This window comes from Tripterygium wilfordii, chromosome 18 (assembly GCF_013401445.1).
Source record: "Tripterygium wilfordii isolate XIE 37 chromosome 18, ASM1340144v1, whole genome shotgun sequence".
NCBI lineage: Eukaryota > Viridiplantae > Streptophyta > Magnoliopsida > Celastrales > Celastraceae > Tripterygium > Tripterygium wilfordii.
The window spans coordinates 111,136-345,873 of NC_052249.1; the positions used below are offsets into that span (position 1 = coordinate 111,136).

The 234,738-nt window shown below is 37.7% G+C and overlaps 42 protein-coding genes, 2 long non-coding RNA genes and 3 pseudogenes across 67 annotated transcripts; 23 read left to right on the forward strand and 24 right to left on the reverse strand.

Annotated features, from left to right (window-relative positions):
- Positions 1–5,656: 5,656 nt before the first annotated feature.
- Positions 5,657–9,824, reverse strand: LOC119983705 (protein JASON-like). 2 transcript variants are annotated; one of them, XM_038827397.1, is made up of 8 exons: positions 9,483–9,824; positions 8,599–8,647; positions 8,385–8,464; positions 7,848–8,095; positions 7,301–7,467; positions 6,747–7,195; positions 6,587–6,669; positions 5,657–6,057 (listed from the first exon to the last, which is right to left on the reverse strand). In XM_038827397.1, exons 1-8 carry the CDS (start codon positions 9,663–9,665, stop codon positions 5,946–5,948), a joined length of 1,371 nt encoding a protein of 456 aa, XP_038683325.1. In that variant the 5' UTR covers positions 9,666–9,824; the 3' UTR covers positions 5,657–5,945. The 2 variants fall into 2 exon arrangements, with proteins under 2 accessions (XP_038683325.1, XP_038683324.1); XM_038827396.1 differs by having other exon boundaries at positions 6,747–7,467; positions 9,483–9,823.
- A 3,200-nt stretch (positions 9,825–13,024) lies between these two features.
- LOC119983371 (probable transcription factor KAN4) lies at positions 13,025–15,748 on the forward strand. Its single transcript, XM_038827057.1, has 5 exons — positions 13,025–13,248; positions 13,335–13,411; positions 14,917–15,026; positions 15,194–15,281; positions 15,404–15,748. Exons 1-5 carry the CDS (start codon positions 13,044–13,046, stop codon positions 15,599–15,601), a joined length of 678 nt encoding a protein of 225 aa, XP_038682985.1. The 5' UTR covers positions 13,025–13,043; the 3' UTR covers positions 15,602–15,748.
- A 59-nt stretch (positions 15,749–15,807) lies between these two features.
- Positions 15,808–20,200, reverse strand: LOC119983370 (TLC domain-containing protein 4-B-like). Of its 2 annotated transcripts, none has more exons than XM_038827055.1 (9): positions 20,076–20,200; positions 19,078–19,277; positions 18,912–19,000; positions 18,686–18,824; positions 17,025–17,099; positions 16,659–16,780; positions 16,504–16,579; positions 16,311–16,370; positions 15,808–16,190 (listed from the first exon to the last, which is right to left on the reverse strand). In XM_038827055.1, the coding sequence occupies exons 2-9, from the start codon at positions 19,189–19,191 to the stop codon at positions 16,062–16,064; spliced, it is 804 nt and encodes a 267-aa protein (XP_038682983.1). In that variant the 5' UTR covers positions 19,192–19,277; positions 20,076–20,200; the 3' UTR covers positions 15,808–16,061. The 2 variants fall into 2 exon arrangements, with proteins under 2 accessions (XP_038682983.1, XP_038682984.1); XM_038827056.1 differs by lacking the exon at positions 20,076–20,200 and adding an exon at positions 19,560–19,991.
- Positions 20,201–21,228: 1,028 nt separating this feature from the next.
- LOC119984049 (BTB/POZ domain and ankyrin repeat-containing protein NPR1-like) lies at positions 21,229–24,735 on the reverse strand. Of its 2 annotated transcripts, XM_038827805.1 has the most exons (5): positions 24,507–24,735; positions 23,987–24,111; positions 23,534–23,700; positions 22,297–22,500; positions 21,229–21,785 (listed from the first exon to the last, which is right to left on the reverse strand). In XM_038827805.1, exons 3-5 carry the CDS (start codon positions 23,613–23,615, stop codon positions 21,523–21,525), a joined length of 549 nt encoding a protein of 182 aa, XP_038683733.1. In that variant the 5' UTR covers positions 23,616–23,700; positions 23,987–24,111; positions 24,507–24,735; the 3' UTR covers positions 21,229–21,522. The 2 variants fall into 2 exon arrangements, with proteins under 2 accessions (XP_038683733.1, XP_038683734.1); XM_038827806.1 differs by lacking the exon at positions 23,987–24,111 and having other exon boundaries at positions 24,507–24,734.
- Positions 24,736–25,176: 441 nt separating this feature from the next.
- Positions 25,177–29,370, reverse strand: LOC119984044 (BTB/POZ domain and ankyrin repeat-containing protein NPR1-like). Its single transcript, XM_038827797.1, has 4 exons — positions 28,130–29,370; positions 27,252–28,005; positions 26,198–26,401; positions 25,177–25,749 (listed from the first exon to the last, which is right to left on the reverse strand). The coding sequence occupies exons 1-4, from the start codon at positions 28,685–28,687 to the stop codon at positions 25,487–25,489; spliced, it is 1,779 nt and encodes a 592-aa protein (XP_038683725.1). The 5' UTR covers positions 28,688–29,370; the 3' UTR covers positions 25,177–25,486.
- A 37-nt stretch (positions 29,371–29,407) lies between these two features.
- Positions 29,408–33,210, reverse strand: LOC119984047 (macrophage migration inhibitory factor homolog). 3 transcript variants are annotated; one of them, XM_038827804.1, is made up of 4 exons: positions 33,196–33,210; positions 32,843–33,059; positions 31,435–31,607; positions 30,473–30,874 (listed from the first exon to the last, which is right to left on the reverse strand). In XM_038827804.1, exons 2-4 carry the CDS (start codon positions 32,951–32,953, stop codon positions 30,766–30,768), a joined length of 393 nt encoding a protein of 130 aa, XP_038683732.1. In that variant the 5' UTR covers positions 32,954–33,059; positions 33,196–33,210; the 3' UTR covers positions 30,473–30,765. The 3 variants fall into 3 exon arrangements, with proteins under 3 accessions (XP_038683731.1, XP_038683730.1, XP_038683732.1); XM_038827803.1 differs by lacking the exons at positions 31,435–31,607; positions 33,196–33,210 and adding an exon at positions 29,408–29,806 and having other exon boundaries at positions 29,867–30,874; positions 32,843–32,998; XM_038827802.1 differs by lacking the exons at positions 31,435–31,607; positions 33,196–33,210 and having other exon boundaries at positions 29,408–30,874; positions 32,843–32,998.
- Positions 33,211–33,417: 207 nt separating this feature from the next.
- LOC119984045 (WD repeat-containing protein 26 homolog) lies at positions 33,418–38,835 on the forward strand. 3 transcript variants are annotated; one of them, XM_038827798.1, is made up of 6 exons: positions 33,418–33,580; positions 33,722–33,888; positions 34,838–35,727; positions 35,996–36,097; positions 36,790–37,419; positions 38,454–38,835. In XM_038827798.1, the coding sequence occupies exons 3-6, from the start codon at positions 34,933–34,935 to the stop codon at positions 38,667–38,669; spliced, it is 1,743 nt and encodes a 580-aa protein (XP_038683726.1). In that variant the 5' UTR covers positions 33,418–33,580; positions 33,722–33,888; positions 34,838–34,932; the 3' UTR covers positions 38,670–38,835. The 3 variants fall into 3 exon arrangements, with proteins under 3 accessions (XP_038683726.1, XP_038683727.1, XP_038683728.1); XM_038827799.1 differs by having other exon boundaries at positions 33,799–33,888; XM_038827800.1 differs by lacking the exon at positions 33,722–33,888.
- A 330-nt stretch (positions 38,836–39,165) lies between these two features.
- LOC119984046 (oxygen-evolving enhancer protein 2, chloroplastic-like) lies at positions 39,166–40,673 on the reverse strand. The gene is made up of 4 exons (XM_038827801.1): positions 40,310–40,673; positions 39,913–40,145; positions 39,795–39,845; positions 39,166–39,604 (listed from the first exon to the last, which is right to left on the reverse strand). Exons 1-4 carry the CDS (start codon positions 40,566–40,568, stop codon positions 39,344–39,346), a joined length of 804 nt encoding a protein of 267 aa, XP_038683729.1. The 5' UTR covers positions 40,569–40,673; the 3' UTR covers positions 39,166–39,343.
- A 433-nt stretch (positions 40,674–41,106) lies between these two features.
- Positions 41,107–51,061, forward strand: LOC119983773 (reticulon-like protein B8). 2 transcript variants are annotated; one of them, XM_038827501.1, is made up of 6 exons: positions 41,107–41,208; positions 49,131–49,310; positions 49,414–49,594; positions 49,683–49,824; positions 50,200–50,269; positions 50,745–51,061. In XM_038827501.1, exons 2-6 carry the CDS (start codon positions 49,136–49,138, stop codon positions 50,912–50,914), a joined length of 738 nt encoding a protein of 245 aa, XP_038683429.1. In that variant the 5' UTR covers positions 41,107–41,208; positions 49,131–49,135; the 3' UTR covers positions 50,915–51,061. The 2 variants fall into 2 exon arrangements, with proteins under 2 accessions (XP_038683429.1, XP_038683430.1); XM_038827502.1 differs by lacking the exon at positions 50,200–50,269.
- Positions 51,062–53,818: 2,757 nt separating this feature from the next.
- On the forward strand, positions 53,819–56,910 carry LOC119983897 (uncharacterized oxidoreductase At1g06690, chloroplastic-like). The gene is made up of 10 exons (XM_038827636.1): positions 53,819–54,215; positions 54,547–54,638; positions 54,735–54,775; positions 54,888–55,052; positions 55,143–55,165; positions 55,290–55,361; positions 55,545–55,712; positions 56,085–56,167; positions 56,241–56,303; positions 56,515–56,910. The coding sequence occupies exons 1-10, from the start codon at positions 53,999–54,001 to the stop codon at positions 56,698–56,700; spliced, it is 1,110 nt and encodes a 369-aa protein (XP_038683564.1). The 5' UTR covers positions 53,819–53,998; the 3' UTR covers positions 56,701–56,910.
- A 1,074-nt stretch (positions 56,911–57,984) lies between these two features.
- Positions 57,985–61,380, forward strand: LOC119983793 (transcription factor PIF4-like). Its single transcript, XM_038827520.1, has 9 exons — positions 57,985–58,153; positions 58,797–58,893; positions 58,984–59,767; positions 59,848–59,946; positions 60,030–60,095; positions 60,188–60,253; positions 60,337–60,639; positions 60,734–60,862; positions 61,028–61,380. Exons 2-8 carry the CDS (start codon positions 58,835–58,837, stop codon positions 60,860–60,862), a joined length of 1,506 nt encoding a protein of 501 aa, XP_038683448.1. The 5' UTR covers positions 57,985–58,153; positions 58,797–58,834; the 3' UTR covers positions 61,028–61,380.
- Positions 61,381–63,844: 2,464 nt separating this feature from the next.
- On the forward strand, positions 63,845–67,444 carry LOC119984189 (polyamine oxidase 2-like). Its single transcript, XM_038828020.1, has 10 exons — positions 63,845–64,309; positions 64,541–64,644; positions 64,763–64,851; positions 64,947–65,060; positions 65,212–65,299; positions 65,690–65,775; positions 65,865–65,967; positions 66,144–66,241; positions 66,343–66,772; positions 66,882–67,444. The coding sequence occupies exons 1-10, from the start codon at positions 64,267–64,269 to the stop codon at positions 67,188–67,190; spliced, it is 1,464 nt and encodes a 487-aa protein (XP_038683948.1). The 5' UTR covers positions 63,845–64,266; the 3' UTR covers positions 67,191–67,444.
- A 148-nt stretch (positions 67,445–67,592) lies between these two features.
- On the reverse strand, positions 67,593–72,440 carry LOC119984187 (protein NPG1). Of its 2 annotated transcripts, none has more exons than XM_038828016.1 (7): positions 72,250–72,440; positions 71,486–71,748; positions 70,771–71,023; positions 69,459–70,669; positions 69,017–69,164; positions 68,046–68,384; positions 67,593–67,959 (listed from the first exon to the last, which is right to left on the reverse strand). In XM_038828016.1, the coding sequence occupies exons 2-6, from the start codon at positions 71,657–71,659 to the stop codon at positions 68,065–68,067; spliced, it is 2,106 nt and encodes a 701-aa protein (XP_038683944.1). In that variant the 5' UTR covers positions 71,660–71,748; positions 72,250–72,440; the 3' UTR covers positions 67,593–67,959; positions 68,046–68,064. The 2 variants fall into 2 exon arrangements, with proteins under 2 accessions (XP_038683944.1, XP_038683945.1); XM_038828017.1 differs by having other exon boundaries at positions 67,593–67,871; positions 72,250–72,437.
- Positions 72,441–72,621: 181 nt separating this feature from the next.
- On the forward strand, positions 72,622–74,101 carry LOC119984190. The gene is made up of 2 exons (XR_005464838.1): positions 72,622–72,777; positions 73,592–74,101. It is a non-coding gene; the product is annotated as an uncharacterized LOC119984190 (long non-coding RNA).
- Positions 74,102–74,143: 42 nt separating this feature from the next.
- Positions 74,144–76,638, reverse strand: LOC119984188 (protein DETOXIFICATION 41-like). The gene is made up of 8 exons (XM_038828018.1): positions 76,255–76,638; positions 75,604–76,148; positions 75,432–75,518; positions 75,292–75,348; positions 74,944–75,182; positions 74,731–74,849; positions 74,550–74,636; positions 74,144–74,456 (listed from the first exon to the last, which is right to left on the reverse strand). The coding sequence occupies exons 1-8, from the start codon at positions 76,561–76,563 to the stop codon at positions 74,379–74,381; spliced, it is 1,521 nt and encodes a 506-aa protein (XP_038683946.1). The 5' UTR covers positions 76,564–76,638; the 3' UTR covers positions 74,144–74,378.
- Positions 76,639–77,134: 496 nt separating this feature from the next.
- LOC119984185 lies at positions 77,135–81,536 on the forward strand (annotated as a pseudogene).
- Positions 81,537–82,195: 659 nt separating this feature from the next.
- Positions 82,196–90,056, reverse strand: LOC119984184 (auxin response factor 6-like). Of its 5 annotated transcripts, XR_005464837.1 has the most exons (15): positions 89,556–90,055; positions 88,999–89,120; positions 88,384–88,482; positions 88,247–88,303; positions 88,012–88,170; positions 87,834–87,918; positions 87,292–87,382; positions 86,757–86,921; positions 86,531–86,653; positions 85,918–85,993; positions 85,463–85,610; positions 84,194–85,350; positions 83,313–83,554; positions 82,528–82,823; positions 82,196–82,333 (listed from the first exon to the last, which is right to left on the reverse strand). XR_005464837.1 is itself a non-coding variant. In XM_038828013.1 (14 exons), the coding sequence occupies exons 1-14, from the start codon at positions 89,596–89,598 to the stop codon at positions 82,619–82,621; spliced, it is 2,763 nt and encodes a 920-aa protein (XP_038683941.1). In that variant the 5' UTR covers positions 89,599–90,056; the 3' UTR covers positions 82,377–82,618. The 5 variants fall into 5 exon arrangements, 4 of the variants coding, with proteins under 4 accessions (XP_038683941.1, XP_038683940.1, XP_038683943.1 ...); XM_038828013.1 differs by lacking the exon at positions 82,196–82,333 and having other exon boundaries at positions 82,377–82,823; positions 88,999–89,111; positions 89,556–90,056; XM_038828012.1 differs by lacking the exon at positions 82,196–82,333 and having other exon boundaries at positions 82,377–82,823.
- A 299-nt stretch (positions 90,057–90,355) lies between these two features.
- On the reverse strand, positions 90,356–95,703 carry LOC119984298 (N-acetyl-D-glucosamine kinase-like). The gene is made up of 8 exons (XM_038828168.1): positions 95,543–95,703; positions 95,120–95,332; positions 94,464–94,611; positions 93,591–93,782; positions 93,237–93,365; positions 92,404–92,573; positions 91,584–91,714; positions 90,356–90,743 (listed from the first exon to the last, which is right to left on the reverse strand). The coding sequence occupies exons 1-8, from the start codon at positions 95,604–95,606 to the stop codon at positions 90,678–90,680; spliced, it is 1,113 nt and encodes a 370-aa protein (XP_038684096.1). The 5' UTR covers positions 95,607–95,703; the 3' UTR covers positions 90,356–90,677.
- Positions 95,704–96,088: 385 nt separating this feature from the next.
- Positions 96,089–100,458, forward strand: LOC119984296 (transcription factor GTE4-like). 3 transcript variants are annotated; one of them, XM_038828166.1, is made up of 6 exons: positions 96,089–96,876; positions 96,919–98,447; positions 98,528–98,573; positions 98,670–98,786; positions 98,921–99,004; positions 100,027–100,458. In XM_038828166.1, the coding sequence occupies exons 1-5, from the start codon at positions 96,654–96,656 to the stop codon at positions 98,980–98,982; spliced, it is 1,977 nt and encodes a 658-aa protein (XP_038684094.1). In that variant the 5' UTR covers positions 96,089–96,653; the 3' UTR covers positions 98,983–99,004; positions 100,027–100,458. The 3 variants fall into 3 exon arrangements, with proteins under 3 accessions (XP_038684094.1, XP_038684091.1, XP_038684093.1); XM_038828163.1 differs by having other exon boundaries at positions 96,093–98,447; XM_038828165.1 differs by having other exon boundaries at positions 96,105–98,447; positions 98,673–98,786.
- A 249-nt stretch (positions 100,459–100,707) lies between these two features.
- Positions 100,708–105,336, forward strand: LOC119984297 (uncharacterized protein HI_0077). The gene is made up of 8 exons (XM_038828167.1): positions 100,708–101,139; positions 101,657–101,898; positions 101,971–102,067; positions 102,749–102,932; positions 103,022–103,103; positions 103,234–103,303; positions 103,458–104,675; positions 105,117–105,336. The coding sequence occupies exons 1-7, from the start codon at positions 100,750–100,752 to the stop codon at positions 103,524–103,526; spliced, it is 1,134 nt and encodes a 377-aa protein (XP_038684095.1). The 5' UTR covers positions 100,708–100,749; the 3' UTR covers positions 103,527–104,675; positions 105,117–105,336.
- LOC119984301 (signaling peptide TAXIMIN 1-like) lies at positions 104,533–105,336 on the forward strand. Its single transcript, XM_038828171.1, has 2 exons — positions 104,533–104,675; positions 105,067–105,336. Exons 1-2 carry the CDS (start codon positions 104,566–104,568, stop codon positions 105,188–105,190), a joined length of 234 nt encoding a protein of 77 aa, XP_038684099.1. The 5' UTR covers positions 104,533–104,565; the 3' UTR covers positions 105,191–105,336.
- LOC119984300 (senescence-specific cysteine protease SAG39-like) lies at positions 105,170–108,060 on the reverse strand. Its single transcript, XM_038828170.1, has 2 exons — positions 107,435–108,060; positions 105,170–107,340 (listed from the first exon to the last, which is right to left on the reverse strand). The coding sequence occupies exons 1-2, from the start codon at positions 107,856–107,858 to the stop codon at positions 106,748–106,750; spliced, it is 1,017 nt and encodes a 338-aa protein (XP_038684098.1). The 5' UTR covers positions 107,859–108,060; the 3' UTR covers positions 105,170–106,747.
- A 57-nt stretch (positions 108,061–108,117) lies between these two features.
- On the reverse strand, positions 108,118–109,419 carry LOC119984299 (senescence-specific cysteine protease SAG39-like). Its single transcript, XM_038828169.1, has 2 exons — positions 108,975–109,419; positions 108,118–108,886 (listed from the first exon to the last, which is right to left on the reverse strand). Exons 1-2 carry the CDS (start codon positions 109,405–109,407, stop codon positions 108,297–108,299), a joined length of 1,023 nt encoding a protein of 340 aa, XP_038684097.1. The 5' UTR covers positions 109,408–109,419; the 3' UTR covers positions 108,118–108,296.
- Positions 109,420–113,107: 3,688 nt separating this feature from the next.
- LOC119984873 (inactive TPR repeat-containing thioredoxin TTL3-like) lies at positions 113,108–116,803 on the forward strand. 2 transcript variants are annotated; one of them, XM_038829012.1, is made up of 8 exons: positions 113,108–113,265; positions 113,420–114,404; positions 114,712–114,907; positions 115,012–115,190; positions 115,274–115,607; positions 115,724–115,928; positions 116,018–116,124; positions 116,355–116,803. In XM_038829012.1, exons 2-8 carry the CDS (start codon positions 113,470–113,472, stop codon positions 116,505–116,507), a joined length of 2,109 nt encoding a protein of 702 aa, XP_038684940.1. In that variant the 5' UTR covers positions 113,108–113,265; positions 113,420–113,469; the 3' UTR covers positions 116,508–116,803. The 2 variants fall into 2 exon arrangements, with proteins under 2 accessions (XP_038684940.1, XP_038684941.1); XM_038829013.1 differs by lacking the exon at positions 116,018–116,124.
- A 1,717-nt stretch (positions 116,804–118,520) lies between these two features.
- On the reverse strand, positions 118,521–119,382 carry LOC119984259. The gene is made up of 2 exons (XM_038828124.1): positions 118,976–119,382; positions 118,521–118,584 (listed from the first exon to the last, which is right to left on the reverse strand). Exons 1-2 carry the CDS (start codon positions 119,380–119,382, stop codon positions 118,521–118,523), a joined length of 471 nt encoding a protein of 156 aa, XP_038684052.1.
- Positions 119,383–121,102: 1,720 nt separating this feature from the next.
- LOC119984894 (translation initiation factor IF-2-like) lies at positions 121,103–123,944 on the forward strand. Its single transcript, XM_038829046.1, has 2 exons — positions 121,103–121,859; positions 123,479–123,944. Coding segments are annotated over exons 1-2 (657 nt in total). The 5' UTR covers positions 121,103–121,203; the 3' UTR covers positions 123,480–123,944.
- Positions 123,945–126,432: 2,488 nt separating this feature from the next.
- On the forward strand, positions 126,433–131,270 carry LOC119984893 (MLO-like protein 12). Its single transcript, XM_038829045.1, has 14 exons — positions 126,433–126,557; positions 126,657–126,714; positions 126,800–127,017; positions 127,148–127,264; positions 128,199–128,259; positions 128,543–128,631; positions 129,062–129,136; positions 129,230–129,318; positions 129,471–129,520; positions 129,668–129,708; positions 129,813–129,986; positions 130,273–130,308; positions 130,383–130,511; positions 130,666–131,270. The coding sequence occupies exons 1-14, from the start codon at positions 126,441–126,443 to the stop codon at positions 131,158–131,160; spliced, it is 1,749 nt and encodes a 582-aa protein (XP_038684973.1). The 5' UTR covers positions 126,433–126,440; the 3' UTR covers positions 131,161–131,270.
- On the reverse strand, positions 126,549–131,769 carry LOC119984895. The gene is made up of 5 exons (XR_005464994.1): positions 131,638–131,769; positions 129,253–129,332; positions 128,565–128,674; positions 127,852–127,968; positions 126,549–127,004 (listed from the first exon to the last, which is right to left on the reverse strand). It is a non-coding gene; the product is annotated as an uncharacterized LOC119984895 (long non-coding RNA).
- Positions 131,770–132,808: 1,039 nt separating this feature from the next.
- Positions 132,809–133,354, forward strand: LOC119984260 (annotated as a pseudogene).
- A 3,040-nt stretch (positions 133,355–136,394) lies between these two features.
- LOC119984624 (prohibitin-1, mitochondrial-like) lies at positions 136,395–139,154 on the reverse strand. The gene is made up of 6 exons (XM_038828662.1): positions 139,013–139,154; positions 138,366–138,547; positions 137,888–138,004; positions 137,452–137,622; positions 136,860–137,072; positions 136,395–136,696 (listed from the first exon to the last, which is right to left on the reverse strand). The coding sequence occupies exons 2-6, from the start codon at positions 138,534–138,536 to the stop codon at positions 136,505–136,507; spliced, it is 864 nt and encodes a 287-aa protein (XP_038684590.1). The 5' UTR covers positions 138,537–138,547; positions 139,013–139,154; the 3' UTR covers positions 136,395–136,504.
- A 2,191-nt stretch (positions 139,155–141,345) lies between these two features.
- LOC119984477 (glutaredoxin-C9-like) lies at positions 141,346–142,083 on the forward strand. Its single transcript, XM_038828453.1, has one exon. The coding sequence runs from the start codon at positions 141,445–141,447 to the stop codon at positions 141,856–141,858; it is 414 nt and encodes a 137-aa protein (XP_038684381.1). The 5' UTR covers positions 141,346–141,444; the 3' UTR covers positions 141,859–142,083.
- A 4,313-nt stretch (positions 142,084–146,396) lies between these two features.
- On the forward strand, positions 146,397–148,932 carry LOC119983992 (zinc finger protein NUTCRACKER-like). The gene is made up of 3 exons (XM_038827732.1): positions 146,397–146,752; positions 146,847–147,243; positions 147,832–148,932. Exons 1-3 carry the CDS (start codon positions 146,638–146,640, stop codon positions 148,571–148,573), a joined length of 1,254 nt encoding a protein of 417 aa, XP_038683660.1. The 5' UTR covers positions 146,397–146,637; the 3' UTR covers positions 148,574–148,932.
- Positions 148,933–151,395: 2,463 nt separating this feature from the next.
- On the forward strand, positions 151,396–156,468 carry LOC119983921 (guanylate-binding protein 2-like). Its single transcript, XM_038827656.1, has 9 exons — positions 151,396–151,583; positions 152,018–152,182; positions 152,720–152,785; positions 152,976–153,113; positions 153,248–153,361; positions 153,682–153,767; positions 153,997–154,597; positions 154,716–154,793; positions 154,908–156,468. Exons 1-9 carry the CDS (start codon positions 151,413–151,415, stop codon positions 155,943–155,945), a joined length of 2,457 nt encoding a protein of 818 aa, XP_038683584.1. The 5' UTR covers positions 151,396–151,412; the 3' UTR covers positions 155,946–156,468.
- A 97-nt stretch (positions 156,469–156,565) lies between these two features.
- Positions 156,566–158,547, reverse strand: LOC119984633 (NAC domain-containing protein 73-like). Its single transcript, XM_038828678.1, has 3 exons — positions 158,138–158,547; positions 157,862–158,051; positions 156,566–157,428 (listed from the first exon to the last, which is right to left on the reverse strand). The coding sequence occupies exons 1-3, from the start codon at positions 158,303–158,305 to the stop codon at positions 156,890–156,892; spliced, it is 897 nt and encodes a 298-aa protein (XP_038684606.1). The 5' UTR covers positions 158,306–158,547; the 3' UTR covers positions 156,566–156,889.
- Positions 158,548–160,736: 2,189 nt separating this feature from the next.
- On the reverse strand, positions 160,737–164,697 carry LOC119984719 (receptor-like protein kinase HSL1). Of its 2 annotated transcripts, XM_038828801.1 has the most exons (3): positions 161,708–164,697; positions 161,120–161,455; positions 160,737–161,013 (listed from the first exon to the last, which is right to left on the reverse strand). In XM_038828801.1, the coding sequence occupies exons 1-3, from the start codon at positions 164,271–164,273 to the stop codon at positions 160,988–160,990; spliced, it is 2,928 nt and encodes a 975-aa protein (XP_038684729.1). In that variant the 5' UTR covers positions 164,274–164,697; the 3' UTR covers positions 160,737–160,987. The 2 variants fall into 2 exon arrangements, with proteins under 2 accessions (XP_038684729.1, XP_038684728.1); XM_038828800.1 differs by having other exon boundaries at positions 160,737–161,455; positions 161,708–164,693.
- Positions 164,698–166,624: 1,927 nt separating this feature from the next.
- Positions 166,625–167,451, forward strand: LOC119984720 (protein DMP7). Its single transcript, XM_038828802.1, has one exon. The coding sequence runs from the start codon at positions 166,789–166,791 to the stop codon at positions 167,419–167,421; it is 633 nt and encodes a 210-aa protein (XP_038684730.1). The 5' UTR covers positions 166,625–166,788; the 3' UTR covers positions 167,422–167,451.
- A 1,801-nt stretch (positions 167,452–169,252) lies between these two features.
- Positions 169,253–180,048, forward strand: LOC119983723 (homeobox-DDT domain protein RLT2-like). Of its 4 annotated transcripts, none has more exons than XM_038827433.1 (18): positions 169,253–169,912; positions 170,009–170,485; positions 171,288–171,373; positions 171,528–171,956; positions 172,038–172,127; positions 172,294–172,458; positions 172,545–172,767; positions 173,146–173,246; positions 173,528–173,614; positions 173,733–173,885; positions 173,995–174,150; positions 174,789–174,998; positions 175,088–175,780; positions 175,859–176,410; positions 176,826–177,458; positions 177,623–177,727; positions 178,071–178,325; positions 179,040–180,048. In XM_038827433.1, exons 1-18 carry the CDS (start codon positions 169,801–169,803, stop codon positions 179,829–179,831), a joined length of 5,319 nt encoding a protein of 1,772 aa, XP_038683361.1. In that variant the 5' UTR covers positions 169,253–169,800; the 3' UTR covers positions 179,832–180,048. The 4 variants fall into 4 exon arrangements, with proteins under 4 accessions (XP_038683361.1, XP_038683362.1, XP_038683363.1 ...); XM_038827434.1 differs by having other exon boundaries at positions 173,149–173,246; XM_038827435.1 differs by having other exon boundaries at positions 170,009–170,476.
- A 94-nt stretch (positions 180,049–180,142) lies between these two features.
- LOC119983725 (dnaJ homolog subfamily B member 4-like) lies at positions 180,143–182,935 on the reverse strand. Its single transcript, XM_038827439.1, has 3 exons — positions 182,580–182,935; positions 182,046–182,479; positions 180,143–180,808 (listed from the first exon to the last, which is right to left on the reverse strand). The coding sequence occupies exons 1-3, from the start codon at positions 182,742–182,744 to the stop codon at positions 180,370–180,372; spliced, it is 1,038 nt and encodes a 345-aa protein (XP_038683367.1). The 5' UTR covers positions 182,745–182,935; the 3' UTR covers positions 180,143–180,369.
- Positions 182,936–183,316: 381 nt separating this feature from the next.
- LOC119983817 (protein TPX2-like) lies at positions 183,317–189,009 on the reverse strand. Of its 3 annotated transcripts, none has more exons than XM_038827545.1 (22): positions 188,620–189,009; positions 187,827–187,909; positions 187,598–187,738; positions 187,423–187,499; positions 187,211–187,301; positions 187,055–187,128; positions 186,691–186,933; positions 186,507–186,606; positions 186,268–186,384; positions 186,059–186,160; positions 185,777–185,953; positions 185,630–185,692; positions 185,466–185,546; positions 185,204–185,365; positions 184,989–185,120; positions 184,822–184,902; positions 184,572–184,691; positions 184,321–184,487; positions 184,119–184,227; positions 183,957–184,016; positions 183,770–183,864; positions 183,317–183,672 (listed from the first exon to the last, which is right to left on the reverse strand). In XM_038827545.1, exons 1-22 carry the CDS (start codon positions 188,780–188,782, stop codon positions 183,552–183,554), a joined length of 2,559 nt encoding a protein of 852 aa, XP_038683473.1. In that variant the 5' UTR covers positions 188,783–189,009; the 3' UTR covers positions 183,317–183,551. The 3 variants fall into 3 exon arrangements, with proteins under 3 accessions (XP_038683473.1, XP_038683472.1, XP_038683474.1); XM_038827544.1 differs by having other exon boundaries at positions 186,059–186,172; XM_038827546.1 differs by lacking the exons at positions 187,055–187,128; positions 187,211–187,301 and having other exon boundaries at positions 186,059–186,172.
- Positions 189,010–191,226: 2,217 nt separating this feature from the next.
- LOC119983291 (probable protein phosphatase 2C 58) lies at positions 191,227–194,325 on the forward strand. The gene is made up of 5 exons (XM_038826952.1): positions 191,227–191,382; positions 192,648–192,896; positions 193,071–193,347; positions 193,659–193,813; positions 193,926–194,325. Exons 1-5 carry the CDS (start codon positions 191,350–191,352, stop codon positions 194,061–194,063), a joined length of 852 nt encoding a protein of 283 aa, XP_038682880.1. The 5' UTR covers positions 191,227–191,349; the 3' UTR covers positions 194,064–194,325.
- Positions 194,326–195,208: 883 nt separating this feature from the next.
- LOC119984812 lies at positions 195,209–196,568 on the forward strand (annotated as a pseudogene).
- Positions 196,569–198,530: 1,962 nt separating this feature from the next.
- On the reverse strand, positions 198,531–204,890 carry LOC119984874 (DDB1- and CUL4-associated factor 13-like). Its single transcript, XM_038829015.1, has 17 exons — positions 204,719–204,890; positions 204,550–204,639; positions 204,346–204,457; positions 204,022–204,049; positions 203,522–203,620; positions 203,263–203,332; positions 203,152–203,186; positions 202,971–203,045; positions 202,790–202,885; positions 201,696–201,759; positions 200,877–200,930; positions 200,489–200,574; positions 200,334–200,394; positions 200,185–200,249; positions 199,472–199,577; positions 199,194–199,282; positions 198,531–198,933 (listed from the first exon to the last, which is right to left on the reverse strand). Exons 1-17 carry the CDS (start codon positions 204,782–204,784, stop codon positions 198,771–198,773), a joined length of 1,359 nt encoding a protein of 452 aa, XP_038684943.1. The 5' UTR covers positions 204,785–204,890; the 3' UTR covers positions 198,531–198,770.
- A 1,148-nt stretch (positions 204,891–206,038) lies between these two features.
- LOC119984368 (26S proteasome non-ATPase regulatory subunit 2 homolog A) lies at positions 206,039–214,758 on the reverse strand. The gene is made up of 24 exons (XM_038828278.1): positions 214,434–214,758; positions 213,643–213,864; positions 213,498–213,557; positions 213,237–213,304; positions 212,605–212,647; positions 212,216–212,281; positions 211,746–211,784; positions 211,578–211,660; positions 211,338–211,452; positions 211,035–211,109; positions 210,197–210,355; positions 209,950–210,057; positions 209,763–209,867; positions 209,543–209,683; positions 209,355–209,459; positions 208,719–208,940; positions 208,391–208,504; positions 208,096–208,311; positions 207,650–207,709; positions 207,453–207,566; positions 207,247–207,332; positions 206,962–207,070; positions 206,691–206,869; positions 206,039–206,587 (listed from the first exon to the last, which is right to left on the reverse strand). The coding sequence occupies exons 1-24, from the start codon at positions 214,554–214,556 to the stop codon at positions 206,512–206,514; spliced, it is 2,688 nt and encodes an 895-aa protein (XP_038684206.1). The 5' UTR covers positions 214,557–214,758; the 3' UTR covers positions 206,039–206,511.
- Positions 214,581–216,810, reverse strand: LOC119984261 (early nodulin-like protein 1). The gene is made up of 4 exons (XM_038828125.1): positions 216,630–216,810; positions 216,045–216,426; positions 214,966–215,022; positions 214,581–214,749 (listed from the first exon to the last, which is right to left on the reverse strand). The coding sequence occupies exons 1-4, from the start codon at positions 216,808–216,810 to the stop codon at positions 214,581–214,583; spliced, it is 789 nt and encodes a 262-aa protein (XP_038684053.1).
- A 1,852-nt stretch (positions 216,811–218,662) lies between these two features.
- On the forward strand, positions 218,663–220,364 carry LOC119984262 (putative leucine-rich repeat receptor-like serine/threonine-protein kinase At2g19230). The gene is made up of 5 exons (XM_038828127.1): positions 218,663–218,836; positions 218,918–219,086; positions 219,166–219,284; positions 219,822–219,921; positions 220,054–220,364. The coding sequence occupies exons 1-5, from the start codon at positions 218,663–218,665 to the stop codon at positions 220,362–220,364; spliced, it is 873 nt and encodes a 290-aa protein (XP_038684055.1).
- Positions 220,365–221,150: 786 nt separating this feature from the next.
- LOC119984263 (probable F-box protein At4g22165) lies at positions 221,151–222,566 on the reverse strand. Its single transcript, XM_038828128.1, has 2 exons — positions 221,323–222,566; positions 221,151–221,232 (listed from the first exon to the last, which is right to left on the reverse strand). The coding sequence occupies exons 1-2, from the start codon at positions 222,564–222,566 to the stop codon at positions 221,151–221,153; spliced, it is 1,326 nt and encodes a 441-aa protein (XP_038684056.1).
- Positions 222,567–224,582: 2,016 nt separating this feature from the next.
- On the reverse strand, positions 224,583–229,060 carry LOC119983934. 2 transcript variants are annotated; one of them, XM_038827668.1, is made up of 2 exons: positions 227,073–229,060; positions 224,583–224,917 (listed from the first exon to the last, which is right to left on the reverse strand). In XM_038827668.1, coding segments are annotated over exons 1-2 (1,248 nt in total). In that variant the 5' UTR covers positions 228,320–229,060; the 3' UTR covers positions 224,583–224,916. The 2 variants fall into 2 exon arrangements, with proteins under 2 accessions (XP_038683596.1, XP_038683597.1); XM_038827669.1 differs by lacking the exon at positions 224,583–224,917 and having other exon boundaries at positions 226,648–227,365; positions 227,464–229,035.
- Between the last annotated feature and the right edge of the window lie 5,678 nt (positions 229,061–234,738).

The following is a 234,738-nucleotide window of genomic DNA, read 5'->3' on the forward strand; positions in this document are numbered from 1 at the left end:
ACCACCTTATTTGGGGGAGAGGAAAAAACAGCAAGAATGTGGAATATCATAACTAAGAGAAATATTGGAAAACTTATGAATTTAGGGAGGATGAAAGAATTCATTAATAAAATTAATAGTTGCGCATGCAGTGTTTATTGACTGACAGCTAGATGCAGTTTCTTCAACTTGAAGCATACATACATAAATGTATATATATCAGCCCACGCAGAGACCAGCCTCTTCAACAAAGTAGAAAAGGCGAGTCAAAGCTCGCATGCATATGTTGATTTATTTCCTAAAATTAAGCACGCATTGCTAATAATATTGCCCACCAAATTCACAAAGAAAACAATTATTTCACTCCCCCACCTATAGATATAAATTGATCACCAGATAACGAGTGTTTTTAATACACAAGATAAGAATGAAAAATGTATGTTGGAGTCTTCAAAAACTATATTGAAATATGTATTTTAATTAGATCGAGGAGATAATATTCATCACACATGACATACAATAATTGAAAGTTTAAAATCATTATCTTGTATTATCCATCAGCTTATTTTAATGTGGTTCAAAGAACAAATTTAATACAAAAGGATAGTCCAGGTCGTCCAGGTGTTGGAATTTTATGGTTCAATTACCTTTTAGAGAGGCAATTGGTGATTGGCCACAAATGATTTGTAGTCAACCAAGTAGGGAAAATGAATTTTCTTTATTAATTAAATTTAGAAATAAAAAGGAGGACAAGGTCAAGTCTTTGATTTAATGAGACAAAGTCTTTACGAAATGAGAAGCTTCTTTTCGGTTGAAAAATTCACTAAAATTTCATTCATTCTTTTCAACATTTAAATGAATTAATTAATGTCACCTTTTTTAAAAAAAAATAATTTTCTGAGGCTTACTTAAAGAAAATGACATGTATTCTAATGTCTTCTCAATATATTACTTGAGTGAGAACAAATAAAATTACTGCAATAACAGATATGCTAGCATTTTTACTAATTACGTACGTATAATAGCAAAACTATTATCGCAATAGAGTCATGACAAACAATAATGGAAATTCTAAAGAGGAAAATAATTAACGGATTTGCTAGTATTATTTTTACTAATTATTTTGTTAAACAAGTTAGTTTGTCTTCATATGTATATGTGTATATATAAGCAATAAAAAGTAAAATGTGGTAGGGGAGATGGTGGATATGCTCTCTCTCTCTCTCTCTCTCTCTCTATATATATATATATATATATGATGATAATGATGATGATTGCGAAAGTTAATAATAGTTTTACCAAAATAATAATATTTAAGAGGGAGGGATTTTGTAATAAAACTTCAGTTTCAAATGTTGTCATGATTTTGTAATAAAATGTTGGATTTCCATCTATAATCTAATACATCATGATTTTGTCTTATTCTCTCTTCTTTTAGTGGAAGTATATATAGAAGAAACAAAATCAAAAGCTCTAGTTTAAATCTCAACTCTACAAACCGGCCAGTAACGCAAACAGTAGGAACATATCTCAACAAGGAAAGGTAGTCCATGGAGAAAATCCTCCAAAACAACAGATCTAAGAAAAAACAACCTCAAATCGGAACAACTCCCATAAACAACTCGTTAGTTGACTTAAATAATATATTGCACCAACCAATCCAATCCAATAGATCCAAGAGAAATCTCCACAAGATAGGTTGCCAATCGGCCTAGATCCAGTCAAGTTGGTCACAAGAAAATGGGAGAGGTTACTAGGCTAGCATTTTTTATGAAGAGATCAATGAATCTTTTTATCTATGATCCGCCCGTTATGGAAATTTCTTCTTCCAGAATTTGGAAAGGTTGGGCACCCCCCAAAGTGGAATTGGCTAACTTTATGTGGGGCTAGAGAAAGACTTTCAAAAATTGGTGCTCTAGACCTCAGTGATGCTTCATGCCCGTTCTGCCAAACTCAAGATGAGACAATTGATCACCTGTTTCAGCGCGCATTGTGAAGGCCCTTCTCTGATTTGGTATCGTATTCTAAATTGGTGGGTATGACTTGGTGTAAACCTTGCAGCATCTCTAAAGCTTATGAAGAGTGGCCTTCTTTTGCTGTTGGCAAATTAAACTCAATTAAATGGATTTCGAAAGGGATTTCCATTCCATGGAGACTAGATCAAGATATGAATGCCATTAAACTTCTTTCAGAAAAAAACTAGCTCCTATTTCATTTGTCCACACTTGGAGAGAGTCAAGAAATGATGGATGGTTGCCTGGTTCCCAGCGATTTGACTTCTCTAGGTTAAGGTCCTTTGGGTCTTATTGAAACTGGTGGCTGCTTTGGTGTGGTGATGGTTTGGAGATTTCTGGACTGTGTGGCTGCTTTTGGTTCTGGAGGTCTTGCCTTCTCTGGTTTGCCATCGGACAGGGAGCTGCGCATGTTCTTTGTAGCTTCTCATCTTGAGAACAGTGTTTTTTTTTTTTTCTTGGGGTCTTTGTTGCTTCTCCTATGTTATGTTGTTGCTTCTCCAATTTTAGGCCCAACTTGATGATGTCTTGTCTTGCCCAAAGGTATATAAATGGATCAAGCCCAATGAGAGTTCAACTAAACGCAGTGCTATATTTGAAGCCCATACGACCCCCGTTTCCAAAAAACAACGGATGAAGCCCATTTAACACCCCGACTACAGTTCCTCTTCATTCTCACTGATCAGATCTTCGTCTTTGGGTAACCCCACCCCAGTTTGTAGGAAAACAGGACCTGCATGAGCATGAGCATGACCATGGTGTAGAGTGGTGCTGGTACTTGTGTGACTCAACTTCTAGCCACTGCTCCACAAGACCCTTATCTTCTATCGTCTTCCCAGCCAAATCACTGTCCATCCTGGGACTTGTATTTCTCTGCATACTACCTTATGATGGCACGTCATCTTGAATCACAGGAAGCTCTCCTTAAGGCTGCATATTTTATGCGGATTTAGCAAATTCAAAGGTGATCATTCATTCAACATATTAAATATCAAGGTTAAGAAGAATAAACTTAGCTGTACCTTGATATATTCAGGGTGTTTGTGTTCTCCCTTGATGAGATCGACTGGTACAGTCTCAAATTCAATACCCTTTTCAATAAGGCAGGCAATCACCCTTTTGGGTGAAGCATAAGCAGGACCATAGACCTTCACCACCATATTTTTCGGTCTCACACGACCACTTTCAAATGATATATCTTACACCATTTTTCATTCAAATCTAAGAAAATTCAGAATGAGGTTAATAAGCTATTCATCATACCCATCTACTCAAACAAGATTTTCTTCACCATTTTTCATTCAAATCTAAGAAGTAGAAGCAGAAGATAGTTGAAGGAAACATCCATAAATTTGGAGGAATAAGCTAAAGTGGTACTATTGCTAGTCCTAATATCTCTCTCTTTTTTATGTGTGTTATCTCATACATTGCAACACAAAAAAAAAATCCAGATTCAGTCAAAGAGTTCCGTCAAGCAGATCAGAAGCCACCATGCAAAAAGTGAAGAAGAAAATTTCCATCCTAAGTCCATAAAAATACCACACAGCCCTCTCCTACAATTTCCACCATAATCGTTCTATCAACTTCTTTAAATACACATGCGCTTGCAGAACCGTACATAGTAACCAGGAATGAGATCCAACTTCTCATACATCCACCATAACCCTGCAGACCAAAACTACAAGTACATACACATAATGGCATAATTAAGATGCTTAAGTCTTGCATGCTCACTTGCAATTTATACAAGCACACCAGATAAAAGCTCAAACTTTCAATATTAAATCTTCCTCAGTGGAGTTCTCTCTCTGCTTCTTTCTTTAACATAAAGGATAAGAACATAAGGTTACAGAAGAGACGGTGCAAGTATTTAAAGAATCAAGGCAAAACTAGAGAGAATAAAAGGCTGAAGGCATCATCAATGAATGAATCATTTGCAACATCCCATGCTACCACCACCGTTAAACTCACAACACTAAACCACTGTCACATTCAGCGCCACAACAGCAGCAGCAACAGTAAAGAAAACATCAAACCACAGCAAGTATCATAAATTCATAATAACAAGCCCTAGGATAAGTAGCTCTTCAAATAGCTTAAGACTACACCTACAAACCCTAAGGTAGACTTGTATCTGAAAATCAATCATTTATTGTAGCAAAATTTCCCATTCCCCATTAAATTTGAACCAATAAACTCTAAAACACTAGCTCTCTGACTATAGGTATTCCAACAGATTAAAATTTGAATTGTCGTGCATAAAGAAAGAATCTTTTGAGCTCTCAATCCTTGAAAAACTTGATGACACTGGTTATCTACGAAACCCGACATGTATAATGGCATAATTTTCATACTTCATCTTGTATTCGAAATCCAAAAACCCAATCCTGAAGCTCTAAAACTCGTTGAAAGTAATGGCATAGCCAGTCACGAAGAAAGCTTTGAGCTTTCAAACTTCAAAATAACAGCAGGAAGACCCGTACCTCCAACACCCCACATTTATTATGCAACAATTTTCTCACTTAGCTAAGCTCTAAAACTCTGTATATAAGAAATTCAAACAAATTGAAACGCCATTACCAAGAAAGCAAGATGCTCTGAGCTTTCAAATCCAAGAGAAAACTATCTTCAAAATCCAACACCTATAATGGCTCAAAATTTCCATTTTAGATAGCAATTGAAATCACAAAACCCTAAAATCCAAACAAAGCATCTATGAAACGCTCACCGTTATCAAGATAGATTCAACTCAACAAATCAAGGACAATAATAAAAACCCATGATATGTATGTAAGCTGGAATGAGAAATTTATGAACCTTCAGGAGCTTAAAAGCTTCATCATCATAAGGCTCAGAGGGGAGCGACAAAGAATAACCGTACAGAGGAGAAGAGGAAAGACGAGCAGCAGAAGAAATTGAATTCAGATTGAAAACTATATTGCTTTGAAGGACATCATGACATTCCCCCATCAGGTTTTCGGCTCCACATTATTCTTTCGCCGCTTCAAGCGCTTTCCATTCCCTCGGTAAAGCTCTTGCGGTTTCTCCCCCCATGACGGCCGAATTTGTTGTGGCCAGCTCCTATTTATACGTGGTCACCCCTCTTTCCTTCTTCAGTAATTTAGTCTCCTTTTCTTTGTGTTTTACCCGACAACGGATTCATTACCGCCCTGCCCGACTTTCAACCCACTGAAAATTAGAAAGTGGAGGCCTAAAATTAGCACACCATACAATGAATCAAAAGAAATTTTATAGAAGGGGAATAGTAAGAGGGAAAATTTTAAATAAATCAGTGCAATTAGCCATTTAGGGGTGGTCTAGTTGGTTGAAAATAAATCTTTTCAATTAAGGGAAAAGTTCAACTCTTCACGTCAATATCTCACGATTTATTGAGTGTTTGAGGAGAGTGAAGCGATCCAAATATCTAAGTTTACAAGGGTCAAAGGTCCATGAGTTTTCGTCTTAAGAAAGAAAAAATTATTTAAGGATGATCAAGTTCATTATAAATGGACTTACCATTTTACACAATACCAAATCATGAGCTGATGGATCATGATTCATGAATTCACAGATTTAGTCCAATGAGGTTGGATAATGTGACTTGTGTTGGCTTAAATTTTCATAGTAAATAACATTGGTAAAATCCTTTGCTTTTACAAAATTGGTTGAGTAAACATATTGTGGAAGTTGAAAAAACTTGAAGCTCAATTTATCCAAGACTCGCATGGTCAATGTACATAGTGTATTTATTATAAGCAACTCGTCTAAACCATTTTACACGCCTTGCTTGCCACACAGACAGTTTTGGAATGGGCTCTCATTCAAGGATTCCTCGCAGCAATCAAATATGAACACCCAAAAGTTTCATTTCATGTTTAAAGGAACATGACTACATTCTCCTCCATCCTCAAATGGTGAAACAAACCTCATGCCAACAGCACTTCCACGGATTCTTCAGAATGATACAACTGATTTAGAATGCGTTGAAGGTCGCTGCAACTGAGAAACAGCAGTGTCATTTTCATCACAATCATCAAACACCATGGGTCTCCCATCTACATGCTTCCTGTATATCATTCACAAAACTATAGTCAGAGTTCATACATATACAAGTGGAAGTAAAGACAAACTTACACCAGCAAAATAATAGAAAATTGACTGTACTTTCGATGAGAATTTTACTTGGAACAATGACCCTATGAAATTGCATTCCCAATCCTACTCATCACTAAATAGATTGAGATGAGAGTGGACCCAAGTGGTTATTTTTAACTAATAGATCAGATCGTTCCTTAGCCTAATTCTCTAGCTATGAGGTCTGAGGTCCACAACACGAACCGTGCATTTTAGACGTATGATTAGGTAGCAGTTCCAATGCAACTCTATATATTTATGAACATAGATTTTGCTACATCTCACAGTCTCTAGACAATTTCAAATATCAATGCGAAAAAAGAGCAAAATTGTCGTACGGTTTCAGTGAATGAAGATTTTTGGAGAAAGAGCAAATTTAGCTTCTAACTTTATTTAATCTACTGCTAGCAATAGAAAGTAACATTGAAATCCAAAAACAGCACACGAGGCAGCGAGCATACCTTTGAGAAATGAAACTCTCTTCGGATAGTGCCTTTTCTAACCTCTCCTCAAATGGTGTTGCATGCCACCTTACTTTCTGATCCTGCAACAACAGAAGATTTCATAAATGCAGCTTCCAAGAGGCAAACAATAAGGGAACAAGAAAGCCCTGAAACATACTTCCTTATACTTGTTAGTTGAATTTGGGATTCCATTCCCATCCCACCACTTGGGCGAGATTTGAGGTTGCTCATTCTCATTCCAATGAGCAGCAACAAGCCCAATGATAGGCCGGTCCCCAGGAGTTCTACCAAAGTGGCGCTCTCTGTTAGAAGGTGGCTTCAGCCATGAAGACAAGCTTGAATCTACCTTCACATCATTGTCAAATGATGTTTCTTTTGAAGTCACTTCTGACATAGCAGTTGTGTGCTCTGGCAGCTCAATAGATTCTCTCAGCTCGTCTGGAAGTTGATGGGAGCTAGGATTGCCTTTCTTCAGTTCCTTCCACTGAGATATATTCTCGACTGGATTTGAGACTGAGTAGACATACTGGGATCTGATCCGAGGCTTGCCATCTGTTAAATTTCCTAGGTTTGCAGGAAAAACGGTTCCCGGAGTTTGCATATCATCTGAAAGCTTCAATGGGGTTGGATTAGGTAACGGCTTTGATACACTCAGATCACCTGGAGATCCAGGTCCCCTAAAATATTGGCTAGAATTTTCAGATGAAGAACCTTTAGAGGATGATACATCGATATCACATTGAAAATGCACAGACTTGTTCCCACGCTGAACAGTATCAGGCTCATCTGCAGCAACCTTTACCACATTAGTAATCGGAGTTTCAGTGGCCTGGATAGAATTGATAGAAGTCCTGGTGTTCTCCACATTGGATATGCAGCTACAAAAAAAAAATGGCATGAAGCCAACATAGGCAGTTGTGTGATTGTTGGAAAAACCTTAAGGCATATTAAAAAGTATGAACGTCCATGAAAGATGCACGCAAAGTATTCAGATCTCTATGAGACCTCACCACACCAAAATCAGAAGGGGCAGCATATTTAACAACTTGATGCATTCTTCTTCATTTTCCAAGACAAAAAAGACTTTTAGTTAGATGGCCTCACTTAGTTTCATGAGCTAATGGGTGATACAACTTAAAGATAGACTAGGTTGATCAACACCACAAACTCATTCCATGTCAGTAGGTCACGTGCCCTGGATGAGTAATATAATGTTTATCAACTAGTTGATAACAGTTAGTAAGGTTAAAAATACAACCTCCAAGGGGTTTGCTCCAAAGATTCCAAGTCCTTTCTCAACTCTTCACCGAGCTTAACAGGAGTACGGGGCAGATCGAGTTGCTTGTCCAACTGCAGCTTCTGGATTGATGAGTTGGATAGCCAGGAATGGAACTCTAAAGGCTCTGAACCTTTGTGGCAAAGAGAAGAACCTTTCAACTGCTCAGAGGCTTTTCGGATTTCAGCAGGAGTCTCCGGCAATGTACCACAAGCCTTAAGAAACTTGGCCTGCAAAAACATAATCAAGAAGAAAGCTTTCAACTGGCAATTTTAAATCGATAATGCTAAAGAAAAGCAAGTCAAAAAGACTAACATGATTTGATAAAATGGTAAAATTATAAGGTAAAATATCCAAGAATTAAACAACAATTTGCTTTTCATAGTCAGCTATTTAATCAGGAGTGATCCAATGAAGGTGTGGTTGAACCTTAAAATTACAACAATTTACAAAACTTTTGACGACCGATAGTTGCACAAATATGCAAAAGAACATTACTCCCGAAACACAATTAAATACCTCTTCCTTGAGTTCCTTGTCAATCTGCTGAGACTCCAGACAAAAATTTCCCCTTCCACTGCCAGGAGAATAGTCTTTCTCTATTGAGGGAAGAAAGTATCAAAATTCCATTAAGCAAAATTAAGAATAATCAAAAAGAATAAGGATAGAATTTGACATAAGGACCAACAAAATCATAACAGAATTAACGATGCAGGAATGCCAATATTTATACCTTCCGACAAAAATAAGGATGACAGGCGATTCTTTGATACAACAGTCTCCTGAATCAATAAGTACAACACGGAATCAGCAAATGAATTCCATTATGCATTAAGTAAACATCATGCGTATCTTGGACTTTCAAGCAACCTCAAAAATGATACAACCACGAAAATTCAACAGGAAGCAAATTAGGTTGGTTATCTATTTAAAAGCAGAAAAAAAATGGCAAGAACTCACTTCCTGTTTATGTGCAAAAGGAAACAACGCTCAGAAACTCATGCCAGTGCTTCTGAATATTTTGCTAGCTTTCCAAACAACAAAATAGATAATGACCACAACATCTCTTAGTTCAGCTGTAATTGTCTCTTCAAATGTTAGATTGCCTAATATTAACTAGGCAAAGCTATCTGATAGCTCCATTTTCTATCTCCATAAGGGTCTTTCACCACATCAAAAGGCCAAAAAGAAACATAATTTTTCTTATATTTGGTTTTGATTTTCTCCGCAAATTAAGGGAAGTGTACAGTGATTTCAACTCATAAGCTCAATTTGCATTTCTTCTGAAAATTTAGCAAATCTCAGCAACCAAACAAGGAAGAACAAAATAAATACAGTCTCGATTCCAAATAATCCAACAAATACAGAAACATGTCTGCACGCGTGAACAAAAAGACACCACCTTTGTCCATTTCTTATACCAAAAAGGGTAAAATACGAAGAAAAACAATTTTCTTGGCAACCAAAGATGAAGCCAAACATACGTGGCATGAAAACGATCGCACAAAACTTGAATTTGCGAAAAAAATTTACCGAAAAGGGAAAACAAGAAACAAAATTATATACTTCTTCTGTCGGCAACAAAAGAGAAAGAAAGAAAGAAAGAGAATGACGTACAGTGGAGTTGGATAGCGCAGAAGCAGAATCGGAGGCGATGACGCCTCCTCGACGGCGGCGAGTGTGCCTGTCACGGAAGCATCCAAGGAAAATGCCCATGGCTCTGAAAAAGGATCTGGTAAGAAACCTGAGAATCGATCTCCAAACAAACCCTAACTGGCGCTTGAACAATGCGCATATCATCGACACACCCCCTCTCTTTATCTTTCTCTTCCGCTTCGCTTCGCTTCTCTTCTTTCTTTTTATTTTATTTTTTCCCGAAACAATCACTGAATTGAGAGAGAGGGGGGTTGTTGTGTCTGTTTTTGAAATTTGAACTTGTAATCAAAAGAGGGAAAGGAAAGGCCCCCCGCTCTCTCTGCACGCGATAGCATGGTACTCGCGCTACAAGTGTGTGTCTGTCTGTCTTCTCAGTAGGCCCGTTAAGCAATTGGGCCTGCGAACGCGATTGACGGCTTAATTATTGATAGTAAGTAACACTTAATTTGGTTTTAATACAAATTGTGTAGGCCCACCACTCTCCTTCTCCATCTCCATCTCCATCTCCATCTCCATCATTTGGTGATTCAAATCTCTTTTTTTTTTCTGTTCTTTTCACCTTGATCTATTGGTATTATTAAAACATATTATTGTGTCAAGTGTATATGTATAACATTTTTGGCGTCTTTGTTTGCGAAGCTCCATGTGTTACTTGAAATTGCAGACATTCCACTGCCCTGCCCTGCCCTATATCTCATATCATAATTAATGGAGTTGTTTGCATGCACCAAATAATTATAATATGGTCAATGAAATGGGCTTCTTATGTAGCCCATTTTGAATAATTAACAACCAAAAACAGGGCCAGAAACCAGGCTCGATAAACTTTGCTAGGTCCAATACCTTAGCTTGTTATATATATGTAGTCTTATTACCATAGATTAATATATTGTTCCACAACCTTGAACAATTAAATTTGAATACCAGCTACCTACAGAGACAAGCTAGTCCAGCTTCTCTCTTCTCATATTGCTCCTTGAATTCAAATAACAGTAAGCCATATTGGCATGGACCAATTATATGTTGTAACACATAACAATTAGATATTGTATTTTGGTTCTAAGAAAGGAGTTCATCTGTCTGTTGCTGTTTTCCTGTCTTGTCTGTCTTACTGGTATGATCATGCCAGCATATATACACATGTATTTATCCTAGGCCATATATCTTCCGATGCCCTATATATTCTACCCTCTCTTTTTCTTCTTATATATATATATATATATTCTCTCTCTCTCTCTCTATATATATATATATGTATATATATTCCCTAGAATGGTAGAAAGAAACATGTTAATGTTATGTGAAGGTCGGTAAGAGCTTTGGAAACTCAACTAATTAGTTCCGTCAGATCGATGCCTACTACTTTTGTTTTAATTTCCACACAACTTTTGCAATGGCGGTATAATTGAGGGCGCATCATATGCATATCCTTTTTCTTTTTATATATAAAAATTACACTCTCTCTTAAGTTGCAATAAATTAAAGAGAGATGTATGTATAGACATAGTTGTTTGCATGTGTTCATTGAAAAAGTTCCAACAAAAGTGAAGTATAGTAGTTAAATTATAGGTGACAAAATTTAATTTGCCAAACTAGTAATCGCTTCTGCTTTCTGGTCTCAATTATTGATTACAACTTAGAATTGCCTCAACCTCAATAGATAGAGAGAGACCAGAGAATTTTCAAAGATTCCACTTTTGACTGAAGAGAGATAAGGGCTAGTGGCATCATCAGTTTAGGTAGATTAATAATTGTGCGTCCCCCCTCTCTCTCTCTCTCTCTCTCTCTCTCTCTCTCTCTCTCTCTATATATATATATATATATATATACATATATTTATATATATATATATTGAAGACATATACGTGTCACTTTCATCAAAGAATTAATAAATGGGTTTCTTCTCTTAATTTATGTTACCATATTATTGGTTCATTCGTTTCTATATATGGTCGCTTATTTAAATCTTCTAATGAGGAGATTCATATATATATATATATATAGACTTGCATATGTCCTTTAAATTAATAAAATAATACTATGTAAATGGATGTTGAATGGTGAATAGCTAGAAAGGTTTGAAATAAGAATCATAAAGTAAGAGGAATGGATGACTATATACACACATATATATCAAAAATTCTTGTATGTGGATCAAAAGTGTAAATCAATTTTGTGAACTTGTTTTCAATCATAGATGAGGAGGTGAGTCTCACAACAAATGTATGGTCCCCACTTTTATTATTAGATTTTGTGTTCACAAAGTTGATCAACATTTTTAGTTCACATAGGAGAATTTGTGTGTATGTATAATGAAATATATGTATATATGCATGATTCTAGGATTCTAGCTTGCTAGGGTACGTACGTTACCCTTGATTTTCTTGCACATTGAAATTGGATGGAGGAGAGGGGAAATATTGAATAGAACACGGAATATGATGGGATAGAGACAGATGGTTGAGTCCAAAAGTAGGCACCGTCTTTAATTGAACAAGGAATTTGATTGAGGAAGAGAGAAAAAGATACATTCTCTTTAATTAATCTGCTTCTTTACTAGCTGCTACCACTCCTCTTCTTGACTTTTGCAATTGTGTTCCTACTTACTTTCTCAATTTGAAGCCCTTTATCCCACATATAAAACTTTTAAAAGCCAAAACCTAGGTTTTTGGCACATGTGTAATTGCTCAAAATTGCATTTTCCTCAAATATCACGTGTTGATCTCCTAATAATCCACAACTATGTATTAAGGGGAAAAAAATGATTTCTTATGTCGATACAATATTTAATGAGATTTTGGGATTAGGGACCCAATCAGTGTACCAAAAAATTAAAAAAATTATGAAAAAAATCATAAATGTGTAGTATTTCTTATAATGAATCCGACGATATATTTTGTGTTATGGTGTTTTTCATACGTTGAATATACCCTCGGTTTTTATTGAAGTCTGAGCTACATGCAATGCAATGTGTGTATACAGTATATATACTATTTGTTCGAGTAAATGCTTTGGGGGAGGGGGGTGGTTGGTTGGTTTAAAGCCGATTTTAAGTTACAAAAACTCATGCATGCACATATGCATACGAGGAAAGTTAAAGCTTATTAAAGTAATTTAAAAAAGAAGAAAAAATAGTGTTTGTTAACCCATGTTTATTCCCCTGGCCACAGTGCCTTTCAGTAGTAATGATCATGACTTGGTGTGTGGAAAGAATCCTTATAAAAGAGAAGAAGATCATAATGTTAAATTAAGAAGAGGTCATCCTAAAAAATTCCTCAACCTAGCCATAATAGCTAGGGTTTTTGCTGCGCCAACCTCACACACCAAAAAAAAAGGTGTTTTTATTTTATTTTACGTATGCACTTAGAAAGTTTGAACAGTCTCCCCAAATTAGGTGTTCCCAAAAGTCCATGGTCATAGACATGCCAATATATATACACACATGTGCATGGACTTTTTTGAACATATATATATAGTGAGAGAGAGAGAGAGAGAGAGAGAGAGTAGTTTATATTGTTTTGTATGTGTTTCCAGCTGTATTATATATGTATGATGATGATGATGATGAGGTTTGTTGCTGTTGAAGAATCAGAAGCCATGAGAAGTAATAATATGAAGAGAAATGGAGTGAGACAATACAACAAATCAGAGCTCCCTCGTTTCCGCTGGACGCCTCACCTTCATCATAATTTTGTTCAAGCTGTTGATCGCCTCGGTGGAATTTACAGTAAGTGTTATATACATGTACATATATATATATATATCTTAATTAATTTGATGGTTTTGTTTAACTTTGTTGTCTGGGTTTAACAGAAGCAACACCTAAGCAGATTCTACAGATGATGGGAGTGAAAGGACTCAGGATTTCTCATGTCAAAAGCCATCTCCAGGTACTTGACAAGTATACAGATATATATTCATGAATTCCTAATTGATCGATTAGCTAGCTTGGTAGTCCTAGCTAGCAAGTTTTGCTATAAGGTTTTATCTAGTGAGAAATAAAACATATGTTTGATCGAGGACCTAATTGACAAAATCGATTCCTAAACTCAAAAGAGAATTATCATTCATAATCGATCTATTCCGATGATTAAAACTTTAACATATATAAATCGATCGACTGATTAATTTCACAAATAGTTGTTGCCCTAACTCCACCATAATTAACTCATGAAACTGCATATTCTTGATTAATATTGTAGAGAAAAATTCAAATACAATAAATATACATTTTTTTTTAATTTCCTTCTTTCAATTCCCTTGTCTCTTTATACATCAGATTCTAGCCTGCTAGGTTTGATACTAACCAATGTTGAAATTATATAGGGCAGGCTACATGTGTTATATGTGAATATGACCTTGGAGAATTAGGTATAAGCTATGATGACGTCCAAAACAATCCTCGGGCTTAACGATGTAGATGGTAGGGCAGATGTCATAAGCTGTTCTCAATTCTACTACGGATTACCTACATGTAGGAGTACATGTAAGTTACGTTATAGGAAGCCCCGAGGGTTTGTTCGGAAGACCTCTCTAACGCTTAAGTTGGTAGCTATCAAATGGAGTGCTTTGAGTTCTTTTTCTTAAATAGGTAGTAACTAAACATGCAAGAGTGTAAAACTTGGAATCTTTTACCTGTAGTGGAGGTCCCCTTTCATACGAGTTGGAGGAGTTATAATATTGATAGGAGTAGATCTCTTCTCCATGATCTGCGGAATTAAAGGGAGATAAATCTTATCCTGATTCATTTTCCGAGTAGAATTGGTCCTCCATTGGACACTTAGTCTCCTTAGGATATCTGGTCACCATTGGTTACCGATCGAGCATGTGTGCTCAGAAATTTAAGGAAGGGGCTCCTTGGTGGTGCCAAGGTTCTCTCCTTCTCTTCGGATGTCATCCTTTGTGTGATCTTGTCGGTTATATATGCCTTTTCGATTGATGTCCTCGGTCGATAGCAGATGAATATTACATCGCCCTAGTGTGATATGCCATTTGGGTGGAGATAATTTTGGTATTATCAAGCTAAGCTATATATGTACAAGGGATAACGAGCTATTAATGCATTATATATTGCTGGTTCGGTACCTAATCAGTTTATATATATATATATATATATATAATTTGATGAGATTAAGACAAAAAGGAACATGTATATACAAATAATGTTATGTTTTTGGGGCTGTCACTCGCATGCAACTACTTAAGCTTAATTTAGGCTTATATATATATATATATATGTTAGATGTGCGCGCGAAAGAAAAATATTATTATGATTATTTTACTTGTTTAATACTATTATTTTTAATGAACCTTTACTGCTTCACACAACCTCAAAAGAATCACGAAATAAATTGAATGATGAATATGTGTGTGTGTGTGTGTGGCACCTGCTCAGATGTATAGAAGTGCTGTGAAAGGTCACAACAATGGCATCGTCGACATGAAGAGTTCGCGGGTAAAAAAAGCAAGCTTTAAACATCTTGGAAGGGTCTTCCCTTCTCACAGGTTTGTATAAGATGATTAACTTTATGTATATGTGTCCATCTTCCAAATTCTAGCTACTATATATGATTTAATTTGCCAAGTCAAAGATGAAAGTCAAATGAGTAGGGAGTAGGGACACTCTGACGAACTTTTAATTAATGATCCAATTCAATCATCTTATCTTGCAGGCCAGTAGAAGATGGAACTAGAGAATGGAGCCCATTGAAAGGAAAACATGAATATCATGGAAAAGCTGGGGTGCTCAATGACCAAGAGGTGAAATAATACTTTCTACATGAATATACACACACATACTGATGCTTATAATTTAAATCTCTCATCGCATCTTCAGGAAATTAAGCCCATGTTCACTAGCTTCTTGCTCTGTTTTGCTGCAGGATACAAGCTCAAGCAGTTGCTTTGGTAATGGTAGGTCTCAGGAAGAAGACGACAAGGCTGAGCTCTCACTCTCCTTCACTACTTGCTCTCCCACAATGACAAGTGCACAAGGAACAGACCTCTCTATCAGCATCAACCATCATCAATATTCTACTTCATCACAGACCCATCACATCAACTTGGAATTAACCATCTAAACCATTTCACATAGCCACCATCCACACAAAGTACTACACACTCAAATGGCTACTCTACTTAATATAGTTTCTACACTAATAAAAATGTTTACAAGGATTAGCTAGTCAGTACTGCGAGAATTCATAATGAATTAACATTTGAGTTTTTGTTCTGCTTTCACCTTTACCATCATGGTTGAAAGCAAACATTGGTACTTGCAACCAGATATTCGAAACTCCAAGCTCAACCTTGGTATTTCCAGCCAAAATGATGTTCCCATAATCCTGGTTAAATATGATAATCAAAACTATGAAGCAATTTCTGAGAAGCGCTAATCTTTACATTGCATCTGAATCTTATTGGATTCGGCAACCATGGTTGATCAACCAGTTCAACTACTACACCTCTAGGTATTTTACATTGCATGGAGATCAACACTAGTTTTTATGACTCTTTCAGTATCCTCCATTATCAGAATCTTCACTGCCGCTTTGCTAAAGTCTTCTTCAATCCCCTGATTATCTTCCAAAACCACATCAAGTTCATTACGGATAGCACCACAGGCACCACAAATATCAAAAGCCGCCCAAAACCACACAATTCCTTCAACTGTTCCAAAAGTAAACAGAACGGTAACATGCCGACTTAAAACATCAACATTTACAAAAGATAACAATTTTTTTTAAGTTGTTCAAATTACGTAGCATTAATTTTGCACGTAGTTACTACCTCATCGTAATGCAGGTAGATATGGTAAAACAGGTACATGAAAAGGAGTATTCTGGCAACCTGCAAACAGGTTCATGTTTTAGCAAACACGTCCAAGATAAATAGACAAAGTAATGCTATTGTTTGTGGAAGATCTTCCTCAAACAAACAATAGCATAGAAAAATGAAAATTTTCAGAATTCATTTCTCCTACCAGCCAAGCAACGAACATGACAACCCCATTAATAAGGTATGTCCTAGACTTCTTCATTCCAGCTGTGTCCAGATACCTATGAAATACAAGATAAGCATAAAGAATGGAAATGTCATGATTCCAGAAATCAACTTGCTTTGTTGATACGAAATTACCATCTCAGATTGACACCAGGGGTCGTTGTCTCAGATATTAGAACCATGTAGGTGTAAACTTGTCCTTCCCCTGTCAACATAGCATAAGCTACAGCTGCCATAGATAGTAGATGATGAATAACCTGAAATAGTGATGTCATAACCATGGGTGAGATCAATATGAATATCATGATAGAAGATGAAAATTCTACTGCAAACCCAACTAACAAAAAAAAAGTTCTGTAAGCACATGGCCAGCAGAACACCAACTAGACAATGCTGCCATGGAGAGAAAATTTGAAATGAATATTGAAGATGACAAAAAAGCAAGAAAAAGAAAGCATCCTAATTCAATTGACACTCTTCATCCTACAGAAATGAACTTACATACTCCATTCCACCTAGAGAAGGATAAAACCAAATGATCATCCCAATGTCCGCAATGAAGTAACCAACAGAAATCTGTCAAATTGTATAGAAGAATGAGATGTAAAATTTCTTGATTACAAAAAAGCAGAAAATACTTAAGGCAATGAACATATGCAGGACACATAATAGAATATTCATATATCTAGTACAATTAGAAGAAAACGAGCTAAACAGGAAACAATGCAGATAGGAATTCAAACACAGTTGATGGCATAATTTTGAGCAAACATTAATATAGCAAAGATTTCAAGAAACATGGTGGCATGGTCAGTAGCTTTTAGGATCAATTTTCTACAAAGTGATACTGATACGAATGTCCCACATTGCTTAGATAGGGGACTTGTGATCTATTTATAAGGAGGGCAAATGCCTTCTTTAATCAGCCAACAAGTTTTCTAGGTAGTGACCTATTGGGCTTGTTGGTTACAACCAGCCCACATGTGGGTAGTGGTTGGGCTTGTGTGGTTGGTTAAGGAATGTATGGGCCCGTTGGGTGTGTGTATGGGCGCGCACTTGGCCTGGTTCTTAACAGATACCTAGAGCATACATAGAATCATCCTTACATTTTTCCAGAAGAGATTATTGAAACAGAGAGAGATGCCAAATGGGTGTTGGGTTCTGGACTCTCTCCACCTAGGCCATAAAATTCATCAGAAACAGTATCCTCCATTCTTTTTAAAAGTTGATAAATAGAACACAATATACTTGTTTGGCATATCCATGGAATCCTCCAGTTGCAGCAAAATGACAGAGAAATGACCAGAAAGCAGATGGTCATGAAATATGACAAAAGACAAGAAAGCTATGACAAACGACAAAAGAACAGGTAGTTCATGAGCGAGCAAGGACAGCAATCGAGTAAGATAAAGTTGTGTGAACAACAAGATGAGAGAGTCCATGTATCTAAAACTCCAATAAGATTTTATACTTATCCTCTGGATTACAATCTCTCCCATTTTGGTGGGATTGAATAGTTCCCCCTTTGGAGGATTAAAATGACGCCTAATCTATATACCAGTACTTGCCAATTGGGGGTTGGTGTTAGTACTCCAATCACATGCAAAACATGACTTAAGAGATTATTGGAACAGAGCAGAGGTTCCAAAAGGATGTTAGGTTCCAGACTCTCTATAACTGGACCACAAAGTCACTTAGAAACAAGCCTTAGATGCCCCCTCTACAGATACATTCGTGTGGAAAGATGAAACACATACTCATATAGTGTAAAATAGAAGGTAGCCATATCTTCAGAGAACTAATGCCGCCAACAGCAATGGCAAGCCAAAATTGGAATTCGTATAAGCTATAAGAGGTTCATCTTTTGGAGTGTGAGAAATTTGACGCCTTCATAGCACAATCAACAAAACTTTAGCCACAGGGAAATTCTGCTTTTAGCTTCTGTTTACAAATTATGAATGGCTAGAAAACTACAGCCTGAGTCGTATGTATGCATGTCTAGTACAAAAGCAAAGGAAACTTTAAGCTTAAAACAAGACAGTATTCAGAAGCTTCTGTGTTTTCAAAGATGGATGAGAAATGAAGAAAAAGGTACTCTAATTAATACCATCTCAAGTCCCATGTCATAATTAGAAGGAGGAAAATAATTTAATTGTTCTTACCCCCAGTGCAAATGTAGACAGCGCAGAACTTCGAAGTGTAATAAGTCCAGCAAGTCTTTCGTCAGAAAAGAGATCTGACATGAAGACAAAGTATAACGACAAGGTTGTGATGAACAGGGCATGGATAGTCGATATGGCCCTGCAATAATAGGTTAGACAATATCAATAACTCACATTGAAAAAAAAAGAGATGAAGAAATTTAACTATTTTAATATCTGAAACCACCTGTTATTCCACTCAACTCGCTGGATTTTTGTGAGGTTGGAATAGCTTTTAAAGTAAATAGTACTCATTAACTGCGTAAGATCGTAAACCTGAAAAGAAAGGCACGGTAACTGAACGGATAAGGAAAATGTAATAATATGAAACATTATGAGAAACGATAACTAACCAGCTTGCACGCAAAAATGCCACCAATTATAGAAGTGAATGGCATAAAAGAATCTTCGAGTAAATAATCCTTTAAGAACATCTCTGCCTGATTTTGGTAAGATTTCATTGCCATTGTGTTTCGTTTAGAGACCAACAAACAGCATTATCCTTAACCAAATACTGTTGTAGAGGCTCTTTCAATGCCTGATTCTCGTAATCCTAACATTGATCATCCACCCGAAGAAAAAATCACATTAAAAAACTTGAAAGAAACTTCAAAAAGAGAAGTTAAGCACATAATAACAGTAAAATCATTCAAATGAATCTAAATTTGACAAACATGCATAGATGAAGTAAAGAAAACAACTTGCAGACTTGGAGAAAATAAAAGGTCTTCTTCTCCTGGAGAAAGACAATTTCCATGTTTGTATGTGCTTCACAGAAATTATTGGAAGAGGAACCCCAACAACCCCACATACATAATACCAAAAAAATCCATACCTACAATCTCCTTCGAAAACAGCTGTTCTCCTATTCTTCATCTTACAGTACCATAATAATCACTTCTATGATTGACAAATCCTAAACCTCATGTCCATAGGGACACCGAACGAACCAATTTGACCGTCCACACACTACAAACTCAAATCCAAGATGAAACCCACGTATTATTGTATCCCTCAAGACACAGACAAACACAAAGACACAGACCTATACCGTCAAAGCAATCAAGAAAAGCCACAACAGGAACAAACAAGAATTGATATTTCATATTTGTTTCCTCAACCAACACAAAAAAGGTATCCGAATGAAATAAGAAAACCCATAATTCTCAATCATAATCACCAAAAAAAACCCGGTAAGAAAACTGTTTTAAGACCCGGAAACCAACAATTCGAGAGGCAACTACAGTACCTTAATGACTCTCTACATGAAAGGAAACACATTCAGAGAAACCCAAAAAAGAAAATACAATGATTTGGACATAGACAGGCGAAAGGGTTAACGAGGCCTTACCTGAACCGAAGAGAAGCACCCGGGAGTTTCGGGAAAATCAGGGGAAGCTTGTAGAGCGAAGGGAAAGATGGTGACTTGGTGCGTGTCTTATGGGCTTGTTTTTATATATATTCCTATCAGATTTTATTTTATATAATAGTAATATTCTTTAATCTAATTGAGTTAATTTAATAAATTAGTACGGTACTAAGGTTGGTTTTGCGTGGTCAACAAAACAAGGCAAAGAACCAATGGGCCTTTCGCCTTGAGCAAGTCCAAATAGGCTTTTATACAAAACTTGGCATGTTCCATCCAGGGGTGGCCTGAATTATTCCATCTCCAGAATCCAAGTTAACTCTTCCAGTGGGACGATCTATATATCTGGAGTTTTTATGAATTTAGGGTATTTGAAAAGATTGGGACGATTCAAGTATCCAAGCGGAGAATTCAAGTTCAATTCTTCAAGTGAGTGAGATGGTTCAAATATTTTAGGTTTACATGAGTTTAGGATGCTTGAGAAGGTGGGACGATTAAATATCGAAAAAAAAAATATATAAGTTGAATAGCCTTTCTTTTTATTTTTCTTCAAGGGAATATTTGGAAAAAAAAATGGTTAAATTAAGCTGAGCGTGGTTGTTAGGCTGGTTGTAATTAGATTCCTTTTTGCATTTTTTAAAACAAAGAGGACAATCTATTAATGTTTAGGTTACCAGTTTAAATGACCTTAAAACGACATCCATATTTGATCACTTAGTGGTTTATGATCACAAGAAATAGCCTTTTCTTCTCCATTGCAAATTCTGGAGAAAATTACATAGTTATTACCCTTTTTCTTTTCTTTTCTTTTTTTTTTTGTGATAAATTTGTCTTCTTCTGATATATACTTAAGTTGACACGATTCAAATTGTTAATGACTGCCATACTTTGCTGCATTATACAAAAGGACAGATTCTTCTAATTTATTCTCACAGCACAAATCAGAATTCTTGATTATCATCTAATATAAGGCTGAGAAACACAATGTACAAAGCTCTCGTAATGGATGCTAATTTGAACCCACGACCACGACTATGTTGGTCGTTGGCGACATAACTTTACCAGTAAATCCTTGATCATTACTTGACTCATTCCATAGAGTTGGGTACTCTAGAGATGTTCAAGCAAGCACAATATATAAACCAACAGAAAATGTTATTAACTGAAGTAGTAGGGAATAACTCCTTTCAAGTGTGGAAATTTTACAGGGATTGGCTCCATAAATATTACATCTAACACAAAAAAAAAAAAAAAAAAAAAAAAAAAAAAAAAAAACCAAAAGCGGATGTGCTCAATCAAACAAGCTCAAAAGTATCACTGGGCACTAAGGTTTTCCTAATGCTGTTATGCAGAGAAATCAGGCTCTTCAAAATTCAAAACTCTGAAATCCTTCTCAGATTTTTATGAAAAGGAGATTTAGTTATTCTGTAAGTTACTTTCTCCTGACCTCGTGATTCATACCCTCCTTCAGAGTCGATGAAGATAAGGAGGAGGATGTTAAACCTGGCCGACTATTCTCGGCCATGTCCTTGTAGAACGCCTTCTGCACTTCGTCTTTAAGTTCCATGAAACGCATCTTCTTAACTTCCTGCTCTTCTGAAGTGCCCCTTTCCAGGTACCGAACATCGGGCATATCATCCAAATAGTTATCGAGTACTGCTGAGCAGTGGGGGAAGTACCTCCGACCTGTTTCCACTGTGATCATAGAAAACTCGGCAAATGTTCAAGGGAACAGAGGAAGCTACTGAGGGACAGGGTGGAAAATTTTCTTTTGTCCAAAAGCGTAGTGAAGAATTTACCTAAAAAAGTAAATAGAATAAAAATGTGAATTTTAAAATCTGATATTTACCAGGATTTGGAGTATTGCTGGGAATGTCTCCGTCAATCAAGTTTTCTATGAATATAACTCTGAACTAATGCACAGATGTTGCTGTGAAGCTCATTTAAATAACAATATTTTTGCCAATGTGGAGTATAGTAGTTTTGCCCCACATGCAGAGTGTAAGTTTCTGAGCATGAGCATAACACCAAGGTCACAATGCAACAACATTAAAGTTGCGGAAGAGCCAGGCCCTCATGCTCTTGATTGTAATGTTTGACGTTATAAAGCAATAAACTCAGGCAATTTTGACATGGGCAATTAAAAATCAAAGATCAACAAACTCAGATAAAATCACTAATATAGAGGTTGTAGAGTAGACGATACCCGTTTTACGAAGGGCTTGCAGTCTCGTTTGTAGTCTTTTGATCCGCATTGAAGGGGTTTCATTCAGATCAACCTCCTTTAAATTCCCACATGAACCTTTTGATTTTGAAGCCAGAAGGCCGATGTACACGGAGGTTGAATCTGCATCAGCACTCTCCATAGCTAACCTGGCTTCAGTTGGGAATAATAGCCTTGCAAATGCCACTGCACATGAGAAAGACGTTTGGCAGTTGTACACAGGATGGCAGCCAAAAAGTTTGATGTACAGACTTTAATAGGATTATGGATGAGGAAGCCAAGCCTAGTGATTGAAGATATTTGCCCACATATAAATGTATCCACATGCAATTTTCAAGGACTCTGAGGCCCATGAGAATTAAAAAAGCAAGAGAGAGACCAAAAATACTACATTTGTAGTTCATAACTAGCATCAACATCCATACACACACAGTGACGCGAACATGGAAACAAGACATCCCTGGATATGAAACAGATAAGCACTCATCAATCTGGGTGGGGCCAATGAATTGCACATGGCACACTTATATATATATACACACAGAAGTGATAGGGATCCCAGTTATCCCAGTAAAGGATGTGTCACTCTCTCATTTAATCACCAAGTTTTGTGAGCCCCTACACTTACATCAATCAAGGGACAATATTCATTATTGGGATGACTGGGATCCCTTTTACTGAGATCACTACATTTTTGATATATATATTTCAGGGGGTGGAAACTGGGGTGAATGAGAAAATAAAATCACACAGTAACTATCATAAGAATGAAATGCCCGTAGTTCATTCTTATTAGGTAAGAAAATAAGATTCTATCATGTTGAAGTGCTATGATAGCAATGCCGATCAAAAGTTTATCAAGAAATCTGATGATTTCTGATGCTATAAAAGAAACAAGTTAATCATTTCAACTATGTATAACAAGCCATAAACTCTTCCATACCATAGTACAAATTTATTTTCATATTTCATTGTGGAAGAGATGGCCATTAGATACAATCATCCAAACAAACAACTTAATGAAAATAATTCAAAAGGTTTACGAGTTAAGAACGAAAAACTGGTCCAGACATACGATCTCCTAAGTAGCCAAATCAGGGCACTATTAACAAAACAAGAGTAATGTTCATCGTGGTAAACAAATCAGGAAGCAAATTTGAATAAATATCATAATCAATAGTTGAAAACTAAAAGCATGATACCAATAAAAGAATATCACCTCTATTTTCCAGGTAATCCAGCCTCATTTGTAAGTCATCAGGTATCACTTCTGACGATGAGGATGACATGTTCCCAGACATTGAATCCCTTCGCAGCTCTCTTTCTAGAAGATCAACGAACAGCCAGTCTTTGAAGAGGCTCTTTCAATGCCTGATTCTTGTAATCCTAACATTGATCATCCACCCGAAGAAAAGATCACATTAAAAAACTTGAAAGAACCTTCAATAAGAGAAGTTAAGCACATAATAACAGTAAAATCAGTTCAAATGAATCTAAATTTGACAAAAATGAAAAGATAAAGTAAAGAAAACAACTTGCAGACTTAATGTAAGGTCTTCTTCTCCTGGAGAAAGACAATTTCCAGATTTGTATGTGCTTCACAGAAATTATTGGAAGAGGAACCCCAACAACCCCACATACATAATATCAAAAAAAAAAAAAAAAACCATACCTCCAATCTCCTTCGAAAACAGCTGTTCTTCTATTCTTCATCTTACAGTACCATAATCATCACTTCTATAATTGACAAATCCTAAACCTCAAGTCCAGAGAGACACAGAACCAACCAATTTGACCCTGCACACACTACAAACTCAAATCCAAAATGATACCCGCCTATTACTACTGTATGTATCCCTCAGACACAGACAAACACAAAGACACAGACCTATACAATCAAAGCAATCAAGAAAAGCCACAACAGGAAAGAACAAGAATTGATATTTGCTTCCTCAACCGACACAAAAAGGTATCCGAATCAAATAAGAAAACCCATAATTCTCAATCATAATCACCAAAAAAAAAAAAACCCAGTAAGAAAACTGTTTTAAGACCCGGAAACCAACAATTCGAGAGCCAACAACAGTCCCTTATTGACTCTCTACATGAAATGAAAGACATTCAAGGAAACCCCAAAAAAGAAAACACAATGATTTTGATATAGACAGGCGAAAGGGTTAACGAGGCCTTACCTGAACCGAAGAGAAGCACCCGAGAGTTTAGGGGAAATCAGGGGAACCTTGTAGAGCGAAAGATGGTTACTTGGTATTTCGAGAAAGTGGGAAATCCAAGTTCAATTCTTCAAGTGAGACGGGGGGTTTTTATGAGTTTAGGATGGTTGGGAAGGGTGGGGGACGATTAAAGAATAAGTAGAATAGCCTTCCTTTTTTCTTCAATTAAGCTGAGCGTGGTTGTTAGGCTGACTGGTATTAGATTCCTTTTTGCACTTTTTAAAAGAGAGGAGGATAGTCTATTTACCACATATTTGATCACTTTAGTGGTTTATGGAATGGTAACAATTTATAATCACAAGAAATAGCTTCTCCTTCTCTTTTTTAAAAATGTTCTAACATTTGTTTTTTCGATAAGCAATGTTCCAACATGTTCAATATAGCTTTCTCGGCATTGCAAATTCCGGAGAACATTACGTAATAGATATTACCTGCTTTGGTAATAAATTTGTCTTCTTTTTTTTTCCCTTGATATGCTTAAGTATTGAAATTGTTAATAATTGCCATACTTTGCTGCATTATACAAAAGGACAGATTCTTCTAATTTATTCCCACTGCACAAGTGAGAATTCTTGATCATAGTCTAATATAAGACTGCAAAACAATTCCAATGCTTCTCAAAAAAAAAAAAAAAACAATTCCAATGCACAAAGTTCATGTAATGGACGCTAATTTGAACCCACGACGACTATGTTGGTCACATAACTTCACCAGTAAATCCTTGATCAATAATTGAAATTTCAACGCTACTTGACTCATTCTCCAGAGTTGGCTACTCTAGAGATGTTCAAGCAAACACAATATGAACCAACAGAAAAGTTAATAGCACAAGTAGTAGGTTTTCCTAATGCTGTTATACAGAGAAATCAGGCTCTTCATAATTCAAAACTCTGAAATCCTTCTCAGATTTTTATGAAAATGATATTTAGTTATTCTGTAAGTTACTTTCTCCTGACCTTGTGATTCATACCCTCCTTCTTAGTCGATGAAGATGATGAGGAGGATGTTAAACCTGGCCGACTATTCTCGGCCATGTCCTTGTAGAATGCCTTCTGCACTTCGTCTTTAAGTTCCACGAAACGCATCTTCTTAACTTCCTGCTCTTCTGAAGTGCCCCTTTCCAGGTACCGAACATCGGGCATATCGTCCAAATAGTTATCGAGTACTGTTGAGCAGTGGGGGAAGTACCTCCGACCTGTTTCCACTGTGATCATAGAAAACTCAGCAAATGTCCAAAGGAACAGCGGAAGCTACTTTGGGACATGGTGGAAAATTTTCTTTATCCAAAAGGATGGTGAAGAATTTATCTAAAAATGTGAATTTCATAATTTCATATTCAGCACTAAGCAGGATTTGGGGTATTGCTGGGAATGTCTTCGTCAATCAAGTTTTCTATGAATATAACTTTAAGCAAATGCACAGATGTATACTTTTACCAATGTGGAGTATAGTGTAGTTTTGCCCCACAACACCAAGGTCACAATGTGACGACGTTAAAGTAGCGGAAGAGCCAGGCCCTCATGCTCTTGATTATAATGTTTGACGTTATGAAGCAATAAACCAAGGCAATTTTGATGTGATCATTTCAAAATATCAAAGATCAACGAATTCAGACAAAATCACTAACATAGAGGTTCTAAAGTAGACAATACCTGTTTTACGAAGGGCTTGCAGTCTCATTTGTAGTCTTTTGGTCCGCATTGAAGGGGTTTCATTCAGATCAACCTCCTTTAAATTCCCACTTGAACCTTTTGATTTTGAAGCCAGAAGGCCAGTGTACACAGGGGTTGAATCTGCATCAGCACTTTCCATAGCTAACCTGGCTTCAGTTGGGAATAATAACCTTGCAAATGCCACTGCACATATGAGAAAGATGTTTGGCACTAGTACACAGCCAAAAAATTTGAAGTACAAAGGAAGCCAAGGCTAGTGATTGAAGATATTTGCTAACATAAAATGTATCCACATGCAATTTTCGAGGGCTTTGAGGCCCATGAGAATTAAAAAGCAAGAGAGAAGCCAAAAATACTGCATGGCACTATGATGTAGTTGATAACTAGCATCAGCATCCACACACACACACACAGTGGCGCCAACATGGAAACAAAACATCCCTGGATATGAAACAGATGAGCACTCATCAATCTGAGTGGGATCAATGAATTGCACATGGCAAACTTCTATATATATAGTTTCAGAGGGTGGCAAATGAGAAAAGAAAATCACACAGTAACTATCATGAGAATGAAAGATCTGTAGTTCATTTTTATTAGATAAGAAAATAAAATCCCAGCATATTGAAGTGCAACGATAGCAATGCCGATCAACGTTTAGCAAGAAACCTGATGATTTTTGATGCTACAAATACAAGAGAAAGAAACACGTTAATCATTTCAACTATATATAACAAACCATAAACTCTTTCATAGTACCAATTTCTTTTCACTTTTCATAGTGGAAGAGATGGCCATTGGATACAATAATCCAAACAAACAAGTTAATGAAAATAATTCAAAAGGTTTATGAGTTAAGTTAGAAAAACTGGTTCAGACATGCATATGGTCTCCTAAGTAGCCAAATCAGGGCACTATTAACAAAACAAGAGTGATGTTCATAGGGGGAAAAAATCACGAAGCAACATATTTGAATAAACATCATAATCAGAAGTTGAAAACTAAAAGCATGATACGAATAAAAGAATATCACCTCTACTTTCCAGGTAGTCCAGCCTCATTTGTAAGTCATCAGGTATCACTTCTGACGATGAGGTTGACATGTTCCCAGACATTGAATCCCTTCGCAGCTCTCTCTCTAGAAGATCAATGCACAGCCAGTCTTTGTTTGATTCTTTGCAGTGCTTCATGCCCTCTTTGTAGTCTTTTGGCCTAGTCAACCTCCGACAAATTGCCACAGCAGTTTGTCCATCCCAAGTAGCTTCTGATGCACAAGCGCCGTTACTCAGCAGGGCTAGTAGCACCAATGGCTCCTTACGCCTAGCAGCAAGATGAAGCACTGTCTGTCCACGGGAGTTCCTAATGTTAACATTGGCCCGGCCAAGAGTAAGAACCTCCTTAAAAACCTTAGGATCACAGTAGGCAGCAGCATAGTGGAGAGCAAAAGCATCATCCAGACTGACATACGATTCATCCAGGAGAAGCTTCAACAGCGGGATATCATCAGAATCTAAAGCCCTGTGGATTCTCCCAACTCTCTTTTCGTGCATAGGATCTGCTTCAGAAACAATATTTGCAGCACTTTCCTGAGATTTGCGAAGCAATTTAACTTCATCAAAAACTTCATGAGGAAGCTCTTTCTCTAGACACACATTGTCGAGGTCTGACCTCACTATTCTTTGGACACATTGGGAGAGAAGATGGTTCAATTGGCAGTGAAAAGCAGCTATAACAATTGGGATAACATCTTCTGGCAGAGCCTTGTCAATGAAGTTCAGAAGATGGCGCTGCAAGAGTGTAAAATGTTCAGCAAGAATAACACAAGCCATAGGCAAGCTCAGCTGTACTGGATCAACTTGAACAATTTATATGATAAAAAATAGCCAGGAAGCAACTTAGAGTACAGCTTACCTGAACAAGCAGAACAAGTTCTGTCACCCGAAATGTGGCGGAAGTATACACCAATTCCAGAGCATAATTAATAGCAGGTCGACAGGCATCATGAATGCAAGAGTCATCAACGCATGTTGACACTTCCGGCGAAGAGGGCTTAAGCTTTCCGGTATATATATAGTGTAAGAAAACATTAAAGGCTTCAAATCCGACACGTCCGTGGGGCACCAAATCAGACATGAGGTACCTTGGTTTACCTTCTCTCTTTGAACTGTCATTTTCCTTCCTAAAAAGCTCATGAAAAAACTGACTTCGAGAAGCCAAAATACACCGATGCACACCCTTTGGGACACCCTCAACAACGATGTCTGCATCACTATAGTCATATTCGGCATCAAGCAATAGCTTTTCAAGACTCCCACTAAGCTTACTTAAACTCACGTTTTCAAGGTTTGCCCCAGGTTCAGAGGCAGTGAGGGCCGACAGACTGTGGCCATTGGACCCATTTGATACATATGAAGATGAGGCAAAGCTCAAGGATGATGAGATCTCATTCCCATTCTCCATATTTAACATTCTAACCACCTCTGGTTAAGCCTAGCAAGCATTTGATCATATGAAGAACCGTGAAACTGACTCCATAAAGCTCATCGGTTCGAATTTCGGGACGAAAATTATTGAACTAATAACAATCAGAACTGACCCACCGGACAGAACTAGGAAGCCAGAATTATTCAATCTGCTGCAAGAGTCTGAACAAAAGAGCTTATGCAGGATCTCACAGTTGGCTATAAAAAAGTTCTAAAATCTTCAAAATTTCCAGAATAGCAGATTCGATATGTCGAAAAAAGGGGCTAAATCCAGATAACGTAAAGAAACAAAACCCAAGGGTACGCCTCTGGGACTGGAAGCAAACCAGATTATGCTAATGAATCCAAAAACTCAAAGAACATAATCGAAAGGAGAAAATAAGGGTAGAAAAGAGAGAGAGCAGAACAGTATTACTTGAGAATACAGATACTGCAAATCAAAGAAGTTGTAGCTGGCGATCAATATGCAGCAAGAGCCTGAACAAGAGAGCTTATGCTGGACCTCACTGTTCACTCTAATTACATACACGTGAAAATCGAACTCTTTCAATCGACTTTGGGGGACAAACGGAGAAGGACTTCATGGGTTTTACAGGAATTTGCAGTAGAAGTAGGCGACTTTGTGATCCGTATGGATGGAATCCAGTAAACTGTTTCAAGAGAAGGATTCGGGGCGCAAGGAATAAAGAAGCAATAGTTGACGGACTACGGGAACAAATAAATAATTTATTAAACAAATATAAATAATTTATGTCAAGTGTCACAGATATATATACACACAGTGTATGATGCCAATATTCCACATATACGACAAGAAATAAATACCCAGTAAATACAAAACATGGATGATGGAACTCCTCACCAGTTAGATAGATTCTTACACGATATAAACATGGCTTTGCCTTTCCTCTGTTCTTTTCCTTATCATATACAGTCCATGACAAGCTACATCGCTTGACACGTGGAGCAATCATACACATGCACCACCGTGACAGCGGATGAACTCCACTACATCCGCCAAATGCTCCTCCACCGTTCCGGCGGCCACAGTATCCACCACCAGCTTCGGCACATCCCCTACATCATACTCCGTACACCCATCATACCCTTCAATCAACCTCTCCAGATCTCTCCACGTGGAAGGCTTATGCCAGCTGGAACGATCTCCAGCTGCTCTTCTTTCAAGCCTCACACGCCACTCACAATGATCTGACGGCTTGCACTCCACGACCACCACGCGGGCCCCAGTGCAGGATGCCAGCTGGATAAGCTTATCCAAGTGAGCCTTACGTGAGAGCGGTGAGTCAACGACAACACTGAGGCGGAGTTGGAGCTGAGTGGAGATAAGCTGCCAGATGGCAGCGTATGAGAGGTCGTTGAGGAGTTGTGAGGCGGTGGCTGGTGAGATGTGGTTGAGGAGAGTGGCTTCGACGGAGAAGGTGGAGTCGCGGACGTCGTCTTTGTCGATGAGAGGGATTTTGAGGGTTTGGGCTAAAGAGCGAGCTAAGGTGGTCTTACCCGTGCCAGGATGACCTTTCATGGCGATTATCAACTGGGTTTTTGTTGCTTCTTCTCTAGCCATGTCTGTCTTTGATTTGATATCAATAGGATGATGGTGTTGTGAAGATAAGTTTTTGGCAAGAACTACTGGATTGGTTTGTGCTAAGGTGGATCTTACGTGTAATTGGGAACATTAATTTGTTAATCTTATATTGCTAATAGCTGAATAAAGTTCCACACTTGATACCAATCATATTGTGTGAACAATATAAAAGAAAACGCAAGGACAAAGTTGTAATTGAGACACTGCAACAGCTTCTGGGTTCTGGCTCGCCAATGCCAAGTATAATTTTCAGGGGAAGAAGAGTTTGAAATATGGTAATTAGTTCTGGGTTACAATACATAATTATTAGCCTGAATCCTCATCAGGAATCTAAATGTAGATTTGTCAACAACAGGCGTAGGATGCAGAAGTTAAAACAGGACGGCAGTCAATGCAGAAATGGAAACAAATGACGATACTTCACATAATATACGACACCACTTCATCTTGCATTCTAGGCATCATAATCCATTCACCTGCACCACTTCATCTTGCAATGCTTCCAGTAGAGGAGCATCCGGGATCTGTAGCTGGTCAGAAAGTTGAGCCATTAAACCCGAAGAACGAACGCTGCACCAAAGAAAAGGATAAATTACTGCCATAAAATGTATCTAGCAGTTTCTTTCTTCCCCTTTTTTCTAGCACGGAGTGAAGATGATCCAATTACATTAGTAGTTTTGTGAGTCAAAACCCTTTGAGCATTGCTAATAAGGTGGATACAGCAATCTCTGGGCAAATGAGAAGCCCCGGAACAGAGTAAATAAACGTCCTGAGGGTCTCAATTATCAAAGCAAATATTGAATGCCTATCTATTAGGTTTACATGGAGGCAAGCGGGAAATAGTGATGTGAATGTGATTTGAAAACTCCAACAATCAAGTTTATTTCAAATGAAACAGAATGGAGACTATGACCTCTCAAAATTCATAAATAGAAACATTTCCGAATTTAAATTCAAGCTTACAACTTTTTATCAAGAAACTGAACAGCAGTCCCTTATGTCAGATTGGACGAGAACTATAAAGCGAATGAACAATTCTAAACAGCGATCAGATAACGTCCCACACTAAAAGGACATGGTTTCTGGGAAAGTTTATGCAACAAAGCCAAAAATGTTTTAACAGCAACAACCAAGTACTATCTATCGAAAGCTTTGTTTGAAATATATCTGCGATGGTTGAACTCAGTTTTCCATTAACACCCTGTCCAAGGCCCCCAATAGAAATCAATTCTCCATATGCAGCTGGTACCTCAGTGCCCCCAAATGCGATAGGCACTCCCCCATTTAGCAAAATCATGACGTACTGAAGGTTAAAAAATAAAATATATAAACATAACCTGCCAAATATGAAACAAATGCAAGACACAATATAATATATCTCTGTTCAGTTCTCCAATGCTATATCATTTTGCATGCTGGTGAAGTAAACGCGCCTTTGCCACTGAAAATATTGTTTATCTATTTTTACGTGGTAAAAAGTTCTCACACATCTTCGATTCTGAACCCCCAGCATAATAGCATAATGAACACAAAAAAAAAAAGTTAAAAAAAAGGACATCGACCAACCTCAGTGGCTCAGTTATGCTACTCATATTTGAATACAGCATAAAAAGTAAACAAAAGAACTTTTCTTGACAACCTAAAACACTGAAAAGTACATACTCCTGAACTCCATTTATCAGCTCATACCAAGTAGTGTGATGCGGAAGGAGAATGAAATAATGTAAGAAAGAGAAGAACGGGCAAAGGATACCCTAAATGAACACACAACAAAGCAACACAACGTCGAATTATCATGCAATCATTAGGTGGATGTGGATCTCATACTTCAATGCAAAGGCCTGCCAAAGAGATGGCCAAGTATGCCTATCGCCCAATCCAGGAAATTCAACCCAAGAACTGGACTTAAGCTCGAATACTTGTGCACTTCAAAGTTCCCAACAATCAGGTGCTCACTTCCTCATTGCGGAAAGATTTATAAGATAGAGAAAGAAATTACCTTCCATTTCATATCCAAACATCTCAGATTATTAATTCCATTGCCTATGAGCAAAATTGAATTTCCAAAATCCAAGATCCTTTTGAAGAACTAAGTTCTTAACTAATCACTCCATTTAAATCAATCTCTTGAACTTGCTGAGAAAAATATAGAATAAAAAATTCACAGCTCCAATGAAGAACTAAGTAGTAAACCAATTACTGGATTTAATGGATCAAATTCAAAGTATAAAAGAGCGCTAAGAAAAAGATACAGCCTTTCTTAGAATCTACAACCCTAGTGTCCGAACGAACCATCAAAATTCAACAAATATTCACAAGGAAAATTCTTCGAACAGTTGATGGTCAATATAAAAGCAAACCATGCCGCCAAGCAACAATAACAATGATAACAAACTCTCGCCTCCGGACCAACAACTTTCAACATAAATTAAATTCAACTAAATTCTTCAAAGAGTTGACGGTGAGGGCAAAAAAAACATGCAACTAAGTCCCATCAACAAAAGCAGAATATAAATTTGTTCAGATAGAGTGCTTTACAGATTCAGGTTTTCCAATGATTTTAGCAACAGATTTGGTAGCATCCTTGAGAATGTCAGAGGATATCACTGCATCTACTGGCACATTTGTGTACAAATTCAAGGTTGGCATCTCCTTCTCCTCCTCCTTTCGAGCGGTCAACAACAATGTTCTGCCGAGGCAGAGAGTGGCTTCAAATAATCAACTTGGACTTTCGCGGATAAAGCACCAAATGGGCCTTAATCACAGAAACGATTGGAAATAAATAAATGGAGCATAACATTTGAGTAATGACTATGAAGATGGACTGACTTTAAGCCCAGTTCATCACTGAACTAATTGGGCTACAAGGCCAAACAGTTAGATGGGCTTACGGTTGTTTGTTCAAGCCCCATAGCAAGAAGAAAACACTGCTAAACAGCACCTCCTTGCTTCCTTAGTCCTTCCCCTCTGTCTACGTAACCGACCATACCATACAATACAATACAGAGACCGAGTATGAGTATTTGTCACGCTTTTCTCTGTTGACACCAGTAATTTAATTTAATATATCAGTGATATATTAAATTAAATATTTGGGTGAATCGAGTGCTTGCTTGCCCATGGTGAGAAGCAGTGGAAGTCGGTGATTTGGATTCTTTTTGGACTCTTTACTGCGGTTTCACCTTTACCCATTTCTGATTATTGGAATCGGTTTCTCTGGTGGGTTCATTTTCTTCTGATCTCAATCGGCCCCCATAAGTGAAAATCTGGTTCCGGGTATTTCCGATTATGCTCTTTTTATTGCTAATTTGCCCCAATCTTCATCTGATTATGGTTTTTCTTTTCCTTCTTGTTTCATCGATGTTATTATATTCCTGTTTTCATATCTTGCTTTACTATCACGGTTCTTTGGCCCAGGAGTTCAAGATTGCAGTTCTTTCAGTAGTTTGTGTTGGTGTGCTCAGATTACCGATTCTCTGTGATGGCTGATGTAGGATTCATGGACTATTCTATGCCTGTGATGTGGGTTTTAAGTGTTTTGGACCTTACATCGATTCTGATTCATCTTCATGGATAATTTTTAGGTACCCTTCAATATGAAAATTTGAGATTAAGTTCGGCTACTTTATCTTGTTGAATTATTGACGCTCTTAGTCTTAGGTGTTCCTCTTAAGGATCCCAAATTGGGCATTGTTTGTTTGATTAGGTTCATTGAGTTATTTAGTTTATTTAGTTGCATTTGCATTTTTCAATTTGGTTGTATCAACTATTAAGCAATCAAATGGGCACTTGATTCTAAAGCAATAAACTTGAAAACACGTGCTGTCTTGGCATTAGACTGTTAAAGATTTGATTTTCTTCTAAATGCAATCAGTTTTTGGAAATAAATATTCACTAGATCAGTTTTTTTTTTTTTTTTTTTTGGTAAATTAACATGATAACATCACTGAGGCTAATCTAGGAAATTGTTTCTAGTTCTCTTTTTTCTTTTTTACATAAATTGTTTCTAGTTAATACTGCAACTTTTCTTTGTTGTGTGCATTATTGTCTTTGTTCCACAACTACAAAAGTTAAGAGCTTCATAGTCTTTTGTATGCACCTCAAAGATACATAAATGACTGCACAATCTTATTAACCTTTTAGATTGGGTGTAGATCTTTTGGGAAACATATGTTCCTTCTGTACATATACATGTTCATCTTTTGGGTGTAGAACTGTAGATCGTTTGACACAATTAAGAAAAATCTCTAGTAGTACATGTTCATGACCAGTTTATGTGACTAAAAATAGGACAGTGATTGTGGGAGGTTACATGTACAATCAATCTAAAGCAATCTTGATATGGCTAAATTTGAATTAATGCAATCGAAACAAAATATAGAGCATGCTTTTTGGCCAAGTTCTGCTTTATATATTTTTATAGGATTTGTAGGTGGCATTGCCTTTTAGCATCTTTGTTAAGTTCTTTGTCTTGTCTCCTTAGTTCGTCCTTATTTTTTTAATCCACAACCCTGCCTTTGCCATGTTATGCAGGAAATTATCTCTTATTTTTCATTGAAGCTTACACAACTATCCCTCTTAGTGTCTTTCTACAACTGTAATAATATATGGGCTGAGCTGCACTTTTCATGGGAGGTTTAGAGGATGATGAACCAGCCTCAAAACGCGTGAAATTTGCCTCTGGAGGATTGAGAGATCTTTCTAACGGTTCGTTTTTATCGCCCATAGCTGGGTCTTCTGGAGACTTGATGGCTCGGCCCCTACCATCTGAAGGGGACGGTGGAGTTATTGGTTCAAAAGGAGTTATTAAAAAAGTTGAATTTGTTCGAATAATTGCAAAGGCCTTATATTCTCTGGGTTATAAGAAGAGTGGTGCTCATCTAGAGGAGGAGTCAGGAATACCCTTACATTCTTCTGTCGTAAATTTATTCATGCAGCAAATTCTTGATGGTAAGTGGGATGAAAGTATGGCCACATTACATAACATTGGTCTATCTGATGACAGCATTGTAAAGTCAGCCTCTTTTCTGATACTGGAGAAAAAGTTTTTTGAACTTTTGGATGGAGAGAAGGTGATGGATGCTTTGAAGACATTGAGGACAGAGATTGCACCTCTTAACATCAATAATGATAGGGTTCATGAGCTTTCTTCATGCATTGTGTTCCCTCGACCATATTCTTTAGTGGGGTCGTGCAATGAAGACATTTTGAGGGAAAAGTCCCGGCCTAGGCTGCTGGAGGAATTGCAGAGCTTGCTTCCTCCTACGGTTATGGTACCTGAGAGAAGACTGGAGCATATAGTTGAACAGGCACTTTCCTTGCAACGAGATGCTTGCATGTTTCACAACTCCATGGATAAGGATATGTCATTATACTCTGATCATCACTGTGGAAGAGATCAGATTCCCTCTCGAACTTTACAGGTTATAACTATGTTTTTTCTCAGTGGAAAGTGCACTACGCCACTACCTTCTTTTACCTACATGTCATTATATTCCTCTGAAGAGGCATTTATCCAAGGTTCCATGTAATTCTCTGGGTTGCACCCCCTTGGTGCTATAATAAACTTTTAGCCATTAAAAAACTTCCATTTCTGCTTCTTTTGCAATTTTATTTGCCTTCAGTAGAATGCTTTCTTTAATGAAAACCTGGAATCAGTATCTTACAGTGTTTTCATTCTTGGTGGTATAGATACTACAAGCCCACACAGATGAGGTTTGGTTCCTGCAATTTTCACATAATGGAAAATACTTAGCTTCGTCATCCAATGATCGGTCAGCAATTATATGGGAGGTATTTTCTTTGCTTGGAATGATTTCCAATCATGTTATCATGGAACGTTCTTTGAATAATGCATGCCCCATTTTTTTGCAATTGTTTCCATACCATTCACAGGGTTAAACCAAATTTGAACATTGAGGATTGTAGGGAAGGGAAGGGAGTTCGAGATTTTTTGTTGTTGACCTTTTGTTTTCCTTAATATTCCTAAATTAAGCCAGTGAGTTAGGTAAAAAGGACTTCCGTGGATGGAGATTTGATAGCCAAAAGTAGCAATTAAGCTGCTTTCTTCGTTTGTGAGACTGTGGAGCGAAGAATTCTAACAATAGACAACCTCTGAGAAATTAATTCTGCCTATAGATGTTTGTTAGGGGGAACTGGTGGCCTATTGGTAAAGTTTCTTGATGGGAATTTGGGTCAATGCTGGGTAAAGCTGCCCCCCCCCCCCCCCCACCCACCAATATCGCCTAACATACAAATACTCCAGTTGGAAGTTGCCTCTTGGTGGCATAGAGTAAACCTCGATTCTCACTGTTGGATGGAGGGGTTCCTAGAGTGTGAAAAATATTTTTTAGCATTTTCTCTGGCATTTTACAGGAGAAGATGGAGGATGGTTGTTTTGAATGATGTTTTGTTTTTGTTTTATAAGAGCTTGTGCAGGCGAATATCTTGCTCTAATAAGTAGTACTTTGTCTACTTTGTCCTAGGTTGATGTGGATGGTGGGGTCTTTTTAAAGCATAGACTTTCTGGTCATCAAAAACCTGTCTCTGCTGTTTCATGGAGTCCTGATGACCGTCAACTCCTAACTTGTGGGGTGGAGGAGGCTGTTAGGCGATGGGATGTTGCCTCAGGTGAATGCCTTTGTGTTTACGAAAAGCCAGGTCTTGGCCTGGTATCTTGTGGATGGTTTCCAGATGGGAAATCGATATTCTCTGGTGTTAGTGATAAGAGCATCTGCATGTGGGAATTGGAAGGTCAAGAGCAGGAGTGTTGGAAGGGGCAACGAACGTTGAAGATTTCTGATTTGGAAATAACTAGTGATGGGAAGCAAATTCTAAGTATCTGCAGAGAGACTGCCATACTACTACTTGACAGGGAAGTGAAAGTTGAGAGATTGATTGAAGAGGATCAAACAATAACTTCATTTGCTTTATCTTGTGATAATAGGTTCTTGCTGGTCAACCTTCTGAACCAAGAGATACACCTTTGGAGCATAGATGGTGATACTAAGCTCATTTCCAAGTACAAAGGTCATAGCCGCTCCCGGTTTATTATTAGGTCTTGTTTTGGTGGACTTGAGCAAGCTTTTGTTGCCAGTGGCAGTGAGGACTCACAGGTATAAATTCCACCTTACTTTTGATTACACAATATAAAAGGAGTAAATCTATTTGTAATTCTTTTGGATTATGCAACATATTCTCTGACGGCTCTCTCTGAAATTGTCTCTTGTAAAACTGTTTGGAATTGTTTGACATTTGCACTGTTTTCTCTTCTTTTTTTTAAATGGAAAAAACAAAATTTTATTTAACACTCACCAAGTTGGTGCCAAAATTACACTATAAATGTGTCAATTCACAAACCACCTACTTTAAATTACACTCACAATCTACAGACCCTTTAAACCAGAACATCAAGTTATTACTCCAAGTACATTTAGTTTTACATAAAGATGCTTCCTCTCCTCGAAAAAATATTTTGTTCTTTTTCAGCCATATTGTCCAAGAAAGAAGTAACTCAAGGCAGCATCACCTGCACATTCCTCTGATTCTCATTCTTAAATGAGTAAGATAAAGCAACTAGTTCGTGACCGTTCCTACCATCCCTCTTTTTCATTTCAATTGTTGTGCCATTGCTTCACTTTGCATACTTCTCACTTTGTGACCTTGAGGAGTTGGTCTGGAAATAGCTTTTAGCATACTAGTTATCGAATGGTTTAGAATTAGCCCAGATATACTTACCCTTATTATATGCTTATGAGGACTCTCTTTTTATATACCACAAACTAGTAGTCTAGTACAATATGGTGGTTTTATGCATTTCGATTGACGTCTAAACTACTCATTTAATACTTCCATAACTGAGCTCAGAACTACAAAACACAAGGCCTTTGAGTCTTTGACTAACATAAAGACTATATATATCTCACAAACAGTTAAATGCATCTTGACCAGCTGGTTATATCTCCCAACATATCTGTTGTTCTGGTGTTATATTTTATATAAAAACTGTACGGAATTTTCCGGTTGATACCTCCAGATAAGTTCATTTGTGTTGATTTTTCATCTTCATCATTACCTTTGTCGTTTCTGCATTTTACAAATACTACTGTTGTTTTCTTATTTGCAAGTGTGAATTGATGTGTGTATGCAGGTTTATATTTGGCACAAAGGCTCAGGGGAGCTCATAGAGGCACTGCCAGGTCATTCTGGAGCTGTTAACAGTGTGAGCTGGAATCCAGGGAACCCTCACATGTTGGCATCAGCCAGTGATGATCGTACCATTCGGATATGGGGCTTAAATGATCTGCATATAAAGCGCAAGGATCCTCACAGCAATGGTGTCCACTATTGCAATGGAGGAACTTAGGAAAAGACTACAAACATTGGATCTTCGATTAAAACACCTCCTCATTTGATCAATGCTTTTATGTAAATACCTTTTTATCTTCTCTATTGCAGGTTGACATTCATCTCAAACAAGCATGTGAATTGTGCAGTAACATTCTGATAATAAATTGACTTTCATTTTTAAGATTTGATTCGTGCATGACTCAAGTATACTTTTCACTCGTCTGTTTTCTTTATGGTTAAGGATCTGATTTCATTTCTCTTTTGATATAGTTCTCATCAGGGTCAGGCCATCTGTTAAGATGCTAATGAGTAATAAGGCACTCTGGTTTGTGGGATTTCTTTGGTAGTGGAATGTTATCTAGCATTTGATACAAATTGACATGGTATAACTCCTTTGTGCAATTGACAGAAACAGCAACTCAGCATCTCTGCACGGAGCATTTCCTACCGGCTACTGGAACTTGTTTATATATTATCTAGCATTTCCTGGATAACGGTTGATAGATTTCGAGTCATTCAAAAGGGGTCCTTGTTCACAAACCGATAACAAACACAGCTTCCTCCAAACTGACTCCATTTTCTATCGACTTACAGAGGAAAATATACAAAGATAAGCGCTTGACGAATGATTCAAAACAAACATTCTTCATATACCAAGTTGATTCGGATACATTTTTGCATGTTAATTACTTAGGCAACACTGAAAGAGGTAGCAGCATTCTCCACGAATCTCCTTGCACCCTTGAACCACCTCTTGTCTCCAGCTTGCGCCTTGCAAATGTAGAGCTTACCATCTTTGACAGTAGCCGTGATCAGCTGGTGCTTGCCACCTTCGGTTCCATCAGCAGTCCTTGTCAGCACAGACAAGTAGTAATACGGTTTCCCACCAATCTCTTGAGTTGAAGATTCTAATATGTTAGCACTTGCCACAACATCTGTATCAAAACCTCCCTACATACACATACCCAAGTGTCGTTACTCGTTACATAGGATTGAATGCCGAAATTTTGAAGATAATAGAGAATCTAGTTTCCTCACTTGGCTAACATAGCTGATTTGACTGATCTGTATAGTTGATTAAAGAGAGAAGATAATTATACGAAATAAAATTTATCCTGGCTACACTATGCCATGAAATTACCTCGGCCTGTGTTTTGCCAGAGTATGCTTGTTTCCCTAGCAAATAATCCACCTGCCACAAAACAGTATTTTATCAGAAAACGGTGACCTCCATTGCAGAACCTAAAATAAATGAATACCTTGGAGAGGAAGGCCTCAGGTGGACCAAATTCAGTGATAGACTTCTTGTCGGTTGGAGTGACCATGACAGAAATATTGCTGGCGGGGTCAAAGTTGTCTTCATATCTAAGAACCTGACCAGGGTATTCCGTTTCTTTGCTTGGATTCCACTTTGATGGGATTGACAGCTTGAACCCATCTCCATTGTATGGCAAGAAGTCTGTGTTTGTCTTTGGCTTCCCAAAAACATTGGCTGAAATTCAATAATGAGTACACCAACATACATAAATGATTCTTTCTTAGCAAAATTAGTAGCTGGTTATGTTATTTTGAAAGGTTAATTCATGTGGGCGTTTCATCTAAATTGAATTGATATTAAGGCAGTGATGAGAAGAAAAGTATGTATCATGTACGTACCAGCTTCCCCATAGGCAGCATCAGCAGGTGCAACCCTGGAGCCAATAGCAGCACCACCAATGAGAATTGTGAGAGCCAATCTGCGAGACATAGCAGTGTGATCCTCTTGGAGTAGTGTCTGCTTCTGGTTCTGGGCCCGGCAGACTAGGTGGGAAGGCGTGATGCTTGAGACATGGCGCTGCGACGATGCTGATGATGATCTAGCAGTAGTGGAAGTGGTGAGTGCATGGTGGTGCAAGAAGCAAGCAGTGGAGGCCATTCTTGGGTTTGAGAATTGAATTGTGTTGGTGTTGTTTCAGGCTTTGTTGGGTGTTTGATGTGGTTTGGATGGATTTGTGATATGTGAAGGGAAATGGCTTTGGATTTGGATAGTCGAATTATGATTTGCGGGGAGGATTGGGTATTTGATATTGGATAAGGTTGTACACACTGTCATTGGTCCCACGTGGCATACACCCTTTTGTTTTTCTGGGGTGCCTACATCAACCCCATTTGCTGGAACTATTTTTACTGGGCCTCATTTCAGGGCCCACTTTTGTCTATTAAAATGGGCTCCTGCATAAGCCCATAACATTCACGCACATTATTTGAATATTTACTAGTTGGTAAAAAGTTTATTGGGCCTGGTTTTGGGCCCGTTTTGTGTATTAGTTTCCAAATGGGCTTCGTAAGTAGCCCGCATTCAATGTTAAAGGCTTAAAAGCAAGCAAGTGAATAAATGAATATAAAATAAAATCGAAAACTGAACAAAAAAGCGACAATGACTGGAATATACAGATGCCAGCGTGGTAAGTTGGCCACTGACCTCACGTGGGCTATCGTATACACCAACCACTATCTCCTTCTCTTCTCGTAGAATTTGATTCCTCTCCGCTTCAACTCTGTATCTTCCCTTCCTGGTATGCCTCTTTCTCCGCTTCTCTTTCTCCTCATCTTCAATCTTTCCTTTTGTGCACATTGACGCTTGCAAGATAATATTTTGATGCTATGTCTGCTACTTATGAAGACTTGTTGATTGAGTTCTCTTTCGTTTCCATTTGTATTCGAGTCATTGCTAAATTTTTTGTCAAATCATGGAAGATCCCTTTTTGGGGGTTTTATTTTCTCAAGACTGGTGACTGGAAATTATTTACGACTAATCCACACATGGGTTTTGGCTATTTCCGGTAGTGGATACTTAAAACGAAATTTGAATCATTAATCTGTTCGTTGGACTTTTCTACTGTTTTTTTTTTGTTACCTTCTTTAGTTTTTCAAGTATATCTTGGATGGAGAGAGCTTTTCAAGTTTGCAGTATTAGATAAACATGTTGTCAATTGTTTACAAACTAGGGATCACCACTTCAGATAGCAATCATATAAAACAAAACACATGTACCTAGACCATGTATATGTAGGTATATCATATCCCGAGTTCATATATATATATATGACAAAATCATATAAATCCAAACCATGCTTATGTGATCATTGTATAAGCTGAAACCATTAACTCATATATACATATATATTTAATCGGCAATGCTATAGAGCAGTACACATGTAATCAATAAAACTTTAATTGCCTTTTAGTTCAACACGTATTGAATCATTGATTACACATCATCAACCGAAACATGATTGCACAAAATATCACACCGAACAATATGACCAGACTCAAAGCAACAGAGTTTGTTACCGAACGACGAAATGAATTGAAGACAGAATTTGAAGCGAGGTACGCGGATGCGAATCTCCTTAAGGTGATAAAGCCGCCTGCTATCGGTGCCTACAGGATGGATGGCAGTTCACCTCCCAAGATACAACGCTTCACTCCCACCGTTGGTAGCACTATCAAAACGATGGACTTAATCGAACCTCTCTCGAACTGTGCTCTCAGACCTGAATAGAATTTTCTTAGAGTGTGTTTTTCTGTACTCCTTTCAACTGAGGAGACCACTTCTATTTAACGAGGTAGTGGAGATGTGGATAGAGATAGGAACATATTTTGATAACTCTAGTGGATAGACACAATCTTGAATGAATCCAATCTTGCAGGGATTTTATCTGAGCAAAACCAATTTAGTTTTAAGCTCATCTTCTCACATAACTTGAGTTCGGCCTCAATTGATTTGGGTCATTCTTCACCTCTCTTATTTGGGCTTTGCACCAAATAATCCAACAATCCCCCACAAAGAATGGATCAAATCGATTGGTCTGACTCGAGAGAAAGTCTGAGAGTACAACAGAAAGTACTATATCAGGATAGGTAGTGTTTGGCTTTGAACCTTCCTTAGTGAAAGCTTATCGAACTCACTTAACCAGTCAGTGGTTATTAGCCTTGAACTGCCAGTTGTTATTGCAAGCTTAAACAATAAACCTCACATAGCACTTCCCAATTCGAGATTAGTTCTCGGTTGTGCTCATTATCTCGGCCATGAGCGTCTTGGGTTTCACAAGTGCTTTAGGAAATCTTGCCTTAAAAGAATTCCACAGAGCCGGCCTTACTCCACTTGCATAGGTGATGCACCATCAAGAGTATCTCTTTATACCCCACTTGTGTATTACAAGATATGGCATCATTAAAAGCTTAGCTTATCCTCAACTTCACAGCACCCAGTGCATCCAGGAAAGGGGAGAAGAAATTATTCTGAGTGCTTTCTCATCAGTTACAAAGTTTGCGTTGTCCTATTGAACCTAGTCCATGGGATCTCCAATCGCTAGGTTAGGTTTCCACCAAGTAACTTTTATTGTGTTAAGGATTTTAGCCCCATTCCTTTTGATGCGCAGTTTACCCTCTCAGATGTTAAACCTTTTGTAAATGGATCCGCAATATTCTCATTCGATTTAACATAATCGATGGAGATTACACCAGTTGAGAGTAACTGCCTCACTGAATTGTGTCTACGACGGATATGTCGAGATTTTCCATTATAAATGAAATTCTGTGCCCTAGCAATAGCTGCTTGATTATCGCAATGAATGCATATTGCTGACACAGGTTTTGGCCATATTGGAATGTCCTCTAAGAAATGACGAAGCCATTCAGCTTCTTCACTTGCCTTATCTAGAGCAATGAACTCCGATTCCATCGTTGATCGCGCTATTAACGTTTGTTTTGAGGACTTCCAGGAGATTGCCGCTCCTCCCAAAGTGAATATGTAACCACTAGTTGATTTAGATTCTTCAGAATCTGCAATCCAATTAGCGTCACAGTATCCTTCTACTACAGCTGGATATTTACTATAACACAAAGAATAATTCTTTGTCTTATTTAAATATCCCAATACTCTCAACAGAGCTTTCCAGTGTTCATGTCCCGGATTGCTTGTGTACCTACTCAGTTTGCTAACAGCATAGGCAATATCAGGTCTTGTACAATTCATGATGTACATGACACTTCCAATTACTTGAGAGTATTCAAGTTGATTTATTGCGTTTCCAGTATTCTTGTGTAGGATTAGGTGTGCAAGAAATGGATTATTAGTATCTTTGATATAAAAATCCTTAAATCGTTCAATCACCTTTTCAATGTAGTGTGATTGAGATAGTGAAAGGCCATCAGAAGTTCTTGAAATTTTGATGCCTAGAATCACATCAGCAACACCCAAATCCTTCATGTCAAAATTCCTTTCCAACATTTTCTTGGTATGATTAATAGAATCAATATTCTTACCAAGAATTAACATGTCATCGACATATAGACACACAATTACACATCCTCTCTCGGTGGATTTTGTGTACACACACTTGTCACACTCATTGATTCTAAATCCATTTTGAATCATGACTTTGTCAAATTTTTCATGCCACTGTTTAGGAGCTTGTTTCAGTCCATACAGTGATTTGACAAGTCTGCATACAAGCTTCTTATCTCCTTGGGTTTGAAAACCCTCAGGTTGTTCCATATAAATTTCCTCGTTCAATTCACCATTCAAAAAAGCAGTTTTTACATCCATTTGATGTATCTGCAAATCATATAGTGAAGCTATTGCAATCAACATCCTGATGGATGTAATCCTTGATACAGGAGAATACGTATCAAAATAATCTAGACCTTCCTTTTGTCTAAACCCCTTGGCAACCAAACGTGCCTTATATTTGTCAATGGAACCATCTGCTTTCAATTTCCTCTTGAAAATCCATTTGCATCCAATTGGTTTATTTCCGGGTGGAAGTTCAACCAATTCCCAAGTATGATTGCTCATAATGGATTCAATTTCACTGGTCACAGCTTCTTTCCAGAATGGCGCTTCTGGAGACGACATAGCTTCACTATATGTCTTAGGTTCTTTTTCTAACAAGAATGTTAAGAAATCTGGACCAAAGGATGTAGAGATTCTCTGTCTCTTACTCCTTCTTGGTTCAGTGTCTGTAACCTCAGCTTCTATCTCTTTTCCCTTTTCGAAGTTTAACTCCCTTAACCTCTTGTGAGGAGTTTCACCTTGATCCTTTTTGTAAGGAAAGATGTACTCAAAAAACTCAACATCTCGAGATTCTAGAACCGTATTCACATGAATATCAGGTATTTCAGATTTATGCACAAGAAATCTATATGCACTACTGTTGTGTGCATATCCGATAAACACGCAATCAACAGTTTTTGGACCCAGTTTTATTTGCTTAGGTGGAGGAACTGCAACCTTTGCAAGGCACCCCCACACTTTCAAGTATTTGAATGACGGGATCCTTCCATTCCATAACTCATATGGAATTTTTCTTGTTTTCTTGTGGGGTACTCTGTTTAGAACATAGTTTGCTGTTAAAACCGCCTCCCCCCACAAGTTTTGAGATAGTCCCGAACTTATGAGCATGGCATTTACCATTTCCTTTAAAGTTCTATTTTTCCTCTCAGCAATTCCGTTTTGCTGAGGTGTATAAGGAGCTGTCGTTTGGTGTATTATTCCCATATTTGAGCATATCTCCTCAAAAGAGAATGATTGATATTCTCCACCTCTGTCTGATTTCAAAATCTTAATCTTTTTATCAAGTTGGTTCTCAACCTCATTTTTGTACTTGATAAAACTCTCCATTGCCTCATCTTTGCTTGTCAATAAATAGACATAGCAAAATCGTGTGCAATCATCCACAAAAGTAATGAAATACTTTTTGCCACCTCTACTTTGAACAAATTTTAAATCACATAGATCACTATGAATTAATTGTAGAGGTATTGTACTTCTCTCAATTGAATTGAATGGTTTCTTTGCAAACTTTGCCTCAACACATGTTTCACATTTATAATGTGCATCCAAATTAAATTTTGGAATTAGCCCCAAGTTTGCGATTTTCTTCATTGTACCAAAGTTTACATGTCCTAGTCTACCATGCCACAAAGATGGAGAACACACCATGTAAACTGAATTCATCTCTTTATTCATAACTAATTTTGGGTACAAGAATTTGGAATTTTCATTAATTACAGCAACATTGGCTTTAAAAAGCCCATTATCTAAGTACCCTTTGCCTACAAATACCCCACTCTTAGACAAAATAAATTTGTCGGATTCGAATACCATCTTGAATCCTTTCTTGCTAAGAATGGGGCCTGAAATCAAATTCTTCCTGATCTCGGGAACATGCAGCACATCCAGTAGGTCAAGCTCCTTTCCTGAAGTAAACTTCAAAGTCACCTTTCCTCTCCCTTCAATTTTAACTGGGGCAGAGTTGGCGACGAAAATATGTTCTGCCTCCTTTGCTTCCTTGTAGGTGGTGAACAGTCCCTTATCAACACATATGTGGCTAGTAGTACATGTGTCAACCCACCAATCCTTGGCATTGGATACCATCAGAACTTGACTTACAACAGCAGCAAATCTCTCCTCATCTTGCTCATCAACTAGGTGGGCTTGATTATTGGCTCGTCCCTTGCCTTTTCCATTTTTCTGGCGCTTATTTCTACAGTCTTTAGCCATATGTCCAGGCTTGTCACAAACAAAACAGTTCCCCTGAAACTTCTGGGGCTTACCCTTCTGTTGATTATTATACTTCCGCTTCCTAAATTGCCTAGGTTTGGAAGACTCCACCAGATTTGCCTTTGGCTCTTTGGAAGAACATGTGCTCTTCCTATTGTCCTGCTCAATTCGCAGTCGGCCCAACAGATCATCCATGTTCATCTCCTTCTTCTTGTGCTTCAAGTAGTGCTTGAAATCAGTCCAAGAATGAGGAAGCTTGTCTATAGTAGCTTGCACTTGGAAGGACTCACTCATAGTCATTCCTTCTGCTTCAATCTCTTGCAGAATAACCTGAATTTCTTCAGCTTGATCAATCACTGGTTTGGAATCCACCATTTTGTATTCCATGAATTTGGTCACCACTTGCTTTTTTGAGCTTACTTCTTCGGTACCATATCGTTTATCAAGTGCTTCCCACAATTTTTTAGCACTCGGCATTTTAGAATATGCCTTGTATAGCGGATTGATCATGCTATTCATAATATAATTCTTGCACAGATAGTCACCATACTTCCATGCATCTATAGCAGCTACGACCGTCACATCAGTCTCATCAGCACCAATTGTTGGACACTCTTCCTTCAGGTATCTGACCAAACCAATAGTGGTCAAGAAAAAATACATTTTCTGTTGCCACAGTTTAAAGCCTGAACCAGTAAATTTCTCAGGTTGTTCAGCCTTGATAGAGTGGGGAATCACTGGTGGTGCACTTATATTCACAGTCGGCTTTTCATTAACCTTTCGACTGGACTCGGCCTCACTCACAGTGTGACCATCATTAGCCTTTCGACCATTGCCACCATTAGTGGTCTTATCATCAGAGGAGGCATTGCCTCCCTCTGGATCAACAAAAGGGTCAACAGCAGGATCGTTTCCTACTCCAGGCATCCTCGGGTTATTAGGGGCAGCCATTGTATCAAGTTATATCTGTAATCAAGACCTAGTTAGTAAACACAAAAGGCCAACAAACACGGTTTTATCACCTTAAGATTGTTGTCAATTGTTTACAAACTAGGGATCACCACTTCAGATAGCAATCATATAAAACAAAACACATGTACCTAGACCATGTATATGTAGGTATATCATATCCCGAGTTCATATATATATATATGACAAAATCATATAAATCCAAACCATGCTTATGTGATCATTGTATAAGCTGAAACCATTAACTCATATATACATATATATTTAATCGGCAATGCTATAGAGCAGTACACATGTAATCAATAAAACTTTAATTGCCTTTTAGTTCAACACGTATTGAATCATTGATTACACATCATCAACCGAAACATGATTGCACAAAATATCACACCGAACAATATGACCAGACTCAAAGCAACAGAGTTTGTTACCGAACGACGAAATGAATTGAAGACAGAATTTGAAGCGAGGTACGCGGATGCGAATCTCCTTAAGGTGATAAAGCCGCCTGCTATCGGTGCCTACAGGATGGATGGCAGTTCACCTCCCAAGATACAACGCTTCACTCCCACCGTTGGTAGCACTATCAAAACGATGGACTTAATCGAACCTCTCTCGAACTGTGCTCTCAGACCTGAATAGAATTTTCTTAGAGTGTGTTTTTCTGTACTCCTTTCAACTGAGGAGACCACTTCTATTTAACGAGGTAGTGGAGATGTGGATAGAGATAGGAACATATTTTGATAACTCTAGTGGATAGACACAATCTTGAATGAATCCAATCTTGCAGGGATTTTATCTGAGCAAAACCAATTTAGTTTTAAGCTCATCTTCTCACATAACTTGAGTTCGGCCTCAATTGATTTGGGTCATTCTTCACCTCTCTTATTTGGGCTTTGCACCAAATAATCCAACAAAACAATCGTGTCTTAGTAGCTTTAGAATTTTCGTTTTACTCATTGTTTGATGTGTGCATAAATTGTTCATTTATTTTTTAAGGGGTTTGATTCTGGAAATTTGTTCAAGTAATTAAATGGAAGTTCATAATGGTCCTACGATCTCCATAACTTGCTATTCAGCAAATATATTTTACTTTAAGTCATGTAAAACCTTATGGACAGCATGGTGAAATTACTTCACTTCTAATTTTCCATGTGCTTGCACATCTACATAATTTGTCACGTCTCATTGGTGCATCACGTAAAACAAAGGAGTTTACCAGCAGGAAACTTCCTGTTGAGACTTCCTCGATCCTACTCCCAACTGTTTTGCACACTTTTGTCAAGCTTTGGTCTTTGGAGTGGTATATCCACGTTGTCGTTGCAACTGAAATGTGACTTGGACTTGGAAGGATGGGTTCACTCTTAACTGCCAACAAATTGAGTCTCTTCACTACTGTAGGGCTAATGGATTTGGCTCAGTTATGTCTATTAGAACTACCATTCTGAGACTCTGGGATTTTGTACAAATAGGGCCCGTAAGGATCTAGGAGTCCAAGGAAAAGAATACCTCATGTTGAAGATTGACATAAAGAAGCATCAGTTGAAACTGAACCAATGATTAAATACACAATCCATTGATCTCTTCAATGAAGTTTTTTTTTTTTCATTCAAAACAAAAATTTGGATAAGTTTAAACTTCTCAATACTTTTTTTTCTTATAACTGAAACTTTGATGATAAAAGATACGCAAGTAAGATTTGCTTTGTTGGCTCTTTTATTGATTTTTATTACGGCAATCTGAAGTTCAGAGGTGTAGGACAGTTGCCTTACAGCCTTACCTTAACTTTTTGCTTTTAGGGATCCCTAATTCCCTATGCAGCGTTTTGTATTCATACTAGCTTTTGCATTTCTATCACTCGCCTTGGTATCTCTTTTAGTATGCTACTTTATGGATGTGCATTCCTGAGCACTTTAGCCTTCTCTGACAAAAAATTTCTTTCTCATTCTGGATTTATAGTAGCAATGTCTGAGAAAATAACAGCCGAGAGCTTACTGAACAACCTGGTAGAAACCATTGCCGACAATGTTCCAAAGCAGAAATCTGTATCATTTTTTGAAGACGAAAATGTCTCATCTCGTTTCAATAGACTTTTTGGGCGCCAGAAGCCTGTACACCATCTTTTAGGGGGTGGAAAATGTACGAATGTTCTGGCCTTATCTCTTTTTCTACTTTTTTTCCTCCTCCCTTACTCTTGTTACTGTTTTTCTTGCACGTACTAATCTCACCCCAAATCATGTAGCTGCTGATGTTCTATTGTGGAGGAACAAGAAAATTTCAGCTAGTGTTCTAACTGGGGCAACAGCTATCTGGGTGCTTTTTGAATGGCTAAATTACAATTTTCTGACCCTTGTATGCTTTGCTTTGGTTTTTGGTTTGCTTGCTCAGTTTGTTTGGATAAGCGCTTCAGGTCTATTAAACAGGTGAGTTTGACGTATTTTCTCTTATGCTATCTGTTCAATGATATAATGTACAGTTGTGAGGACATAGTCTAGTCTCTGTGGCAAACAGGTCACCATCTAAAGTCCCTCGCCTTGTTTTGCCTGATGAGATATTTGCCAACATTGGCATAGCAGTTGGCACTGAAGTTAACAGAGGTTTGCGATTTCTTCAGGATGTGGCCTGTGGAGGAAACTTGAAACATTTTCTTGTGGTATGATTAAACTGGTGAACTATTCCTGTTATATTTCTCGTTAACACAAAGTATATAATTGCTTATGAAAACTGGTAAATGTTTTCTTGGGCTAGTATTTCATCATAGAGAGATTTCCTTAGGACTTAGTTGGACCATCAACTCTGGAAGATATAAAAAATTGAAACCTGCTGGAGACATTATGGACTTGACATGAAGGTATTTGTATGAGAGTATAAACATTACAAAACCTGTGTTATATGAAGAATTCTGTTGGCTTGTCGTCTATTTGATACTAGGTGTTTGGAGAAAGACAGTAGATTTTATTTGGAATATTGGAAAGTTGACCTCTTTAGTTTTCTAAGACAACTTCTTTATTCTGTAAAATACTTCCAGGCTTTAGGAAGCTTATGGGTGGCCGCTGTGATTGGAAGCTGGTGCAATTTTCTGACTGTTCTGTACATTGGTGAGACATCTTACCCTTTTCGTTGGAAATTGGGCGTTCTGTGTTGATGACATATCGGTCATGATTCTAGATATTGTAGAGTTAATACATGGAAATATTTCTGTTGTAAGAAACATTGAATAAGCCAAAAGCAGAGAATCCATGAAACCTCTCCTGTTACAAATTTATGACATAATTTTGGTGAATAAGATAATATGTTGCCTGGTTCTTTCAAATGGGTTTTGCAGTTGAAGACTAGCTAGAAAGCTAGGCAATGAGAATCATTTGTGCAGCCGTGATTGTCGTGACTTAATCATGGATGTCATTTCTCCTAAATAAATGAATAAAAGTAGCTTAAATGATCAGATAAATAAATTGTAAGCGTTGATTTTAATAGTTCTGCAACATTGATGGAGCGAGCATCTGGTAGATAAGCAGTATGATTATTGTAATATATATATATTTCTCTCTCTGATCCTATGATATTTCCCTAAAGGTTTTGTCGCTGCGCATACGTTACCGGTCCTGTATGAGAAGCATGAAGATCAAGTCGATGACTTTGCATACAAGGTCTTTGACCAGCTTCGGCATAACTATCGGAAGCTGGATGCCAGTGTCCTAAGTAAGATTCCCAAGGGAAAGCTCAAGGGGAAGAAGCATGAGTAGATTAATCATGTAGTGTAGTAATGTAGTATATAGAATTTGATGGATTGCCTTGGTCAAATCAAAACTTTTAGTTAATTGAGACTAAAAGCAAACAGTTTATTGTCATTTGGTATGAATTTCAAATCTGTCACAATACTCAACTTAAGGCAAAAATAAAATGTAACCTGGTCCACACAGTCGATACTTATTAGGGATCTAACACCATAAGACTCCCAGAACGATCTAAGACCACACAATTCGATACTTGACGTACGCCATGCCCACGGGGCGGGTGAATTAGTCATTTTGGCAATAATATATATGTCACTTATTAGGGGATTGGGTATGCTCCTTCTCCTTTTTCTTACTCTTTGATATCAACATTTTTTAAAAACAAAACATTTGAATATAATATTGTTGTATTTTATGTTAAATAAAGAAACCAAATTCATTAAAGAAAATAAATGTATAAAAAAAATCTCCGACATTTGTTGAACATATATTATTGAGTCTCCGACATTGGTTTGGGGGCCTCACCGGTCTCCTCATTAATTACCTTAACGTACGTTTCACTGTGTTAGTGTATAGTCTTAAATTGAAAAAGAATACAAAAGGTGTAATTAATATTTATACACTTGAACCAAATTGTGTATACCTACATATATGAAGCCAGGGTGGCAAAAGAGGTGTGCACGAGCCGTAGAAGTTTAAGAGTGTGTATTGGCTGCTCCATCCACGTGTGGAATGTGAAATGCGGACAACTTCCATGAGCCAAACCCCAAGTCTGCCATTTTGGACAAATTTGTGGACTCTAACTCAACCATGTCACCCACTTAATTTCCTCTTTTTCCAAAGGACAACACCCATTTACTACAATTCACAAAAAAAGATTAATTGTAATGGAATTGAGAAAAGGAAAGCGCATGTGAGAGTTGATTAATATCGAACATAATCATCAGATTTTTTTTCAGAATCACTTGCCATTATCACCAAAAGTGCTTCTGCTATAAATAGGGACAATGTCCATAGGCTGGTTGGTCAAGAACACGCACATTCTTTGCTTGCTAGCTAGCTTAAACCTAGTTCTATTTGTGGGTTTTGTTGGGTCAGTTTGAAAAATGGTGATTATTGTGGGCACCAAGAAACCTGATGCTGATTTTCTGCTCAAACCTGGATTGCTGCTCAGCACTGCACAATACCAGATTGTGACAACGGCTTATGTCCGTCAAGAAGATGGGGACGATGACGACGATGATGACAGTGGCGATGTAGCACCAGCAGCATAAACATTTTTGGATATATACATATATATATATATATATAGAGAGAGAGAGATAGAGGGAGGGAGGGAGAGATTGATCGATCAATCTGTAATCCCTCTCAGTAGTATCCTTCAAAAGTATATAGTTTATGGAGTATTTTGTGCTCTCCAGTGTGTGTGTTAGGGCATATATTTATAGTAGACAAAGGATCATGATGACATGAACCCTAGAGTATTATGCTTAAGCCATATATATAAATAAAATATGTTATCAATGTCAGTGTTAATTGCTATGTATTTTGAGACTTTAATATAGTAAGTTTTAATGCAAATTATGCAATATTATATGCACTGTCATCTTTCTTTTTTTAAAAAAAAAAAATTAATGATCTCTCGGTAGTACTAATGTAGATTGATTTCATCATGGGTATTACATTTTTTTAGTAACTGTTTATTAGGACATTATATATCCCTAATTTTGAAAAGTTATTCTAATTTCTTTTGCATTCTTTGGGCCATTCTATTTACTTGAAACAATTTGAACATAAATTAGTTTCTCAAAATCTAATTTCCCATTCCAGTAGTGCACTACTCGTTAGTGTTTCTTCTTGATCATTACTTCAATATAAACTTATAAATCAGCATATATATTAATTGGATTATTGTAGATCAATGACCATCATCATTTTCCCAAAATTGTATCTTTATATATGAAATAAAGGGTCAATAATATGTTTGTGTGTTTTAACTTGAACCATTTGTGTATTGTGATCAGAAACCTCTCGTCAATACTTTGGAGATTCACTCCATGATAAAAATGTAAGTGATCCTATGTAGGGACACTTCTGAAGATGTGATGCACAGGTCTGAAGGTTTACTCTATTGGGGTGGCCCCAGAGGGCCCTACCTTGGATTGGAAGTTTCCATGATCACTACAAAACATAGTATCAAGTTATCAACCACGATGCCTAGTGACGATGCTTTTTGTCATAAGTGTTGTAAAAATATAAAACAAATGCGACGTTTATAAAAAGTGTCGTTAAAACATTGATATATCGGCGTTGATATAAAAAAATTTCGTTGTAGTAAAAAATGATTTGTGCCAGGCAATTGGCCCGAGTTAAAGCATGACGTTTTTTAAAGAAGCATCGTCAATTATCGGCATTTTAATATTATATACAAAAAAAAAAAGAGAGAGAGAGTATTGCTCCTTTTAATATTATTCAAATCCCATTTTCATTCAACTATTTATTAAAACCATCTCCTTCAATTTTATTTTTATGAAACTTTGTACTTTAAGACACATTTTAAAGCTTAATTGTCAATGTACAACACTTTATAAACAAGAAGCTGAGGCTAGATGAGCTAACATTCTCATTATTTCATGTAACATGTACCTTAATAATTTATGCTTATGTTGTTGCTCCAAATAAGGATTTTTAAGTGTGTGAGGATTATTATTATTTTTCCTTTTAATGATATATTCAATCCAACACAATTCTTTCTGAACAATATTTTGTATTTTGAGAAAATTCTTAGTTTCTGAACCGACAAAACTCATAGGCTGGAGGACACGAAAAAAAAATCTACAGAACTCCACGTGCGAAAGTACATATGACCACGTGTAGTTGATGATATTGATCGATTAGTTAATTTTCCCCCAACAAAATGACAACTTCGAAAGATGACATCTTGTGCTTTTCTTCGTCTCTGCCACAGATTTTGGAGTTCTGATTGAGGAGTTCCGACAGTAAGCATCTTAAATTCAAATACCCATTTCAATTGTTGAACTGGGTCATTCGTTTTGGTCTCGTCTGAGTTTCAGAATTCTAAGGAGTAAAATCATGGCCTTGCATGTCAGCAGTTCATGCTTCCCTGTTTTTAGCTGTCAAATGAGAGTTTCTAGAGTGAGAGCTATTGCCTCTGGAGATTCCGCCGCTGTTAAACCAGAGGAAGGGAACAGGGTCAAGTTGGGTGGCTCTGAATTGAGGGTCACAAGGCTAGGGATTGGAGCTTGGTCTTGGGGAGACACTAGCTACTGGAATGACTTTGATTGGGATGGTAAGAATTGACTTCATTTGGAATTTGTCCTCATTTTATATTTATTTTTGTTATCATTATATTGTACATGAATTTTTTTCAGGAATTTAACATTCTTGGATGTTTAATTTACCAGTGAAAAGGATTGATGAGATGATAATTTGTGGGTTTATTGGATTGGATTTGTGAAGTTCACTGTTATTTCATATTTACAGGTGCTAATAGGACAAATGAGTGATAAAAATCCAGTAGAATGAAATAAGAACACAAGTGTGTGCGAATTGCTACATAGTGTTTAAGATAAAAAAAAAATTAGAAAAAAAACCCTAATCTTGTTTTTCAATGATTACAGATAGGAAAATGAAAGCTGCTAAGGCTGCTTTTGATGTCAGTATTGATCTTGGGATAAATTTCTTTGATACTGCTGAAGTCTATGGCTCGAGGGTGAGAGACATGTCCTTTGTTCTTCTTCTCACCTCCATAAATTTTTGCTCAGTTTTACCCTGTAAAATCTTTTTTTATTTTTTGGTATAATTGCAGCTTGCATTGGGTGCCGTAAGTTCTGAAACTCTGCTAGGAAGGTAGGATTACAGAATTCAACTACTGATGACATTTCTAATTATAAATTTTCGAGACAATGTTAAAATTTTCTCTCCTAATGATTAAATTCAATTTCTTTTGATTTCCTTCAAGATTCATCAAGGAACGCAAAGAAAAGGATCCTGACGTTGAGGTTGCTGTTGCAACCAAGTTTGCAGCATTGCCATGGAGGCTGGGCCGTGGAAGTGTCGTAAAAGCCCTCAAGGACTCAATGAGTCGCCTTGGAATTTCTTCGGTGGACCTATATCAACTCCATTGGTATATGCTTTGTGAGCTTTTTATCTGGTCTTTTGTTGCTATTAGTATCTGTTGAAATTTGCTGAGTGAAAAGTTTCTGCTGATTTTCAGGCCTGGAGTATGGGGAAATGAAGGTTATTTATTCCTAAAACCATCATTACATAGAGCTAATGACTTGGCATATTTTAGAATATAATTTTTTATTAAAGTCATATCCAGATTACTGAGAATGTCACTCCATTGAGAATTCATTTTCAGGGTATCTCGATGGTCTTGGAGATGCTTTTGAGCAGGGCCTTGTGCAAGCTGTTGGTGTTTCAAATTACGGTGGTACCATTCTGCTGTTCATCTTATTATTCTTGATTCATATTACGCAGATTGAACTCAATCCTTAACTTTTTCCTGCTTCAAAATTATAGTACATTCATGATGTTTGGCCAATTCTTATATTTGTTCAAGGGTTCTTACCTCTCTCTCAATAGTATATGATGACATGCTGAGTTCCTTGATCAGAGAAACGACTCCGTGATGCTTATGAAAAGCTCAAGAAGAGAGGTATCCCACTGGCTGCGAACCAAGTGAATTACAGCCTAATCTTCAGGGCTCCGGAGCAGAATGGGGTAAAGGCAGCGTGTGATGAACTTGGGGTCACTTTAATTGCATATTCACCTATTGCTCAAGGTGAAACCAATATCTTTTCCTTTTGCTTTACTATTCTCACGTTTGTGCTACCCAGTTCATTTTTCTTCATCACTGAAACTTAACCCTTCTGCTGTATTACTAATCAGCCAAAGATGAGCTAGAACTAGAAGAAAGAATGTGCTATTCTTTTCTAACACACAAGGCTTCTGACCAAGAAAGATGGATATATAATCAACAAATATAACAACCATACAATGTTCAGAATGAAGACTCAAACATTATCTATAAATACCTAATACAGGCGGCCTTGTGAACTTTGATGACAGAACCTGAATAAAAATACAGTTTGATATGAAATTTGCCTTTTCCTCATGCCAGAGCACTGACATATGAACTCTTTCACTTACACAGGGGCTCTTACGGGAAAGTATACGCCAGAAAATCCACCAAGTGGTCCTCGAGGCCGAATTTACACGCCTGAGTATCTAACAAAGGTAGGGACTGTGGGAAAGTCATGGAAAACCCAAGTTTTTAAGTCTCTGGCTGAACCCTTTTTTGGCTATGCAGCTCCAACCTCTGATAAACAGAATCAAGGAAATAGGAGAGAAATATGGTAAAAGTAATACTCAGGTTTGTCATTGTCCCTCATTTAGCCATGTCCTTTTGATTACGGAATACAAGTTCCAAATACGTGAAAACATTTGTTTTTCTTAGTGCTACTTTTTATATCTTTAATTACATTCATAAAAAAGCCAAGACCTCCACCAGATTGCTAACGCCTTCATCAAACATGAGTTTTTTTTCTGCTTGGACTGAGAGGATATGGGGTTCCTGTCTGCAGGTGGTTCTCAACTGGCTCATAGCCCAGGATAATGTTCTTCCAATCCCTGGAGCCAAAACTCCTCAGCAGGCGGAGGAATTTGCTGGTGTTCTTGGGTGGCAATTAACCAATGACGAGATCAATGAGCTACGCTCATTGGCGTCTGAGGCAGGACAACCGGTTGGTTTCCCCGTTGAAAGCTACTAAATTCTTAACTGTAAGTTCACACTATTCTAGATAGAAAAAATAGATGGTTGAGGAACTAGGGATCCTTTTGATGGCACTGAAAATGTAGAGAAATTGCACTAGCAATTGCCTCAGTATCAGTACGTTGAAAAGTTCATCTTATTGTAAGTTCATATACACTAGTTAAATAAATTGAAAGACATTATATGAATCCATAAATAATTGCTATTTACATCAAAAGCATTATTATTATTAGTTAGTACTTCAACTTTCAACTATCCGAGTATCGTGCACTCCTTTAAAGAAATTCCCGTTTTGGTAACTGATATCTGGATTAATTTCCACGATGCGGGATGGAATTGGCCCTAGAATCTGGATTAGTTGATGCTTTTTCCTTAGCATTTTTGTTGTCTTTATTGTTGATACTTCTAGTCCTTACGGTAGAGCCTTTGGAAGCACTGTCAACATTTATAAGCGCACTCAATTATTGGCAGCTTCACTTTATGAAGAAAGTTTACTGAGGTTTTCTTTGGAGGCTTGGAATCCATTATTACTTCAATGGGCCAATATGGGTTTGTGATAGGGATGATGGGTCCATCTGACTGGGTTTGTGACCTAAACTAGGTCACTAAAATTTAGTATTGTTTTCTCTTATCATCTATATATTGTGAAGTGCAGATCATTATCAAAGTCGAAATCACAATAAAAGGGATTGGTTTTGTTGCTTGGCAAAAGTTTTGTCACTATACGGCAAGAGGAGAGTGACATATCATCTTGTTCCAAATTGGGCCATCACACCAACCACTAGAGAGGAAAATTATGCCTATGGTGCTTGCACAATTTAAGAACTTTGTGACCCTTTTTTGTATAGGCAAATATCCTTTTGAATCTTGTTCAAAATGCACCAATTTTAAGTGAATTGTGTGAAAAAAGGATACAAATAGTATCCAACTTAGCAGGGACACCCCAATGGCCGATCCTTTCTCTGTGGATGAATTTTCATGAACACTTCTTGTTCCTCCACAAAGGCTGCCATTTCCAGGTGGCACTACTTCCTTCAACATTCAGATCCCACTTTCCCTGACCACATGTAGTTCTAGATTTCCCAACTCTTTTAAAATTAAGAAAAACAAATAAAATAAGGGAAACAATCCAAAATTGGGGGCCGTAGGATTGCTCAATATTCAAACAATCTAACAGTATTCACAACTTGACTGCGCCAATGTCTCTAATCAACTGCCATGTGGACAATCAGGGTGTACACTGTCACTATAGAATCATTCCTTCTCTGACCTTGTCCCTGTCTGTGTGTTTTTGCAACTGGACATCAAGCAGACGCCTCTGGTCTTTTCTCTGAAATCTACCATTTTTACACTTAAAAAAATAGCTTTTCAGAGAGAGAGAGAGAGAGCATTCTGTGTCTAGATAAGTTTCTTATACAAGAAAGAATTCTGGAGACTTGGCTTTAAGTCAGGTGTGCTTCGCTTCCATTCTTCGTTTCCATTTTCCTTTTAAAGACCTTCACTTTGGTTCTTTCCCTGGCTGTTATTGCTGGAAAATTCATGGGTTTTTTTCATTTCTAGGAAATTTTTGGTGGGTTTGATCTATATTTGGTTTTTGTCTCGTTTGTTTTCTTTAATTTGCTTGTAGAGTTCTGAGAATGTACGAAAAGGGGCTCTCTTTTTGCAATCTCTTCCTCTTTTCTATCTGCTAAGTGTAAAATGGACCATGAAAGTTCTTAAATTGAATTGGGTTTTCTTTAATTTTCGTCAAACTTGCGTTGCCAAAAGATAGATCAGTGGAAGTGATGATAAATTAAAGCTAAAATCTAAGTATTGTGGTTTCTTTTCAAGAACTTTTAGCCTTTTAGGATACTTCCATATATGGTGTAGCAATATCTAAATCTGTTGGTCTGTTTATTTTATTGTTTACAGTTTACCCAATTAATTATGCACTTATTTAAATGTGGGTTTGGAATCTTTCGACTGTAGGATTGTCATTATGCTTTGTTTATGATGCTAACTGTATCTCACTAATGATTACTAATCATTAATCCCTTTATAATAATCGTTGCTTGCTATTTCTGTTTTTTTTTTTATTTATATTTTAATTTACAGGGAATCAGTCTGTTTCTTCTTAGCTCAGCACAGCCGCCATGAATCATTGGAATTTTGAGGCTGATGTCCCCTTCTCCAATCAAAAGAAAGCTATGGGGTCTGTATTTCTTGCTAATTGTTCTTTCTTTACATATAGTTGTTTAGCATATCTGAATAGTCTTGATTTGTTTGGCCAAACAATTTTCAGGCCAGACAATGAGCTTATAGAGCTGCTATGGAGAGACGGACAAGTAGTTTTCAACAGTCAAACACATAGAAAATCGAGTACTTTGATTCAAGATGATGAGACTCTCTCATGCATCCAATTTCCACATGATGATTCCTTTGATAAAGAGTTCTGTTCCAGTTTCTTATCCGAATTGACATATGCCGATCCTATCGAGACTGATAAATCAATCAGGCAAGTCGATGATGAAAATTTTGTTAAGTTTGGTGCTTCTGATTCTACAAAGGTTAAGCATCCAGTCGTTTCTGCATATACTGGAAATTCTATGCCACCTCCGAAAATTCAAATCCCCATTCAATCGCAGCATAATAATAATAATGTAGGAGGTTTTGTAAAGGCCTCTCATATAGCAGTGCCGATCATGGGTGAGTCGAATTTACCTAGTGGACAATTTAGAGGTAAAATGTCAGGGAATGTTAAGCAAGGAGAGCTTAGAGAGTGCTCATTGATGACACTTGGGTCAAGCCACTGTGGTAGCAACCAAATTCCAAATGACCTGGATACTAGCCGAGCTTCGAGCAATGGTTTTGGCACTACTGGGTTATCTGGTGGTTCTTCGAAATATGAAGGTAGGAAAGTGGTTTCTCAGAGCGACAAAGGGGAAGCAGAGACACTTGAGCCAGCTGTTACTTCATCACCAGGTGGATCGAGTAGTAATTTAGGGAAAACAGACAATCAGTCCTCTGGGTTCAGTGATCACAAGAGGAAGGGCAGAGATGGCGAAGAATCAGAGTGCCAAAGCGAGGTTAATTAATCTTCTTCTCTTTCTTGCCTGCTTGCTATGCCTTGAGACTTTTTTTGACATGTAATGTGTTAGTGTTTTAGGCCGCTGAGCTTGAATCTGCTACGGGAAGCAAGTATGCTCGTAAATCAATATCTGCTCGCAGGAACCGGGCTGCTGAAGTGCATAATCTTTCAGAGAGAGTAATATTAGGAATTTCTACCATTTCAAAGTTGGTGATCATGTACTCTCTTTTTTACTGAACCTCTCTTGTGATTCTGTGCAGAGACGAAGGGATAGGATCAATGAGAAAATGAAGGCATTGCAAGAGCTCATACCGAACTGTAACAAAGTACGTAGTTAGCTAAATTGATCTGTTAGGTGTTTATAAATCAGACTTCAGTTTTGTGGTTTTCTCAACAGAATTAGTCTTAAATGTTGCAGACAGACAAAGCATCAATGCTAGACGAGGCCATTGAATACTTGAAGTCTCTTCAGTTGCAACTGCAGGTATAAATCTTAGTTTCTTAATTTAAATATCAATATTTTCATTTGCCATTCAAGCCTCTGAAAATAGACTTCTGGTGTTTCAGGTAATGTGGATGGCTACCGGAATGGCCCCAATGGTTTTTCCAGGAGTTCAGCATTATATGTCGCGTACGAGTATGGGAATGGGGTCCCCTCCATTACCATCTATGCAAAATCCTCTACATTTGTCTCATGTTCCACTTGTTGATCCTCAATCCATATCCATGGCTCCAGCGCAAAGCCAGGCTATGATGTGCCAAACTCCATTCTTGAATCCAGTTAACTATCAACATCAGATGCAAAATCCATCTTTTCCAGACCAATATGCGCAGTTCATGGCCTCCCACCACTTGCAGACCGCCTCTCAGGTTTGTGTATGATGACAATGTTATCAGTATTTTTTATTTTGAGAGGGAAATTAACAGAAATAATTTGCATTGGTTTTTTTTTTTTCTCTTACAGCCCATGAATATGGTGAGACCTAATTCCCAACCAGTGCAACAAAGTCAAATGATGGCAGCACCTGGAGGCAGCATTGGACCCTTTAACCGTGGAGCGGCAAATGGCGACACTTCTCATGCGGCAATATAGGTAAGCCTCTCCGATCTCTTTGAACTAAATATCTACTGCTCTGAATATTTAAAATTGTTTATCTCTGGTTCAACTCCTCTGATACCACAAGTTCTGTCATCAATCATTTCCATAATTTAGCAGCTTTTTTTTTTTTTTTTTTTTTTTTTTTCCTGATGTTGACAGGTTAGCCACGATGCATTCATTGTTATCTGATACTCATGGTCCCTAGATAAGGTAGAAAGACAGGACCATTGCAACATTGTTGAAGCCATTAAGTTGTTCTTGGTGAATCTTTTGGATCATCTTGAATCTGTCACAGTATACAATCACTGCCGCTGAAGACGACGTGTATCTCTAATTATGTTTATATATCCATGTAAAAGCATTCAACTTTACCATAACCCAGTGATCGATTCTCGATTCAAATGTTATCCACACTGCCAAGGATGAAACGAGTATTAATCCTGGTGCTTGGCAAAATAATGCAGTTTTTGTAGTTGTTTCATTATATATAAATGAATAACCAACTTTTCTTACTCTTCTTGTACTATGCCTTAATTTAACACTGAATCAACTCGACCTAGTTTCCGTTGGTTGTGTTATCCTAGTTTGTAAAGTTAACTTTGATTCTTCAACTACAAGAATATTGGGAAAGTTGAATGAATACCCTACAATTGTTTGCCTTGAAAAAGTTTGAGATCTGAAGGATATTTTTTTTTTATCTCTACTTTTATCTGGCAACAAGTGAATATGTGACATAGTGATAGAGTTTAGAGGTGCAACCTAGTTCACAAGTTCAATTCCTAAAACACTCTCTCTACATATTATGTGAAGATAAAGTTTACGTATATACTATTCCTAACTCCGTTCATTGCAAAAGTTTTGTGTTCGAGATTTGTTTATCTTACAGTTGCTTATCTTGTGTAAACAATTTAGTTGGCATTTTAAATATTCCCAAGGCATCAGAAGTAAAGGTACCCAACCAAACCCACCTGCCTAGTGCAGTAGTGGCTATAGTTGGAGATGATGTTGCCTTTGTGTATTGCACCTCAAGACAAAGACACCACTCCACTTGTGGGCACTGTTTCTTTTTTGTACTTTATTTTGACAGCGAAATCCATCAATTTGGTTGTCCATAAGGCTTTGAATATGATAGTGAGCATTCTTCACTTACACAGTGATCAGAAAAGAAAGAAAGAAAGAAAGAAAGAAAGAAGTCTTGTCATTGATTTTAAACTAATTGAGTTGAATAGAAAACATTAATTATCATGTTTCCAATTAGCTAGGAGGGTAATGTCTGAATTAATAATAATTTTTCTATGTTTAGACTAATCTTCAGTTTGGACCAAATTATTAACTTTAGTTCAAGTTGCACTTTAGAAAAGGAGAAGGAAAAAAAGGGAAAAAAAAGGCACTTTTGAAGTGCAAATAGAATAATCGAGCTTTATCATAAATCACATCATTCCCTACTCCATTCATATTCTCCTTTTTTTCTTTTTTTAATTTTTTTTATAAGCACTCATATTATCACTTACCATTATTTCTATATAAGAAAGATTTTTGGGTAGGCTAAAGGCTCGCACAACTTGGTTATTTTTTGTCTCGTCGTTATTGGTTCTTAAACCTAGAAAATACATTTGTTGTGTGAGAATCGTAGTCTGTTGGATTTTGCCACTCGAAAGTGAAATAAATTCTCAACATAGATAAATATATTGGTGAGGTATCCTCTGTTGAACCAAATTACGTCTGGTTTAAACGCAAGTTGCAATACTAAAAAAAAGGGGATAAAAGAAGAAGAAGAGAGTAGTAAGAATGAGATTGAAACCCACAGCCAGAAGACAAAGAGATGCAAGAAAAACAAGCAGATATTTAATTGGAGCCATTCCATTAGAATAGGAATGGGGGGGGGGGGTCAGGGTGCTGGTTTTACAGATAACATGATGTTATTATGATTGTTATTTATTCCATGGACATGGAATCTTTTTCTTGATGCTTGGAGGTGGAAAAAGATTGACGTACACATGGTTGGGTCCCATAAATAAATGTTGTCTTCATTTTTATTTTATTTTATTTTTTTTATATTTATTACTACATTATTAGTGTTGATTTTTTATATCTTTCCTTCATCTTCATCCCTTGAAAAAGAGAGAGCACAAAAAATGAAAAAAAGGTTTTGAGTCTTTTGAACCCACCATCACCAAGCAGCCCAAAGACCAAACTACAATTAGCAGCCCAACGAATGGCGTGTCAAGCCCAAGCCCAAGCCAATAAAATCTAACCACCCACTTTCTTCTCTCTCATAACGTACGTAAAACCCCACCATCACCATCACCACCACCACCTACACCTGGACCTGGACATGGACCTGGTCGGTGCTAAATGCTAATACAGTCTGACCACGACAAACACGTGGTCGGTGGTGCTAATAACTTTCATTGACATTGAAGACTAGCAGCATGGTAAATTAGAAATGTAGTAGTCTCTAGTGACTTCACAATCAAATATTTCAAATCTCATATAAAAAGGAAAAGGATATATATATATATATATATACATATATCAATTATTAATAATATTATTATGATGTTGGGATTGGGAGGACCAAAGTGCCCCCCAATATTTATAATAACAGAAAGTTGATTGCTTTGCTTTTATATCATTATTCCAAGTTAATTTCATTTCCAAAACCAGTAAGAATTTAAGATTCATGGGAAAGATAATCAATTAAAATTAAATACTGTATTATTGAAATACCCAAAACAATAAAATAAAATTACTGTTCTTCTTCCCCACAATTACAAATTGAGATCGCTCCGCCAACAAAATTGATACCTACTCGCTCGCTAGTCTTTGCGTCTAAATTGGTAAATATCAATTAGCGTTCTCCACGTGTCATCCATAAAGCGCGTCATGATTAAAGCGCACCGTTTGGTTGGCACAATCAATCAGGTCACTCCCCCACTCTATTAAGTATAAAGCCCCACTCATGTCATGACCCAACCCTACAAAAGTTTCATTCATTCAAACTGTACTGTAACCAAACAGACTGACAGACGACGACTGCCCCTTCTCTTTTCCTTCAATTTCCATCTCTCTATATCCCGCAGCAATTAGGGATTCCAGATCTTTATTGGCTCTCAATCGGACTCAACGGAGATCAATAGATTGCCAACGAAACGAAGAGAGGTTTCGTATGAGCTGGTTGGGGAACCTGGCTTGCTATAATTATTTCTCCTTCACTTCCAATTCAAACCATTTCATAACCTGTTTCTTGTTTTTTATCCTCCATTACTCTCCTCAATTTACTCCTTCCCTCTTTTATTTTGAGAAGAAGCCCATTGAGCCCTTGTTAATATCAACGATTTCCTGCTTCGATTTTTTTTATTCTAATTATCGACTGTTTAATCGTCAATCACTGGTAAATGGATTCTCCGGTCGGGAGTAATCGCCATCAATTACGTCCTGGTACGTTCATATCTCGATCACTGTTTGTCTGGTCATCCTATTCTCGTGGTCGTGGAGTCAGTCAAAGATGTTAACCTTTTGATTTACTTTGTCGGTGGGATATTTTAATTGGAATTGAACTGTTGTATGTATCTTCGTAAGAGAAGAAATTTACTTTAGTTAAATTTTCGTATTTCTATTTTATTTTTGTAGTTGACTCAATTTTGGTATTGTATTGGTGATGATTTGTAGCTATTTGCTATTCAAATGCGGAGAGGAAGCCATCTGTAATCGTGATAGGTGGTGGCATGGCTGGGATTGCAGCGGCTCATGCTCTTCACAATGCCTCATTTCAGGTACTATAAACCTATGATTTAATGGACAAAAGGTTTCCTTTTGCTGACTTCAATTTCTTTCTGTTCTGAATGTTGTTTCTTACTTAATTATGCTGTATTACTGTCTTTTATCTGTCAGGTAATGCTGTTGGAATCACGGAATAGGATTGGAGGCCGAGTTCACACTGACTACTCGTTTGGGTTTCCTGTGGACCTGGGTGCATCATGGTAAGCTCTCTTTTTGCCTATATACCTTCTGCTAGGAGACTAGATCCGTTGCTAGTTGTTGTTATGAAAGCTGCGCCTTTATGTTGACACTGTAGGTTGCATGGGGTCTGCAAAGAGAACCCCTTGGCACCATTGATTGGGAGACTGGGGCTACCCCTTTATCGAACCAGTGGTGATAACTCTGTTTTGTATGACCATGATCTGGAAAGGTAAGTGCTTGCCATGTTTGTTGGTTATGATGTACCTGTTATTTGATATTGTTGTTTCTACAGTTTTTAAACCTTTTTTTTTTCCTCTCCTAATAACCTAAATTAGTCTCTGTACATAATCGATGGCCTTAATAATATTTTACTTTTTCAGCTATGCACTTTTCGATATGGATGGGAATCAAGTTCCTCAGGATTTGGTTACAAAAGTTGGGGAAGTCTTTGAGAGCATTTTGAAAGAGGCATGCTTTCACCTTATGTTGTTTTGATTATTCATTTATATTCTTTTCGTTGACTGATAGCTGTGACTTGATGTGCTACAAAAAAAGTTACGAATTTTATTGACTTTTGAATTTGACAACTTGGAGGTGTTTCTAGCACTTGGCTCTAAGATAATGATGGTGTTCCATGCCATTGTGCAATACTTTTAAGTCATGTCCAATACTTAAAGCCACGTACAATGATTATGAATAAAATAGTTGATTGTTTAAGTTTTGTTGTTAGGAGTTTGTTTTGCTCATATGCATTGAAAATAATGATTAACATATTATCAATTGGAATATTTAAGCTATTAGAAGATTCCATTCCATGTATCACACTGCTAAAACATTATAATTCCACCCTGAATGCAGACCGACAATGTAAGACAGGAATACCGTGAGGACATGTCTATACACCGTGCTTTCTCAATTGTTTTTGAAAGGAAACCAGAACTAAGGTTTAATGAGCATACCACTAATATCTGCTGCTTTCTTAATATTTTGTTCACTGCTGAGACTAAAATACCTTCTCGTCTTTTGCATGCAGATTGGAGGGGCTTGCCCATGATGTGCTTCAATGGTACTTGTGCAGAATGGAAGGCTGGTTTGCTGCAGATGCTGATACTATCTCACTAAAATGCTGGGATCAGGCAAGTTTCCGACAGTAGAAATTTTAAATTTTGTGTTGATACTATGAGCTCCATTGTATGAAGGAAGAATGATAAGAGCCATTTTAGAAATAGAGTGGCATGATCTGGTAATTGATATATTCCATATTGTGGGAGGCATGTGTCTATGAATTGACTGTATCTTATTGAATGTGCAGGAGGAATTGCTTCCTGGTGGGCATGGGCTGATGGTTAGGGGCTACCTTCCTGTTATAAACACGTTTGCTAAAGGTCTTGACATCCGATTGGATCACAGGTATGTATGGTAGTTGAATTAGTAGACATATCGACATGTACTTGTTGTGTGTGAAACTTGCTTCTCTGGTAATTATATTCATTTTCTCTGTTCTGCTCTAGGGTTACAAAAGTTATAAGGCGGCATAATGGAGTGAAGGTAATAGTAGAAGATGGTCAAGTATTTATGGCTGATGCTACTATTATTGCTGTTCCTCTGGGTGTTCTGAAATCCAAGAGCATAAAATTTGAGCCTAAACTCCCAGAATGGAAGGAAGAAGCCATTGATGAACTCGGTATTGGCATTGAGAATAAGATCATTTTGCATTTTGAAAAGGTGTTTTGGCCAAATGTGGAGTTCTTGGGAGTGGTTGCGGGGACTTCTTATGGCTGCAGCTACTTTTTAAACCTTCACAAGGCTACGGGTCATTCTGTCCTTGTTTATATGCCCGCAGGGCAGCTGGCCAAAGACATTGAGAAAATGTCCGACGAAGCGGCTGCCAATTTTGCTGTTATGCAACTCAAAAAGATCCTTCCTGATGCCACTGAACCGGTAAGCCCAGTTTTAATATTTCCTTTCGCCAATCGGCAGGCCTTTGATACCTGGTGTTTTATGCAAAAGGCCAACTATTAACTGTCTTGTTTATAATAATCATGTGCAGATTCAGTTTCTTGTTTCTCGGTGGGGTTCAGACATCAATACGCTTGGTTCCTATAGCTATGACAAAGTAGGCAAACCCCATGAACATTATGAGAGGCTAAGGATCCCAATAGACAACCTATTTTTCGCGGGGGAGGCAACCAGCTCAAAGTACCCAGGGTCTGTGCATGGTGCATTCTCAACTGGTCTGATGGCTGCTGAAGACTGCAGGATGCGCGTCTTGGAACGTTATGGGGAGTTGGATCTGTTTCAGCCAGTCATGGGCGAGGAGGCATCATTATCGGTCCCACTCTTGATCTCCCGCATGTAACTCGTGGTCTGCCTTCCTTTAGATATGAAAAGCATATGCATGGAGATGTTAACATAGGATCTGGCTACATTATTGCCATTTGATTGGCCTGTGCGAAAATTTTGTGGTGATCGCCCGTCTTCCCATAGATAAATCCATCAAAGCATTGGTTAAATGTGGTGTTGTTTCTGTGTGGCATACCCTATGGAACTGTTGATTGGCAGTAGAGTATGAATAATTCAATGAATCCACCACTTTGGATTGTTTCCTGATTATTTTATAATTTCTAGCAAAGAACATCGATGGTCTCTGCTAAAGATATGCTTCCCAAACCTTAAGGGCTGCTGTGCTTTCAAATAATTGCACAGCTGCTGTTCCTCGTAAAGGAGAAAAAAGAGCTAGATCAACAAGAAAAACACGATATACAGCTTGAAAATGAATAAATAATTTATGAATATTTGCCAACAAGAATACATTTACATGGCTGAGCAACAACTTTAGAATAATCAGACGGTCAAGAGCAACCACCACCCATCTAAACTCTAAACTCTATACTCTCCATTCTACAACCAAGTCTCGTATATTCAAATTCCTATTCCTTTCTATTCCCCCCCTTATTTTACTGATCTCAATAAGATTATCTCTTCACTCTTCTCCAAGCACTTCTCTATCATCATCACGTCGAAGCAGACCAAAACAAATCTGAAACAGCAAATCAGACTTATTCGTAAAACTTACGCTGGTATTGGGCCTTCAATGAATATTGGTGAATTACATGAATGAAATTCAGCTGCAAAATTTATGGAGAAAGGATAGTAATAACATAAATAAACAAATATATAAATAAACACAATGGAAAATGAATAAAAGATGTACCTTTAACGGATAGGAGACGTCAGATAATAGTGCCGAAACTTTCAACAGGTTCTGATTCTTCAAGCATGGAAGCTGCCTGGAAGCAGTCTGCGGCATCAGCTATTCGTCCATCGTCCTTATGAACCAGCCCTAGGTAATACCAAGCCATTCGGTTGGTAGGTTCAATCCTCAATGCATCTGATAGTAAGCTTCTTGACACGGGCAGTGCATCAGATCCCATCTTGGCCAACAGGGCACCAATCAGTATCTTGCAAGGCACATTAGATGGTTCTACCAAAAGGGCATTAATGTAAGCACACAAAGCTTCTTGGATTTGTCCACGCCCTTGAAGCATAACGCCTATTAGATCAGACAAAAAACAACATATTTGAAGAATGATTAATGTATAGTAGCACCGCAGTTGGCCACTGCCAATTGATGCCATTACAAAAATATACGTATTTGTTTTTGGCCAAAAACAAAAAGCAGCATGCCTGATAAATATTCTCCACTCACAAAATTAACAAATACAACGAATCAATCAGTCTAGAGGTCTTAAATATCTTTTCGGCAAATAAGCCATTGTAATGCCTGGTTCACATTTTTAACTTCATTTCTTCTCCCTGGACAGTGGGTTCATGGCCATTCCTTTCAAATGCAACCATTTTTTAAAAAAAAAGAAAAAAGACAAATCTTCCCTCCTAGGATATGTAGTTTGGAGAAGCATTATGAGTATTAGGCTATTAGCATTTTCAGAGAGTAGCAGATTTGAAATACTCACTCTAGAGCCTCTACTTAAGTTAATTTCTTCAGCATAACATATTCAAGATGGAACCTTCATGTCATGATCTCTTCAAGATGCAGCCGTATGATTATCAAAAAAATGACCATAACCTATAACTACATCCAATGCTTCTTTTTAATTCTCCAAAAAGAAGGTTCAAAAAATGTATACAATGTAGGCATGGAACAAATGAAGTTTCAGTTCATACCTTCTGTGTGTAGCAGTTCTGCTGAGTATTGTTTCAGATCCCTGGCTTTTCCCAAACACAATTCCACATCATTCCAACGAGAAAGCCTGGAATATAAATTGGCAAGAACATTCAAAACTTCAAATTCGTTGATTTTATCATCCTCGACCTATCATAAAACACAAAGAAAAAAGGTTATACTTTAGATGACACCTTTAATAGAAGCCTTAATCTCTTGCAGCACTTATCAACAGCACCATTTATCTAAGCTTCAAAATAAGGAAAAAAAGAACTAAACAATAGCAAAGTACTCATATGGTATACTTGCCTTGTATAAATCTCCACATGGTATAGCTTTCTCATTTGATATCCATATAATGGGTAAATGACATTTGTTAACAGTCAAATAAAGTTCTCTTAGCACAACAAAGACAAACACATACATAAGAATACAGAATATAACCTGAGAAATGCTTCTAAGAGGACCAAAAGATTTCCTTTGGGCTCGAACCAAAGAAAGAAGCTGACCATAAGTTTCTGCAGCATCCATGTGTAATGACTGAGAGATCTTTAGCTTTGCCTTCAGCCAGAGTAAGGGTCCTTGCTCCCATGTTGCAGTCTCATCCAAAGCAGCATCAGTAACTATCTCAGCCTCTGAGAATCTCTGTTTAGCTGACAATACAAGAGCAAGCAATCTCCAACCCTTTAACATGGAGCCACCTGTTGCATCAATAAACTGCTTTGCATAGCGTAAAGCAGCATTTAGATTCCGTTGTTCTGCATATTGAATTCCCAACTCAAAAATAACATCTGGATTATTGTGCTCAATAGTAGATGCTCCATCTAATGCTTTTAATGCTTCAGACAAGAGCCGTGACCTCTCAAAGTCAGACGAAGAAATCTTGGCTTGTTTTCCAAAACAAATACCCAACATAAGCAAACCCACGCCCTTTAAATGCTCATCATTTCCCTGAGAATTGCTAATCGCTCTCTGTGCATATCCCACTCCCTCAGCAGCAAGATATGAATCTCCACTGCAGATCTGGGCAGCCAACAGAAGCGCCATGAGGTCATCAGGCTTTTCATGTTTGTGCAAAGACTTCCTCAATAAATTTAAGGCAGCTTTGTTTTGTCCTGCTCCACTATAGCAAAGAGCTAAAGTATTCCAACGGTCAACCCGATGAAAGACCCCAGGAATGAGCTCTTCAAGTTGCTTTGCCAAAACAGAAGTTTGGTTACACAGAGATAGTGCAAATACAAGGTGCTCCATCACTAATGGATCCCATTTGATCTTACAAAGGAAAATTTTCCTCATAAGTATCATCAAGAGTAATATTGCCTCTTCCAGATTATTTTTAGGTACGTATGAACCCTCAATCTGTGAAGCTAAACTAGGCGGGGAAGCTTCCACTCCACTGTGCAACAAAAACACAGCAAATCCCTTTTGAATCCTAGCACAGCAATCATTATCAAGGTTCCATTGACTGAGGAGGGCACGCCTATACGAAGATATTGCTTCTTGATAGCAACCAGCCTGCTTCCAAAGCTCTGGAAGGAGTTCTACGGCCTGGCTAACTGTCTCTTGCAATCTAGTGTCCACTTGCACATCAGGTATGCCTTGATGGAAAATCCTCTCTACAGCATCAAGCACACTTTGACATTCACGAGCAGCATCTGCATAAAGGCATATAAAATGTTCCAAAATAAGAAAATGAGCATCTAGAAGTTATTGTTAGGTTCATAAAAGAAAGATCAATCAGCAGAAGTCTCCATACCAATTAACCTCCCTAGTTTTTGAAGAGATTTGGCCTTCAAGTAAATGGCTTCAAGCACGAGGCTAGCAGCATGCTGCGAGACATTGAGCTGTGGATCACTGCGAGATCGACCCTTCCTAGAGTTCTGTTTCTCTGAAAGGGAGGGTTGGAGTCGTTGTATGGCAGCCTGAAGATCAATACCATCAAATACACGAAGAGCACCTTCCACATTGCCTCTTTGATACTCTAACCTTCCTAGAAGGGCTCTTGCTTCCTGCAAATTAGAATTTTAGGTATAAAAATGTATCATATCTGATACCCCTATGTCTTATTTGTGGGCAAGTGTGTGCCTGCTGTCAGTTGCTGTTGCACAGAAGTATACTGCTCCTGAAACTCATATCCAACCTATCTTATGGGGAAAGGATGTGCTATCGGTTACAAGGCTTGGCCAAGCATCACATCTAATATATTTCTTCCGTATTTAAGGTAGAACCATGACTGGCACAAACAAGGAATCAAGTTGATGATAACAGTTCAAAAAACAAACGTAGATGCATCAACTGATTGGAATTTTGTAAGTTCATGGCAAATAACTACCAAGAGGAAGGCTCTCGCCTAACAATTTCGACAATCAATTATTTATCATACATCAGGGATTGCGTGTCTCAATCTACTACACACACTTGAGCATAGTTGGACAAACAGAATCAGAATGATATAGAGAAAAACTTTCAACCTCAAAATTAAGGGATAACCCCTCTCGTAATGAAGATTCTGCCTCTTGAATATTTCCCAAGTCAAGCTTTGCCTCAACATCATTAGTCTTCATGCATATCCCATTTGCGCACAATTCTCGGACCATTCTGTCTTCCCCATTCTCACTGAGCTCTGCAGATTGGCTCCCCAACATCTGTACCCTCGCCACCCTCTTCCTCTACTAAAAAAAAACACTTCCTTTGTCTCTCTATCCCTTTCAAATGTCATCCAACTTCAATGCCCCTGTTTTTACAAATAGCAGACAATTAATAAGCAATAAATAGAAACTTAGCATACAATTATACAGTTTACAGTTATGCTCTGCAATTTTTTCCTCCAGCCAAAGAAAATAGAATTGAAAAAGTATTGAGAATGGCGAATTGCAAGGAAAAGAAAGAAAAAAATGAAATGGTGATCTTCGTAACAGGAACTTGAAAGTGAGATTGTTTATTGGGGTCCCACATAATGAAAACTTCAATCTTTCACACAATCAGCAACAGCGATCTGAAATCATCGTTCTTTTACGCAACCAAACACAGATATATGTGAAAAAGTTCTCATCTTTAGATCCAATTCACTGACAAAAGAACCACAAAATATTCAAAATTACTTTGTTTCCCCTCTCGTTTGAATTAGAACTTTCTGATCAACCAAACAAATGTAGCCAATACAGCTAATCAAAATGTGACTAGTCATCAATGAACCTGACAATGTAAGAAATTTCGAGCGGGAGCCTACGTTCACCTTGCAAAACGTAACCAGAAATCGAGTCAACGGGAGGGCGGCGGATTAACGGCGACAGCTACGTGGTTGAGACTCTGCTAGGCAATTCTGGTTCTGGGATCGCATAATCGTATGCACAAGAGAGAGGAAGAAAACGCAAAGATTGGATCTGAAACTTGTTTATGCATTTAAATCGCAATTTGACAGCTAAATGAATTTTTTTTTCCTCTTGTCATCTTTTCTTTTCCTAATTTGCCTAATTTTAGTTGATTGATATTTTATTATTTCAAGAATAATATTCAAATATATTTAGTAGTCTATTAAAATAATGAGAACCGGGTCTCACGAACACGAACACGGAGACGAGTTCGGGTTCATATGCCGTCCGGTTTTCTTCTAAACAGATGAGATAATTCAACAGCAAAGCCCCACTACTAAAAAGTTTCAGACACTTCGCCCTTGATTCTCAACAAGAATCCTAAAACTGAGCTGAATGCCTGTGTCTCTTTTTCTCAAGCCATTCATTGCAGCTCCATCGACGAATTGGAGGTTTGTTTCTGTCAAACTTGGTCTCACTCTTTGTGGGTTATTTTGTAGTGATTTTGTTGCTTCCAAAGACAGCGTTATTCTGCTTCAGGAAAGCAAAGCATTAAGCTCCCTACGCATCATGGGGAAATTGAAGGGAAAATAAAGATTGCAAATTTAGATGTGTTTGTCCATTGTTGCATTGGGGGATTTTCCCCTTTGAATTATCATCATTGAAAGTGATTTTGTTGTTTCCAAGATAATAGTATTTGCTTGAGGAAACAGGGGTTATGCCATCTTTGAGTAGCAATTCTGTGGTGTTGTAAGGCATTAGAAGTTGGATTTGGTCTATTTGATGCTTTGCGAATTTAGAAGTGGCTTGTTACAATCTCAATTGTGTTTGTTTTCCTTTGGGGAGTGTGTTCTTGAGAGTAGAAAATGAGACAAGAGCAGGAGCATAGTTATAGTAGACGTGAAAGAAATTATATGTAGTCACATGAAGTCTTGCAGTCATCTGAACTTGCATCAGAAAATTGTCTTAAGAGTTTGTTGTTGCTTCGGTTGATTATTTTGCTGAACTAACACAAAAGCCAAAAATTTGAAGGGGCTTGGAAGATTAGGAAAGAAAGTTGCTTTTGTTGTTGGATTAAATACAAGATTTGAAAATCTTGGCTGCTGCCTTCAGCAGATGATTCTTAAAAGTGATTGTGGGGAGTCTTGCGTATATGATATAGCCAAACTTCTCTAGTTTTATTGAATCTATGAATGACCGAGAATTTTTCCGTTCATAGGCTATTTATATGATATCTTTATTGTATGCTATTCCTTTCTTCTCTAGATTCTTGTATGGCTTCGTATTCAGCCTTGGTGGGACTTCAATGGAACGGATTTCCTGATGCTAATCATAGTTATGGGAAGCAAGGGGATTTCAATAAGGCTGAGAAGGTTTTGAGCTTTATGAACAAGAAGGGTTGTGTCATGTGTGCCAAATGTTGTCTCCCATACTGCTCTTATGGAAGTTTATGGAAAAGAAGCTCGATACAACAATGCTGAAACTCTCTTTCGAAGAATGAAATTCTCAGGCCCGGGACCTTCTCCTCATACATATCAGATAATATTTCAAATATTTGTTGAGGTAAGAGCTTATTAAAGATTTATCTTTAAATTCTATTAACTTAAAGTCAACCCTTGGTTTGCTGTTAAAACAAGGTTTTTATTTTAACTTAATGTCAACCCTTGATTCTTTTTGAACTATGGTTGACATAAAACCTGAAAGGCTTATGTGAATCTGTCAAATGTATACACAGTTTAGTATGATTATTTCTTGTTATTCTGGCTTTTCACTGCATATTTTTTGTGCACTATATGAAAGAGATAATTTTTGCTTAAACTTGAGATACCTTGATTAATGATGGAGGAAGAGATTCATTCTACAAAAGACAAATACACACACACACGAAAAATAAGAGAGAAAGAAAGTGATACTCCTTTCATCCTCAAACTTATCTACTGACTACTCTCAGCCAAAACCAAAAGGGAGTGATACTCTTTATCAACTGTGAAAAATTGCAGGTCTTTTTAGCATTCATTCTCTGCCTTTGATTCTCCAATGTCCTCAGTTTCTTTTACGCACTGGCACTGGCCACCAAATCAATGGTCTCTTCATTTGCAGATTTGTTCAAGCGCTCCGCTGCTTTTACAACCTATAAAAACAATCATCAATAATCACAACCTGTCCAACCTTAGTGTAACTTATTCTCTCTTAACATACTTAATTCTTAACATATGAAATTTACCTCAGCATCCCAATTTGTTCTGGCTGTAAGAATAATTAAAGTAGCTGTTTGTAAGAGAACTCCAATGATCATCCCCCACCAAATCCCCTGTATAAAGACCCAACAATTCATTACATTGACAATTTGAAACCTCTTCATATGTGGATGTGTGTCTGTGAGAGAGTGAGAAACAGAGACTTACAGCTACTCCTAAACCAGTTTTGAAGCCAAGAACACAACCAATGGGAAGACCAATGATATAGTAAGTGGCTAGGTTAACATAAGCCACCACAGCTTGCCATCCACTCCCAATAGCCACTCCTGCAATTGACAAATTCATGTGATTCAGTCAATGGAATATATTTATCTCTTTGATCCATTACAATGTACTTGTATATGTGATCACTATTATTACCTGAAAGTATGGGTTGAATGCCATTCAAGAAAACAGAAATTGCAAGTAGTGGAGTCAGGCTGGAAACTGCAGTAATAACTTCATCATCGCTGGTGAAGAGCTTGCTTAATCCAACCCGGAAAATCAGAACAATTGCACTGAAAACTATGCTTATCAAGATGCTTGTTCCATTCACTACAAACACTGAAAATTTGGCCACTCTTGCATGGCCTGCCCCTAGCTCATTACTAACTCTTATGCTGCATTTGGCCAAAAAAAAAAAACCATTTTTTTAGACCAAGAGGAGCAAAAGCATCATATTCTATCAGTCTAAAACAGTTTATGCCAAGCAAATCATGCGTAACGAACCTGGCAGCTGCGCTGAGTCCCAACATAAATTGCATATCCCAGTTCAAGTAGTTCATACTGAAAAGAACTGACATTATAATTTAAATAGATAGAAGAACATTAGGCAATAGAAAATAAATTTTGGGATGATTTGAACTTACCAAATTGAAATGGAGTCTAGTGCGATAGTTGGATCAGTCAAAAGCCCTGATATAAGCACCAATCCTTGGTTGTACCATATCTCCAAACTACATTGACGGAAGTATTAGTATCACTGTAGATTTCATTCAAAGCATAAACACCTTGAGAGAGAGAGAGAGAGATTGTGCATACCATAGCATGACAGCAGAGGCAACTGTAAGCTTCAAATAAGGCCAAATCCCTGTAAAAGCTCTAGCAGACAAGCCAGTCCAGGTTTCTTTACAAGAAGGGCTTAGAACTATGTAGAGGCCATTTATAATAACAAGAAGCCACCATGAGAGACTCAGTGTTAGAGCTGCTCCCACAAGTCCATAGTCCAGAACATACACAACCACCCATGTCAAAAGAGTATGCAAAATGAACACTCCAATAGACATGAATGCCAAAGGGTTTACAATGTTCTGTGCCTGGAGGAACCTCTGCATTGGGCAGCTTATTGCAAATGCAAATAGTTGAGGGATCAATCCGCGAGCAAAGATTTCGCCTTGCTCGGCTATGCTATCTTTTTGTCCTATTCCTTTGAGAATTGGACCAGAAAACCAATACACAAATGAGAGAAGGATTGCTGCTACAAAGTGTAGGATTATTGCTCTCTGCAATATGATTCCCATTGCTGAGTATTTCTTGGCTCCATAGGCTTGCCCACAAACTGTTTGCACTGCACTAGCCATACCCAACTACATACAAAAAGAACAATTTTTATGAATCACAAGTCCTCACACACAATGTAATCAATATGTTGTTTAATTAACTCGAGTTTAAAAAGGGTGGGGGGTGTTATACCATGATTCCATAAGCAAGACCTTGAATTCCCACACTAGCAATAGAGGCACCAGCAAGTTCCAATGCCCCTAAATGTCCACAAAACATAAGTGTCACAAAGCTTAGCATGTAATTAAAGATGGAGACAACGATAGACGCCCCCGATAGACGCCAGAGGAGCCTAGACTCCCAGGCAACAAGCCGTGGCCACCACCGAAGTGCCACTGGCCTATTCTCCAAAAACTCCTCGATCACAACGGATGACAAATCCGGAATCTGAGAATGTGAGTGTAGCCCAAGTAGTAGTGGCCTGTACTCTGCTGAACCCATGATTCTTTTGCCACAAACTTGATCTTAGTATTCTATGATTTGAAAGAGGTTCATACTAGAATAGTTCATTATACATTTGTTTTCATGTTTAAGAAGACTTTTTATAAATCTTGAACTACCAGTCTACTGATAGTAGCACTACAAGTTCTCCAGTCAAGGGACGGAATCATAGAATAGTAGCTAAAACTAACTTCCCAACCTAGAATTTTGAATTAAAGAGTCTAATTAAAACCATTGATGATAATAATACATCAGGTGGGGTTAGTTCAGGTATCCCAGCTACATATGTCATGTGAAATCCCCTTGAAATTGTATGTTTCATCAAATGTTTGGTCCTCCTGTGTATGGGAAATACATGTCTTATTTTGGGGTTAGGTTTACACGTGTACCTAATCTTTGTCAAAATGTTTACACTGTTTCTTTAAGGGAAAGAAGTCTCAGTCCTCCAAGGTTTGTCGATTTTTTGCATGGAGTTAAGGAGTTGTCCCTTGATATGGAAAATGTGGGGATTATAGACCCAATAACATATTTATATATGTACTGCTTGTCTTTCGAGAAAGAGAAAGTTGAGGGCAATTGGTACTTTCTAAAAATTGGTTGGGTCAACAAGAAAAGTGGCTTTCATTTGAAAGAGAAGGTTAGGCGCCCAACCAATTCTTCGTCATGTAGAAGAAGAAGAGTTGTATGGACTGGTAGAAGAGAAAAAGAGATAATTACTACAGATTGTAGATTACTACTGTGGATCTAATACAAAATAGACCAAAAATCAAAACTCTGAAACACGAATTTTAGGTTCTCCTGAAAGTTCGAACTTTGTATGAGGGTGAATCTTTTATCTCTCCACTCTACTATTCTGCCTGAATTTTCTTACAATTAGGCTTAGGCTTCCCTCGTTATCGATAGGACCTCAAAAATCAAAGTTCAACATATCATCCTTGTTCAAGCCACCGTGACAAGTAAAAATCCTTCAAAATCATATCCTCTAAATTTCCATCCGACCAACGCAATCTGGGTTTCAAAAAAGATTCAAGCTTGGTTTGCAAACAGACCTGAATGGCGGCATAAGGGACTTCGCTGGAATCCTTGTGAAGACCATCTTCAGTGGCAGACCTTTCTGGGATCTGAAATTGGATTGAGATTTCGATCAATTCTTGGGCTTGTGCAAAGTTGATTCGACTGGGCCTACTGGCATATGCATCTCTTTTATTGGGCTTGTAGCTGGTGAATTTTTAGCCCATGTAAACAAGTAGTAGGATGATTTTACTCTTAATGCAGAGGGATCATGGGCCTTTGACCCATGTTAACCCATGACACCTCACTCTCCCTAGTCCCTAGGCACATGATAACTAGCGGGTTGTTGACGTGAATAGTTAAACTTGGGTCCCTCACATCCCAAGCAACTTGGTCACTCCTAAATGGTTAGTTAGACCAATTTCAATTTTGTTTAAATTTCAGATTGAGAAACTTTCCCTCTTAGGGTACTAATGGCCTTTCATAAAATTTGTTTTGATTCATTTTATGGTGTGTTAATTTTAGGCCTCCACTTTTTCGCTATTGAATCAACCTCAATCCAACCTTCCGATCTTTGAGATCAAGAGTTGATCTCGAAAGAGGTTCATTTGCATATTGTTCGTGTGGTCCAATTAAAGGTTACACTGTTAGTGATCCGTTCATGAACCCCGCAACACCATAAATTAAGTTATAAGCAGTTACTCAGGAAGCAATTTTCAGTGGCTTGAAAATAGACATTTTAACATGTAATTACATGACGAGACAAAAGCTTGGACCTTGTTTTAGGGTTTAGTGTTTAAATGAAAAGACTCAACATTTTGGTTCTTAAAAAAAGAAAAAAAAGAAAAAGAAAAGAAAAGCATCTCGGTGCTCTCTTGTTGATGTAGAAGCACCAGGTTGGAGGCAACTCCATTACTCCTTGATCTCATCTCTTTTACAGTTGGAATTTTGTTTTATTATACAAATGATAGTATATTTTTGTCGATTTTTAGAACATGTATTATATGCTTGACGGCTCAGTGAAATGTGATTCTCCCTATGCAGTTGGCCACGCATCTGAAAAAACAACTGGCAAATTTGTCATGGCATGCATCGAAGACGCCTACATAAATTCTCTTGGAAAAACCACTGAAATCACGATATTCCCAAACCAGACCAATAAGCAGAGAGGGAGCAAAGTCATCATGACTAGACAAATGATGGTTTCTCTGATATGTATTTTGTTAACGTGGAAATTAATTAGTGTATCGGCACAATCCCCTCCTCTGGCGAAGCCTGGTTGTCCATCAAAATGTGGAAGCGTCACCATACCATTTCCTTTTGGCATTGGAGCAGCTTGTTCATATAGCAACTGGTTCGACATTGATTGCAACGTCAAACAGAAGCCTTTCATAAAAAGCATTGGGTTGGAAGTTCTCAGTATTTCAGCAGAAGAAAGCAGCATGCGCGTAAACCATCCAATATTTTCCACTTGCCAAATCAATACTGCAACTTTCGCGAGTGTAGACCTGAGAAAAAGCCCTTTTCAGTTCAACCAGGCAAGCAATGGATTCACTGGAGTGGGTTGCAACAACTTTATCTTCATGTCACCGAGCTCGAGAGACCTCGCTGTTGGGGGTTGCGTGTCCATATGCCAACTTCTTGATCGTCAGCAGAGTTCTTATGGTTGTTTAGGCATCAACTGTTGCCAGACCGGAATCCCTTCGTATCTCAAGGCCTTTAATGCTAGTGTGTCTACAATGAGCAACAACTCCCAGAGAGCTACTTGCAGATATGCTTTTCTGGTAGACAACCAATGGTTCGACTCCTACAGAGATAATATTTTGGAAACAGTTATCAACATGACACACGTTCCAGTGGTTCTTGATTGGGGGATTGATGTAAATCTCACACAAGGATTTGGATATAGGGAAATGACTGCAATTTATAAAAATTCAGCAGCCCAATGCTACTACAGTATTAGCCCACACATTTTTCCTATACTCGTTCTATGTACCTGCAAGCAGGGTTACGAGGGAAATCCCTATCTTCACGATGGATGTCAAGGTACTATTACTCTATTAGTGCTCATCATTCTTCCAAAAAGCTCAAGCTGATAAGGAGGGGTGAATCTTTAATATTCAACAACATACTTTGTTACCTTATTCAGATGATAATCGTTTTTGGCTGCTCTAGTACTTATTTTGTTTACTAGTGCTATATTCTGTTCTGTTAAGTTTGCCAGATGTAGATGAATGCAAATCCCAAAATGATCCTGTGTGTCCGCCTTCAATGATTTGCGAAAACTATCCAGGAACATATGTTTGTTACAGCAACGAGGGCAGAAAACACATAATTTTGTCAGGTATTGTGTCTTTTATTATGTACTTTACAAAATAATCGTCAAGAGCTTTGTCTCTAAGGGTTGAGTCTTATCTTTAACGCAGGCACTGGAGTGGTCGGACTTGCAATATTTATGATGATTGGGCTGTGGTGGCTTCATAAATCACTAAAAAATAGAAAGATTAAGAAGCTGAAAGAGAAGAACTTCAAGCGAAATGGAGGTTTACTTTTACAGCAACAACTATCATCAAGTGAAGTCAATGTTGATAAGATCAGAATATACAATTCGAAAGAGTTAGAGAGAGCTACCGACAACTTCAATATCGTAAGACTACTTGGCCAGGGAGGCCAAGGCTACGTTTACAAGGGAATGTTGGCAGATGGAAAGATCGTGGCAGTGAAGAAGTCCAAAATAGTTGATGCAAGAAAGGTCAAAGAGTTCATCAACGAGGTCGTCATACTTTCACAAATTCGCCATAGGAATGTGGTCAAGCTACTGGGTTGTTGCCTGGAAACAGAGGTTCCTTTATTGGTTTACGAGTTCATCCCAAATGGGACACTTTACCAATACTTGCATACCAAAAATGATGAATTTCCGCTAACGTGGAACATGCGCTTACAGATTGCCACAGATGTTGCAGGAGCCCTTTCCTATCTACACTCAGCTGCATCATTACCTATCTACCATCGAGATATAAAGTCTTCAAATATTCTTTTAGACGAGAAGTATAAAGCCAAGATCGCAGATTTTGGTACTTCAAGATCCATTGACATACTTGGATCCTGAGTTTTTTCAATCAAGCCACTTCACTGCGAAAAGTGATGTCTATAGTTTTGGGGTAGTTCTGGTTGAACTCCTAACTGGCAAGAAACCTATTACCTCAACATTGGCAGAAACACAAGGTTTGGTTTCATTATTTATTTTATCAATGGAAACCAACAATCTCTTTGACATTCTCGATGCTCAAGTTTTGGGGCATCCTAAGAAGGAACGAATTGTGGCAGTTGCTAACATTGCAGAAAGATGCTTGAACCTAAATGGGAAGAAAAGACCATCGATGAAAGAGGTTGCACAACAGTTGCAAGGAATCAGAATGTTACAAATAGATTCATTCGGTCTACAAGATCATGAAGAGCTTCAAGTCATAGGAACTGAAACAAGGACTTGGCACAAGTTTTTTTAGTTCAACAGAATCAAGTCCAGGCCGTATTTTCTGTTTACCATCAGATTTCCCACCATCATCATATACAGTTTAGAGTTTATTTGTTTGTCCTTCGAAACTGAAAGAGTACAAAGTGTAATAGCAGAGTACACAGCAAAGATTCCAACAGAGTGGAAATTATGAAAATAATTTAGACAAAAATTCAGGAGCCGAAGTTGGAGACGGCATTGATCTGTCAATTTCTTGCTATTCAAGTTTCACAATTGGGTTCTCTGATATGTATTTTTTTAACGTCGCAAGTTTGTGTATTGGCACAAGCACCCCAATCTTGTGTCAGAATTTCAGTAAGAATATGCACTAGAAATTTGCAGAAAGTTAAATTTTTGGTTTTTCAAATGAATTTGCAGAAAGCATAACTACGACTAGCATGTATACAGAATACAAAAGGCAATAGATATAAGCAAAACTCACCAACGCATTAATCTGACTCGGGTAATTCATTGGCCGAACTTGATTCTTGGTGCTGTGGAACCAATAAGCGAACAGAAGAGTACACGTGGCTTCAACAAAGTGTCCATGTGGGATTTGGAACAGCTACACGTAGGCATTAACTTGGGTCAACGGTCAACCCTCTCTTACAGCAACCCCGTGTTATGGATGCGAGGGTCAGATAGAAATGTGTGTCGCTCTGTATTTCCTGAATCATCAGTTGGTTATTCTGTTCCTAGAGTTGTGGCGGTGTTGATGTATTGTTCTCCTGGGCTTTGATTGAGTGGATTTTAGCGGAGCTTGTAACGATGATATTGCTTAGAAAAAACCCCTCCAAGGCTCGTTTCAGGATTTCCTGTCTTGACCATCTTCGTAGTGACGCAGTCGTCGTGGAACATTTATTGGACTTTTTGTGGTGTCCATTACAATTCTTGTGTGACCTTTTTCAGGGTGGGCCTCTCTTTTCCATTCAAGTCAAGAACCATCACCGGACCAAGGAACCCAAAAGGGCCTTGTTACTCGTGTAGTCATGTCCTCAAGGGTATATAAGCGCCTAGCTTTTTGCATATGGGTTAATCCTGGGTTCGGGTTGCAGAAGGGGATGACATATGCGATTGTGGTGAAACGAGCTCTCTGTGGTGGTACAGCGCGGATGCACCAACCCGAGGGGAAACACATCCATAAAGTTGGCTGCCGTTGGCATCTACTTGGAAGCGTGATGATTTGTCGCATGAGCTTTGATCCATGGCAATCAACTTTGAAGTCCGAAATCTTCAATCTTCCCTCTGCATAGGATTGGATCATCCTGTCATATATGATAAAAGACAGTGATAGCAAGCAAACGACTACTATTATGATGTCACTCTCCTAGTGGATCCCTGTTGTTCTGTTCCGACTACCATAGTGACAGTTAAGGAAAGTCTCCTACTAGAATTTACAGCAGTACAAATGAAACACAAGGTTCTCTAGATAAGCTTACTCGGGTGCCAACAAAAGCATCAGAAACAATGCCAACATGCATAACTGATATTTATACACTTCATCAGCGGCCAACTGTCATTTCCACTTCCTCAGTAGTCGATGGACCCCATGGATGCAATCCCGTTGCTCGAATTTCTCAAGTCCCGTCTACTCATGTGATCGTCACAGTTGTTGCCGCTGTTGGTGAGTCTTTGGTTTGAGGCAGAAGCTGCAGGATTGAGGCCTTCTTTGCCCATTTGTTGCACTTCCAAAGGTGATAGTATCTTGATATACCACACATTGTTCACAAACTCCCTGGATTATGAACAAAAATTAGATTAAACATCTTCCACTCATCACATATTCATTGTAGTAAAAATGCATATAAAAAAGTCCTATGCTTAGTAATGTTATGCCCATCCTAAGAAATTATAGAAATATGGTCAATTATCTAAGCTTAAAAATCATAATCCAAAATACAAGCTGCAAAACTGGCCCCGGTCTTGAGAAATCTCAGGTGGTGTAAAGAATCCAGAAATGTTGACTAGATGTCATCAGACAGTTTTTTATATGCAATTTATAATGTTAGTAATGCTAATGGCAATACATTTACTAGAAGCAAACTAGAAAATAAAATTTGAATCTCAGACATACTTGCTACTTGAACAAACTGCATCGGGTTTTCTATGACAACTGTTTTATGAATATAACCAACCATAAGATGTCAACATAGTAGTGCCGACGGTAGCAGGTGTAGTAAAGCATCATTAAAAACAAAACTGCATGAACACTGTTGAGACTTACTGCCAAGGGTCGTCACCAAGGAGAAGAATATCATTCTCCTGGTCAACAAATACAAGCTGCCAGCCTGATCTCTGAGGGTCCTCCAATTGGCCTTTAAGGACAAACATGCGAGCGAGTTCACAGCGCAGCTCATCATAGCTGCTGAACTTGGATATATCCAGTGATCGCCCAAAGGACCCAGCTTTGTGGACCTGCAGCAAATAAAATATTGCCGTTGACTTGGGAGGCCATGTAATTGTGCCCTACAGTACAAAAGCCAGTAGCAAGTAACACAGGACATATCACACTTACAAGAACAGTAGAATACTATCCAATGCATTGTAGCCCAAGGGATATTCTTTAGGGTAGTTTGAATAAGGAAACTGAAGAGAAAAGGCAACACTAACATAGCAGGAAAATGATTACACTCGGGTATCAGTAGAAGTTAGTCCCCTGAGCCATTTGGAAAGGTTAAAAAAGTGTACAAGAACAGCTATTTGACTGTTTGCAGCAGAAGAGTTGGTGTCTCAGAAAATTTGAACTAATAGAACAGATCATGTTGGGAGTACTTCAGGAATGACTACCAATTTAATCCCATAGATCACATCCCGTAGCATAATTCCACAAGAACAGGCTTATGAAGAGCTTCAGGAAATAACAAGCCAGGAAAAAGAACAGGAGAAGAATGCACTAAGTACAGTCATGATTACCAGAATTTAATTTCTACAAGGGTCAAATTTTACACAAACGGTGCCAAAAATTTGCTGTATGAGAATCCATGTAGTGGATTAGGACTAATCTCTTATTATGAACTCATAGAGCCAAGAATGTAAGACATGTGCTTGCCACAACCAAAATCACGAGATGCTGGAAAAAAAGCATGTAGCGCTAATGATATTTACCTTGACAAAGGTTCCAGATGAAGGGTTTACTTGGTCCACGTTTTCAGAAAACTGCAAAAACCCCGATTCATCTACACAACTTGAAGTTGTCATGTCTGAATTAAGAGGAAAATCATTTACTGTAGCATTCGAAAAATTTGCAGCAGTGAAAGGCATAGACAATGAATCGTTTTCACTGCCAATGTTTCTCAGGTTTGAAAGCCCATGCTGCAGCATAAGGGAAGAGGAATCAATGCTAACCCCAAACAAAAGATTGTTTTGTGGATTAGCAGCACCTTGGTAAGTAGAGTAATCCCTTCCTGGAAATGGAGGCAACATACTAGAGAGTTCAGACAAATTTGACTGAGATGTTCGCAACTGTTCCACTTGGGGAAGGACACAATTAGCAGCTCCAGAAAGAAGCTGAGATTCAATAGGAACTTGCTTGGGTAACAAGCCAGAAGAATTGACAGGATTCGATCTGTTAAGTAGATGGGAAGCTCCCTGCTGAGATAATGAACCTAAAATACTATGCATGGAGGACACCTCCGTTGTGGCAACAGTGTTCCCAACAGAATCACCAAAAGTATGTTGTTGGCACTTTGAAGGAATGGCCTGCAATGCTGCAGACTGGGACTGGGTGGCATAAGTCATATGTGGTAGACCTGAGATGAAAGTCGGGATTTGCTGCTGCACAGATAACTGATATAGTTGTTGTTGTTGTTGCTGCTGCTGCTGTGGATGATGTTGTTGCCACTGATCATTATATGAGTTCTGATGCTGCAACTGTTGCAGAAGCTGAGCCTGAGTCTGAGCAGCCATCTGGTTTTCTTGAAAACTCTGAAGAAAGTTATTCTGAGAATGGGACTGCTGCTGTAGCATCTGCCTCTGACTCATAGCATCAGACCCACTGGATGCACTTTGAGATTGTTGAAACTGCAGAAGAGATTGTGGAGTCATTTTCGAAGGATCAACTGCCTGAATTTCCTGAAGAGCAGCAGCTGCCATGGCTTGGTATACATCAGGCTGAAGTCCTGACATAGAAGCATCAAACCTGGGCTGCATCCAAGGGGAAACCCCAAAGCCTTGAAAGTTCAAAGAATGAATTCCCTGATCTGCAACACCTCCTTGATGCCACATCAGCGGACTACTGATGCTCAGATCACCATCTTTGAAACCTGAGCAAAAACACATGTAGCTAATTTTACTTAACCATGACCAAATTTTAGCAAATGGATAGAGAAAATATGTTGATGTTTTTCCACCATATAGAGCAATGTATAAGTATACCGTGGAAGGAGGGCAGTCCAGATGGCCATGGTCGCTTTAGTCGCAGGGGAAAGGGGGATGGATACATAGGAAAGGTTGTTAAGGGTTCAATCTCCCATAAGGATACTCTTGGCTGCCTCTCACCTGCGGTGGATTCATCCCAGCCAACCTGTATCAAGAGAATAGTTATCGCCACGTCATAATTGCTCAAGCAAATATACATACATACATACATATATATAAAAGAATTATCACATGCGCACCAACTATGTGCACCAACTTTACGCACTCGAAATCCAATGGCTGTAATAAAGCACAACAAAAGTGGGGACCATACATTTGCTGCGGGACCCGTTGCATCTATGAATGAAAAGCAAGCGAGTAAAGTTGGTGCGCGTGTGAGAGGTTCTTTATATATATATACCCAACAACAGCAGTGGCATAAATTATTAGTCTGGGGAAACACTCCCGCAAACCTTAACAGACCGCCAATGTGAGTTCAACCAGCGAGCAGGATCTAAATCACTAATGCCTGTTATTGTACCCATGTACCTGGATGCAAACATACCCTGGTTAGTAAACATATCTACCACTTACCTGGACAGATCAACTTTTACTAAAAAAATACGGACAGGAAAACAAAATAAGATGCTAAAACACACTATATAAGTTGATTGTTAGTGTACCACCCTACCAATTTACAACAGACAACACAGCAAACCACAGTGCATAAACGAGGAACAGGTCAATTTGAACACCAATGCGTCAATTCCAATCGGAGTAAACTTTGTACAATATTATAGGAACAAATAGAATTATGCCCTTGAAATTCACCACCATCAGTTCACCATAGATTACCAGCTGGGAGATAATTACCACTGACGTTGGTAGCCCAATGCCTCCATGTTAACTTTTTGAAGGTCTCAACAAATTTCTCCACTGCAGACTCCTATCTATATTCTCTTAAAAATTTCATCTTTTGAGAGCTACCAATAACCTTTTTTTTAATGGAAATATTTTTTCAATGGAACTTTGATAATCACTAAACTATAATAGAAAGATTGAATTACAAGGAGATCATAGACTAACCGACGAACACTCGACTCTTCTGTCTCAAAAAGCATCCTAAATCGTATTCCCACAGAAACGCGAGTATGATATACTGCTTTAACATACTTTGCCAGGGGAATGATAAACTCCGAAGGGCTTGCCCTGGAATTGTGCAATGTAAACATGAGATAGATGTTAAATGCAATGTACATAACACAATACACCAAGTAGTTTTTTTCCAATCTGCAGAGGACGTTATTTCCACCTTGGGTTATAAAATATCGTAAAGCGGCTATTTGTGGCAGCTGCATGAGCCGCCGCAGCAAGAAGTCCAATGTGCATGCTGTCACTCGATAAAACTGATGAAGGCATGACTGTTTGCGCACGATTCGCATGCCGAATGCCCAAAAGCAATTGATTCTTTCCATTCCTAATGTCACAGAACATATAAGCAAGACATGATTAGTACAGCCATTTTCCACAATCAATTGATTCGACATGGTTGGAGGGAAGACATGGCCTCAGCGAAGCACCATACATGTACATGTGCATTTGCACAGTAAGAATGCAACATGTTCTGTAAAAAAGAAAAGAATTCTTCTTTTTTACATTAGCTCCTCTCTTTCCCCTTGAATACAAATCATATGGTAAATGGAAGTCTGGAATCATTTTGCTGGAAAATAAGAATTTTCAACAAATTTGGCCACATTTCTTTTATCAAGGCACCATCTAAAACCATAAACTTATAATAGAGGAAAAAAAATCAAATATAATCCACTAAAAGAAACGGTTAGCCCTACCAGATAAAAAGGACAGAATCTCCGGCAACAAGACGCTTTGCACTAACAAACACACTCCATCCTGTTGTAAGAAGATGCCTCTTGGGCTGACCTGCATAAACAGGAAAACCATTTTAGACGCAGGAAGTCATCCCTTGCATATCACAAAAAAACACTAGCATCCTGCGTATCGAAACAAAGTTTTCTTTTGAGCAAATTGGAGTCTCTAATAGTTAGCACAAATAATAACGAATCATAGTTAGTCTCTCACTGCCCCAATTTATCCAGAAGGCAAGGGCGCGAAGCCAAAAGGAATCCTAATGACAAACATAGACTGCACATTTACTTATAATCCCTCACCAGTTAATTAAACTACTAGGACAGGGACTAACACATGAAGTACAATAATTTGTGAGTACGTTCAAAACCCAACTCGAAAATGTGTCAAATTTCCATGGGGCACAAAAATCAAGCAGCACAAGAGCTTATCGACATACATAGTAGATAGTTAAAGAAAGCATACTTGGCAGCATAAATAATTTCTAAATCGGTTCAAAACCCACCTCGGAATATGTGTCTGAATTTCCATTCGTGATCATGAAGATCTCTTGCTATAAGTTCTTGAGACGGAGGTTGCTGTGAAACATCCTGAAGGATAAGGCAAAAAAAGATTAAGAATAAAACCACCTTGCTTCCTGATCCAAATGATATCAGCGGCATAATTAAATAAAATCAACCTACAAGAGGAGGAAAGACTTTCTCAGCTGCTCGGCGAGGAACAGAGAATCCTCCGTGAGTACTGGTATCGCTAGCAGTTAATGTTTTACAGAAATAATTGGTTGGCTGTTTGCAAGGCGTTCCCAGTTCATTAGGAAGTAGGTACACTTCTTTTTGCTCTTGCTGCAATAAAGTCAAAATCAAAGCACAAAGGAAAGCACAAGTATTGCAGATTAACATGTCAAAGCAAAGTAACTACCGGACTCAATGGTTGCAAGGTCATTTGAGCATATACTTCATCTGTCTCCACATCAGCCTGCACTTACAATATTTTACACTTTAAGGAACAGCACAAGAATACAATGACAAATAAATACAGTCTAAACAGCTGCTTACATGCATAGTCACATTGTGAAGCAGACAGATCAGTTGCGGAGGTAAGCTAGGGTAATTGGGGATATGAGCATCTACTTCCTTGTTGGTTGACGCAGCAACCTGCATCAAAAATTGAGAAATGAAACGGCTGTCTCTCCTCCTCACAATAATAAGGAAATCTTTGTAGCCCCAACTTATACAAGGGGCTTTAGGCCACTTACTTGGTGTTGTTTCTATCCCTGACAAGCCACTAAAAGTTGCGACCAACCAAAAATATTTATAGAAAGAGAAAGGGCACTAAAGGCACAGAGTATGGTGCCACATACAAAACAGTTCATTTAATCTTGGAAAAGGCCACTTTGCAGCCAAAAATTAATTCTGCCTCAACCATGCACACTTGCTGGTCTCAAGTGTTCTACAGCAACAATAAGTCACCTTATTCTTCTACTTATATCTTAAACACACACACAAGACTGATTATACAGTCACTTAGAAGCAAGCAAACAGTCATAACATGGAATATAATTTGACTTCTTCTTCACCACAGTTGAAAAGCTTAATGAATGCAGTATGCTCATTAAGACATTAGGAGGGAAATAGCTGCAGACCATATGCGAATTGCACGAGTATACTGACCTGTTCGCTGTGTCCTTGGGGAAAGTATACAACACGGCTTCCAAACGGAGGTAGTGAAACGAGAGGACCCGCACATGCATGCCATAGCTCTGAATTCAAACATTTGTTCTCCCCTACAAAATCTTTTTAAAACCATGTGAATTCGGATGACACCTGAAGTTTACTACACGAAGGATTTTAGACTTTGGACACGGGACACCTCCACAAACCAGTCAAAGGATAACAACAATTATCATACATCAGCGCCAATATTCAGGTTAGAAATAGGTTATCACAAGAAAATGCCTTGAATTGATGGATTTTCTAATTTTAATTGAACCTGGTTAACAAAGACAGCCTATAACATGGCCCGGATCAACTTGAGCATTCCTTCTTCGAACAGAAAAACATACTAAATTACTAACGGCCAACCCCTTGGCATCCACACTCCCACAAAGAAAATTAATTAATTAATTAAGAAGAGTGGGCGAAAGGGAATATGCCCTACTGAACTATTAAATAAAAGGTATACATAATGCCCAAAGAACTAACCAATTTAGAAGTTGCAAAGAGCTTACCTTCCTGAGTTTGCTGATTGAACCCAGATGAAGAAAGTCTCATTCTCTAAATCAGAAACCACTTTTGACAAGCTAAGACCACACCACCCCTGCCCTTAAAACCCCATCGATCAAATACCTTCAATTGCCACCGTCTTCCTTACTCAAGCACATTAAACACTGAATTAACGACACCCATAACTGCAAAATAGCATGAAAACCAACACACCCAACCACCCAATGCAAAAGAGTTCCCAAGAAAACTAATAAAATATCTCATCCAAAGCCACTGCAACAAATAATCCACCTCCGCCTCATGCCAGCTTGGATCTTCTCCAACCACAAAGCCCTCTGTAAAAAAACACTACATTCAACCCAGAAACTCAATCACTGACCCCAACTCTCAACAATCCCCGAAAAGCTCAAAACTTTACCAGATACCTAAATTAATCCAGATCAGCAAAAAACTGATCCTATTGGAAAAAATATTGCTTTGAGAGTGCCAAAAGAGAAATGGGTGGAGCTCACTGCCCTGAAAATGACAGCTTGAGAAGGGTTTTATATTGTGGGCTTTTTTATATTTATTTTTTAAAATTTATGGGAGCGAGAAAGCAGAATGCTGAGCTTTGACTGCCTTTGAGACAGTAGTGTCTTTGAAAGTGCTTCCTTGGTATGGTCTTGTCTTACTGAGATCAATCAATTAAAGACAGTGGCCATTATTTATGCCTTTCCCCTATAGCTGATCTAATCACCTTTCCTTTTTCCTTTTTTTTTAGAATGTAAAATGAGAGGAGACAGATCTTATTTTTGTGGGTTTCATATTAGATTTTGAATCAATTGATCATCTTTTATTACACAAAAGATAGTACATGAATTCAAATCGACACGATCAATGATCTGCATTACAAGACAGCTGCAACCGAGCTTTTCACTATAAATCCCAGAAATTGTACACAAGTTAAATGCACATACCAACCCACAAGTATTGGATATTTTCCAGATTCAATAAGAAAATTCCCAGGGAAAAAAAAGCCTGCTCTCCTGACACGTTAGGCTTTACCAAGTAAAAATATGCTCGACCACTTCACGTCCTTGCCACTGTACAATTGAAGAATGAGTCGCAACTGGACAACTTTTATAATCTTAATTTTGGGATTCTGTCATCAAGAAATTCCAAGCCAGTAGAGCTGCACCCACCGCCGGCTCCACCTGAAATTGATAGAAGAAAAGAGAGAAATTGTAATGTGAACACTAATATAAGACATTGAACGATTGTGAAAAGAATATGAATTTGCGCTTGTATACACACACACTGCCCCCTCGAACTAAAAATATAACTAAACCGTAATTTGTTACCACATAAGCTAATTAGGGAATGGGTGTGAAAGAATAGTTTTTCACACACCAAGAGCTTCAAGAACAAAAAAAATTGCCTCATTTGAAACCAATTGATGAAGGAGAAATAAACTTGCTGCTTAAAAGATATTCGGAGGACTTCCAGGCAGATGAAGATGTTCAAAGGCTGTGACTAAGAGTGAACGCATATATAAAGCACAGTTTTAAAGATAGATTAGATACAAAGTGCCATGGAGTAAAGAATATTCCACATCATAATAAATATCTTAAACGAAAAAATTGGAATGAGTTAAAAGTGCTCTGGCTCGGGATTACAAAATATACACTTTCATATCCAATGATTGGATAACTTAGATAGATTTCATTAGCAAACAACTTTTAAATACCATGGAACATCATCACACGCTAGCTTCATTTTCCAGAAATGCACCAGAGTTAAAAAAAGGCCCTTCAATGATGTACGATTAATTTTGAGCCATTAAAGAAAACATATCCAAAGGATAAATACAGCACGAAGGAGAATGCTTTGTTGGATGGGCCGTAACTCTTCAATATCTAGTATGTTTCCAACTCTTAATGCTAGAAACAAATTATTGTCATCTTATAAACTGTTTTCCCCCCAACTACACTGGCAAACAAGAAGTTGCCCAATCACAGAATCAGCAATGGGGAAACAGAGTAAAATGCACTTACCTTCGGATGAATAGGTATAGCCCCAGGGTAGTCTCTAGAGATGCACTTTATGACTTCTTTACCAATATCCCATCTCTTATTGGCTTCAAGAACGCCCCCAACCATGACAAGGGGAAAGGGACCATCACCATCTGCATGATATTTTCCATCAACACTAGAAAATTTGTCAAAATATCTGAAGAGGATCAGCAAGAGCCATCAAGCAGGAAAATAATCCAGTTATTCGCTCTTAAATACGTATCTGTCTAGTTCTTCTTTTATCTTTGATAAAGATATGAATCCTTCCTAATAAGCACAATGTTATCAATTCATGGCCCATATGAGATGAAATAATGCCATTCTTGTAAGCCAGCAATGTATTATGTGTATCATTCATAGCAAAAAAGCATCCCAAACTTTAGAAAATTGATTGAATTGTACAAGATACTTTCACAACATCTGACTGTCACAGTAATCACATGACAAAAGAAGTCATCAAATTGACCATGCAGGTGGTATTTTTGTGCATCATACAAAAATACACATAAAATTAGTATGATTCACCTAAATGCAAGAAAACCATTCCTTCTACAGCCCACAATCACTGTATCAAATACTTGCTCATATCATGGAATTAATTATGCCAAATGTGTTCGAACCATCATGTTCTAAGGTCTTATAACAAGTACCAAATCCACTTTTGAAGTAGAAAACAACAAAACTGCCGAATCAATTGATGTCTAGGGTGCCAAATGCAAACCCAATCCCCACATTTTCACATTGACACAAGCCAGAGAAACAAAATTCACTTTCTTTCTAATTTTAGTTCAGAATGACACACCTTCACCACATAAGCTGAGTCTTTGAACAACAGCTTTCACACTTAAAGCTAGCTCCTCAACCGAGTCATGCAAAATCTTATTTGCAACCTGATCACCTGCTTCTGCACAAGATACAACAACTGGAACAAGTGCCGCAATACGTGCCCAAGATGGATCAATATATGTCCACCTGAACTCAAATAAGAGGAAGACCAACCATCCAATCAAATAATAACCAAGAATATAACAAATTGCACGAACTGCAGCTCCCTAACTGATTAGTTAATTAAATTCTTAATTTCTCAACAAATACAAAAAAAAAATCACAACTGTAGGCTACTTTTATAGCAAGAATAAGTAACACAAGTCCATCGAATAAAGGGACGTAATAGACTAGAAGCACACAACCATGGAATGAGATTTTGTGGACCAAATTTATCATATCCTTTTTCAAACCTTAAAGGTCAAAATTGATAGATAAAGGAAATCTTCCAGATGGCAATGGATATGCTATATTTCAGTTTTCTAAAGACTTGAATGGCCCTAGATATGTTATTTCAGTCATTAACAGCAATAAAAGGTTAGACCAGTGTATATCTCCTAACACTTCAGGGGCTTGGGGACAGAAGATCTCTGGTTCTATTACTCTAAGAAAAACCGAATCCTCTTGATGTGTTTGCAGTTATTACACTATGAAGAACTAAAAGAATACTAACTAGTGAAATGAGTAACTTTTCATTATTTTACCAATAAACGGCATAAAAATTTTGCACCAGACTCTAAAACCCCAAAACAGCTAATACATAACTTTAAGGACATATCTGTAGTTCACAATACAAGTTTATCTCATTACCCGATGAGTTCATCTGGAGAAGAAAGACCAAGCTTTTGTAACATACTAGTCGTAAGGTTTGTCTGCGGACCACGACCGTCATAGGCCCTTACTACTGCAGTTAAGGCCTGTGCAGCAATTCCATATCCACTGCAGGTGGTAACAAACTTCACCATCATATAGAACTCACAGAATACACCAAAAAATAAATAGCACACTCATTAAGAAGTAGGAAATACCCAAGACATTACCATACATGGATTGAATATGATCATTACAACGTGTTAAATTTGCCCCCATACTTCCCATGAATTTAAGAAAGAACCAAGAAACACGAGGGCACACAAACTATAAACAGGACTTTCAAGTATATACCTTCCCCAATCACCTAATATAGGACCTGCACCAGCAGCCCGAGCTTCTCTGCCATCTTCAGCGAATCCATATGCAATGGTCCCTGTACCAGCTATTAATACGCATCCCTGAAGCTTTCCCAATGTTCCGCTTGCCAGAGCTGCCACAGAATCATTCTGAACATATAGCCTTACATGGCTGGGGAATATATCTCTGCGTGAATCAAGAGAACGAAGATTAAATTAAATGTTCCCCGTTCAACGAAATTGAGTTTGGAATCTATTTTCTTTAGAGGAGTAGGAGGGGTGATTTGAAACTTTCAAGGAGTTTAGACCGAGATAAATATATCGCAGCCAAAACTGCAAGATGCATAGAGAAATTAAGCAGCATAGGTTGGAACCAGATGAAGGAATCAAGCAAAGTAACAGTGCAGCAAATGGCGGATAAGCAGCAGCTGATGAAAAACAAGTGAGAGTACTAGAGAAGTAGGGGAAATAGAGATATTAAATAAAATGTAATACACAGCTAGAAACTTGTTCTAGAAATGATTGACAAGAGTTTTCTAAACCATGCCATAGAAACTGGCATATTATGGAGACACTTTATTTTAGCAATGTAACACGGGGATCTTCAGGATTTCTTGTATGGATTTGTGTAGCCGAACCCAACATGGTTTGGAATGAAAATTATGATGACGATGAATCATTGGGATCTTGGAAGCTTCTACACTATTCATAAGTTCACAGGGTAAAGTTCTTTTCTACCTTTTGTAAGTGGTTAAATCAATTTATTGAAAAGGGCACAAAGGGGTACCTTCCGTGGTATTATATGCCATAGACATAAATATACTAGTTGCAAAGTGTTATTGTGCTCAAACTAAAACAGAGGGTGAACCTGAGCCAATTTAGTATTCTTTGCTGATCTTTTGGATGGTTAACACCCGATACTGCAAGACAAACAGCTTGAACTGCAAATCGATTTGAATTTGACTTTGCTAGTGCATCTGCCATAACTTGCTCTAATGTCTCCCTTGCAGCAGTTTCTGTAATATGACAAGAAATCAAAATAAATGTTTACTTCATTCAGAGAAAGAGAGAGAATCATTAAAGAGCATTGATACACTACTCCAGCTAGAGCAGTACACAAAACACAATCAAATTCATTACTACCATTCATTTTCAGTATTACCCCAAACAAAAAGAAAATCCATTTCCCAACATTAATCAATCCAAAAACCAGAAATGAAAAATCAGAAGAAAACAACCAGCAGAAACCCATAGCGTGGAGTGACTATGTAACCAATGTCATATGAAGCAAACTTATGATAATCAAAATAATTATGGACCCAACTACTGCGGCATTCATCAGTCTAAAAGCATCAAACCCTAATAGGAGAACTCACTCTCCCCAATCCCATGCACCAAAAGCTGTGTAAATGTGAAATCAAAACGAAAATTACTAAAATTGTGAACCAATATACAAGCAACCACACAATTGAGGAGAAAGAGTAAAGAAAAAGGTTAGGAAAGGAGGAGGTGTTCAGAAATTACCGCCGACGCTATTGTGGTTGGAACAACCGGCAGTAGCACGAGCCAGTACAGGAAGGGGGTCAGGAAGGGGGTCTTTGAAGGGCAAAATCGGCATACAGACACAGACAGTGCTTGTGGTTCCGCCGTCCAATCCTAGGATCACTTGCCTATCAATGGTCACCGCCATTTCATTCTCGAAATCCCAGATTTCACCATTCCTGTACCTTTTCATCACTGCCAACAAATAACAAAAATGCTAAAAAAAACAAAACCCAGGAACACTAACGAAAGAAAATAGACAAAGATTGTATTTTTGTTCGATTGAGATTAAGATTGGCTTTGCTGCAGTTATAGTTCGATAGTTATAGAGAGAGAGAGCAGAAAAAGATAGTAGTAATCAGAGACGCAAAGACAGAGCATAACGATACAAACAGAGAGACCAACCGGAGAAGGAGGAGTTTGAATTCATAGCATGCGAAATGGGAGTCGTTGATTCGGACGGCAACATGATCCAAACGCTACAGGTTGAATTTCTTATTCGTTTTTAAATACTAAAAATTGCAGACATTACTGACCCCAAGAAATCATTCGAAAGCCATTCTTCTTTTTTTTTTTTATACTCAAGAATATCATTCAACATTGAAAGGTCTAGTGGGTGATGGGAAACTGGCATGCCTCAAACGGTATCGTTTCATGGAGGTGATAGTGTGAATACTGAATACGGGCTGCTATTATTATATAGGGCTTAATAATGTTTGGGCCTAGATTTGAAATCAAGAGCCTGTCCACGATCCACACGGGCGTATAACGGCAACTTATCCCAGTTCCAGACCATTTTCTCCGACAGCGGGAATGGTATGCACGCGCCGTGGTAGCGCATAAGAAAAGTTTCCAAAAAATAGCAATCCAAACTCCAGGCCATTAAACCGCCTCATCAAAAGCTAACTGCGTATATACACGCGCGGACTTTTCTCTTCTATAATTGGTCCGTTACTCTCACTGCGGCCAATACTCATGAGTCTGACGTCTTACGATACTTTCCAAGCACGGCTCTTGGATTGCATCTGAACGCATCCCCAAATCGACTAGATTTCACGAACGCAATTCTGGCCGTACATCTGTAAGAGATAGGATTGACATTTGAAGAAAGAGCGAGTTTTAGAGAGAGAAAGTGCTTTCTAGAGAGAGAAACGCAGAGGGAGAAGAGGGGTGAAGATTGGATCGAAACGAAAAAGGTAACAAGCTCGAAGCCCTACTGTGTTTTGCCTTGGAATTCCAAATTTTTCTGTAGCTTTTGTATATATTGATTGTACATATTGGTAGTTCTGTGTCGATCTGTGGTGGTAGAGGTTAAGATTTAGTGAATTGAGGAGGATTCGAGAGAGGGGTTTTATCTGTATAGGGTTGGTTTGTGGAAAGGAACCCCCTATTTGATTTTTTATTCTTGGTGAAGTCAGGAATTTTAGGGTTTTGGTGGAGAGACAAAAGTCCTAAAAGATTTGGTTTTGAGTGAAAGGAAAACACAGGGGATTAGGGTTTTCCTGGGTGTACATGTATGGCGTCGGGGACTATAGTTGGAGAAGGAACTGAAGTCAATAAAGAGAAGCAGCGCTACACGGAGAGCAAGGTGTACACGAGGAAAGCCTTTAAAGGTCCCAAGAAGAACAACACCGCTGTCCCGACCACTACCACCGACACGAACGCTGACAACAACACCAGTTTCGCTGCCAATACTGCAAACGACAACGAGGACAACAATAACATCAGCAGTAAAGATGGTGGCGTCGACAATGACAACAATAACATCAACAGTAAAGATGGTGGCGTCGACAATGACGGGAAGAAGAAGAATGACTCAATTCAAGATCTTCCGCAAGTCGTACCCACTAAAGAAGTGGATTCCTCCCTACAGCAGGTTGTTTCACGTCTAGATGTGGCGTTGGATGACACTTCGAGTCTTAACAGGCAGCAAGAGGTGGAACCTGTCGTGTGTGAACAGCTTTCAGGGAATGGGGCCATGAAGGAGGGCTCAGACGATCGATGGAAAGTTAATGTGCCTTCATTGTCCAAGAATGAGGTGCGGGAGTTGAGGATGAAGCTGGAGGGTGAGTTGGACGTGGTGAGGAGTTTGGCAAAGAAGGTTGAAGAGAAAAAGGGGCCTATTGGTGGTGGTGTTTCTGTCAGTGGGGGTAGCGGCGGGGGTGTGGTTAGTCATTCACGAGTGCCTTTGAATTTTGGGTTCAATCATGCGGTGAAGAGGGTTCATTCTGAGGTCGCCTCAGCTGGAGTTCCAGTTGAGGGTGTTACTCCTAGGCAGTCTAGGTCCTTGAATCAATTGAGTATACCGACATCAGAGAATAGTCAGGGTGCAGTTGAACATGTGGAGAAAGAGAAAAGGACTCCAAAGGCTAATCAGTTCTATAGGAATTCAGAGTTTTTGCTTGCAAAAGATAAGTTTCCTACAGCTGAGAGCAACAAAAGGGCAAAATTGAATGGGAAAAAACAGGGAGGAGGGGAAGTGGGACACGGGTTTAGGCCAGGTAGTAAGGTTTTTAAGAGTTGTAGTGCTTTGCTTGAGAGATTGATGAAGCATAAGCATGGTTGGGTGTTTAATACGCCTGTTGATGTGAACTCTCTGGGTTTACATGACTATTTTACTATTATTAAGTATCCGATGGACTTGGGCACTGTGAAGTCCAAGCTGAATAAGAACTGGTATAAGTCACCAAGAGAATTTGCAGAAGATGTAAGGCTTACATTTAGTAATGCAATGACTTATAACCCAAAAGGGCAAGATGTCCACATAATGGCAGAGCAACTATCGAAGATATTTGAGGAGAAATGGGCTGTTATAGAGTCAGATTATATTCGTGAGATGAGGCTGCTCAGTGTTGATTATGCAATGGGAATTCATACACCAACTTCAAGAAAGGCCCCTCCGTTTCGGCCACCTCCACTTGATATGAGGAGGATTTTGAATAGATCAGAATCAATGACATATCCTCCTCCCCTTCCTTCGGTTAGGACCCCTGCTCTGAAGAAGCCAAAGGCAAAGGATCCACATAAGAGGGATATGACATATGAGGAGAAGCAGAAGCTTAGCACAAACCTTCAGAGTTTACCATCAGAGAAGCTGGACAACATTGTTCAGATCATTAAGAAGCGGAATTCAACACTATTTCAACATGATGATGAAATTGAAGTGGATATTGATAGTGTTGACGCTGAGACTCTCTGGGAACTTGACCGGTTTGTAACTAACTACAAAAAGAGTTTGAGCAAGCACAAGAGAAGGGCTGAACTTGCCATGCAAGCAAGAGCAGAGGCTGAGCTGAATGTCCAACAACAAGTAAAGCCTTTAGTCATATATTCTAGTTTTAAATTTTTTCCAAAAAAGTTGCTGAATGTGTTGTGGTTTTTTCTTTTCAGCTCCCAGCACCAGCTGTGGCAGAGGCACCAAAAGAAATGGAAATAGGTAATGTCTTCAGAACACTAGAATAAATATAATTGAGTCTGTATATAATTGAGTGTGTGAATTGCCTTTTAAATTGCTCTGTTGATATTTTTCCAGCAGATGGAAGAAATGGCTCCTCCTCCTTACCTGTTCAAGGGGGAAAAGGGGGGGACGATGCCAGTAGGTCAAGTAGTTCAAGCAGCTCTAGCAGTGATTCTGGATCTTCTTCTAGTGGTAATGGCTACAGTTTTAAGTTCTTATGCAGTTTTGTGTATCTTATCTTTTGATGTAAGCAATAACATCAATGTTGAGTTGAGGTCTTTCTATCTCCTTTTTCTGAAATCTACTTCTATGTTTCATTATTGCAGACTCTGATAGTGACAGCTCCTCAGCATCTGAGTCTGATGTAGGGCATTCACCTAGGACTTGACTTATTCTGTCCAGGACCCCAGGTAGAATGCTATCCTTTTATGTTTTCCTCAAAGTTCACATATGTAGTATTTTTTTCTTCATGTTTCGAGAGAAATTTTCGGCAAGAATCATTGGTATAAACTCATGAGACAATTATGCTTAATGTCAAGAAACTCTAGGTATGATGCGTAGGTTCTATCTTTCTTCTTTCTTTTTCCCTAATTCTTCCACATTTCAGATCTTTTTCTAATATTTCTAGTCATTATTTTTTATTTTTGTTTTACATCTCACAACCTGCTAAAGACTTCCTGATGCATCTAACCACTACTTCCCCGATAAAATTTGTATTCAATACATATAGTCATGACGGTTTAATGGCTTCGCTTGAGAGTTGGAGAAGACAACCCACTAGACTAATTTTTATCTTAATCTCCTATTGCTGAGAACAATAAGATCAGTTTTGATTTTTATTTTAAATTAGGATAATAACAGGTAAAGATGAACCAAGGTTTTTTAAGCAAGCAAGATTTGATATTAGAATTATAATATTAATAACTTATGGCAATTTTTTGAGCTTTCGTATACTAAAGGGTTTTGTATGTTCTGGATCATTGAAAGAAAAACTTCTCTGCTTACTTTATCCGTAAAAGGTTAATTTTTCTCTCTTATACCATGGGAACAAACGATATGGCATCATCAAAATAAGTGCCAGACTTGTGGTTGATGTGTGAAACTTATTTACATTTGTGTTTGTGTTTATTTTTGTTTGTATCTTTCCATTCGAAAGATGAAGTTTTTATTTGTATCTTGCTGAAGTGAAAGCAATTATCCTGGAGCTGTGATTCTTCGGTAAAAATTATACAAGTTACTGAATTTCTAAACTACAGGAGTGCAATTGTGCTTGCTCTCCCTGTATGAGATATATTAGTTTCTCTGGCTGGGCCTTGCAATTCTCTTGATCTTCCATTCTTCGTTGTTTTAGATGTAATGTGATTAGCAATCATGCCACTTGAATGTAGTAGGACGTCACTGATCTTATTGTTTTCTTGTTACATTTTTTCAGGCTGTTCAGAAAGAAAGACCAGATTGGAATTCTACGAGATGGTGATTTTGGTCTTCGTAGTTCAGAATTTGGAAAAGCTATCAATGCCGCCAAGCCTTCTTGCCACTGCAGAGTGGGGGGTCTTTTGTTGTTCTATCAGCTGAATCGGTCCCTGAACGTCTACATGTTGCTTATTCGCCTAGTTAGAGATTTGTATAATATCTGGTAGAATATGGAGATGGTGATTAGATATTTATGCGTAGCACATGTAGATGGCTAACTTCTGCTACACACACTAGTCTCAGCCTGACTTTGTTTTCGATTGCGTGGTGTTAGATTCAGGAATTTTTTTTTGGGTGTATTATAGACAAGCAAGCTAGTCTGTAGTCCAAGTTCATGAAGTCATAATTCACTCCCTAAAGGGTTCTTCCTTGGCATTCGCTTGGCTTGTTCTGAAGTTTGTCTGGACTGATTGATTTTGGTGGCATTCTAACTCAAGCTACTTGTAATTATATCCATAAAAAAGGTCGAGAATTATAAGAAATGGTTTCAAGGAAAAAAAGTCTGCAAATTATAAAAGAATTGAGAAAGGAAATAATGTTATATCACATACCACACCATTGATTACGGGAGAAGATATTTGTCATAATGTATTCTGTTTGTATATATTTTTTGATTTTTCAATTAAAAAAGGCCCAAGACACAGAAGTTGTCGACTCCTTGGCATTGTAAGCCACTGTGAAAATGAACACGAGACTCAAAGCCATGCTCTCTCCACCTCTAATGAGGCTCACACCCTTTAACTTAAAATCGATTAAACCCTTCTCTTCTCCTTCACAACAATACTCTCCATGGTCGGGTCTTCAGTCATGGAGGGATAGCCAGCTTAACAAGAACCGGTTTTGGGGACCCGATGGCCCGGAACCTCAACCCTCCTCTACTGGCTTTGAGGACTTTCATATGGGCTCTGCTTCCTCTCTTGCGGAGCTTGGTGCTCTTGTGCTCTCCACCAGCGACCCTCTTGCCAAATCCAAGCTCTCTCATCTTGCCTTCTCCAGATGGCGCAATGAAAGGCTCCCGATTGGGGTCTGCCAACCGCCCTCCAGGCCGGCCCGCCCATCTAAGCCACAGCTGGTTTGTGTTCTGGACAAGTCTGATTTTATTTTGGTTGGCTCTTTGTTATTTTAGATGGATATCTCCAGTTTGTTGAGGATTTCTATGTAGCTATAGTGTAATTGTGCTTAATGCTTCATTTGGTTGCTGGGTTGTGGACAAAATTTCAATCAATCTGGGTTTTGATCGGCTATCTTCATTTTGTTTTCGTCAAAGTTTTGGCTTTTTTTTTTCACTTTCTCTTATGATTATTAGAGGAATCTATATTTTCAATTTTTGTTGCAATGTTTTTGCAATTTGTCTTTTAATTTTTTGATTTGATAATGAAGTTCTCCGTAAGTGCTCAGTTGCACTCTGATCTCTTACATATAATATGAACAGTCCTCCTTTGTTGATGATGTAATGACCTTTGCCTTCTATAATCGCATAAGCCTCTTCAGCTCATTATTCCTCCTCCTTTTTTCTCAAATAGTGATTCATTTATTGTATTGGTAGCCATGCGTATCTTCATTTCTTGTCTGTTCCTTGTAAAATTCAGGTTTCACCAAAAGAAATTCCAGCTCCCAAAGTCTCAGGTTTGTCTCTCAATGCTTATATGCTCCATAATCTTGCGCATGTGGAGCTAAATGCGATTGACTTAGCATGGGATACTGTTGTTCGGTTTTCGCCTTTGAGTGAGGTTCTTGGAGAGGGATTCTTTGCTGATTTTGCTCATGTTGCTGATGATGAGAGTCGCCATTTTGCTTGGTGCTCACAGAGGCTTGCGGAGCTCGGTTTTAAGTAAGAGTTTCTAGTAGGGTAGTATAAGTTGATTTATGTTTGTCATACTTTCCTAATTTTAAGCTTGATTAGATATGGAGACATGCCTGCTCATAATTTGCTTTGGAGGGAGTGTGAGAAATCATCTGACAATGTAGCTGCACGTTTGGCTGTTATCCCCCTAGTACAGGTATTTCTTGTTTTGGGGTATATGTAAATCATATTTCAGTTTATACTTCCTATGTGTTGCCTTTGTAGTTCTATTCCCTCATTTATATTCCTTCAATCTACCAATGAAGGATTAGAGGAGAATTTTTTATGTTGGTGATATCAGGATCTTAGGAGTTCATAATCAAACATTTTTCTATTTTATTGAATCAGCTTAGAGGAATGAATAGATCGTACATCAATTTATCTAAAAGGGATCTCTAGTTAGCTTTTGTTAATAGCAATACTACTAATTTTTGTTGTTAAGTCAGACTTTCTACCGATTTTCCTCTGGTTTCGAGTTATCCCTTGTCACGCTCATTGCTATTAAGTTAGAACACAATTCAATCTCTTTTAGCATGTTGATAAAAGCCACTAGTGTAAGAATATGTAAAAACTTGAGATTAGTTTGAAAATTCTTTTATCATGTGATTCTTACTTAATAGAGGTCCTTCACCTGTAAGGAAGTTATTGTTTACATATATATGTACGTCTTTCGGAACTTACCGACAGCATTGAGATAGCTTCTAAATAGAGGAATAACCAAGAAATTTATTTACTGATTTTCCTTTTTCCTTAAACTCAACTTAACAGAGCCTCTCTTTGACTTGTCTGGTTTCTCTGTAGATGAATCTATTGTCATTTTCTTATGTGATGTGTGTAGGAGGCTCGAGGACTTGATGCTGGGCCCCGGCTAGTACAAAAATTGATTGGCTTCGGTGATCGTAGGACATCTAGAATTGTGGAAAGAATTGCTGATGAGGAAGTTGCACATGTAGCCGTTGGAGTTTGCTGGTTTGTCTCAATCTGTCAAAAAATGGGTTGTATCCCATGCTCCACTTTCAAAGGTTTGACAGCTGTTTCGTTATTCTGGAGTATATTGTGGGATATATGGCATGCGACTTAATGATGCGTGCTTTATTGGCCAACTGTGTAGATTTGTTACAAGAGTATGATGTGCAGTTGAAAGGACCTTTCAATCATTCGGCTCGAGATGAAGCTGGCATTCCGCGTGATTGGTGAGACATATATTGGATAGGACTTAATTAGTTTTTCTTACCACTTACCAGCTTTACACTTCATCTACTATTTTATAAGAGCATGATTTCTCTTGTGAGTGTGTGGCCTCAATCCTAATATGCTGTTCAGGTATGATGCATCATTCTCGAGTAAACAGAATACGAATGAGAGACAGGATGCAAATGAGAAGCTTTCACCTGTAAGTGTTATTGGATACATATATCCAGCTAATAGTTTTTTTCTTTTCTTTTCTTTTCTTTTTGTTTTCCTGAATGAGTATATACAGATGATAGCTATGTAGGTCACATTCCATATAGCCCAGCAGATATACTGAAGTCTTACTATTGGTACAGGTTTATGATAGGCTTGTTTCTATCATTTCGATGGAGAGTGAGAACTCGAGTTTGAGGCCTCGTAGGTGATGTCAACGTAAATAGCTGAAACACGTTATCATCTTACTCCCAGTAAGCCCAATACTAAGAAGAGAATTCTCTGTTTGGTTGCTTCCTTCATAATCAATGGCGATCCAAGCATGTTAACCATATACCAAAGGAAAATCTTGAAGCCCAGATGAGAAGAGGCTTCTGGCACCACCTGGCCTTACCTACCTGCAGTTTCAACTTCCTTTTCAACGAGTTCTAAGCCTGGTGAACCATGTTGCACTCTGTTCACCGGGAGAACATATTGTTTATAATCTTTACATTTGTAAAGACTATTCCTTCCTTGTTCGGCTTAACACAGTCCATCAAGTACCTTAAACGATCCAGTTTTATGGAAATTCTTTATTATTGATGGATTTCTGAACTTGTAAGACAACTTTCATGAAAAGCTGCATCACTGATCTTGGTAAAATTTGGTTACTTGTTGCCTACTATTCTCACCTGATGTTAGTATAAGTTTGATCAAATTTCAATATTTCTCTCAATGAGAATCAATTTCAAGACATTCTGAGTTCATACGAAAAGATTCACCGAAGTAGTTCACTTGTCCTGTGTTTGCTGATGCAAAACTTATGGTGCTGATATAATCAAAGACTCAGATTGCTTAGATTATCTAAAGACGATTTTTGGTCTGGCTGCTGTCTATCCAAACGACGAAAGTAATCTCCCAATTTTGAGCTTGCGTGGCAAATCATCCATCCTACAGAGGAAGGACACGGCTACTTAGTTTAACTAGTACTAGTATTTTAGAAAGTCCAATGGTTTACTGGGGGGGCGTTTCGAACATTCGGATTGGATCATCTTGATAAAATGTTTTTTTTCTTTTTCTGGACTTGGAAGTCACAAGCTTTGCGTTGAAGCAAAAGACAGCGAACGAACGTGCGGTGTGTCCTTTTCAATTATATAATCATCGGAGAGAAGCACTTATCCGAATAAGCCATCACCAGCACGTACAAACCACCACTATCACATCCAAGATAGAAGAAAGATTCAAAGAAGGCATTATTGTGAAAAAGCGATCATGTGCTGTGGAGACGGAGAGTGTAGACCACTTGGGTTTCTTCTGGGACTCCCTTTTGCGTTTCTTTCTCTTCTGATATCCATTGTTGGCGTCGTCATCTGGATTGTCGGGTTAGTTTACTCTTCTTCTTTTGGAACATGTTTGTAGTGAATTCTTTAATTTCTGGGTTGCTGATTTTGCCTCTAAATTTTGTGATATAGATTTAGTGTAAAAGATGCAATCTTTAAAGCTTTGTGTGTCTGGATATTAAGAACTTCTCAGCTTTATATTGGCATTTGTGAATTTTGAGAATGACAAGTATCTTTCTTTAGTATACAGAAGCAATCTTTAAATCATTAGAATTTCTGGGTGTTTTGAATGCTCTAAATTTTCTAGTGAAAAGTTTTGATTGGTGATGACATCTTGAAAGTTCTATTGGTATATAATCAATTTGTGTTTTTGAACTCCTGCATAGATTTTCGTCTGTTTTTAGGATTGATTTTTGTCTTGGGATTTGCGTAGATTGTCGCTGACATGTATATGTCCATGCTGTCTATGTGTGACAATAATAGTGGAGCTGGCTTTGGAGCTGATCAAGGCACCCGTTCATGTCATGAAGTGGTTCACTTCTCAGATCCCCTGTTGATTCATTCCCATGGTCTCTCTGTTTATTAGGGATTTGGATTTTAGCATATACTGTTGATTATCGTTACTCGCTAATTTTGGGAATCTTTTGGCTGTGATTCTTCTGAATATCTTTCCCTGGTTGATCTATCATTGTCTCTTTTCTGATGTGTTTTTTTTCCTGATAGAACAACACAGATAACGGTTTCTCTTGATGTTTTCCACAATATATTAAAATGAAATGGTACTGATATGGTTCAAAGCTCGTCTCTTATATGGCTAAAGATGATTTCTTGGGCTGGTTTGACAGGGAATATGGCTGACAGAGAGATGATTTCTTTGGCTGTAAAATATGTTCATTAGGTATTTGATGAAACTATAAAATAAACTTAGTAGGTATTATTATTCTTTACTACTTATTCTCATCGAGTTCATATTCAACCATGTTTGTTCTTTCCAACCATATACTCTCTGGTTGTCTGTGCTCTCTCTTCTGTGTTTTCGCGAATCGCCCCAAGAACACCACATTCCTACCCTTCATTATGTTGTTGCTCTTCTTGTCGTCCCTGGAAAACCTCCTCTGTGACCCTTTCCCCTCCTCCTTGTTCTTCCTCCTTTTCTCCTTCCATCAGTAACCGTTTTGATGCCATCGCATTATCACCCCACCCTCTCCACCGGCACAGGCTCAGCCGCTCAGGCTCCTCGCCATTGATGACAGAAGTTCTGGTAACACATGCTGATCAAGAAATCAAAGTAGAAGAAAGTGATATAGAACAATATGCTGGATTGATCAGATCATTTTGTTCGAATCCCTGGTTCAAGGAGGTTTTGATATCGGGCCAGAGATTCACCAAGACCATTTGCAGAACGAACCAGCTCTTTGCTGCAAGGATGATTCAAGCTTTTTACTTGGAGGGATAGTGCTTGAGACGATATTTATAAACACAGCCGATGATCCGAAGAGGATGAAGATACAAACCCAAGTAGGATTTTTTGCCTTCAGCCTCACCTTCTTGTTGTCATCTACAACAGAAGGTCTGCCAATTTTCTTGCAAGAGAGAAGAATATTAATGAGGGAAACATCAAGAAGAGCTTACAGAATTTCTTCTTACGTTCTGTCAAATACTTTTGTTTTCATTCCATTCCTGTTGTCTGTTGCCATTCTTTACACCACCCCAGTATACTGGCTAGTTGGGTTAAAAAGGGAAATCAATGGGTTTCTCTACTTTACATTGGTCGTCTAGATGGTTGTTTTGATGTCAAACTCCTTTGTAGCATGTTTTAGTGCTCTAGTACCAAATTTCATCATGGGAACATCTCTGATTGCTGGATTTATTGGGTGTTTCTTCCTTCTTTCTGGGTATTTTATATCAAAGAACGATATACCCAGATACTGGATTTCATTCACTACTTGAGTTTGTTCAAATATCCATTTGAGTGTCTTCTGATATTACTTACAGTCTCCTTCAGTTAATTTTCAATTCAATAGATTCGTTTATTGATGTAAACTGGAAACATCAAGCTCTAGCTTGAACGGTACAGGGAACTAAAAAATTGATTCAAACATCAAGCTTTAGCTCTAAGCAATCGGATAAGACGCCATCATCGCAATGCCACAGAGGCCTCCCTTCTGTTTAACATCTCTTTGCATCCTTATGTAGCCTTTCTCACCCCATTCTGGTCCCCATGAGTTCTTCACCAGCCAGTACTTGGTTCCATCCTCAGCAACCCCATAACCCACAGCAGCCACCCCATGGTTTAATTGATTCCCGCATGATCCCTTAAAGACACCACCAAAGTAAAATTGGAACTCAAAGCCTCCAGCATCAATGGCTACAGAGATAGGTTGGTGGGCGACGGCATTCAACAATGCCATCTCATTGTTTGCCGGAACGTTCTGATAACCCTTTATCTTGACAGCATGGTTGGCTGCCATTCTGGTGTTGCATTTGCCATCAGCTCCCTTGTAAGGATAGTTCCTTTCTGTGGTGAGACCATGGTTTTTGATGATGAACTTGAAGGCATCGTCCATTAGTCCACCCTGGCAACCTTTATCCTCACTATTGACATCACAATCCACCAACTCTTGCTCGGAAAGAGAGACCAGTTTTCCGGTTCTAAGCTTAGTAATCCCTTCCACTGCTGCAACAGCTGAAAAAGCCCAGCAACAACCTGCATTTGAATCCAAGAAATGAGAAAAACAATTCATTTCATTTGACATATAAATTCACTCAAAGTTTGAATGTATATACATATATGTACGTACCACATTGGTCTTGATTCTTGACAGGCGTTACAGCTCCTTCCCTTCTCCAATCCATAGAAGATGGAATTCCAGTGACATTCTGATACTTGAATGAAACATCATCATTGGACACCATATGACCTTTCAATCTGTTTCTTGATGTCCTGAACTCTTCATTTGTAAGATCTGCAAACTCATTGATGCCAAGCTTGTAAAATTTGTTTCCAGCCTTGTTGAAAGCTTCAATACGAGCTACGTTTTGACTGAAAATCTTGAAGCGTTGCTCCTTCTCTGCCTCATCCTTATACGCTCGTCCATAACGATGCATCCATTGTTGGTATTTCTCAAGCATCGATGCATCTTGGAGAGTGCGAGACATGGCAAGAGAAGCCAGTGTGCTAAAAATGAAAATCAAAAACAAACAGATGTTTCTAAAATACTCCATTTGTAGCAGTGTCAGTTGTTAAGACAATGATTCTTGTTGTTGTAAGGAAGTGTTGAAGTGGTAGGATCAATCTGGAACAACTTATATAGGTCAAGTCTTCTCCTACTTCATTGCATACTGTTTTGGGGTTGTGGTCGGGAGGGAAGGCTTTGCTTAATATTCGTGGATGTTTAAAGCATTCTGACTTGACTCCATTTTTCTAGCTGATTTGTTCAAATACTAAACCCAAGGTGTTACATAACAAAAAGGAAGCAAAGAAGAGAGACAAGATTATTTATATCTTATCACAAAAGCTGATATACAAAGTACTCTAATGTTAATGTACATATATATACGTAGTACATTAACATTAGTTCTTGGTTTTATATGCAAGTACTAACAGTTTACACACATTATGTGAAATAAGTACATGATATTTTCTTTCTTATATTTGAAGATTTAGACGGTTGGGTAGGAGGCCATCATCGCAATGCCACAGAGGCCTTCCTTCGCGTCAATATCCTTCTGCATCCTTATGTACCCTTCTTCACCCCATCCAGTACCCCATGAGTTTTTAACCAGCCAATATTTAGTCCCATTGGTTACTCCGTAACCAACAGCAGTAACACCATGGTCTAAATCAGTGCCACAGGCTCCCGTAAAGATACCGCTTGAGTAGAATTGAAAGTCAGAACCTCCGGCATCTATGGCAACCGAGACAGGATGGTTTGCAACAGCCTTCATCAGAGCCAACTCGCTGTTTGTAGGCACGTCTTCGTAACCAGTTATCTTGGCAACATCGTTGGCTTCTTTTTTGGCATTGCAAGTGGCATCAACTCCCTGGTAAGGATAGTTAGTCTCGGAGTTAAGACCATGATTTGAAATAATGAATTTGAAGGCATCATCCATTAAACCTCCACCACAGCCTTCATCCTCACCCTTGACATCACAATCCACCAACTCTTGCTCGGAAAGAGAGATTAATTTGCCTGTCGATAGCTTAGTAATCCCTTCCATAGCTGCCACCGCAGAAAATGCCCAACAACATCCTGTAATTTTGATTAAAACATTAAGTAGAAAATTAGTATGCTTCATTGTTTTTTTAATGTGGTAATAAAAAGGACTAAGTGCACATACCACATTGGCCTTGGTCTTTGATAGGAGTTACAGCTCCTTTTTTCCTCCAGTCCATAGTTGAAGGTACTGCAGTAATATTCTCATACTTGAAAGAAACTGCATCATTAGAACACATATGACCCTTGAATCTGTTTCTGGTGGCTTTAAACTCTTCGTTTGTGAGATCCGCAAACTGATTGATTCCAAGCTTGTAAGGCTTGTTCCCATCTTTGTTAAAAGATTCAATGAATGCTAGATTTTCCTTGAAAATATTGAAACGCGTCTCCTTCTCATTATCATCCTTATACACTCTCCCATACTTGGCCATCCATTGTTCAAGCCTGTCATACATTGATACATCCTGGAGAGTTCTAGCTGTAGCTTGAGAAATGAAAACTCCTAGAACAAAAATCAAAGCCAAGAAAATATATGAACATTGGCTCTTAAACCCCATTGTTGTGGTGATTTGATAGCTAGGAGATATGATTGTACTAATTGAAGAACAGATACACATGAGATCCTATATCACCCTAAGCTTATATAAGGAAAAGTTCCCCCTAATTAGGCTGGTCTTGGGATGTTTTCCGGTCTACGTGCCGGGAAAAACATTCCGATTTGAACTCATAAAATTCATTGTATTGTTTGATATGGTGTCCAGATGCATGCTTCTTGTTATAATATCAGGTTCAGATCAATTTGTCTTTACTGTTTGTATTTAACTGGTCTTACATTCATGGATAGACAAAAAACTAATACCGTACTGTTTCATTCATTCAGATTAAAGGTTTTGCATTAAGATCTATATTCAGCAAGGATGATTGATCAACAAAGGCGAAAGTGATGTTGGATTAAAACAATATTAAAAAGAATACATATTTCCTAAGAATATATATCAACTCAAAATGATAGGTCTGTCCTTGTTTTGATATGAAAATTATCTCAAAACAGACAAAAAAGTGTTATATTTTCCAAAACTTCTGTCGTTCCATCCCCGCGGGGGCAGAAAACCCATCATATTGTTCGAGGAACCCTGGATGCTGTCAGAGTAAAGGATCAGTATGGATGCAAAGGATCAGTATGGATGCATGCACAAAATACTGCAATACATGGGGTCTGAGATCAACATGAAGACCTTCATAGCATTTATAATTCCTCATGCAGCCAATCTTTATTTCAGTACCATATATCTTGTCTTAATTCTACCACATATATACTTCAAAATAAGTCTAGAACAGTAGAACTAAAAGAAACATTTGACCCAAACTGGATGATGCTTGTTTAGTTAATGTACGTTGGCCTTCTACTAGTCTAAATGGTCTTGAGGGATATCTTCTAGGACCAGAGCTGCCTATATGAAAGTAGAAGCTTTTCATGCAGTCACAAGCATTTCTCAGTAATTTGTTCTGTTTCTTCACTGTATGTTATCCTAGTTCCCTTTCTTTTACTGCTGTTGTTTATGCTATGCTACCAGAAGAATTAAAGCCACTTTCGTTATTTTTATCTCACCTACTAACTAATGTCCACAATAGGATTCCATTAGCACTGCTAGACAGATCTTCTAATCATGGGTTTACTGAGTATACACCCAAATCTTCTAACCGTTAGAAATTAGAATATTGTATATATGTAGTAATTGTGTGAGTTTTCTCAATCAAAACAGGCAATTGGGAATTAAAAAAGAAAGCAATTGCATAGTATGAATTCCAAATTAGGGAATGTTTTGTAGTTATAATACGGATCTCAGAAGCTGCTTATCTTTGCTGGAATGTTGGAATGTTATTTAGTTACTATTAGGGAATGTACGCATATGATTTCATATGCATCATGTGGGACACTTGGAGCACATGAATTCGCTTTGTTCATGTGCATCTAACTAGATAACTAGGATCTCAACTACTTGAATGTATATCATTTTCAAATGTTTTGAAGCTTCTTGAGCACATTATTTATGTGTTTGGATTCGGACTAGATTTTAAACTGGACAAAATTTTTTATTTGGTAAGGAATTTGGACATACAGCTTATGTCAAAATTTGATTTATTTCGAATCAAACAAATTCGATCATATAGACCGGACATAGTTTTGCCATCTAAGTACCCTTACCATAAATAGAAAAAAAGGTAGGCATATATATATATCTCTTTGCATGTAAATAAAATCTATTTGTTCATGCTCAATAATGATAGCGGCTCTGCATTAGGTTAGGGTATGGTGCTCCGTGCTCCTTTCTCGTGTCAACATCGGCTCGGCTTAAGCTAACGAGAGAGATGGCGAATTCCGTCAAAAAGAGATGATGACGTCAGTTTTTTATGATGGCTAGATTTGCTTAGTTGGAGGCGCTGTAGGGTTCCCCGAGTGGCCCAGCTGGCACGGCACTCTGCACATGGCCAGCTGCCCATGTCCAAATTTCACTCTCATTTTAACCCCCCCCCCCTCCCCCACACTTTCCTCAATTCACATTTATACCCTCTCTTTTTTCTTCATGAGAAATCTTAATTTATTGTTTAATTATCTTACAAGTACAGGGGAGATGAGTATGGCTTATTGATTCCATATAAAATAAAAACCTTATGTTTAAAATAATATAAATGAATTTGTTGGGGAACATAAGATTGTAATAGCTGCTCTTATTTCTTATACTAAGGACTTTAAGGAGGTCTTTTGATATTTTGGGGGGGGGGGGGGTATGCTCTTTATTTCTTTGAGATGGAATGAATTTTTAAAAGATAGGAAAAGAAAATAAAAGATGATACTGTAACTGGCTTTCTATTCAAGGACCACTTTATTATTTATTAAAACCCAAGAAAGTGTTATCACGGTATCGAAAATAAAAGAAGAAAAAAAAACACAAATATTTCTATTTTCTAATTCCATATATTAAGATTGAAATCTCATTTCAATTTGGTATAATACAGAGTGGTTTATAAGTAAATTTCAGCTCTTCTCATATTATAAACGTCTAATCCAATTGATTACCAACAAACTCATCTCTCGATGGTTATTTGAGAGTTCTTAACTTCTTATATGTCAAATTAAGCTTGTGTCCACTCTTTTACTCATAATATTATGTATGTTATGTGGTGATATTGTAACCATTTTTATGTTATGACATTAGCCATAATAAAATTGGAAACCACCTCAAGGATTTTTTATTTTTTTAAAAAAAGGGAACACAAATTAATTAGCTTGATTTAGTGAATTAAGGGGTTGGGGGGTGAATTAGTAATTTAATACAAAAAGATTTATCCTCTGAAAACATAGGCTTATATAAATACAAAAATATTGCAAGTATGGAATCTATCGAAGGGTGTGAAGAGAGATGTTTAATTAAGGAAAGTTACGCGTAATCACACATCATTAGCAACCTAATTATTGACATTAGCCTTGATGTCCAAGCACAACCTTCAAATGGGCAAATTGAATTGCCTTGATTTAGAATTTTTTGGGATAAGCACCTTATAGTGGAGGCTATTATTAGTAGTAATAGTGTCTTAATGAAACTTACAAACCCTAGTTTGTTATTTATATTTAAAGAACACAATTGAGTGATTGACATTAATGGAGAGATGTCCATGATTACCTAAAAAAAAGAAAGAAGAGAAATGTCTATAATAGGAAACCAAATTAATTTGTTATTGGGAAGTTCTTCTTATTACAAAATGCTTATACAAAATTTTATTATTAGGTATTTTCAATTGCTTATCCCTTTTATTATTTGAGTTTTTTTCTTTGTTTGCTTCGTTCAGGTCTCTATATTCGTTCTCTCTTCTTTACTTCTCTCTCGTTCTCTTCCACAATCCAAGGAGTGTTACATAATTTTGTTATATTATTTTTTTAAAAAAAAATTGATCATTGTATAGAATATATTTATTGACTCAATATAATCGATAAAAAAATCAACAGAAAAGATATTAAATGATTCAAGAGATTTATATTTTAAATTTTATATAACGTTTTAGAGAAACTGATGCGATGTGATGCTAAATTGCAATTTGTAAAACTAAAAAAATAATCCATTTTACTGTATTTTAGAAGATTTGTTATGAGTTTCTATGTGGTAAATATGACGACGTTCTCAAATGCAAATAAAAATCGCATAATTTTGATAGGTCTAATTCAAAGATAAACTTGCCTTGATCACAGAAGATTTGATTGGAAATCAATTAACAAGAATTACATTAGGGCAAATTTATTTATAAAGTAAATTAGGAAAGGGGTGATATGGAGATGAAGAGGTGTGTCTCGTGAAGCAGACAAGAAATAGAGAAAGAGAAACCAGAGTAAGAGCAGCCAGAGATCAAACCCAGGAACAGTAAATTCTCTCTCTTTCTCTCCAAAAAACACTTTCTGTCACTCACGTTCATTCTTTGCTTCCTCACGAGATCCTCATCTCTTCTCTCTCTGCATATCTTCATGTTCTTAATTCTTACTGTATAACTCTCCTCTTGTGCTTTCTTTTGTTGCAGTTTCTGCTTAAGCACATTTTTATACAGAGTGAGAAAGAAAGATCGAAAAAATGTCACGTTCTGAAAGGTTGGCAGAGGATGAAACAAAGTATGATTCTTTAGCCCATCGATTCCGCGACTCACTGAGTTGCAAGCACGAGGAGGATAACAACAGTATCTATGAAAAGAACAAGCCGGATTATAGAGAACTCGATCTGGGTGGTTCACCAGTATCTACATTGAAGAATCGTGCCTCGGTCAGCAATGGCGTTACCAGCTCCAGCAGCAGCTCGAGCTCTTCCGGTTCAGTAACGAGAAAATCCAGCAATAACACCCAATTGCCCAAACAACCCGACGATGGCGCAAGAAGTCATTCTGGTGAGCTCTCCGGCTTGTCTGAAACCAGTCCAGCAGCACCCGAAGCTCACCGATCCGGCGCGAATACCAGCAATTTGAAACCGGGTCATCGGAGATCCGTCTCCGCGGGAGCCCCGTTGATCTATTCGGGTTCAAGTTTCGGTGCCGTTAGCAGCAGCCATTGTAGTGGTGCCACTTCGGCTCACCCAAATTCAGGAGCTAATTTACTGCCTAGTGGCAACATTTGCCCATCTGGCAAGATCCTGAAGACTGGCATGGCGAGTCGGTCCCAAAGCAGGTCGGACACGTTGGCTAAAGGCACAGGGAACTACGGACATGGCAGCATAATGCGCGCCGGCGGTAGCGGCAGAGCTAAATTGGGTAGTGGAGGAAATTTAGGAGGCGATGCAGAGGAGTTGAAGAGGGCAGGAAACGAGATGTATAAAAAGGGGAACTTTGTAGAAGCATTGGCCTTGTATGACAAGACAATATTGCTCTCTCCAGAGAATGCGACATACCGGAGCAATAGGGCGGCCACATTGACTGCTCTGGGAAGGTTGGGTGAGGCTGTGAGAGAGTGCGAGGAGGCGGTGAAGTTGGACCCTTCCTATGGCAGGGCACACCAGAGATTGGGCTCTCTTTATCTCAGGTGAGCTTCGCATTTTCTTGTATATTGGAAGATGGTGAATGGCCTATGCTGTTTTCGATGTTCTCTTCGCAAATTATTGGTTTTGACGAAAGATTTGGATCTGTTAATGACCCATTGATTACTGGATCTATGTGTTTGAAGCTATTTGATTCAATACTTTCAGTATTTGTCTGGTTGTTCTTTGATTCATCGGAAGTTTTTTGAGTTATCGATAAGCTTGTCTGCATTTGGTGTTTGTGCTTATGCCTTGTATAGTTTATAACTGCTGTGTACTTACAATAGTACATTGTGATTCCTTTGTCTTCAGGTTAGGGTGGGTAGAAGATGCAAGGCGCCACCTCTGTTTTCACGGGCAACAGCCCGATACAGAAGAGCTGCATAAGTTACAGTCTTTGGAGAAACAGCTGAAGCGATGTTCTGATGCAAGGAAGATTGGGGATTGGAAGAGTACAGTGAGGGAAAGTGATGCAGCCATCACAATGGGAGCGGATTATTCTCCTCAGGTGTGCACCTGGCTGTGATTCTTTCTTTCTTTCTTTTTTTTTAATTCTGATTGACGAGGAGCAAAAATCTCAGATTGTCTAAACTTATTGGAATTTAACTACAGATCGTTGCTTGCAAAGCCGAAGCCCTTTTGAAGCTTCATCAAATTCAAGACGCAGAGTCCACTTTATCCAATATTCCAAAACTTGAACACTCTCCTCTGGCAAATACCAAGTTCTTTGGCATGGTTTCTGAAGCTTATGTGCTATACGTCCAATCCCAGCTTGAGATGGCACTAGGAAGGTGAGGTCTCAAACGCGAAACCCACTCTCCAATTTGCAATGCTTTCTGGTGTTGGTGAAAATGCAATTATGAATATGGTGCAGATTCGAGAATGCAGTTTCAGCTGCTGAGAAGGCTGTGCGAATTGATTACACCAATATAGAAATTGCAAAGGTGTTAAACAATGTTAAAATGGTGGGGGTAGCTCGTACCAGTGGCAATGATCTTTTCAATGCTGGAAGATATGCTGAAGCATGCGCAGCATACGGGGAAGGCCTCAAATATGATATCTTTAACTCTGTGCTTTATTGCAATAGAGCTGTTTGTTGGTCTAAGCTCGGACTATGGGAGAAATCAATTGAGGATTGCAATCAAGCCCTTAGGATCCATCACAACTACACCAAGGCACTTCTTCGGAGGGCCGTCTCAAATGAAAAGGTGAATTGGCCATGTTATGATTTGTTATGTTTGTCTGCCTGCACTCATTTTCTATGGTTTTATGAGTTGATGCTTATGTAACGTGTTGCCCCTCTTTCGTTTGTTGGATTTTATAGCTTGAACGTTGGGTAGAAGCTGTAAGAGATTATGAGGTCTTAAGGAAGGAACTTCCTGGAGACAATGAGGTATCCGAATCATTACGATGTGCGAAAATTGCATTGAAGAAATGTCGCGGAGCAGATGTGAATAACATGAAAGTCAGTGGTGTAGTAGAGGAAATTCGTACCATGGATAAATTTAAAGCTGCAATATCATTGCCTGGTGAGCTTGATGCACATATCTTGATATAACACTATCCATTTGATTCTTGTTTCCACTTCATTTGCTAAGCAAGGACTCGAAACTTCCAGGTATTTCAGTAGTTCATTTTAAAGTGGCATCAAATAGAGAATGTGAAGATATATCTCCATTCATAAATATACTATGCATTCGTTATCCATCCGTTAGTTTCTTTAAGGTATGTAATCTAATGTTCTTACTTTCCCAAATTCTCCGTTGCTTAATTTCTTTTATATGATGAAGAACCAGCCTTTGATGGTATTATATATCAATGAAGTGGATTCTGCCTTTCAAATGTGAATTTGACTTATCTTTTGCCGTCGAGATAGATTTTGTAAACTCGCATTATGGAATCTTTATATTTTGGCAAAGAGGCATAACCGGTTTCCATTACGTAATAATTTGAAGGTTGATGTGGATGAAAGCTCAGTAGTAGCGAAAGCGGAGAGCATACGAGATGTTCCGGCATTTAAGATTTACAGGAACGGAAACAAGGTGAAGGAGATGATTTGCCCTAGTCATCAGTTCTTGGAAGATTCAGTGAGGAGTTATTGCCTATAGATGCGCATTCTATTACGGCTCAAATCCGCAGAGCTGACGTGCAACTGTGTATTCACCTTCAGTCGTCAGGTCCTCATAGAATTATCAGTTTTACCTATTACATAATCTACTGCATAATATTTTTTTTTCAGACCTTCAAAGCAGAGAAGCCATGGCAGAGGTAGAATTTTTCTTTTCCAATTCATATTCTTCAAATTATCATTCCACCTTTTTGATGTCTTTTTTTTTTTTTTTTTGTACCCACAAATTCTTGTGATAGTTTTTCAAATAAGTTACCTTTCCATTTCTTTATAGCATCATGAGAGGAAAAGCTGGAGAAGTTGCCATGACTTCCCCTAAATAATCCCCAACCCCTAGGGTGAAAATGGTCGGTTAGGTTGATTTTTTTTTCCCAGTTTTTTTACATGAATTTAACCGGTCGATCGGTTCTTTAAAGAAATATATAAATTTTTTTGACAATAACGTAACCGATCAATTTGGTTATCAATATGCTGGGCTAGTTTGGTAGAGCATTTGTAAAGTAGCAGATATGTCAGTAGAAATTGTGGTAACAGAAATGCAGGGCAATTTTAATAGTAGATATGTTACTTGAATGTTGGGTAGGTGTTTGGTTGAACTTTTTATTCTTAACATTTGCGTTATGTAGCATATTGGATAAATTATGTGCAGGGGTAACATACATTTTAGTGGTATAGTTGTATCCAAACATACAAATTTTATAAAATAAATAAATGTATTTAAATTAATTGAAGATAATAACAAATTATAAAATAATTAATAAATTAAATGGGAAGGATTTTATTAATAGCACTATTCACACATACGTGGAAAGGTATTATATATTTTAGTTGTAATATAGACGTACATATAAATGTACTTAAAAATAAAAATTAATTTATAAAATAAAGATAATTAATTTATCTAACATAATTAAATAATAATTTCAATGAATACAATCAATTAATTAATTAATAATTGACAATCGTAGGGGTATAATGGGAATAGATAGATTTAATGAGGACAAAATAAACAATTCTCGCGCAAATGCTAGGGAAATACTTCATATAAGTAGCATTGTAAAAGTAGTATAAAATGTTAATAAAAATGTCTCTGTATATTTGCACAAAAAATGATGTTTGGATGGCAACTAATATTTATACTAACAAGTAGTATAAATATTAGTAAAAAACCTCCTCTAAATGGGCCCGTTATGTTTGATTATATCGATAATTTTTGTATGCCCCAGTAACCCCACCCTCATAGAAATAAAACCCAGGGGTTCTGGGCGCGTGGCAGTACCACTGGGTCAAAACCTAGGTCTTATAGATCTATGAGGCTATGCTTGAAGCCAAATATGTACTAGTTTGCCCATTCTTGTCTAAAGTGACCAAAAAAGACCCCAAAAGATGGGGGTTACTTTCTTGTCCCTAAAGATGAGATCCAAGGTGGTGGGGCAAATTATGGCAGGGTATGTACCTTGCTGAAGTTTCATGGTTGGTGTGGGCATGGATAGAGGCATGTGACTGTGAGGCACAGGGACCTTCCTTAAGATTCTCCTTGGAAGCCAAAAACTTGGTAATAGAAGCAAAGAGAGAGTGTCATGTAAAGTTGTCTGTGCACACTGTATCATTGTCTTCATTGGGTAAAACTTAGTGCTTACGGTCATCATCATATTGATTATACTTTTGTGGACCCTACTATAGTGCGTTGGTCATTTGGACGTGTTTGCGAGGAGATCTAGATATCATATCACCAGCCCAACTCATTATTGGTACGCTAAGATAACTATGGAGTGAAATTATTCAGCGCTTGGTTTTGGGGTCGGGATGTAGCATTTGCCCGTTTTCCTGACTTTTCTCTAGCTCACTTTCCTTCTTCTTCTTCTTCTTTTAGATGTATATACTTATTTCAATCTACAAAACACTTTTGTGAGAGATTAGATCTATTACTTTGTCCTCTTTAAATTCGAGAATGGACAATGGGAATATAGAAGGCGGAGATGAGGAATTCTAGTTACAAAAGGCCAATGACTGCACCGTCCTTGACATGTCCTCGAGCGTTCCAGGATCCTCCTCCTCTGAGAAAATAAAGATAATATAAGATTAAAGGCGCCAGGTGTTGAGTATTCAACGGAGCATGTGCGTCATGTTATTTGAATGAATGACGTAGTGTTAAGCAACCACTAATTATTTTCTCGTTATAGAGGTGTTTTTCTTGGAAGAATTATTCTACTCTTTTAAGTAAATAATAATTAATAAAAACAAGAAGTTTTCCATTCAATCATAAAATATGGTTGTTGCCAACATTTTTCCAAAACAAAAACAAGTCTATCACATTAAACATAGACCCAAACCGAGTCTTACCCATCTTTTATTCTTAGTTAATACTTAATAATATCAAAGAAAGTCCTTCAAAAGAAGCCCAATACTCTTTCACCGGCCCAATCCAACCCTCTGTCCCAGCCTCACAGGGCGGCTTCGAAAGCCTCAACAGGGAAGGTCTTGCTCACTCCCGCAAGACTCCTGAAGTGAATCTTCCCGGTCGGAAGATCATCGACGGTGATCTCGTTCACCGGTGCCCATAGCATGAGCTCCTTAGCCTTCACTCCTTTCAGCTTCTTGATCTTCTTCTTGCTAACGAAGCCACTGATCTTAGAGTCATAGCTCACTTTCTTGCTGATCATCTTGAACTCATGCTCCACCTTCTTCTCCTGCTCAATCCACATGTACCCAGTCTCCTTCACGTATCCCACTTCAATAACATCGCAGAGAGGTAGAAGCCCCGCAGGAAGCTCGAATTCTTGGAGGAGTGAAACTGCCGTTTTCATGCCTTCCTCGTGGCCTTTACTGACTATGCCTCCCTCTTTCTCTGCCATGATCGGAAAAGTGTTTGATATTTTGCTTCTGAGAAGTTAAGGATTTTGGTTTGGAGATCAAGGAAGGGAGATGTGTATAAATAAGGCTGTACGGAGGAGTGAGTGGAGATGTGGTGACAAGGTATTAGTAGTGAAAACCAAAGTTGGTTGCATTGTATTAGTCGTCACCATTTGAAGAAGAGTCTTATTAGTTAGGGTGGTTTAGCATTATGCATTTGCACCGGCCTCAATTTTATTTTATATGCTAGTAGTCTATGGAGGAATTATCCTCACCGAAAATGTCATCAATTAAGGACATACGTTCTACTATGTAACCTAAAAAACTAACTGTTACTTACTGTCTTTACATAGATAATCTCAATCGAGAACGACATTATAAAAGCTTATTTTTTGAACATTTGATACGAGTCTAAATTAAAGTCGTCAGACATGTAAACACATAAATTTCTCGTCTGATGACATGGTAAGTTGGGTCAAAAACCCAACGCATGACCACAATGATATTGCTCATAGTGGGAATCCAACTCAGTACCTTCCGAGTTCATACAATTTGACATCAGAGAAATTCACCTCTAAATTATTACTCAAGTGATTAAAATATCTATACGATCAAAAGTTTTAACTATCCTATGCACTACGCAATTTTTCTTGAAATGATTAAAATTATCATGTCTTAGTTGTTGATGCTATTGGTTTTTTTTTTTTAAAATACCGTTAAGAAATATGTTTTTCATTAGAATCGAACATTGAACACATATATGTCTAACCCAATCGATTATTATGATATTGGTTTTTGAAATGATTGAATTGTAGATTAATATTGATGGGAACTATTTGCACCCTAGAGTTAACTAAGAACACCCCAAAATCGTAAAAAAACCTCTATCTAATAACATCCCAACTGACCCTACCACTTTTCATTTGCCATCTGCCTTTCACTCTCCATCTTCCCTTACTCCAGTTCAGTTCAGTTCTCCTTCTCCTCCTTCCCTTACATGAAGACATGCCTTCGACGGTTGATGTGAGCAACGGCAGCACCAGAGCTCAGTCTATCTCCTTCTCTCCTCCTTCTTCCCTTACCAGAGGAGAGAGGCTCACTCTGAAGCTCGAATTCGAGGCTCACCAGACTCACTCCCAAACTTGAAATCGTCAGCTGGAGATGACCTTGCACAAGATGGTAGTCTTAGTCCTGATGGCCCCAGTGATCAAGATAAGCATTGGCCTAGATTTGCAGATGGAAAAACTACTTCTTCGTTCTCTCATGAGAATTCCATCAAAGAGGTCAATGGACATTCAAATTCCTCTTATATGGATTGACATCAAAGTGTAAACCCATGTGCAAAAAATGAAGGAAACTTGGGAAGGCCTTGAAGGGAGACGGAAGTGCAGAACCTAGGGAGGAAAGTGTAGGTCTTGAGGAAACTGGAGCAATGCCTTCTATTTTGTTTTTTTTTAAAAATTTTTAATCTCAGCTGTTGGTGGGATCCAACGACTGAAATTATGGGGTGTATATTGTTAAAATTATAAAAAATTAAAATTAGGATGTATTCAAAAATATTATATTTTTGTATTGAGACTTATTTAGAATGGACTGTGCTTAGTTAAGTAAGAGGTGTAAATAATCCTCATCTTAATATTGGGCCCTCTCGGGCTTGGGCTTTATTCTGATAGCATTAATCTATTACGGCCCGTCTTATATTGCATCTTTAACGGTACAAGAGTTCCGATTAAGAACAAATTATAACGATCCACAGACGAAATAGCGCATCATCGTCATCATCATCTCCGACAAACAGATCGACGATCTTTCTCTGGTGGTGGATGGCAAGAGCGAACAAGTATACCTCCATAAACTTCAATCACATCCACGAAAAGAGTACTTCCAACAACAATACAAACCCAACGAAGCACCAAACGTCCTCGGCTTCCTCTTTCTATTCTGCAGTTTCCTCCCCGAACGGTTTGAGTAACGCCACGACCAGGACCCATGGCCGTATGCTTGTCCTGACCCGACCCACTTCCAAACCAATAACCACGCCTCCACCCTCTCCTTCCCCGCGGGCCCCATCGCCCCAGCAGAAGGTTCAAGTTCAGCCTCGATCTGAACCGGAATCCATATCTTTGCGTCCTTTGGGTCGAATAGGAGCGGGTTCGGGGATTTCTGTGCCGGTTCTTGGTCAGGAGAAAGAGAAAGAGAAAGAGGTTGGTGCGGTGGTGGGGTCACCGAAGCCGAATCGGTTTGTACCGCCGCATCTTAGACCTGGGTTTGTGGGCAAGGAAGAGAGGCCGGGACCTGAAGTTTTCCGGGCGAGAGAGCCAAGTCAGAGGCAGCAGGGAAATTTCGGGTCTCCAGGGAGGAATAATGAGAATGGTCGGCCCACGTCAGGTGGGCATGAGAGAATGAGGGTTGGGGAGTCGGATCTGGGGTTGGCTAGTCGACCCAGATCGAGTGGAAACCGACCAAGTTCCAGTGGATGGTACGTCTGTTTCTTCCAATTTGATTTGAATTTAGCTGTCTGGTTGCTATTTTTGATTCTCATCTTTTTCCTTCCTTTAGTGACGTGCTTAGCATATATATGGATTTTATTTGATGGTAGACCAGTAATTTGGCAAGTATGGCAATCTTTGATCATATGGTAAAATCTTTAATTTGGGATTCTAGATTATGAATGAATTGTCTTTATTATTGGCGTGTAGTAATCGTTATCATTGGTGCCTGTTGTTATGGATACTACAAAAGGGTCACATTTGGAGTTCAAGTTCATTAGGAAAGCTTGCATTATCATGCCTGAGCAATTAAGATAACATTAAGTTGTGTTGCTCCAAGGAATTAAATAGCTTGAGAAACTAGAAGAATGGTTTTATGCTTTTGCCTATGAGTGTTGTTCCTTGCTGGCGGTGGCCTACAACAGTTGTTTTTTGCACAGTCCTCTGTTTTTGGCTTGGAAATACGTTCTCTGTGCTATGCATTTGAGTTGACTATATGCAAGAGATACCTGCTGATTCTTTGTGTTTAGAGATTGTGATAGCTTTGTTGTTCATGGATTTTTTACCGTGCTCAGAGACTGATAATATTGATTTATGCTGTTTTACGTATTTGTGCTTGATATCTATGTGCCCAAAACTCATATGAATGTTCATGCATTATCATGATAGCACCATTTTGTATAGCACCATTGCGTTTCTATTCAAGCAAAGATGTAGTTGTTAAACAAAAAATAACAATAAAAGAGGAATATCACCTTCTGATTTATTAATTTGGCTCTTAGCACTATCTTATAGTTGCAAACAGAGTTGTACATTCTCCTTCCGTAGGCGGTTACAAAAATCCCCAATTAAATGATGACTTGCATAAAACCAACAAGAAACAAACCCCAATGACCAACACAAGGAAAATCACTTGATAAGCGTAAGGGTTCTTAAGAAGTGCGCAATGGATAGAATGATTAATTTTATTATTGTCTTGTCTTATCTTATGTTCCCCTGGGCATAGCGGCAAACTATCTGTTATATTGATTAAGCCTCTATTTCTGATTGGTTGTATTCTGCATTCACTTCACATATGGGTGCAAACTTGGCAATTTATCTATCATGATGACGTGGCAACGGTTATGAACTTTTGCTAATATTTTATTTTCTTCTTTTCTATGTTGGAAAGTTCTGTTGTTATCCATAGAATACGGTGTATGGTGGGGACTCAATGGAAATCAAAGTTTAAGTAATTGATAGGCATTCAAGAATCATGAAAAATGTGGGCTTATAAGTTTGAGTAGCAAGTAAATTTAGAATGATAGGTTTTTGTTATTTCATAAAGATCATTTTGAACTTAAGAAACAGTAGAGTATGGTTGGGTAATCTCTAATTTGTCCGTGTCTTGTTACTGTAGCATTTATATTATTTTATCTTGTGGGTGAAAGTGTGAAACCGATCGAGCTGAAAATGTTAAGGTTGAGCCCAAATAAGAGTGCTTATTGTTATGCATGTTCCTTATATTGAATGCAGTTATTTACATGTTTTAGTGCTACTTCCGAACCTCGAATTTCACTTGTAGTAATTTTCTTGGATTTATCTCACTGGGAATAAATTCCTCTGACAGATATAATTAAAAGTACTGAGTCTTCTCCTATGATGATGATGAAACTTCCTCAAACTGAAGATATATTCTTTTACCAGGATGACTTTACTGTATTTTGGCCTTAATTTCCAGTAACATCTGTAGTGTTTTAATTACTGGAAGATAGAATTCAAGTTAGCATTGCCTTTTGGGTATCAACCGAGAAGCTCTCGAGCAAAACAGCTCTATTGCTGGCTAGTTGACTCCATTCTGTTTATAGAAGAAACTCAAAAGAGGAATTGACGTATAGAATGATGCACTCGTATGATTTTTACAATTTATTTGGAGGCAAGTATTATGTTCCAATCTTGCCTTTTTTTTTTTTTTTTTTAATGATGTATTGCCTTGTATGTAAAACAACTTTGTCATCTGAAAATGTATATTCTCTAAACTTTGACTCGGAAAATGTATTACTGAGAGTGAAGGAGGACTGCCTGTTGCCTCTTGGTACTGCTTCCTCGGCTTTGCACCAGGTAAAGCCTTAAAGCCAGGGGCATTCCAAATTTGCTCCTAAGAATTGCAAACTCACCGTTCTATTCTCTATGTCTTTACAATCCGGATTTGAAAGTTGAAACACCCATGACCCAACTGTATTTTGGGCTTTTGACATTTTAGGTTGACCTCATATAACAAGGAAAACAAACAAAGAGGCCATCATGAGAACATCATCATGGGCCCAATAAGTAAAATGGTAAACTGGTTGGTTTGATGGGCCCTTACTGGTTTATCAAAGCCCACGCGGATCCAATAGCCCAATAGGCATTGTTTAGTCGACCAGATATTAACTTAAATTAGAGTAAAATATTTATATCTTTATTTTGATTCTATCATATCGTTTGACTCAACTTCGCAAACCTTATTAATATGCTGTAATCCTTTGTTTGCCCAGACAAAAAAAAAACCTTATTAATATGCTGACGCAGGAATATCTATTATTTAATTTGCATGCATACGTTTACAGTCACTTTGTACGGTTCCGTGCTTTTGACTACGTTAAACATTGAATTTCTTGTAAATATTACACTAGTTTATATATATATATATATATATATATATAATAATGTAGCAGTTAGAGAAAACATGGACGACAATCAATATAGAAAACTGGTATTCTTAATTTGTCAAATGGCAGCGGTGGTGGATGCATGCATCATACAGTCGATACGTATATGGATATATCAAGACAAGATCTGGTTGTAATTGAGATTAGAAAATAAGTTTAGTAATTAAAATTAAAGTCAACTTACATGGGTTTCTGTTAGGGTTGTGCGTGTCAATCTCGAACCTTATTCTAACAATTAAAGATTGATTTGATCAATGATTCATCATCACAAACACATATACTAACCAATCCAATACCTATATATGATCAATTTCGATCAAAAAGCATGAACTCCTATCAATTGCCGTGCCCCTTAAATCACTTATTAAGTAAAGATTCTATCCCTCAGCTCTTAATTAACCAAGAAAGTCCTTTTAAGGTTAAAATCATACCCAAACCAAACAATCAATTCTCTTTAATAAAAAGTGAAGTCCCTATTCATTATTTTATGTATAGACTCGACGGTTCATATAATCATATGTTCTTGTTGTTATTATACAATGTGTTAGCTTCTGCAAGATTTGACCAATTAAGTTTAAGGTTTCATTCTCAATTTACAAATGAACGAAAATGGAGCACTAGCTAGCTAGGATTAAGGAGATAATGCATGTGATTATTAAGTAACGATGGCATTTTGATTGGAGGTTTTCAAAGTCATACATGTGCTTTCTGTCACAACTTTCCGTACAATCGTTATTAATATATATATATATATAGGAATGTCGACCGTACCAGCTAATCTAGCTCGACCGTACGTATATTAGCATGAGCAATTGGACTTATCTATTCCAAAACAAAACGAAAAACAATTTGGATTTTCTTTTGTATCGTGTTACGTATGACTTCCCACCGAATTCCGACATTATCTTTTATTTTAAGGAATTGAGGTGATACAGCATGAATAATTGAATATTGCTTCAACTGGAGAAAATTTGGGTAGTGATCATATCCATTTTGTTTGCGTATGCATAATAGATCGAATGTTGATCTTGCTTTTACTTGTTTTTCTATCTTTCTTCTTTTCTTTTTTTTAAATGTGAAAGATTTGTAGTCTCACATCCTGAGTTAAGTGCAAGGGAGTGTCAACTAAAATTGAATTGACATAACCCAACTGAGTGATATATAAACAAATGTTGAGATTCTCAAGTGCGGACGTCTGCAATTTAATAACTTACGCATTCTATTTTTTAAGTGTTTTCAAAAGTGAAATAACAAGTGGAATCTATTGCTTTGGGACCTACATATTTCAAATCAATGGTGAGATTGAGATGCTTAAGTTAATATAACTTACGGGTGTCTGCATAAAAGAATTCCTGTTGAAATGATATATACATGAGTTTGGGCTGAATTTTCATCACATCTGTTTTGTATTTTGGAAAGAAAAAAAAAATGATATTGAACTTGCTAGAGACTGTTGGTAGAAGTAACAATCAGATGGTGATTGTTTTTTGACAAATCCTCCAGCAATGACTGTTCAGCGCATTTTGCAGGATCGTTTTGAAGAAATTTAGGGCACAAATAATATATAGCCAACCACTTGGGGATTCTTTTTGATATGCTTGTACTACTTGTTAATTTATTCAAAGCCATGAAGGCATGTTTTGCTGACAAATGGGTGAAAATTCAACATAAAGGAAGTGACATCTGAGATATTCCCCCGTACTGTACTTAAATTACTTAAAAAGTTGAGTAATCCAGATAAGGATGTGTTGACAAATCCTGCATATAATTAATTCATGTTTAGTCGTCAGTTGTTGAATCATTAAAAAACTACAACCATTTATATTGGATCAATGATTCGTTGTTAAAGGAAAAGTATTGGCAGCAGATTGAAACAAGAAGATGGCCACAACTGAACGTTCTCTGGAAGAAACATCAACATGGGCTCTATCAATCGTTTGTTTCTTCTTGTTTCTCATAACTTTCATAATTGACACCACCATTCACTATATTTCAAAGGTATATTGTATTTACATATGCTTGTGTGTATATATACATATGCGATGCTTTTGTAACTATGGAGCTAAATGAACTTAGCATTGCTGAATCATCTTTCAGTTCCTGAGAAGAAGGAAGAGAAAATCCCTCAGTATAGCTTTGGAGAAGATCAAAACAGGTTAGTTACAAGCTTATTAGCAGAGCTTTTTTTGATTTATGCACAATCAGAAAGTCTCTATCTCATCTTAATGATCATTGTGTAGAGATGATGACAATGGGTTTCATATTGGTCCTTCTTACGGTATCCGAAGCACCCATATCAAACATCTGTGTCGCTGAATCTGTCGCAAACTCCTTTCTTCCTTGCAAAGATCCTGCGTCGTTCGTGGAACCAGCTGTTTCTTCTGCAGCTCAAATTACAGGCTCCGAATCAAACACAACTCTTTTCAATAATAATACAGATGGTTCCTGTAAAGCAAAGGTGAGGAAATCTCAGTTACAATATATAGATACACACACACCCACAACCCACATATACAAAATATTTATATAGACGACTTCTTAAAATAAGAGTCGACGCCACTGCTTATAATGGTTGACAATTGTTATAGGGAATGGTGTCCCTGATTTCAAGGGAAGGAGTTATGGAGCTCAGAATCTTCATCTCTGTGTTGGCAGTGTTTCATGTTCTGTATTGTGTTTTAACAATGTGCCTTGGGATAGCAAAGGTACAAGTACAAAATTATGCTCGTATTTTCTCAGTCATTACCAACTCTTTGACAATTCGCGACCAAATTAAATAAAAAAAGAAAAGAGACTTCCCTTCGTTCCTCTCATTTAGTAGGCTTTGGAAGCAGTCTTTGAAAAGCTTCCAAAGCCTACTATAACCGGTTCAAGATTCGTGTTCCCACGCACCAATTTGATGGGAACGGAATGGTTGTCTTGGTTCCCAAGTCCAGAAATCCATTTTTGACCAAAACTTTACCCTGCTAGTTATTTTACAAAGAAATATAATTTTTAGGCTTAGTACTCATAATGATAAGATGGGTAGTTCTAATTCAACATGTACTGGCTTATTCTTCATAATTCTTTGGGAAATTCAAGCTTTTGGATTTTCTATCGGCTCCTAATAATTTCATTATTTTCCAATTTGGTCAGTTATAGCTTTTTTTGAGGATTGTCTGCATGTTTTCACAATGAATGACGATAATCAGGCAAGCATTTATAACATGATAAACTTGGATTGGTAATTAGATGTTAAGGAGTAATTTTACATGCATAAACAGCAAAAGAGTCAAAATAACATGGCACTCACTCTGCATATGTATAGAGACCTCAAGCGTCTTTAAACTTCTTCTGTGCGCTGTGCTTCATTATCATTGACCGTAACAGTTTAGGCACATCAACCAGGCTGTGAAATCCCATGCAATATCTGCGTAAGTTGATGTGTAACACATGTAAATGACCATAAAGGAATCACCACCCTAACTGAACAAGTTTTCCGCTGATGTATCAGTATGAAACAAGAAATCAAGTTAAAGCATTTTTACACTATTACACCTAAATAAATAATTTAATGATTTGGGCAAATGTGATTTTCTCATTATTGACCTTTTTTCCTTGATCCATTATTGACTTATTTTACTGCTTCCTTGTGAATAGATGAGGAAATGGAAGGCTTGGGAGGAAGAGACACATACTCTTGAATATCAGATTGCTAATGGTAGCTCAGTTCCATTCTTTTTCTTTTTTTTTTGCTACAGATTGCCAACATCATTGTGGTATTTGTTAACAGTACCATTATCATCATTATTGTCCCAACACAAAATCTTAGTTGTCCACTATTTCCATCTTATAAAACAGTCCAATCTTTTGTTCGCATCATCATACTTTAAACTTACGAAAAAAATAAATCTCGGTTACTACAAAGCCTAGCATCGTAATCTGGTTTTGATTCAACCATTCAGCTTTTTTTTTTCCACTGATGAAACAAATTATGTGCACAGATCCAAGGAGATTTCAGCTCACCCGCCAAACATCTTTTGGGCGAAGACATTTGAAACTTTGGAGTGATCATTCCTTCTTGCTTTGGCCAGTAAGTTGAATGATTTGTCAGCGCCATCCCCCAGTATTGCAATCTAAATGAAAATAGAAGCTAGTTAGAAACAGTTTGCCTTGTTTGCCATCTCAGAGTAATAGAAGATTCACCACGGATATAATATTATGTTTAAACGCAGAAGAAACCTTAAGAAGTGACATCTGATGGTTGTTTTCCCCTTTTTAAGAGGGAGTTTCCTATTACCTAGTTTATTTTAATGATGGAATTATCAATTCAAAAAGCTGCAGGATATTTTTATTTTTTGAAGAAACATTCAAGATAAAAAAGAAGTGCCTGGACATGTAATTTAAACAGATTAATTGCTAATGAACATTGAAGATTTTGAATTACTCCTAGAATTTAGGCAATAGCTGCTGTTATAGGAAGGTATTTAACAGTATATCTTCGTTTTCTTTCTCCATCATAGGTTTGCTTCGTTCGTCAATTCAGTGGCTCAGCCTCAAAAGCTGATTATTTCACTCTTCGCAATGGGTTCATTGCGGTAAGCAAGATTATATAAACCATAAATCCATGGTTCCTAATCAAAAGTTATTCCATCCCAACCTATATGTGAATATTTTACTTGGTTCCGCAGGCCAATGTTTCTGAAGGAAGTACCTTTGACTTCCATAGATTCCTTGCCAGAGCCTTTGATAATGATTTTAAGAAGGTCGTTGAAATCAGGTAAAGCTACTTTCCTGAAACATATATCATCATTCAAGTAAACATGATTCACGAAGAAAGATAGCAATGTCGAGAAACTGATTTATGTAAAAATAAAAACACTTCAAGAAAGCTAAAATCTGAACATGGTATCTATACATTCGTTCTTGCAGATTTTGGATTTGGATCTTCTGCGTAATTTTCATTTTTTTCAGTGCACATGGTGAGATCTTCAACCACATCTGAAATTCATATTTTATGCTCGATTCTAGAAACTAAAATACATCAGAATTACAGAATGAGGAGCAAGTATTTTGTAGCACAATAATGTTTTCATGGCTTCTCACAGCATAATACGATTCATCTGCAGGATTTTACAACTACTTTTGGTTACCATTTATTCCTCTGGTGGTAAGTTCTAATATCCAGCGCCAGTATACTTTAATTTCTATTCAAAAGACATGATAAGCAAGTGATATCTATACTGTTGTGTACTTTTCAATGCTCTGTTAAAGATAGTTCTTGTGGTAGGGACAAAGTTAGAAGTCATTATAACCAAAATGTGTGTGGAGGGTGGCAAGAATAACTCTGTGACTCGAGGAACCTTTCTTGTTAAGCCCAGTGATGACTTATTCTGGTTTCGTCAACCTAAATTGCTTCTGCACCTCCTCCAGCTCACTCTAATCCAGGTACATAATAGCTCCAAAAACTTCAAATGAATACACTTTGTTAAAGAAGCAAAACCACATATCCATTACGTACGCAGAAGCACTGCAGGGAAACAAAATTTCCTTCGATTTGCTATTATCTATTTTGAATGTGACATTTAACATTAAGAAAAGCAAAGGAAGTCACTTGACCTTTTTGAGAAAAAGAAGAAGACAAAGATCATGAGAATTAGTCTGGCCTATGATAGATTTGTTCATAAATGCGCACATGCAGTATATATAACAAATCTGCTAAATATGGTTGCAGAACTCCTTTCAGCTGGCATTCTTCACCTGGACATGGGTAGGTATCTTCAATTTGTAAGATTAACAGATCTTCAACATCCTAGGCTGACCTGACTCTATTGGAAACCACAGTATGAGTACGGCCTACGATCTTGCTTCAATCGAGAAGCGGAGGATATTGCCATTAGGATTACTATGGGCGTGGTTGTACAGTTCGTTTGCGGTTATGTGACTCTTCCTCTTTATGCACTGGTCATCCAGGTAAAAGCATATCCTATAACCCTTAAATCCAAGCTCAAGGAAATCTGAAACCATATAATGGAGGGTGACTATTCAGTAAATAGATTATTGTTCATTTGTGGTTATGCGACAATACCAAATTCATATTTTTTTATTGACTTCGTTTATTGTTCAGATGGGTTCCGGAATGAACAAAGCAATATTCACAGAACGCGTAGTTAGAGGCCTCAAAGATTGGCAGCACAATGCGAGACAAAGTCTTTCCAAGGATAGATTCACTTTGACAAGACATTCAGAAAATTCATTTTCGCCTGATAACATTGACACATCAAATTCAGAAGTGCAAACAAATCTTTTCCCATGTAATGACTTCTTTCCTCCTCTAACAGCTATGAGCCCCTCTTCAACAAACGAGATAGTAGAAGAGAGGGTCGAGAGTGATCATACTCCTAACCCAGCTATGATAAGCAATCCAATTCCAGAAATCATTGAAGAAGAAGCAAATGCCAAGATCATAACCAAAGAAAGATATGATGGTGAGATCTCTTTTGGGAGTGGCTGGAAAAAACTGGAAAGGGGAAATGGCATCGGGGAAATTACTTCAATAATAGAAGAAGATACATCGAATGCAGTATCTGATTTTGGTGACCAACATACAAACATATCATAAAGTGTTGATCCCTTAGTGAAACCATTTACACCATACTGCACAGCCAAGAATAGTGCCATGTTTATAAACCTCCTCCCAATTCGCTTAACAAGCTTTAAATCTTTTTTGCATATGCCAGACGTCTATTTTTTGATAATCCTAATACAAGATCTGATAAATCTTAGTAATCAATACACAAAACAATCCAATTTTTTCAGGCGCAGTTTCTTCATTTCAGTATGAATTCCAACATAATCCTAAAGAATCTATTTTTGAGTCAAGTCCCATTATCATAAAGCTTGCATTTTTGGCCTTCAATAATGTCGAAAAGAAACATTTGGTTCATCAGTCGAGCATTTAGTACCACCTCTGATAACTAACTGAACACTAAAAAAATACAAAAGAAAGAGAGAACACTCAAATGTATACCAAATCAGTAGATATTTACTCTTAAAGCGGCATTGAAAAGGCTCGGCGTGATTAACAAACAAGGCATACCTATTTCAAGGGAAACCTCCTCCTTCAACCTGCGTAAACCCCCTTCTCCAGTTTTGTCACTTTACCTTCTCTTTTTCTTCTTCTCCGCAACCAAACAAATCTGACATCCCCCAAACACAGGATTCGATTTCCAACGCGAAGTTAAACTAGCCCCCATTCATGCAAACAGAAAAATACAACTACATGGCAAACAGCTTATCCTTCAAAAACGCTGCCTTTTTAAGTAAATATGCGGAGCCCAATATGATGAAGCAAAATGATCCTGATACAAACAAGGCCCACTAACTTCGGCTTCGAGGATTGTAAAACAAGGGAATGGGCTTAAGAATTGCTTGAGGAAGTGGACCGAGGCAGCCCAAACAGGAGGTCTTGGATCTGATTCGTCTTAGCTAGCTTGACTTGGGTTCAAATTTCTTAAATGGGCTTTAGACGTTGACAAAGGAATTGGGCTCCATCCAGATCGAAACGGCGTTCCATCTTTGAAGAGATGGAATGTTTATGCTAATTAAATTGACTTGCATGCTTTAAACTATGTTTAAGTAAAACTTAGTGAGTCCAAGTCTGCTAGGCTAGCTAATCTTGTTTTGTTAATAAAGATTAGGTATGGGCTCTGTTGCCAGAGACTACTGTTCTCCTGTTCCATATCCAATATGATTATGACTGTCTTACGCCTGACATAACATAATGCAACACATCTGGACAGCTCTAATATAAAAAAAGTTAAACTCCTCTCACATTTTATGGACCTAATTATCATAATACTCCTATATAGCATGACTTGCGAACCAAGATAGCTAGTCTTAATGAATTGTTTGAAGTATATATATATATATATATATATTATGTATTCACCTCCATGTGCTGTATACATATATGTTTTATCAAAAGATTATTATATTGGTTCAACTCTCTAAAGCCAGCTCATTCCAACAAAGTCCTACCTTCTACATCTTATCCTATATATTAATCCCATTCACATCTCAACTAGACCCTCCATCTGCAGGACCATCACCAAAAACACCTAGCGTTGTCTGCATCCACTATTCTTCTCCTCACACTCACTCCACTACTCCTCATTACAATACCTCAAACCCCTGCGGCTGCCTCGGGTTAATTAACCTAACTGGTATTCTTGACAAAAATGGCCAATGCACAACCTTCATTCGCCTAAATCAACAGCTCAACTGAAGGCATGACTGTATTCGCCCCAACCAACAACGCCTTCAGCAATCTCAAATTAAAGCCGGAACCCTAAACAGCCTCAATAACCAACAAGAAGTTCAGCTTGTGCTTTATCATGTTGCATCAAAATACTACTCGTTGAATGATCTTCAAATATCGGTTCCTAACCCGGTCAGGACCCAAGCTACTGGCCAAAACGGTGGCGTTTTCGGGCTTAACTTCACTAGCCAAGGCAATCAGGTCAATGTGTCAAATGATATGGTTGAGACACAAATTAACAATGCTTTAAGGCAACAATTTCCTCTAGCTGTTTATCAAGTGGACAAGGTTTTGTTGCCTGAGGAGTTGTTTGAAGCCAAGTCTCCATCGGAGGCCCCATCATCCGCCAGTACTCCCGCTGATGGGAAGAACTCGACGAGGGCTGTGGGGGCGGAGGAGCCGCCGCTTGCGGGAAATGGTTCAGGCGGACTGAATGTAGGGTTTGGTAGGTATTGTTGTTGGACTAGCATTGGCTTGCATGGGAATTCTTTCTTGATTATCAAGAACTGAAGATGGTTTTCAAGATTTGATTTTTTTTTAATCTTTCTTTGGGGATAATGAATGGTGGGGGGTTTAATTATTGCATAGACACCTTGATCATGTTGTGTACATTTTTTCCTTTTGGTTTGTTGCTACTTCCTTAATCAATCAATTGTTTCATTTCATTTCCATTATGGGCCGTAACCCTAATTTTAGATCCATACAAATCTAATGACCATGCCATTGGGCCACCGACCTAGAAAGCCCAAAAATTCGGAGCTTGCTATGCGGGCTTATATAGCCCATAATATTCTATACCTGGAATTACTCTGCTAAGGAAAATTTCCCAAAAACTTTTACTTTTACGAAAATTTGAAACAATGCCATGTACAAAATTTTGGGCTAAACAAACTCCTTTATTTTGCGTACATGTCTTCGTTAGCTCTTACACCATATTTCCGTTAAAATGACGCTGATGTGGCATTTTAAGATAAAAAAGACCTTAGCCCTGACGTAAATATGGTTAGTTTATTATTTCATTAATTTAGATGCTATTAGTGAAGATATATACATGGACGGTGGTTGGTGGAGATATATGCATGGATGGTGAACACCGATCAACATTATATAAACCACATGGGATGAAGAAGGAATTCTCATTCTGCATCCATTTGTTATAGAAATCTTCCTGTTTCAAAGAAAGAAATAAAAAATGGAGGCAGTGAAAGTGAGTAGTGCACTTATCATTGTTTGTTTGATGTTTGGAGCGTTGGTTGAAGAATCCATGGCCGCAAATTGTTATTTAGTATGCGCAGACATTTGTTCGATCGATGGTACTGATGTGGCTTGTAGTAAGTGTCTGGATGAATGCGAGGGACATGGAAAGCTCAAAACTAAAACTGCAGGTATATATATATATAGTCTCAAATTATGATATACTGTTGTGGAATACCTTATTATGACACATTTCTCACATAGTTAGACCATAATTTCAGTTTTTGATCAATTTCAGAGCCCTTGAATTTTCTCTCTCAAGTATATATATTCATCGGTGTGTGGTTTCTTCGTGGATTTAACAGATGAAGATTGATGCAGATGGAAATATTTCGGATAAATATTTTATTTTGATATTTTAGGAAATTAATTATTTGTAAATCAATTAGTATTATTTTTTTAGAAGTCTCGTATCTTTTTAAGTATTTGTTTCTTGTTAGAAGTGTTTAGGGTTTGAATAGAGTTTCGTTTAGTTTATTATTTAAGGTTGTAACCTTCTTTGAGAAATTTTAGTTTTGATATGAATAAAAATTAAGAGACAATAGTCTTTTTCTAATTTTTTGGTATTCATTCGAATTCAACAAAGTATTGAAGCCTTAAATCTGATATTCGTATGTCGAATCAACAGATTTAAGTAGACTTGTTCCTGATATTCGTATATCGAATCAACAGGTCCAAGCACGCGACCTTGGCTAAGGTGTATGCAAGAGAGGATGCAGATTTGGCTCGACGCTTCGCGCAGTTGGAAGGTCAATTTATAAGAAAGTTGGAGTTGTTTGCGCAACGGCTAGAGGCCGCACTACATCCTCACCACCTAATCTGCAGGAGGTAGATGAGGCCGAATCTGACGAAGTCTTCGCTAACCCTTTTTGGGGACGAGGGCTCAAGGAAAAAGAGACAAGTCAGAAATCCTGATCCAAGGCTGTGGGAGGCAGGATTATCAGTCTATGATAATTATTTGGAGATTGAGGAAGGATTGGACGCCCCATCAACACCAATCTTTAATGAAGAGAAACAAGAAGTGATAGGTTTAACCAAACCCTTCTTGGAGTTCGGGGATGAACAAGGTGAGCCAATTTTTGATGTTAATCCCTATGAATAAGATTTTTTGGCACAAGAAGATATTAAAGAAGAATTAATGGAGGATAAATCGGACATCATTCAAGTATTAAATCCCGATAATCTTTTGGTGCCTGTTGATTTTGTTATTCCATAAATACTTGAAAAACCACATGGAGAGAACTTTTTGCTAATGTTCTTTCTAAACTTATTCAAGAATTCAAAGTGGTTTCGTATGTTGGGTATAAGGATGGCGATCAAGAAATCAGGAGGTTTTCTATTACAAGACTTCAAAACTTGAGGTCGAGTTTTCTTCAGCAAGGGGAGAATGATGCTGATGAAAACATTTCTGATAAATATTTTATTTTGATATTTTAGGAAATCAATTGTTTATAAATCGAGTCTAATATCTTTTTAAGTATTTGTTTATTGTTAGAAGTATTTAGGGTTTGACAAGGGTTTAGTTTACTGTTTAAGGTTGTAACCTTCATTAAAAAATTTCAGTTTTGAGTTGAATAAAATTAAGAGACGATAGTCTTTTTCTAATTCTTTGGTATTCATTCGAATCAAAAAAGTATTGAAGCCTTAAATCTGGTATTCGTGTGTCGATTCAACAGATTTAAGTAGATTTGTTCCTGATATTCGTGTGTCGAATCAACAGGTCCAAATACGCGTTCTTTCCACCACACCGCGATGCATCAAAGATGAAGCAAAAAAGCTGCTGGATTCGTTCCCAAGAACCACTGCTGATGTGAAGAACTTGCCAAATAATTGAAAATTTGTTGTTCAAAATGAATAAAACTGCATAATCTCGCTTTATTGGTTTTGTCTTTGTTCTCGCATTCCAATGAATCAAACTGCATAATCTCGCTTAATTGGCTTTGTATTTGTTCTCGCAACCATATATATAGCAATAGCTTAGTTGGTTACATCTCTATGCTTTGGCTGCTAAAGTCTGGAGTTCAAATCACCTATGAGTATTTCCTTGGGGTTTTCCTAATCTCGTGGGCTTTTGGACTCACTTCCAAGGAGGGGTTAGGAGCCTCATTTTCACCTCATCCTCATGAATTTCAACCCAATCTAACAAGCATGGTGCAACCTGTTCTGACAACTCGGGATTTACGTCCACTCAGCTGTCCAAAAGGGCATAATGAGCTATTCCTCAGTTACCAAAAAAAAAATGTAATTGTTGAAAATTTTCACCCACAAATACAAACTGTGCATGTCCATGCATAAAAATTTATATAAAAAATTATTCTCACCATTGAGCCAGATGTTTTCAAGCTAACAGCATGGATAAGGGAAAGTAAATAACTCGTTCAAGGCAACATAACTATATCTTCTTGGCATGCAAATTCCCATCATGGAGGTTCAGCAGTAAATCATTTGAATTCAGGAAAACCTTGTTAGCTGCATTTGAGAGGGTGCGGGCAATTTCTCTTGCCGCCTCAATCCTCCTTAGTGTGATAAATGCTGGGTTGTTGGCTATGGCTTGACCGATCAGCTGAGCACTCTTTGCTTCACCCTGTCAAAACCATGAAGAAAGACTGTTACTTGATAGGAAAAACAGATGCTCTAATTCTTTAAATCTAAATTATATTACAGAAAGCATAAACATAGCTGCAAACTGAACCAAACTTTGTGATGAGTGAATACTAATAATAAGTTAAAGAATTTGTTGTTCTAACCTCTGCTCTAATAACAGCACTTCTCTTGTCTTGTTCAGCCTTTTCCACAACGAATTTAGCCCTCTCGGCTTCTTGTGCAGCCACCTGCTTCGCTTCAATTGCCGCCGTAAATTCCTTCCCAAACGTTAAGCCAGTAATGGAAACATCATCCAGTGCAATGTTGAATTGAGCTGCCCTTTCTGTCAGTATCTTCCGTATCTCCCCACTAACATTCTACAATAGCACGGGTAGTTGACGCTTATTGCCTCTTCAAGCCTCAAACACCAAAAAGGCCTACAACCCCCTAGCTAGAAGAAGAAACAACCACAAATCTAGGAAGCAAATGCCTACTTTTTTATGGAATTTTTCCATTTGATTCAATGGTACCCGTATTTAAACCAATACCAGAGTGAAGCATCATTTGTGCGAGTTGAAGATTAGAACTTCTTCCACATTTAAAAAAAAAAAATCAATGATTTCGATGATGATTTCTGATTTATCATTATGACCCTTTTCCAAGGACTTTTGTCCAATGCCTTTTTTTTTTCCGAATGCAAAAAGGAATGTACAAGGCATTCAAGACTAAGAAGACGAAAGAAGCCTCAGTTCTTACCTCCCTTTGAGTAATTAGCTGGCTGGCATTATACTGTGCCACCACAGCTTTCAGAGTTTCATGAATGATGGAAGGAAGAACTCTTTCATTGTAGTTCTCGCCAAGACTTCTATAGACAGAAGGTAGCTTGTCTGCAACAGGACGAGTAAGAACTCGAAGCCCAATTTTCACCTGTAGTAGCAATCAAGATTCAAAATTCCGAAAATCAGATTTCAATAAAATTGAACAACGCAAAGAAATAAAACCAAAAATAGCTTTGAAACCAAAATCGAAGCCCAAGTGCTATGTTTCACAATCAACACTTCCAGTGCATTAGTAGCTTTGAAACATTAGCCAGACAGACCTTGTAACCAACATGTAATGTTACAATACCATCATGCCCTTTGGACAAAATAATAAAGAAGAACGAGAAGGTGAAGGAGGGGAAGGAATATACCATCTGAAGATCACGGCTTCCAGCAGTACACTCCACCAGATTGGGTCTTGCACGAACATCATAGATGACTGGCCTCTCAAACCATGGAATTATAAGATGCGTGCCCTCAGGATAAACCTGTGTTTAATTTACAGATACTGATTATGCTCATATGTCGTCAATTGAGAGACGATCCATACCAAAATATTGATTTTTCTGTCTAAGACATATCAAGCCAAGTATAAAGTTGAAATAGAAAATCCGACATCATCAGACGGGGAAAAAAACAAATGTCAGTAAATCTCCTAGGGCTGTTCATAAAACAGTAGAAACATTTAAACAGTTATAAAAAAAAAATTTAAACACAAGATCAAGACAGCAATCTATAAAAGAAGCAAGTATGATTTGACAGAAATATATCAACAGAATACAAACAGTCACGTTAATCTTTAGAAGACATCACTAAAAGGGAAAGAAAGACAAAAGGAAGAAAAGCAACCTTGTCTTTCACACCGACAATGCGATTGAACACGATGGCTCGATGCCCTCCTTCAACATTATAGAGACTATTAGCAGCTGCATACAAACCAAGCCCACCAATAGTTCCAAGCTTGAGCAACAGAGAAGTACCAGCAGGCAACTTGGGAACTTTGACATTGTTGAAATTCATGTTCCAAAATGCTTAGAACATGAAAAAATAAAAAAAATAAAAAAAATTAGACAGCATTGTTATTCTTTCAATAACTGACAAGTAACAAAAAGTAGAAGACGCAGCAAGCCTTCTACAGAAACAGGGAAAATTTATAGCAATTCTGTTTAGTACAAATTTTGTTTCTTTTAATCAGGAAACAAACTAATCTATCAAGCAACACATCATATGCCCAGAGAAATCGAACAATATATTAATTTTTTATTTTTATTTTTGCTAATAACTAAGGATCAAACATATATTACGCGGTTTGTGAACTTAAACAATGGAGAACAAATGCAGATTAGAAACAAAGAAAAAAAAAAGACAGAGCCTTTTAGGTGTAAAAGTCGAATCTTTTACTTTTTTCCTCCAAAAAATTGCAGCAACCCAACACAGAAAAAAAAAATCGATAATGAAAAAGGAGAATGGAGGAGATCACGATTTGTAAACCATACCTTGTTTTCTACTCAAAACCAGAGAAGTTTGGGTTTATGACTTCGGCTGTGGAACAAAATCAGAGATTTTTTGATAATAAATCGCAATTAAGTCGAATTTTCAAAAAAAAAAAAAGAAGAAGCAAAATTAACCGAAATACGTTGATTTCGTTGGATAACTAATCTACTCATTCGTCAGTCGTGACTCGTCCTACTTGTTCCCCAAGGCACGGCACAATCCGAAATGGGCCATGGGTCCGCATGGCCCAATCCATTCGGAAAATTATGGCTCAAGCCTCATAGTCAATTGCAAGGCCACACAACTTAAGGCCTGCAAAACAATGGGTGGCCGTGGTTCAAATTTTTGGAACTCAGCCCACCCCGTGTGCTTCGTCTAAGCCGGCGTCTATTTATTTACATAACACCGACATATAGTTGATTAAAAATAACTGAAAAATAAGTATTGGAAATTTATAATTAAACTGGTGGGTCTACAAATACTGCTGTAATATCAGCATAGCTTAGAGCAGCCCCGTGTGCCACCTAAAAAAATTTATGATTTTCGCTTGAAACACTTTTGGGGTGTGAAAGAGACAACCAATTGTGCCATATGTCACGCAGACGTAACAAGGGAATAGAGGATTTGCGGCGATGGTAGACGAATTGAAATATATGACGTATTTCATTTGCGTGTAACAACAAAATACAATATTATTCATAAATTTTTAATGGTACTGTTTCTTACGAATTTTAATGTAAGGATAACCTTTTAGTAATTGTTAATGTAACATGTTCTTATCATCCATATGCCGTTTTCCAATAAAAATATGAGATTTAGCATGATTTTGAAGATAAATTATAGTCAATTATAATCAATTAAAATTGTAACCCTGCCAACTCAAAAATAGGGATTTGGAGGACTACAATTCTAATTGACTGGAATTATTATAGTTCTACCCAAAATCATGTTAATAGTAGTTTAAAATATATTATTGTTGAGTATTTTGGATATTTATATAATATATTGTCATTTTTTATTTTTTTTTAAAAAAGTTTACCCCTCAAGTCTTCGGAGATATTCATTTCCTGCCATGTGGGGGCCCACGAATGACATCATCAACTTGTCTTCAGGCCTGCGTCATCCTCCGTGAGCGGCAATTTTTAATTTTTAAATTTTTTGTATTTTGTTCGTTACGTCGTATTTTTAAAAAAAAAACTAAACTATATTATCAGAATTAGTGTTAATCTCCAAGCAAAATAGAGAAAATTCGAGGTTTGCTATGTCATGGCATCATGAAATTACTTATAAGTTTCTTTTTCTTTGAATTCCAACGCTAACTGTTTATATTTTCTTTGTTTTACATTTATATTTAAATTTTGCTTCTAGATGTCTTACATATTTATAAAAAATACCATGTTTTCAAATCTACTTCTGTCGGTGGCCAATCACCTCATATCTATGTGTGTAGACATATAGACATTATTTTTCTCGACTTTTTGGTAAACGTCACAAACATGGACCCATACCAACATCCATACCAATTCAAGCATTCTAATTAATTTATTTTCATTCAATCATTCTAAATCTAAAGTGTCTTTTTTCTTAACCGAGAAACACAACGTACAAATGTGTTCTCTTATACATCTGATGTGGGCCTAAATTAGAGTCATCAAACATGTGCGCACATGAATTTTTCACTTGAACAAAGAAAGTTGGGCCAAAGCTTGACGCTTGGCCATAAAAGTTTTGGTCCTTATGAGAATTGAATTGAGGACTTTTCGAGTCCATATGGTTTATTTCCATAGAGATTCACTACTGAACTATTATCTAAGTGGTTCTGAAGTGTCTTATTGGACCATAACAACTATACGCACTATTAACAACATGTCGTTGGCCAAGATAGTGAACTTGACTGCGGTAACTATTAGCGTAAGTGGGAGGTCGTGAGTTCAAATTTCATTGGTGTTTCCATTATTATAATTAGGAAGATGAGTCATTGCTCAACTCAGCGTGTGTGAATTTCACCCTGTATTATCTTTCAATATTGGGCCTCGGCCCAGGCCTCAGCTGATCCAATAAAAGGGTTGCGGAATCTTTCAAGCGTCTCGAGATTTATTGCTTAGTTATCAATGGGTTACACGTTACCCAAAAAAAAAACTATATGCACTAAACGATGGTACTATTTAGAACAAGAAAACAAAAAAGAATTGACAACTCTAACGTAATCCACAACTAACACAGACGCGTAATTAAGCGACGAAGCCTAACTCCCCTTGACGCAATGACCCTTTCAAATATTGTCCATTGTTTATGTGTGTATATATACACACACATATTCAGCTCGACCATCAATTCATTCATCATAACATAAACATACCTCTTTAATTCTCTCTTGATATATTTGTGTATAACAACATATATATATATATATATATATATATAAGCCATAACAATGCAGCAAGCGATTCCTTACAAGTCATGGCTACCCATTTACACCAACATCAACCACCCACTAAACCCATCAACCATAACCCCCAAGAAGACGGTGAACAAGAAGGTGGTGAACATGGTGTCTGAGAATGCAATCATATTGTTCGCAAGGCGTGGATGTTGTATGGGACACGTTGTGAGGAGACTGCTATTAGGGCTTGGCGTGAATCCTCCAGTTTATGAGATTGATGAAGAGGAGGAAGATGGAATTTTGAAGGAATTGGATCAGATTGTCAATAAAGGTAAGAAAGTGCAGCAGCTTCCAGCAGTGTTTATTGGTGGGACTTTGTTTGGAGGATTGGATAGAGTTATGGAAACTCATATCTCTGGCGAATTGGTTCCTATCTTGAAGGAAGCTGGAGTCTTGTGGCTTTGATTGATTAGTCAATTTCTGATCTTGCCCTCTTTTCGTTGTTTCTTTGTTTCTTTTTTTTTTTTTTCCTTGCAGTAGGTTTCTGGCTAGTTGACTCCATGAAAATTAAGGATCCAGGATTGTTTTAATTGGCAAAATTAGGATTAATTATATTTTTGTAACAGAAGAAAAGAAATACAAAGTAGATTTAATTTTATGGGATTTCAAGGCTTTCTGGTCTTTTGATTATTTGAATTTAATTGATTATTTGAATTTAATTGGTATGATTTATGACTTCTTCTTTTTTTTTTTTTATTTCAATCTTGTTTAATGAAATGCTTCTAGCCTTCTATACGCCTGTCGCAGTGTCGCCTGCTATTTATGAATCGAACAACCGCTCTGACTCTGACCTCTCTTCGTTTGTTGCCTCTACTGGGTTTAGTCCAACGCCAATGGCTCATTTCCGTTGCAAAAAATGGGCCTTGCTGACCTTTCGCCCTAATATTGGCGCACAATGTAGTACACGGTTCTCTTAGTCTTATGTGGGCCGTTCTATTTTTCCATGTCCACAGATTGTCCAGCCCTAAAAAAATGGCGCAACTCACACTGTCATACCGTCCCAATTTAAACCCATGTCGAATATCTAAAGTGTCAACTTGTATGGATGATGGATCAAACTTTTATGTAAATCATTGCATCCTTTTTAGTTAAGAATAATTGTTGTGGCAAACCGATCGAGTGGAAGATATATGGGCCTGCTAGCTTTTGAATGCTTTGTTGGTTATTGGTTTGCAATGGGTCTATTTTGAGCACAATTAAATGTGGGACCCGCATATCCTTTGGGACGGGTCAATTTGTTTTGTGTTTCGTTCTTCTGATAGGTATTCGATTCATATATATTTATAGTGTGAATGTTTTAACGTGTTTATTTTCTTAAGCACAGAAAACATGTTATTTGATACATCGGATCCAATATATATATATATATATATCCCTTTATTGAATAAAGGTTTTGAACAAGGCCTTGTCTTATTCTTAATTTCCTCATGACAATGTTTCTCATGATACAATTATTAACAGCTTTATCTGGATGATCACCAACCAAATCCTTATCATATCAAATTCAGACTTGTTTTTAGTAGTGGAACTTCTTCGTTAGTGCTCATGCATGAAATTTGATAGCCACCTTGTTTCATTTAGCCTGATCAATTAACACGCTAATATATGTATACTTACAGTTTTATATTTCAATACTTAATTAATACTTTCATTTGGGCATTACATGCTCTCCCTCTCTCTCTAAAGGAGGTCCCAACTCCCAACCTATTATCTTAAATGGGAAAATAGTGAAACCTAAGTATCATACGTACACTTTATGAGAGACAGAGTGGGATGTGCTTTTAACTTTGCTTTCCATGGCCAAAAAGAGAATCTTTAATTTATATATATATGTGTGTGTGTGGCATGACATGCACGAGTACATCATCATTTGGAAATTGGAATTGATTGAGCATGGTGGTCGCACTGATAGGATGGTACGCTCCCACATTGTTTAGATGTGAGAATTTAGTATAGAATATAATTGCGCTCAAATTTTTCTAACTAGTAATAATCGGTTTCCTTAAACCTAAATTAGTATGGGTTGGTGCTGGACACGAAAAGATAAAGTTGTGTGAATTTGGTCTCAAAATGGACAAATTAATACTATTAGTGTGGAGGGATGGACTTGTTACAGGGACATTGTGAACAGCAACTTACATGCTAAAACAAGTTGAATTTCTCTACAACTTGGTCAATTAGGTCATTCTTGGTTTGATTTGAACAAACAAATAATTAAAATATATAGCTAGTCTCCCCTCCCCGGCCTAATTATGTTTACAAACAAAAGGACAAGCTGGGAAACAAACATACCCTTGGTGACAACAGTTTGCTTTTCCTTATTTATTAATTAATATTAATCAAATAATTAATATTTTCTCTGGTTTCTCAACCGATGAATTAAATTATATAATATATTCATTCAGCATGGAAGGGAGAGCTAGAGATGTGGATGTGGTGTTGTGTTGCAGAAGAGAGAATATTCTGTGGCCGCCACAGTTCAACAGCTAAAATCCAAACTTAATATACTAAACAAACTTAATATGTTAAACAAAGTTTAAAGGCAAAAAAAGAAAAATGATTAGATTATGATTAAAGGAGAAGTAGGCAGGAACAGTCGGCTCACAAGGGGACGACTCCCCCATATTTCCAAAAATTCACTGCCTGTGTCAGCTCTCTGTCTTTTAACATGTACTAATTACCAGTTAATTATCCCGTAGCCACCTTAATTAATTACTTATTATTCAAAAGAATCAAAACTATTAATATATAAATAATTACAAATTTCAAAGTTCTTTTAGTTAATTGAGCATTGTGACCGGAAAATTGTCCATTTTTTATCCTCAAATCCATATGACGCGTGAGATACTAATTGATTATGAACTCAAATGTAAGACTCCCTAAATATTCAACACCTTCAGATGGATGAAGTTTAAAATGGAGGTAAAAAAATTAAGAACGAATCATTTTAATTTCATGTGAGAAATTGTATGTATATAGATGTTACTTTATTTTATACATATATGCATGCTTTCATAAGAAAGCTAGATCGATGTTTCAACTAATTAGCTTTATTCGAGAAATACTTGTTTAAATAATTTTGCATGTCTAAACAATAAACCCAAATTTGAAAGGTGAATGTCAACCTTAATATGACCATTTTTGAGCAATATTTGACTTTGCTGAGGCTAATCATATTTTGACATGTTGTGTCTTACCAAAACCTACGTAGGACTCTTATCTATCCATTAGCTTACCAATTAAGCAAATACAAAGCATGTCATGGCTTTGATATGAAGCAAGAAATCCCCACATTGCACACAAATGAAAAGCAAAACAAAGTATGTCAGGAAAAGCTAGCATGTATAAATAAAGTTGATCATGGTACCATTCAAAGAATGCGCAACAGATCGATCAGAGGTAATTCTACTTTCAATTCATCTATTAAATCCTTATAAATGTTACAAAAATAACCATGTTGGGACTAAATACTGTCGACGTGTGTAGATCATGACGGTAGATGTATGGACCGGCTCCTAACATTAACGCATTGTGTATTTATTTCAAGAAATAATCTCGCATCCCACCTTGAACCCATGATCTCTTAAAGGTAAAAAAGTGAATACTCAAATGACCAACAACATTGTAGTACCAACTGGTGAAATAGGGCAAGTGGGTAGCAAATCTTGTATGTGAGTTGAAAGATGCCATGGTCAAGTATGCATATATAATGTCCACTGAACGATTATTCCCTTTTATTTTCTTTGTTTCGTTTCGTCGTTTCCTCTGGATTTTACCTTCATTGACAATTGGGTCACGTGCACGGTGCACCACAGATTTGTAAAACAAGAAGGTAATCCAAGAATATCAATTAAATTGTCTGATAATTACATTAATTAAGTGTTGAATCACATAAAATTGTGATCATGAATTGTATATTTGAAATTCATATGCATGAAGCATCAAAATTCTTGTCTAAAACTTTCATTTAGACTAAACATATACCAAGAAAAAGACCGATTTATAAATAGGTGTGGACGTTGCAAATTCAACTGTTTTTCGAGCAAGTGAGGTTCAAACCAGTCACTTTCAAAATGACTCAAAAAGCGAAGTCCGTAACTTTATAAGTTAGGGACCTCCGCACCTAAGAATTTTGCATATATATATAAATGCCAAGAATATAATTAAGCCTATAATTATAGGTTCTTAACAATATTAGTTGGAGCTTGATCATATATAAGTTAGTTCTATAATTTGTGGATATTTAGCCTATAATTTGTCACATCTTACCTTGACAATAATTGAAAAGAAACAGAATTCTAAATCAAATTATTGAGTGTACGAACTACAAAACATTTGCATAATTGCATACAATCATACATCGGTAGCTAGCCACATATGGGTTGTACGTATATATCTTTTGACCAGCAATAGTTGTTAGTGTCCCCTTGCCATCAGTATCATGGTTCGTAAAAACAAATTAAAATAACGAAAAATATCTACATGCATAACAAGTTAACAACATATCTCTGCCAAATATATAGTAGTACATATAGGATAATCTAGTCTCCACACAAAGTTTGAACTAATATTTGTGGGGTTCTTGCAAATATATAATTTAACATTCACCACAATATATATTACAGATGAATATGTGACCTAATGATAAAGTTACAAAAGTGTAATATATAGGCCACTTCGAGAGCCTTGTGCATGCGTTTTACCACACAATATTATGCCGGGATAGCTAGTCCATTGTGAGAATCTTGTGTACGGATGATGAAAGAGACTAGTTGATTAGAAAAATAAGAAAACAAAAGGCAAAGCAAATTATGGGATAATCATTCCAAATAGAAAAGGCAGGTAGACTAACTTTCGACCCCCTCGATCGACCGCATCATATGTGTCATGATACACCTCCTCTTCCTCTCCATCTCTCTCCATCCATCCCAACTTTGAACTTTTCACCGCCTCTCACAAATTACACCAATTCTTTATTCCATTTTTTAATTAGAAAGCACACTTTCATGTCTGTAACAGAGAGCGAGTCTTTGGTCTCGTATAATATATATTATCACCTTATGTTTTTTAGGGTTGAGAGGATTGAGATCCATAATAACAGAGTATTGCTAATTTTGTTGGGGTTAATTTTTCTTAAGCACGACTCTCTCTCATGATATTTTCCTTTATTGGGTTTCTTGTCAGATGGCAGAAGCAACAGTGAATTCAAATGGGAATTTTGTCCAAAACCCAGATGGTGGATCCAATCCTCCTGCTCCTCTTCTTGTAAAGAAGAAAAGAAACCTCCCAGGAACACCAGGTATGTCTATTTTCTTCTTTACTGTCTTTTTTTCCCCTTCAAAATGGCCAACAAACAGTATATTCAAATTTTGGATGATTTCATATATATGCAGATCCTGATGCGGAGGTCATAGCCTTCTCCCCGAGGACTCTAATGGCGACCAACAGATTCGTGTGTGAAATATGCGGCAAAGGGTTTCAACGAGATCAAAATCTGCAACTCCATCGACGAGGGCACAATCTTCCATGGAAGCTGAAGCAGAGGAGTAGCAAGGAAGTGAAGAAGAGAGTATATGTTTGTCCTGAAAAGACTTGTGTTCACCATCACCCATCTAGGGCTCTTGGGGACTTAACAGGTATAAAGAAGCATTTCTTTAGAAAACATGGAGAGAAGAAGTGGAAGTGTGAGAAGTGCTCAAAGAGGTATGCTGTTAAGTCAGATTGGAAAACGCACTCTAAGACTTGTGGAACTAGAGAGTATAGATGTGACTGTGGCACTCTTTTTTCAAGGTAAAGTATATATAAAATGGTTGATTTTTATTTTAGTAATTCCATATAGTTTTGATTAGGCATTAATTCATCACTTTATACAAGAAGACAAGTCAAAATGAAGCATGAAAGTGATTTTCATTTGGTGTATATAGTGATCTATCTCAACCACGAAGTAATAACTCAGTTGGTTATATCTCTGCGTTAATAACGGATGCATACCGTTTAGATCGGAGTTCGAACCCTGAGAGTATTGCTTTGGAGTTTTGTTTTTTTTTATCTCATGGGCTTTCGGACCACTTCCGAAGAGGGATTAGGAGAGCCCTATTTTTACCTGCATGAGCTTCGACCAAGTATTACATATAGCCAACGTGATACATGTTGTTTAGCCTGAAGTTTACGCTAGATGATTCCTTGATTACCCAAAAAAAAAGAAAGTGATCCATCTGCCTCAATTTTGAGAAAAAGTAAAAAAGTATGGCTAGTGACCACAAATTAATTAAGAGATTGTTATTTTTGTGCTGAATTATGATTTTCATCATATATGAAATATGATCTTCTAGCTTAAAAATTGAGTTTGGGATACAAATTTTATGTGATGATGATCAGGAGAGATAGTTTCATCACTCATCGAGCGTTCTGCGACGCCTTAGCTGAAGAAACAGCAAGAGTAAATGCTGCATCAAACATCGACTTAGCTGCAAATTATGATCATCACTTGATGGGGGCAGCTCCAGTACTAGCACCTAATATGGCTCAACATTTCACTTCTACTTTCAAGCCAGTGATCTCAAGCAACAATGACCAATCAACAATTGATCATACTCATGCACCATCTGCTTATCAAATGAATTGGTCAATTCTCGGAAACAAGTTATCTTTATCATCAAACGGTGCTGACCATCATCTTCATCAAGAGCTAATTACAAGCACTTCACTTCCATTAAGCAATGTGAAGGAGCAGCTTGTGAGTGTTCCTTCCTTATACAGCAACCAGAACCAACAATATTCTCATCAAACACCTTCACCGAACATGTCAGCCACAGCTTTGTTACAAAAGGCAGCTCAAATTGGGGCAATTACCTCAACTGACCCATCATTTCCAGGAAGTACTTTTGGGTTGAAATCCCATAACAACAATCAAGTTCAAGACCATGGGATGAACAAATACCCCATAGCTACTAGTTGTGTTCTTGTAAGCAATGAAATGGAGAACCAGCTATGCCCAGCTGCCGTCAAACGCCGGCGAATAGAGAGTGATCAAGATTGTCCAAGAGGGGAAACCCGAGACTTCCTAGGTGTTGGTGAAGAAACAATCGGCCCCCCATCATCAATCAATGGATGGGTTTGACATCAAACACTTGAGGGGTAAAAGGAAAAGATGAGCTAGCTGTTGAAGAGTTACAGAGGAGATCCATGCATATTCTCTTGAACCGTGAAAGCTGATCCCTTTAAGAAACAGTGGTGGCTTTAATATTGGCAAAAAAGGAGGAGAGGGTGGAGTAGTGGGGGAAAAGTGATCATATATAGCCTCCTTTTGAGCTCCATTATTGGATGCTTTGTGTTCAATTTCTGTTGTAGAAAGTGTTTGTCAAACTGAACTAAAAAGAGGTATCTTCATTGCTCAAAGGCTTGATTTAATTTAGCTCATGCTACATAGGTTTAATCAGCCTATCATTTGAATAAACTAATGTAACCTTCTTCTTCTTTTTTTATCATGCTTACTTGTATAATATCAAGCAATATTAAGATTAGCTATAGAATTCAAGTAGATTATGAAGCACAACAAAGATATGAAAGTCCCGTCATCAAAGTTTCATGGTAATCCAAGCCCTATAACCTTTAGCAACAAGACACACTTTGTAGCGCTCAACTAAACCATCGGCTTTGTATTTTATTTTATAGATTCATTCGCAACCAATTGCATGTTTTGCAAGAGGAAGATGATTGAGGTACGTGCCAAGTGTAGTTGGCTTCGAATGCTTCGATTTTGAAAAATAGTGTTTAGTTATATCGAACTACATTTTTTGTTTTTAGAAAAAAAACAACCTATATCTTTTTGTTCTATTTTCATGCCAATATATAGTGTGTATATAAAAGTGGTAGATTCATAGAGTAGGAGTTACTTTCCAATGCTTTTCATAAGCCAAATAAGCCCTAGAGAACACCAACAAATTCAAGTCTGTCAATTGAGATTATATTATAAGGAATACTTCCCCTAAGTTGTATATATACATGTTATGCATGCCAGCTCTCTAATTAATAAAATTGATGATATATACACCAACACGGAAAAGAAACAACAAAGCAAAGCAAAGAAAAAGAAAAGTAATTATGTTCTTTTTTTTTTTGAATACAGGGAAGGTTCGAACTCGAAACATTTATGAAATACCACACACATGCATATGATTTAACAAGCATCGTATTGTGAGCAATCCAAATTATAAAAATTCCACTCAAAGACATTGTCAATCAAGTACAAAACAGTACTCCAGCAGCTCCAAATCTTGGCTTTTGATGTGGCCAACAATGTCAATATCTAAAGTGAAGTATCCATGCCATCAGAAATTCTATATGACAAGGATATGTTTTTCATTTTAACTTTCTACACTGCTGGCTCTGGCAGAAGCGTAATGTATATTGGAGCCTATGCATATAAAGAGACCCACAAAAGAAATAACTTTGGGAGACGTCAATCACATTATGAGGATTTATTTCTAGTTCATACAAATGTTACGTTTGGTAAACAATATGAGAATGCTGTTTCAAATGCTAATATATACGTTGTTTCAAATGATATAGATATTTGATTCGATTTTTCCTTGTGCAGGAGCTGTTATACTGTGACAAATTACATACAGAAATATTATCCAATTACTATAAAATAGAATCAATCAATTATCACAATTCATAATAGTTTACAATATTTCAGGCTTTCAATTTATTTTTTTTGAAATATTAGTCTTTCAATATTGATTATTAAAGAATTCGAAATCAATATTTTCGCCATACATAAAAAAAATTATTTCCTTTCGTTTTTCTCATCACATCACAATTCCTAAATTCATGTAGACCTTTCCAACATAAGGGGTGATTTGATAAACAATCGATTGGGTTAGACATATATGTGTCCAATAATGTTCAATTTCAAAGAGAAACAGATTTCTCAATAGTATTTTTTTTAAAAAAAAAACCACATAGACCTTCCAAATTTACGAGCTATAATAATTGGAAATTTTTTTAAAAAAATGTGCAAATATAAATATGTTATCGTTGTCACACTTAAAAACTTAACTAAAATTGTCTATGCAATCACTCCATTTCCAAAAAATAAAACAAAGAAATGACAGACTTACCATTTATTGTTCCTTTAACCCTGGCACAGACAAGCCCAGTGACCGAATAGTCATTCGTCTTTTTTAATTCCCACTCCAAATTTATGGAGATTGAATAGAAAAACCCATGATGATGATGAACAAAGCCCACTAAATAAGGTTTAGGATTTTTCTTCAAGGCCGGACCGGTTTTGCTGTAAACCCAAACTTGCATTTGACCCTTTGTGACTCGTCCGTATCCCTTTCGATGCTCTCGGTCTGCCCGTGAAACCTGCGTGGCCCAGTCTGCTTTATTTTATTTTTAAAAATTTTATATTTGAATTTGGATAACATATAACCCAAACTTGCATTTGCCCTTGCGGTTGTGGCCTGTGGAGATGTGGTGACAAAAGTTCTAAGAATTTAAGAGGAGGTCACGGTGAGACGAGTTGTTTATCATTACGATAGGTATCAAGTGGAAGTGCAATGATGTAGGTATTTGGGACATCCTAACAATTCGATTAGACATTCGTCATCCCATCTATTTTCATTGTTCAACTCTTTGACATGAAGAAAGGGCAAAGGCTTTGGTGTCCCCTCCAATCAAGAATTGGGGCCTCACAATCACTAGTCAATATGTTTTTCTAGCATGCCTTTCTTCGTTAATAGTTGAATTAAGTTATATCAAATTTCACATTATATCATTTATAAACAAAATAAATTATTTAAAAAATATATGCGGTTTAACGTGACCCCGGTCCAGCCAGTTGAATTTTGACCCTTGAGTCAACAGGTTTTATCTTTGACATTCATGGTCGTGGGGCCGGTTCTGATAACCTATGAAGAAACTGAGCGAAAAAGAAGGTTGTAAACGCTATGGAGGAAACTATTGCGAGGCCAATGCGCCTCGTGTACTGTGACGACGAGAGTGGAGAGGTCAAGGTGAACCCAGAAGCCGTGGATGCCATCAAGCAAGTCAAGGGTCCCATTGCCCTGCTCTCTGTCTCTGGGGTTGATCGTCAGGGTAAAAGCTCTGTTCTAAACCAGGTAACCCGCTCTCCTCTCTCGCTTCAACAACTATTTTCCACGATTGGCTCTTATTCATAAAATACATTACGTTTCTGTGTTTTTTGTGGGTTTTTAGTGTTTCTCGCAAATATGGGTTTCTTCTTTCTTGGGTTTGTATGGGGTTTGATAAAGATGCCAACTTTTTGTATTATTTGGCGGGTCTGGATACTGCACATTGTGTAAGTTCTCGGGAATCGTTAGCACTTGCGCGTTATTTGGGTTGTATTTTTTGTGTTCCTTCGGGTTTGGTTGTTAAAAGCCGGAGACTTTATGGACAATGGAGTCTTTTTGTTTATGCTTTGGTGGGGCTTCTGATGACAAATTGTGTAAACTTTGTTCAATGATACTGCTTTTGAGTAAAATCGTCCCTTCAAGCCAAACTCAAGTATACATTTGGTGTGAATTTGCTGCAGGTTCTTGGCAGTAATGGGGGTTTTCAAATTTCATCAGATTATCAGCCATGCTCCAAAGGGCTTTGGACATGGATTGTACCTCTTAAAACAACAGCACTGGATGATGGAATCAAATACAATCTCTTACTGCTGGATGCCGAAGGAATCGATGCTTATGATCAAACGGTTTGGATTTTCCTTCTCTTTCTATTATGTGTTGCAGCATCTCTCTGGTTCTTGTAAAAAACTCATGTACCGAAAAGAATGGTTCTTTTGCAAGTTTTTTTGTAACTTGTAAGTAAAAAATATATAGATCCAATGGCATTTAGGGGAAGCAACCCTAGTACAACCAATAGACTTTGAGATTACAAAGATCAGAAAGTGATTGCAAGAGTACCAATGTTTTCGGTATTGTCTATTTTGGAAGATACTTCCCCAGGAAAGATCTAAAATATCTCTCAAAGGTACTCTCATTTCTTTCTAACGTCATCAAGTAGCCAATGGAGTCATTGTTATCAGATTTCTTCGCCCGTTGTTGATGTAATTAAAAAAGCAAGCTTGTAGCTCCTATCAAAGGTTTGTTACTTTGTTTTGGTAGTTTGAAAATTCTTTTGCCTAACCAAATCAATGGTTCCTGTTTTTGAAATATTGGATAATTTGGATTTACTTTGAGATTAAGTACTTGCATATTTATATGAATTACTAATTGTTCCGTTTCGATAGGGATCATATGGCACTCAACTTTTATCCTTGGCCGTCCTCGTATCTAGCATGCTTATTTGCAACCAGGTCAGGGCATATCGAAAGTACCATGCTGGTTTGGCTGTTGATTTATCTTTTTCTATAATAATGCAGGGACAAAAATTTTTAATGTGTGATTACTGATTACGCTCTTTAGCCTTGAGTACATGATGATATGTATCATTTATATTAACTTTCTAGCAGTGTTGCTTATGTCTTTTCATCCTTCCATGTTCAGATGGGTAGTGTTGATGAAGCTGCTCTTGATTATCTCTCTTGTCTTACCAAAATGACCAAGCACATTTGTGCTAGCACCTCAGAAGGACACGGCTCTATGCCTGAGCAGCTATCTCCAGACGTTTTTTGGCTGCTAAAGGTGATTATTCTTTGTTTATTTATCGATAGAAGCTTGGTGATATTTTCTCAATGCTATAATGTGGATTTCGTGAATGTGCTGTTTCATGTACTAATTTTATATTTAACATGGCTTTTTCCACTTGTTATTTGCAGAATTTTTACCAAGATTTAGCTGGTGACGGTGCAAAAATGAAAATTCATGATTACCTAGAGCTAGCCTTAAGGCTGTTACCACGCGGTGTAAAAGACGTAGCTTCTAAAAATGAGGTGATTTTTTGTCTTGATTTTGTGGTAGTTACTTGTTGATTTTGGCAACAAATAGTAAGTTCTGAAGCACATCATCAATTTGATTTCTTTAAGGGACTAATATTAACAAATTAAAAAACCCATTTCACCAAATTACCGTTGGATTGTGTTCCAAACATTTTGAAACTGTCTCGTAAGTGTTTGATATACTTCTTCTGTGATTAATTTTTCGTTTAACCAGTTTCTATTTGTGTAGTTTGATATGGGCTCTGAGCTCTACATTCAGTTATCACTTATCAGGAGACCTATTATTCATGCTTAGTCATCAGTACATTTTCCAGGTTCTTGATAGTCTGCTATCAGAGTTTGAAGCATCATTTCATGGTCCCTCAAAATGGCAGAATCTTTCGTCCTTCATGCAACAGAGGTTAATTTTGTTCTTTTCTTTTCCTCGTTGGGGGTGCTTGGGGGCTGTAACATAATGCCTTGTGCGCCATGGCTGTTTGTTTCCAATTATGTAGCAATCATCCGGTCTGTTAAAATGATATTCTTAGTCTTTCCATCTTAGGTGTTACCATACGCATTAGGGAAATCTAGTGTTTGTAATATTTCTTATAGAGTTAAGCTAACTTATATCTAAAGCCGTTGAATCTCAGTTTGCAAGGTCCCATACTCCAGCATGCCAAGAAGAAAATCGAAGAAGTTTCATCAGAGAATAATGATCTCATATTGAAATGCTGTTCTATTGAAGACCAAGTGGAACTCCTGACCAAGAGGCTGGAATCAAGTGACAAGCTTAGAAATGAATATCAGAAATGTTATGAGGATGCCATTGATGACATCAAAAAGCTTTCTGATCCATTTAGGAGCCGGATTACGGATTTGGAAGGCAGATTTAGATCATCAGAGGAGAGATGTTCTTCTTTGTTAAAACTGATCGACTCTGCTGCACAGGAAACCTTGCAGTGGAAAACCAAGTATGAGGAGATGTTGACTGAGGAGAAAGCTACTGACAATCAGTTTAACACAGAAATAGCAGTTCTCAAGGCCAGGATCTCTCTCACTGAAGCAAGAGTTGCTGCAGCTAATGAACGGTCCCAGTCAGCTCAAAAGGAGTCGGATGAGTGGAAAAACAAATATGAAGCTGCTGTTAAAGAAGCCTCGAAGGTCGCTATTGAGCATGAATGCTTAACTATGGGGCTACAGAACAGAGAAGATTCCCTGAGGACAGTATTCTCCAACTCCTTGGCAGAAAAGGTAGTGTATATTTTTCTCTCTGCCGCCCCACCACCCTTTAGTTCTTTATCTTTGGCTATGTTTTTTTTTTTATTACCTGCACTAAGCAAGCTATTTTCCACGGTCGTTGGAGTGGCAGGATACCGAAATTGAGGACAAGGTAGCAAAGCTTGAGCTTGCAGAGCAACATGTAAGCACTCTGAGTTTGGAGTTAGAGGTGAGCATCTTTGATCTGTGCTCGACGAGTCATTACCATACGGAAGCTTAGGGAAAACTACCTTGTTGCTTGCGTGCATGTGATTTTTCCTATTTGCGTTATTACTATATGTAGGCTGCAGAATCAAGAATAAAGAACTATGAATCAGAGTCATCAGCTTTGAATCTTCAAATAAAAGAGTTGGTTGACAAGAATGAAATTGTCAAAGCTTCTGCTCAAACATTGAAGAGACAAGTCCAGATGCCAGAAGAGGAGAAAAACTGTCTAGATCAGAAATTCCGCTCTGAGTTAAAAAGGTCGGAGGAAGCACATGAAAGGTGTAAAGTTCTGGAAAAGGCTGTCGGTGTAGAAAGTGAACTTATGAGCACTGCGCACGAAAAGGATTTTTCTTCTGAAATAGAAGCAGTTGGTGTTCAACAGCCGACAGTAGAAAGGCTTGCCCATCTTGAAAAAACACAATGGCATATTGAAAGCCTGGAGCGAGAAAACAGGTACCTGGCTAGTGAAGTTGACAGGTTCCGGGTCTCAGAAGAGAGTGTCATATCTAAGGCTGCATTACTTGAAGTAAAGGTCAAGGAGAGGGAAGAGGAGATAAAGAGTTTATTGAAATTAATAAATGAGAATGGGGTTGGCTCGGTTCAAATTCTTAAGAGTAGCTCAGAGCCTGAATGTGCAGCATACTCAGTGGCAAATGAGATGATGGAGGCCCCATCCGTTCAGCCTTCTTGCGTTCAGGGAGAAGTCAAGTTACTTCAGCTGGAGTTGAGTCCCAACTCCAAAAATGAAACTCATCTAGATTCTGAGCAGAGAAGTAACTCTTGTGGAAAACGTTCGAGGCCCCCTAAAATAATTTCTGATTTTGTCTGCATGGATACTGATGATGAAAAGGTCGAGCTATCAAAAAGGCCCAAGAGCTCAATGACCCCTTGCAGATGTACGATTGTAGAAGACATGAATTCTCCAATTATGACAAATGAAGATAAAAGTGGAAGCCAGAAGTCTAATTTAGGAGATTACACCAAGTTTACTGTGACTGAACTGTGGCAAGAGCTCATGAAACATGGTTTTGGTGCTGAATTGCTTGAGCTGAAGAGGCCCAAGAAGAAAGAGATTCTGGATCTTTACAAAAAACTTGTCCTCCAGAGACAGTAATGTCAACTACAAATTGAGTTTTGCGTTTGACTAACAAAACTTAACTAGTTAGATTACGTCAGGCCAGACCACAATATGTACAAAACTGCTTTGTTGAGCCTATTATCAGGTATTTTGGTAATCGCAAGGACATGTTTTAACTTTGAACATGTTTTAGTCTCAAGTCAGCAAACTGATTGGTAGATGAGCCAAGATAAGAATGGTATGTTCCAAAGAACTTTCTGTAGAAAAGCTTTCTGCACTCTATGATTACTTTTTGAGGAAGAAAACTTCTCCTGGGATTTTGTTGGCAACACAATGTACGGTTATAACCAATCAGGTGATAGTATCGTTGGTGAATCTCTTAGTATGGACTCAAGAGGTTATGAGTTCAATTTTCACTAGGAACAATATTTTTATGGTCATACACCGGACTTTGTCTAATTTATCATGTCGTCATATGAGAAACTTTTGTACATGCATAATTAATGACTTGAGTTTAGGTTTATATCGTACGTTGAAAGATAAACTTTTATGATATCGTTTTCAGTTATAAAAAAGTACGGCTATTCTTATCATGAACCTTTTTTTATGTGTCTCTCTCTTAGTAGGCAAAGTAAACAGATACATTAGAAGGAGAATAAAGCGACATAATATCAACTATCATGTGAAACATGTCATGGAATAGTCAATCTGGTAAGAACAATCTTTGTACAGTTGGTCTATCAACATGACAAGGCTGGTGTGAAACATACATTTTCCTCACACTGTACAAAGCACATGCATCACATAGAAACAAAAATTATTATATGTAAATTAAGAAGAATCTTTGTTTCTTACCCTTTTAAGCCAAGAAACCTTATTCCTTCCAACCCTTTTTGGTGGCTGTCCTAAAACATATATATATATATATATTAAGAGGTAAGAACATTAATTTATTCCTCCAAAACACAATCTCTTCTTCTTCAAGGAATGAAAGAAGATCCATCATGGACACCAAAATGTGGCATTAGTTGAGAACTCGACCTATTAGACCCACCTTGATCAAAAGACATAAATGAAGGATTATAGTACGTCTGATGATGATGATGAGAACTCTGATCATTTACTTCCTTAAACTTTGGAATCATTAGTGAGTCCTTGATCATTACTGAATTGCTAGTAGTATTACCACATTGTCTAGGCTGTGTTTGGTAGAAAACTTTTGAAACCACAAGCTCTCCATCTTTCTCTTCCTCATTATTGCCAAGATGGTATTGGTGCATCACCCAGTTTGTTTTCTCTGGCTTCTTTTGCTTGCCATAGTTGGTGTAGAGAACAAGTATTTTCTTGTATCCTTTGATTTTGCCAGAAAAGAAGACTGGCCTGGTCTTGCCTGTTTTGTGCCACCGGGTCTCCCCGCTCTCCGCATCTGTGTGCACCTTCCTTCTCTTCCTGGTTCCTGTTGTGTATGCCTTTGATGGCCTGTGAAAGAAATGGCGCACTAGACCATCTTTGCTAACTCCTACAAGAAATCAAATACTGGAACATTATTATATCAACTGTTATACAACATGTTATTATGATCAAACACAATATGTAATTCTTATTAGGGTTATGTGGAAAGAAGACTTTTTTTTTTTTTAATCGACAACGACATCCAATATGGATCTACACTCGGGCTTCTGGTAAGTTTCTCATATGAAGATAGGGTAAGCTGAGCCCAAGCCTAACGTGTGACCACAAAGATATTGCTCACAGTTACTCAGGACCTCTCGAGTCCATACGGTTTAGCCCCAAAGAGATTCAACATAGATAGAAGACAATGCAAGGAAAATTCATCTCTAAGTTAATGTGAATGTACATGTAGAAATTCATCTACATTTCAATTCACAAACTCCTTGCGTGACATAATTAGATAACCAAAATTTGTGTATTGGGAACATATTGAAATTGACCTGGCAATTTCTCTGGATGGGTGTAGCAAATCCCATTCTCTCCTTCAAGTGTTGGTATGAACTCATCAATTAGAGGGTGAACCCTCCTAGCATCACACCTCACCTTCCCCTCCAAATGTTCTAAAAGCTCTTGATCCGTCGGATCGAACTTCACTCCGGCCGGCAGCCCTGGCAAATCCTGAATCCCAGCCTAAAAACACCCAAACATATACATCTATGAATCATGATTCTCCATAGAAATAAATTTACAAAACCCAACATGTCATTACATATTACCTGGTCTTGGCATTTGATTTGATGACCACATGAAGGACAAGTTTTGCATAGATTCTCTTTGTGTCTTTGAGCAATAACAACATTGTTGTTGTTGTTATTGTTGGAAGTTGCAGGTGGGGATGTACTTTCTATTGTCTGAACATCATTGCAGTCGTTACACCAAGTCATGATCTTCTTGGTTGCCTCTCTTATGCTTCATCCCACACAATACTCCTAATAAGCAATAGTAGTAGTAGAAGTACTCATGATAAGAGAACAAAGAGAGAAAAAGAAGCTATGAATCCAAAGTAGAAAACAAAAAAATAAAGCAAACTTGCATATATTGTCTCCAACAAGCCCAAATTTGATATCCTGTATTGGTTGGTAAGGAAATTAAGTTCTTCTTATGACTTGTAAGTACTTTATTTCCATGATTGAACACTAATACTTTTAGAGAGAAACATGAGCTATACCTGAAAAATAAATATTATTATTTACTCAAATTACAATGAAAAAGGGCTTGCTTGGATCTCAAGTTTGGGGTTGTGTATGTGGAAACTTGTAGGAGAATAAATGTAGTTTTCATGTGTTTTTGTCTAAAAGGTAGTTTTGAGATTTGTCTTGAAACTAGTTTGAGAAAACTTAAGTGTAAAAGAAACAACAAAGATTATTAACAATGAAGGTTGAGTGGAGATGGGGCAAGCAATTAATGGGTTCTTGGAACAGTTTCACCAGTCACCACCCTCAGAGAGAAAGAGAGGTTGCTGGTATAATGTCACCCTAGAGTGTATATAAAGCTATACATATATACATACACAACAAAATAGTATATATAATTAATTAACGGCCAAATTATATTTCTTTGTGTAGACTTCATGTCATGTAAATGTAAAGCAGGAAACCTATTGCGTTACTGTATACATTTTATCCATTGATTAGACTTGTAGATTTGTTAATCTATGTGCGTGAAACAGAAGGAAAGAGGCGAGAGAAAAGTTTTGACCCGAACCATTTCAAGTATTGACCACAATTTGAACCCCAAACTCGCGTGATTTTGTCTTTTTAAAAAATGTCTTGAATGTTTTTATGTTGGGTCATATTTATAAACAATATTGCTTGTTATTCACCAAACAATGTGGTGGGACTTTAACACTATACAATTGGATTAGCTAGATTGGCTTGTACTTATTCTTGAGTACAACGTGTATCATGCATGCTGCATGCATGCTTTAGAACCCTTTTTGGATTCTGGGTGGGGTTTACAATCTCTTTTTTTTTTTCTTTTTTTCTGTGTGTCAAACACAAAGAATGAATTAAAGCTGTTAGATGTTACATTTGCTATGACACATCTTTGTTTGCCTAAACATAAAGATGAAAAAGACATAAAAACAAGAATCCTCATGATAACATTTTAGCAAGGAGCGTGGTCTCAAAGTGTTCGATAGAAGTTCGAACCTAAGACGCATAAATTTGTATAGAACGTCAGGAACCAACAACTCGGTCAAAGTTTTCGATAGAAATTCAAACCTAAGACCCATAAATTTGTATAGAATGTCAGGAACCAACAACTCGGTCAATCCCTTGGAGTTTTGATAATTCATCCCTTAATGCCTTTATCATAGTCAATTGAGTAATAGACTCGATGCTCTTTGGTATAATGTGCAGAATAGGATGGACCGGACGTGATGTGGGCCTAGCAGTTAGGTTTGGGGCTTCTATCAATTCGGTTGAGCCCAATATCGTTGCATATAGTGTCTTTACTCTTTAAAGGACCATTTCAAGCATGGGTGGACAAAAAATCAGTTTCGGATCAGTTTCAGGTCAGAGAATATTATGTGTTTATAAGATATTTACATGTTCAGACCCTAACCGTGATTAGATTTTGTACGTACTTAATTGATCAAATCCGAATTCGAGTTAGGGTTCGGACAAATAAACCGGACAAAATTTCTTTGTTTGGACCCTGACCCCGGTGTTTAATCAGACGAAACTTTGTGTTTGAATTTGGATTTCGAACATATAACCTATATCCAAACTTGATTTAATACGGGTGGAACAAATTCGGTCACTTGGACCGGACATAATTCTATCACACCTAAGGACCATCACCAATTCACCATGTATATCTCTAGCTTCCAAAAATGATGAAAATTCTCTTTCTTTTGGTTTGTCTTCAACAAACTGAATAAGCCTTCTTACCGACATTGCACATAACTTGCTTTTAGATTTTGTAGGTGTACCAACCCACTGAGTATTTATACTGAAGGTGAGACAAAGTAGGACCTTTTTTTCTTTTTTAAAAAAAACCCCCCATTTTAGTCAAATTTTAGGTAACTATTCTGTCATGTTCCATATGCAACACAATGTACCCAATTCACTTAATGTGAGAGGCGGCCATGGAAGACAAATGAACAAACACATCCATACAGCTAGGCCCTCCCAGATGGTCCTTAATTTAAGGCACGGCTTTGAGCTTTCAGAGATGGAGTGAAGATTCATTCAAACATGAAACTTTGACAGCATTTATTTAATTATTTCGCTTTTGGCATCGCGGGACCCAGCCGCCCAACGGAAGACCTGCACGGGCTATTAGCTCATTGATAGAGGACGTCTCTCATAATTACTGAAAACGTCTTTGATAATTGCATCCTTGTGCCTCGATTGTGAGTGTTCTCAGCCACACGGATAGACAACAAAATCTAATGCTTTTGCATGTTTACAAACTTAAAATTCACCTAACCAGATAGGAATTCACCTAACTATAAGTCTACAACCATAACACTAACAGCTACACTATTTTCAACGTCTTGATCTGTGACTCACTGTAGATTTGCTTTTTGAAGCTGTGCACATCCAAATATCTCTATCAAACTAATTGCTCTCCCATTCCCTTTGCCCCATGAAATCAAATACAAGGAAAATGAAATTTCAGGACAAAGCTACTACTATCTCAAACATTACTTCCTGCAGATTCATCCTCATAGTAATATGGGGAGAGCTTACCATCTTTCTTGCCTGTTTTCACCTTCTTCTCTGCACCTGCTTCTTGTAACATTTTCACAACCCTTCGCATTGAAGGCCGATTAATAGGTAGAGAGTTTGTGCAACAGAGGGCAATGTCGAGAACCCGGCATATAAATTCTTTGTAACTGGAATCGAGATTAGGATCGATAACATGATCAATCCCTTTTTGGTCCAGGGTAGTGTAAACCCATTTCACCAAGTCTTTCTCCCCAAACTCCGGATCTATGGGGCGTCTACCGGTTACCAACTCAAGCATCACAACACCGAAACTATAGATGTCGCTTTTCTCATTCACCTTAAGCGTGTAGGCATATTCTGCATTAGTGTAAGGCAAATGAATTAGACACCAAATACGGATGTTCAAGAACAATGTCACAGGGATGACAATGCATAGACTAATTCTCACATTAATCAGAGCCTTAACTGATAAGTAAAGCAGGCTAAGAAGCATAATGATTCTTAAGGAAAGGAACTGATAAAAGTACATATTTGATCATGTCACATTATTATCAAACTAGAACAAGCAATTTTAGACTATTAAGCAATGTTAGAAGTGAAGTAACAAACCTGGGGCAATGTAACCACAAGAACCAGCAATCACAGACATGGATTCTGCTCCTTTACCAACTCCGACGACAACTTTAGTGACCCCAAAATCTGCAATCCTAGCACTAAACTCTGCATCCAACAATATATTGTTCGACTTCACGTCCCTGTGAACAAGTGGAGGAACACAATCATGGTGCAAATAAGATAAACCTTCAGCTGCATCCAGAGCTATTTTATACCTTTTAGGCCATCCCAACAAGCCTTCCTTGCTGCTATGCAACAAATCCCCCAAGCTCCCATTTGGCATATATTCATAGACCAGAAGCTTGCTAACCCCAGTGTTGCAACAACACCACAGTCTAACAATATTCTTGTGCCGAATCTTCCCCAATGTTTCAACTTCAACTTCGTATTCGTCTTTCTGAGAATTGGCGCTGGCACCGTCTTTTTTAGTCCCTCCACAAAGTTTCTTCACTGCAACGGTCTCACCATTACTGAGAACAACTTTGTACACTTTCCCGGAACCTCCACTTCCGATCACATTATCTTCCTTAAGTGAATCAACAATCTCAAATTCACCAAAGCTAATTTTGTGAAATGACCTCCACTTCGATATAGCAATTCCTTGTTTCACCTCTTTAATACTCCTGTACTTGATGAAAAACCAAACAACCGCAATAATAAATACTACTCCAGCAAGTATGATCGATCGAAGAATCCACATATTGAGCTTGTTCTTAGATTCACCAATATGAGGACAAAGACCAGCCAAGTCACCACACAAGCCTGGATTCCCCACAAAACTATTCCTGTAAATTTCGTTGGCATACAGAGGAGGCAACTCTCCGGAAAGCCTATTGTTCGACAAGTTCAACAAATTGAGCTTCAAATTCTGTAATTCAAGTGGGATATTCCCAGAGAAGTCATTCTCCGAAAGATCAAGATAATTAAGCACTGGCAAGCTCCCTATTTCACTTGAGATACTACCAGAAAGCTTATTATTTGCCAAATTAAGCTCATTGAGAGACTTCCAATCTTGAATTCCAACAGGAGCTTCACCATTCAATTCATTATGACTAAGATCAAGCCTGCTCAACTGGCTCAACTTTACAAAACTCTCCGGAATTGGACCTGTAAGCATGTTACCACTAGCAGAGAATTCCACCAGAGTGCTCAAGAGTCCAATCTCTTCTGGTATAGACCCATTAAACTGATTCCTTGAAATCAATAAGAGTGAGAGATTACTAGCATGAGAGATCATCTTAGACACCTCTCCAGTTAACAAATTATCAGAAAGCTCAAACAAATACACGTGTGGGAGTCCCCAGAACATGTCAGGGACTGTGCCGGATAGCCGGTTGTTCCTCAGCCGGACACGGCCTAAACTCCCACATTTACCCAGACTTTCTGGGATATTCCCAGAAAACGAATTGTAGATCAAGACTAGCTCCTCTAAGCTTCCTTTGGCACACAAGTGGTTCGGTATTTCCCCATACAATTGATTGGAAGCCAAGTCCAGCGACGTCAACTCCGAGTTGTTCCCCAGTTGACTCGGTATTCGTCCACTGAGTTTGTTGTTGAACAGTTTGAGCTGGTACAAATTTGATGAGTTGGCTATGCTCTCAGGTATAGCACCTTCAAGTCGGTTTTGAAAAAGGTTCAGCGACCCTAACGGTAACTCGCATAACTCGTTCGGAATTGTACCGTTCAACCTGTTCGAAGACGCGTCAAATCTCCTCAACGTCGTCAAATTACCCAGCGATGGAGGTATCTCACCTGATAAATTGTTGTGATAGAGCTCAATCTGGACTATACTCTTCATCCCAGATAGTGTTCCTGGAATTGACCCAGTGAGTCGGTTCCATGACACGTCTAGGTTTGTCAGCCGAGTTAAACGACCTAAGCTCTCCGGGATTAAACCCACGAGGTTACAGTAAGGGAGCCAGAAAATCTCGAGACTCGTGAGGTTGCCGAATTCACTCGGTATTTGAATCGGCGTGTACGGGTTATAAGCTAGTAAGAGATCACGAAGAGTAGAAATGTTGCCTAGCGAACTGGGTATTGTTCCATTGAGTAAATTACCCGCGACGGATAGCGACTCCAGTCGCCGGAACTGACCAAAACTCGACGGGATGTCACCGGAGAAGTTGTTTCCCGCCAAATCAAGCACTCTGAGATTCTGCAACGAAGACAGAGATTCCGGGATATTGCCAACAAGAAAATTATCCGACAGGATCAACTCCTGAAGATTCTGACACCCGTCGATATCGACAATGAGGGATGAATTGATTTCGTTACCGGCAAAATTGACGGATGAGAGAGAAGGGAGGCGGCAGAGGAAAGCAGGGAAGGGACCCGAGAGCCCTGAGTTGGAAAGATCGACCGAGACGACGCGGCGAGTTGTGTTGTCGCAGGTGATGCCAAACCAATTACAAGGAGTCTCGTCTCGTTCTTTCCATGAAGAGAGTGACTGGGTTGGATCGGAAAGGCCCTGTTTCACTTGTTGAAGATACAAACCCTCTTGGTTTAAACAGCGACCAGAGAAAGGCAGAGAAAACAAGTGAAGCAGAAGAAAAAGAAGCATTTTGTTTGGGTTCGTGAAAGGGAATGGATTTGTGGGTCGTGTTCGGGTTTCTTAAAGCAATTCTAAAGCATCAGATTCTGGGTTTTGAGAGCATAATTGGATGATGTGATAGACGAAGTGGCAGATTGAAGCTCTGTAGTTCAAAAGCAGGATACTCTGTGAGTCAATGGGAGTCAGCTCAGAGTTAGTGTATACAGAGATGGAATGTTGAAGATTCTGATACTGAGAGAGTAGATCTTGATCAAATCCAATTTCATCGTCCCCTGCAGTAAAAAATTCACTCACGAGAATGTGCAATGGCTAATGGATGCCTAATCTACAGAACAAGGTTCAAAACTTCGACACCCAAGTCTCTGCGTCTTGTCACTTTGTCAGGGTAAATGTTAAATGGGCTTTTCAGGCCTATCACCAGTGCAATGCAAGAAGCCCAGAGTCTTTGAGAGATTAGACTTTAAATGACTTAATTTTTGAAACGGAAGGGAGATTCGAACCCTAATCATCAAGGTAATACACATCATTCGTATCATTCTAACTAGTAGCTTGAATGTTTAAATGACTTAATTGGATTGTTACTTGTTAGTTATATAAAAGAAATTAGGCAAATGTGTAGAATTGGGTACAATGGAATGATGATTCAGGTTGGAAGCATGGAAATCTTTGTCCTTCAGCATATGATGTAAACAGGGTTTTCTGATGACCTATAATGTCCTCCAGCATATGATATAACAGTTGATTCCCATTACCAATAGTGCTTGAAACCAATCAAGAATGATGGATTCATGCATATAGGGACTAAGTAAACATAATATAGCACGTGAATTTGACAAAAGCTTTTCAAAATTGGGGTTGCACCTTTCTAGCTTGATTTTAGTTGGAATACGTAACATCGATGATCAAGGCTTATGAAATTTTAATCGTGGTGGTCTGGGCTTCAATTTGATGGATCATTTATCAAAAACCATGGTCGACCAGAATGAGAGAAAAACAAGACGAAGGAAAGAGACGGGATGAAGGAGACAAAACATAATTTCATCTCAGCCGCTGGATCTGATAAAGATTGGTAAATTAACAAAAAAAAAAAATGTGTTTTCCGGATAAGATTTATATATACTCACACATATATGCATGTATGTATATGTGTGTGTGTTTATTTTAAGTATATAACAGCTCAAATTGATGAGCTAATGGCATGCGTGGTTTAGGTTATTCTTTTTCACTATGTTTTTCTTTCATTTTCAGATAGTATTAAACAATGTCACAAGTAGGTGTTGGTTTGCGTTTGTTGGGTTCTCTAGATATCGCTATAAATGTAACATATATGCAAATACAATCTAGTGGTAGCTAGATATCACCAAATTAATAATGCCATGCCGGCCAACACGTACTAAATTAAAGCGATCCTCAATACTCTTTGATTTAATTTAATAATTTGTGACCTAATCAATGTTGCTCTCGAGTTGAGAAATTTTGAACCATCAAAAGAAACCATTGTACTCTTTTTAGTATTCTTAAATGTCTAACTTGTTAGTTTAACTCCGTTAATCATTTTCGTACCAAAATGATTCCAAAAGAATGTATGTATATGTTTTCAAAAAGTTTGATACTACTTGGAAAGCGTGTCCTTCATTGTATCCAAAAATATTAATTGAAAATGATTTATATTAGTGCGTACAAGAATATAGAAATTACAAATGAAACTTGCAACAATGTAATGATGATCGTAGATGAATTGAGGCACGGGCCTCTGGAAAGAGAAGTTTCGAATCTGAATAGCCTAGTTGTTAAGCAAGTAACAAATCTCTAACATGCAAATTGTGCCATTGTGGGAACAAAAAAAGAAAATTTGTGGGAATATATTTGGTAGAATTTAGTGAAGAATAATAGGAATAAGTAGCACGACTTGTTTTGGATTAGGATTAGGAATTAGGACTTAGGACCAAGGAATATATATATATCGAACAAAATACTACTAGCCCACTAGCTTTAAGCCTTTAACATAGTCCACGATGGGCTTAAAACATTCCGGACAATATACGAGGGCCCAATGAACTTGGGCCTCTTTAGATGTAATTGTAAAGCATCCAGAACATCTGTTGGGCCCTAAATCAAGCCTAGTTGGGCATTCATTCATTGCCCCATTTTCAGTTACCTTGGTAAGTGAAATGGCTGCGGTTGAACGAATCCAACTGATTTTCCAAGTTTAACTAGTTTCATTCGCAACCTGCAACTCAATAACAGCCATTCAAAACCTTAACGAAACTCCTTTTTAAACCAATATTAGCTATCAATTAACAGCATTTACCAACCCACTTTCATAACTGTTCTTTGTAGAAACATTAAAATGACTCCTATTATATTCACAAACACCTCAACACTTGAGTTTCTGTTCGGTTTTCTGTTTCGGTTTCTCGAGAAAAAAAAAAGTAACAAGTCCCCATCTTTTTAATTTCACTCTTAACACCCATCAGAAGAAAACACATTTTGATCATCTGAAGAATCAAATATTTTCTGGGTCATGGACATCAAGATTGAAGATGAAACAGCACAACAACAACAACCCCTTTTAGAAGACAAAAACACAAAGCCTCCTCCCAAGAAACCAAAAACACCAACACAAAAGGCAGTAAGGAAAACCTTCAAAGGAACAACACAATTGTCTAAGCTTCTCCCAACAGGTTCTGTCCTAACATTCCAAATTCTATCTCCTGTTCTAACCCACCAAGGCCATTGTCCCACCACCACAAGCCAATCATTAACTCTAGCCCTTCTAGCTCTCTCTGGCCTGGCTTGCTTCCTCCTCTGCTTCACCGATAGTTGCCGGGACGAAAACGGGAAGATTCGCCATGGAGTCGCAACATTTAAAGGCTTGTGGGTTCTCGATGGATCGGTGAAACTGTCAGAAGAAGAGGCTGAGAAGTATAAACTGAGATTCATTGATTTCTTTCATGCTGTATTGTCTTTATTGGTGTTCTTTGCAGTTGCTCTGTTTGATAAGAACATTGTGAAATGCTTTTGTCCAACGCCATCAGAGGAGACCAAGGAGTTGATTGTGGGGTTGCCTTTCTGGATTGGTGTGGTTTGTAGCATATTGTTTGTTGCTTTTCCAACCAAGAGACATGGCATTGGCTCCCCACTTTCACGCAAATAAGAATTTCCATGTCTCGTCTCTTCCTTTCACTGATTATCAAGTCAATGAATTTTTACATCCATTGATTTGTCAAAGCAATTATTTCTTTGAATTTAGTCTCATTCTGATGTGAGTTTTCTACAAATTGATGAAAAGCTATCACAGTCAACATCCAATTTGTTTAATTGAACAAAGAAGAAGACTAGAAACAACACATATTTGTGGAGTAGGTTACATGATTTAACTACCATGAATGGGCCTTTATTGTTTAGCTTTTAGTCTCTGATAAATCAATTCCATTTATCGGTTCACTTTGAATGCATTAGATTCACACGCGATGTTGGATTTAGTTCTTGGCATTGAGGTCAATATAGCCAAGTATTTCTTCAAGAAAATCAGTTGTTTGACTATTTAATACAAACACATAGGATAATTCCATAGTGAATTGCATTATCTGAAAGGCATTTCCTTATCCACCACTAACCTAATCAATTCAAAAGCCCACTATGTCTATCTATGACTATGATGATGCACAACTTGCCAGGAAATTGAGCTCATCATGCATTTATGTGTTGTATTGTCATCATATATTGTTTTCTCTGTTTTTTTTTTTCACCAAAAGAATGAAGTAAATATATAGGGAATTGTATAGTGCGTTCAAAAAATAAGCAATCCAAACAAGTAGTAGTAGTCATAGTCAAGGTTTATGACACAATGGAGAGGAACTCTTCAAGAAAGGCTTCTCTTGTTCTCCCCTTTTGGATTGAATTTTCAAGTGAAAGACTTCACATTTCAAAATTATTAATTACTCAAGCCCAACTTGCCATTTTTTGTCAACACAAAATACTATAATTTGAAGAAAATGAGAAGTAGAAAAAGAAAGTGAGAAAGATTTGGGTCCAATTTACGCTCTCAGACTAAGACCAGTGCGATCTTGTCTTTCAAAAGACTTGGCCTAAAATCAGGGTTGTTTTGTCCTTCAAATTTTTAGATCACAACCCACGTGAGACTTTTTGTAAGTCTCAAGTCTTAACATCAAATTAAGGAAAATAAGAACTTAAAAGTAGATAAATGTTGAAGAGAGGGCCCCGGTTGTTCCAATCTTTGCTAGAAAAATAGTGGGCATGCACCCACTCGCTTTTTACAAGACATTGGCACTCACTCTCGGTTTTCTTGTTTGGTATGATTCAACACCAAACCAAACATGATAAATTCTAAAGTGAAATAGTATAAGAGCACTATTTAATTGTTAATCCTCAAAAGAATGGATTTATTCCTACATATATTTTAAATAAAATATTGATAGTCAATAATAATGTAAAACCGAAGGTAAAATCAATATTGAAAGAAAGAAATTATAAAATAATAATAAAGACGCAACGATATTCATGGTTTGACAATTTGTCTAGTCCACAGAATGTCTGATATTTTATTCTCAAATGTCTGAGTAATACATGCATTTATAGTGCGTCGGATGTTAGATGTGGTTGCACCGATTGATTTGCCTCTCTTGATGACCTCTTGTAATAATTGTTGTTCGAACGATTACCTCCTTCAACATTGAAGCAATTGAAAATATATAGGAGTTGAAACTGTCTTCTTCATCATTTCATACCTCTTCAACTCCGTCTGCCTATCTCTTGAGCAAAATATTGAAAGTCAATAATAAATAAATGCATATCTTATGGTTCGTGAACGTGTGTGCACGCGCCGTGGATACGGTGTCGTACCAAACGAGCAAAGAACCACAAAAATGGAAAGAAAAGCACGCGACCCTATATAAACTCCAAGAAATAAATTGTTTTTCTTTTAATTTAAAAAAAATAAGAGAGAGGGAAAGAAGAGAGGGAAAGTCACCCAACACAGAGAAAAACAAAAAAAACCAATTCCTGAATCAATATCTTCATCACTGCTCCCATATACTTTTTTTTTTCTTCCGAATTATCAATAGGAGTAAAGTTTTGTCAAATTTTAATTTCCAAAAGGGAAAACTAGAAAATAACGACAAACATGCGAGCAATTGAAAAGAATACTGGGGATGGTGTTGGTTCTATGTTTGTTCTTGTTCTCTCTTTAAATCAAAATCCCAATCTTCTTCTTTTCTTCTTTTTAATATTTTCTGCTATTTTATTAATTATTGTTTGTTCCACAAATCTTATTCGCACAAAAACCTCATCATGTATTCCAGATAGACAAACAAGAGCGAGAAAGGCCAAGTTTGTTTTTTTAGACATAGAAAATTGTCAAATGCAAAACCTAATTTGGTTTTGGGATTCCTTTTAGTCCTTCTTCTTCGATTGAGAGTTCCTTTTTCTGGGTTTTTTGATTTTTGATTTGAAAGAATAAGTCTTTTCATCAATTTGCCCAATTTTTTTGGTGGGAGAGTTTGATCATTCAACAATGGAGGCCGGCTCTGAGGGAGAGAGGAAGAAGCCTCCGGAAGGAGAAAGCAAGTCCAAGAGGAAAATGAAAACTGCTTCTCAGTTGGAAATTCTTGAGAAGACTTATGCTGGTATGCTGCTCTATGAAATGTTGAGTTTTTCAGTTTGGTTTTTTTCTTTTTTGGGAATTTGCTTGCTGATTTTATTCGAATTTTTGATTTGTTTAGCTGAGCAATACCCATCCGAGGCCTCACGGGCGGAGCTATCAGTGCAGTTGGGGCTGTCCGATCGGCAACTGCAGATGTGGTTCTGCCACAGGCGTTTGAAGGACAGGAAGGGTGTGCCTGTGAAGAAGCCAAGCAAGGATTTTCCATTGCCTCCAACCACACCAGGAGTGGGTGGGGAGGAGATGGCTGCTGCTGAGGCGGGAAATGAGCATGCATTGGGGTCTAGTTTGGTGACACATTCCTTCATAGATTCCAGGCGAGTGGTTCCAAGGTCTGGAGTGGCTCTTGCTAGGATTGGAGGTGATGTGTCATCATTGAAGAGGTATTATGAACCTCAGCAGTCCATATCTGAGCTTCGAGCTATTGCTTTTCTGGAAGGGCAGTTGGGAGAGCCGCTAAGGGAGGATGGGCCAATTCTAGGAATGGAGTTTGATCCTTTGCCACCGGGTGCATTTGGCGCACCAATAGGTAGTGCTGGTTCGTTCCTGATTTGCATATTCAAATTTGGTCTGTGCATTTATAACTTGCTAGTGTTAGGCAATACAGCTGAATGTACTTTGATGAACGACTAAAGGTTATAACTTCATGGATGATTAATTCTCATTTCTGTGTTCTATAATTTATACCCAAATAATGATCTTTTTCTCAGCCATGTGTACGTGTACTCTGTGATCAAGTGCTTAGTCATGACGATCTAGTGGAGGACAAAGTTGGTGCCAATTGCGTGGCTAAGCCAAAGCCTTTCAATTCATGGGTGGTGTAACTTAGTAAAAAAAGGCTTGGAGTTGCCCGCAATGCAATGGCCTTAAGAAATTTCGTAAAGAACTGAAGCTACTAGGATTACTAGGGTGTGAATCCAATTCTAGATTTAAGATGTTCTTTTGAAATTGACATGCTGTGATTGTTTCATATGGGGATACCAACGTTGACATCCTTTCTGCTGGATTTAGATATGTATTTTTAAAGAGGTTCCTTTTCCCTTTTCTTTTGGTTGTTTTTATTCTTACCAAAAAAAATAACATGTTTTAATCAGTACATAATACAAATGTGTATTTGGATGACAATGGCAACAAAGCCACGAGAGGTTTTTTTGGGTTTTCTAGTTCTTAAGGTGTGCTATTCTTGAGTGGCCTTTAATTTTGATTTCTTGCTATGGATGCTTTTAAGACGTCTGTTTTGCTCTTTTCATTTAATCTTGAGTTTGCCTCAGGTTGGGCATGTTTGTGCATTAGCATTTCATGGCACATAACACTGGTTCTGCCTTGATGAATCACACTAGGGATGGCAGCGGTAGGGGAGCAAAAGCAACCCGAACGGTCTTTTGAGGCTAAACTTTGTGACAGACCTGATGCAAAAATTATTAAGGTTAGACTGGCTTTTTTTGCATACGTAATGGATGATGTTAGGGTTTGTGCAAATTTGTTTTGCAGGTATTTTTTTTGGTAGGCTGCATACTTTTTATTGGTATTATCATTTTTTCTTTTCCTTTTGACAAAAGTGGAAATTATATGTATTTCAGGGTGCCCCTAGGCTTCTTCACGAATATCAGTTTCTTCCGGAGCAGCCAGCTGTTAGAAATGACACATATGAAAGAGTTGGTCCATCGGCGGCATCCTACCATTATGGTTCCCCTGCCGACGGTTCTAATGCACGGACTTTATCTTTATCTACAGGGCATACATTCCTGCATGCCAACGAGCAAGTTCCTGCTGGACATAGTTTTTCAGGTCATGTTCCTGGTCTTAGTCTTTTCCCTCAACAAGGCAGGCCGGGTCATCTCTTGACATCTTCTTTTGAGGAACGTGACAATATTTTGCAAAAGAAATCCTTTCCAAACATTGACATGGATGTTCACTTGGGTGCTCAACCACTCACCACACTGGATAATCCGGTTGAAAAGAGGGTCACCCCTGATGATGATTTTGCACGAGTGGAAAGGAGACACAAGGTATGTTGTCTTATTGAAGTACTTTGTACTACGGAAGTACCATAGATTGTCATATCATATATGTTTATTGAATTCTTGTAGAGTGAAAAGGCAAGAATATTGCGTGAAGTTGAAGCCCACGAGAAAAGGATTCGAAAAGAGCTTGAAAAACAAGATATTCTGAGGCGTAAGGTCTGGATCGTACTGTCCTTTTTTTTCCCCTGAGATTTGCTAATTTTGTCATTGTGAACTCTAAAAAGAGGAGCAAATATGAAGAGAAACGTAATTTGTTACTCTGTTATTTTGCTTTTGTGGGCCTCATAATTGCTGTGCTATTTTTATCATTTTGAACATTAAGAGAGAGGAGCAAATGAGGAAAGAAATGGAGAGGCATGACCGTGAAAGGCGGAAAGAAGAGGAGAGGTTGCTGCGGGAAAAGCAGCGAGAGGAGGAGAGATACCTGAGGGAGCAAAGGCGTGAACTGGACCGAAGGGAGAAGTACTTGCAGAAGGCATCGATTAGAGTAAGCATGAGAACTTATGATCATGAGCTATACTTAAATAATGATGGTATGCCAAATGTGTGTTTCTTTTTTCTTTGATTACTTAGGCCGAGAAAATGAGGCAAAAAGAAGAATTACTGAGAGAAAAGGAGGCAGCTAGGCAGAAAGCTGCTACTGAGAGAGCAGTCGCTCGAAGAATGGCTAAAGAATCGATGGAACTCATGGATGATGAACGTTTGGAACTCATGGAACTAGCTGCCTCAAGCAAGGGTTTGCCCTCAATGCTCTCTCTCGACTTTGAAACCCTGCAAAACCTTGATGTATTTAGAGGTTGGTATTGTTCGACTTACTTTTTTCCTTATAAGTCTTACTTCTATTTGATAAATAACATATTGGGCATCTATGCGATAACTTAATGAAACTTTATTACGGTATTGTTGACATTTTCAGCTACTACTGTTGACATTTATGGAAAAGTTTCCAACTTAAATTTTATGTAGACTTCTTTGCATCTGTCCCAGCTGTTTTAACTTCATTATATGATTTGGTTATCTTGCTTTTAGTACTTGTAGTCAATGTATCTATGCTATTCAGTCCCATGCCTCCTATTATGAATTCCTGAAGATTGTGACATCGGCTGCATTTGTCATATGAAATTCATTTTATGAGACAATGAATTTTTTAAAATTTTGTTTCGATATCTTGTAGAAGAACTGACTGCATTCCCACCCAAATCCGTGCGATTGAAGCGGCCTTTTTCTATTAAACCTTGGAATGATTCTGAGAAGAACATAGGCAATCTTCTTATGGTGAGTTGAAATTGTGCTCCACTTTCACTTACAAGGATATGATTTGTTGCATTTTCTTAACTTTATGTATGCATACTCTTAATTAAATTGGACTCATATACACAAATAGAGGTTATATTTTATTTTTCAACTAGGTTGTTTCTGGTGCTTTAAATTGAAATATCAAAAGATACATTAGAAAAATGTTCAGACTCATTTTAAAATATCTCTGGAAGGCTGTGTACTGTTTGTTTTTTTTTTTCTTTTCTCTGTATAATGTGTGAATGTGTTCTTAATGTTAGGTTTGGAAATTCCTAATTAATTTTGCGGATGTTCTTGGTCTTTGGCCCTTCACTCTGGATGAGTTTATCCAAGCTTTTCATGATTATGTAAGTTACTAAGTTCCTTTGAGATTTTTCAGTTTATTTACATTTGGAAATTGAATGTATCTTGTTAATTATTTTGTGTCTGGATATAATATACCCTTAATGTTTGTTGATTTTACAGGACCCAAGGTTGTTGGGTGAGGTGCATGTCTCTCTTCTTAGGTCCATCGTTAAGGATATTGAAGATGTTGCGAGGATACCTGCCACCAAGTTAGGTGTGAATCAAACTAGTGCTGCAAATCCTGGAGGTGGCCATCCACAGATTGTTGAAGGCGTAAGTAGTTCTGGGGTTGCTAGTTTGGCAATCATGTTATTTATATTTTTAGGTTAGTTTAGGTTCTTACTCCTACAAAATCATAATTAAGTTTGAATTTCTATGTTAGGCATACACGTGGGGTTTTAGTATTCGGAGCTGGCAGCGGCACTTGAATCCATTGACATGGCCTGAAATCTTGCGGCAATTCGCTCTATCTGCAGGATTTGGACCACAATTGAAACAAAGGGTGATTGAACCAGCATATCTTCGTGATGATAATGAGGTGGCTTCCATTTTCTCTTGTTTGTTTCAATTGTGAGGCTGCTCTATGTACTTCTTTTCCTTAGTGCAGTGGCCCACGTAATAATCTCATAGTAATGAAATAACTTCTATGTTGTAAACAAAGTAAAAACTGAAAACGTATCTCTAAATCTGCTTTTATATGAATAGAAAACTAAACAACTTATAATATCATCTTCAATCAAACTAATATATGAGAAACCATCACTCCTATTGGGCACACATTCCACTTCTTTGATTGTGGCCTCAAATCATCTTAGTCTTTTGTGCCTTGGGTATTGATTTATTTCTGCCTGCATTTATTGTTTATAAATTGCAGCATACTATGTACTTTCATCACATTATTGTTATTAGTGCTAAACGGACTATAGATTGCTTTAGATTTTTATATCGATGGTGATTGTGGTTGCTAGGTTATGTAATTTGCACTATGTGTTAATTATTTAATGGCATGAGAAGATTAAGTCAATTGAATTTGGCAGTGCCAATGAGAAACAAATTCTTTTATCTTTAGTTTTTCGGAATATATTATCCATAATAATACTTCAAAAGAATATATTACTTGGGAAACAAAGTTAGACGGTTTCATTTTCTCAATTTATTGTTACATGCAACTTGCAGGATAATGATGGTGAAGATATAATTTCAAATTTACGCAGTGGAGCAGCTGTTGAAAATGCTGTTGCCATAATGCAAGAAAGGGGTTTCTCTAATCCTCGCAGATCCAGGCATTGCTTGACACCTGGAACTGTTAAGTTTGCAGCATTTCACGTTCTTTCTTTTGAGGGAAGCAAGGGTCTAACAATAATGGAAGTTGCAGAGAAGATCCAGGTGTTTAAATGTTGATGACTGCATACTTAATTCATGCATTAAACCCTAAGCCTCATTTTATTTATCTACTTGCTTGGATTTTATGTCAGAAATCTGGACTGAGGGATCTGACGACGAGCAAGACACCTGAAGCTTCTATTGCTGCTGCTTTGTCTAGAGATACAAAGCTTTTTGAGAGAACAGCTCCTTCAACTTATTGCGTACGTCCAGCCTATAGAAAGGACCCGACTGATGCTGAGGCTATACTTTCTGCAGCTAGGGAAAGAATACGGATATTTAAAAGCGGATTTGTAGATGGTGTAGATGATGCTGAAAGAGATGAAGATTCTGAAAGTGATATAGTGAAGGATCCTGATGTTGATGATCTGAATTCTGATGTAAAATCCAAGGAAGATGCTCTCTTTTCTCAAGAAACAAATAAATTTAGATCGAAAGTTCCGTTAGTAAATGGTAAGAAGTCTGATACGCTTGTTCAAACTCCAGAGAGTGTTCCTAGGGATTTCAGCGAGGGCTTGCCTCTTGCACATTCTGAAAACTTGGATGAAGTAAAAGGTCTTGGTGCTGCTGGTGATCAATCTACAGATGTTGCTGCAGTCTCAAACGATGTAACTAACCTTGATCAAGAAGACATGGATACTGATGACAGCAGTTTTGGTGAGCCATGGGTTCAAGGACTTCTAGAGGGGGAGTACTCTAGCCTCTGTGTTGAGGAGCGCGTTAATGCGCTTGTTGCATTAATTGATGTGGCAATTGAAGGAAACTCAATTCGAGTTGCTCTTGAGGTTTTATATTCTTTTCACTTTTTGGTAAAATTTGATGTTTCCTTTTTCAATTTGTTTATCAGAATGAGAACTTTTCAGGAACGGTTAGAAGCAGCAAATGCTCTAAAGAAACAAATGTGGGCAGAGGCTCAACTGGATAAGCGTCATATGAAAGAAGAGTGTGTAGTGAAGACGCATTATTTGACAGGTACAGGGAACAAAACGGAGCCCAATTCTGGATCCTTGGTTGAGGTGAGGCAAAGCCCATTGGTCACGATTGGTGAAAAAACTAATGAGATGTTCACAGGCACTGCTTTCCCTCAAGATCGATTAAGCGAGCCACGGAATGAAATGAACTTCAACATCATGCCATCTGAAGGGAATATGCAAGTGCAAGGTTTTTCAAATGCTCTGGCTAGCCCCCAATATCAGCAATTTCATACTGCTGAAAATTCGCGCTCACAGCTAAAATCTCTCATCGGTCACAAGGCAGAGGAAATGTATGTGTATCGATCACTGCCCCTTGGTCAGGATCGCAGACGTAATCGATATTGGCGGTTTATAACATCTTCTTCTTCTAATGATCCTGGATGTGGCAGAATATTTGTTGAATTAGATGATGGTCGTTGGAGAATTATTGATTGTGAAGAGGTAGCGTTTCCTCCTTGCAAATCTCATATGCTTATTAGACATGGACAATTGTACATCTGCACCATATTTTCATATGCTTTAGCAGTCATGGATGTTGCATGTTATAGTTTAAGTCTTGCGCATGAACATGCACATGTACTTTTGTGTCATTGCATGCAGTTCTGGCACTATGCACGCACGTGCATGCATGTGAACTATGCCTACTTATTCCTTTATATTTAACCTAGAGCATTTGGTTGAAGCAAAGGCAATTGGCACCAAATGTTTTGTACACTCAACATTTACCTTGCCTGGGCTTAGGTGATTCAACATATACTGTGTCAGTCACTCCTATTTGAGAGTGACTGCCTGATGTAGTTTCTAATTCCCTACATTATGTATACTTATAGTCTATTTCTCCTTAATTTGCATGCAGGATTTTGATACTCTTCTGGCATCTTTGGATGTGCGTGGGATTCAAGAATCCCATTTGCACGCTATGTTACAAAAGATAGAGACATCCTTCAAAGAAACTGTTAGAAGAAACCTGATTCTTGCTAAGAGAGACAGTATGGTTGACGACACATGCAAAACTGAAGGTGTCGAAAGTTCTGTTGGCCCTGATTATTGTGCTACTATTGATAGTCCTCGCAGTACTGTTTTTGTTGCAGATCCTGACGTATCAGAGACCTCAACATCTTTTGCAATTGAGATTGGGAGGAATGAAAATGAGAGAAGTCATGCCTTGAAGGAATATCGAGATTTTGAGGAGTGGATGTGGAAAGAATGTTATCTCTCACCATTATTATGTGCAATTAAGTATGGGAATAAGAGGTGTCTGCCGTTGCTGACTGTTTGTGAACACTGCCATCAAATATATTGTTCTGAAGACAGCTGTTGTCCCTCTTGCTATAGGACCAATGGTACTTGCCGGAGTGACGTGAATTTTTCTGAGCATATGGCTCTATTTGAAGAGCAATTGAAGGCAGATTCTTCTTGTAGTTCACAGGGTTCAGTTTCTTCTCCCCCTAGAATAAGATTGCTCAAATTGCTAATATCTTTGATTGAGGTAAATCTTCAATTTCTGCTTTCTTTGGAATAATATACAATGGTGTTTTAGCATCATCTTTCATTGTAGCAGTCTGACAATTTATGTTATCTAATTATTCCTTTCTTAGTTTGCAATGCAGCATATTATGTTTGTTGTTTTTATTTATTTATTTGCCTTGGCAGGTTTCCATACTGCCAGAAGCCCTACGACCTGTTTGGACTGCTGGCTATCGAAAATCTTGGTGTATGAAACTGTATTCCGCTGCATCAGCTGAAGAGCTTTTTCAGGTTTATATTATGAACTTTGCTTTTGTGATTTCTTCTCGAGCATAGACCACTTGCTCTCTCTTTCTCCCTAGTTAGGATGTGGCAAGAAGAGGTTTTCTTTTTTCCTTTTCTTTATTAGAGTGGGGGGTGGGGAGAAGGGAAGGTGTAGTTGGGGTACAAATAATAGTGGCAAATGCATCTGTGACATTGCCATTATTTCATATTTATCACATTGCAAGGATCTTGTACTTTTTTTTTCCCTTGTTTATAGATTAAGGAACTTTGCCGTTCAATCATTGCAGACTCTTTCTATACCTCTTTGCGCAACTTACGAAGCTTAACAATCTTTTTACAATGTCTGCAGGTTCTGACATTGTTAGAAAGAGCTGTAAAGGGGAATTATTTATCTTCAAATTTTGAAACCACCAGAGAATTGTTGGATTCATCTGAGCTGTTGGATTCTGCACCTAGTTACTCTTCCTTTCCTGAAGCAGTTACTGTGCTTCCTTGGTTACCACAAACTACAGCGGCTGTGGCTCTTAGAGTCATGGAATTTGATTCATCCATATCTTACTTGTTGCATCACAAGGCGGAGTCTCAAAATGATGAGGGGCTCATGGTATGTAAGCGTTTCTCAAATTATTCCTGACAAATATTTGGCGTCCGGTAACATAGGATTGATGAAATTCATCTTTATTACGGACAATGTCGAAGTGTGGGCATTTGTTAATCCATTTATGTTGTGTATTTTAGTTATAGCCTAGAACTTCATTAACCCGTGGAGGTAAAGTTCTGCACAACTTTTAAGCCATGGGTTAAATTCTTGGAAATATGTGGTCCAGTGGTAGAGTTGTAGGGTGCAACCTAGAGGTCACGGTCTTGAAGGTTCTGAAAACAGCCTCTCTACATATTATGTGGGGTAACGTCTGCGTACCTTTTATTCTCTTTGCTATGCTAGGGTTAGGCTGGATACATCTTGCCTTTCCTCAATCCCATCTCAAATGCGGGACCCTTATGCATTGTCAGATTGTCTAAAGAACCTAAGTTGTGGATGAAAGTACAATGATGATAACCACATATTTCTAAAGAGCTTATGCAATCTAAGAGATACTTACCAATTTGTTGTTCAAAGATACAATTTGAATTTTGACTTTTGAGTAAGAATCCATGTCAATTTACGCCTGGAGATGCCTTAATGTGTAATAAACTCTGAAGGATTTCCCTCCGTATGGCCTGTTATATTTCTTCCGTGGTAATTGCGTTTGTGAATGAATTGGCTCATCTTTTGTTTCATAGAAAACTCTCCTGACTCCTCTTCCCTGTTTCTTTGAAGCCTTCATCCAAATTCGCTGTGGTGAAGAACACCCAGGATGATGGAACAACTGAACCACCACATTCAGCTGGATTATTGCAAGAGGGGAACTGGATTGATGTGGCAGTCGGGTTCGCTGGTTCTGGTCGTGGACGAGGGGGGCGTGGTCGGGGCCGAGGACGTCCTACTGGCGAGAATTCTCAAAGAAATGTCCTTAGTTCAAGATTGCAGTCTGCCAAGAGAAGCAAAGCTGCAAACAGCGGGACATTAGGGCTGATGCTTGGATGGAAAGGTGGATCCCGTGGAAGAGGAGGACGTAAACGTGGGCATCGCAGCATTAGAAGTAAGCAAAAACAAGTGAAGAGGGTGGTTGCGGCTGCTGATGAGAATGATGCTCCACAAGAGGTCATGTTTGAGAAATTAGAACCGGGCTTTATAATGGATGAATGGAATGGAACCGAGTCAAGCAGGTTACTAGTGGAGGATGGGGCAGATGGCAGTTCCTCAGGGAGATCTGAATATGATGATCAAAATGGCCAAGCAATTGGAGATGAATATAACTATCTGGCAGTGAATGACTACACTGCTGGTCGTTCTAACGGCAAGTCAGATGACTTACCGGAAGGAAGTGAGTATAACATGGATGAAGATGACAACAATGAAGGGCTTGATGATGTGGAAGATGAACAAGAGGACCTGGATGCTGGCAGGTACATTAATGTGGATACAGATGATGGACCTGTTTGGGATAATGGAGAGCAGAACAGAGATCTGGACTATCTGGGATCAACATCCTCAGATTTTAGCCAGTAGGATACACCATTAGCGGCTTAGCGCATAGAATTGTTGATATATATGGAATCTCATAGTTATTCGGATTCTTTTTGTTTGATGGGTGCCCTGCACCATCAAGCTTAGCATACTTGAGAGGGTCTTAAATGTGCATATCTTCTCATAATTTGTTCACTAAGATTGTGGTCTACCCTTTTTGACATTCACAGAGCATCAAAAGGTGGTCTTATATGGCTCAGTACACTTGTTGTTGGATGTAAAAGCCTTGAATCAAAATACAAAGAACATTTATTATTTGCAGATGGAAAAGCCAATCACTATAACCTTCGACATGCAATACAACCATTACTTTAAAAAGGACAAAGGAATACCAACCAAAGCTTACAAATCAGAAATTGTGAAAACCATAATGTTGCTCAACTTGAATGTTGAAAAGCTTCCAACGAATGGGAAGGAAAGAAACTAGCCCCAAGACGCCTCATTCTATTTCATAGATTATAGACTTATAGTATCTATATATTCACAGATTTGGTCCTTTTTTAAGGAGTTGATACTCTCTTCAAGGTCCCAGGAGTTTCTTAATTCCAGCCTTCTGATCTGCACTCAGCCTACTTGGGAATTTGATGTTGAACTTAATCCTCAGATTTCCTTTCCTTGTTGGGTCTTTCTGGATCGGCATCCCTTCCCTCGGAACAACCTCCTCATAGTTTGGATGAATCACATTGTTGATGGGAATGGTTAAATTCCTGCCATCCAGAGTAGTGAGATGGACAGTGTAACCTGACAAGGCTTCACCTAAGGAAATCTTCAGCGTAACCACCAGATCATTCCCATCTCGAGTGAATGTGCTGTGGGGTTTTTCATCGATGATGAAGACGAGATCTGCTGGGGTAACATTTGGCTGCTCGTTACCTTTCTCTGGGAAAGTTATTTTAGTACCTTTCTTCCAGCCAGGCTTTACTTCAATGGTCAAAATTTCCTCCACCGGCATGGTCTTTCTGCACACACCAATAACGAAAAATATCAGTAAGATCATCTATCTTCAGTCTTGTTTCTATATGATGAATACAATGGCCTGAATTGCAAATGACAAGATTACAGACATGATATACCACACATTTTTTGAATATAACATATCTATAAACTCCCAGTTGCAGTACCACTGAGTTCCGAGGGAAGCTACACAGAAACAGAAAGTCGGTTACCTACAACAAGTCAGACAGTGATTCCTAACATCTCAAGAGAAAGATATTTTGTCTCAACATAGAAGTGTCTTGTCCTAATGTTGATAGTACTTCATATAAACAAATCAAACTCGCATCAAATTAAGGATATGCACATAAACTATACTGAAACAACCTTCAAAATCCATGGTTGATCTGAGCAAAGGCAAGAACGTGTCCAAAGGAAAAGTCATTAATAAGACTTGATATATAAATGTTCTGAGTCTAAAGTTCAAAAATCGATAACTGATGACTGTAAACATAAGGTAACCAGATGCATCAATATTTCTTCGAAACTGAACCGCCAATGATAATTGCACGTATCAAAAAAAACCATCCATGTCGAAACTTATAGTCTACCCTGTGACAGAATTCCAGCCAAAAGCAACTCTCTTAAACCTATGAATCTTCAAAACAGTAGTTCGTATCACTCTACCAATCTACCTTCATTATGCTAATGCCAGATTGCAAATACACTGAATCATACTTGAAGTTACCTCGCCATTCAAGGCTATTTAGCCAAAATAATTTATGCGCGAAGGAGCATCCACATTACAATGAAATAATAGCCAAAACCATTTGACACCTGATTCCATAACTACGGATGAAGTTGCAATCATACTTTATGAGGATACATAAAAACAAAAGGAGAATCATTCCAATCCGGAAAAACCAAATGTAAGGTCTTGCAGGCTTTACGTAATTCAAGTCAATAGGCGATCCATCAAGAGCATAGACATTATTTAATCAATATCGTATACAACAGACTATACTCCAGATCATAAAAGCAATGATTCATTACTGCACTAGAAAGATCATTTCTACCATCCATATATTCTATTTCTACCAATGTATAGCTATAAAAAACACAATTTAGCCAATCTAAAATACTCTATGACAAGTTTAAATCCTTGAAACAAAGAACTAAACAACTAGTTTGATAAAATATCAAATACCCATTTGCCATGTTCTCAAATCGTATAGAAAATAGTGTTAGCTCAGAAATACCTACCCGCTTGCATCAAGTATCTCTCTTGATATCTTCATCCTCTTGGTGGTTCCCTTATAAAGCTCTTCAAGTGTACATGGCAACCTGTTCTCAATGGGAGGCACTTTCCGAGAAGCACCGCCGCCACCTGCACCTCCTCCCCCAAAGGATTCAAATATATCATCCCCGAATATTCCACTTGAAAACCTCGTCCCTCTCATTCCACCACCACCTCCCATTCCTCCCATACCTCCAAATGGGCCTGAAACCCCGAAAAACTCTGCGAAAATGTCATCCGGGTTTCGTGTACTGAATCTAAACGACGTGGGTCCATCACCGGTGGAGAAATATGATGCGCCTCCTCCCGGACCACTTGCATCCGGAGGTGGAACACCGCCCTTTAAGCCCTCTTCACCATACTGATCATACACTGCTCTTTTCTGTGGATCACTGAGAACCTGCACAAATTCAATCAAAATTCAATACACCCAATTCATTTAATAGGGAGATTAATCTAGAAACGGAATTTATTACACTAAAAGCTTAATCAGTACTTACATCATAGGCTTCAGATATTTGCTTGAACTTGGCTTCAGCCTCCTTCTTGTTATTGGGATTCTTGTCAGGGTGCCATTTCATAGCAAGCTTTCTGTAAGCCTTCTTCAAGTCATCATCTTTCGCATTCCTATCAACCCCCAATATCTTGTAATAGTCCACTCCCATGTCTCCTACTTCTTCTCTCTTTCTCTTCTTCACCTTGATCCAACAATTTGGCTACTAACTATGCTAGAATGCTTGGTTTAGCTTTGTTTCTGGTTTCAGAGTCTTCTGTTGTTGATGTTTGCAAGAAAGATTTGTCTGGTGGAGGTATTAGTATTTGGATTTTTGATGATTTGAGAAACCTGTCGAAGGTTCCAGAACTAACTAGTAACTACATTACTACCGCTTCTGGATCCTAAGTGTGACCAGAATCTATCTCGTCCATGATGTCATGAATCTACACACAACTTATCTGCAACTGCAAGTGAGCCCAAAGACTTCCGAAACTTATCTGTAGCCTGTAGGTAGGAGTGTAGGACAGTCATATATGGGCCGAGTGTGGGTCTAATAAAGATTGTGACGATCCATTTAGCTGAGCCCATGAAGTCCAACCGCCATCTATGGGCCGAATCTAGGTCTACTAGAGATTTTGTGTGACGATCCATTTAGTTATAGCACACGAAGCCTAAAGACTTCCTCAAGTTATCCGTAGTGGGCCGAATGTAGGTCCTAAAGATGAATGCTATCCCATCATGGCTCCCCAGGAATTCAACATCGTTGCATGTTTAAAGAAGAATGTAGAATCTTACTACACTGCAGTCAAACTGCATTGTCACTTTAACCTAGAACTTTACATGATGTGTTGGGCACTACTGTCACATATATGCTGAAACTATGTTAAATGGAGTACATTACATAAGATTTCTACAGGGGGTTCAACCGTTCAAGAAGAGAGTTCTTGAACTTGAACACTACTCCAGCCACCAATCATCACCTCATATTTGAAGCAGAGCTAGAAACTGGAGTGAGAGTGCTGATTACTCTTCGCCTTTCTTTCCTTTTCGTGACACGCAATTTTGGTGACTTAGGCTTTGTTGGTTCTTTGCAAGCCCTGTATTGACAAATCAAGCAAACGACAATGATGAACATTAGTCATGAAGTGAAAGTGTTGGCAGGTGGAGAAAAGAATTATGTTATATTGTTCTTACTTCTGTGGACAGAATGGATTATCAAAACTAGGCATGGGCCTTGCATGTGGAACCATTGTCCTTCTCAACTGTTTCCATGCCTTCTCTTCCTCAATCTGCACAATTTGTGGGGGTTTAGTTAAGTGAGTGAGCGATTTTGAAATCTGGATACCTCTGCAGATGAACTTAAAAAACAAATAATTCATACCATCTTTGCAGCTTCACTCTCTTCTCTGTATCTCTTATATATCATCTCCTTCTCCTTGATCTATGCACAATTAACATTTGTTAACGCTCAAGAGTCTAAAAAAGACCATGGTGCAACCAAAAAATTGAAGAAAGAGAAAAATGTGTGACGAAGTTTTATTACCTTGTGATCGAATTCTGCTCTATCCACAGCCCTGTGGTCTACATGGAGATTAATTTTGTGTACTTGTGTAAGAGGCTTGCGCACTTTTTCAGGCAAAGGGATGGGGTCCCTAGTGATCACAAACAGCACATATGTTCAAATTCAGACAAACAAATAGAAGAAGGCAGAAAATAACCATAGAAGCTATGGAAGTAATTCTTACTCTTTAAGGACAGGCTGTGCCTTAAATATCCTCAATTTGGCCTCTTCTTCCTCCTTCCTCCTCCTTTCTTCTGCTTCCTTTTGCATTTCCTCCTCATGCCTAACCAGACTCTCCAGCTGGAAAGGCTCCGGTTTTGTGCATTGCTTGGGCTCAGGTTTTGGTGGAATCTGCAAAAGAGAACATATATTGTCAGTTCCGTAATGTTAAAAAGGCTGGCAAGTTACCCACATATAAGCTTATAAAATACATACCACAGGATAGTCGGTGGTATAAGGATAAGGTTTAGCCCTAGGAATCCTTGCTCTTTCATCTTCCAACTGTTTCTGCATAATTTCGGTCACATATTTCCTCTCTTTCTGAACGCCTCTTTCCTGAAATCATGGAGCAGGAAAAAAAGTAAAGAAAACACACTTCAACAAAAATAATAAAAAAAAATCTAAAAATATGTATTTGCATAGGTTGCAAAAATAATATCATACACAAGTGTACACTTCTGTATACCTCTGTGTGGAGATGGAATGGATTGGGTGTTGTATTTCTAGGCAATGGTTTGTCATGGCAAGGTTCAGAATTCAACGATAGCTGCAATGTGAAAAAAAAAAAAAAAAGTCAAGAAGATGCTCTTTTAAACATTCCGAACTGATCATATAAGCGAACGATTAGACTACCTTATCAAACAGATCAATAACTGCAGTGGCTGGTGGAATCCTCTCATTCGTGGCAAAATGAAATTCTTGAGGTTTTGTTACGTGTTTTTTCGCATTGCAGAAAATTCCCAGCTCCCCTTTGCTTTCAAATATCTGAAAATGTGAACTTTGTCAATGAAACTAAGTCCAAGAAATAGGCACCTCATAGTCCCATTAGGAAGATATTGGAGTCTTACCTTCTTATTCAAAGGCCTTGCCTTAAACTTTGGAACCTTTTCAAGTTCCTCTTGCTCAAGTTCAAAAGAACTTTTCACCTTGGGAGTACGGGCCCTCAGTGATGTTTGAAGAACTGGAGTTTTCGGATACGTTAGATGATGTTTCCATTGATTAGTAGTAGTCTGTCCCAACGTTATGAGTTTATATCAGGAGTAAAACAAAGCAGTTCCCTCTTCAAGATAAAATAACGAGAACTTAATATCAGGATGTGGTGCTCCAAACCTGACGAGACAGTATTGATGAGGCTACAGAAGCTGTCTCTTCATTGTCTTTCGCCCTTGCCATTCTCATGAAATGGAATTCCTGAATCCGTCAAAGAAATATTAGTCGTCAGAGTGATGTTGCTCTCTATCTAACCACAATTCACCTGTTTAAGTAAGGTTTACCTGAAATTGTGGAGGCTGTGGTGTACTTCTTGGTAATACTGGTAAGGTTGGCTCTTCTAGAATCTACAAAAACAATAAAATAAATAAATCAATCAAGGTCTGGGAATCATTAATGGTAAACATAAAGAGAGCAGGAAAGAGGGTAACCTTCTTGTTTAATGGTCGAGCTTTAAACTTGGGGATTTTAGCCATCATCTCTTCTTCCAGCTCTGCACTGCTTTTTACCTTTACTAGACGGATACGCTGAGCTGTTTCAAATTCAGGTTCTTTAGGTCTTGTCAAAGAGAGAGTAGGATTGCTCTGGATGACAGAACCTTTATCATCCTGTAATGGAAGTCATTTAAGAAAACTAAACGAGAGTATGCAAGGAAAGTAAAATACACCATGATTCCTAAAAGTGGGGCAAAAAAATTGGAGTGTATTGATTACATGTGAAAGAGAGCGATTTGTGTATGGCAATGACAGGTCTCTTGTACTTGATTGAAACTTTTTCATCATTTCTGCCATGGAAACAAATGGTGCAACTGGTTCCTGAACATAAACCTTTACATGAAAAATCATGCTTCAATAATGACAACTAGTTGCACAAACAAGTAAAAAATTAAAAATCAAGTTAGAAGATTTGGTAAGAGACAAACCTTTCTGTCCTCTTTGTTTATTTTATTACCAACAGCATAGCATAAACCTGAACTGCTACTTGTAAGACCCGCTTTTGATTTGTGGGGCAAATTTGGGGGCGGTTTAACAGTAAGGATCTGGAGGAAACAATAATTCAGGTATAACTATTTAAGGAATTACCGAAAAGCAATATTTACGAAAATTTTTTTTACCAAAAGCAATGTCATGTGAAACAATATTAGCTGTAATAATCGACTACCTGTCTAGATCTACCTCCTTCCAGCTTCTGCCGCTTAATAGCCTGGTTATCTTGAGCTAACAAACTAGGAGTCCCAGTACTTTTCTTCACATTTGTGCCTCTGCAGTTAAAATAAGATATTCAGTCAATGCAATCAACACAAGTGAACCTCAACATAGGAGATTGAAACAAAAATTTAACAAACCTTGTCACACTGGATGGTTTTGCACTCTTAACTTTAGACTGCAGCTGAGTTTTCGGCTTGAATGCAGATGGATTCTGAACCAAACTAGCTATCTTTCTAGCTGTCTGGTGCTTCTTAGAATCAGTGACTTGAAGTTCTCCGTTTCGAGAAGTCATTGTTGGTCTAGGGGTGCAAGCTTCAGCTCCCACTCGACCTACTGAATTTATCTTTTCATTAGTGGAAGAAGATCTTCCAATGGAACCACTGTGAACGTAGATTTTGAAAAACATCAGAACTGATCATAGAATTTTTTCATACCACCACTAATCCCCCCCTTTTGCCTATTAAGTGATGCATTTTTCAAAGCCTAGTTAGAAAAACAAACCTTCCACTTTCTGGATGGCATGCTGCGTCCCCTTTACATTCTCCTCCACATGTGGCCTCCTTAACGGAAGAAATCTGAAATGTGCTTTAAAAGATGAGATGAAAGCTGTCCAAAGACCAAAATCCAAAAACAAGAAAAAATTGAAAAACTAGCTACCTCGATGACAAGATTTTTCTCGTTTTCTACCTTTGGCTCACTCTGGATCACCTGTCCTCCCTTACTTTCAGTGGTTTTGTCCTTGGAACCACTGTAAAAGTAGACCAACAGAAGAAACATCAGAACTGATCACAGATTTTTGATACCACCATTAACCTCCCATTTGTCTATGAAGTTATATCATGTTTCAAAGCCTAGTTAACAAAACAAACCTTCCACTTTCTGGATCCTCCCCTTTACATTGTCCTCCAAATGCTCCTCCACATGCAGCCTCCTTGACGGCAGAAATCTGAAAGGTGCTTTCAAACATGAGAGATGAAAGCTGTAGAAGACCAAAACCCAAACACAAGAAGGCGTTCTAGATGAAGAAATTGAGAAACTAGCTACCTCGACAAGATTTTTCTCGTTTTCTTCCTCTGGCTCACTCTGGATTACCTTTTCTCCCTTACTTTCAGTGGTTTTGTCATTGGATTGAAGCTTAATCTCCAAGGGATAATCAGTTACTGCTGCATATGATGATTCTGTTCCCTGTAGCAATTGCAGAATAATTAAATATAGAAGACTGCTGCAATCAAGGATGAATAGAAACAAGGACAACTGAAGAAAGTATCACAACCTTCTGCATTTGGTCTGCTTCGCTAAAGTCACACAACGTATCAACCTTAACTGATCTAGCTGTCTTGATTCTAGGCATAAAAGCTGCATAAATTGAACATCCCAATAAATCAAATACATAAAAATGTAAATAGAACAACAAGAAGATCCAAAGGAGCCAGCATAGGAGTTAAATATAAACGTATGATTTCTCTGGATTACACATTCTTCTTTTCCCCTCTTATTCTTGCAGCAACTAAGCATGAGCTATCTTTTCTGAATTTGCAGTGCTTCTGCTTAAAAATGAATTGCTACCCTAATTTATCCCTTTCGTACCTTATGCTCTGATTAGATATATTCTAGGATCACTATGAACAAGAGAAGAACTTCCATGCTTCATCAACTGAGAAAATCTTTCTAACAAACAACAAACAATTTAAAAAGACAAAAAAAGAAAATTAAACCAATAACATAATCAGATTCTTTCATCCCTCAAGTCATAGAATCCCCAACCAATTACTCGCATAAAAAACCCTAGCCCTAACCCTAACCCTAATAACCTTAAAAAACAGAGTCCAAAAGGACCGAATTCAATCAATCCAAACAGAAAGAAGCAACAAAACCCTAAAATTTCCAGAAAACAATCAAGAACTAAAGGAAAAGAGAAATCTCGAAGAATTTTTGCACACTCACGAGGAAATCAAGAACGAGTAACAGAAGAAAACGACCAATTATCTTTAACGGATGTCAATGATGTACCATTAAAATAGAAAAATCAAAGAAAAAAAGAGAATATCAGAGAAGAAATAACATACGTGAAGGCGCGTAGCTTAGGCCGTTGTCGAACCAGAGCTCTGCTTTACGCTTATCCTCGTCCGTCTCTCCTTTAACGAAGTCAAAGAACCGAGGCGCCGAGAACTCGTAAGTCCCATCGATCATGATTCCACTGTCGTCCGACGATTCCTCGGCTACCGCCATCGAGAAATCACTTCACCAAACGAATCGGATATCTGAGAAATCGAGATAAAATACAGTAAACGCTGTCGGATTAATAATCCCTCTGGAGTTTTGGGTCTGAGAATTGGAAACCTTTTCAGTGGTGAAGGAGAGAGAAGGATAACAGGAAGAATGTCTCTATGTCTGTGGGAGAGTCGGTGGAGTGGAGGAGTTTAACGTTAGGGATCTCTAACGGTCGAATTTTTTGAATTTGAGGAAGAGACCACCAACGCCCAGTTTAGACGACCCTTGATGGCTTGATTTGTATAACGGCTATTATTTTCTCCCCTGTCCAAAAGGCTTATAAGGGTATGTCTATAAACGCTGCCGTTTTGCTACTATTTTCTAAATTGGGAATCCAAATAAAAATAAAAATTCATGCAGTCGTCAAATATTGCACTAACTAGGTAAGAAAATATTATCTATTGGAGGCGCTCCCATAATCTTTTTAGGTTTTTTTTAAGGAACAAAATTTTTATTAAATTGAACGGAATACCCCTACAACATCATCTAAAAGGAATGAATACATAATAGGAGGGTGAGAGAAGAAATGCACACAACATGAGACAAATCAAAGCCAGAGTTGGATAACCTATCAGCACTGAAGTTAGCCTCGCGATAAACGTGACTAACTTTAACATGCCAATTCTGACCCGAAAGTCTTTTAATAGGAGAAATTAAATGAGATTGAGTATTTATCGGTACAACTCGCTTATTTTACAGGTTGACTACTACCTAAGAATCCATTTTCAAAATAACTTTACGAAAACCTTGATCCCAAGCTTTCTGAAGACCAACTACCACACCCCACAACTCCGTATTAAACACTGAACAACTTTCGATATTTATCTAGATTCCAATTTTTTTAATTTGTTTGAAGAACAAAAACCACACAAAGAAGAACAAGTGCAATTGCTCCTAGCCCTAGCAATCCCACACAAGTGAAATTAACAACCCAGCTTGGTCATAACTCATAAATTGGGGGGAATTCATGCAAAGTGGGTTTGAGAAGCCTTCAATCCCGCACACAGGAGTGCATATCAAGACTGATATCTATTATCGGATTGGTATAACCCAATTGAGTGATTTATAAGTAAAAGTCTAATTCCTCGCACACAACGACGCGTTTTCTGAGTCTAAATTTCAATAGCGATGGTTCAAAAAGAATAAATTTGCGCGAGATTGTAGTCCAAAACGGGTAATACTATTAATGTATTTGGGATGAGATTTCTAACAATGCAAACGGGCTTGCTAACGGAGTAAACAAATGGGCCGCAACGGTCCATTTCACCTCCTCCACGAGTGTATCCAACATTTTCATTGGTGTTGTATTCGGTTGAAAAGTCTTTTGGTACGTCCAAGGCTATGACCCTTCAATATTTGTCGTAAAATCCAAAAATTGAGGTATTAGGTAAACTAACCTTTAGAATCAAGTTGGTCGAAGTACTCACAAAACGTTTTTTGGGTGTAATAATAAGAAGGTTGACCAAAACCTCGAGATCTTGTCAACACAATTTGTTAAGGTGGCTTTCCACTTATAAAATATATTTAACGAAAATGATAAAGATACCTACAGTTGGTATCTCAATTATCTCAGTTGTTGAGTTGGACGCACATAATTCAAGTGAATTCGTAGTCTCACATGATGCACATAAAATCCTATACGTACAACTTAACAATTGAGATAACTTAAAATATCAACAATGAGATCCCTATCATTATTATGCATTTAACACCTGAGAGGAGCCATCTCCAAATTATATTCATTATGCATGCTCGATTCAAAATCCAAATACATGTTTTTAATTTGCATAAGCATAATAATACTTGGAATTTTGATTGAACAAAAATATATTAAGCTCCACTAACTATGTGCTTGTGGAACATTAAAATCTCACATAAGTAAAAATCAACCACGAAACCTGTAATAGTCGGTGTGTTACTTGAAGAGTGAGTCAATAAATGAAATAAAATATGACGATCTTAAGATTACCGCGTGGGCTGATCCGGGGAACAGAATCAACTATTAATTATGAGGGCTAATTAATCCCTAAAATCAATGGATCACCAAGATCTTCAAAAGTGCACACCATATAAATAGAATGGAAAACAAGGTATGAGATGATGAGTTTTTGATTACAAAAACTATATATCACTTGAGATAATACACTGATTTGAGCATCGGAATATTCAGGTCATCCACGGCCACCGTGGATGCACACTAAAATTACTTCTTGTATCAATTTGAGAAGGAAAAAAAGGTTTCTTTGAACGAAATAGAAAATTTGATGCTTCAATAATTTGAAAAGCAAAAGGAAACAAAAATTAAAGGCCGTCGACAAGAACGCGTGCCTTGACTAGAAACGCGCGGCCGAAATGTTTAAAGTCGTCGGCAAGTCACATCCCACCGATGCTGCCCTTTCTCATATAAGTTCTTCCAAAGAGGCACCTCTCTCTCCCCTGTTTTTTCTCTCTCTGATCTTTATCTGAAACAGATACAGAAACAGAAACAAAAACAGTTCTTCTCTTTTGGGTATTGCAGATTAGTTATGACAGGCAGGGAAATTCTGCACAAGATGAAGGTTGGTTTCTCAATATTAAATTGTTGCTTTCTTTAAACTTCATATGGTGTTGAAGAAGTCAAGTATTTTCTTGTTCTTTTTTGAGATTATACATGGTTGACTTCCACCAAGTTAACTCTTTTAAAGAAGATTCATGAGAAATTCCAAATTTTTGAAGTAGAAATACCAGAATTCGTGATGTTTTGTGCAAAGGATTGAAGGTGAAAAAGCAACCTAGTAGTTTCTGGATCTAAGATGATTGAAATGAAAAGCAGAGTATAATTGATTGAATGTGGGCTCTGTTTGATTTGAATCATGTGTATCTTCATTCCAAGGAAGTGGGGTTGTCAACTTGTGATATAAAATTTGGGAATTTTCAAATGTCTGCTAGATTTGAATCCTATTTAGACATAAATGGAAGTTTACTACTAAAACTCCATTACCCAGCATTTATTTTTCATGAATGGAAGATAGATAATATGAAATTTGTCAATAGACATGAGAAACTAGCCAGATGCTTAGCTTAGGCATTGTAGATGAAGCCTAGCCTGTTTGTGAGGAGAAGCTGCCATTAAAGGTGTCAATGAAGCACTAACTGATGTTGAGAAATCAAGTTTAGGATCATATAGTTGCCTAGCTTGTGCCAGGATCTGCAGCATAAGAGCAAGACAAAGCTATATTTTTTGTGAAATGCTGTTACGTGTTTTCTATAAGTCGGACATTTTGGAAATTCAGATGATCTTATTTTGTGGTTGCTTAGTGGCTGCTCAAGCATTAAGTTGCCGGTGTTTCCATCACAGGGCCCTCCAGGTTGAAAAGGCCTAGAAAAAGTGCATCTATAGGGACTAACATGAGAGTATTATAAAACCAATATGATAACTAGAATACATCTCGAATCTAATTTCCATGTTTGCACTTCGCACAGTGAAAAATGCCATATTGCACATCTCTAATCCAACATATCTCTGATCTCGGCCATGTCTCTAATCTCGGATTTGGCGAGATTTGTTATTTTAAGCACCTGGTTAGGCTAAATCTTTTATTTTGAAACCTCTTTTGGAGATTGAGCTTTCTATTGCATTACTCAGTGAGTAAATTATTGGCTTGCTTTGCCTGGCCTTAATCTGCATTACAACAGATTATTCGCCTCAGCTTGCATTGACTTAATTAGGGAAAAATCTTCTGCATCTTTTATTGTGAATGAAGTTTTATTTCCAATAGTTTGCTTCTGGAAGTTGTATGTAAATGAATATATAATTATGCTAAATGGTTGCATTTCATTTTAGGTAAAGGCCGGGTTTGGTTCATGTGTACCAGATACGGGTAAAGGGAAAAGCAAAGTCTCAAAGAAGATCACACATGGTTATCACATGGTGAAGGGAAAGTCAAGGCATGAAATGGAAGATTATGTAGTTTCTGAATTCAGAAATATAAGTGGCAACGAGTTGGGATTATTTGCAATATTTGATGGTCATTTGGGCCATGGCGTCGCAAACTACTTGCAGGGTCATTTGTTTGACAGTATCTTAGAGGAGGTAATCATAATAATATCACAGCTTACTTCTATGGTCTATCATATGGTTTCTTTGCAGCCCATTCTTTGACGGCTGCTTCTTGCAGTAACTGAAGCCGTAGTTTATTTTCTCCGGTTAAATTTTTTTTCCCCCTTTGTTTACTGAAGCATTTCTTTTTTACTTTGCTGCAAGCAGCCTGATTTCTGGACGGACACAGAGAGTGCAATAAGGAGAGCCTATCGTAAAACAGATGCTGAAATATTGGATAAAGTAGTTTCCCTGGGAAAAGGAGGGTCAACTGCAGTTACGGCCATACTGATCAATGGCCAAAAATTGGTTGTGGCGAATGTTGGAGATTCTCGGGCTGTTATATGCAAGGATGGTGAGGCTGAGCAACTATCAGTTGATCATGAGCCAAGTAAAGAGAAAAGGATGATTGAAACACGTGGTGGTTTCGTGTCAAACCTTCCAGGTAGTCAGTTTTTTTTTTTCTGAAGCACATATTGTTTGTTTCCTCTTTGATAAACCATGAAATCAAGCTAAGCAGCTTAAATTGTTGTTTGGATTGTCTGTTAGGCTGTAATATTTGTTTTGGTTTCTGGAAGTATATATTGCTATCTATTACCTGGAAACTTTTTGGTTAATCCCAATAAGTATCCTTGGTTTTCATATGTCTAAGAAAACGTTTTAAGTACAAGTAGGAACTCTCAAAGATTCAAATCTATTATATTATTATAATGAAATGGGCATTAAGAGTAAAACATGTAAATACTTATTCTTCAGGAGACGTGCCTCGTGTCGATGGACAGCTAGCTGTAGCTAGAGCATTTGGCGATAAGGGCTTGAAGATACACCTAAGTACAGAACCAGATGTAGCAGTGGTGACGGTTGATGATTCTGCAGAGTTCCTTATTCTAGCAAGCGATGGAATTTGGAAGGTCAGTTGCTCATTTCTTATGCAGATTACTGCTTTGTGTTATTTCCTTCCAGTCTTTGGTTTCTGTTCCTTTCGTAACGCTTGAGACTCGACGGTTTCTTGATATGAAACAGGTAATGTCCAACCAAGAAGCGGCCGATTCTGTCAAACAGATAAAGGATGCTCAGTCAGCTTCAAAGCATTTGATAGAGGATGCCCTTTCTAGGAACAGTAAGGACGACATATCCTGCATAGTTGTTAAGTTCCAATGATAATCACCACCTGATCAATGCATGTTCCACATATATAGATTTACTTCTCCTAGTTGTGTGGATATTACTTAAAACATATACCGACACTGTTGTACTTGTAAGCACGATCAAGCCCTTTTTTTCGCCTTCTTTTTTTCATGCTTTTGCTGAACTGAAAATGTTTGTTTAGGCAAAAGCATAATGCTGAACACTTTGGTTATCTTTCAATTGTTTGGGGATCATACTTCCTAGCGATGGATGTTGTCCCATTGTTTGTCTGCCTTGTGAATTTTCTTCCTGTACATTCGGATTATTGGGCCTCAGCCTGTGATGAATCATGAATGTAGTAGCCAGCCCAAATGAAGAAATCTCAAATTTGTGGCCCAAATGAAGAAAAATCTGAATAATTCTAAACTGATTGGATGCAAGTTATGTAACATATTTTTTTATGATTCAATGGTCGAATAGATGATCCAAGTTGAATAGATGATTCGATACTCAAAAAATACATTCTTTTTATTTATTTATTTTTGAAATCTTCTAAAAATTTGATGCCGCAAAAATTGATAAAAATGAGGGAATGCCTGGGCTCTCCAAATTCAAAATGAAAAATGATAAAGAATCCAAGTATCTTAATTGTTGGGTTGGATGCATATGATGCAAATGAAATTTTGTGTTTACAACTCAGATGCACTTGAAATTCTATACGTAAAACTCATTAGTAATTGGGATAACGGAATACTCTAATGGGATCTCTATCCTCGTCAGTCAATGAGATCGGGAATCGAAAATGTGCAATTCTAGAACAATTATTATCTAGTGATTTGGAAAGTGTGACATCGAACTATACTTTCCTGTATCCACCATTGGATGTAAATGTGTAGACTTCTGTGAAATTATAGAATTCCTCTGTCCCAGTCAGTCTCATTGCATGCTGATTCCCAAATACTATGCAGCCACGCATCTCTCTCTCCGCCCATACCCTTCCCACTCTTCACTTGTCTCTGCGTGCTCCTATATAACAAGCCCTACCCTTTGTTCCCTTCTCCCCCAGCACTACTCTCTCACGATCCTCCAATTCATCTGAATCAAGCCCCTTTATTCTCTCTCTCTCTCTCTCTATAGATATATATACACGTCTCTATCGTGTTGCATTTCCTCTAACCATGAGCACCATTGGTGCTGAGAAACACAATTTCTATCCCTCCCAACAACTCCATCCTCTCCCCAAAGAAACCCACCTTCAAAGATACCCTTTTTGACACAAATACTAATCTGATTCCTCCAAGGAAGCTCCTATCGCGCAAAACCCACCACCAAGAAACCCCGGAAATGTCTCTCTACGACTCCAATCTTCGTAAATATCTGCCTTACAATGACTCTGCTGACCCATACTCCTCTGACCAATTTCGCATGTTTGAATGCAAGGTGCGTCGGTGCGTGCGCAGTCGTAGCCATGATTGGACCGATTGCCCCTTCGCTCACCCTGGCGAGAAGGCTAGCCGGAGGGATCCTTGTAGGTATCATTACTCCGGGACCGTCTGCACTGACTTCCGGCGCGGTGGGTGTAGTCGCGGTGAGAACTGTCAGTATGCACACTGGGTGTTCGAATGTTGGCTCCACCCATCTCGTTATAGAACAGAGGCTTGTAAAGACGGTAAGAATTGTAAGCGGAAGGTGTGCTTCTTCGCTCACTCTCCTCGGCAACTCCGAATTTTGCCTGAAATTTCTAAAACAGAGAGGAAATACAAGTCTCTGAATTTCAATCATAATCACAGCTGTTTGTTCTGCTCTCACAACTCGGTGAGTAATTCGCCGACCTCTACTTTATTGGGTATGTCACATTTGTCACCACCAATGTCACCATCACCGTCATTATCTCCGGTGAAGCAAATTAATGGATTCTCGCCGGTCAAGGCACAGTGACAGGCTTGGGGGTTGCGAATTTTGCAATGTGAAAAAAGTTTCTACTGGGGTTGTGACCTATAAAGAGGTGCTCACTGAGTTGATGAACTCATTGGAGGCAATGAAATTTAGTGAAGCTGGTTCTTCTCCCAGTGCTTCTATGACTCCTAACAATAACAGGAATGTCAATAATGCTCCTTGGCCTGATGTTTCTTTCAATGCTGAAGATCAGCAGCAGTTCATTCTTTCTCCTTCTACACCAAGTCCTTATGGATCTGGTAATTTGTTCCATGAAGATTATTATTCAAGCAAGGGTAATGTCACTGCGGCAGATCTTGACAAAATGAATGATAACAGTACTGCCTTTGGTGGTCCAGCTGATCCTGATATTGGATGGGTTAATGAGCTATTGTTGTAGATGAAATTAAGGAGGAGAGGATTGAAAAGCTAAGTGTATATATATAAGAACATGATCTCCCTTCAGGCTTCTGCACCAACCCTATATATATATATCAGTCGGTCTATATGAATGACTTGGTGTATAATTATTACTGCCAATATTAATGTTGGTTAATTGAGTTGTCTTGTGCATGGACTCTTCTCCTGAATTAGGGAAGTCTAACGTTGTATTTGATTGTGTATTTAATTGAACTTCAATTTATATTCATTTGATAATTAGTTCTCTTTGTATTTCACTATTTCTGCATATATATATGTAACTTAATTAGCCTTACTGGAATTTTGGATTTCAGAAAATATGTTTTAAGGGGTTTTTTTTTTCTCGATTGTTGAAGATATATTGTGTATGTTGAGGTGGCATGTTAAACATTTACGTGGCGAACATGCATGCATGTACAGCGGACCCCCGGCTTCCATGGCTGAAAGGAAGATATGATGCACCAGTTTTTTTTGGCTGCTTCTAGATGTTTCAAAGTTATCTAGTCTGAATATAGTGCTGAATTAATTCACTACTTGTATAATTCGGGGTTTCAATAAGTTGATTATGATTTATGAATAGAATTTTATTAAAAAACAATAAAAAATAAAAAAAAAAAAAGAGTAGAGAGGGCAAATATAGGAAGTCAATTTATGAAAAATTTGTTACTAGTTTCAGCATTTCATATCATTTATATCTTATTCTAACACTCATTCGTACGTATAGACTCGACAATTCGACGGTAAATACCTGAAAATTCAAAGTTGGTTAAGAGATGAATCCAAACATATGGTAAATTATGAAAGTTAGTTAAGACAATTTGACGGTTCAAAACGTGACAATTCAAAGCTCATTAAAGGGGTAAGCCCAAACATATGGTAAATTATGGAAGTTAGGGTTTGAATCCAAGACTTTACTTTATCATTCAACCATATAAATTAACTTGTTAGGTTGAGACATTTCATATCATATTCTAGAAGAGAAAAAAAGTTAAAACCTTTTTATTTCTTTCCCTCATGTAGGTATATCATATTTCTTTTGTCCCAAAGAGTGTGGGCGTCTTACATATCACTATATCAGAGATAATAAACGACAACCCGTTGCAATAAGCTGAAGAAGATATGTAAGCACCATATCTGGCATGTACAACCAACGCATGCAATTGGGTTGGGTAAGGCACCTCTTAATGATAGCACATCATTTGTTTCCTAGGAAGGGTACTTTTATCAGAGAGACAGCTAGGAATAGGATGTTATGGACATGACCCATAAGGTTGTGTTTTGCCATTTTGGTATCTGCTGGGCTGGTCATGGCTAGATGCAATGCTTGCTGGGTTTGGAGGTGAATGTCAGACATGAAATGGTATGGAGAAAGGGGAGCAGCCCATGCATGACTCTTGATAAGGTCCGGGGTCCCCTACCTGTCTAACCTTGACCTTTGTTATCACAGTTTTTCACTGCTTTCAAAAGAAGATTTAAATGCTGTTCATGGGAGCGAGACGCCCATGCTTGGCACTGCCACTGCCTGTTATTCGCTTCCACCTTACATGAGTTGGGGGGTCAGGATGGCAGTCACATGAATCTATTCCTGCGTACACAATAACAAGTCCTTCAAAGCTTATAGTAATATTTCCATTTTCTTTTGCTTGGATAATTCGATGAGAAAAACCTAGAGAGAACTAAAAATTACTCGAGGAATCACTTGAAAGTAGATGCTTAACCTCAAAGGGTAGATGACTCAATATGCCATATCTATATGCATCTACTTTCAAGTGGTTCCTTAAGCTAACCAATAGTTGTCCTTGCGATTCCTTCGAAGAAGACAATCTTGAATGTGACTGAAAGAAAAAAGGGCGAAATAGTGGGAAATGGAACAATGGATCAGTCAAATCCCTCTCACCCAAGTGACAAAACGCCCAAAAATATGCTTCACACGTTTGATATAGCCTTACAATGTGGCTGATTCTTCTTGGATCACACTAATTCAAAGAAGCTAGAGCAGCTAAAAGGCCCTGGTTTAAGCCTATGCTCTGTTTTCATCACAAAAGAAATTTGCAAATGCTACGATTTCTCAAGTGCATGCAGGACTTTTTAAATTCTTTTTCCCCAGATACCGGCTATTACAAACTTGACTGAAAAGTTCCGACAAGGCTCCAAAGCATTTCCACATGAATAAATCTAACCAAAAGTAATACAAATCTTTAGATGGGACGAATAAGTTAATGATACATTATAAGAATATGAAACAAAAATTGAATTTGTTTCCCTCCCATTTCTCACTTCACATTCACAGAGGCCACCGAGAAGGATCACCTAAACTTTGCATATTCTGACAACCAATATTTTGCCAACAGGCAAAAGATGACTTACATAGCACTTGCATAGAACTCACTCAACTTCTTTGATGATTCTCCTTTTACGCACCGGCTCGGTAACGATGCTCCCTGGAGCACTATGTGCTTTCCTCCTTTGTTCTTTTCTTCTCTCCGCTTCCGTCATAGTGCGTCTCAGGGCAGCTGCCTTGTATATGGGCTTCGGCAGATGCCTGTGCCTGCAAACACCAAACACAGCACAATTATTAAGCAGCACAATTGAGAGCAGTGGAGATTTTGCTCACATATTATAGTATACTTCTCCACTCTTGATTTTCATTATGTTTCAGTTGCAGCAAATTGAATGTTGTCTATTTTAAAGAGAATTTTATTTAAACTTGAAAACATGCCTAAACAGTTCTCTCAAGAGTTAAAAATTTGTTTGATTTCTAGGGCATTATACCATATGTTCTAAAGCACATTTATGTAGCTTTCTTACCTCACAATACGATTGACCTCAGGGAGATGCTTATATCGATTCTTGACAGCGTCATGATATTCATGCTTTCTTTGTTCCCTTGGATGAAGCTACAGCATATAAAATAAATGGATAAGGGGCGAGATAAATAAGCAAAGATGGCTAAATTCCATAAAAGAAATAGCCAACAAAGCATTCGTTTGATCAATGCATTTAGAACATAGATAACAGAACAGCGAATATTGAATGATGATTTATCTCAAGTATCTTGACCAAAATATATGCATATTTATTCTTACAACTCCCAATTGTTCTGATGCTTTAGCCTTCCAGAGCCTAAGGTTGGTGTCATCACTCCCTGATATGATATAACTCCCATCACAGCTGAACTTGACAGAGAATACCCTTCAAAGACAATAAAGTATGTCAGCAAATAATAATTTTTGGAGCCGAAATCAGTAAATAATGATTCAAATCAAAAATTCGAAAGGTCGAAACAGAAAGTGTCTCAAAGAAGTCAATGAAAAACAATAAAAGAATTCTGATTTCTAGATGCATAAAACTCAATGAAGACCTGATCCCAGACTACTCAGCACAGTGACATGAATCTCTATCCTAATTTGCTCTACATGATCAATAATTAATAATAAAAGAATTTGCTGGTGATTTCTGGCTCCTTTGCCGAGCAACTAGTTTGCTCGGAGGTTTGCGGACAAGACCAGGAAGTTGAGATGCATTGAAAGGGCTTGCTACACTGAATTGCTGACTGAGATGGGGAGAACAGGGAGAGAGAGAGAGAGAGAGACATGAACCACTTTGTTTTAGCGATAGTCAATGTTAACAATGTAGCATTTAATGTAAAATATCCAATCGTTCCTTGATCCTTAATCTTTCCTCTTGTAATTTGGTTACGTCCCCTTGGGGTCCTTAATAGTTTAATTTACCCTTAAAAAAAATTTCATAACGAGGTGAAACATCCATAATATAAGACTTAAAGCAAAATCTAGTAAACCTTTGCATTCGCTTCGTGTGATAAATTTCCCGACTGTGACCACCATTATACTGGAATATTCTGATCTGCGGGAAAAACGTTCATCAGCAACTTTCCCACCAAATACACAGCATAATGATTGGAATAAAAGAAAGAAAGAAAAAACTCACTGTTCTATCATAAGATCCAGTAACAAATTCACGGCCAGTTGGTGAGTAATCTATATCCATCCTGGAAAAGAAATATTATGCTTCATGATATTTCCAATAGATAATTACAAAAAACAAAATAATGAAGACTAAAGGATACAGGACCGCCATCTTACACCGCTGATACATGATCTTTGTGTACGCACTTAGCTTCATCCAATTTCCTAGCATCATAGCTATAACAATTGCAATCCTCATTTGCCTGCATCATTTCATAATGTAATTAGTGGCTGCAGGTAGCATTAGCAAATCCCATCTACTCTAGCCACTATGTCACATATACTGACGTTAAACATGACAAAAAACATTAGTAAAGCACTATTGAATACAGATCAGATTAAATGATGCAAAATTCATTGGCATTATTTTCAAAACAATTGAAGTCCAGAAAAACTATTGCATTAAGACATTAAAGAACTTTATTCATAAGAAATATCAAATATTGTGACAAAACTATCAGAATTGTGTGTTTTGCACCAAGTAAATTTCAGTTCTAATACTCACAGCTGTAAAGTTCATTGGCTCCATTGGGTTCCATGAGATGGAATTGGTTTTCGTCTGAGGCAAGAAATTACAGATCAGATGGCTGAGAAACAAGTTTACATAATAGAATAAGAAAGACCTGATACAAAGTGATAACAAAGTTCTTGAGAGTCCCCATTGTAACAGCACAGTGCACAGTTTCTAGTTGAAATATCCACCAAGTAAAGAATAAATAAAATATTTCAGATGACAAGATTTACAACACAAAAAATTCCTTTGTTCTGCAACACATCCCTTTCTCAAGCAATCGAATGTTCAGGTCCAGATATTTTCAGCTAGAAAAGAGTGCCTCTCTTTGCATATTATTTAATCCAGTATCTTGTCTATTTATGCATTTTCTCCACTAAATTCTATTTCTATAAAGAAATAGATCTTAGACCTATTCTCAATCAAAGATGGCATAACAACTAAGAGATTCTGGGATCAATTCCTGGCAATCCCTGACCATGCGTCCACTGCAAGTGCCTTGTGGACAAGACATGGTCGAAAAATAATTTGAACTCCTACCACACCACTCCAGGAAGATTGAAAATAAAGAATTTTCCTTCAATCAGTTGATATAAAACTGGCAAAATGATGCCAAATTCTGACTTTCTGCAGTGATTTTTTTAATAGCAAATAGCCCAGCTGCTATGTAACTTGGTTCCTGGGTTGCACCCCCTTGGTGCTCCTATAATAAAATCCCTTGATAACCCTTAACTTCTCAAAGGAACATGAAGAAGTAAGCCCTTTAGCTATTTGGATAAGATTATTCCTATAAAGATGAGGAAGAAATACTACCTGCATAATAAGTTTCCTTGCAGGGGATGACATGCGCAGATCATATATTGCTATGCTTCGATCACTAAAAAGAGTCCATTTAAACAAGTTACACATATTCTATAACACAATAGCAAAATTTGAGGAAAATTAACTTACTATTCTAAGAACAAGAAAGACCAAAGCCCAAACATATCATCTAGGGGTACAGCCTTACAAGCACTATTAAGAGCAGACTATACAGCCCACTGCTAAGCAATATCTCAGAAGTACTTATCTTTTTGTTTTGGGTGGCACCACCTTAGTGGGTTGCATATTTTTATGCAGGAATGCATGTAAGAATAATTGGATGTACAGCAAGTCAGTATCCTATGCCAAGGGATATGATATTCGATTTCCAATAATGCTAAGCATAGAACTAGCTCGGTGGAAAGGAAATGGAAATCTTGGACTACTTGTTAACTAAACTCAGAGGTCTTCGGTTCAAATCTCACCTACTTGGAATGCCCTCAATAACTGGAACAAACCAATTGTTTCAGGATTCTCAAGCATAGTGGCACTGATCAGTAATCTCTTTTTGTGGACATTCGCCTAGCTTATGGCACTATCTCTTCTTTTGGAGAATAAAATATAAGGAACAAATCAAATTGTTTCTGTCTCGAAATAGGTGAAATTGTTGAAGCAGCAACAAGATACTCATATTACAATCCAGTGCATAGCCTCGTCTTTGGGCTGGGAGAAATAGATCAATTCACGTTGGATTAACTTATTCAAGAAGAAGAAAACATCTTTAAGGGCTTCTGCATTACTAATTAAGCGGAAAAAACATGCAGGTTTGGTGAGAGCAATCAATTTTTAGGAACCTCAAACATACTACATCTTCTCTCTTTTTCTTTAAATTGCAGTTTAACCGGAAAAAAAGTGAGAGAACAAGATATATCTGTCAATAATTAAACTTTGAATTATCCGCTAAGGCATTAACATTGTCGTTAAGATGCCTGGGCCACAGTGGACTCCCCAAGGAAACATATAAAACTAGGAAATCTAGGTTATTTATAAATGCCAAATCATCACGCAGAAAACATATGATTTAGAAGACAAGCATCCATGCATACCTAGCTGAAGTTGCCAAGACATTTGGATCTCCAGGGTTAAATCGAACAGATATAACTGTGTCCGTTCCCCATTCAAAACTGTTTACTGGTTGGGACCTAATATCATGGTAGATTATCATCATAAAGTAATTAACGTAACATTCATGCCTTTCAAAAAGGTAGAATATGATAAGAGCTAAACCTATTGTGATTCCATATATCTACTCGAGCACCAGCAGTAGCAAAGAGATCACCATCCCACTGGTAATCAACAGCCCTGAAAATAACAAAGCACTCTCAAAACAGAACACAATAAAACCATGAGAAATTTATCCACCAATTCAAAAGTCCAGCATGAATTCCAAGAAGTCACCAATTCTTACCAAAATGCATTATTCCCACCATAAATTGCCAGTGGCTGAAAAGTACAGTATGTTAGATAAGAACTGTAATACTCATTCAATGCATAAGAATGAAAAGTTTATGAGCGATACCTCAGGTGTCTTATCAGAACAGTCAGTTGAGTCCACAAGTGTAGCAACAGGAACATCCCAGAGCCGGACACTGTTCAAAAAAAATGTCACTCACATGTGTTAAATATAATCTTTCGTGAACTGGGGGTTCACACTATAAGTACCAGCCAGCACATTCTATAAGTTACATCCAGAATTTGTTTTAGAATACATACAACAAAAAAAAGCATGCATAATGGAGAAACTTATTCTTTAGGTTTACAGCAATAAGCTGTCGTACGTTTTATCAACTCCACATGATACAAGAATTCGTCCATCTGTAGAAACCGTCAGGCCTTTAACAGCACCATCATGACCAGGAAACCGACAAACTGTTCGCCTGCATAAGCAAAATTTTCAAAACAGGCGACTGACTATATGTTGTGCATGAAGTATCAAGAGAGCAAAACAATATTTAAGATTCCATGAATAGGAAGATTAAAATGACACACAAAACTCTTGTGATTCCTCGAGGAGATTAGCTAAATTTATCCTATACAGATTTGATTACGAATTGTCTAACCAAGGCTGCTCTGATAACCTTTACCTCTAGATTGATAAACGAAAATAACTTTTGCCAATAGTTTACCGTTGTTTCTTTCTTACTATTTTTAGCATGCTTTATGAAAAATGTATTGCATCACATATATATAACTATTTTCAGAATGTATTATGTCCACTTTTATAGAATAAAAGGCAGACAAAATTTTGAAGATGCATAATTAAGGACTGCATGATTACCTGGAGGCCATATCCCAGAGACGAATATCTGCAGTACAACTGAGATATTAGAAAATATAATAACCAGAAAACTCAAGTTTATGAAATGCCTCAACTGCATGCCAACTCCTAAAACACAAGTCCTGATTCGGCAACAGATTTTGCAGCCTGTTTCAAGTCCCCAGCAATCACATTCCAATTGATACCAATGCAGTAAAATAATTGAGCCTCATAAGAAGCTATTCATTAAAAAAAAAATTCAAATGTACATCTAATAGATACCTAAAATTATTACGATAACTCAGAATAAAATATTGACTGAACCCGCTAAGCATCAAGATATACCTCCATCCATAGAACCAGAAAATATTCCTTTCAAGTAATTTGGGTTCTTCGCCATACATGACACAGCATCGACATGTCCATCCATTGCTCCTATAAATGGCCTTGCAAAAATCTACATATAATAAAATTGAGGCGAAAGAAAAATTAAAAATTGAAAGAACGATGATCCAATTAATAATTCAGCTTATAAACAATTCACATGACCTTCTCCAATTTCGCAGAATTGAGTGCCCGTACGTACTCCACAGCCTTGTCCTGCGGCCTTAGACTGGGGTCGAAATTTCGAAACACTCTCTGATCGAAAATAGTACGCTTTCAGAGACCAAAATTGAATTCAAAACTTGAAATTTCAAGAAAGAAATCGATGCAGCACCTGAAGATCCTTGCTTCTTTCCCTGGTGAATTCATCCGTAGAGCGCGATATGACTTTCACCTTCATTCCGTCTGCTCTTACTGAATTCAACCGGAAGTTTTTTGGCTTGGCGAGATGATTCGGTGTTCCGATGGAGATAATAAACCCTGGAGAAGCTTAGGAAAGGCTACTAAAACCCTAGAATGAAAGTAGGCGAGAGATTATTAAATGGGCCTTACTTACCCGCACTACGCACTAACGTGACGAAATGGGCTTCAGAGAATGGTATGTAGGCCCAATAAAGGGAGTCCAAAACTAATTGCAAGCCTCTTAGGCTGGTGTGTGCAGGGAAAAGGCGCTAGGGCTGTGCAAATGAAACCGAAAACCGGACCAAAACGGTAACCGGATCGGTCGGTCCAGTTTGGATCGGTTAGTTGACCAAGTTTGGTCAAACGGTTTCAAAAACCGAAACCAACCGAGTTAAGTCGGTCCGGATATGGTTTAGAATTTTTGTAACCATCGGTTAACCGGACCGGACCGGTATATATAATATATAATATTTAATACTATAATGTCTTTAAATATGGACCATTGAGATATAATATATAATTGCTAATGTTAGTACCATTAGATTAAGACATTAAGTGATTAACTATGAAATATTAGTATAATATATATCATTCCTTGAGATTTTTTTGAAACATTTTTATCAATCCTTTAAGATTTGCTTACAAAATAGATATTTTACGGAAAACCATAACCGGACCGAAACCGAACCGGTTAGTCGGTTAACCGTAGTAACGGGTTTTGATGGTTTTGGATTGGTTTTGGTTTCAGAAAATACAAATCCGTAATTTCCGGATTGGTGACGGTTTGGCCTCGAGATGCAAGGAATAGGCCTGGACCCGCGTGTGGACCAATGAATGGCCCCTAAATTCGTTTTTTTTTTTTTAAATGGAGGAAAGGAAATGGAGAGGCTCCAATTTCACACATATGAGTGTCATCTGAGTTATTCGTGATTCTCGACCCCCGAACCATACATATAAGTGTCATCTGAGTTACTCGTGATTCTCGACCCTGAACACGTTGGATGTGGGTTGGTTGTTTATATAATCACGAGTACGGTCATTCCACGGAACTGGCATAAACTTAAAAACAAATTGGGCAGTTGCATCATTTTCTGAGTGTCCTATCACCTATGATACTGTAAACTTTATTTCTAATTTTCAATCTTGGTTTGCTTTGTTAGTAAGCTTGTTTATTAGTTATGGTTAAACACTAAACAATTGTCCGTTGTGCAGGTAAGAAATCATGACCAAGTCCATAGGCTCATCAACAGACTGAAACAAGAACTTCGAAACCAAATTGTTCTTGGTTAGTAAGCTTATGAATGAGTTCGGGGTCCATTTGCTAACCTTAACAAGAGGCTAGCAATCACATACAACCAAATCAAATACATTACGAGAGAAATTAACGATTACCAATTCAAGCCTGAAGAACTTTTATCAGTTCATACATAATATTATGCATAAAGGAGTAGCATGACAGCATTAGTATGTTTTTCCCAACTGGGGGCACTCTAGGAAGCTCAAGCCGCTCAGTAGAGACTCCCTCTGAACATTCAAAAGTGCTTCAATGTTGGCCTCATAATCTGCTGCCTTTTGGATGCGACCTGTATCTCAATCGATTGTAATTAACTGCATGCATCTTTGCTCACTGAAAATCCCAAATAAAGTAACTTTCTATAAAATTGAGGCCCTTTCGCAATGACCACGGAAAAAAAAAAAAACCCATTGGGGGATCCACTCTTCTGATCAGTTGTCTTCTCTGTAGTCGGGGTTCTCCTTCAAGATGACAAAACCTTCAAGAATGGGCGAAAGAGGGATATACCTGCAAGCGTGCGCACAACCCACAAGGGGGAAAAAGAAGAAGCTCATGTTAAGAAGTGCAACCATAAGTAATAGCAAGCAACAACGAAGGCAAGAAGTCTCACTTCTCAGTGGCGAGTTCTGCTCTATCTCCAGCAGCCAGAAGAACTGGGGTCGAATGGGTCTGGAAACCGGTGATAGTCTTAGGTCGACCTGCCTGGCCAACAACATCGACAGCTTGGCCCACACGAACAGGAACAGATAGAGGTTTGAGATTCTCGTCGACGGTCAGCAACATTCGTGGCTGTCACCCAAAAATTGTGGAACGAGAAAGTTCACCAAATTACAAAGACTTAAATGCATAAAGAAATAAAAAAGTTTCCAACTAAAACAAACCTGCATGGCCAAAACAAGGAAGTAAAGCACATAGTGATATTTCCCCAAAATGATGGCTTTCATATCAAGACACGCATGCATCATAACAATTATGCCAGCAAGCGCAGTCCTGTGACACAGAGCACAATATTTCATAAAGTGAACTAAAAGAAGGAAGCAAGTGTAATAAGTGAATGAGGAGACACTAAGAAAGTGCACTTCCAAGCTGAGAGCTTGGAATTAAAAAAGTAAAATACTAGCAGCTAGTATAATTTGAGTAAGTTCTAAAAAAAAAAGATAACTCACGGTGACAATAAGGAACGATCAGAATGATATGGATTAAGAGTTAATAAGCCCTTTCCCAAATGAACAAGACCTTGAGCAATTCTCACCTGCAAAGGCACAAGAATATAAATAATCCAATACCCCATGGGACTAAACTAGTGTTTTAAATGAACACGCCATCAAACTAACAAATGAAAATGAAACCAGAAACTCATTAAAAGCATTACACAGAACAGAAGGCTGGCATCCTTGTAGTAATAGCTTGAAAGATTGCGAAGCATGCCAGCTATTCGAGCATTATTTGTTCCTGCACCTATCATACCCAAGGAGATAACAGCAGCCTGTACCATTCAAACAAAATCTGTACCCTTAAGAACGTACATGACACAACAAAAATATTTAAATGAAGTGTGCAGTCTCTTACCATTGCAACTTCCGAATCTGTGTCATGGCTAAGTCTGCTTAATGTATCCATAACATTGACCTGATAACATGAAATAATAGTTATAAAACAAAAGGCCATACTATGCAAATTGACGTGGCGCAGAACTCTTCTCCCTAAGCATCTTAAGCATCAACTTCATAAGTAAATAATGTTGTACTAACTTGTGAAACTAAGTAAACAATCAGCATAAAAATTCCGGGTCTCCAACTTTCTCAGCAGACAAAAGTTAGAGCAAGTAAAAAAGTGATATTTAAATGAATGCTTAGCCTAAAACCAAATGGAGTTTCACTTCTATGTTTATTCAGCCAAGAAGCAGTGCAGCAGCACTATTCTTGCAATCAAACCCAAAGACCAGCAACATTAAAATCATTGCCTACTATATTAAATTTCATCTCCTCACAGTGGCAACATAACAAGATCCATACCTTTGGGTTTGATACACACAGGAGACCAAGGGCTAATGGAACTGCACGACGGATATTCTGTTCTCCATACTGCAAAAGATGTTCCAATGAACGAATTGACATATCAATGCCCAGCTCTTCAGCCATTGCGACCATAGCAATTCCAAGCACTGCTGGTCCCTGGTGGGTTTCACCGTTCTCAAGATGTTGCGCACATTGACCAAGAAGAGTTTGAACCTGCATTGAAAGTATAGTAACTTTTGTGGTACAAGTAAAAAGAACTTTGAAAGGAAAGTGAAAGGCCTTCCCAGAATACCTTGAGGACATTGCCTGTCCCAGCATATGCACAAGAAAGCAGTGTCATATCACAATATTTCCTTATTTTTTCATTAAATGTCTTCGAGACTTCTGCTGTAGCCTCCACACTTTCCTGTTAAAAACACCAAAAGATGTTGCAAATACATACAATCAGAAATACAATTTATGTACATTTCCCTAGCCTGGGAAATATACACTCGCTGGAAAGAAATAGATAAACTTAAGTCATTATAGAGTCAGTTAGCTTAATCAAACATTGCAAGTTCCAAATTAGCTGAAAGCCTGAAACTAACAGTATTAGAAAGGCTCCAGCAGCTATGATTTACCTGCTTTCTAAGGTACAAAAGGCCAAGGCCGAGAGGCAAAAATCGAGTGAGGGCCTCACCCAATTCCGACTCACTTCGGTCCATTAATGCAAATATTATAGCCTGAGCTACCTCTTCGTTGCACGAACCCACGTATATCAAGCCCAACGAGACTGCAGTGAAGGCAATAACGTCCAGAGGGGCTTTTGCATCGTTAAGTATGGGAGACAATTGAGCACGGATCTGCAATAAATAAAAGAAGCACATAACAATCACAATTCAAAAACATAACAGCCATAACTGAAGACTGACCAACTTGCAAACTTCAAGAAAAATGTAAACAAAATTTCTCAAAATTTCTTACTTATAATTGGTTAAGCTTTCAGCGACCATGATTAAGAGGATAATAAAGGTATAACACACCCAACCCAACTTATAAAATTACTTTGGTCTTTTTTAATGAAAAAGACTTGTATTAAGGCGGCACAAAGTTAGTTGTAACACAGACAAACAAACAAGACTGCAGAAACATACAAAAAATAGCATTGCCGTCAAGGCCAAAGAACTCTCAAAATAGGCAATATCAAGAATAATGCCATCAAAGAAATTATAAAACGATAGAATTACATCAAAATTGAAATGGGCAATACATCTCACCAAGTCATTCTGAGTACCAGCATATGCAATTCCCAGGCCCATTATTGCACCAATTCTGATGGTGGGATCTTCTCTAGTTATATAATCACTGAGTAGTGCCAGTGCCTGAGAAAATAAATAAAATATACATATAAAATGCAAAACCTTCACATTACATTCACACACATAAAAGAAGAAACAAGACTCACAGGATCACAATCATTCTTGATACCGCAATTGACGATCCCAACACCTAACAGTGCTCCAGCAGTAATATGGTTTTCATTGTTATGGAAATATTTATCAATTTGAGCAAGTCCAGAGTCGACATCCCACAGCAAAATCATACCCTATTATGAGAAAAACAGATGAGAATTTTGAAAATCAATTTATATAAGGATTGGTAACTTGATTATGTAGAAGGCATACCAGACTCGCTGCAGCACTGGCCTTCCCATGTTCTTTATTTTTGTAAAGCCAGTTTCCAGGAGAACTGCCACTTGAGGAATCTGATGCAACTGTCATTAATTTATCCTGCAACGAAGATAAATAATCACTACCAATATAGCTCACAACGACACGCAACTTGCATGAACTTAACCTCCAAATACATTACCTGACCAAAGCCAGCATTTACAAATGCATTAACAAATGTAGCAGCTAAGTTCTGTCTTGCTGAATCAACGCCTGCACCAGCACTAGCCCGACCATCAAGTAAATGAGCCTGAAAATGTCCAAGCAATTATGTTGCCAAATCAATAGATTAAACACAAAATATAATATAATAATGCTGAAAGTTGGTCACCAAAATATTTTTAAAAAAAACTTAATTGCAACATCGCTTATGAAGTCAAAGTTCACACCTTATATATATCTTCGGGAGATTTCGGCTCCATGACCTCAATATCACGTGCAAGGGTGAGATACCCTTCACTTAACTTGGTGTTGTTTATGATTTCCGGCAATGCCTCCCTCTCCTCATCGCTGGAAGCCACCTCCTCATCTAGCTCAAGAGTAACACCCTTCAAAAAGGTAATGCCACTTAGCAACAAGTGCATAGTACAAAAACAAATGATGTAATCATGTCAATTTAAACAAGGTGATACATTAGAGTTGGATTCCCGGAGCACATGTGGTCTATTGGTGACCAGCTCCTTAGCATTTCACACTTTGATTCCCCTCTCGTCAAAAAATAATAATATTACCCAGCATGACTTATCCCAAAAAAAAAACATTAGAGTTGGATTCTAGGGCCTTCATGGGTATCAAAAATCCATCTCTAGAAACATATCATTGAAAGAAATCACTCATATACCCATCACGAAGGAAATTACCAAAATGAAATAAGATGAGAAATGGAGATGATCTGGTACCCCTTTAAAATACACAATTACAATTGAGATCATAGTCCAAAAGTGAAACTTTAACTATCATCAGAGAGAACAATCCATCACTCACCAAGTGCAAGAAAACAACTAATTCTCCTGTTCTGTTAACACTGCTAACTTTTTACCAAATGGCAGAGAAAAAATTAATGGAGAAATGCCCCGAAATTCTCATGGCTCGATTCATAAAAGCAAGACAATCATATATTAAAATTAAAACAATAAAAGATGATGCACCAAGATTCTCAGAGCTTCAATCATACTCGTGAGCCAACCTATAAATCAAAGTGAGAAAATGTTCAAACTCGAGACTTACATGTCTAGCAAGGATGTAGCAAAATTGCTTCTTTCTCAGCATGTCATTACAAGATGTAAAAACCTGCTTTACATGCTGCCAGCATACATACGAGTTGTTAAATAAGCTAGAGTTGAGGACCAGAACTGAATAATGTCATTAGATAAAGGCAAAAACAAAGGAACTGGAAAACGTAAAGTACTAATAAAATTTCTATACATAGATAATTATTCTTTACTACTATAGTACTATCTAACCCTGACATAAAGCATAAAAGCATTTAATTGAAGCAAAATTTTCCGAAATGCATAACAAAGAGCAAACCTGCATGTTATCAAGGAAAAGCGCAATCTGCAGTGCATTTGCATATTCTTCAAATTTCATGTAGATCATGCGTGCAATATCCAAAACTAACATATCATCCGGCCCAGGAAGGTATCTATAATTTTAGCAAGTAGAAACAAAATTATAAACAGCAGGCAAGTAAGAAAGAGTTGCAAATGTTGATAAAAATATTTTATCTTAATACTAAGCACGAGTAATTATTTGTGCAATCCCACGAACCTTGCTGCACTGGTGAGATATAGACACGTTCTTTTAAAGTTTGTGCTGTCCACATGCTTAACTAACATGTCAAGGTCTTCAACCTGGATCATACATCTCATAAATTCTAAAGCTAGGAAAAAAGAATCAATCAAGGAAAAAGATTGAGGCAACAGTATGGCATTTTACCTCCATTAAAAGATCAACAGCTTCAGGTTCAGCATTGTGCTGCAGAACAAAACAAAGTAATAAGAAACAAAGCCAACCATTCCTCCATATTAGTTATGAAGACTTTCTTTCACAGATAATCAGAGATTGCATAATTAATCAATTTTATGAAAGTTCTTATCAGAAACTTTGTATTTACGGACCCAAATTACGACCTTTTCCCCAATTAAGAATTATCTATGTGAGGGAGAAACAGCCACAAAAGTGAGTACCCCTTCATTCAAAAATCAAGAATCTATGATATGCACTCTAGGATAGTTCTTTTACAGATATTATGACTTCGCATTGCTAAATAGTTATGAAAAATACACCATATTTCGTCCCCACAATCACATTAAGACTCACCATATTTGTATTGCTAGAATTATAAATGTAATACATTTTGTGCTGACTATAACTAAACATAAAAAAAATATAAGAAAAAGCCACACCTTCATATGGAAAGCAACAATCTGTTGAACAAGGTCCATTAGATCATCAATCGGGGCCTCTTCACTCTGTAACAATATAGACCCAAAAAAAAAGAACATGGTTGAGTTTCACATGAAGTAGCTAATTAATATTATTATAAAGATCAAGAATGACAGTACCAACATAAGTCGAGCTATTATTTAAAAATATATAAACCATTATAGTAATCACTCATCAATGATAGAGAATATTCATGGAGACGTTAATCTGCATGTGATTGCCAGAATCAGAAATCTAATGCAGCTCCACCTTAAAGAGGTTTGTGAGGTTCATGAGAGAAAATTATCTAGACAACCTCAGAGCCAAAAATAAAAATGTTAATACAACATCTAAAGGATAGGTTGTGAACCTGTCGCTTTGCATACTCTTGTGCAATTTCTCCAGCCAAGTTCCTGATTTTAGAGAAACACAGTTCAAAATTGTCATAAAATAGGTTCATATATGCCTATCAAATAAATCTTCAAAAACTTGCCAATTAAAACAGACTAGTGCGTTCCTCAGAATTGAACATTTCATTAGTTACTGGAAGAGAAGACAACTAAACTATAATGAAAAGTACAGACAGCAGAGAATGTAAGACAAATATTTAAACAATCAACACCAAGACCGAATTCATGAGAGCCACATACCACATGAAATTCAGGAAACCAAAATGTTATTGCCAAATATCCGTGGTTATTTTTCCTCTTTCAGCTTTTAGGACATGGAAGTCCCAAAAACACAATTACATCAATTACAACAAGCATGGCAATGAAATGTTGGTCATAACTTTTAAACGAAGCCTAAGCATGACTAACTAAATAAAGCACTTACAGAGACACAGTTACAGCAATCACAACAAACACAGCAACGAAATGTTGGACAAAATTTTTAGACAAATGAAGCCTAAACATGACTATCTAAACAAAACACTGAGAAAACCATCATATTCCAAAGCAATTCCAGATACTGAAAACAAAGATGTCAGCAGCACATGCTCACCTGACATACTCATGGCCCCATGACCCAATATCACCTTCTGAACCCAACAATCTGTACTTTAAACTCTCCTGAAAGAGGCATCAGATAGAAATTTTATTAAGGAATGTGAACGGATCTAACACAAAACAACAAAGTAAGGTGCTGAAGGGTATATCAAGTTAAGAGATCTATTGCATATATATATATAAGGCCGAAAAATAACAAGTGACAAAAGTTGTAAACTAGATTTTAGCTAGTGACCAGACAGATAACTTGACCTACCCGTTCTCCCTCAGCAGACATGGTCAGGGCTAACACCGAGAGAATATCTGCCAGAAACTTCTGCATTGAGGAGAAACTAAAATACTTGAGAACAATAAAAACATTAGTTAAAGGAAATCTGCCCAAGCAAGGAAAATAAGCGTACCTTCAAGCTGGAATCAGACATTTGTTCATAATATGCCTTTAATGTAGAGAAGTGTGGTCGTAGGAACTTAAGTGGCTTTGGCACAGATGTCATTGAGCTGGTTGAGGTACGAATTTCATGCCTCATGCTCTCAAGAGCAACCTTCTGCAGACCGGGATCTGGATCCTGAACCCGTTCCACATACAGCTCAAGCTGCTGCTTGAGAGCCAGATCTTCCTCAGACTACAAATACGAATGAAAAATATCAGTCCAAAGAACCTAGACCTAACTACAAGTAAAACATCCCTCGCAACAAGAAAAACTGAATTCCAACTACAATGTCCAATAAGGTCGACCTGACACCATGACATATCAAAGCAGCCAACTCGCAAAAATAAATTTTCATACGACAAAGCCTAAAACCAATTCAAGTGTTGACATGAGGCACATTTCGTGCTCGTTCTATGAAAACAAAAACAGCACATTCACGGTGGTTTTTTTTTTCCCTTTCCACGATTTCCTATAATGAATAGAAGATTAAACTCTTGTACAAATTCAATCATGCCAAAACTGACAAAAGGGCACCGGTTTTTCCCAAACAGCATTCGCTATTTCGTGTTGTCTCTCGCAATTAGCGAATTCAACTACGCAAACTCAATTTAAACGAGCTTCTCATTACTTCCGAAAACAAGTAAACAGATAACTATATAAACACCATGAATCACAATACTATGAGAAAAATCCCATCGTTTTCTTTTCCAGTTCATCGATTTTCTCACCAAGAGAGCATAAATTGAAACCCTTTAACTTACCAGATCCTCATCCTTCTTGTCATCTTTCTTCTTCGGGTCCTTGGACGGGACCTTCAAAGCTGCCTCCTCTCGAGCTCCGGTGCCACTACCACTAGGGAGAGTACTATCTGGATCTGGTGCCATATCGTGCTCGGAAAAGAACAAACCCTAATTAGTATCGAAAGAAGAAGCGTTCAGTTGCCGTGACTTCGAGAAATCGTCGATTGTTGATGGATTATGGAGAGAAATCGAGTCGTTTGTGCGATATAAATACACGCGAGAAGGTTTCCTCTTCGACAAGCCAGCAAATGTCTCAGTAGTCCAGTCCTCCCTGTCCCTGAATGCAAATCTTCGACTGATGTGAAGGCTGGATTTGATATGGTTTAGAGGAGTGGGCCGAAGCCCAAATTAGCCCGCTACTTCATAATCAGTTTAAGCCTATGGGCCAAAAGCCCAAATTAGCCCGCTTTCGCGTGCCATTTTGAAATTGGACCTCTGTTGAGAAGTCCATTGAATCAAAGGGGATTATACTTGTTGAGGCCTCGTTTGGAACCTTTGGTGACGCACTTTTAGATCCCCAACTATGTGTAATTCACTTTCAAACAAGAAACTACAATGAAACAAGAAATTTAATCATACCATGAAATTCATGGATCCAATGCTTGTAATGCTAGAATAAAGTATGTAGTATTGGTGATGTGGATGCTATGATCTTGAGTTCAAAACTTCTGCATCAACTTTTCGTGATTGTGGATGCAAAGATGCTTCCAAACATATTATCCACTCTGGAGTATGTTTACAGGCATTCTTACCCTTCCCCCACTGTTTCATGACCTCTTTAGTTTGTGAGAGTAAATAAAACCATGAGAGAAAGGGAAAGATAGGAATGATCGTAGAAATACTCAGGGCGGGCAAAGTAAGAAATTTTATTAGACAAAAAGAAAATTACAATGAAGGGGGCTTAAGAGCCCACAAATTATAATATTGAACATGCAGGCCATGAAGGGCCTTAATAACCAGCCCAAGTAATGCCCAAAGAGTCCCATTTTGTTTCTTGGTTGGGCTAACCCAAAGAGCCCATTTCTAATCAGCAAACAAGAATCTCGGCCCATCTCATAATTTATTCGATAAATGTATCACAGGGAGAGTTTGTAATTATGCAATCTTTTTTTTTTGAAAGGTCCACAGGCCACACACAAGCTAAGTCATGCCCCTCTGAAGGGCACCACACCTGATGAAAAACTACCCAAATCTCAAACCCCTGGTGATAATAGAACCTTGGACCTCAAGATTTTAGACAGACAACCTGACAAACCAGGATATCTCCCATTCTCATTATGTAATTCTTTTTGACATTCACTTCAACACAGTGATATAGGCATTTAGTTATATATATATGGTGTATTATCATGTATGTGTTATATATGTGTGTGTAATTGCGAGGGATATAGTCAAATTAAGAACATGGAAAACTATTAAATGTTATTGAATCAAAACAAAACCGGTACCACAAATTTCCTTGAATTAAAGTAAAAAAACTCTTGAAAATCAATAAAGAAACAATAAACAGGAAAACCAAACTAAACCCACAACCCAATCAAACCAAACCCTACACTTGCCACCAGAGCTAACCCCATATTGTTAACCAAACCTACTGCACCCGCCTTGGCCGGAGCCGGGGCTGGAGCATCCACTTCATTATTCGGACTCGGGGCAGGTGAATGCCCCGCCTTCGGAGGCTGAGCTGGTGCGACTGGTGAAGGTTTCGGTGGTGTTGGAGGAGTTGGACAGCCCGAGGTTCCGTTTCTTGGAGCCATAACGACTGTGATGAGCTTTTGACCGTTGTTGCAGTTATTAGATTGTCCGCTTATGAAGAAAAATGGACCCCACCGGTCAAACTTGAAGGTTGACTCTCCATCTGTGAAGGACTGTAAGGGCTTGGTAGTGTTGCATGAGAAGTAATCTTCCTTCGTTACTACCAAAACCGAGTCCGATCCTTTTTTGTACCTGAAATCTACAAACCCAAAAAAACTTGTTATTTTTATCTGTATATATGTACACTATCTTTAAGAGAATAGTAAGCAGCTAGTCTGGTATCCCAATTACTGAGTAATATGCACAAGATTTTATGTGCATACCAACTCGGTTATTAGAATAATTAAATACCAACTGGTGAGATATTTATCATTTGAGAGAATTAAGATTAGAATCACTCACAAAGAGTGTCATTGACTCGAAATCGGCTTCTTTCAGCCCAATGATTATAGTTCTCTGAAGGGTTTAAGACCCAACCAGCCTTGCCACCAACCCAGAACTTGTAAGCTTGAGATGAGCTGAAAAACAAAAACCCCGTGACTGTCACCATGAGAATGAACCCAAGTAATCTTTGAGACTCCATTGTAACCACAATGGCACAAAGAGATTTTTTCTCAAGAATTGAAACTGAATGAGGGAGATGGGGATTGAAGGGTGTGGTTGGTGTGAATATATAGAGAAGGGGAAAGTGATTTTTGTTACCGTTGTGTGATGACCATGCAAATGTGTATGGAGTATGTGAATTGCGTTTGGCAACATTAGCTGGGTTTTATGAATTCACTATGCGTACGTTTCGAAACATTGGACAATTTATTACTTCCTAGGAGCTAACACGTAGCGACATGCGCGAGATTCAACGGCCATTTCAACTCTTATTTCCAATTTTTAATACTAGCAATTACGACGGCCGCTTTTGCTGTAGCTTTAGATGTTTGTGAATATCTTTGTTAGGGCCAAACCAAATGGTCTGATAATTCATGAGTTCGATTCTCACTTAAAACAATATTATTGTGGTTTCGTATTGAATTTTATCCCAACTTACGTACCATTTCATCATCTGAAAAAACTTACGAGCGTGCAGGTCTGACGGCCTGAGTTTAGGTCAATGTCAGATGTTCAAATGACAAGTTTGTATAGTATCTTAAAAAAATGTAAATCATAAAAAGTTACACCAAAAATATATATGAAATATTTGTGCCAAATTTTTTCCTAACTTTTCCCCTTCCTTTTTTTGATTTGTTAGGGAAAAATTATAAAGCAACCCTAATTTAGTATTTCAATAAGAAGGCAAATTTCATGCCGTTCTTTGTTTGTTAATGTATTTATTGCACCACTATTATCATATTTATTGAGATTTATTCCGATATTTCAAAAATGGAAACAGATTTATGAGTATGTTAAATGAGTTAACAATAGAACTAGTCTACCAACAGGAAATTAAATCATTTTAATTCTTGTTAAATGCGATTAATAAGATAAACGACGAAGTGGCTACCTAGTTATGATAGGGATTCCAGCAATTGATATCGCAATTAACCTCACTATTGAGTTGTACGCAAAAAATTTCATGTGCATCATCTGAAACATGTGGAGTCCATGAATTCACTTATATCCAATTTGTTAATCTTGTGGTTGGAATAATTAGGATGCGAATTAATGGGATCTTTTATCATTTTTGCTCACGCGAATGTTTCGTTTCATGGCCACCCTCCCCACACGTGATCGCATTATGTGATTTATTGAGCCCAACACCTTCGAGTTTGTGGGTCTTTTATTGGACTCCTTTATGATACTTGTATTGGGCTCACTGATTGTAACATTCGCCCAAGATCTTCGTATTTGTTGGCCCATTATTTGAGTCCATTATCATCTTTATATTGGGCTAATTAAACTATTAAAGTGATCTTGTGTGATGGGCCATCACACGAGAGGGCTCTACTTTTTTTGGGCCTATGGTCACATGGGGCTCGTTTTTTTTTTTGAAATATCTCAAAACTTTATAATATCATGGATAATGTTTGAGATCCCAAAAAGTGATCCCAAATATCCCCATTTAATATGAAGTGGGTTCTACATGTATGTTTTTAATCAATATTTAGTTTAGTGTCACATAGATTTGGGGATTAGAAAATAGGGATTTAGCATTGTCCTATAAATATATAATAACAAACAAAAAAAAGCGGAAAAAAAAGAAGATATACGTGCATGAGAATTTTCAGAAGTTTAAATGAAAGTATCATTCAAAACATACATAGCATGTCACCACAATTTTCAAGGCTGAAAACTAATCAATATATTGTGAAACAACACACAAAGAATGTGGCAGCATCATTTATTTGTCATTATTCAGTTCAACCATGTTCCATTTGTTTGATCACACACCATTGTATTTCAAAAGAAATTAGTCAATAACCAATCTCACTCTGTGAATTTTGATGGAAAATCCAATAAAATATTCATTGGAAGAAGTTGATGAATTCACTTTCATGAGAGAGGACTTACTTGGTGAGGGTTCAACAGCTAAAGTGTATGCAGGGGTGATAAATGGAACAATGATTGCTGCTAAGTATTTTGAAGCTGATTTGGATCATAAGAAACGGATATATGAAGTAAATAATTTTTGAATTATTCATTTTCTATACTTTTTACTATCTAAAACCTTTATTGTTGTGTTTTTTTTTTTTTTTCAGAAGGAGAAAGACATCCTCATGAAATTCAGTCATTCAAACATTATCAAACTCATGGGATATGTTAATCACGAGGAAGATGAAGATGCAAATGAAATTTCTCAAGAGACACGGGATGCAAGGGTGCTCGTCCTCGAATACGCCCCCAACACGTTGACTAAACTTCTAGATGGTGATAATTATTAAAAAAATTACAATGAATTAATTGTAAATATTTTAACATTTTTAAAAAATTTGTTCAATTTGCACAGATTTAAATTGGCCACAAAGTTTGAGAGTGATAAGGGACTTAGCATCTGCCCTGCAATACATCCATAACACTGGATATGTTTATTGTGATCTGAAGCCTCTAAACATCTTGTTTGACGAGGTAAATGAAGTTCACTACTTAATTTTTATTGTATACCTTCTATTCTATTTTAACTTTAGAGTATATAAAATAGAGCAATAATTTTTTTTTGAAGAAATGAGTTGACTGACCTACATATGCAATAACTCTGACCCACAAAAGAGTATATGTAAAAATTAAAGTATTAAAATATGAATTACTGGGTTTGAATGCCTTTTGTTTGTTGGTCAATTAAATAGTTGTATTTTATTGCAAAAAATATCTGGCAATTGGGTTAGTGGGTTATTATGTTTTTGGTTGGGTGGGTTTTTTTTTTTTCTTCCATTGGTGATCTTGAGTGTGTTTCTTGTGAGTTTGGCCCCTGATGAATGGAAGAATGTGTATGATTCTTTGTTTTTTTTTACTATTACGATTTTTTTTTGTCTGATCAGTGTTGTATTTATAAATTTTAATGTGATATGATACCAAGTTTTAATGTAATTTTATAGTTTTAAAATAATATATAGAAGTGTTAATAAAGTAGGAGGAAACTAATTTTTTAAATGAATGTGCTTGCAGGAAAACAATCTCAAACTTGGAGACATGGGTGGTGTAGTAAGTGCTGACAAAGACATTGTTCGATTTACTACTGAGGGATACGGAGCACCAGAAATAAAAGGTAAAATGTCGATTATTTATCAAAAAAAAAAAAAACTTAATATTTTAGAATAACAAGATTGTGTTGGCCGTATACCGAATATTAAAAACCATTGATTTTATCGTATTTAGGCATTTATGGTTTTTTTTGCAGCAACCCCAATGTTTGACATCTTTGGCTTTGGAGTGATACTTATGCAACTGATGACAAAGTTTGAAGACACATTCTTTCCACCAGCAAAAAACAGACGGGGGAAAAATATTTCTGATATTCATATTGCGGAGAGAGTGCAACAACTTGTGCAGAATAAAGGACGTTACCAATTTCCAGAGTTGCTCGGGTCGAGTGGTGGTGACAAACAAACTGCAATAGCCATAATGGAGTGCGGATTGGCATGTGCAAAACAGAACCCAAGGGCCCGCCCACAATCAATGGCGGAGGTTTTAGCTATACTCCCTATATAGACTACTAACTCGATTAAATACATAAATAAATAGTTTCTACACGTCAGACATATTTAAACTAGTTTTAAGAATATGATGGTTGATATTTAACAAGGTTGGGAGTGGGTTGTTTGCTTATAAAAGCAAAACGGTGATACATTTAAGTAATAAATAATGTTTACAATATTATGATACGTTAGGTTCTCTCATGAGAGATTTTATCTTATTATGATTGAACAAATTGGAATTCGAGAGTTAACAAAGACTTGCAACCAAAAATGGCGAATTACAGAGATCAGAAGTTGCATGTTGTAAGCAAACATACTAAACCAAACTGCCTTGAACAATGCATCAAATCTGCCTTGAAGATAAAGTCGTACAATTTTGACTTCTCTCAATTGCTTTCATCAAAAGAGGCTTAGAGATAATTAGAATATCTATGAATGAATTTCCAAGTCTCATAGTGGTGAATATACATTCTGTTTGATGAAATATTCAGCATATAGTCAATAAATTATTATTGCAAAGCATTGACAGATTTTCCAATTTGCTACAGAGGATGAAAAAAATTTCAAATATCAACTCTTACAATCTTCACACCATCGTCATGAAGCATCTGTGACTGTATGGTCTCATAGAAATATAGAATACAAGTCCAATATCTAACAAACTAATCAAAATTTGTCATGTATAAAAAACCAAGTGGGAAATTGGGAAGGAAAAAAACAGAGAGAAAATAAACAAAACATCATCTCATATACTAAATAATAGATAATAGATTACCAACTTAAATTACCAAGTGATTGATCAGTTGGTGGAAACAAACACAATAAAATCACAAAGAAAAGTAACTATTGTTAGGAAAAACCAGATCAAATTATGAGTAATCCTAATGCGCAAAACATATCGACAGCAAGGAAAAACAAAGTTAAAGAGGAGAAGCTAACAGAACAAAATAACTAGATGCAAGACAAATTACCATGCCTTGGGGGTAACCCAGATAGCTGGTGGCTCCACAGATTTGGAATTTGTTTTGTAAAGTGACTCAATAGTATCATCCTTGAAGTTGAAAATGCCCATGTCATAACCTGAAGGCCATCCACGTTTGTATGACCCACAACAACTATCTGTAAAATAGATACGGTTTTCTTGATACCCAAAAAGGTGAGGATCTGAGAGGGAAAGGGACTGATTCAAACCCAAAAACAATGCCACTCCATCTAAATTCTCTACCTCAATCCAACTTGGTTTTGATCCGCCCACCGTATCCAACTTCCAAACATCAAAATATTTCGTTTTTAATGAAGACGGGAAATAATGATTATTATTGACCAAATCGTACTTATCAAAACAATTCAGGTCACCATTACCGCATTGTTCTGCTTGGTTGACATGATCTTCTGTATGAAGATCTTCAGGAAATTCTTCCTCATCCTCACTTGAATCATATCCGGTAGCACGATATATTTGCCACAATTCTCCTCTTGATTCCACCAAAAAGAACCTACAAAGTAAACATTGCTCCACTTCTATCTTAGTCATTGATGGTTGAGGAGAAGCACGAACGTCACAAATATAAGTCACTGAATTGGATGATACAATGTAGAAGTTTCCCTTGAAATACAAGGCATCCATATAACCCTCCCACGTTTGACGTTGATGGTGAATAGGTGTCCAAACTTTGTCACCAAGCTTGCAAAAAGCCAATCCTTCAAAGAGAACCATGACAAAGCAATCCGAGGCGTCACTAGGATTTTTTGATAATATTGCTTTGTACACGTCCCACTTAGACAGGCGTTCCTCTCTATCGGAAGGCTGCTGCAGGGTAGTTACAGAAGGAAGATCTATGCGACGGTCAGAAAACGGATTCAACAAGTACATGTTCAAGTTGTTTTTTATCATTACAAGCCATCCCTCGTAGGATCCACGACATAGATCTATGTGAGGCACCGGAATTTGGGGCAAACGCTCCCCTTCTTTGGTGATATCCTTGCCAACCGGGAAGCTCAGCAGACTACGAAATTTGCAGGTGACATCACAGTTGATGCCGGGAACCATCAGACAAGGAGAATAAGGAAGGACACATCTGTTGAGGTAATCCAATATAACATGGCTCCATGATCTGCACACACAACTAAGACGATAGTGATCATCTGGAACATTGATCAGCTTTCTTGCTATTGTCAATAAGAGATCTGGCGGGAGTTCACTCCAGTCTGCCATGCTTCATCAATCAATAGAGGGATGGACTGAAAGTCTGGAACTCTTAAAAGGTATATAGAAGAACTTTTTCTATACAGTTAAGGATTTGGCAAGTAAAGAGGCTTCCAGAGTTTTGTAGAATAACAAAAGCTACTACAAGGCAAACGTGAAGCCTAACGTAACAATATTGACTCACCGCACGAGCAAGGAAAACTAATCCTAGTAATAGTATGTTACGTATGCTGTCATGAAGAAACGGTGCGTTTCCTAACATATGCTCCATTGGGTATAACAGAAAAGAAAGAAGCAGCAGGAATTCAAGTATTCAACAGTTTGACAGTAACATATTATATTATTAGGCTCAAATCATGAAAGAACAAATCACGAAAGACACCAAATTTAAACATAAGAGATGGATTCAGAGCAACTACACATAAGATTTTACCAAATATGCGCATTGAACCATGATGATGCTAAAAAAAATATATATATGTAATTGACATCCTCAAGAGCGACATCAAGATAAAAGGCAAATACAGAATAAGATTATCATCAAACCAAAATATGAAATTAAGTAAAGCGAGTTGAATTGAAGACTTAGCTAGACGGATTGCTATCCCTCAAGATTCCAGACCCTCGATTATAGCTGCTTCGTCGGCGGCGGTCGGAGTCGGCATGCAGTGAATTGCTAGTGGAAGCCAAAGCCTAGAGGGCTTTGACTTCGAGTTGTATTTGACAGAGTCCGGTCAAAGATAGAGTTCGTAAGTAACTAAGTATTAGATGTTTTATGTTTTAGCCCTTAAATTTCTACAAGATGAGAGTTTGTAGCTCCTCAATATTCTAAGTTTCTAACTACACCCCTAAACTATTTCTTCATAGCAAAAAACCCCACATGAAGGACCCTTTTGAAATAAAAAAGTATCGTGACTAGGGATGCCAAAAAAAAATGTGCAAAGCGAACCGACTGCCAAACCGACTAATTGATCGGTTATTATAAAATATATGTTAATGAGGACTAACCAAAAACCCAAAAAAAAATCGATTAAACCGTCAATAACCGATCGAACGATAAGTTAAATTTTTGTCAAAAAATCGAAAAACTCAATTGAACCAATCATTTGACATCCCTAATCATGACAACACGACATTTTTTCTTCTTCTTTTCTTTGTCAAATTCTATCATGTCCTCATAAACTAAATCTAAGTAGTCTCTATTTTTCATTTATTTAAAAATCATGATTTTTGTAAAATCTTTTTTATGTATTATTCCATTTGTATCACACATTAACACATTCTAATTAACAAAAAGATGATTATTCACATTTTAAAGGGAATTAATTAAAACAAGTAATTGAATTTATATGACGTATGCATGTATTACACTGAAATTTGAGTTTCCTACAACTGAAAAGTTGGCATTGACAACCTCCACACCATCTTCATGAAGCAACCAAATCATGTCATAGAATATGAACTCACTATCTAACCCACTAATCAAAGTTATCTCTACTCTCTGGAGTGGAACCCCATTTCTCTAATTTCAATCTCAGGTGATTTCATGCATGTTTAACGTAGCAATATCTTGCCCACTAATTCTCTTTAATTATCTTCCTTTGGTTTCTTCAATTTTTTTCTCCAACCTCTTTAAATACTCCACACCTTTGTCTAATCATCTATGTAATTGTTGTAAATCTCATCTCACTCACACCAATAATATTATCCGTTTTAGATTTACCGATTATCGTGAATACATCGGGTCCGATCGCTTTGTTCTTCCTTGGACCGTCTCACTTAATGATATTTGGGTCCACAGAAAATGTCTTGTTCGTAGAGTGGAGGAGGACTAGTCCTCATAAACCATACTGCCAAACCAAAACTCTTCTATAAGAGCATAATCTTTAATTTTTCCATTTTTGGGGTTTTTATCCATAAGCACAAAAATCAAAAGTTGTATTCAAAATTTCAAACAAGGACAACCTAAAAAAAACTTTAGAAAAAAGGACAAAACCTACAAACTTACAAAAATACCCTCCCTCCTTCTTCTTTCTTCTTTCTCTTCCTCCTCCTTCCTTGCTCCACCATATCAGAAGTTGGTCGTCCGTCCATCGTTTTTGACGAGCCAACTATCGAAATGAAGCTCTAGGTTAGCCCGATCAAAGCCCAGTCATCACCCATAGTCGATTATCACTTGAGTCGTCGAAAAAGCTTCGTGAAATCAGAGCCACCGTTTGAAAATAGCTAGATCCGGCCAATATGACCAACGTCGACGACTATCAACGCCCCTAATCAACTCCACGGAGCAATGTGCATCACCTATGAGGTTTTATTGCTTTTTCGAACTCTTTTTTTTTCTTCTGAAATCAGATTTGAATCTGCAGATATAATATCTGTTTCAGATCTGTTCTGATATGTTATCTGTTTCGAAACTTCAAACATATAACATTTCATTAAAGACATATAACATTTTAACAAGATAGATAACATTATGACATATATCAAATTAATCGAAACATATAATATATCATCTGCAGTTTGTAGATCTCAAAAAACCACGAAAATCAACACAGAAAATGCCAAAAATAATGATATGATGACAAATCGAAGGAAAACAACAAGATTTATAGGTCCTGTGGTGAGTATGAGTAGATCTAGTTCGAATACAATAAAAATTTGGATGAAAAATCACTAAAAAAAATGGCATAGAACTCTCGAATAATGCATGAGGGCGCGGAGATGAAGCTTGCGACGAAGCTCAAAGAAGAATTATGTGCAGGAGGTATGTGCCATGTGTTGAGGATGAACATGAGGGTATTTTAGGTAATAAAATCATATATTTTAATTTTTTGTCTTTCTTGAAATATTAGTTCAAACGATATGGATTTTATGGAATAAGACTTTTAAGAATGTTCTTCTTGAAACAAAACTCTTCTATAAGGGACTAATCTTTAATTTTCCCATTTTTTTTAATAATCCTAACTACATAGTAATTTAAACAAAAGACCCTATGAATTTTTAATTTAGAACCTTTTATTGTAAAAAAAAAAATCATCTTCATGGTTGAAATAAGAAGACATGTGACAATTGTTATTTATCATATTTTATAATTTCTTATTACGATTGAACAAATTGGCATTCGAGAGTTGACAAAGACTTGCAACCAAAAATGGCGAATTACAGAGATCTTCGTCACAGAGAAGTTGCATAAAGTAGGAGGAAACTAATATATAGAAGTGTTAATAAAGTAGGAGGAAACTAATTTTTTTTAATGAATGTGCATGTAGGGAAACAATCTCAAACCTGGAGACATGGGTGGTGTAGTAAGTGCTGACAAAGACATTGTAGGATTTACTACTGAGGGATACGGAGCACCAGAAATAAAAGGTAAAATGTCGATTATTTATCAAAAAAAAAAAAGACCTAATATTTTAGAATAACAAGATTGTGTTGACCATATACCGAATATTAAAAACCATTGATTTTATCGTATTTAGGCATTTATGGTGTTTTTTGCAGCAACCCCAATGTTTGACATCTTTGGCTTTGGAGTGATACTTATGCAACTGATGACAAAGTTTGAAGACACATTCTTTCCACCAGCAAAAAACAGACGGGGGAAAAATATTTCTGATATTCATATTGCGGAGAGAGTGCAACAACTTGTGCAGAATGAAGGACGACATTACCAATTTCCAGAATAGCCCATATACATACATTTAAACTAGTTTTAAGAATTTAATGTTTGATGTATTTAACGAGGAATGTTTCCTTATGAAAGTGAGATACATTTAAGTAATAATAATGTTAAAAGATTGTAACCAAAATGGTAAATTGCAGAGATCTCACACAGAAATGACATGTTGTGTGTGTGCAAACACTAAGCAGAGATACTAACCCAAATCTGCCTTGAAGTCTTGAACGATGCATCAAATATGAAGAAGATAAAGTTGTACAATCAAAAAAACAGAAAAGAAAAAAAAAAGGCTTAAAGATCATTAGAATTTAGAACATCTATGAATGAATTTCCAAGTCTCATATACATTCTGTTTAATGAAAAATTCAGTAATATAGTCAACAAATTATTTTTGCAGCTTCAAAAACATTCATAGTTAATTAGTTTTTTCAATGTGCTACAGAGGATGAAAATTTATTCAAATATCAAACTCTTACAATCTTCACACTATCTTCATGAAGCATCTGTATGGTCTCATAGAAATATAGAATACCAGTCCAATATCTAACCAACTGATCAAAATTTGTCATGTATAAAAAAACAAAAAACAAATGGCTAGTTAGGAAAAGAAGAAGAAAAAATAAACTAAACATCATCTCATATACTAAATTACCAAGTGATTGATCAGTTGGTGGAAACAAGCACAATAAAATCACAAAGAAAAGTAACTATTGTTTGGTCAAAATCAGGTCAGATTCTAAGAAATCCAAATGCGCAACACATATCGACAGCAAGGAAAAACAAAGTTAAAGGGGAGAAGCTAAAAGAACAAAATAACTAGATGCAATAAAAATTACCATGCCATGGGGGTAACCCAAATAGCTGGTGGCTTCACAGATTTGGAATTTGTTTTGTAAAGTGACTCAATAGTATCATCCTTGAAGTTGAAAATGCCCATGTCATAACCTGAAGGCCATCCACGTTTGTGTAACCCACAAGAACTATCTGTATAATATATCCGGTTTTCTTCATACCCAAAAATGTGAGGATCCGAGAGGGAAAATGACTGACTCAAACCCAAAAACAATGCCACTCCATCTAAATTCTCGACGTCAATCCAACTTGGCTTTGATCCGCCCACTGTATCCAACTTCCATACATAAAAATATTTCGTTTTTAATGAAGACGAAAAATAATGATTATGATCGACCAAATCGTACTTATCAAAACAATTCAGGTCACCATTACCAGGTTGTTCTGCTTGGTTGATCACATGATCTTCTGTATGGAGATCTTTAGGAAATTCTTCCTCATCCTCACTGGAATCATATCCGGTACCACAATATATTTTCCATAATTCTCCTCTTGATTCCACCAAAAAGAAACTACAAAGTAAACATTGCTCCACTTCTATCTTCGTCATTGATGGTTGAGGAGAAGCACGAACGTCACAAATATAAGTCACTGAATTGGATGATACAATGTAGAAGTTTCCCTTGAAATACAAGGCATCCATATAACCCTCCCACGTTTGACGTTGATGGTGAATAGGTGTCCAAACTTTGTCACCAAGCTTGCAAAAAGCCAATCCGCCAAAGAGAACCATGACAAAGCAATCCGAGGCGTCACTAGGATTTTTTGATAATATTGCTTTGTACACGTCCCACTTAGACAGGCGTTCCTCTCTATCGGAAGGCTGCTGCAGGGTAGTTACAGAAGGAAGATCTATGCGACGGTCAGAAAACGGATTCAACAAGTACATGTCCAAGTTGTTTTTTATCATCACAAGCCATCCCTCGTAGGATCCACGACATAGATCTATGTGAGGCACCGGAATTTGGGGCAAACGCTCCCCTTCTTTAGTGATATCCTTGCCAACCGGGAAGCTCAGCAGACGACGAAATTTGCAGGTGACATCACAGTTGATGCCGGGAACCATCAGACAAGGAGAATAAGGAAGGAGACATCTGTTGAGGTAATCCAATATAACATGGCTCCATGATCTGCACACACAACTAAGACGATAGTGATCATCTGGAACTTTGATCAGCTTTCTTGCGATTGTCAATAAGAGATCTGGCGGGAGTTCACTCCAGTCTGCCATGCTTCATCAATCAATAGAGGGATGGACTGAAAGTCTGGAACTCTTAAAGGTATATAGAAGAACTTTTTCTATGCAGTTAAGGATTTGGCAAGTAAAGAGGATTCCAGAGTTCTGTAGAATAACAAAAACTACTGCAAGGCAAACGTGAAGCTTAACGTAACAATATCGACATGGACAACTCACCACACGAGCAAGGAAAACTAATCCTAGTAATATATGTTACGTATGCTGTCATGAAGAAACGGTGCGTTTCATAACATATGCTCCATTGGATATAACAGAAAATAAAGAAGCAGCAGGAATTCAAGTATTCAACAGTTTGACAGTAACATATCAGGCTCAAATCACGAAAGACACCAACTTTGTGCATAAGAGATGGATTCAGAGCAACAACACATGAGATTTTACCAAATATGCGCATTGACCATGATGATGCTAAAAGAAATACATATGTAATTGACATCCTCAAGAGCGACATCAAGATAAAAGGCAAATACAGAATAAGATTATCATCAAACCCAAATATGAAATTAAGTAAAGAGTGTTGAATTGAAGACTTTGCTAGACGGATTACTATCCCTCAAGATTCCAGACCCTCGATTATAGCGGCTTCGTCGGCGGCGGTCGGCCTCGGCTTTCAGCGACTTGCTAGTGGAAGCCAGAGCCTAGAGGGCTTTGACTTCGAGTTGTCTTTGACAGAGTCCGGTCAAAGATAGAGTTCGTAAGTAACTAAGTATTAGATGTTTTATGTTTTAGCCCTTAAATTTCTACTAGGATTGAGTTTGTAGCTTCTAAATATTATAAGTTTCTAACTACACCCCTAAACTATTTCTTGATAGCAAAAACCCCACATGAAGGACCCTTTTGAAATAAAAAACGCATAGTGATTAGGGCGGTAAAAAAAACCGTACAAACCGAACTGACTAATTGATCGGTTATTATAAAATATATGATAATGATAATGAGGACTAACCAAAAACCCAAAAAAATCGATTAAACCGTCAATAATCGACTGAATGATCAGTTAAATTTATGTTAAAAAATAAAAAAACTCAATCGACCCAACCATTTGACACCTCTAATCATGACAGCACTGACATTTTTTCTTCTTCTTTTCTCTGTCAAATTCTATCATGTCCTCATAAAATAAATCTAAGTAGTCTCTATTTTATATTTATTTAAAAATCATGATTTTTGTAAAATCTTTTGTATATATTATTCCATTTGTGTCACGAATTAACACATTCTAATTAACAAAAAAAAATTGATTATTCACATTTTAAAGGGAATTAATTAAAACAAGTAATTGAATTATATTGCGTATGCATGTATTACACTGAAATTTGAGTTTCCTACAACTGCAAAGTTGGCATTGACAACCTCCACACCATCTTCATGAAGCAACCAAATCATGTCATAGAATATGAACTCACTATCTAACCCACTAATTGTTAATCAAATAACCAACCATGTGTGATTTATAAACTTAACCTCACCCCTTCACATCATACAAGGCATTTTTCTTAGGCTTGAGTAAGTTGGACCTAACCCACTTGCTTAGGCCTAAGGAGAAACAAAATCGTGCAAGCCCGATGTATCGACGGGAACCAAACAACCCAAAACGGATAATATTGTTGGTGTGTATGGAGGCGTGGATTTACAACATGGTATCGGAGTAATAAACCGACACCAAAGTGTGTGTGTGTACTTACCCCAAGTGTAGGGTATCGTCAAGTAATAAACCGGTGAGTCCGGTATCGATCCACGAGGAAGCAATGCAAATTTGAAGTGAATGATATGCAAATGACTAGCTAACACTAATAAACACAATGAATATCAAATAAAAGCAAGTAAAAGAAATGGGCCGAATGACTCGGTAGCATAAGCGATTTTGTAATCAAAGTAAGCACAAATTGGATTTAAAACAATTAATTAAAAACCTAGTCTCTAATCCGTCCCGGTGGCTACTCGGTTCTCATACTCAAGGTATCATTGCAAACACACACAACCATACACAATGCATTGTGTGATACTATCAATCATGCATATGCAAAGAGAATTGGGATATAAGACTTCAATTCATACATGTAGGCCATCGGGTCTCTTAATCTACGATGAACGCAAAGGGATAAGCACCTAATATTATGGATTAATGTTCCCCCTTGGGGCTCGGCTTGGCTAACACCCTAGTTTCACACTCAAAGATCAATTAACCATAACTCTCCCATGCACATTCCTAAATTAACCCAAAACCCCATCATCAATACACATAATTAATAGCTATGCAATGAAAAACTCAATTAATTAAGGAAATCATGCAATGGGTTTAACAATTCTCAATCGAACACATTAGATGCAATCCCTAGACTAGACAATCCAAGAATACAATCAAATATGTCATTCCCATAGATCCAATCACACAACTATCACGAAATTAAAAGAGAGAAATCGAAGCTACGATTCTTTGAGCATACCTTGAGTAATTGAAACCTTGCATCCACCTTTCGGGATTAGAAACTAGAGAAGAGAACTACCCACTCATGATTGTTGCAATAAACATCCAATCTATTGTCATCTAAATTAGAGTTTATACAAAATCAAGAGAAAGCACCAAAAACAACAAAGAAAACTTAGAGAGAGAAACTAGATCTACACTACTCCTATGGTGGCTTCCTCTTGGAGAAGTCAATGAATAATGAGGAAGCCAACCAAATCTTAGGGTTTTCTTCTCTTTTTACAATAGAAAATACCTAACTACCCTTATAAAATCGTTTCCCATTGGTTACATACATGATTTACCCCAAATGCCCTTGAAATTTCGGTGCAGAAAATTACAGATTCGCCGTAGGTGTCCGGACGGGTGTCCGGATGCTTCATGCCTCCAACTTTGTGAGCCTCTGTCTCAATTTGTGAAGAAAGTGTCCGGACGGGTACTGTGGGTGTCCGGACGGTAAGTGTCCGGACACCTTGGGAAGTGTCCCGACACCTCACAGCAAAAAGTGCCCAAAAAGTGCTCCAACTTGCCCGAACAAGGTCCGATTCCTACAAAACCAAGGGGAAACATTTGTAAGTGTAAAATTAAGCTAAAATGCAATCAAATACATTAACTAAGTGCTAGAACATCCTAATTAAAGGACATTAGAACCTCAAAATAGAGGTCCAATCACACCCCCCAACTTAGACATTGCTAGTCCCTAGCAATGCAACCACTACCTAAAACTAAAATCTACTAAATAAAATCCTAACTCACTGACGTAGGCATCACGGTTGCATTTAGCGCATGCAACAAGCCTTTAAACCCCTAGGTCACCCTAGTGGACGAGTTGTAGTCTCGTGAGGGCTTATCAGAGCGATACCCACAAACACTTGCCAAGGGATCCACCATTACTTTGAAAGCACCATAAATGATTCTTAAGTTCTCACATGCAAGAAATAGAGCTAATCTCCCAATTCCCCTGCTTAGTCAAAAACATGCAAAATCTTTGGAAAATCACTCTCAATCCCCTTAAAAATGACCAAGAACATTTTATACTATGAAAAATATATGTGCAATCAAGCAAGACAACTCAACACATTCACACAAGGAAAACCTTGTTATGGACCCTTTTGGTGTTCATAAATCCCCAATCCCAAATGTACACAAAAACATAAAAGCATTGTGGTAAGTGAATGACTTACACAATTGAATTAAATGTATGTGTTTATAAAAGATAATTTGGATGGGCATAGCTTTGAGAAAGAAATCACCTACAAGAGCAATTAATGCATTCACCAACTCACTTGCTTACCTTGGATCAAATTCATCAAAAGATTAAATGGGTTGTAATGTGGCAATGAGACAAGGTAGGAAGAATTTGGATCTAGATGACAAGTTGCAAGGTTAAGTTCAAACATGTGAGCTAAATTCTCATTTTGTCACCCCTTCCATTGTACCACAAATTCAAACACTTCTCATCCTTTACACACAAAGGATTAACTTTATTGCAGACTCCTTCTTCTTCTTTTTTTCTTTTTTTTTGAATATAACATCATTTATACAACAACCCTCATAATTATTTTTTTCTCATAATAAGGAGGGGTAATATCACTACCGATTTATTTTTCAAGCTCCTACTCAACCTTGCAACCAAAGATGGGAAATATTTGGGAAAATAGCTCACACAAAGCTTGTAAGTGAAATCAAGAGGCTTAAAGAAATTTGGGGCTTATAATCACTCACAAATGAATAGGCTAAGCTCAAATCTCTCAACCTAGTGAATCCTTCAATCCTAAGTTCACAAGCAAGTGGCAAATACAAAAATCACACTTCTCAGTAATCAAATATAGTATTTGCAAAGCTATTGAAGAACACGCTCATAGGATGTCAAATGAATATCAATGAAGAGCATCACCCAAAACCCAATGTATATCAATGAAGAATGGTTCAAAAGAATGAGAAGGGTAAAAATGTAATTTTTCAGACAAAAGAATCCAAAAAACGCAGTCATACAAATGCTTCAATGCCAAGATGTCTGCTTAACTACACAATTTTATATCAAACTAGGTCTCAATCATCCCAAGAAAGATTGATTATAATTATCTCACTCAATCACATGCATCGATTTAGCAAAAGAAACCAAGGAACCTACTCTACACTTGCACGTGTGAACAAGAATAAGAAATTAACAGTCAAATTGGTAGTGAATCCCAAAAGCGTCTACCATCCCCTCCTAAAGTCCATCTAGCATGTATGAACAACAAAGCACAACACAATAGGATAGAGGGTAGGAAATCATACCATACTCTTCAAAAGTGATCGGAATCATGAGAAACGAAGCATATCCTGAAAAAGTTAATACCAACCACACTATCCAAGCATGACACAACAAGAATTTTTTTTTTTTTTTTTTTTTTTGATATTCACAAAAGCACACCAAAATAAAGCAAGTTTCACAATAAATTCACAATTCCCTCACCCCCCAACTTAAATGAGATATTGTCCCCAATGTCAAGAATGGAAAACAAGGCAAGAACAAATTGTGAAATGCATTGTGAACATACAAAAACACACCAAAATTAAAGGGTAAGAAAATCAAAACATAACACACAACCATGTCACAATTCTCACCCCCCAACTTGAATAAGTGCACAAGGAGCAAAAATTGTGAAATGGATTTTGAGTATACGAGACACACAAAAATAAAAGTGATCTCTAAACCAATCCTAAACATATATGTACAAAAGTGGATCGACCATAACACAAGAGAGGGATGGGATCCTTGAGATCCCAAGAACATCCTCAAAATCACTACTCCCACTTTGAGGAACATGACGAACCACACATGATTCGGTCCCCTTTTCCCCAAACTCACCTAAAAAGAATTGTAATCGTGGTTTGGGATGCCACACTTTTCTAATTTTGGTAAATATTTTATGTGTGACATGATGTTTAGAGGATTCTTTAAATCCACTTGCAAAAGGTAACGTTGTCAATTCTTGAGGATGCACTTGGTATGCACCGACTTTGATTGGGAAAGCCTCTAATGCTCCTAAATGAAGGGGCAAATGTTCTACACTATAAATAGTCAAGAACTTCAAAACTTTTTTCATAATATCTCCCTCAATCAAAAGTCGACTACCTTTCTTAATCAAAACTAGCACACCCTCAAATGAATTCTTTGCAAGTGTCATCTCTAATTTATCCTCAACATGAGAGTGAATATAAAGCTTAGGGATGTACTCAATTGCCCTCCCACGGTCTAACTCATTCCCTTTTGGTCTCACTTTGTTCTCCTCTTTCTCTTCATTTCTCTTCTCTTCGCTCTTTTCCTCAACCTTTTCAACTGGATAATTGTCCTTGTCTCGACATGATCTATCTCCGACTATAACATTTTTCACCTCACCACCCACTTCTTCCACTAATTTCTCATCCTCACTTACCTTAGGAGTCATGGTATTGTCAATTACTATCTCACTCCTTGAGGTAATGATGGGTTGTTCTTGTTCTTGCACATTCAACCCCTCACTTGAAGTTTCGAATTGAAATTCTAATGTTTGAGTGATCTTTGTCAATTGGCTTCTTAAATCTTCCAAGGCTCTATTGGTTTGCTCACGAAATTCAAATCTCCTTTGATTAACCTCCAATTGAGCTTCCATGAATATTTGAAGTGTATCCTCAAGTGATCTCTCTTGGGGTGGGGTGCATGGTTGGTAAGATGGTGGAGCTATACATTGGTGTGAAGATTGTGCTTGCCTAAAAGGTTGGTACTCATGTGCATGAATGTAGTCAAAAGGAGGAGGTGCATGTAAATTTTGTCCGAAGGGAGCATATTGTGGCACTTGTGGCATTTGATAATACATAGGTGGGTAGACATTTTGTGGGGCAAATTGCGCCGCATTGTCTTGTTGAAGTGGTTGAGGTGCATTTTGCAAAGCATGCT

Coding starts and splice junctions, on each gene's coding strand:
- LOC119984893 (XM_038829045.1), top strand. CDS start 126,441: ATGGCCACAACTGAACGTTCTCTGGAAGAAACATCAACATGGGCTCTA. Junction 127,265..128,198: donor TGTGCCTTGGGATAGCAAAG/GTACAAGTACAA, acceptor CCTTGTGAATAG/ATGAGGAAATGGAAGGCTTG. Junction 128,260..128,542: donor TGAATATCAGATTGCTAATG/GTAGCTCAGTTC, acceptor TTATGTGCACAG/ATCCAAGGAGATTTCAGCTC.
- LOC119983793 (XM_038827520.1), top strand. CDS start 58,835: ATGAATCATTGGAATTTTGAGGCTGATGTCCCCTTCTCCAATCAAAAG. Junction 60,096..60,187: donor TCATACCGAACTGTAACAAA/GTACGTAGTTAG, acceptor TAAATGTTGCAG/ACAGACAAAGCATCAATGCT. Junction 60,640..60,733: donor ACTTGCAGACCGCCTCTCAG/GTTTGTGTATGA, acceptor TTTCTCTTACAG/CCCATGAATATGGTGAGACC.
- LOC119984300 (XM_038828170.1), bottom strand. CDS start 107,858: ATGGAGTATTTTAGAAACATCTGTTTGTTTTTGATTTTCATTTTTAGC. Junction 107,341..107,434: donor CAAGAATCAAGACCAATGTG/GTACGTACATAT, acceptor ATTCAAATGCAG/GTTGTTGCTGGGCTTTTTCA.
- LOC119984189 (XM_038828020.1), top strand. CDS start 64,267: ATGGATTCTCCGGTCGGGAGTAATCGCCATCAATTACGTCCTG. Junction 64,645..64,762: donor TTCACAATGCCTCATTTCAG/GTACTATAAACC, acceptor TTTATCTGTCAG/GTAATGCTGTTGGAATCACG. Junction 65,968..66,143: donor CACTAAAATGCTGGGATCAG/GCAAGTTTCCGA, acceptor TTGAATGTGCAG/GAGGAATTGCTTCCTGGTGG.
- LOC119983705 (XM_038827396.1), bottom strand. CDS start 9,665: ATGATATGCGCATTGTTCAAGCGCCAGTTAGGGTTTGTTTGGAGATCG. Junction 8,648..9,482: donor CTGCGCTATCCAACTCCACT/GTACGTCATTCT, acceptor TTATTGATTCAG/GAGACTGTTGTATCAAAGAA. Junction 8,465..8,598: donor ATCCTTATTTTTGTCGGAAG/GTATAAATATTG, acceptor TTCCCTCAATAG/AGAAAGACTATTCTCCTGGC.
- LOC119984297 (XM_038828167.1), top strand. CDS start 100,750: ATGAACACGAGACTCAAAGCCATGCTCTCTCCACCTCTAATGAGGCTC. Junction 103,104..103,233: donor GCTGGCATTCCGCGTGATTG/GTGAGACATATA, acceptor TATGCTGTTCAG/GTATGATGCATCATTCTCGA. Junction 103,304..103,457: donor CAAATGAGAAGCTTTCACCT/GTAAGTGTTATT, acceptor CTATTGGTACAG/GTTTATGATAGGCTTGTTTC.
- LOC119984298 (XM_038828168.1), bottom strand. CDS start 95,606: ATGTTGCCGTCCGAATCAACGACTCCCATTTCGCATGCTATGAATTCA. Junction 93,783..94,463: donor AGAATACTAAATTGGCTCAG/GTTCACCCTCTG, acceptor TGATTCACGCAG/AGATATATTCCCCAGCCATG. Junction 91,715..92,403: donor ACTCAGCTTATGTGGTGAAG/GTGTGTCATTCT, acceptor AATATCATGCAG/ATGGTGATGGTCCCTTTCCC.
- LOC119984894 (XM_038829046.1), top strand. CDS start 121,204: ATGGCAAGAGCGAACAAGTATACCTCCATAAACTTCAATCACATCCAC.
- LOC119984719 (XM_038828800.1), bottom strand. CDS start 164,273: ATGCTTCTTTTTCTTCTGCTTCACTTGTTTTCTCTGCCTTTCTCTGGT. Junction 161,456..161,707: donor TTGTGGTTACATTGCCCCAG/GTTTGTTACTTC, acceptor ACACTAATGCAG/AATATGCCTACACGCTTAAG.
- LOC119984299 (XM_038828169.1), bottom strand. CDS start 109,407: ATGGGGTTTAAGAGCCAATGTTCATATATTTTCTTGGCTTTGATTTTT. Junction 108,887..108,974: donor CAAAGACCAAGGCCAATGTG/GTATGTGCACTT, acceptor TCAAAATTACAG/GATGTTGTTGGGCATTTTCT.
- LOC119984049 (XM_038827805.1), bottom strand. CDS start 23,615: ATGTCTGGGAACATGTCATCCTCATCGTCAGAAGTGATACCTGATGAC. Junction 22,501..23,533: donor GGATTACCTGGAAAATAGAG/GTGATATTCTTT, acceptor TCTCATGTGCAG/TGGCATTTGCAAGGCTATTA. Junction 21,786..22,296: donor GCAAGCCCTTCGTAAAACGG/GTATCGTCTACT, acceptor CTATGATCACAG/TGGAAACAGGTCGGAGGTAC.
- LOC119984045 (XM_038827798.1), top strand. CDS start 34,933: ATGGGAGGTTTAGAGGATGATGAACCAGCCTCAAAACGCGTGAAATTT. Junction 35,728..35,995: donor TTCCCTCTCGAACTTTACAG/GTTATAACTATG, acceptor TTGGTGGTATAG/ATACTACAAGCCCACACAGA. Junction 37,420..38,453: donor GTGGCAGTGAGGACTCACAG/GTATAAATTCCA, acceptor GTGTGTATGCAG/GTTTATATTTGGCACAAAGG.
- LOC119984874 (XM_038829015.1), bottom strand. CDS start 204,784: ATGAAGGTGAAAGTCATATCGCGCTCTACGGATGAATTCACCAGGGAA. Junction 200,931..201,695: donor CAAGGAAACTTATTATGCAG/GTAGTATTTCTT, acceptor TTCTTGCCTCAG/ACGAAAACCAATTCCATCTC. Junction 200,395..200,488: donor AAAGATCATGTATCAGCGGT/GTAAGATGGCGG, acceptor TTTCTTTTCCAG/GATGGATATAGATTACTCAC.
- LOC119984044 (XM_038827797.1), bottom strand. CDS start 28,687: ATGTTAAATATGGAGAATGGGAATGAGATCTCATCATCCTTGAGCTTT. Junction 28,006..28,129: donor AACTTGTTCTGCTTGTTCAG/GTAAGCTGTACT, acceptor ACACTCTTGCAG/CGCCATCTTCTGAACTTCAT. Junction 25,750..26,197: donor GCAAGCCCTTCGTAAAACAG/GTATTGTCTACT, acceptor CTATGATCACAG/TGGAAACAGGTCGGAGGTAC.
- LOC119983723 (XM_038827433.1), top strand. CDS start 169,801: ATGGAGGCCGGCTCTGAGGGAGAGAGGAAGAAGCCTCCGGAAGGAGAA. Junction 177,728..178,070: donor CAGCTGAAGAGCTTTTTCAG/GTTTATATTATG, acceptor CAATGTCTGCAG/GTTCTGACATTGTTAGAAAG. Junction 178,326..179,039: donor AAAATGATGAGGGGCTCATG/GTATGTAAGCGT, acceptor GTTTCTTTGAAG/CCTTCATCCAAATTCGCTGT.
- LOC119983291 (XM_038826952.1), top strand. CDS start 191,350: ATGACAGGCAGGGAAATTCTGCACAAGATGAAG. Junction 192,897..193,070: donor TTGACAGTATCTTAGAGGAG/GTAATCATAATA, acceptor TGCTGCAAGCAG/CCTGATTTCTGGACGGACAC. Junction 193,348..193,658: donor TTTCGTGTCAAACCTTCCAG/GTAGTCAGTTTT, acceptor CTTATTCTTCAG/GAGACGTGCCTCGTGTCGAT.
- LOC119984187 (XM_038828016.1), bottom strand. CDS start 71,659: ATGTTGGGGAGCCAATCTGCAGAGCTCAGTGAGAATGGGGAAGACAGA. Junction 70,670..70,770: donor AAAACTAGGGAGGTTAATTG/GTATGGAGACTT, acceptor GCCTTTATGCAG/ATGCTGCTCGTGAATGTCAA. Junction 68,385..69,016: donor AGAACTGCTACACACAGAAG/GTATGAACTGAA, acceptor CTGATCTAATAG/GCGTTATGCTTCAAGGGCGT.
- LOC119983725 (XM_038827439.1), bottom strand. CDS start 182,744: ATGGGAGTGGACTATTACAAGATATTGGGGGTTGATAGGAATGCGAAA. Junction 182,480..182,579: donor AAATATCTGAAGCCTATGAT/GTAAGTACTGAT, acceptor GAATTTGTGCAG/GTTCTCAGTGATCCACAGAA. Junction 180,809..182,045: donor GAGATACTTGATGCAAGCGG/GTAGGTATTTCT, acceptor TGGTGTGTGCAG/AAAGACCATGCCGGTGGAGG.
- LOC119983992 (XM_038827732.1), top strand. CDS start 146,638: ATGGCAGAAGCAACAGTGAATTCAAATGGGAATTTTGTCCAAAACCCA. Junction 146,753..146,846: donor AAACCTCCCAGGAACACCAG/GTATGTCTATTT, acceptor ATATATATGCAG/ATCCTGATGCGGAGGTCATA. Junction 147,244..147,831: donor TGTGGCACTCTTTTTTCAAG/GTAAAGTATATA, acceptor GATGATGATCAG/GAGAGATAGTTTCATCACTC.
- LOC119984624 (XM_038828662.1), bottom strand. CDS start 138,536: ATGAATTTCAACAATGTCAAAGTTCCCAAGTTGCCTGCTGGTACTTCT. Junction 138,005..138,365: donor TTGTCGGTGTGAAAGACAAG/GTTGCTTTTCTT, acceptor AATTAAACACAG/GTTTATCCTGAGGGCACGCA. Junction 137,073..137,451: donor AGCTAATTACTCAAAGGGAG/GTAAGAACTGAG, acceptor GTGCTATTGTAG/AATGTTAGTGGGGAGATACG.
- LOC119984188 (XM_038828018.1), bottom strand. CDS start 76,563: ATGGGTTCAGCAGAGTACAGGCCACTACTACTTGGGCTACACTCACAT. Junction 75,519..75,603: donor GCCTCTGCTGTCATGCTATG/GTATGCACAATC, acceptor CCGTCAATGTAG/TTTGGAGATATGGTACAACC. Junction 74,850..74,943: donor CATTCAACCCATACTTTCAG/GTAATAATAGTG, acceptor TGTCAATTGCAG/GAGTGGCTATTGGGAGTGGA.
- LOC119983371 (XM_038827057.1), top strand. CDS start 13,044: ATGTGTTTCCAGCTGTATTATATATGTATGATGATGATGATGATGAGG. Junction 13,412..14,916: donor ATGTCAAAAGCCATCTCCAG/GTACTTGACAAG, acceptor GCACCTGCTCAG/ATGTATAGAAGTGCTGTGAA. Junction 15,282..15,403: donor GGGTGCTCAATGACCAAGAG/GTGAAATAATAC, acceptor GTTTTGCTGCAG/GATACAAGCTCAAGCAGTTG.
- LOC119984046 (XM_038827801.1), bottom strand. CDS start 40,568: ATGGCCTCCACTGCTTGCTTCTTGCACCACCATGCACTCACCACTTCC. Junction 40,146..40,309: donor TGCTGCCTATGGGGAAGCTG/GTACGTACATGA, acceptor ATTGAATTTCAG/CCAATGTTTTTGGGAAGCCA. Junction 39,846..39,912: donor CTGAGGCCTTCCTCTCCAAG/GTATTCATTTAT, acceptor GTTTTGTGGCAG/GTGGATTATTTGCTAGGGAA.
- LOC119984296 (XM_038828163.1), top strand. CDS start 96,654: ATGGCGTCGGGGACTATAGTTGGAGAAGGAACTGAAGTCAATAAAGAG. Junction 98,448..98,527: donor AGCTGAATGTCCAACAACAA/GTAAAGCCTTTA, acceptor TTTTCTTTTCAG/CTCCCAGCACCAGCTGTGGC. Junction 98,574..98,669: donor ACCAAAAGAAATGGAAATAG/GTAATGTCTTCA, acceptor ATATTTTTCCAG/CAGATGGAAGAAATGGCTCC.
- LOC119984263 (XM_038828128.1), bottom strand. CDS start 222,566: ATGGCAGACTGGAGTGAACTCCCGCCAGATCTCTTATTGACAATAGCA. Junction 221,233..221,322: donor TGGGTTACCCCCAAGGCATG/GTAATTTGTCTT, acceptor TTTGCGCATTAG/GATTACTCATAATTTGATCT.
- LOC119983897 (XM_038827636.1), top strand. CDS start 53,999: ATGGCCTTGCATGTCAGCAGTTCATGCTTCCCTGTTTTTAGCTGTCAA. Junction 55,053..55,142: donor GACCTATATCAACTCCATTG/GTATATGCTTTG, acceptor GCTGATTTTCAG/GCCTGGAGTATGGGGAAATG. Junction 55,166..55,289: donor TGGAGTATGGGGAAATGAAG/GTTATTTATTCC, acceptor ATTCATTTTCAG/GGTATCTCGATGGTCTTGGA.
- LOC119984633 (XM_038828678.1), bottom strand. CDS start 158,305: ATGACTTGGTGTAACGACTGCAATGATGTTCAGACAATAGAAAGTACA. Junction 158,052..158,137: donor AAATCAAATGCCAAGACCAG/GTAATATGTAAT, acceptor GGGTGTTTTTAG/GCTGGGATTCAGGATTTGCC. Junction 157,429..157,861: donor CCATCCAGAGAAATTGCCAG/GTCAATTTCAAT, acceptor GATTTCTTGTAG/GAGTTAGCAAAGATGGTCTA.
- LOC119983370 (XM_038827055.1), bottom strand. CDS start 19,191: ATGGCAATGAAATCTTACCAAAATCAGGCAGAGATGTTCTTAAAGGAT. Junction 17,100..18,685: donor TGTCTACATTTGCACTGGGG/GTAAGAACAATT, acceptor ACAATTTGACAG/ATTTCTGTTGGTTACTTCAT. Junction 16,191..16,310: donor TCTACCTGCATTACGATGAG/GTAGTAACTACG, acceptor CTTTTGGAACAG/TTGAAGGAATTGTGTGGTTT.
- LOC119983817 (XM_038827544.1), bottom strand. CDS start 188,782: ATGGCGGTAGCCGAGGAATCGTCGGACGACAGTGGAATCATGATCGAT. Junction 187,500..187,597: donor ACGAGAAAAATCTTGTCGAG/GTAGCTAGTTTC, acceptor AGCACCTTTCAG/ATTTCTGCCGTCAAGGAGGC. Junction 186,607..186,690: donor AAACCATCCAGTGTGACAAG/GTTTGTTAAATT, acceptor TTTTAACTGCAG/AGGCACAAATGTGAAGAAAA.
- LOC119984301 (XM_038828171.1), top strand. CDS start 104,566: ATGTGCTGTGGAGACGGAGAGTGTAGACCACTTGGGTTTCTTCTGGGA. Junction 104,676..105,066: donor GTCGTCATCTGGATTGTCGG/GTTAGTTTACTC, acceptor GGATTTGCGTAG/ATTGTCGCTGACATGTATAT.
- LOC119984477 (XM_038828453.1), top strand. CDS start 141,445: ATGCAGCAAGCGATTCCTTACAAGTCATGGCTACCCATTTACACCAAC.
- LOC119984261 (XM_038828125.1), bottom strand. CDS start 216,810: ATGGAGTCTCAAAGATTACTTGGGTTCATTCTCATGGTGACAGTCACG. Junction 216,427..216,629: donor TCGAGTCAATGACACTCTTT/GTGAGTGATTCT, acceptor TTGGGTTTGTAG/ATTTCAGGTACAAAAAAGGA. Junction 215,023..216,044: donor GGTTTGGTTAACAATATGGG/GTTAGCTCTGGT, acceptor GTTTCATTGTAG/TTTCTTGTTTGAAAGTGAAT.
- LOC119984873 (XM_038829012.1), top strand. CDS start 113,470: ATGTCACGTTCTGAAAGGTTGGCAGAGGATGAAACAAAGTATGATTCT. Junction 114,908..115,011: donor GAGCGGATTATTCTCCTCAG/GTGTGCACCTGG, acceptor ATTTAACTACAG/ATCGTTGCTTGCAAAGCCGA. Junction 115,929..116,017: donor AGCTGCAATATCATTGCCTG/GTGAGCTTGATG, acceptor CGAAACTTCCAG/GTATTTCAGTAGTTCATTTT.
- LOC119983934 (XM_038827668.1), bottom strand. CDS start 228,319: ATGGCAGACTGGAGTGAACTCCCGCCAGATCTCTTATTGACAATCGCA.
- LOC119984184 (XM_038828012.1), bottom strand. CDS start 89,598: ATGAGACTTTCTTCATCTGGGTTCAATCAGCAAACTCAGGAAG. Junction 88,304..88,383: donor TTCACAATGTGACTATGCAT/GTAAGCAGCTGT, acceptor TTGTAAGTGCAG/GCTGATGTGGAGACAGATGA. Junction 86,922..87,291: donor GATTCTGTCCTTTTTATCTG/GTAGGGCTAACC, acceptor CTGTGACATTAG/GAATGGAAAGAATCAATTGC.
- LOC119984259 (XM_038828124.1), bottom strand. CDS start 119,382: ATGGCAGAGAAAGAGGGAGGCATAGTCAGTAAAGGCCACGAGGAAGGC. Junction 118,585..118,975: donor GAGGCTTTCGAAGCCGCCCT/GTGAGGCTGGGA, acceptor TTATTTTCTCAG/AGGAGGAGGATCCTGGAACG.
- LOC119984368 (XM_038828278.1), bottom strand. CDS start 214,556: ATGGCACCAGATCCAGATAGTACTCTCCCTAGTGGTAGTGGCACCGGA. Junction 213,558..213,642: donor TGTCTGATTCCAGCTTGAAG/GTACGCTTATTT, acceptor TCCTCAATGCAG/AAGTTTCTGGCAGATATTCT. Junction 207,071..207,246: donor GATCGTTCCTTATTGTCACC/GTGAGTTATCTT, acceptor TCTGTGTCACAG/GACTGCGCTTGCTGGCATAA.
- LOC119984262 (XM_038828127.1), top strand. CDS start 218,663: ATGGAAAATCCAATAAAATATTCATTGGAAGAAGTTGATGAATTCACT. Junction 218,837..218,917: donor ATAAGAAACGGATATATGAA/GTAAATAATTTT, acceptor TTTTTTTTTCAG/AAGGAGAAAGACATCCTCAT. Junction 219,087..219,165: donor GTTGACTAAACTTCTAGATG/GTGATAATTATT, acceptor CAATTTGCACAG/ATTTAAATTGGCCACAAAGT.
- LOC119983921 (XM_038827656.1), top strand. CDS start 151,413: ATGGAGGAAACTATTGCGAGGCCAATGCGCCTCGTGTACTGTGACGAC. Junction 153,114..153,247: donor ACGTTTTTTGGCTGCTAAAG/GTGATTATTCTT, acceptor TGTTATTTGCAG/AATTTTTACCAAGATTTAGC. Junction 153,362..153,681: donor ACGTAGCTTCTAAAAATGAG/GTGATTTTTTGT, acceptor TACATTTTCCAG/GTTCTTGATAGTCTGCTATC.
- LOC119984720 (XM_038828802.1), top strand. CDS start 166,789: ATGGACATCAAGATTGAAGATGAAACAGCACAACAACAACAACCCCTT.
- LOC119984047 (XM_038827802.1), bottom strand. CDS start 30,283: ATGGCTAGAGAAGAAGCAACAAAAACCCAGTTGATAATCGCCATGAAA.
- LOC119983773 (XM_038827501.1), top strand. CDS start 49,136: ATGTCTGAGAAAATAACAGCCGAGAGCTTACTGAACAACCTGGTAGAA. Junction 49,311..49,413: donor TCTTTTAGGGGGTGGAAAAT/GTACGAATGTTC, acceptor CAAATCATGTAG/CTGCTGATGTTCTATTGTGG. Junction 49,595..49,682: donor GCTTCAGGTCTATTAAACAG/GTGAGTTTGACG, acceptor TGTGGCAAACAG/GTCACCATCTAAAGTCCCTC.